The 243,793-nt window shown below is 46.5% G+C and overlaps 3 protein-coding genes across 8 annotated transcripts; all 3 read left to right on the top strand.

Moving 5' to 3' along the window:
* The first annotated feature begins 41,957 nt into the window (after nucleotides 1-41,957).
* Nucleotides 41,958-65,527, top strand: TOP3B (DNA topoisomerase III beta). 5 transcript variants are annotated; one of them, XM_048221525.2, is made up of 19 exons: nucleotides 41,958-42,040; nucleotides 48,722-48,909; nucleotides 48,984-49,166; nucleotides 50,309-50,440; nucleotides 51,908-52,014; nucleotides 52,643-52,717; nucleotides 53,970-54,166; nucleotides 54,643-54,799; nucleotides 55,574-55,687; nucleotides 57,183-57,273; nucleotides 58,703-58,857; nucleotides 59,004-59,109; nucleotides 59,834-59,980; nucleotides 60,127-60,300; nucleotides 61,509-61,637; nucleotides 62,139-62,288; nucleotides 62,842-62,942; nucleotides 63,732-63,933; nucleotides 64,965-65,527. In XM_048221525.2, the coding sequence occupies exons 3-19, from the start codon at nucleotides 49,097-49,099 to the stop codon at nucleotides 65,444-65,446; spliced, it is 2,589 nt and encodes an 862-aa protein (XP_048077482.2). In that variant the 5' UTR covers nucleotides 41,958-42,040; nucleotides 48,722-48,909; nucleotides 48,984-49,096; the 3' UTR covers nucleotides 65,447-65,527. The 5 variants fall into 5 exon arrangements, with proteins under 5 accessions (XP_048077482.2, XP_044235874.2, XP_026343667.2 ...); XM_044379939.3 differs by having other exon boundaries at nucleotides 48,722-49,166; XM_026487882.4 differs by lacking the exon at nucleotides 48,722-48,909.
* Nucleotides 65,528-69,934: 4,407 nt separating this feature from the next.
* PPM1F (protein phosphatase, Mg2+/Mn2+ dependent 1F) lies at nucleotides 69,935-96,916 on the top strand. Of its 2 annotated transcripts, none has more exons than XM_026487879.4 (8): nucleotides 69,935-70,001; nucleotides 76,435-76,679; nucleotides 80,758-80,903; nucleotides 85,592-85,794; nucleotides 86,385-86,573; nucleotides 88,632-88,775; nucleotides 91,456-91,549; nucleotides 92,736-96,916. In XM_026487879.4, the coding sequence occupies exons 2-8, from the start codon at nucleotides 76,483-76,485 to the stop codon at nucleotides 93,086-93,088; spliced, it is 1,326 nt and encodes a 441-aa protein (XP_026343664.2). In that variant the 5' UTR covers nucleotides 69,935-70,001; nucleotides 76,435-76,482; the 3' UTR covers nucleotides 93,089-96,916. The 2 variants fall into 2 exon arrangements, with proteins under 2 accessions (XP_026343664.2, XP_026343665.2); XM_026487880.4 differs by lacking the exon at nucleotides 69,935-70,001 and adding an exon at nucleotides 70,057-70,080.
* A 33,004-nt stretch (nucleotides 96,917-129,920) lies between these two features.
* MAPK1 (mitogen-activated protein kinase 1) lies at nucleotides 129,921-234,573 on the top strand. Its single transcript, XM_026487825.4, has 9 exons — nucleotides 129,921-130,261; nucleotides 192,238-192,420; nucleotides 194,114-194,303; nucleotides 205,187-205,303; nucleotides 211,861-211,975; nucleotides 212,259-212,390; nucleotides 221,819-221,928; nucleotides 224,260-224,385; nucleotides 230,636-234,573. The coding sequence occupies exons 1-8, from the start codon at nucleotides 130,143-130,145 to the stop codon at nucleotides 224,374-224,376; spliced, it is 1,083 nt and encodes a 360-aa protein (XP_026343610.1). The 5' UTR covers nucleotides 129,921-130,142; the 3' UTR covers nucleotides 224,377-224,385; nucleotides 230,636-234,573.
* Nucleotides 234,574-243,793: the final 9,220 nt, after the last annotated feature.

The following is a 243,793-nucleotide window of genomic DNA, read 5'->3' on the forward strand; positions in this document are numbered from 1 at the left end:
CCTGGTTTACCCAGTCATTCTTGAGCAGGATGGTTCTTAGTTTCCAAGTGTTTGAATTTCTTCCAAATTTTTCCTTGTGATTGAGTTCCAGTTTCAAAGCATTGTGGTCTGAGAATATGCAGGGAATAATCTCAGTCTTTTGGTATCGGTTGAGACCTGTTTTGTGACCCAGTATATGGTCTGTTCTGGAGAAAGTTCCATGTGCATTCGAAAAGAATGAGTATTCTGTTGTTCCAGGGTGTAGCATTCTGTATATATCTATAAGGTCCATCTGGTCCAGTATGTCATTCAAAGCTCTTGTTTCTTTGTTGATTTTCTGCTTAGATGATCTGTCTATTGCTGAGAGTGGAGTGTTGAGGTCCCCTACTATTAACATATTATTATCTATATGTCTCTTTACTCTGATTAAGAGTTGGCTTGTGTGTCTGGCTGCTCCCCTGTTGGGGGGCATAGATATTTATAATTGTTAGATCCTCTTGTTGGATACATCCTTGAAGAATAACAGTGTCCTTCTCTAACTACAGTCTTTAGTTTAAAATCCGGTCTGTCTGACATGAGAATTGCTACCCCAGCTTTCTTTTGAGGTCCATTGGCATGAAAAATGGTTTTCCATCCCTTCACTTTCAGTCTGGATGTATGTTTAGGTTCAAAACGAGTCTCTTGTAGACAGCCTATGGATGGGTCATGCCTTTTTATCCAGTCTGCAACCCTGTGGCGTTTTATGGGAGCATTTAGGCCATTCACATTGAGAGTGATTATTGAGAGAGATGATTTTAATGTTGTCATGTTGCTTGTGAAGTCTGTGTTTCTGTAGATTGTAAATTTCTGTTCTGTATCACTCTTGGGTCTTTTTACTTTTAATAGAACCCCCCTTAATATATCTTGTCAGACTGGCTTGGTGGTCACATATTCTTTCAGTCTGCCGGTCTTGGAAGTTCCTTGTCTCTCCATCCATTCTGAATAACAGCCTTCCTGGAAAAAGTATCCTTGGCTGCCTGTTCTTCTCACTTCGTGCTCTGAATGTGTCCTGCCAGGTTTTTCTGGCTTGCCAGGTCTCTGTAGACAGGTCCGACGTTATTCTGGTGTTCCCCCCTCTGTATGCAAGGAACCGCTCTTCCCCTCGCTGCTTTCAAGATCGTTTCCTTGGATCTAGATTTGCGAATTGTGCTATCGTATGACGTGGTGTCGGTCTGTTCTCACTGATCTTGGGAGGGGTCCTCTCTGCATCTTGGACACAAATGCTTGTTTCCTTCACCAGATTAGGGAAGTTCTCAGCTACAGTTTGTTCAAATATCTCTTCTAGACCTCTCTCTTTCTCCACCCCCTCAGGGATGCTAATGATTCTGACATTGGAATGTTTCATTGAGTCAGTAATCTCCCGTAGTCTTTTTTCTTGAAAGTGGAGTCTTTTAAGCCACGTTTCTTCTCTTTCCTTCTTTTCTATCATCTCATCCTCTAACTCACTAATTTATTCTTCTGCCTCGTTTACCCTGGCCATCAGAGCATCCAGTTTAGACTGCATTTGATTCATAGCATTCTTAATTTCCTCCAGATTTGTTCTCATTTCAGCCCTTAGAGATTCTATATTTTCGTTAATATTTTTTTCAAGCCTACACATCATCTTGACCATTGGTACTCTGAAATCCATTTCTGACAATTTGGTTATATCCATATCCATTAGTTCTGTGGCAGAGGCCACAGTGTCTGTTTTTTTCCTTTGTTCGGGGCTCCTCCTCCTTGTCATTCTGATGAGGAGAGGTTGCGGGGTTGTACAGAGCCCAAATTATTGACCAGGACCCAAGGAAGATGCACTTGTTTTATAGGGACCTTATATAGGTCCCTTTATATATATATATACATGTATATATATATATATGACTTTATATAGGGACCTTTTATAGGGATGTGGGCTTGATTTTTCAGCCTGCCTTCTGGGGGAGGGGCCTGCCGCGATGATACTCAGGCAGCCCTGTTTGGGTAGAGTTGCCCTGTCCCCTGTAGGGGGTTGGTGATGGGCACAGTGAGAACTGGTTTTTCTGGGCTTTTGTTCTCTGGCGGCTTTCTCTGGCAGCTTTCTGTGACTCTTCTGAGAGTCAGAGCAGCAGTGGCCGAATCCCAGCCTCTGCCTCTCAGAACAGAGAGATCACAGTCCGCTCTCCACTGAGCTCTTCTGGCCACTTTAACTCTGTTTCTGTCGGTGCTGCTAAAAACCCTGCAGCGTCCCGGGATGTGCGCCCCGGTGTCCCAGCCCTCGCTTCCAGGGCCGGCGCGTCTCCCTCCTTTGTGTTTCTAACACCGCCAGCCGCCCCCGGTTCCGCGTGCGCCCGAGCTCCCGGTTTCGGTCTGGTTTCCCGGCGGCTACAGGTCCGCGAGCCCGCCCGCTCCCCCGTGCAGGTGGCTACCGCTTCCCGGCGCCCGAGCGCGGCGGCTCCCTCCCCTTCCGCTTATCTTCCGATATCTGTGCGCACTCTCAGCTCCCCGCTTCTGTGCCTCGAAAACCAGCGCCGGAGATGTTCGTTCGTAGAGATCCAGATGCATCTTCTTCCGTCTCAGGCTGATTCCGTGGGTGTTCAGGGTGGTCTGGTAGATATCCAGCTCGACTCAGGGGACCGGCTGAAATAGGGTCCCCTACTCCTCCGCCATCTTTCTTCAGTCTCTCAAGTTTCAGGATTTTTGTGGTGGTGGGATATTGCTTATGTGAAGGACATTGGTGACCCATCCTTCTTTTGTGAGCTCTGGTATTTGTTAATCTCCTTAATGAGTGTGTCAGATGAACCTTCTGATAATGTCCTATTTGTGCTTCTCGAGAACAGTGGGTGCAGTTAAGGGCTTGCCCTCAGAGATTATGTGGGATGGATACCAAAGCTGTTGAGTGTACCCCATGGGCAGCCTGGTAAAGGTGTATTGTATCCCCTGGGAGGTGAAGACAAACTGGCTGACAGGCATTGAAATAGGCAATGAACAGAACATATTACCCAAATCTGTAATAGCAGAATATTTATTGGTTACTGATTGGATGGAGTTAGTAATCTCAATAACACTGGGTATTGGGGCCTTAAGGGATGGGACCACAGAATTAAGGTTGCAATAATCTACCATGAGGTACCTGCCAGCTTTCCACGTTTAAGAACAGGCAGAACTGGGCTCTTAAACAGAGCAGTAGGGGGGATAATCACTTCTTCACTCATTAGGTCTTCTCTGAGTTTCAATCTTTGAAGAGAGGCCAATTTTTTTTTTTTTTTACGGGGCTTGAACCCACAACTGGGAGAGCAAGACCTGAGCAGAGATCAAGAATGCGACACTCAACTGAGCCACCCAGGCGCCCGAAGGAAGGCGTGTTTTAATTTACATTGGGTTAGATACTAACTGTTTTAGTGGAGGTGGGCTGTCCACGGGGGTTCAGTTTTGTCAAGCCAATTCGTTATTGCTTAAGTTTATTTATTTTTTTAAAGATTTTATTTATTTATTTGACAGAGACAGCCAGCGAGAGAGGGAACACAAGCAGGGGGAGTGGGAGAGGAAGAAGCAGGCTCATAGAGGAGGAGCCTGATGTGGGGCTTGATCCCATAACGCCGGGATCACGCCCTGAGCCGAAGGCAGACGCTTAACCGCTGTGCCACCCAGGCGCCCCGCTTAAGTTTATTTTTATTATGTTTTAAAATAAGCGTCACACCCAGCATGGGGCTCAAACTCACGACCCTGAGATCAAGAGTCGCGTGCTCTACCAAGTGAGGCAGCCAGATGTCCCTATAATTGCCAAAGTCTTACTTTTAATTTCTTACTCATTTGGGCAGAGCTTTCTTACCCACCAGGGGATATTTTGGGGCAGTGGGTGCTATGACCCTGAAGATTTAGGCAAGACCATAATAGTTCTGATGGTCAAGGTAAAGCCTACCTATTTGTCCTCCACTTTATATTCAGTAACTCCCTTAAAGGATTATAAGGAGTACTTTGGTTAAATTTATTGGGGTCTCTAGATACAACTTTAATTTGAGCCTCAGTATTGAGGCTCTCAAGGTTTGCCAGCTGGCACATTTCTGCAGATATTAACGTTAATTCAGAACCCATGCTACATAGGCACAAAGCCATCTGTGCCTTTTGTTACTGTATTAAATTTTTAGTAGATTTTGAATTTCCGATTGGGTCAAATTGGGGACCCTTATTTTAGCCTTTGTTACAGTTGTTCCCTCACTGTGTCCAGGTTCCTTTCTTTCTCCTTCCAGTCACTGGGTATATGTTTCAGAGGGTTCTCCTGTATTTCTCCTCATCTATAGAAATTTCTTCCTCCAAAGATCCTCCAGTTAGCACCCTCAAGGTTAGGGGCCTTTCTCGTGGTATGGTTGCTTTATAGCGTTTAAGGACCACGGGTTTAAGTTTAATATTATCCCCTTCACTGTGCCTCAGGGATGCCACGAAGGTTTTTCCCTATAGCCCTGACAGTAGGGATCTTTGTTACAGCAGAGGCACAGGTAGCAAAAGGGTGCTGGTCTCATAACCCAAAGGTCAGTGGCTCAAAACCATCCTATGCTGCAATCCTACCTTCTCTGCCATGCCACTTTTTCTTCTCCTTTCTCTTTGTACAGAGAATATGTTGGGTTTCTCGCCACATAAAGTCATAGCTTTCAGTTTCTGTCCGGTCATTGCTACTGCAGACCTTCTGGGAAGATACGGGAAGTTATGGGAAGTTACGGGAAACGTTCAGGAACCCAATGGCCAGGCTCATAGATGGCTGTTTCTTTCTCCAGGGAGCTCTAGTCCGTCTCCCCCAGATTGGGGTTCACATCCAGTAAGGTCATTTTGTCTATGGTGTATTTGCATAAGCACTTTGATGTTGCTAATTTCTTTCCAAGCACGGCTCCAGCTGCGTCCCATGAGTGGCGATGTGCGGCACAGTAGACTCTTGAACAGCACACTTCAACTGCAAGGGTGCACTTGTACGTGGGTTGGTTTTCTTTTTACGCAAATACAGTACAATACTCTAAATGTGTTTTTTCTTATGATTGTATTTTCTCTAACTTCATTGTAGCAATGCGGTATATATTACAAAATGAGTGGGTTTTTTAAAGATTTTATTTATCAGAGTGGGGGGCACAAGCAGGGGGAGTGGCAGGCAGAGGGAGACGCAGGCTCCTTGCTTAGTGGGGAGCCTGATGCAAGACTGGATCCCAGGCCCCTGGGATCATGACCTGAGCCAAAGGCAGACGCTTACCCAACTGAGCCGCCCAGGGGTGCCCAGAGTGGGTATTCGTCCACTGTTTATGTTATTCTACAGCTTCTGGTCAGCAGTAGGCTAGTTACGTAGTTAAGTTTTGGGGGAGTCAAAAATTTACAAGCAGATTTTTGCCTGTGTGAGGGTTTGGTGCCCCTAATCCCTGCATTGTTCAAGGGTTGACTGTATTTTTATTTTCTTTACTCGTAATATTTTAAAATTTTCCCTCCGACTTCCTGTTGGCTTTCCTTAATCTTCAGATATTTGGATATTTTTATAGGAACCTTTCTCTGATTTCTAGTTTAATTTTATTTCGTTCAAAAACCTACGTTGTATGATTTTAATTTTCTTCAGTTTGTTGTGTAGTCTAGGATATAGTCTAAGCACTCTCGGTGCTTAGAAAGAATGTGTATTCTGTTGGGTGGAGAGCTCTACAGATGTCAAGTTTGTTGATATTATGTCACCATGTTTAAAGTAGGTTTCTTGTAGGTAGCGTGTAGCTGGATCTTTTTAAAAATAAAATCTGAGAGTCTCTGCCTCTTAATGTGTTTAAGCCATATGTATTTAATGTAATCATCGGAATGATGGGATTTATGTCTATGTGGTATAATAAGAAATAAACATTCTGTCTTTATCTGCGTCCTTGGTGCAGAATCCTAAAACTCTTGGAGTTTACTGTCTTTTGTATGTTAATGAGATAACTCCTGGTGGCGGGGAGGAGTAGACAACGGAGTGCCTAGATAGTTTCAGGATGTGGGCAGGTGGCCAGAAAAACCAACCACACAATTAGAGGGTTAAAATTTTCAGCCTCACCCCCAACATTCTGGGAGGGGAGAGGCATCAGAGATTGAGCTCAATCACCGTGGCCAGTGATTCAATCAGTCTTGCCTATGTAATGAAACCTCCATAAAAAAACCTCAAAACAACAAGTTCTGGAGAGCTTCTGGGTTGGTGAACGCACGCGTGTGTTGGTAGGGTGGCGCCCTGGAGAAGGCCTGGAAGTTCTGTGCCCCACCCTCTGTCCCGGGTCCTAGGCCTCACTTCCATCTGGCTGTTACTGGCCTTTATAACCAGTACCTGTAAATAAAGTGCGTTCCTGAGTTCAAAGTCATAATCAAATCTGGGGGGGTAGGGGGAACCCCCACATTTGTAGCTGCTGGGCACCCCATTTGGGGTTGGCATCTGAAGCGGACATAGTCTTGTGGGACTGAGCCATTTAACTTGTGGAGTCTGATGCTAACTCTAGGTAGACAGTGTCATGATTGAACTGAATTTTTAGACACCCAATTAGTGTCAGAATTGGTTGGTGTGGAAAACAACACATCTTGGTATCAGAGAAGAAAACCCACACATTCTTCTCAGCTTACTATTTTCCTCTGTTCCTTCCATTTTTCTATTCCTGTTTTCCCTTTCCTGCCATCTTTTCCTTTCCTGGGTTCAGTGTTACAGGCACCGTCTGCCCAGGATGGGGAAGGGGCAGGAGGGGTGAGCTGGCTGAGGTCTCGGGCAGCAGAAATGCTGATTTCCTGTTCCGGTTCCTCAGATTCTAACTCTCTCCCCCATGATCTCGGAACCCTTCTCCCCACAGTGCCACACATCGTAGGCTTTCTGTGGAGTTCTCCAGACCCTCTCACTCCATGAACCTTATTCTGAATACTACCTGGAGGCTTTTCTTCCCCTTGACAGGTGCTATTAAGTTCAATTTCTAGAAAGTACTTCTACCTTTAACTGCATTAATTTCACAAACTTTTTTTTGACTACCTGACCTATAAGTGACCATCTCCCTGTGATATGCTGGGAGTGTTAAGTCTGCAGAAACCTGCTCCCAGCACTGCTGAGGACAGACAACCCCACCATGAGCCCTGTTGATCTTTTTTTTTTTAAGGGTTTATTTATTTGAGAGTGAGCATGAGCTCTGGGGGAGGGGATAGAGGGAGAGGGAGAAACAGACTCCCCGTTGAGCAGGGAGCCCAATGTGGGGCTCGATCCCAGGACCCAGAGATCATGACCTGAGCTGAAGGCAGACGCTTAACGGACTGAGCCACCCAGGTGCCCCCACCCGTGGGTTTTTGATAGTACCACTGATTCCTGCACCTACTCATTTATGCATAAGATCTCTATCTTTAGAGGGTCAATAGAAAACAAACTGAGGAATGCCCGGGTGGCTCAGTTAAGTGTCTGACTCTTGATTTTGGCTCAGGTCATGATCTCAGGATCGGGAGATCGAGCCCCATGTTGGGCTCTGAGCTGGGTGTGGAGCCTGCTTAGGATTCTCCCTCTGCCCTTTGCCTATGCTCATGCTCTCTCTCTCTCAAAAAAAAAAAAAGAAAGAAAAGAGAAACTGAGGGCAGGCCCATCCTATTTGGATAGATGGAGTTATTTTTAAGTTTTCACTCCAGTCTCCTCTGACAATGACCCACCCCTGCGTTTTATGGAGTAGAGGCTGTGTCTGGGGGTAGGTCGCCGCGTAGACGGGCCTCAGCTCCCGCGACATCGTGGGATAGCATGGAACTCTGAACCAGGTTTTAGATGCCGGTACGTACCACCTTGACACTAGGAGCATCTTGACGTCAGCACACTCCCCTAAAGGAGCTGCAGAGAGAGCAGCCGGGAACAGCACAGGGCAGGACGCAGAAGAAACGGGAAGTAGAACCGTGAAAGGAGTGGACGAACCTGTGAAAACGAGGGCCATGTATTCAGCCACACCAAGATTAGGGCGATACCCAGAGTGAAAGAGCGTGTGGCTAGGAGTGAACAAGGGACTTGGTGGCTAAGAGGATACATGTGCCTTGCAGGTAATTGTTTCCTGAACTAAGTCTGTGATCTGCCTTGTGAATTCAGTCGTTTGAAAAGTAGTTCAGTTGATCTTGTAAACCAACTTGAAGAATCACTTCCCCCTCACCTTAATGAAGAGAAGACCCCAGATAGTGTCACCGACCCTGACAGAGCTGAATAGTCTCTCCTGGCCTAGCACCCCGGTCCTGCATGAGACCCCCGGGACACAAATACATCCTCTGGTGGGATCGGGGTCATCAAGGTCCACACCATCCCTGTTCTTCCTCCTCTCAGAGCAGCCGCACTTCCCAAGCTTCTGGCTTCCCTTCGAAGTCCCGCTGGGAGTGTTTCCCCCCTGCCTGACCGACTGCGCGCGAGGCACTCCGCCTCCAGTGTCGTGCACGGCAGCCTCAGGCTCGTGTGTCTGGCTGAGAAAACCGCTCTCTGCCTCGTGCAAGGGCAGGGGTCACCCCGTGGTGGGACTGCCTGCGAGTCTCCCAGGCCTCTGGTGGAAGAAGCCTGGTGTGAAGGACAGGAGGGCTCTGCGGCCCACCTGTCACTCTCAGAGCGTGGCCTCCGAAGGGACAGCTCTAGGACACCAGTGTTGGTGAGCGTCCTTTCAGTACCACAGGTGTTGAAATAAGACTGGAAGACTCTAGGCGCGCCTGGGTGGCTCAGTCCGTTAAGCGTCTGACTTCAGCTCGAGTCATGATGCCGGGCTCCTGGGACTGGGCCACATGTGGGGCTCCACGCTCAGTGGGGAGTCTTTTTCTCCCCCTCCCTCTGCTGCTCTCCCCAGCTCATGCGTGCACGTGCTCACTCTCTCTAAAATAAAATCTTAAAAAAAAAGGGCTCTCTTTCAGGGTGGTCTTGAGAGTTGGCCTTTTGAGTTCTCAAACATAGTTAATGGGAGGATGGGAGGGCAGAGTCCAGGACCATAGGCACAAATTCACTTGCAGTTGCTGTTCCCATAAACTCGTACCGTAACAACTTAAAAGTGACTTTAACAACCAAGAGGGACCGCGGTACTCAGAATCTGTGCGTCCCAGCCCCTCTGTCGCAGTGAGGAGATGACTGGGCCAGAACTGGTCAGAGTCCGATAGAAGCAGATGCCTGGCACCAGCATCTTTAGGTCCAGAACAGCAGCTGGGGACCCAAAGCCTGAGGCTTCCCTGAGTCTAAAGAAAAGGATAAGAGCAACTGGGAGGCCTCCCTGGTCTCTGCTTATACCAGAACATCCTATAGCCACAACCCAGAGCCATGGCTCGGGGTGCAGGTGCATGTGGCCAGTCGGTCTCGGGGATGTGGAGGGGGAGGGCAGCTGACTCAGCACAGGCTGGGAGAGCAGACACACGGATCACCGGGCTGCACCAGGACGCAGCTGCTCTGGGGACTGAGCTGGAGGGGGCTGACTCCTGCTGGGGAGCAGCCCCCAGGTCTGCAGGGACCATCGCCACCCACACCATGAGCGGAGCCCAGGAGGAGACCAAGTAGGCTGTGGGAGATGCAGTGGGGCTGGGCTGCCCTCGGCCTTTCTTCCCCTTCACTGACCTATGGGTTGCTCACATAAACTGGTCCCCACCCAGTGCCTTCTCCAGTCTGTCCCTGAGCACTGCTTCAGGCCTGGGCTGAGGAGCTGCGAAACGAGGGGGCCGAGAGGGCTGCGTATGCCGACAGTCACTTCGAAAATGTTAACAGTGCATAAATTAATGACCACTTCGGCCCAAAGAAGGGGTCAGTGCTTTGGCGGATTTTCTCCCGTTCATTTGACTGAGACCATTTATAACTGATAGTAAATTATTTCCTGAACACAAAAACAACATACTATAGGGCAAAGGAATGGATGAGGAGCAGCCTGGATCCCGTCGGCTCCAAATAGCTGAGGGGGTGGGCGGTGAATGAGCCCTGGGGTTGGAGAGCTCCAGAAAACAACCCAAAGCCATTACGTCTGTTCTTCCCCTTTTGCCTCTCAGGAGAAGCAGAATCGGGGAAGCCTCTCAGACGGTACCCTGCCCTGTGGGTTTGGAGGTAGAAGGATGGGAGGGCAGCTTCCCTGAGATCAGTCTCCACTTGTTCACGGCTCAGCACCAGCCAGGCCTTGGGCCATAGCCCTGGGTTTAGACCTGACTACGCGTGGTTCCAAGTGCGGCATTGTGGGTAGTTTCTCTCAGGACAATGAAACTCCATCAGTTCCCTACTATTCTGTCCCCTTAACAGGCAAGCTAGTGACAATATTGAACTTTACCGGAGCCCTGTGCGCCCAGAAAACCATCATGGTGAAGAAATCCCCCCAACCTTTTGTTTTCTGAAAAGCTGTGTTCTAGGAAACAGCTTACCTCAAAGAATTACCTTTCCCCATAGGGGAAGATGCACGCCCCACTCTTCCTCAGGACTCCCTTGTTTACCTGTGGCAAGGCCAGACACAGACCCGGAACCTGGTGAGATGAGAAATGTCTGTCTCCCTGAAACTAATCACAAAGAAAACCTTTTGCTGCTCGGACAACTGAGACTTCCCCCACTTGCAGACGATCCCATCTGCAACTTGTTTACCCCCACCACGAAAGTGTGAGGCTGAACCACTCTGCTGAGACACTCAGATCTTTGCATCAGGGCTGCTCTCCCTATTGCAACGGCCTACGTAAAATCTCCTTACCTGTCCAGTGCATTTTGTCTTTGACCCTGGGCTACCCCCAGCTCCAGGCCAAAGCCACCATCCCACACACCCCTACTCCAAACCACCCCCTTCACAGCATCGCCATACTTTTCTCCGCTTTCCCTCTCTCATCCTACCAGGCTGATCTCGGAAGTTCACATCTTGATTAGTGTCGTCTCAAACAGAAAAAAAAAAATCCAGTCATCAGACCAACTCTTGCTAAGCTGATCACCCTGAAAAAATCAGTTCAGAAGAGAATAGTCATTAAAAATAAATATCATACTCCTCTCTCAGCCCCCGTGTCTCAAGGAGAAAAGTTCCAGAAATCACTATTAGAAGGGACCATGGGTCAAGCACCTTCCAATTTTTGCTCCCAGAAAAGTTTCCCATGCCCTCGTGAAGCTTTTATTCTAATGATGGGCAGGTGGAGAGACAGAACCAGATATGTACTCTGACAGGTATTAAATATGAAGAAAGATGGGAAGGGGGTAGCGACAGTGTCTTCAGGCAGACTAACACTAAACTTACATGTTACATTTTTTAAAGACTCCATCTATAGGGGAAAAAAGGACTATAGATTTAAAAAGAATGAAAAGAGGGGCGCCTGGGTGGCACAGCGGTTAAGCGTCTGCCTTTGGCTCAGGGCGTGATCCTGGCGTTATGGGATCGAGCCCCACATCAGGCTCTTCCGCTGGGAGCCTGCTTCTTCCTCTCCCACTCCCCCTGCTTGTGTTCCCTCTCTCGCTGGCTGTCTCTGTCTCTGTTGAATAAATAAATAAAATCTTAAAAAAAAAAAAAGAATGAAAAGATAATCACCCAGTCATCATGTGGACTTTTTCTGGATCCTGATTTAGGCAAACAGCTTATGGGATGACTGGAAATTTGAGCACAAACTCGATATTGGATATCACAAAATTAAGTTCTTTGCATGTGATAAAATAATGTGGTTATATTTTATACTTTGGAAGTAAATGCTGAACTATTTTCAGATGGAGTGATGTGATGTTGGCAGTTTGCTTCCAGGAGATACAGAAGGAAAGAGGAGGGTGTGGGTGTGAATGCAAAAGGATTGGCAAAGAGGTGATGATTACTGAAGCTGAATGATGAGTATATGGGGTCTATTGTACTATTTCTTTTTCTACTTTTCTGTTTCCATTGAAAAGGGCTTTTAAAAAATGCTGTAGTGGGCTGAATTATGCCCTCCACCCTGCACCCAAAGTTTTTATGTTGAAGTCCTCATCCCCAGGTCCTCAGAATATGACTGTATTTGGAGAGGGGGCCTTGAAAGAGGTAATTACAGTAAAATGAGGTCATGTGGGAGGGCACTAGTCCATTGTGACTGGTGTCTTTTTTGTTTGTTTTTAAATATTTTATTTATATATTAGAGAGCAGAGGGAGAGTGAGAGAGCACAGGCGGGGCCAAGGGCAGAGGAGAAGCAGATTGCGCACTGAGCAGGGAGCCCGACGCAGGGCTCAATCCCAGGACTGGGCTGAAGGCAGACGCTTACCCACTGAGCCACCCAGGCGCCCCAACTGGTGTCTTTATAAGTAGAGGAGATCATGACACAGACGTGCAGACACAGAAGAAACCCATGTGAGAGCAGAGCAAGAAGGCAGCCGTCTGCAAGGCAAGGAGAGAGGCCCCAGAAGAAACCTACCCTGCCATCACCTTGATCTTGGACTTCTAGCCTCCAGAACTGTCCAACAACAACATTTGTTGTTGTTTAAGCCATTTAATCTGCGGTATTCTGTTATAGGAATTTTGTTATGTGGTATTTTGTTACCAGGAAGCCCTGGTAAACTAACACAAATGACTTCAAGAAATAAATGAATAAACTAGGGCGCCTGGGGGGCTCCATTGGTTAAGTGTCTGCCTTCAGCTCGGGTCATGATCCTGGAGTCCTGGGATCGAGCCCGCATCAGCCTCCCTGCTCCGCCGGGAGCCTGCGTCTCCCTCTCCCTCTGCCTGCTGCTCCCCCTGCTTGTGCTCGCTCTCCCTCAAATAAAAAAATAAAATCCTAAATAAATAAATGAATAAACTAGAAAATTTAAAGTAATGCCAGGCAATTTTGCTGATTATGGCTTTCTGATTCTACAACACTCCCTTTAGCACAGTTGCAAGATTCAGATGATCACATGCTTACAAAAATGTGTAAGATGAAAAGAGAATACTCATAACGACTAGGATTTCTTGAGGTCTCACTACACGCCAGGCACTAGGGTGTAGAGCTCTCCGTGAAATATTTTATTTGCTCTTGCCAACAGTTTCATGATCAAGGTACTACCGTACCCATTTTATAAATGACGTAAGTAAGGGTCAAAGAGATTAGATAATCAGCTAACTTAGTTGGAGAGTGAGGTTTCACCCCAGACCAGCTGACTCCACTCAGAAACCCCCCCGCCCTCTGGGCACTGTTCCTTTAGCAGCTTTGGTGGAGTTTCCTTCTCATCCTTGGGAAATCTCATGTAGATCCTACTGCCAGCAGCTGAGGAAGGACACCGGGAAGATCCCCTCACAGAGTAAGAGCACGTATCCCTTTTAGTCTCCTCTTCCTTCAGTGCAGCATTAGGAATTTGCATCTTCAAAACCATTGCTGAATGGGGCTGAGCTGGCAGTAACAGCTTTAGGCTGGCCTTTTATCCAGACACCAGGATCCTAAGGGAACTCCCTAAAAGTCAGTCACTTGAAGTAGAGCGTTCCTTCATGTCACATCACGTGTGGAACTGAGATGGCACTTTACCTATATTCTGTGGAACGCTGGCCTCTGTTACCGTATGGGGTAGCCGTAATTTGCCAGCTCCACACTGTCTGTATCCCAAGATTCTCAGTCTAATGCATACATTATAAATACATGATCAGGAAGGATAATTCGAATGATCACTGTTTAACAGGACTTCCAGAGCCATACAAGATAAGGCTCTGCTTTCCTCTTGCTCTATACTTCTCTCCATCCCCCCATTAATATCTGCATTCCAACAAGGCCAACTTCAGTTCCCCACACCTGTCATGCTCCCGCTCATTTCAGGACCTTCTCCCATGCTATTCCAATTGCCTGGAATGTTTATTCCTTCTTCTTTCCCTTCCATTGTCTCTTCCTTTGAGAATCCTTTCATGAACCGAAAGACTAAACTATGGTGACAATCTACACTTCAGTGTTCTTTTGCCCTGTTTAAGGCGATGTGAACCCACTTCATACCTTCCTAAAGTTTTCAACACGTGATGAATCTTTGTATTGGCCTCACTGGTGAGAGTGCCATAGGCCGCTAGGACAAGATGAATCAAAATAGGCAAATGTTTTCATTAATTCACATAATGTTAAAAGAGCAAGTGCAAATAGTACTTACTACGCATAAGATTCAGTGCTGTGTGATATATAGATTTTCTCACAGTTACTGTAAAACAAGTATAATTACTTCCCCCTTTTAGAGATGAAAATATAGAGAGAACTTAGGTAACTTCCCAAAATTACACAGGAAGTGAGACATAGCCAGGATTCAAGCACAGATCTGTGTGACTTTAGATCACAGCCTGTGTTGCTGTAACTCTCCTAAGGGGCAAGAAAACCTCAGGAGGAAAGATTGAGACCAATGCCATGGTGGAGATGCTTGGCCGCACAGCCCCCTTTGAGCTTTCTTTAGTCTTTTGCTTTTGCTTTAACCATGACTGGAGGTAGTAAAGGGCTTTATGCAAATTATTCACCTCCAGTCCAGTAAGAGGCTTTTCTAACCCTGCCGCACCACACTGAGCCACTCCTCGGCTTCCCGGCCTTCTGGACCTTTCAGGACCAACACAGCCCTGCCTGCACAGACCATTCATGGGCATCCGGCACGGGCCAAGCCTGGCCCTTAAGAGCCTCAGCCTCAGTCAGTCCTTAGGAACGAAGGAACAACACTCGGCTAGTAGCCGGCGGAGTGAGAACAGGAACGGACTTCCGGTCTTCCGGCTGTACCGCCTGTTCCCCCGGGGCCACAACAAGCACCGGCCACCCGCCATTTTGGACTCTGTGACGCTCCGTGCTCAGATGTGACTTGAAGTGGATCCAACAGGTCCCTAAGTGAGGCTTTTTGTGGTGGCTCCGAGAAGCCCATTGCCAATGTAATATCCCCTGAGTTGTTTCGGAGTCTCATCCTTTTTTGGAGCCCTAGGTCCCAGATAGGTCCCTCCAGCAGTGCTTCCTTCCCACATACTCTTAGAAAATGGTTTCTCCCTGGGGCACCAGGGTGGCTCAGTCATTAAGTGTCTGCCTTTGGCTCAGGTCATGATCCCAGGGTTGTGAGATCGAGCCTGGCATCGGGCTCCCTGTTCAGCGGGAAGCCTGCTTCTTCCTCTCCCACTCCCTCTGCCTGTGTTCCCTCTCTCGCTGGCTGTCTCTCTCTGTCAAATAAATAAATAAAACCTTAAAAAAAAAAAAAAAGAACTAAGGATAGAGACAGGAACAATAATATTGAGACAAGGAAAAATACAAGAAAAATAAATGATAAGACAAACAAGACAGGACCTAGATATATATACTGGGAGAGCCTACAGAAGAATGAACAGCAGAGAGTCAGACACATCTGGAGAGTTTCCAACCATATATTGAAATGGGACTTAATGTAAGAAATAGATTAAATTCCTTATCAAAATCTAAGCTCCCAGCAGGTGGAATTTCCTTTGATTCTTTAAGCAGACCCAATTCTCCCTTGCTTCTGTGCCTTCATGTTAACTTCACAAACTTGTTCTCCCTCCTCTCCAGGCTTATTCCCACACATCCTTTTGGTCTCAGCTTTTGTACAGCTTTCTTTGCAAAGCATTCCCGAACTTCCCACATCCGAGTTAGCAGTCTCTGGGCAGAACTCCCACCAGCTTATATGAGTACTTGCTTTGTACCTAAGGTAAATCCTATGCTTTATAGAGATGGTTTCTTTCTTTTGACACAGCAGCTGTATGGAGCTGTTTTCATTGAAGGGCATTCTCCTTTGACTGGAAAAAACATTAAAATTTTGCTTTTTTGTTTTTTCATTACTGAGTAATGAGGTAACAGGACCTCCCTTATCCAACATCTAACAAGGTGCTGACAGTGATAGGAGATTAAGAAATTTATGTGTTCAAAGGATGAGGAAATGAATGGACTTCACACCCTATTGCCATAGCCAACCCTCCCCTATCTCTCATGCCTTCTCTCTAATGAGTGGTAAGGAGAACCAAAAATCAAGTCATTCTGTTACTCTGCTTTACCCTAATGAACTGCATTTTAAGGGAGGATTCCTCAGAGCACAAACTGACTCAGTTCAGGTACAAGGGAATTATTCTCTGTTGAGGGAAAGAAGTTTGAACTGACTTTCATCTAACTTGGATTTACAACCTCCAGATAGCATTCGTTCAGACACATATTGCGCTCCTAGTACGTGTCAAGCTCTCTTCTAGAAGTTAGGGATATGGCGATGAACAGACATCCAAGAACCTGCCATTCTAGTGGAGGAAGGCAGACAGTCTAGGAGGAAATAAGATAACTTAGATAGTGATAAACGCAAACGAGAAATAAAACACATAATAGGCTTTGGTGGGATTTGGAGAGGAAGAGCTCTGGGTAGGGAAGTGATTTCCAACGGACGGTCTGGGAGCAAGAATTCATTCTCATTGCCAAGGCAATAAGGGGTTAGGATAGCCCATTCTAGGAGAGATATATCTCTAATTATACATACCTAATTGACCATATGATTTAAAGATTAGTTATTTGGTTAGTTTGGTTCATTTTAATAATTTCCAAGAGCTTGACTAATTCTCCATATACTGAGTAAATCTAACTTCTGGACTGTAAGTGCTGAGTGCCAGACTCCAGAATGTGGTGCCCATCCCACAGGACTTCCATCGTGGACTCTTGACCAGAACAGTGTCCAGCAACTAGGATGGCCCCATTAGCTCATTACTCTCTTACGACATCATCCTGACCCACAATTTCACTAACTGGTGAGTTAAAGATGTTCAACTGTGGGGGCGCCTGGGTGGCACAGCGGTTGGGCGTCTGCCTTCGGCTCAGGGCGTGATCCCGGCGTTCTGGGATCGAGCCCCACGTCAGGCTCTTCTGCTGGGAGCCTGCTTCTTCCTCTCCCACTCCCCCTGCTTGTGTTCCCTCTCTCGCTGGCTGTCTCTCTCTCTGTCGAATAAATAAAATCTTTAAAAAAAAAATGTTCAACTGTGAGTGCTTCTATCTTCGTAGTCTTAACCCTTTATTAATTTATGGAATCACAAAGTTGGAGGTTTTCTCACTTGTGTGCTGTATGGTATGAAGTTCATGGGTTGAACAAAATGGTTGGAAAACCTCTACGTAGGACCCCAGCTATGCACAAGTGAACACTGTAATGAATAATTTAATAATAATAGCTATCATTTAATGGCTCCTTAGTACATGGCAGGCGCTGGGCTAAGGGAACAATGTGACTTAGCACAGCTAATCCTCAGAACTGCCCTCTGAGTTGAGTACGTAGCACAGGGGGAGAAGAGTGTGCGATGTGAAGAATGTCTAGCTCCAATTACTAGCTGCATGACCTCAAGCAAAGCATTCGTCGGCTGTAGAATGAGGTGCTGCACACCTCGTAAATCGTGTGTGTGTGTGTGTGTGTGTGTGTGTAGATTAAATGAGATAGCGGCTACAAACTGATATTAAACGCGCTTCATGCGAGCTTTTAGAGTTACTGTGGTAAGTCTGAAATGTGCTGTACTGGGCAGAAATTTGACAGCCATTCAGTTCCGTTTTCTTGTTGCTCTCCATGTTTTTATATCATTCTTTAACCAATGCGGAAGGCTTCCGGCTGCATGTGTGCCTGCTGACAAATTTATCACAAAAAGAGCTTCATGTACATTTCCGACCACTGCCCAAGCCCTGAGCCAAAGGGCAGGATGCACAAGCCAGCTGAATGTGTGAGCTGCTGAGAATGTTTACAGCACCGTGTGAAGAGAGCGAAAACCAGCCGCAAAACATGTTGCTGTTTTGCCTTTAAGGCTTGTCTGCAGCATAGGTATCTTAATAGAGTCAAACACACAACATAGTAAAAAAAAAATAAAAATATGACTACACATAACTTTATTTTTCTTTTGAATTAAGAGGCGTTACACAAATTTGACTTCATGAACAAAACAAGCCACGCATCGATAATTACCATAAAGCTTTATGGATCCCAAAGTATTTGCCATCAAAAATGAGTCACTGTATGTCTCTAGTTTTAAGAATCACAATGATCTCATCCATGGCCGCAGGTGCGGGGGAGCCGCGGCCGCTCTGCGCGCCCAAGCCGCTGCCTCCAGATGAGGTAATTGAGGTCAAGAGAGGGGAAACTATCTGCTTGAGGTCACAGAGCAACTTAGTACCAGAGTGAGGCGCCACTCATTTCATTTCCGTGACAAGGATTTAACTGAGTACCCACCAAAAGCCACATCTATTCTGGGTCCTGGGGATATAATGGTCAGGAAGAGAAGATCTGGGAGTTAAGATGGCGGAGGAGTAGGAGACACCGTTTTCAGCCGGTCCTCCGAGTCGAGCTGGATAGGTACCAGACCAGCCTGAACACCCACGGAACCAGCCTGAGACGCAGGAAGACGCATCTGGATCTCTACAAATGAACATCTCCAGCGCTGAGTATTGAGGTACGAAGCGGGGAGCCATGAAACTGTGCACAGATATCGGAAGATAAACGGAAGGGGGAGGGAGCCGCCGTGTTCGGGCGCCGGGAAGTGGTAGCCACTTGCACGGGAGAGCGGGCGGGGCTCGCGGACGGCACCCGCAAAACAGCAGACTGAGACCGTGAGCCGGGTGCGCGCGCCACCAGGCATCTCGCGGAACACCGGAATCCCGGTGCGCTCACTGGATCCAGACTGAGACCGGGAGATCCGGGAGCGTGCGCGGGGCGGCTGGCGGCTGGCGGCGTTAGAAACACAAAGGACAGAGACGCGCCGGCCCTGGAGTGAGGGCTGGGACGCCGGGTGTGGGGCGCACATCCCGGGACGCTGCAGGGTTGAGCAGCACCAACAGAAACAGAGTTAAAGTGGCCAGAACATTAGTAGAGAACGGGCCGCAATCCCTCTGTCCTGTGACAGAGGCTGAAATTTGGCCGCTGCTGCTCTGACTCTCAGAAGAGGCACAGCAAACCGCCAGGGAAAGCCGCCAGAGAACAAAAGCCTGGAAATACCGGCTCAGGGAGTGCCCATCCGCATCCTCCCTCGCAGGGGACGCCGAGACTCTACCCAAACATGGCTGCCTGAGTATCGGCGCGGCAGGCCCCTCCCCCAGAACACAGAAGGCAGGCTGAAAAATCAAGAAGCCCACAACCCGGGCGCCTGGGTGGCGCAGTCATTGAGCGCCTGCCTTCGGCTTAGGGCGTGATCCCGGCGTTCGGGAAAGGAGTCCCTCATCGGGCTCCTCCGCTGGGAGCCTGCTTCTTCCTCTCCCACTCCCCTGCTTCTGTTCCCTCTCTCGCTGGTTGGCTGCCACATAAATAAATAAATAAAATCTTTAAAGAAGAAGCCCACATCCCTAAGATCCCTATAAAACAAGGGGCACGGCCTGGGACCCAGTCAATAATTTGGGCTCTGGAAACCCCGCAACCTCTCTTCATCAGAATGACAAGAAGGAGAAGCCCCCCCCAGCAAAGAAAAGACAGTGATTCTGTGGCCTCTGCCACAGAAATAATGGATATGGATGTAACCAAATTATCAGAAATGGAATTCAGAGTAACGATGGTCAAAATGATGAGTAGAATTGAAAAAACTATTAACGAAAAGGTTACTGAGAATATAGAATCCCTAAGGACAGAAATGAGAGCGAATCTGACAGAAATTAAAAATTCTATGAGCCAAATGCAGGCAAAACTAGAGGCTCTGACGGCCAGGGTCGCAGAAGCAGAGGAACGGGTTAGTGAATTGGAGGATGGGTTAATAGAGGAAAAAATGAAAATAGAAGATGGTCTTAAAAAAATCCACGCCCACGAATGTAGGTTACGGGAGATTACTGACTCAATGAAACGATCCAATGTTAGAATCATCGGCATCCCCGAGGGGGTGGAGAAAAACAGAGGTCTAGAAGAGATATTTGAACAAATTGTAGCTGAAAACTTCCCTAATCTAGCAAGGGAAACAAACATTCGTGTCCAAGAGGCAGAGAGGACCCCTCCCAAGCTCAACCATGACAAACCTACGCCACGTCACGTCATAGTGCAATTCGCAAATATTAGATGCAAGGATACAGTATTGAAAGCGGCCAGGGCAAAGAAATTTCTCACGTACCAAGGCAAAAGCATCAGAATTACGTCAGACCTGTCTACACAGACCTGGAATGAGAGAAAGGGTTGGGGGAGCATATTTAAAGCTCTTTCAGAGAAAAACATGCAGCCAAGGATCCTTTATCCAGCAAGGCTGTCATTCAGAATTGATGGAGAAATAAAGACATTTCAGAATCGCCAGTCACTAACCAATTTCGTAACCACGAAACCAGCCCTACAGGAGATATTACGGGGGGTTCTATAAAAGTAAAAAGGCCCCAAGAGTGATACAGAACAGAAAGTCACAGCCAATACAAACAAAGACTTTACTGGCAACATGGCAACATTAAAATCATATCTCTCAGTAATCAGTCTTAATGTAAATGGTTTGAACGATCCCATAAAACGCCACAGGGTTGCAGATTGGATAAAAAGAAATGACCCATCCATTTGCTGTCTACAAGAGACTCATTTCAAACCCAAAGATGCATTCAGACTGAGAGTAAGGGGATGGAGTACCATCTTTCACGCAAATGGACCTCAAAAGAAAGCTGGGGTAGCAATTCTCATATCAGATAAATTGGATTTTAAACTACAGACTATAGTTAGAGATGCAGAAGGGCACTATATTATTCTTAAGGGAAGTATTCAACAAGTGGATATGACAATTATAAATATATATGCCCCCAACAGGGGAGCAGCAAGATACACAAGCCAACTCTTATCCAGAATAAAGAGACATATAAATGAAAATACATTAATAGTAGGGGACCTCAACACTCCACTATCAGAAATAGACAGAACACCCTGGCAAAAACTAAGCAAAGAATCAAAGACTTTGAATGCCATACTCGACGAGTTGGACCTCATAGATATATATAGAACACTACACCCCAGAACCAAAGAATACTCATTCTATTCTAATGCCCATGGAACATTCTCAAGAATAGACCATGTTCTGGGACACAAAACAGGTCTCAACCGATACCAAAAGACTGAAATTATCCCCTGCATGTTCTCAGACCACAACGCTCTGAAATTGGAACTCAACCACAAGGAAAAATTTGGAAGAAACTCAAACACTTGGAGACTAAGAACCATCCTGCTCAGGAATGACTCGATAAACCAGGAAATCAAAAATCAAATTAAACAATTTATGGAGACCAATGAGAATGAAAATACAACAGTCCAAAACCTATGGGATACTGCAAAGGCAGTCCTAAGGGGGAAATACATAGCCATCCAAGCCTCACTCAAAAGAATAGAAAAATCTAAAATGCAGTTTTTATATTCTCACCTCAAGAAGCTGGAACAGCAACAGAGGGACAGGCCTAATCCACGCACGAGGAAGCAATTGACCAAAATTAGAGCTGAAATCAATCAAGCAGAAACCAGAAGTACAGTAGAGCAGATCAACAGGACTAGAAGCTGGTTCTTTGAGAGAATCAATAAAATTGACAGACCCCTGGCAAGACTTATCCAAAAGAAAAGAGAAAGGACCCAGATTATTAAAATTATGAACGAAAAAGGAGAGGTCACGACGAGCACCATTGAAATTGGAAGGATTATTAGAAATTTTTATCAACAGCTATATGCCAATAAACTAAGCAATCTGGAAGAGATGGAATCCTTCCTGGAAACCTATAAACTACCAAGATTGAAACCAGAAGAAATTGATTCCTTAAACAGGCCAATTAATTATGAAGAAATTGAGTCAGTGATAAACAACCTTCCAAATAACAAAACTCCAGGCCCAGACGGTTTTCCTGGGGAATTCTACCAAACATTCAAAGAAGAAATAATACCTATTCTCCTAAAGCTATTTCAAAAAATAGAAACAGAAGGAAAGCTACCAAACTCATTTTATGAGGCCAATATTACCTTGATCCCCAAACCAGGCAAAGACCCCATCAAAAAGGAGAATTACAGACCGATTTCCCTAATGAATATGGACGCCAAAATCCTCAACAAGATACTTGCTAATAGAATCCAACAGTACATTAAAAGGATTATCCATCACGATCAAGTGGGATTCATACCTGGGATGCAAGCGTGGTTCAATATTCGCAAATCAATCAGCGTGATACATCATATCAACAAGAAAAGACTCAGGAACCATATGATCCTCTCAATCGATGCCGAAAAAGCATTTGACAAAATACAGCATCCTTTCCTGATTAAAACCCTTCAGAGTGTAGGAATAGAAGGTACATTTCTCAATCTCATAAAAGCCATCTATGAAAAGCCTACTGCAAATATTATTCTCAATGGGGAAAAGCTGGAAGCCTTTCCCTTAAGATCAGGAACTCGACAAGGATGCCCACTCTCGCCACTATTATTCAACATAGTACTAGAAGTCCTTGCAACAGCAATCAGACGACAAAAAGGGATCAAAGGTATTCAAATTGGCAAAGAAGAAGTCAAAATGTCTCTCTTTGCAGATGACATGATACTCTATATGGAAAACCCAAAAGAAGCCACTCCCAAACTATTAGAAGTTATAGAGCAATTCAGTAACGTGGCAGGATACAAAATAAATGCTCAGAAATCAGTTGCATTTCTATACACGAATAACGAGACCGAAGAAAGAGAAATTAGGGAATCCATCCCATTTACAATAGCACCAAAAACCATACGTTACCTTGGAATTAACTTAACCAGAGACGTAAAGGACCTATATTCTAGAAACTATAAATCACTCTTAAAAGACATTGAGGAAGACATAAAAAGATGGAAAGATATTCCATGCTCATGGATTGGAAGAATTAACATAGTTAAAATGTCCATGCTACCCAGAGCAATCTACACTTTCAATGCTATCCCGATCAAAATACCAAGGACATTTTTCAAAGAACTGGAACAAACAGTCCTTAAATTTGTATGGAAACAGAAAAGGCCCCGAATCTCCAAGGAACTGTTGAAAAGGAAAAACAAAGCTGGGGGCATCACAATGCCAGATTTCGAGCTGTACTACAAAGCTGTGATCACAAAGACAGCATGGTACTGGCACAAAAACAGACACATAGACCAATGGAACAGAATAGAGAGCCCAGAAATGGACCCTCGGCTCTTTGGGCAACTAATATTTGATAAAGCAGGAAAAAACATCCGGTGGGAAAAAGACAGTCTCTTCAATAAATGGTGCTGGGAAAATTGGACAGCTATATGCAAAAGAATGAAACTTGACCACTCTCTCACACCATACACAAAAATAAACTCCAAATGGATGAAAGACCTCGATGTGAGACAGGAATCCATCAAAATTCTAGAGGAGAAGATAGGCAACAACCTCTACGACATCGGCCAAAGCAACCTTTTTCATGACACATCCCCAAAGGCAAGAGAAACAAAAGATAAAATGAATTTATGGGACTTCATCAAGATTAAAAGTTTCTGCACATCCAAGGAAACAGTCAGAAAAACTAAGAGGCAGCCCACGGAATGGGAGAATATATTTGCAAATGACACTACAGATAAAGGACTGGTATCCAAGATCTACAAAGAACTTCTCAAACTCAATACACGAGAAACAAATAAACAAATCAAAAAATGGGCAGAAGATATGAACAGACACTTTTCCAATGAAGACATACAAATGGCTAACAGACACATGAAAAAATGTTCAAAATCATTAGCCATCAGGGAAATTCAAATCAAAACCACACTGAGATACCACCTTACGCCAGTTAGAATGGCAAAAATAGACAAGGCAAGAAACAACAATTGTTGGAGAGGATGTGGAGAAAGGGGATCCCTCCTACATTGTTGGTGGGAATGCAAGTTGGTACAGCCACTCTGGAAAACAGTGTGGAGGTCCCTTAAAAAGTTAAAAATTGAGCTACCCTATGATCCAGCCATTGCACTACTGGGTATTTACCCCAAAGATACAGACGTAGTGAAGAGAAGGGCCATATGCACCCCAATGTTCATAGCAGCAATGTCCACAATAGCTAAATTGTGGAAGGAGCCGAGATGCCCTTCAACAGATGACTGGATTAAGAAGTTGTGGTCCATATATACAATGGAATATTACTCAGCTATCAGAAAGAACGAGTTCTCAACATTTGCTACAACATGGACAGCACTGGAGGAGATAATGCTAAGTGAAATAAGTCAAGCAGAGAAAGACAACTATCATATGATTTCTCTCATCTATGGAACATAAGAACTAGGTTGATCGGTAGGGGAAGAAAGGGATAAAGAAAGGGGGGGTAATCAGAAGGGGGAATGAAACATGAGAGACTATGGACTATGAGAAACAAACTGAGGACTTCAGAGGGGAGGGGGGTGGGGGAATGGGATAGACCGGTGATGGGTAGTAAGGAGGGCACGTATTGCATGGTGCACTGGGTGTTATACACAACTAATGAATCATCGAGCCTTACATCGGAAACGGGGGATGTACTGTATGGTGACTAACATAATATAATAAAAAATCATTTAAAAAAAAATAAATAAAATAAAATAAAAAAAAAAAAAAAAAAAAAAAAAAAAAAAAAAAGAATCACAATGATGCCACAATTTTTATACTTAAAAAAATAATAGGCTGTCTAAATTAATCTCATTTTATTTAAAATAGATTCATCATCATCTTAAATACTGATAGTCCTTCATAATTCTTTTGTTGACAGTTATTTTCAATTTCGAACTATAAATAACCCAGAAATAAATTTTGTTAAAACACCTTTATCCAAATTTCACATTATTGAGTATATGACTCTCTTGCATTTTTTTCTCCTTTATGGAGATGATTATGTGGGACTTTTTTCCTCTTTTGTGTCATTATACGGCGAGTTTTATTAAAAGATTTCCTCATATTGGACTATCCTTGCATTTTCTAGTATTTCCCACTAGTCACATGCTAGTCTTATTTTCATGTGCTGCTCAGTGCCATTGCATCGATACTTATCAGTGAGATTCGTCTGTAATTTTCTTTTTAGAGACCATTTTGCCGATTTGTGTTTGGGGGATTTTTTAGCAAAATAGCTCTGTCAATTTTGATCTGTGGTGGACTCTAAACTTGAATCTACTGCGGCTTGGGATGAATGAGCTGCCTGAATGACAGACCCTGTCCTATGATAGGTGGGAAGAAGCTACCTCAGTGAAAAACCATGCATTGCTCAGGTCTTCCTCGTCTAGTCTAGTCTTCATTGTTTTCTAGTCTTTCAGTGCGTTTGAGCTATGGAAGACAGCTGACGGCAATGCAAACTAATTCTTGTCTCTAGACACGTGCATTCTGTCCTATTCAACTGACTTCCCTCCCTCCTGGAGTCCAGTTTTACCTCCTTTTGCACATTCGTTTCTCCTTACATCTCCCAATCTCTCACTAACCTGTATGAGTCATGATTTTATCATTTTTTGAAAATCATTTCTTTTTGTGGTAAAATATACATGAAATTTGCCATCCTGGCCATTGTTTAAATATACAGGTCAGTGGCATTAATTACATTTGCCTTTATTGTGCAACCATCACCAACATCCATCTCCAGAGATTTTTCATCTTACTAAGCTGGAGCTGTGCCCATTAAATAATAACCCTGCAGTCCTCTATTTCCTAAGCTCCTAGCAACCACCATTCTACCTTCTGTCTGTATGAGTTAGACTAGACATCTTATATAAGTGTGCCAGGAAGAAGAACTTCCTACCAATTCAGATGCTGTGATCTGGAGCCTGCAAATGAACTGACGATTTACAGGAGAAAAGACAAGATTAATTGACACATTCATGCAGGAACATTCAGGTGAGGAGGCTCCCTGAAGAGCTAGAGAGAGAGATTTATATACCAACTTACCAGGGGAAAGAGATGGAGAAGAAAGAGCTTCTCTGGGCAAGACTAATGGGCTTGTAGGAAAACATGGAAGGTATGCTATTGTGATAATGTTTGCTTATGCAGTTTCTCTGATGCAAGTGGGCCAGGCTGGGAGCGAACCTCCCCCGAAGAGGGCACTTATGGCAGCTTCACTCTCAGAAGGGTCTGCCTTTAGTCAGATAAAGGAAGCTCGAGAGAGACTTCTGCATCTGCTGTATCTCACATGTCTTCAGGTTAAAATAATCTTCACTCCAACTCAGGGGGCACGAGGGGTACAAGTGGGTCCCTACAAGTGGAATCCTACAGTATTTGTCCTTTGGGACTGGCTTATTTCATTTAACCTAATGTCCTCAAGGTTCCTCCCTATTTTAGCATGTGTTAGAATTACCTTCCTTTTGAAGACCGAAATAATCTTCTACTTATATACCACGTTGGGTTTGCCCTTTCATCTACTGAGGGACGCTTGAGTTGCCTCCATCTCTTGACTATTGTTAATAAATGTTCTTATGAATATGGCTGTACAAAGAGTCTTCAAGATCCTGCTTTTAATTCTTCGGGGTATACACCCAGAAGTAAAATGGCTGGATCTATTTTTTAATTTCTGAGGAATCACCCCACTGTTTTCCATAATGGCTATACCATTTTACGTTCTTTTTTTTTTTTTTTAAAGATTTTATTTATTCCACAGAGATAGAGACAGTCAGCGAGAGAGGGAACAGAAGCAGGGGGAGTGGGAGAGGAAGAAGCAGGCTCATAGTGGAAGAGCCTGATGTGGGGCTCAATCCCAGAACGCCGGGATCACGCCCTGAGCCGAAGGCAGATGCTTAACCGCTGTGCCACCCAGGCGCCCCCCATTTTACGTTCTAATTCCCACTAATTTTACATTCCCACTGATAGTGCACAAGTGTTCCAATTTATCCATAGCCTCACCAATGCTCGTTAGTTTCTGGTTTCATCCTAATGGGTGTGAGGTAGTTTCTCATTATCCTTGTGATTTGCGTGTCCCCATAATTAGTGATGCTCAGCACTTTTTCCATGTACTTATTGGCCAGAAAATGATCGTTGATCACTGTTCTCACCTTTCGACACTATACATCCACAGCCGGGGAGCTCTGCTCACTGAACATCATGGATACGTCAGAGATTGACATGTCAGAAATCAGTAGGGACCTCTCACTGGGTGTCACAGTTTTAGTGGTAGTGGTTTTTTTCTTTCCTAGGTGATGCATCTTACAAATTCATCTCTCTCAAAGCCATTTGACAGTTGGCAAGAGAAGACAGAGCCAGGGAACCATTGTGGAGGGTTTGTTGCTGCCGGATTTACGGTAAAGCTCTGGGAGGGGAGGATGGAAGGTAAAGAGTTTGCAGGTTCCCCTGCGGCCCAAGCTTTACCTGGGCCCCGCGGTTTCCCTGTTAGCCGAGCCACCTCTCACTGCACTCTCCTCCCAGGGAGCTCCTCTTTTTGTCTAAGCTGCCTGCGGTCAACATTCCGGGTAATGAAGACTAGATCCTTCAGTAATACAATGAGATCCTGGGAGAGCTTCCTTTATTTCTTTCCATCAACTGGCTTTTGTTCTTGGGTCAATATTATATTGCTTTATGTAAATGGCTGGTAAAATTAGTATCTCTTCAGTGTTTTCTTATTTTTTTCTTCCAGATTAAAGTTATAATTATTTAGACAGGTTACCAAAAATGTCCTGATAATAATAACAGTAAATTAAGATTTATATCTTTTCAGTATTTGCTCCATTTACATGTCTTTGCTGTAATTAATTTTATTCCATTACATCAATATTTTGTTATTCTTAATTATGCTTCCACATATTTATTATTAACGTCATCCTTAGGTGGTAGACTGGTTATGGCATGGTTTCTTTCATGTGTGTAAGTTACTTTCACATCGTATATTTACTACTCAGTTCTTGCTGGGTATACTCGACACTCCCCTCCAGTCACATCAGTAAAAATACTCCTATTAATTTTGTTAGCTTTTTATTTTTACTTTTTTAAAAAAGATTTTATTTATTTATTTGACAGAGAGAGAGGCGGTGAGAGAGGGAACAGAAGCAGGGGGAGTGGGAGAGGGAGAAGCAGGCTTCTCGCTGAGCAGGGAGCCCGGTGTGGGGCTCGATCCCAGGTCTATGGGATCATGACCTGAGCCAAAGGCAGACGCTTAATGACTGAGCCACCCAAGCGCCCCTAATTTTGTTAGCTTTTTAAAACTTTTTCTTCTTTTAGCTTTCTGTTGTTAAAACTGTCAGAAAAAGAATCATGACTGTCATAGAGTTAAAATCAACATTTGTTAAAGAACGTATTTTACTCATATAACATGACATACTAGGCAGATGTTATAGCCAATTCAAAAGGAGAGTCAAAACAGTGCAGTTATATGACATAAAGGGATGTTGAGATGAATTATGGAGATGAAATGGCTTTTCCACAGATGGAGATTAGGGGAAAGTCACTATCAGACCAGACAGAACTATATATCTATCAGTTACCTACAACCTACAAAGAGTTACAAAATAGCTCAAAGAACAGGAATCTGAGCCGATAATCCAGAATCTGATAACCCAGAAGGGTATGTTATAAAGGATGCACGGTTGTCCAGTGAAATACATGGGTTTCTTTCTACCCTATATACATAATTATATGCCTCTTTTTATTGCTATCATATTTTTAAGGAATATTTATAGATTTGATTTGCTAGTGTTTCATTACTTAGGACTTTTGCATCCAGCTTCAAAAGTGAGATTGGCCAATAATTATTGTCCCTTAAAAAGGGACATATTGGGCGCCTGGGTGGCACAGCGGTTAGGCGTCTGCCTTCGGCTCAGGGCTTGATCCCGGCGTTATGGGATCGAGCCCCACATCAGGCTCCTCTGCTATGAGCCTGCTTCTTCCTCTCCCACTCCCCCTGCTTGTGTTCCCTCTCTCGCTGGCTGTCTCTATCTCTGTCGAATAAATAAATAAAATCTTAAAAAAAAAAGGGACATATTATATTGCTCAGTTTTCTTGCGAAGGCCATAATAGCATCATAGGAGTGGATTTCATAGCCTGGCGAGATTATAAATGAATGTTTCTACCTCTGATTTCTATAGATCCTAGACTTGTGCTATCCAAAACTGTAGCGTGTAGGTATTTAAATTTAAATTAATTGAAATTAAATAAAACTGAAAATTCAGTTAGTCTCACCAGCCACATTTCAAGTGCTCTGTAGCCACATGTGGCTTGTGGCTTCCAAATCAGAAAGCATGAGTCTAGAACAGAGCACAAGGACCTGCTTCGTAGCCTGGGTGGACTTGGAAGGTGACAGGATGGGGCTACGTTTCTCTGTGTCTCACTGGGTAGGAAGAGAGGAGGGGCTTAGGCAGTGGAAAAAGTGTAACTGATATGAACGTAACTTGATGCTTTGTGAATGGAGAAAGAAAACCATCATCCTCGATCACCCGGAGCTCAGTCAGTGGGACTGTGAGCTTATATTGTGCAGACTTGCTCCCGAAATGCACTTAAAGTATGCCTTGATTGCCTATTACACGTTTGTCACTCAGACCATAGCCGTGATAAAAGCAGACACCTCTTTTTTTTTCACGGACCTGACAATTTAGCGCAGGGGGAGATAGACAACAAGCAACCGTGTGTGTGTGTGTGTGTGTGTGTGTGTGTGTGTGTGTGAAAGAGTGAGGTGAGGGGGGAAGTGATAGTATAAGGGCTGTAAAGCAGATTAGGACAGACAGAGACATCATTAAGGGATGGGAGCATTATCCTATGTGGGTGTTCAGGGAAGACTTCTCAGACAAGGTGAAATTTAAGCAGAGACTTAAAGAGAAGGAAGTGAGGGAGCCAGCCAAGTGGATTTCTAGGAGAAACTTCTAAGCAGAGGGAAGAGTACGTGTAAAGGCCCTGGGGTAGGGGGTTGCTTGGGCTTGAGGACCCGTAGGGAGGCCAGTGTGAGTTGCTGGTGCAGAATGAGTACTGGGGAGGGTGAGAGAAGGTGGGCCCAGAGACTAGAGGCTAGACTCTGGAAGAGCCAACACAGAGTGAGTTGTATTCAGGGTGAAAATGAAGCCACTGGAGAGTTTGAGCAGAGGAGTGACATGATATGTATAAATCAGCCCACAGGGAGTACAGAGGAAGGACAGGAAGACAAGTTACAAGGCCTTTGCAGCACTTGGGGCAAGAGATACTGATAGCTTGGTTAACGTGGAAGTGGTGAGAAGCGATCAGAATCTATATACGTTTTGGAGGTCGAATCAACAGAAATGATGTGGGATTTGGGAACAATGTACCTTAGTAGATGCTCGTGGTGATCTTGACGGTGAAGGTAAAAGAGGAAAGTTTGGGCCAATTCAGAGTTTCCGGAGGCTAGCAAGGAATGGATCTAAAACCCTGAGGTTCTGGGCCCTATGTGACTTGTGCCTGGGGTGAGGGTTGTGGGGGACGGTCACAGAGTCAGGTCTGCAAGACCCGAACTGTGGATTTGGAGTCATGAACGGAGGCCGGAACAAGGTCCTTTGTTCTCTGGCTAACGTCTGCCCTGGGATGGATGTGAGAGGCTTGGGACCTCCATGCTGGCCTGGCAGGGGCGCTGAGCAACAAGCTTTCTGAGGATTTCTACCTTATTCCGCACCAGGTTCGTGGAAATGAGCAATCCTGCCCCACCCACGCTCTTGGAACTTGCAGCCCACAGCCTGCTGAGCAGTGAGGCTTCACCTATACCTGCGTTGGAAGAGTTCACAGCTGATCTCTTCTCACCACTGCTCAGGGCTGCTTTTGCCAAGGCTCATAAGAAGGCTCTGAAGGCACTCGTGCAGGTCTGGCCCTTCCCCTTTCTCCGTCTGGGCTCCCTACTAGTACAGTGGCCCAACCGAGAGAGCCTGCAAGCTGTGCTAGGTGGGCTGGAGGCTTTCCCTGGCTTGTCCCCGGTAAGGGGGTTGCTGGACCGAAGTGTGGGCACCGAGGAAGTGGAACGTTGCTTGGAGGGAGAGAGCTGGAGGGGAGGAGAGGGAGTGCTGGAGTCCGCTAGGGCTATGACTGGGGCTGCATGACACGGTTGATGGTGCAGCTGAAGGGCATTAAGGAGTGGGCTTTTTACCTTCTAGGGATTGAGGTAGAGGTTGTGTGAGGAATGGGGACTGGAAAGGGGGAGGGGGGAAAACCCATTAGCGAGGAGAGGACTAGCGGGGTAGGTAGAGAGGGCTGGTGCTGGGATCGGAGACTTAAGAGCAGACTCCACAGGGGCCCAGGGCTGCTGCTGCTGCTCCATTTACCCTGGGCCCTGATGGGCTCCCCAGATGTCAGCGTCTCATCACACTGCTCTCTTCGCCACAGGAGGTCAGAACGGAGGGTGCTGGATTTGACCTTGGACTTCAACCAGGTCCAAAGTAAAGGTGCCTCTGAGGCCCTGGCCAGGTTCCCTTTTTGGTTACCATCCGCAGTCAAAGCAGAGATGCCCTGGGCCAAGCCCAAGCCAGCAGAGTCTGCCAGAAAAGGACCGAGACAGCCATGGGAACCAGTGCAACCACACACTGATCTCTTCTTACGAGGACCCTTCAAGTTAGATAGGTTCCTTTCTGGCCTCCTGAATAAAGTGGAAGGGAGCTATGGGTCCCTGCGTCTCTGCTGTAGGAAGTTGCATATTGAAGAAACGCCTTTGAATAGCCTTCTAGGCATCCTGCAAACGCTGGATCTGGATTTCATCCAGGAGCTGGAGGTGTTTGGTTCCAGGCACTATCAGAGCAGTACCTGCTCGCCACCCAGCTGGGCAGGATGTGCAACCTGCGCAGCCTCAAGCTGGCCTACTACCATCGGGCCTTCTCCTCGGAGGCTGAGCAGTCCTCCAGCTACTTCCTGTCGCAGCTCAGAAAGCCCGGCCACCGCCAGAAGCGCCGCCTGTCTTACTCCTACCTCTCAGGCAACCTGCGTCAAGTGCTCAGGTGAGCGGGTGGGCAGGATGCCCCTAAGTCAGGTCAGAGCACGGTGCAAGACAGGAAGTGGTGCCTCTTCTCACCTGCTCATGGCATCGCAGGCAGTCTGGGAACCTGGGCTTTGGATGCAGCCAGCGGCTGGGATCTGCTTTGGAAGACGGATTTGATGGGGAAAGAGGCACGCACTGATTTCTTCGACAATCCTTTTGGGCCCTGAGTGCTTGGCATTGTGCTGGGCCCTGAGGAAAGGACCAGAGGCAACACAGAGCAGGCCTCGTCCTGGTGTTTGTGCTGCCCTGGAGAGGGGTGTGCAGGGCTCCCCAGGATGATTAGGGGAGGGAAACATTTGCTCTGTGCATGCCCCCTAGAAAGTTCTGGGTGGAGGCATTCTGTACACCGGGGCCAAGCTAAGCTCCCCCAAACCCAAACCTGAGCAAAAACGGGCTCATCCTATGGATTCTTTATCATCATATAATCTCCTTCCAAACAGCTCCTGTAAGCAATCATGTCGGGTGCTGGTGTGGGTCTCCATTTCACGGAAGTGTCAGGAGCGTTGGAAGAGGACCTAGGAGGTAGGTCTGTTGAGACAGAGCCAATCCTTGGGACACCGAAGGACATGCTCCTAAGTCTGCTGCTAAGTGGCTGCCCGGGTGAGGGGCCAGCCAGAGGACCAGCCTCTACGTGGGCAGGCAGATGTTTGCCCGGAGGCCCAGGCCCTCCCTGCCGGAGCTGCACCCTCTCTCCTCAGCTGCCTGCGGAGGACACCGCGCACTCCCCGGAGATCTGCTCCAGCTCGCGTCTGGACCTCGACATCCCTGGCTGATCCCCGAGCCTCCACGCCACCCCCTGGAGAAGCTGGGTCTCAGCGGCAACAGCCTGTCGCGCGTGGTCCCTGGGCCCTCGGGGACTCTGATGGAGGGGGTGGCGGGGACACTGCAGCCCCCCGCCTCCTCCTCCGGGCCCCTCCGACAACCCTGCTGCAGGGCTCGCCGGAGCTCAGGGGCCCGGTCGGCAAGGCCTGAGGCCGTGCCAGGTGCAGGCCGAGCGGCCGAGCTGCAGCAGACCGTGCAGTGGACCGGGATGCAGTGGAGCCCCACTGCCCTGCCCCTGCCCCGAAGCTGGTGCCGCGCCCCTGAGGGGTTCCCCGGGGGAGCCGCGGGGAGAGGGCGGCTGGAAGCGCAGCTGAGGCCGCAGGCTTCCCGTTGGGCCCCTGCTGCTTGCAGGAAACGAAGGGAATTTCCCTCGAACTGCGTGGTGCCGTCCTCTCCTTCCTCAGGGCAAGCTTGGCCTGGTTCAGACGTGCGTTCGTTGCGCACCCGCCAGGCGCTGCGCGTGGAGAGCCGGGAAGCCGGGCCCTCCCGGAGCTCTCCCTCCCCTCAGCGCGCTCCTCTGCACGCCGCCGCGGCTTTCCTTCTGGTCTCTGCGGCTGGGTTAGCTGACTAGCCCAGCTTCGGTCCTCCTCTGCGCCCTGGGGTCCGAGCAGCGCAGGGGTCGTTGGGACACGGGGCTGAGGCGCGTGCGCACAGGTAACCGACCCAGAAAGCCTGCGGGCGGCGTGGAGCTGGGCTCCCGGGGCCGCTGTCTCCCGCCGGGCGAGCTGGAGCCCAAGGCAGCTCCCACTGAGAACGGGACCTCGGCGTTTAGCAAGTCCGAACAGCAGGGCAAAGTCAGAGAAGGCCCGGGGGTGCAGCCCGTCCGAGAAGCCAGCTCTGGACAGCCGACTGAGCCGAGGCCAGAATCTGCGGAGAGGGGTCTGGAGGCATCCTGGGAAAGGCACAGCGGGTGCAGGGGCTGAGCTTTGCGCCTGGGTCTGGCACTGACTGAGGCCTGCGGTCGCCAGGTGAGGCCAGACGGGCGCAGGTCCCCAGCACCACGCAGCTAGCGTGCATTCAAGGCCGATGCACGCGGAGGCACAAGGAGGAGGCAGAGGAACTTACGAGTGACTGACTCCCATGTAGGAGGTGCAGCAAGAGACCTAGGTCACACTGACACTGGCCGGAGAGAGAGCCAGAGAATCAAGGCCAGGTGGGAAAGGTTTACAGCGCAGCCGTGAACTACACAGCCCACTCCCCAGGAGGTCGGGAAAGACTGGACCTTCAGGCCATGCCACTGGCCCGCTCCTCGCCTTCTGTTCCCCTGTCCTCACTGAAGCTCCATCGGAGGCTTTCTGGCACAGCCCATGCAATGCCCAGGGCCAGAGTTGGATGGGAAGGAGGCCATGGTAGTGGGAAGGGCCTCCGCGCATCACTTGTTCTGTGCTGCTTCTGCCCAGGCTGGGAGCTCCGTCCTGCTCCCTGGTCCCCAGCTCCCCTCAGTAGATTCTTCCCGTGCTTCCTCACAGGGCCGGAGAGGGGCTCTGCCTGGGATCCAGCAGCCGCCTCCTTTCTCCTTACAAGTGGAAGCCCTGCTTGGAGACCACGTATTGTCTCCCAGAGCCTACCAGCAGTGGTGATTTTCACATTATCCATTTATTTGACAAATACTAAGTACTTACCAGGGACAGGTGTTTTGCAAGAGCTGAGGCTAGAGCAAAAATAACACCATGTCCCCACCCTGGAGTAAACCAGCAGGCTCGCAAATTGGAATGGCATGATTTCATGCTAAGCGTGTCAGGGGCACTGATGAGGTGAGCGCCAAAGGGACTATTGGCAGTAAAAGTACCAAGCAAGTTCTGTCTGGGTGGAGAGTAGAGGAGGCCCCAATCTGGCCTACCTGTGCTTTTGAGCAGACAGCTGAAGGGGGGCAACCCCTCCAGGCAGAGGAGATAAGTGCTGGTGGGAGGGTCATTTTGTTAGAGAGACTGGGGGCTAACGCACAGCTATGCTGAGAGTCCAAATGCTTCCCCAAATCCTGACCATGGTTAATAGACTCTGATCCCACATGACTTGCCCCCGTCTGGACGTGGCCATGCGTTATTGCAGCTGACCCATGCATTATTACCAGGGTGCGGTGAAATCCCATCATTTTCTGTAGGTCCCTTCTGGTGGCCTCTTTCCAGCAGTGGGTCACGGTCCCAGTGCTGCCAATGGACCTCTGAGAACTTGTTTGAAGTTTCCTCAGTCAAGGCTGGGAAACGAACCTAGCATCAGCGTTAAGTGAGCTGGCTCTGCAACTCATGTGATATCCTCGTGACTCAGTTTCCTCATCTGTGGAATCAAATTCTGGTTCATGAGGTTAGCCATAGCTCCTACGTCACGGGATTACACACGGGTTAAATAAGTTATATGCTTAGAAGGGTTACGTGCTGAGAACATTGCCTGGCATCTAGTAAACCCTTTTGGAAAAGAGACTTTTCAAGGTTCCATCACCAATAAGTAGTGGTCAGTGGGGCCTGGCTGCGAGGCTTGGTGGGAAAGCCCATTAAGATGATCCATGGAAACCCTTTGGAAGAGTGATGGCCAGGTAGGTGCTTTTCAATAAGTGCTGGTGTTTCCTTTCCCACCTTCGTTCGGAATGGCAAGTGCGCTCCTGGGGTCCCTAGGAGGAGGAAGCAGGTGCACAGGGCCAGTAAGCCTCACGTCAGGCTTGAGTCAGGAGAAAATAAGGAGGAGGAGAGGGAGCATAGAAAAAGAAGGTGGGGAAGGGGGGCGCCTGGGTGGCACAGTGGTTGGGCGTCTGCCTTCGGCTCAGGGCGTGATCCCAGCATTGTGGGATCGAGCCCCACATCGGGCTCCTCCGCTGGGAGCCTGCTTCTTCCTCTCCCACTCCCCCTGCTTGTGTTCCCTCTCTCGCTGGCTGTCTCTATCTCTGTCAAATAAATAAATAAATAAAATCTTTAAAAAAAAAAAAAGGTGGGGAAGGAGAAGTCCAAAGGCTTCAGTTGGCGGGGAGGGACAGAATGGATTGTCCACTACTGGCCTATAGAAGGGAGGTTGCTCTGGGTGGTAAGCTCACCCAGAGCCAGATGGTCTACTCACCAAGATCTTCCCTGCTTCCAAATCACCCTCGCAATGCTCTAAGCATCATCACGGCTGCAGCCTGTGCCTGCCCACAGCCACCTCCAAACACAAATGGTCCCCAGAGACTCCAGCTCCACAGAAACTCTTAACCGAGGAAGCAGGTGCTCCCTGCACTTGATGCACCCCAGAATACCGCCCACGCCACCGCTGCAGAGACACCGTGAGCTTAGCCATAGCCCCTTAACACTTGTAAAGAAAAATTCTTGTGTTTTTCCTCTCCTCCTCACACAGAACTTTCTGTGAGCAGATATGTGCATTCCATAATAGAGGGTATGAAAAAGGATACAGAGAAACAGCTAGACGAAGAAATACATAGGGTGAGGTCTGGACGGGTCCCGAGCACAAGAGCTTCTGGCCTCATGCAGTTGGGTTGTGCCACCCTCTTGGCACCCGGATGTGTTCACCAACCTGGAAGCTCTCTGACCCCACACTATAGGGATTTTTACAGAGGCTTCATCATGTAAGCATGATTATTAACTCCATCTCCAGCCCCTCTCCTCCAAGGATGGGGGTAGAACTGAAAGTTCCAAGCATCTAGTCATGTGAGGTCTTTCTGGTGCCCAAACCCATCCAGGAGCCCGAGAGTTGCCTCATTAGAACAGAAGATGCCCCTGTCACCTAGGAAATTCCAAGAGATTGAGCTCTGTATGAAGAACCAGGGTCAAAGAATAAATAACAGCAGAAACCAGGGGCAAAGACCAATATTTATTATTTCACAGGGGAGTTGCTCACATTTTGGGGGCATGAGATTAGCATTCAGCAAAGTCAGCCTGGGACATAGAGGGAACTATCTGAGTAATGAACTAGTGGATGGGTCTTTCACTTAAGCCCTAATTCGTGACTGTTGGAAACCCAAAACCAACATGATGATAGAGGTTGTGGTGGCCAGCCCTGGATTGTTTACTGTGCTATGTATTCTCCATATTTTTTTTCCAAGGTAAGTACCGCAGATGACTAGAAAATAAGCCACAGAAGGGCAGATGGGTTTGTCTGTTCGGTTGATTCACTGCTGTATCCACAATGCCTGGCAATTTATAGGTCATCACATAAATATTGGATGAGTGTGAGAACCAGAGAAGACGTGAATGGGTGGATGTTGGCAGATGTAATTAATACAGTGAGCTCTTTGAGGTCTTTCTCCTGCCATTTCCATTGATCTCCATGCTCCTGTCTTGGGCTTTTATAGCTTCATATTAGACAGTAACATTTTCTCTCTTTTTTATAAGATTTTATTTATTTGCTTGAGAGAGAGAGAGAGAGCACAAGCAGAGGGAGCAGCAGGCAGAGGGAGAGGGAGAAGCAGGCTCCCCGCTGAGCAAAGAGCCCGATGCGGGGCTCCATCCCAGGACTCTGGGATCATGACCTGAGCTAAAGGCAGACGCGAAACAACTGAGCCACCCAGGCGCCCCTAGACAGTAACATTTTATCTCTCCATTCTCTGCTCATTTTCCCTGGCATCATTCTTGTTCGTTATTCTTATGCATGAAAGCACAAGTATTTAGCCATGCTCCAAAATTAATACTCCAAGTATTATGGGGCACCTGGATGGCACCGTCAGTTAAGCGTCTGACTCTTGATTTCAGCTCAGGTCATGATCTTAGGGTGGTGAGATCGAGTTCTGAGTCAGGCTCTGCACTCAGCGTGGAGTCGGCTTGAGATTCCCTCCCTCTGCCCCTCCCCCCACTTGCGCACACTCTTTCTCTCTCTCTAAAATAAATAAAATCTTTTTAAAAATGCCTTGAGTATTATTTCTTGAAATAAAAAAAGTTCTTATTTCTCAAAATAAGGAATACATGAAGGAGATGAAGAGATACAAATTTCCAGTTATAAAATAAATAAGTCATGGAAATGTAATATACACCATAGAGAATATAGTCAATAATATGGTAATTATTTTATATGCTCACAGACAGTGACTAGATTTATCATGGGAATCCTTTCATAATGTATAAAAATACTGAATCAGGGGTGCCTGCCTGGCTCAGTCAGAAGAGCATGTGACTCTGGATCTCAGGGTCAGGAGTTCAAGCCCCACATTGGGTATAGAGATTACTTGAATAAAATCTATTTTTTTAAGATTTTATTTGTTGATTGATTTTAGAGACAGAGCATGCAAGCAGGAGGCAGAGGGAGGGAGACTCTGAAGCAGACTCTGCGATGAGCGCCCCAATAAGTACAATTCAAATATATAAATACATAAAAATAGCTAATCACTATGATGTACACCTGAAATTGTATGTTAATTATACTTCAATAAAAAAGAAAAGAAAAATGCCATGAAGAATTTAAATCCACACTGTTCATCATTCCATACAGCACTGTGGTTTGCTTTTCTTTTCAGTTCACTAGATTAAAAGAATTACGATTTAAGGGCACCTGGGTGGCTCAGTCCATTAAGCATCTGGTTTTGGCTCAGGTCATGATCCCGGTCCTGGGACCAAGCCCCACATCGGGCTCCCTGCTCAGCAGTGTGTCTGCTTGTCCCTCTCCCTCTGCGCCTCCCCCTGCTTGTGCTCTCTCCGTCTCTCTCTCAAATAAATAAAATCCAAAAAAAAAAAAAAAAAAAGAATTACTATTTATATTGCCCCCCACTTTATCACTACAATATCCTTAGATATTTTAGGGGAAACAGAGAAGTAATTTCTCTTGTGCAGAAAATTCGTGTTTGCACCATTTATTTACATGGGTGTTTTGCTGGTGTTCACAGAATATACCTGCACATTCTGGTGATTCTTCAGTTATTTGTTTTGTGCAGAAAGGAATATGAGGCCATGCTCAGTCCAGGTCACCAGAGAGGGTGCCAAGAGCTCTTTCTCCAGAAACCCTGAGAAGCATTTGGGCTTCTGTGACCCTTTCAGCTCTGCCCACTTCTAGGGGTGGCACTGCGAAACGTGACGTGAATCCCCTGTCCAGACCCAGGAGAAGGAAGGCCTCAGTGCAGTCAATCAATGTTACGTTCTTCAGTGCAGTTTTGTGTTCTGCAATTTTAGTTAATTTTTTCAAATTAGTAGTCTACTACAGATACCATTTTATTTAAATTTCAAAAAGTAATTTTGAGGTCGACATAATAATCCATTATATCAAATACCCCAATTTATTTAATAATTCCCCTAATTCTGTTTATTTCAACCCATGCTGTCTAATCTGGTAGCTGCCAGTCACATGTTGCTGCTGAGCACTGGAACGTGGCTGATCCGAGCTGAGATGGGCTGTACATGTGAATTACACACTGGATTTCGAAGACTTAGTAGGAAGAAAAGAATGTTAAATATTCAATTTTATATTTAATTTAAATATTTAAGGGGTGCCTGGGTGGCTCAGTCGATTAAGCGTCTGCTTTCAGCTCAGGTGATCGATCCTGGGATCGAGCCCAGCATCAGGCTCCCTGCTCAGCGGGAGAATCATCGTTGGACATTTATGATGACTGCCCTTTACTGTCTATAAGTTTTACATTAACTTGTTTTAGTCTGTGGGAGTTGAGGTTTGTTTCAAGCACCACTTACTGAAAAGACTTTGCTTTCTCCTGTTGAATTGCTCTGGTGCCTTTGTGAAAAATGAATTGATATTTCATATGTTTGTCCTTTTGACTGGAAACTATTACATTTCATCAATCTGTCTTTCTCCTTATGCTGTCACTGTGCTGTTTGATGACTGTCTTGTAGGAAGGGTTGAGATCAGGTCATGTAAGTTTCTTCTCTTTCAAGTATATAAAATTAATAGACTAACAAAACAAATTTGAGAAAAAAGTTACAAGTTTAGAACATAGGCGCGTACACACACACACACACACACACACACACACACGCACACGGATCCAACACCTGTATAATAGGAGACCCTGAAAAGGAAAATATACAAAGTCAAGTACAAATAGTACAGATTTGAGAAAACTTTCCTTAAATTTGAAAAAAACATCTTTGAAACCATACATTCCAAGGGAAATGGTGAACCTGAGAAAACTGATCCCAATGACAGATGTGAGGATGTATTCTAGTAAAATCAATAAACTTAAAAAGAAACAGACTTTGGGCATTGCGGCAAAAGAAATCACTTATAAGAAAAAGAAAAATCGGATGATCAGACTTACTGAGAGCAACATTTGATACCAGAAGAAACTGGAATGACCTATTTAAGATATTCAAGGAAGGAAAACACGAGTGAAGGAGTTCAGGTCCAGCCAAACTGACTTCCAAGTAGAAAGGCCACAGTTATCAATATGCCACCATCAGCCATGAGGGCAGAGACGCACGTGGAGCCGGCATACATACAGTGTGAACACTAAAAACACAAAAATGACTTACAAACGATCGCGGTGACAAGAAAGTAAAATTTACCCAGCAGATGTCATGAACATGCTATAAGAGCCAAAAGGTTTGTGTCCTCACTTAATTTGGGGTCTGGAGATCTGAGCCACACAGGCTTAACTGAGGTGTCATAAGAGTGACAGTAATAACTAGATTTGTCCTCAGCCTGGAGCCCAGCAACAGTCAGGGGGGCCATGGTGCCCAACTTGGAGCCAGAGAACGGGTCAGGAATCCTAAGGGCTGACTGTTGTTCTTGTGGGTGAGGACTTTGGGGACCTGGCAGTTGCTGGGGCAGTGTAAGATACATTCCACAATGTTGCTGCCACTTCCTGTGCAGGATATGGTAACCATGTGTCTCAGGGACTCCTCCACTGAGGCCGGCTGAGTCAGCACAGACTGGGCCTGAAGCCTGAAAAGATAAAGAGAATGAGAAAGCAGTGAGAAGCCCTGCAGCCAGTGGTTGAGAACTTGGTTTCTGGAACCTGGGTGCCTCATCTTGAGAGCTGGCTCTGCCATTTACATCTGTGTGACCTGTTTCTTTATATGTAAAATAAGGATAATAATGATATTAATCATTGTCGTAATGAGCATTAAGCGCACTAATAATAGAAAGTTGCCTAGAATGAGTAAGTACTGGGTGAGTGTTAACTATTAACAGTATTATCGGGACCATGGCCCAGCCTATGCCCAGCGAGAGAGAAGAAAGAGCCAGGAGCGCTCTGGGATTCCATCCACCACTACCAGGCACCTGTGCAGGAAGGAAGGAAGGTCAAAGGTTCTTCCGAATCTGGGTCATTTGTCAACCTAAGGGTCCACAGGAAGGCCTGACCCACAGTTCCCTGGGAGATCTGTGCGGAGGACTCAGCTGCAGGGCTCTCCTGGCCAAGAGCAGAGGGCAGCTGCTGTTCCTCAGCTCTGACCAGAACACACTCTCCAGAGTCCCCAGAGCTGACCACTCAGCGCCCCCTGCTGGGTCCAGGCCACAGGTTCTATCTCCCAGCGCGCAGAATGAACCCAAACTGGATTGAAAGAGCCAGGGGCTCTGGTGTTGCCTCTCTACCAACTGGTTTCACCCCTTAGACCCAATCTTAGACCTGACACTGCCATAACAGTGTGGAAAACAGACTGTAGGGCGCAAGGGCGGAGTCCAGGGTACCAGGAAGGAGACAGGGCTTGGATCAGGATGGTGGCAGTGGAAGCAGGGAGGATTGATTGGATCTCAAACATACTTTGAAGACAGGGATGGTAGGATTTTCAGATGGGTCACAAGTGAGAAAAAGAGAGGAATCCAGCATGCTTTCAAGGCACGGGGCTTGAGCAACCAGAGAGATGAAGCTGCCATTTTGGAGATAGAGACCTTGCCAAGGAGTGGGTTTGGGAATCAGTTCTGTTTTGAAAATGAATCTCACTGTCACTTTTAATTTTTGTCATTTCCCAACCTTAATGTGACCATAAAACTTTTCTTTTTCCAGAGCATCTATCAGGGCTCCTATTCCAAAAAATGTAGGTTGGGGAAAGTGTCTACAGGGAGCAAGGGAAATAAGTGTATACTATTATTTAAGAGATATTTAAATAAGGTCATGAAAATTATTTTAAACTTCCATAATCCTAATGCTTTAACACACACACACAAATGCTTTTATTGCCCAATTCATCTTCCAGATATATTTTACACAGTTCATTCATTCATTCTACAAACGCTCATAGCATTGAAAGAAGCCTGCTATACACATATCTTCAGTTTTAATTATTTTAATTATTAGCATATATATTTTCATGTTTATCATCCAGTTTTTATAATCGTTATAAAATGTCGTTCTTGCTTCCCCGATGGCGGAGAAGAATAAGGTGGAGGCTCTTGGAGAGGCCGCGGGGAGGGGTCAGGATGGAGGTTTGGGACCTCTCGCTCCGCGCCTCCAGGGCCGCTGCGAGGAGGGGCCTGGGTGGAAGGTTGGGGAGCCCAGCCAACCGCGCCGAGGTAGGGCCGGCTGGAGGCCATGCTCCCGGTACGCGCCAACCGCGGAACCCGCGGACGCGGCTGTGCGCACGCCGGAGGGCAGAGGAGGGGACGCCAGCAGCGGCCGGACCCGGAAGTAGAGGTTGCCGAGCCCCCCCCCACCGAGTGAAAGCTGAAGCGGGAGCGCAGGCGGGAGCCGCGGTGGGCCTGCGGGTGAGCGGCGAGCGGCGGGCGACTCCGGGAAGTGGGCACGTTTCCCGAATGCTGGCCTGGCGCCGGGGGCGTCCCCAGTCCCGGGGCATGGGAAAGGATCCGGCTTTGTGCATATTCTCGTCGCCTCTTTTCCGGCGGCGTTACACCCTCCGCCTCGGGGCTTGCAGTGGGGGTTCAGGGAGGTGATGTTGGGCCAGCGCTTAGTCCGGTGCCTGGAAGGAATAGGCGCTACAGTTAATACCGCCCTTCATCGAACCGCCCTGCAGTTCTTTGGGTGCGGTCTGTTGTCTCGATCAGTTGTCACAGGTAGGGAAACTGAGGTTCCGGGAGGCAGTGCAGCGGTCGGGGCCACTCACGGCCCCCATGGCCCTGGCCCAGTCTTGAGGGCACCCTGGTGTGTTTCTCTGATTGTTGTTGGAAATGAAGGAGGGTCCTTTTGTGAACAAATTACTTGGAATCCAGGCGCAGTAATTTCTCGGCAGGTGAAAGGGAAGACGATGGCGTTATCTTGCCTATCACTCAGCCTTTGGGAACAGGACGTGGAGAATTCAGCCCGGAGAAGTCAGTCCACCGTGGGCTTGATGGCCATTTAGCCCTGGGATCCCTAAAGCCTTGGCAAAGGTCACCTGACACTAGTCTGAATTGTTCTGAACCTCAGTTTACTCATGGTTAAAAAAAATTACAAGTCCAGCCTTAGAGAGCGGTAGGCAAGATTAAACAAAGTAGCAGTTTATAGCAATTGCTTGCCTACCTGGGAGGAGCTCTCTTTCCCGCTTTTCCTGAAGCTGTGGGTATTGGGTTAAGTTACTAAGGTGGGAGATCCTAGGGCTCTAAATGCTGTTTGGACCACTGCTAGGCCTCCACTCCCTCGCTAAGTTCAGTTGTTCGTGAGACTGACAGGAAAGGACTTTATGTACTGTCCCAAAGGCCCCACACCATTGGTGGTATTGCTGGTGAGAGCTGACCGTCACTTTGGGCCCACCACTTACAGTTCTAGTTTGGGGTGCTAACTCCCTTAACACTGCTGAACTCCCCTTTTGAAATAAGAGAACAAGCTTCAGACTCAGCTTCAGTAGGAAACAAGGTCAAATTTGATTAACCATGTAGGTTACGGAAAGAACCTGGTTCTGACCATTGATTAAAGGTTTTCAGGGCCTAAAGGCTATAAAATTTCCCTTTTAAAAAAATATACATTTAAGCATTTTTTAAAAAGGAAAAACTTAAGTGAGTAATGACGTTGGCCGAGCAAAAGGGTTTTAAGATGGTATATGGTATAATGATGGTATGATCAAAGTTTGCAAACCATCGCTTTCAGCTTTTATTCTCCTCATTGACTTCCCTTTTGAAATTCAAGTGTGCCTTAATGGAAAAACGGAGAGGCCCCAAGATAATCACAGGAAATTAATCACAGTTAAGACTGCGGAATTCTTTTAAGAGGTAGAACCTGATGGAGTTAAATGAAAAATTTTTTTAAAAAGTACCTGGTAAGGACACAGGAGTTTCAACCACAGCTCAGCAAACTTCCCAGGTAAGATTTTCCCAGGAAAACCTCTTTCTCTGAGTCTTAGTTAGTTCTCCCTTGAGGTGGCCGTACTGGATCATCACCAGGGTCCCTTTCCCAGGATTCCATGATCCTGAATCCTTAAAGGAAGTTGAATTTCTTTCCTAGTCAGGGATACTCAGATCATTACAAAGTACTCAGGCAGAGCTGAAATATAAACTGTTGAACTAGAGACAGAGCTGCTAGAGACCTACACGTATCAGTGTGGAGCAGCGGCTAGTCTGACACACGGACAGGTGATCTGAAATCAGGACGGATGCTGGCGTGCCTTTGTACGGTTGTATCCCTAGCGCTGGATAAATGACATACTCCCCTTGAAGATGCTAGGGCAAAACATTTCTCTCTAAAGGGATCTTTAGAGAAGAATCTGTTAATTCTTTACTGAAAAAGTGTTTAGGATCCTTAGGTATGAAGAGGAATACTAGAAATCTAAAACTAGAAACTTTGACACCACAGGGGAAAAGGACATTGAGAAGTGTTTGCAGTACTCAGATGTAAAGTCCGTTTTTAAAATTTAGACAGCTAAAAGTATTCTTATCATTTACTTTGCAGGAGAAATTATTATTATTATTGGGGGTGGGTGGAGAGAGAGAGAGCTCATGGAAGCAGAGAGAGCGGGAGAGAGAATCCCAGGCAGACTTCCTGCTGAGCACAGAGCCCGATGAGGGGCTTGATCCCAACATCCAGAGGTCGTGACCTGAGTCAAAGTCAGCCACTTAACTGACTGAGCCACCCAGGCGCCCCTTGTCTGTACTTTGACTTCTTAGTTCTTATTGACCAGTCATATGTGTCCACTGCACTAAATGTAACAGGTGCGAGAGGGAGTATGGTTAGCAGGAGACCCCCCAGCCCCAGCGTCCAGACCCTGCCCCCAGCCCTGCCCCCAGCTGGTTGCATCCACAGGCGGCAGGGCTCCGTACAGTCACACACTTGACTCTCTTCATGTCATTTCTCTGAAACCCGATACCTACTAGTATTGACCGAGCAGATGCACTGCTTTCTACTTGCCGCTTGGTGTTCCACGGTACACTGTACTTTGATTTAACAACGCCCTGTTGACGTCCCCTAGATTGTTTCTAACCTTTGATTATGAACGCTGATGCTGCAGGGAGCTCTCCAGCGGCGTGTTTCATCACAGGTGCCGCTGTGTCCTGCCTTGGGAAGCCAGTGTCCACGCGGACAGTCTTGCCAGCGCCCACTGCTTGCTTCCACAGCCTCCTCTTCCCCTGCGGCCTCATCCCCCGCCCCATTCAGGCCCCACAGCACTGCTTGAGCTCTGCCAGGCACCTTGCCTTCTGGCCTTTTTTTTTTTCTTTGACTCCTGCTCTCCACTCTGGCACCTACAGTTTTTGGACGCTCCCACGTCCTCCCCTCCTCCTTACCCATCTTAGAGAATCATTCACCTCAACCCCAGCCCCTCTCTGTCCCTCATACTGCCCTGGCAGACCCTATCCCTGCTTGATCTAGCTGTCTGCCTGCTGTCAGCCTGCCCCCAGCGCCGCCTCCTGGCCTCAGTGTTTACACTTGCCCTGAGAGAAGAGTGGCCTTCCTTCTGGCCAGGGACCACCACGGCTTCCCACCCCTCATCCACGCAGATACATCACTCCAGCAGTTCCCTCCTCACCTCCTGCATCTTTTCTTTTCCCTCTTTGCTCGACTAGTTCTGTCGTCAGACAAACGTGCTGGCGTTTCTTCCATCTTAAAATGAAAAAGCCCACTGTTCCCTCTCCCCTCCTTCCAGGCCTTCTTGAGCTCCCCCCATCCAGGCTTTTACCGCTAGCACTCACTGCACGAAACAGCGCCCCTCAGGGTCATCTGGCACCTGCAAGTCTTGAGACCCCAGGGTCAGGTCTCCACGATCACCTCACCCGGCCTGTACCTCACCCGGCCTGCAGGTATCTGTAGCCTTCCCGGACCCCCAGCCTGGGCTCCTTTCCCGCTCCACACGCTGCCACGTGCCGCCACCTCCTCCGTGGCCCAGCTGGCTGCCTAGCAGGCAGCTCACATTTAACACACCGGACGCAGCATCCGTATCTTCGTCCCGAGCTGCTCCTTCCTCCCGGTTCCCATCTCAGCAAATGGGAATCCCATCCTGTAGCTGCCTAGGCCGGAAGCCCTGCAGTCATTCTCCACTGTCCTCACTTCCCGTTCCCAGTCCTTGGCTCTGCCTTCGGAATCTGCCCAGACCCCAAGTTTCCCTCGGCACCTCCACCACTGCTGCGCGGGGGTCCAGGGACTCCCTTCTTGGAGCAGCCAGAGGGCTCCCTCGAACACTTGAAGTCAGGTCATCCTGCTCCTGCGCTACCTCCCAGTTCCCTCAGAGCAAACCCGAAGTCTGAAGCCGCCCTCCCCGCCGTGCCCCAACCTTCCCTGGACTTCCCCCGGACACTGCAGGGCTCAGCCCTGCCAGTCCCTCCCCGGCTCTGCTTCACCGCACGTGGCACCCAGCGACATGCATTGAGCATGGAGTAGGTGCTCAGTAAGTAACGGTGGGATGCTTGGATTCCTTCCCAGCGGTGGGATTGCTGGGGATGTGCACCTGTAGTTTTGAGAGACATCGTCAAAGTGCTTCACGTATTGGTCGTTCCAGTTGGACTTCCACCACCTACATTCGAGTTTGCCTGTCAGCAGACCCTCGTCCATGTATGTGCTCACCCTGTGATCCTTGCTCCTGAGACAAGCACAAGCTGTACTTCTAATTTGCCGTGATGGGTGTTGTTGGCCATCATATCGCAAAAGGCTGATTTCCTCATTATGTAAACAATTGCTAAAAATAAGAAAACAGTTCGGCTGGGGAGAAAAAGGGTAAAAAATGTGAATAGACCGTCCACAGAAAAGGAAGGCAAATGCTTTTAAACAAGAAGAGGTGTGTTTCTGAGCTTCTGAAATCCTTAGGTGTCGTCTTCTTTTCATACCAAAGTTTATGTTTTCTTCTAGTATTTTTCTAGTTTCATCTTTTTGCTTAATTTCTGCTAGATCTGGAATCTGTTTTGGTGGAAATGATAAAGTAGGAGTCTAGCTTTAATCCCCCTCCCCAGAAGTTTGCCCAGTTGTCTCAGTAGAAGTCGTGTTGTTGTTTTTTTAATACAGTGTCATATTTGTCATTGTCAAGGCCATATGTAAAATGATCAGAAAGAAAGGGCTCGTTGTTTCTTTCATTTAGCCAGCAGGAATTAAATGTCCTATAGCAGTCTTGGAACCAGCTGTCACAGTCGCCAACAGTGATCCAGACCTCAGGCTGCTCATGTGCTATTAGGGAGATGAGACAGTAACTACCCGTGGCGGGGTGCACAGTCCCTTGTAATGGGTGGGGGCAGCAGGAAGCGCTTCGTCCTGCCAGCGGGTTCTGGGAGAGCTCTTTATTTGTATTTATTTTTAAGATTTTATTTATTTATTTGACACAGGAAGACAGCCAGCGAGAGAGGGAACACAACCAGGGGGAGTGGGAGAGGAAGAAGCAGGCTCCCAGCGGAGAAGCCTGATGTGGGGCTCGATCCCAGAATGCCGGGATCACACCCTGAGCCGGGCAGACGCTTAACGACTGCACCACCCAGGCGCCCCTGGGAGAGCTCTTTAAACAACAGTTAGCACTAGAGCCGGGCCTTCGGACAGTCGAGCTGCATCCTCTGGTCTTGGCGGTACATTCCACGCGAGGGAACAGAGGCTTGAGAATACATCTGACTTTAGGCAATGGTGTCCAGTTGAACTGGCCAGAGCACAGTCTGCAATGCTAGAGGTTGCGTGGGGCAGGCAGGAAAGTAGATTGGAAAAGGGCTGTTGAGTTCTGCTGGGGTCTGGATTCCCAGGCCAGTGGGTCTCAGGCCTAGTTTTGGATCAGAAGAATCTGGAGAACATGGCATTTTATAAAATGTCCCAGGCGGGGTGCCTGGGTGACTCAGGCAGTTGAGTGTCTGACGGCTCTTGATTTCGGCTTGAGTTATGATCTCAGGGTCCTGGGAATCCCTGCTCAGCAGGGAGTCTGCTTCTCTCTCTCTCTCTCCCTCTGCCCCTCCCCTACTTGTGCACTCTTTCTCTCTCAAATAAATAAATAAATCTTAACAAAAATTAGAAAGTGTCCCATGGCGTCCCGGTTCTCAGCTGAGGTGGAGATGCTGCTCTCAGCTCTGGGGGGCCAACAGAACCGTGCCCTGGGAGGAGGCCAGCCATCTGCCCTACCCCAGCCTATCGGTCCGGATCCAAAGGCCCCAAAGTCTTCCTAGCGTGGATTTGGTGACAGGACTGACCTGAGGTCATGGAACCACATCAGCTTCTCCCAAAGGAACCCAAATTCGTAAGGTGTTCATCTCTAAGCCTGTTCCATTGCCCTGGTTTGTCCAATGTCTTCAAGTTTCCCTAACCTTTTTTTCTTCCCTCAGGTTCAGTGTTTGTTATTTAAGTAAACTCTACACCCGGTGTGGGGCTTGAACTCACAACTCCGAGATCAAGAGTCACATGCTTTACTGACTGAGCCAGCCAAGCGCCCCTATTTTGGGGGTTTGAGTTTTTGTTGTTGTTTACTTTGTTTTGTTTTGTTTTAAAGATTTTATTTATTTATTTGAGAGAGACAGAAAAAGTGCAAGCGGGGGGCAGAGGGAGAGGGGAAGCTGACTCCCCGCTGAGCAGGGAGCCTGACATGGGGCTTGATCCCAGGACCTTGAGATCATGACCTGAGCCAAAGGCAGCCATTTAACTGACTGAACCAGCCAGGCACCCCATTTTTGTTTTTGTTTTTGTTTTTTTTTTTAAGATTTTATTTATTTATGTGACAGAGAGACAGCCAGCGAGAGAGGGAACACAGCAGGGGAGTGGGAGAGGAAGAAGCAGGCTCCCAGTGGAGGAGCCTGATGTGGGACTCGATCCCGGAACGCCGGGATCACGCCCTGAGCTGAAGGCAGACGCTTAACGACTGCGCTACCCAGGCGCCCCTCATTTTTGTTTTAAGTAGGCTCCATGCCCACCGTGGAGCCCAACACAGGGCTTGAATTCACAACCCTGAGATCAAGACCTCAGCTGAGATCAAGAGTTGGGTGCTTAACCGACTGAGCCACCCAGGCGCCCCAAAGAAATTGTGTTTACTTGTTTTTTGGGTTTTTTCTTAAAGATACGTTTATCTATTCTAGAGAGAAAGCACGTGCGAGCCGGGGACAGGGTCAGAGACGGAGAGAGAAACCCAAGCAGACTCCCCACTGAGTGTGGAGACCAACGAGGGGCTCGATCTCACAGCCTTAGATCAGACCCAAGCTGAAACCAAGAGTCTGACGCTGAACCAACTGCACCACCCAGCTGCCCCTGTTTTTCATTTTTTAAAGTGAGTTTCCTTCTCAGTGGTAGAGGTTCCATTAGAAGCGTTTCTGTTTTTGGTGTGTCTTTTCTTCTCTTCAGGAGTCAGCGTTGACAGTAGTGTTGAGCCGCAGAAGAGCAGTTTCTGAACTTCCTTGCCATCTCTCTGAAGCTGGAGTGTGAAGGGCCGAAGCCCCTGGCAGCTTTAAGACAAGATGAAGACTGTGCTCATGGTTGCAGAGAAGCCATCCTTGGCCCAGTCCATTGCTAAAATCCTCTCTCGAGGTAGGGAGGGCAGACCTCGGCGGGGGGGATCTGTAAGCATGGTCGTCTCTTTCTGTTTCCAGACGGTGACCCAGCCCTCTGGAGTTCACGTGGTTCACGACAGCGGGCGTTAATGCAGCCCCTCCGTCTTAGTCACTGTGGGATGTGTTTACTGCCATGGCCAGTGCGGGCCAGGGCTGGGACTCCCAAAAGGTACAGGCCCAGTTCACAGCCTGGCACCAGGCCAGCCACTGTAAGAACACAGTGCCTGTCAGCTTGTTGGTCATAAGCAGTAATCAGCCCTAGTAACTTACACAGAGAATTCACTGGAAGGAAGAAGACAGAGCCAAGAGCCCACCCTGGTCTAAGTCTGAGCCTGATCTTAGCCTCCAGTCTACATCTGAGGCCTTGCCATGGACACTGTCACCCCAGGACCCTTGCCACTGCCCTCAACCGCTACAACTGCAGCCTGTGTGCCTCACATCACTCGAGAGTAGCCACCAGGCTGACCCTTGTCTATGGCCGTCCTGAGACACCAAGGCACGAGCCCCGCTCTGGCCACTGGGGCAGGGGGGTGGGGTGCTGCTTCCCTTCCTGTCTCTGAATTCCCTCCAGATAGGAAGGGGGCCTGGGTGCTGGGAACCTAGAAATGGCACATGCCCACTGTGACCTCCCCTTGGCTGGGACAGCGGGCTGGCCTCTCTCTGAAGGGAAGGGGAGAGCTGAGAAGTGCCCCGTCCCCAGAGGCTAAGACAGTTTAGCCGAGGGGCTGTCAGCGGGGAGTATGAGAAGCCGTGGGACTTGATAATGAGGAGGCCCCCAGAGGCCTTTAAGTGAAGTTGGAAAGACGCGAGGCAGAAATGCAGAGGAAGGGCCCAAGAGTGTCTGCTCTTGAGAGTGTTCAGAGAGGGCGCTCCTGGCCTTCAGCCGACCCAGGGTCTGCGTGGCGAGCACACCACGCTGGTTGGTTAGCAGCGAACGGCGTTTCCCCTGAGAACCAGGACGTCTCGTAGCGCTCAGTTACCCGCAGTGGCCTGGGGACGTGCGCACTGACTGCTCTGGGGAGGGGGTGCTCTGGCCCTCCGAGAGGCAGCGTCTGGCCCGGGGCCGCCGCAGTGGCTGTGGCTTGCTGGAGCAGCCGTCACTGTACTTCGCCCCTGCAGGAAACATGTCCTCACACAAAGGGCTGAACGGAACGTGCTCAGTGCACGAGTACAGCGGGACCTTCGCTGGCCAGCCCGTCCGCTTCAAGATGACGTCTGTCTGCGGTCACGTGATGACCTTGGACTTCCTGGGTGAGCCCCCAAGCCCCTGCCCACCCCCCAAGGCTGAGGGAAGCCTTGCAAAGTGCTGCCATGGGTCTAGTTGGAGCCAGGGGAGGGCTCCAGGCAGAGAAGCTTGTGCAGAACCTGTGAGTCCTGAGGCCAGCAGATCACGGAGAGGTGCCCCGGAGTCCCTGGGTGAGGTGCCCAGAATCCAGGTTTTGGAGCTCAGTGCCCGTTGGGTCCCCATCCCAGAGATACTCCTTAGTCACTGCACGCCCTGTGCGCCTTCCTGTGCGTCCTGGAGGTGGTGGCTGCCCACCTCAGCCGTTTGGGAGGTGGTTCCTGCTGAATGTGACTGTTGCCCTGTGGTCATTCGGTGGCCGTCATTGTCATCCTTGTATCTTTGCTATCTGTCACCTTGGAAGAGCCAGCTTGAGTGACCCAACAAAGCCAGGTGCAAGGCCCCATGGTTGACAAGAGCCCGGCTGAGGTTCTGACCCCTGCTCCAGAGGCTCATGGGAGGGAGTTTCTTTTTTCTTTTTTTTTTAAGATTTTATTTATTTGACAGAGACACAGTGAGAGAGGGAACACAAGCAGATGGAGTGGGGGAGGGAGAGGGAGAAGCAGGCTCCCTGCTGAGCAGGGAGCCCGATGTGGGGCTCGATCCCAGGACCCTGGGATCATGACCCGAGCTGAAGGCAGATGCTTAATGACTGAGCACCCAGGCACCCCCCTCTATGAGTTTCTGTCCCACATGGTGAAGTGGGTCTTCCAGCAGTGTTATCCACTTCCCAGGATTGTTTGAGGACTCAGTGTGACAGTGACAGTAGAGAGCTTAGCACACAGCAAAGTCTCAACACTTGTTGCTGCTCAGTGACAACAATGACATTGATTCAGTTGTGTGGCCAAGCATTTGGACTCTTGAGTTTTATCACCAGCCAGCAGGCGGGGAGCTGGGATTTGAACTTGACTCTGTCTGACCCCGTTCTCCTAGGCTGCAGGAAATGGGGACTAAAAGAAAGAGGGCTCAGCGTGCAAGCACTGAGCCCTGAGTGGAGAAGTAGGTGGACGTACCAGTCGTGAAGCTCAAAAGATTGATTCCCCACGGGATCACCTGAGCGCCTGTCCTGTGCGCGGTCACATGCCGGGTGGGGGGAGAGTTACAGAAACTCAGGCTGGGCGAGAAGGCAGAAGTATGAGTGGTGCTGTGGCCGAGTGAGCCAGCCTAGGAATGGTGCTTCCGGCCACAGGGCATGTCCTGAAGTGAGGCTGGAGCCGCAGCCCTGCCCAGGGGTGGCTCCTGTGGGTGGCCACGGTGTGGTGTCACCTCAGTGGCCCAGAGGAACGAAGGCCTGGCTCTGCCTCCAGTTCTGGAGGCTGTCCTGGGCAAATTGTTCTCCAAGCCTCCCTCTCCTCCTGGGGTTATGACCACTGCAGAGGTCAAGCCCCGTGAGCCAAGAAGTGTGATTCAGATGTCACTGTGGCTATGACTTGTAGGAAAGTACAACAAATGGGACAAGGTGGACCCCGCAGAGCTGTTCAGCCAAGCCCCGACAGAGAAGAAGGAAGCTAACCCCAAGCTGAACATGGTGAAGTTTCTGCAGGTGTGTGGGGCGGGCTAGAGCACCGGCACCTGCCCGGGCTCCCCTTTCAAGAACCCAGAGGCCTTTGCTGGAAGCCCAGGGCTGGCCTTCCAGCCCTTTCTGTGAGCGCCCCCTGCTGACCCATGAGGCACCTTTCAGGCCTGTTCCTCGCTTTAGAACCATCCACTGGCCCACCTGGGCAGCCCTGTCACTCAGCCCTGGAGAGCAGAAATTCTGCTTTTTAAATTGTTTGGTGGTGGTGGTGGTAGTTTTTTTAGTTTCAGACAAATGCATACATATTATGGAAAATATTAGAAAGTAGAAGGAAGAAAAAATTATCTATAATCATACTACCTAAGACAACCACCATTAACCTTTAGGCTTATTTCATTCCAGCCCTCTTCCCGAGCATTTTTTGGGGTTAATATCATACTGCCTTTATAACCTTTGTGTGGCCAAGAAACTAAGTTCTGAGCGAAGTTCTCTGAGTAGCACATGCGGCCTGAGTGCGGCTAGCACCTGTGCTCAGGCCAGGCCCTGCTCTGGGCGCCCGTCCTGCTCCGCGGTGCTCAGGGGCCAGGGGGAGCAGTGTGGGTGGGCACTGCAGGCCAGGCCATGGAGGTATCAGTCGCTGTGTGCTGTGTGGCAGGTGGAGGGCAAAGGCTGCGACTACATCGTGCTGTGGCTGGACTGCGACAAGGAGGGGGAGAACATCTGCTTTGAGGTGAGAGGGGGGCCCACTGTGGTCCTCACTTCCGGCCTTCCCGCCCACTGTACTCGCAGTCACCCCATTCCGGGGGCTGCAGCCAGGAATCCGCTCCATTGCCTTAGAAATGCCTGTTTTTTCCCTCCTGTACTTGGGAAATTGCGTAGACACTTTCCAATGTGTGGACTCTACCAAGGGTAGGGGTGAAGGGTGTTACTTCCCCTGCTAGGGTGCACTGTGTGAGCAAACAGAAAGGGCAGAATTTTCTAGGTGGATGGGAGAGGGTTGGTTGTCAGCATCCCAGCCTACTGGGCACCTCTCAGGGACCTTCAGCCAAGGGTGGTTGCCACTCGGCTGCGTTCCTCACTCCTTTTCTCACCTCTGATCCTCATCCTCTCCCCACCCAAGATGCCCTCGCACCTGCCTCGGCTGCAGCCGTGGCACCCTCGCGCGGGTCCTGACCGCAAGTGTCCTCTGGTGCCACTTACCCTCCTGCCTCTGCACCCCCAGCTCTCACCTGGGGCCTGGCACACCTGGGGTCTCAGGAAATGCTTCCTATGTCCCAGCGTAGCACCCTCAGTAAACATGATCTCGCTTTGTCCCTGCCCAGATGCTCCTCTCCTGGCCCCTCCCCTGCAGGGCTGCTCCTCCCCTGGGGGGGCTTCGCTTCTGGGGGTGGAAGCTTATGGGGCTTTCTCCCCTCAGAAATGAAGGCACCTCTTTCCCGTAAAGAAGCTGCATGGCCAGGCTCCAGCGTGACTCCCCTCTCACGGCACAGCCTTCTTAGTCTGGCTCCAGGCCCCACGCTGTGCTCTCGCCCCGAGCTCCCACCTTGGGAGTGCCCGTGCCCTCCCCGCTCCTGCCCTTCGCCTTTTCCTCCTCATTCTACCCTTCCCTTTTCTTCAGTCTCTAAAAGTTCCACCCACCCCTCCTGGCACTCTGCCCTCTAGAAGGAAGGGAAATGGGTCAAGCGGGGTGGATTTCGTGACTGAGCTCCCTTGCATCGTCCGTGGCATTAGCATTTCCTGGTTCTGCGGGGGTGAAAGCAGAAGGTGAGAGAAAGGGCGGTAGGAAGGGAGGGGGGTGTTGGAGCAGGTGTGTCAGTGGAAGGAAAAGAAGCCATGTAGCAGGAGTGCTGTGGAGAGACTGGAACTTCTGGACCGGGAAGGGGACGGAGGAGGGTCTGGCAGGAGGGGGAGGGAGAGGAGTTGTGCCTCACAGGCAAGGCACAGACCCCCGAGGTGGGTGACCGCCGGGCCGCCTCCCCCAGGTCCTAGACGCCGTGCTGCCTGTCATGAATCCGACCCACGGTGGCGAAAAGACAGTGTTCCGGGCCAGGTTCAGCTCCATCACGGACATGGACATCTGCGCCGCCATGGCGCGCCTGGGCGAGCCCGACCACAACGAGGCGCTGTCGGTGGACGCCAGGCAGGAGCTGGACCTGCGCATCGGCTGCGCGTTCACCAGGTGCCGGCTGTCCGCCCTTTGGCCAGAGCGCCTGCCTCGATGGTCCCCATGGGCCGCCCTGGGCCTGCTTAGCGCTAGGCCAGCGTCAGCGTTCTGTGGAGGAAGCGATCTAGCTGATGGAGACCACACGGGGCCCCACATGATGAACAGGGTGTTCGTCTGCACTGTGGGGGTCTTGAGGAGGGGGTGGGGGGGATGGAACGGAATAGAAGGGTTTCCCCGCCCCAGGGGGGGTGGAACCTCTACTCTTCTCCCTTACCTTCCATGCCACGCGTGCTGCACACGCACGATTCCTCTCTACCCACACACACCCTCCCCGGGCCCCTCGCCGAGCGTGTCCTCACCCTGTCCCCTGTCTTCTGAGCACGGCGCCACCACCAGCTGGCCCCATGCTCGACTCACATGGCTGCTTAATGATGGTGTCTTGAGTGAATCCATGACCAGAATATCTTTCTCTGCCCCGTGCCTCCTTGTAGGTTTCAAACTAAGTACTTCCAGGGAAAATACGGCAATCTAGACAGCTCCCTCATCTCGTTTGGGCCATGTCAAACCCCTACCCTGGGCTTCTGCGTGGAGAGACATGATAAAATCCAGTCCTTCAAACCGGAGACCTACTGGGTGCTGCAGGCCAAGGTTTGCTTTCCCTTCCCTATGCATGCTGGGTCACTCCAGGTTCAGGCTGGGGACTCTGAGGGTTTGCCATCAACATCGTAGCCCTGCCAGCCCCCCAGGCCAAGGGCACAGAAGAGGGAGGCCAGAGCGGTCTGCGGAGTGCCCCAGCCTTCATAGGCCTGGATGCTTTGAATTTAGAGAAGCAGGAATGAAGTCAGCTTTGGCAGTGTGGGCAGGGGAGGTCACGCCTCAGAGCTGTCAGCTGTGATGGTCAGGTCCAAGGTCTGGACTGAGGGCCATAGGCCACTGACTTCAAACTTTTTGAAGCCATAGAACCCTTTTTCCAAATAAAATCTTCCACGTAAGCTGGTTGTAAGATTTAAAACATACTACAGAGCTGATCTGGTGACGTAGGGCTGGGGGCCCCTGGAAGGGCCACACCTTGTGCTGGCCAGATGTTAGAGGCTTGGCAGGGATGGCGTTTGAGGTGGAGATTCCCACACTCCTTAAGGACACAGAAGCCTCGGCTTTGGGCTCCCCTTGTGAGACCACCTGCCTAATCTCAGGGGAGAGGCCTAGAATCAGAGCAGCCTTCCCTTGGGGCGGGGCTGGGTCTCAGCCTGCGTATCTGTGCCCCTGCACACACCTGTACAGGTATGGCCATGAGGCCTTAGGGATGGGACCATTTTCCTCCCAGACAAGGAGCGGCTTCATCTACCTCAATTCTCTTCCCTGGCAGTGTGCTCACCTGGATGTTTTCTTTCCCATCTTCTCCTTTTATCCTTTTTCCTGCAGGTTAATGTGGATAAAGACAGATCTCTTCTTTTGGACTGGGACCGAGTGCGAGTGTTCGATCGGGAGATCGCACAGATGTTTTTAAACATGACAAAGCTGGAGAAGGAAGCCCAGGTGGGCCTGCCCTGCCCACATCTGTCACGTTTGCTCTGGGTAGAGTAGGCCTTTAGGTTCCTCTGGCTGGAAGAGCAGCTTGTGACCTAGGGTCCCATCTTTGTCTCCTTTTTGGAAGCAGACGTGTTTTGCAAAAAAGAACGGTCACTGATGCTCGCCATCACTGCAGTGTGCTGCTCCCCTCCTGTGTACCAGGCACTGCCCCGCATCCACCCCCTGCCAGCCCCTTTCCACGTGACCCCAGGGGCATTCTCTCCTTTTGGCAGGACTCCATTTCACACAGATGTCCCTTTTCTATAATATTGAACGCTAACAACTTCAGAGGGACCTGTGTGCACGTCAGTGAACCTGCCCAGGGTCACACAGCTAGCATGGGATATCCCAACCTCGGTCAGCTTTCATGGCTTATGGTATTCTGTTTCATACTCAGGGTTCATAGGAATTTGAGGGTCATGTGCTTGGCTGTTAGGAACAGGGTGATGCCACTTGGCAAGGGGCTGGCTACCCAGGGTGGAGGCAGTTCTAACACTATCACAGCGGCTCGCAGCCTTACCAGCTACCAGAGTCGTGGAGGCGTGGCCTGGCCTCCTGCAGTTGCCTCCTCTTGTCCTTTTCAAGCTTTTCTTGGGTGCCCTCTGCTCGGCCATGCAGTTGACTCAGGCTTCCAGAACTTTCTCCAAAGCTGCTTCATACTTTTATCCTCAGTCATGTTCAAGAGACCCCTCGCCACCATCTCCAGATCTCGCCCATGGTGATCCCAGCCTCCCCTGCAGCGCACACCCATTTGGGCCTAAATTTGCCCCCACATTTGTCCGTCTGGAATTCAGAAGGCACTGCCCTGCCCCGTCGCCAGTCTCCATGGGATTGGGAGGGGCAAGGCATCAGAACTGAGTTGTTTGGATTGTTTTTGCCACAGGCAAGACAGACAGCTCACAGCCTTCAGCCGAGAGTTTGAAGTTAACCCGTATTTTATTTAAACTGCATGGTGTTTACAAATATTTCAGAATAGTTACCAACACTGGAAAATTACAAGATTTCACATAAAAGTCCTGATTTGCAGTTTTTGTTGACGACCTGGAAGATGGAGCAACACCAGTAAGCCCTGGTGGGAGTGCTTGGGTTCAGCGAGGGGCAGGTGGCTGTCCCTGAGGTGGGCCTGCGCTCCGTGGTCTGGCCCAGGTTTCACCTGCCATCCCCGTGGCCTGGCCACCACTGGCTCTTGGAGGATTTTGAGTTTGCAACCCTTTCTCCTGGTTCTTTGCCATTCTTCCAAGTTTTCTTTTTCCCTAGGAATTCTCTAGAAAAGGATTTTTTTTCTTTTTCCCTTCCTGGCCCTAAATAAATATTCAAGTCTTAAGACCACTGTGAAGAGTGAAATCGAGAAGCAGGGAGACCAAATAAATGAAACCAGACCCTTTGCCCACATATCCGGATTCTCTGTTATGGCATCTTTCCCCCTGCTGCCCCGAATCCCTGAATCTGTTCTGTCCTCTAGGTGGAGGCCACAAGCAGGAAAGAGAAGGCCAAGCAGAGGCCCCTCGCCCTGAACACTGTGGAGATGCTGCGAGTGGCTAGCTCTTCTCTGGGTATGTAGGGGCGTTCCTCTAAAGCCCACAAAAGACTTCTTAGGACAGGCCCGCAGTGAGCCGTTCAGGGCCCAGGCAGCGCCTGGGGGTGCAGGGCCATGCTGATGCTCTCACCTGTGCCGGCATTCTCCCTCACGCTCACCTGTGTCAGGGAACAGCCCACCTGCAGTGTCCTGTGAGCCTCATGCCGAGTTCATGTCTCTTAAATTCCAGAGTGAAAATAACCAATAACAAACTAACAAACACACGAGTGGACCCCTCTTCAGAAGATTATTGCTTAACATTCACCAGCTTCTTGGAATTTGTGTGGGGAAAACTCAGACCATTTTGTATTATCAGACATCTGTGCAGCCACTGCCCGGGCTGAACACTAGGAAGGCCATGGTCAGGGACCCCCTGCAGGCAAGCCCTCCTGTGTCACTGGCTCAGTGGAGTCCCCTCAGAGGCGTTAGACCATGGAGGTCCAGCTCTGGACCCAAATTCTGGTCCAATCTCAGCTTGGCTACTTTCTTTCTTGTCCTGGAGCCTCAGTTGCCTCACAGGAACATGGGGTGACCATCGTGACCATCTCTGGGCGTTGGTTGTTCTGAGGATGAAATGATTGAAATGGTGCATCCTCACAGGAGCAGGGGCAATGACTGCCAGTACCCGAGAGGGGCATCCTGCCATCCGCACCCCAGAGCGCCTTCCCTGGTGTGGGGAGAGAGGCCAAGAGTCGGAGGTTGCTGCTCCAGGCCTGTGTCCTGCAGGGCGAGTGTGACCAGTGTTGGCGTAACCTCTCTGAGCCTTGTTTCCGTGGTAGTGAGGTGTTGGGACTGGAAAGTCAGCCTTCTCTGACAGCTGTTGGCTTCAAGGCGTTGGTGGCCTCTGCGGCCTGGGGAAGCTGGGCAGTGTCCTCGCAGAGTGGCACCTTCGGGGATCCTCAGAGGGCAACAGTGACACTGAGTGACCGCCAGCCTCTGCTGGTCAGGGAGAAGCAGGAGGACAAGCCATCCCTCAGTGGTCCTGGGGTGCCATGAAGACAGAACCCAAGGGGCTCAGAAGGGGTGGCCTGTGCTAATTCTGTTGTCATAGAGGGACATCAGGTGACCCTGAGGCAGACCCCACGCGCTCCATGGCCAGAGTGTGCAAGATCGGCACTCTTCAGGCCACATTTAATCAGCATAGCCGATGTCGTGAGGGTGACACTGTAGAGCATCCCTGTCCTGGGTCCACCTTCACAGGTTCAGGACCTCAGCCTTGGAGAATGCTGCCCAGACACGGGTGCCTGGCCAGCAGCTCCGTGCACTTGTGGCACCCACTCAGAACCTTCCTCACCTACCAGGAGGCCCTGGCCACCTTTGGTGGGGAGCCTGAGTGCCCAGGCCCATGTGCAGGACCCTGGCCATCCCTGGCATTCTGGTCCAGCAGAGCCTGCCCCCTCTCGCAGGCATGGGGCCACAGCATGCCATGCAGACCGCCGAGCGGCTCTACACGCAAGGCTACATCAGCTACCCGCGGACTGAGACCACCCACTACCCCGAGAACTTTGACCTGAAGGGCCCTCTGCGGCAGCAGGCCAACCACCCCTACTGGGCCGACACGGTGAGCAGAGCCACTGGGCACACTTGTTGCCAGGATCTTGGGACCCAGCCCAGGCACTTCGGCCAAACCCAGAACTGGCACTGGCTCCCTCCCTGTGGGAGGACGGCTGTGCCCAGACTCACACCGCCTTGTCTTCTCTCCCTCAGGTAAAGCGCTTGTTAGCAGAAGGTATCAACCGGCCACGGAAAGGCCACGACGCTGGCGACCATCCCCCCATCACCCCCATGAGGTCTGCCACAGAGGCCGAATTAGGTATTGGGCACTCCCTGCAACACACACACACACACACACACACACTCTCCAAGCTTCTGGGTGGGAAGCTACCGTCACATGGCACCTTTGGACAGTGTTAGGCCCCATTGGCAATGGGGGCTCCCTCCCTCCCCCACCTACCCCTGACTGTGGCAGAGGGGTCACCTGGAAGTTGCGTTCCGTTGCGGTGAGCCAGGACAGGAGTGAAGTGGCGGCAGGTGTGTGGTGGCGCTCCTGAGTGCGGGGTGTAGGTGGCTGCTCGCAGGAGGCGGGAGCGGGAGGGTGAGACAGACGGACAAGGATGGAACAGGACAGCGCCAAGACAGGGAGTGCTAGGGCCCAGCCTACCAAGGCGGTGCTGGCGGCCTGTGTCCTGGGAGGAGGCAGGGAAGGGGAGAACTGTACCGGTAGAGACGGGAGCCTCTGTGCACAGCCCAAGTTTGAAGTGATGGTGGCAAGTCAGTAGCTGCGGACCAGCCAGGCCCTGAAGAGCAGTCCCATCCAAAAGCAGGGGTGGGAGGTGGGAGCCGTAGCTGTGAAGGAACCACCATGGCCAGGAGACTCACTTTCCCTTCCTGTGTGTTTCCTCCTCCTCTCTCGAGCTTCGGTGCGGGCCAGCCCTGGCATCCCATGCCGACAGCCAGGGCCCTGCTGCCTGAGTGAGAGTGCTGGGGGTCCTCGGAGCCAGGCCCCGGCCAGTGACTGGCTTCCGTGCCTGTTGCAGGGAGCGAGGCATGGCGGCTGTATGAGTACATCACCAGACACTTCATCGCCACGGTTAGCTACGACTGCAAGTACCTCCAGAGCACCATTTCCTTCCGAATCGGGCCCGAGCACTTCACCTGCACAGGGAAAACCGTCATCTCTCCAGGTAAAACTGCAGGTCCCAGCTTGGCTCCTCCCACACCTCCCCAGACAGACGGAATGTTCTCCATCCGACCTGGGGAGGAAGGCCCGGTGTCTTGAGCCTGGGCTGCCTGGGACGGGCCCCTGAGTGGCAGCACCCTGTGTCTCCAGGCTTCACGGAGATCATGCCCTGGCAGAGCGTGCCTCTGGAGGAGAGCCTGCCCACCTGCCAGAGGGGAGACACCTTTCCCGTGAGCGAGATGAAGATGCTGGAGAAGCAGACGAGCCCGCCCGACTACCTGACGGAGGCCGAGCTCATCACGCTCATGGAGAAGCACGGCATCGGTGGGTGCACCCACCCTCCCACCTGCCCTGGCCCCAGGCCTGAGGGTCCCCAGCCCAGGACCGGGGTCCAGCAGACGGTGCTTCCAGAGCTGCTCAGTGACCCCTCCGTGCCCAGCACCTGGTAGCTGGGGCCCGGGGTGTGGCCAGCTCCCCAGGCAGTGTTCACTCTGCTGGGAGCTGCCTGTCGCTCTAGAGGGCCGCGGACTGTCCAGGTTGCTGTACCGGGCTTCTGCTCTGTCACCAACAGTCGTGACCCGTGACGCCTCACCTGAGGCTGGGGTTCTGGTGACAGGGGCGGCCTCAGCTGGAGAGCTGAGCCTGCTTCTTCCAGGGGCCTGGGTGCCTGCGGTGAGTCCTGCCCTGGGTCCTCAGGTCCGGATGCTGTGGGGTGTGGGTGCTACTCCCCCAGCATCCTCTGTCCTTCCCCATTGATAGGACAGCTATGGCTCCCCAGACCCCATGGCCAAAAGGAGTTTGTGTCTGCGAAGAGGGCTCTTGCGACCTTCTGAACAAGACAGCCCCAGGGCAGCGTGAAGAGGCTCTCCGCAGGGGAGCGCTGCCACAGTGGCTAGAATGCAGTGGGCACAGCAGGGAGTACGCTGGGTTCAATCCCAGTCCCAGCATCGTCCTTCAAGTGCAGTACCTTAGTGGTCTCCTTGGGCTCTGAGCACCGTCTAAGGAGGCTCGTCAGCACGCAGATTAGTAAAGGCAGCATCTGGCAGGGCCAGGTGACCCTGAAGTCCCTAGGGGAGGTGCTGCCCCAGAAACGGATCATGAGGGACCTAGGAGCCAGAAAGTGGGCGATACTGAGCAGGTTTCAGAGGGGACGATTTGGCAGGGAGCATGGGCGTTCCTCTGTGTTCAGAGGTCTCGAGCCCTGATTCTAGAAGGGACGGGTGTCTCAGGATCGAGGCAGGAGAGGCCGAGGAGCTCACATTTCCCAGGTGTGAGGGGCAGGTAGAATGAGCTCCCGTGACGTTGGCAGAATTCCTTAAGCTCTGTGAGCCCCTGTGTCTGTAGATGGGGATTAGACACCCAGCACTGGCTGGGAGGGCCATTTTTGGATTCATAAGACCATTCTCGAAACACATGCTGCAGTGCCCCACACACTGTTGGCCAAAAACCAGGGGCCACGTGGTGGGCAGACGTGGAGCCCTACAGTGTGACAGGAGCAGGCTGAGGAACCCCAGGACCTGCGTGTGTTTCAGGGACAGACGCCAGCATCCCCGTGCACATCAACAACATCTGTCAGCGCAATTACGTCACTGTGGAGAGTGGGCGCCGGCTCAGACCCACCAACCTGGGCATCGTCCTGGTGCACGGCTACTACAAGATCGGTGAGTCTGGCTGCCTGTGGCTCCCTGGCTTCTGCCTGGGCTGTGATGCTGCGTTTGTCAGCCCACACCCTCTGAAGGGCCCTGCCACAGGGCCCCAACTCCCACTGCAAGGGTGCTACACCGGGCCCCCTGAGGACGTGCCCCTGCAGGAGCTCTGTGTGGTTGATGGATGAATGGACAAGAGCAAAGGATCCAAAAGGAGAGGTGCAAGGGGCTCCTCCCCACAGACTGGCTCCTGGTGGGGTCCAGAGCTGTCTGCTCTGTCCCTTAGAGGTTTCAGGGGGACCAGGGGAGATGGCGGAGCACAGGCCTGGCCCAAGGACTTCCAGGAACTGTGACACCGTCCTAGAAACAGAATGTCCCTGGCCACTCCACACAGGATTTTCTGGGTAGGAGATCAGGAAAGGCCTGGGGTCACGGGACTCCAGCCTGAGCTGGCGGGGGCGGCCACAGCCCCTCGGTGCAAGTGCTCACAGTGGCACCTCACCACCCCCCTTGCAGATGCAGAGCTGGTGCTCCCCACCATTCGCAGCGCGGTCGAGAAGCAGCTGAATCTGATTGCCCAGGGCAAGGCCGACTACCGCCAGGTCCTGGGCCACACACTGGACGTCTTTAAGAGGAAGTTCCACTACTTTGTGGACTCCATTGCCGGTGAGGCCCACCTCTTCCCTACCCCTGGGTCAGGGCCACCACGGCCGTGTGGGACCAGCATCCAGATCTGGGCTCCAGGCTCTGGGGCTCCGTTGGGAGAATGAGGCCGTGGCGCCTCACTGCTGGCCGTCATCGTCATCGGGCTAAAAAGTGGGCATCTTGGTGCCTGGGTGGCTCGGTCAGTTAAGCTTCTGCCTTTGGCTCAAGTCATAATCCCAGGGTCCTGGGATCCAGTCCCGTATCGGCAGGGAGCCTGCTTCTCCCTGTCCCCTTACTCTTCCCCCTCTGCTCATGCTTTCTCTCTCTCTGTCAAATAAATACAATCTTAAACAAAAGAGCAGGCATCTTACCACCACGTGCGAGGCAGCCAGCTCAGGTGACCAGTGAGGCTGCTGCTCTGCCTTCCCCTGACCCCTGCACCCTCGGGGATAGAGACTCACTGTCTCAGATCCTTGCCCACTCATGGTGGCCTCCCCCCACCGGCCTGTCCAAGGTGGAGGTGGGCTTCCGGCCCCGGGAGGATGTGACTCTTCCCTGCACTGCTTGCCCTCAGGCATGGACGAGCTGATGGAGGTGTCTTTTTCGCCCCTGGCGGCCACGGGCAAGCCCCTGTCCCGCTGTGGGAAGTGCCACCGGTTCATGAAGTACATTCAGGTAAGTGGGGTGAAGGGCTGTGGCCGCCCCTTCTGGCCTCTGGCACCCCTGTGCACAGACTCGAGCAAGTCTTGTCACCTCTGGAGGCCTCTGCTTTATCTTCAGTCCTACAGGAATAATAGTCTTGGTCCGGGTTGTCACACAAGCGTGAGAGGCCTACTGCAGTCTTGCCCACAAACACCGACAGTGTCCCCCTAGCCCCAGGAACACGGAAGCTGTGAGGCCGCTGAAACACATTGTCCGTTTTTTCCTAACAACACATTATTTGCTGTCCTGGGTATTCATATACACGCAGGGGGTTTAGAACTGCCTTTCTTCATACGTGCAGTAAGTGTCCTGAGACTCATGGCCAGGGGTGCTTGCCTGAGAGCTCGTTGCCTGGCAACGTGTTCCACGTTATGCATTACGTATTGTGTGTTATGTGTTACGTATTACATATGACACGTGTATTTGTATGTCTGTATTCTGCCGGAGGTATACATATGTATTATGCATTATGCATTGCTGTTATGTATTACATAGTACTTATGTATTATATAAACAATGTATTAGGCTGTGTATATAATATATCATGTATTATGTATTACATGTTACATTTTCTGTATCAGGTATTATGCATGACTTGTTACATGTTGCATATTCTGTGTAATGTGTCATATGTTATAGATTACGTGTTACGTGCAACATGTATTACATGTTACCGGTTACTTTGGTATCATGAGAGTGAGGGTGGGCAGGAGAGCTGGGTGACCTCGGTGACCCCAAGCCCCCTCCCTGGTGCTACTGTAGGCCAAGCCGAGCCGCCTGCACTGCTCGCACTGTGATGAGACCTACACCCTCCCCCAGAATGGCACCATCAAGCTCTACAAGGAGCTCCGGTGCCCACTGGATGACTTCGAGCTGGTCCTGTGGTCATCGGGCTCTCGGGGCAAGAGCTACCCACTGTGCCCCTATTGCTCCAACCACCCGCCCTTCCGAGACATGAAGAAAGGTGAGTGCCGTGTCTCTGGGCCTCAGCCGCTCCCTCCAGAGCAGGGGCTGCCCTAGCCCCTTGGGTGTCTGTGGTACCTCTTCTGGCCCTGCCCCTGCCCCACACCATGCTGGCCTCTGAGGGGCCCTTTCCTGGCCCCAGCCCCCATGTTGGCATGGGGGTAGGAGACCTGGGGTGGATTTGGGCACTGCTGAGGCAGACCCAGCCATCTGCCCCTCTCCGTGCGAGTCAGAATTGAGCAGGCAACTATAGTCAGCTCATTCGGGACCTGGGCAGTAGGCATGCCGTGCCCCCTCCCGGGCTAGGGTGAGCAAGAGGATGCAGCAGGTTGGGGGACCTCTCCTGGCAAGGGGTGTGCCCTAGGTCAGCGTCTACCACTGTTCTCTCTCCTAACGGTTATTACTAGAGAAAGGAGAGCATGTGTCCAGGTGGGACCGAGAGTCTAGAGGGGCCCAGGGCCCAGCACACTCACCCTTGGCTGTGCTGTCTCCTTATACCCCACCCAGCCCCTGGGGTGTCATCACGCCATGCTATAGATGGGAACGAGGCACAGCCAGAGCCATCAACCCACGTTCACCTGGGGGTCTGGGGAGCCCTCAGGGGTCTCAATTCACCCCTTCTGACTCAAGCAACAGGGACGGTCTGCATTGAGCTGCTGGAGTCACTGAGGCCCTTCCTGCCCTACAGCGGCTTCCAGGGAAGCCGGTGGCCCGTGTGACCTAGTGGCATAAGAGCCACTTGGAGCTGCTGGGAATTAGCTGTGGAAGCAAAGCGAAGGGGAGGATGAACCTGGCTGGAGGCCACCAGGAAGGCCTTCTGGAAATGATTGGGGGGCTGGCGCTCAAAGGTTGAGGAGCTTTTAGAGAAGCAGAGAAGCAGGGGCAATGGCGGTGGGAGAATCCAGAGCCAGGGTGAGCAAGGCTGAGAGGAACGCTTTCTGCAGGATGAGGGATCTGGACCGTGAGGCCCTGGGAGAAGGTCCCTGGGGGGGGGATGGGAGTGCGCATCATGGGCCGCCCTCTCTCCGCCAGGCATGGGCTGCAATGAGTGCACGCACCCCACCTGCCAGCACTCGCTGAGCATGCTGGGCATCGGCCAGTGCGTGGAATGCGAGAGTGGCGTGCTGGTGCTGGACCCCACCTCGGGCCCCAAGTGGAAGGTGGCCTGCAACAAGTGCAATGTGGTGGCACACTGCTTCGAGAACGCCTACCGTGTGCGCGTGTCCGCCGACACCTGCAGCACCTGCGAGGCTGCTCTGCTCGCCGTGGACTTCAACAAGGCCAAGTCGCCGCTCCCGGGTGACGAGACACAGCACACGGGCTGCGTCTTCTGCGACCCCATCTTCCAGGAGCTCGTGGAGCTGAAGCACGCGGCCTCCTGCCACCCCATGCACCGTGGTGGGCCAGGGAGGAGGCAGGGCCGAGGGCGGGCCCGAGGCCGGCGGCCCCCCGGGAAGCCCAGCACCAGGCGGCCAAAGGACAAGATGTCAGCCCTGGCTGCCTACTTTGTATGACGGCCCCACCGTCCCTCACCAGGCACCACACTGGTGTCCTGTGGGCCACGGAAATCATTAAAATGCATTTTGTCTTCTCCAGAGCAAGCAGCTCGGGACCTTACACTGGTGCCAGAGGGTTATGGAGTCCTCCCTGCCCGTCTCCTCCCTGCTCCTCCCGGTCTCCCTTCATTCTGCACACATCACCTGAGTGCCCTTGCTCTGCCCACACCCTGGTGCTGCCCGTAGGGAGGCCACCAAGTATGGAAAGGGGGATTGAGCCCAGTCCGAGGCTCACATCTTACTTCAGTACGTGTAGGACAGCACGGTAGCATCCCCGATGTCTGCAAGGCAAGAAAGAGAGGAAGGCCCCAACTGCCTGTCATCCCAGGCAGATGTCGTAGGAGGGAGGCCTGTGGGAGGAGGCAGGGCTGAAAGAAGTCCTCACTGGACCTTGGCCGTCCTTGCAGCCCACCGCTTGGGGCCAGAGGGCGGCTCTGAGCAGGTCTGTGTGTGGTGTGTGCGACCCTGGCAGTCTCCCAGGGCCTGTCCTGATTCCTGTTCTCCCACAAGCCCTTATTGTCCCAGACAGGCAGGCCGGCCACTTCCTAGGAGGAGCTGGGCGGCGGTGCCATGCCGAACCACAGGGAGCCACACTGAAGCTGTCTGCGTGCCCAATTTAGAAAAGAATCCATCAGCCAAACCGCTCTGTGGGCTGCGCTCCACCTGCCGTCCTTCCCGCACCCCTCCACCGCTCCGGCCCCACGGAGTGGTGGTAAAACAGCTTTCCAAGCAGTGTGGGCCACACCTCTGTGAGGGACAGGTCAGAGACGTTTTGCACATGGACTCGCTATCCGGGTGGCAAGTTCGCAGTCCACACTGGAACGTACGAGGCTCCGAGAAGAGCTTCCGTCAGTAAACCTGTGACCACCCAGCATTCCAAGCAGGCGCTGCACCCTCCAGGCTCCCTCTTTTGGGAGGCCCCAGCAAACCAACCTGGGTGTCCCTGGAACACTGTGAAAGCCCTCTAGAAGTTCAAAGAAACTATGCAGTGAGCCAGGGAGGTGATGACGTGACCTGAGGGCAGGCTCCCGGGAAGCTGCTGGGATGGTGTCTCAGGGGAAGGGGTGCCCTCAGAATGCTTGTGTTCCTTCCCCTTCCCCTCTTACTAGGACCAGACTTGGGGGCACTGGCAAGGCCACATCTGCTAGTGGGTGGTGTCCCTGGCACAGGGCTGTGACTCTGCCACCCCATCACATAGCAAGTGGAACCAGGGCCTTCTCCGTGGGTAGGTGACCCAACTCTATTCCACTGTGAGATACACACACACACACACACACACACACACACACACACAGAGGCAGCCCAGGTAGATGGCCAGAAGGACTTAGGGGAGCAGAGACTGTACCTTAGGCTTTAAACCCAAACTACCTATTCCTTACCAGGATTCTGCCCTGAAGTTTCAGCCCCAAGCAGGGCTAATCATTCATTTTCTCTGCAACTGTCCCTTGTGTATGAATGTCCTTGGCATTCAAAGCGGGAGTCTACCTTCTGGGTCTCTTCATCTCGCATCATCCAACGGCATACAGCTCTTCCGGCGCGGCTGCAAGGGCAAGGAAGATAGGAAGAGACGAGGCCCGCTCCAGCCGGGACAGCCTGCCGTGCTCCTTAGGACTACAACTGCCGCCCTGAGGTCAGGGAGGTCCGTAGCTTCAGGCTGACCTGCTCTGGGGGAGCAGGGGGCAGAGCCGCAGACTAGGCCTTCGTGCATGACTCCCAGAAACAGGGCTTGGTTGTCCAGCTGAATTGGCTGGACACGGCCCATTGTGCTGGACAACACCCATTCCCGTCACTCTGAGACTCCGGTGCACATCGCCACTAGGTGCCTCGTGTGCATTTGCTCAGTTGAGTGAGGCACCCCTTCCGGGACTGCTAGACAGAAGGCACCGCAGACCTGCAGACACGACCCCACCCCCCTCCACCTGCATGGATCATTCAGGCCCCTGAAGACCTACAGATACCAGCAGCCAAGGAAGCTCTGTGGGCCGCCTTCGAGAAAGCAGCACTGCTGGCAACAGGAAGCCAAGCGGGACTCCCGGAAGTCAGGGGTGAGGGTTTGTACCTTCTTTCCAAGGTCACAACATCGCTGATGGCTTGAAAACCCCAGGGCAATGTCACCCCATCTCTACAATGAGTCTGGCAATGTGAGAAGGGGCGGGGCAGGAAGATGGGAGGAGGAGGTAGGTGCATGAGGTCCTAGGACGGGGGAGTAGAGGCTTCAGGGTGGGGTTCCAGAATAATGGACATGGGACCAGGAGAGGGTTCAGTCAGAGGGGGCAGAGGCGGGAGGAAAAGCCAGGCTGAACGCTTTGGGAGCTCCGTGTTGTCTGCTCACCTACGCCACGGGGCAGCCTGGTAAGAGAGGCAGAGCTCAAAGTCAGTGGCTGGGTGGGGTGGGTGACATGGAAAGATTCCTCTCACGAGGGAGAAAGCCAAGAGCCAGAAGCTGAGGCGTGATGGAATGCAGACAGGGGGGCGTTGACAGAAGCCACAGGACACAAGTAATCCCACAGGCAGTGCCTTGGCCTCGTGCCCCTAAGGGGCCAGCTCCGGGCCAAGTGGCAGGGCCTCACTCTGTTGTCATCTCTAAGCCACCGACCTTGAATGGAATCGGTGCTTCCAAGAGTCTCATGTAGGCCCTCGCCAAAGAGGCCTGCCGGTATACCAGCTTTCACAGGCACCCCACTTCTCAGTGTGGGAGGTCCTAAGCCAAGCACCACTTCACCTGTGCCGTGGTTCTCAAACTTCACCCCACGGTCATCCTGACACAGGCGGTCTGGACAGACTCTGAGAAACACTGCTGCAGGGTCTCACAATGACCCCATTAAATAGCTTGGTTGCTCTAGTCCCCATTTTTCTGGTAAGGAAACAGACCCAGATGAGCTGAGGAACATGTCCCAGGTAGGACAAGTTATAAGAAGTAACCTCAAGCCTTGCTTGGGGTCACCACACTGACAGGGGGTTATAGGATCTAGGACGGTGTATAGGAGAATGGCATGAGCCAGCGCCCCTCTCCCACCCTGATTTCTCTGCCTAAATACCCCCTGCCTTCCAGGCTCACCCCTGCCCAAGACGGGTTCCTTTCATATCAGCCAACTGCTAGTTCTCCAAGGTTTCTTGCTTCACTGAACCCCTCCTGTTAGTGAAGCATCCCAGAAACTGTGATTCCTGGGAAGGACAGAGGCTCATATGTGGACCTGAAAGTCAAGGAGGTGGGGCTGCATATGGCTCTAGACGGCTCTTCTTCCATAAAAATGTTTTTGAATTTTTTAGAATTATATGACTGCCTTAATGTAAAGAGGAATATATTAATATTATATATTAAAAGTTCATTTATTTCTTCTAGCTTGAAAAGAAAACATTTTCATGGGCCTCTATGGTGGCAGAAAAATGCCCCCTCCGAAGATGTCCATGTCTTCATACCTGGAACCTGTGTTAGATTACATGGCAAAGGAGAATCAGGGTTGCAGACAGAATGTAGGTTTCACATTACCTAACTTTTTTTTTTTTTTTTAAGATTTATCCATTTGAGAGAGAGAGAGATCCCATGGGTGTGGAGAGGGAGAGGGAGACAGAGAATCTCCAACAGGTTCCCTGCTGAGTGAGGGGCCCCATGTGGGGCTTGATCCCAGAACCCCTAGATCATGCTGAGCCAAAACCAAGAGTCCGCCGCTAAACCCACTGAGCCACTCCGGGACCCCATCATCTAACTTTACAATACTGAGATTATCCTGTCTCATCTGGGCAGCCCAGTGTCATCACAAGAGTCTTTAAAAATGGAACACGGAATCCGAGGAGGCAACCAGAGAGGTGGCAGTGCGAGGACTCGTCTGGATGTTCCTGGCTTTGGAGATGGAAGAGGCCACAAGCCAAGGAATGGCCAGTCTTTAGGAGTCGGGAAAGCAAGGGATCAAATTCCTGTCTAGAGCCCCAGAAAGGAACGTACCCTACTGACACTTCAAACTTATAGCCCATTGAGACCTTGCAGGCTTCTGACCTCCAGAATTGTAAAAAATTTGTGTAAGTTTGTGGTAATTGTCATAGCAGCAATAAGAAACTAACACAACCGCTAAAAGTGTGCTGGGCCACAGGCACTGTGCCTCCTCGCCTGATGGCCCACCGGCCCTGGGGCAGTCTGGGTCTGCATCCCAGCTCTGCCACTCACCAGCTGTCCCACAGCACATGTTGCTTAATGTCTGGGCGCTGTGAGGTAGGGATTGCTTTCCGCATCTGCCCAACCACACAAGGCTCCAGAAGAGAAGCAATTCGCCAGTGATCGCGCGTTTTGCTCCAGAACCCAGGATGTGGGCCGCCTCGCTGCGCGACCCTTTGGGTGGAGCGCAGCTCTTCTCCACCTGTAATGAAAGGGCCGCGAGGCCGCCAGGGGGCAGCAGAGGCCCGACCCCACCCGCCCGCGGGGGGAATGCGCCTGCGCGGAGCCCGCGGCGGCGGGGGACGGGAAGTGGGCGGGGCCGGCCGGGAGCGGCTCGCGCGGCCCGGAGTGGCGGAGTAGCAGGTGAGGCCCTGGGGGTCCCGGGGGTGAGGAAGCCCGGGGCATGGGACCGGTGGGCTGACCGCGCTGGAGTGAGGCTCAGGTGGGAACCTGAGGCGTATAGGGTGAAACGGGGCGCTGAGGAACTGGAGGGTGCGGAATAGGGGGGCTGGGGAGGCAGGGAGGCCGAGATGGGAAGACGCAAGGGGTTCAGGGGCCGAGTGGGGGGCTGAAGAGCGGAGGGAGCAATTGAAGACCTGAGGAACCCGAGGCAGAGAATTGGAGGGCCAGAGAGGCAAGGGTGCAGACCTCAGGGGGCCAGGGGCCGGCGGGGGTGTGGCCAAGCCGAAGGCCAGGTGGGAACGGAGGGCGGTGAAGCAGAGTGGATGCTGAGGGGTGACGTGCCCCCATTTGCCCGTGGCCGAGCTCCTGTTCTTAGGAGCATCCGGGCTGGGCCCACTGCCTGACCCCTACCTACCAGCCCCTGCCCCTTTGCCGGTCCACATCTCTGCCCACGTGCCCTTACCCCATGGCCTGCCCCGACCCATGGCCCTTGTCCAAGTGGTTTAGTGAAAAGCCAGTGTTTTAGTGAAAGCGAATGCTATGCTTGGGCTGCTGCACTTTCGGCCCTAGGTGTGTGAGATAGAAATCTCAGGCAAGGAGGTGATGGACTCCACCACTGGCAGCCCTGTGACCCTAGGCAAGCCTCTTAACCTCTGTGCCGTTGGAGAAATGGCACCTGATTGTAGAGATTTTAATGCAGGGCCTAACACATAGCCAGTACTATTTGATGGTGATGGACTCCTCCCCCACAGTCTTCCGCCCCCCAGGACATGGGCCGAGTGACACATGTCCTCATGGTATTTCCTGGGGCAGGTTCTGTGGGCCGAGCTGTACTCCCACCATGGGAGATAGAATGTAAGGCCAACACTCTGAGGTCATCTCTAGCACACTTCTGGCCTTTTTTCTTTTTCTTTTCTTTTTTTCTTTTTTTTTTTTAAGATTTATGTATTTCAGAGAGAGAAAGAGAGCGAGCGAGGGAGGGAGAGGGAGAGAGAAACCCCAGCAGACTCCCTGCTGAGCACGGAGCCCTATGCAGGGCTCCACACCGGGCTCGATCTCATAACCCCGAGATCACGACCCGGCTGAAACGAAGAGTTGGTCGCTCAACTGACTGAGCCACCCAGGCGCCCTTCACTTCTGGCCTGTTGTCAGATCTCACTCTTTTCTTTCTATAACCAAGCTGGAAGTGACAAAAGGCATCAGAAGGCCTCATGTGAGTCCGGCTTTGCCATTTCCTACCTGTGTGACCTTAGGCTGGTGGCTTACCCTCCCCGAGCCTGTTTCTTCATCTGCAACGTGGCCTAACAGCATGTACTTCTCAGAATAGTTGTGCAAGAAGTAACAAAACAAATACCCCTTTGAATACCACTTTGAAAGCTGTAAACCTCCACAGAGTTTCATTTGTAGAATTCCTTTGAGATATTTCCTGAGGCCATCCCTGTCTTTAAAACCTTTCTCCCTCGGATCACTGTTCTCCACAGAATATCTTAACTTCCTCTTTGAAGGTGCCAGGCCTCAGGCTGCTTATCTCAGCCCACACCACCCACTGGCAGTGGCAGAAGGCAGCCAGCGTCTTCCCTCCACCATCACACTTGCCAGCTGCCATGCAGAGGGCTGGGCTGGTACCTGAGAGGACGGGTGGGCTTCCTGACTCAGGAGCGGGGCCTCTAGTGAGAAAGTCAAGCCTGTAGAAGGTGGTGGGTGCACAACAGTGTGAATGTACTTAATGCCACAGAACTGGAGACAGGAAAATGGGCAGCACGATAAATTGCATGTCATGCGTATTTTACCATACATTTTTTAAAAAGAAAAAAGATACATGTGTAGTCAAAGATCTGGAAAATTGACACCATATTCTTCCCCATGGTTACTTGTGAATAAAGAAGATTCTCCATTTACAGAAACCTTTTTAGTAAGGAAGGCAATACTGTTGTAATGATGATGCAGTTTCCTTTCTTCAGGATTGCTGTTTTTTGCTTTACTCCTGGGTTCTGAAGTCAAGCAGGACTTTCAGCAAGTATTTTGTCCATACCATCTAGAAAAGGGCAGTTGGGGAGCCTGAGTGGCTCAGTCAATTAAGCGGCCAACTCCGGATTTCGGCTCGGGTCATGATCTCAGGGTCCTGGGATCAGCCCTAGGTTGAGCTCTGCGCTAAGCCGGGAGGCTGCTTGAGGATTCTCTCTCTCCCTCTGCCCCTCCAGCCATTCGTGCTCTCTCTCTCTCTCAAATAAATAAATCTTTTTTTAAAAATCAAGAAAAAGGCAGTTGTACAGATATGCGTTGGTTGAGCTTATGAATCAAAACTGATAAGCTAGAGGAAAATAAATATTTTTTTCTTTGGGATCTAGCACATGGAAGACAGTGTGCTGGACCCCAAAGGTGTGACTGTACAGCAGGGCTTGGCTCAGAGGTGCGGGGGTGGGGTGGGGCCAAAATGGAATGCCACGAGGCAAGGCACAGGAGCACGGAGGTGAGGGGCATGGAAGTGAAAGAAGAGGGCAGGAGAGACTGAATCCCCCAGGCTGGTGACCAGTGAGGGGTGGGTGGGGTTTCCGTGGCAGCGTGGAGCCAGGCTCCACAGTCTGAGTTTCCGGTGTGAACCCCACCGAGGGACTTTGAACGAGTTGCTTGGTTCTTTTGCTGTCCTCCCCCCTGCAGTCCCCACCTGTCATGACCCCCACCTGGGGATAGTGACAACAGGTTGCTGGGAGGTGGAAAGAGGAGAGGCCGGAGGAGTGCTGTTGGTGCCGGCAGTCGGCAGTCGGGGGCCCCTGGCGGGTGTGAGCTGACTGCATGGCTGACATGATGCCCAGTGCACAGCAGCATCGTTCTGGGAGCCGGGAGGACCCGGGCCACGTTCGGCCCATCTGGTGGAGGCAGGTGACAAGGGGGCTGGCAGCCCACTGTTCCTCCCCTGCCCACCCCCGGACTCAGGCAAGTCCCCCTCCCCAGAACCCCAGAGCACTGTATCCGCCTGGACACCCTGCCTCATCTCCCACCACCTTATCCTGCTTTCTGTCCCCAAGCCCCTGTCCGCCCCCATTGGTCCAGCAAGAGCTCAGGACCACGGCACAGCCCCCTGCCCCTCCTGGCACTAGGGCTGTCTCGGGGGGACCCCCCTTTGCCTTGGGAATCCCTCCGTCCTGTCCTCTTCCTGCTGTTATCTGTAGGCCCCAGGAGCCTGGGACTGTTTTGCTCCTCTCTGTGTGGCCTATGTCACAGATTCAGAGTTCGTTGAACAAACGAAGGGCAAGGAAGGCACTTACTCTTGTCTTTACCCCAGCTGGGCTCCAGAGAAGGAAAGCCGTGTCCTGGTTGCTCCCCTTGCCCCTCGCCTCAGCCTGCTGCTGCAGAAACAAGCCCGGTTGGTCCTCAGCGGGCAAGATGGCTCTGGGCCACCCGCCTGTCTAGCGAAGGAGGGCAGCTGGCGCAGGCCCCGAGAACAGGGCAGCCCGCACCCCGGCAGATGCAGGCCAAGCGTGCACACAAGCACTGTCACGCCTGCGCCGCCTGCCTCCCCCTCCCCTCGCCCCCCCTCCCCCGACCCTACTCAGCAGTCGTGTCACGGGCTGCTGTCCCAGCCTGTGCCCAACTCTGGCAGCGGTCACAGGGCAGAGCAAGGAGGCAGCAATGCGGAGAGGAGGGGCTCCGACCCCCAGGGAAAGGGGCGGACTGTGGGGGAGCTCCTGGCACAGAAAACAGCATCCCAAGGAGGTTCCCGCATTCCAAAGCACCGAGCACATGCCACCAGCAAGTGAGGTCGCAGGCAAAGGGTCTTGCATTCTGTGCTTTACTCTGGGGGCAGGGTTCCTCAAACAGGGCCCTCCTGTGCACTCTGGGAGGTCAGTGAGCCAGCCCTCCTCTCGTTCAGGTCTTCATCGTACACTCACACAGGAGCACACGCACCGCCCCGAAGATTGCATGCCTGCAGAGGGTTGTTTCTGGGCATTTCCCCGCCCTGTTCTGCACCCCAGAGCGCCGGCTGTTGCTGGAGGGCAGCTCCGCATTGCTCACGCTTCTCTCCCCTCAGCAACAGGCCAGCGCTGTTCGCAAGCAGACGAGGTGGCTTGGCCTCTCTCTCTGCCGAAGGGTGTCGGAGCCTGCTGGGAAATTCACACCATCTTGTTTTTCTCTGGCTTGGTTCTCCGTACTCAGCAGCTCTGCCAGCCTGCCTTCTCCCCGGGTGACCCTCACCACCCCCCACGAGGCTCCCAGCCTTTTCTGATCACCCCATTTCACGAAGTCTTACCCTTGTGGTTATGATTCGGTTGTCCGACCAGCTGTTGTCCTGATTTCTGCTTCTTTATTTTGCCCTCTTTATCTTTTTACCTGTTCGCCTTTTATAACCTGGGGCTGCGTTGTATTTACTTCTACTGGTAAGTAAACATGGAGGATAGCAGTGATTTTAAATCCGTCCCCATAACCTTCCATCATAAGTGCCCTGATTTCTGTATTCTTTCTGTGTCTGCTTTAAAAAGTCAACTTTTGACACATCTCTGAAAGAGAGAGGTTTTGTAGGTTTGTTTTTTTTCATTTACCCCCCCTTGTCCTCGCAGGTGCTTCCCAGATTGGACACTTAACTTCACCTCTCCCCTTCAGCCTGTGCTCTTCTTGTGTTTTTTCTCTTCATTCTGCCACAGATTTGTGCTGAGTTAGTGGCTCTGGACAAGGGCAGCCGTGCCCATGGGGGTGCTCTTCAGTGGGCGCTGGGCAGGCTGTCACCCCTCCTCTTGGTGGCAGGTCCCTTCAGCCTCCAATTTCCAACCCCTGTCCACTGCTTCTCTCTGGTAACGTTTGCAGGCATGAGGAATTCCAGAAGAGTCTCTCCCATGCCTTCTCCCTGCCTGTACTCATCGGAACCGGGAAGGCCTCAGGGAGGGGATGGGCAGTGAAACTGCTCCCCACATTGTCCTCCCGCAACTTGGGATTGGACCCTCGAGTCAATCTGTTACTGCTCCCAAAGCAAACTTCCCAGCTGGATGTTATAGAGGCCCTGGGGGTGCCCCAGCCCTGGGAAGGCTCAGATGGAACAGGCACCAGCTGGAGGGGAATGGGCAAGACAAGGGCCTGTGCTCAGCATTGGTGGTCGGGGGGTGGCGCACGTGGGTGTGGGGTAGGAAGGGGGGCCTAGAGAGCGAATGGGGGAGGCTGTATCACAGAAGAGAGATGCTCTGGGACCATTTGGGTCTGGAGGGCAGAACATGAGAGGCGGGAGTCCAGGTGGGCCATGTAGGAGTCTGATAGACAGGCCTTCGCCGGCCCATGAACCCTGGGGGGCAGGGTGAGGGAAGTGGGTGGGCTAGCAATGCGTGGAGGTCCTGAGCTGGGGGAGAGGAGCTGGAGGCCCACCTTGGGGAGGAGGATGTAGTGGGAGCCAGGTGTGAGTGAAGACCTCGTGGGAGAAGAGCTGGGTGGGATGGTGATGAGTGTAGGCTCCAGAATCCCTCCTGGACCCCATCATCCATTCTCTGTCAAAGGGCTGCCCCTCTCCCAGCCTCAGTGTTCCCATCTGTGAAATGGGGGCTCATCCTGGCTCCCAGGGTTGTTATGGGCAATTCCCAGGGCCTGGCAGCTAGTAAGCCCTTGGCCTTCCTGAGGTTGGGGGAGGAAGAGCCTGAAAGGTGGGAGCCAGTTCCCAGAGTAGTGGGGTCAGTGGCCTGGGCTGTCCCTGGTGCCTCTTCTTCAGCCGGGGCTCACGAGGCCCAGGAGTCTTCCTGTTGGAGAGAACATGTCACAGGTGTCCCCAACTTTCCTGGCTTCTCTTCTGCCCATGCCCTGGGGTGCCCTGTAGGCTCTGGGCCCCCTTCCTACTCCCCCTCTTGTCCACATCCAAAACATCCCAGGGCCAGCGCCGGCACCATCCAGGCCCTTTTTCTTCCCTTGACAGGCATCCCTTCTGCTCACTAGGCTGACAGACGTGATGGCATCACTTCCTCACCTTCTGGCTGTCAAGGGGTCAGGTTGAACCGCTTTACCTGCTCTGTTTTAATGCCTCAGTGGCCTGGCCCCCAGTGTCCCCTCCTGCCCGCCTTTGGCCACGCCAGCCATCCCCTACCAGGAACAGGCCTGCCTTCTCTGTCACTTCTCCTTCAGGGCATCCATGTGGCCTCTGATCCCAGCTCTGTCTCCTGAAGCCACTTCTCTTGGGCTTCCGAGCGCCCCCTCTTGGAACCATGTCCGGACACTGACCAGGGCTGTTGCTCCCCCTTACTTGGGTCCCCTGAACTCTGTAAGGCCAGTCACCCTGCCCTTCTGCCTTGAGGCCCTGGGCTTGGTGTGGCACCTGCTGCATGATGCTTCGAGATGGAGAGAAAGTAAGGCACCACACACTCAGCACTGTGGGGTGAGGGCACCGATCCCCCCTGTGTTTTCTGACCCTCACGTCTCTCCTCAGGGAAGACCACCCGGAATCCCAGCAGAGACCTCCCGGGATGCTCTGGGCATGGCCTCTGGAGCCCCCCAGCAGAGCAGCCAGCCGGCAGAGGAGATCCCAGGCTTCCTGGACGCCTTCCTCTGCGACTTCCCAGCGCCGCTGAGTCTAGAGAGCCCTGTGCCATGGAAGCTCCCGGGGACAGTGCTGAGCCGGGAGGAGGTGGAGGGAGAGCTGGCCGAGCTGGCGATGGGCTTCCTGAGCAGCAGGTAGGTGGCGGACCTGTCAGGAGGGGACAACACGTGCCTCCTGCCGAATTTGACCGCAGCTGCCGCTCACCCCACATGCCCTGCCTTGCGCCGGTTCTGCTCCCTAATTACTTCCCTGTGACGGGGCTGCATAGCTTCCCCAGGGCTGCAGTCACAAAGTATCCCAGGCTGGGCAGCTTAGAACAATAGACATGGATTATCTCATAGTTCTGGAGGCCGGAAGTCAGAGATCAAGGTGTCGGCAGGGTCACGCTCTCTCAAACAAAGGCTATGGAGAACTGGTTCCAGGCCTTTCTCTCAGCTGCCAGTGTTGCCAGCATCCACGTGAAGATGCTTGTAGAGGCGTCCCTGCAGCCCTGCCTTCGTTGTCACATAGTGTCCGCCCTGTGCGTCTCTCTTCACGTGGCATTCCCTCCCTGTCTGGGTCTCTTCTCTTCTTGGAGGGACACCAGTCCTATGAGATCAAGAGCCTACCCTGCTCCCTTATGACCTCATCTTACACCTGCAAAGACCCTAATTCCACATAAGGTCACATTCTGAGCCCCTACAGGTTAGGACTTCTTTTGGGGGAACACAGTCCAACCCATACAGGTGCAGTCAATCCTGTTTCTGTCTCAGTTCACAGATGGGGAGGCAGAATCCAGGGAGGTCCAGAGACTGGCTGAGACCTCAGGGTGGGGCAGGGCCAGGCTGTGTGCCCTAGTCGCGGTGACCCAAGAGGTTGGTGGTGCTGTGTCCCCTGTTCAGGGGCCAGGCAGCTAAGGCACAGAGATGAGACACAGCAGGCTTAGCAGATTTGAAGGGAGAAAGCAACAGACAGGAAAGGCTAGCGGCCTATGCAGTATCTTTCTGAACCTCGTCCCTCCCCGGGGACCAGACCCATAGTCCCTAGTCACTGCGTCACCCCTAAAGTCAGACCACGCCCCCAGCCTCAGCATACTGCATGTTAGTGTCCCTAAGCGTGCTTCCTTCGGGGCAGGTCAGCTCGATTCCTGCACACCCCCCTAAAGCCTGCTTGCTAGGATCCAGCAGAGTTCATGACTCTTACCCCATGCAGTGTGGGAGCCCGGGTCCCTGAGTGTGAAGGTCAGTGTGAGCTGGCCTGGTCCATCTTGACAGCCCCACAGCGCCACAGACCTCAGGACGACATGCCTGGTGACCATGTTCCTTTAGGGTGTGGCATGTGCAGAGGTTGTTACGGGACTGTTCTGTCCTGCATTGAGGAAATATTTTAGAGGCAGGTGGCATAAGGTGAGTTGGTGGAACAGAATAGGCCTGAGTTGCTGGATTCGGGGGAGGGGCAGGGAGGGGAGGGCTCCCGGGGCTCCGCCTTCCTCAGGGCCCCACCAGCAGCCACTTGGCCTCCTGCGCGGGCTTTAGGGGCGGTGGGAGGAAGTGCGGGCCCAGGAGGATTGGTGCCCGTGCTGCTCCTGCGTGAGCCCAGAGCCTGGGGAGAATGAAAGCGCCCAGCATTGTGCCTGCTGTGCCGGAGATGACCTGTGCACAGGGAGAAGGGGAAGTGACCTGGAGATGGAGGCAGGAGAGCCCAGGCTGGTGGCTCAGAGTCAGAAGAGGGAGAAGCTATAGGGCCAGGCCTGGGAGGGGCACGGGGGTGAGCAGTCAGTCCACTGGTGGGGGGAGGAGAGGGCACAGAGGAGGGACATGCCCAGAGGGGCAGGATCCCAGAAGGTGGGGCTGGTTTTGCTCCACGGCAGTGGAGATGGAAGCAGGTGAGGAAGAGGAGGGTAGCCGGGCAGTAACAGGAGCAGGTGACCGGCCCTCGTGCCCAGGGAGGGGCCTGAGCTGGACAAGTCAGGGGTCTGACTAGAGGGGTCTGCAGGGTGCAGGGCCTTGGGGTGAGGGACTTTTACTTATGTTGGAGGGCAGGTGTCTTAGGCCACGTGTAGGAGAAAAGCAGGACTTGCTTGAGGTGACGTGGAGCCCCATGAGGCCCTGGTGGCAGGTCCTGGGCTCAGATGTTGAGCCCCTCCGCCCCCCCCCCCCCCCCCCGTTAATTAGCGGGATGGCAGAGCAGGCCTGAGACCATTAGCCATGAGGGAGAGGCCAAGAGTCATGGCTCCTGTCAGCTCCCTAACGGATCCATCTGAAAACACCTTTAAAACATATTTTAAAGTCATGTGTTTTCTACTCATCTCGATGAATTTATTCTTGCTCTCTTCTAGTACTTCTTCCCTGTGCAGACATGGTGTTCACACGTGTGATCACACGCTGTCGACTCTGTGTCCGACTGTCAGGAGCAGCCCCACAGACGTTCCTGGCAGCTTCCTGGCAGCTCCTGTCCCTCTGCTTCCCATCTCTGCGGCTGACGTGTAGGCCCCTGGGCGCAAGGGGCCCCAAGCATAGGGTGCATGGCATTTTCTCAGATTGTAAATGGTGTCCTTCCTGAGACTGTTGGGAAGTCAGATCACCAAGTTCAAGGGTGCAGTGATTTACAGCCTGTCTTCCCCCTTGTTGTTAGCGGTTCTGTGTCCCATCTCAGGTCCCCGAGCAGTGCACACCTTACGCTATAATTATTCCTCTGCATTTTCATCTCGGCTGCTAGGCTGCAAACTTGAAAACCCCAAAGTAGGTGGAACTAGAGTGTTTCTTGGGTACCTGGGCCTTGCACACACCTTCTGTTCACTGTGGCATCTTCCGGAGTCTTTAGGAGCCCTGACTGCTGCAGGGCCTGAGTGCTTGGAGGGTGTGTGGGGGGTGGGGGGGATCCCCTGGATGGGGAGGGAGGACACATCTAGGAAGCGAGGCCTATGGCCTGAGGCCAGGCATTGTCTGTGTCCCCAGGGCCGGAAGCTGCTTCCCTGCCCCGGTGGCCTTTGCAGGCCTGCAGGAAGCCACATCACTACCTCCCCAGGAGCAGAGAGAACAGTGCCCCTTCTCCCTGCTGTGAAAAAGGAAAACCCAGTGATTAGCAGGAAATCCCCAAATGGCAGGGGAACTCATTTCTCATGTCTTGGCTGGTGGTTTTTCAAAGGCAGGTCCAGAGGCCTCTCCCCTGAGTCACCCTCTCATTTTAAAAAATCACAGATTCATCCCTGTAGATTCCTAAGACCATCTATAGACACACTGTGGACGCCCAGCCCCCAAAGGGAAGTGACCCATTTGCCTGGCTGTTGGGAGGTCCTTGCCCTCAGGGAAAAGCTAGGTGTGTCTCCCCAGCAGAGAATCCCTGGCTACCCTGGGCGTGCGCCCCCAGCCCTCAGGGACAGACACGCGAGGGCTGGCCTGTGAAAGGTTCCCACTGGGGGGGAGGCAGGTGCGGGGTCAGGTGCACCTAGAGGTACAGGGGCAGCGGAGGAATGGACCCTTAGCGCAGAGGAGCCAGGGAAGGCTCTCCGTGGATGTGGTATGGGAAGCACCACAGGCCAAGCAGCCTACACACAAAAATGTATCGTCTCAGAGTTTTGGAGGCTGGAAGTCCAAGATCAGGGCATCGGTAGGGCTGGTTCCTTCTGGTGATTTCTGGCTCATCACCCCAGCTGCTGCCTTCATCTTCACGGAGCGCTCCCCCTGTGTGCATCTGTGTCTGGAGGTCCCCTTTTTATAAGGACACCAGTGTTCCTGGATCGGGGACCCCCCCCCCACTCTTCTACGACCTCATTGTAACTAATTGTGTCCTTCTAAATAAGGTCCCATTCTGAGGCACTGGCAGCTAGAACTTCAACATAGGAACTTTGACGGACACAATTCAACTCATAAGACCCCTGAAACTCTGGAGAGCCCCAGCTGGTGTTGGTGACCAGGAGCCGTCATCAGGCTGGACGTTGGGCGGTTTGTGCAGCCCAGGCACAGGGCCCCGCAGACACATCTTCTCCCCCCACCAGCCCCCAGCCCCCAAAGGGAGCCATGTCTGGTGTAGCTCAGGGCCTGGGAAATGGCATCGAGTGGATGTCCCACCCAGCTCCCCGAGGCCCAGAGGCCGAGCAGTTCCTTGCTGCTGCACGTTGTGGCGCCTCCCTGAGTGGAGAGGAGGTCTCCATCTGGATCGTTCGGGGATGCACTGGGGTACGAGCTTCTGCTGAGGCGCCCGCTCCGCCTCACTCCTTGTCCCTGTCCCCAGGAGCGCCCCGCCACCACTTGCCTCATCTCTGGCCCACGAGGCGGTTTCCCAGCTGCTACAGACGGACCTTTCTGAATTCAGGAAGTTGCCCAGGCAGGAGGAGGAGGAGGAAGATGATGACGAGGAAGAGAAGGCCCCTGTGACCTGTGAGTTCTCTTCCCTGTCTGGCCCGGAGGCTTAGCAGGCGACACACTCACCCGCCAGACAAGGGACGGGGCAGGGGGGTGGGGGGGGGGGAGTGCCAGTTCAGGGGATGTCAGGGCTCACCTGGGCGCCACTGCCGTTCCCATTTGCCGGTGGAAGGGTGGTGGTGGGCAGCACGTGGCCGAGGGCCGCGGAAGGGCAGCGCCCACGCGTGCTCCCGACGGTGCGGCCGAGCCGGATGCAGAGACAGCGCCCGCTGCATCCCCAGGTCGGGGCGGGGGGGGTGCAGGCGCCATCTCACTGAGCTGCAGAGCCGCCCAGGAGATGAATAATGCTTTTCCCGTTCTACGTGGGAGGAAGCTGAGGTGGCAGCTCCGTCGCCCACTTGCTCCGCCTCAGCCGACACTGCCCCAGGGCGGCGTGGGAGTCCGGAGGGTGACGTGCGCCCGGCTCCCGGGGGTGGCCTCAGGGTCCAGCTGGTAGAAAATGCCAGCGCTTGGGCCTGTTGCCCGGGCTCTTCCAACTCGGGACCCGACAGGTGGAGACTCCACGGCGCCTGTGAGAGCTGGCTCGGGGAGGGGCCGAGGGGGCCTGTGGTCGGCCTCCTCCGGGGGTGCTGGTTAGCGGGGCGCGCCCCAAGCCCCCCGCACAGCCGGGGAAATGGGCAGTGAACCTTACATGTCTTTCTTTCACTTTCCTAATACCCCCCTCATCCGAGGGGCATACGTTTTAAGACCCCAGGGGATGCCTGAAACCGCAGGTCCTACCAAACTCTCTATACACTGCATTTTTTCCTATCCACGCACACCTATGATAAACTTTAATTTATAAACTAAGCACAGTAAGAGATTAACGATAACTGATACTAAAATACAACAGTTATAACGATATACTGTAATAAGTTATACGAAGGTGGTCCTCTCTCTCTCTAAATATCTTAGTGTGTACTCACCCTTCTGATCATGATGCGAGATGGTAAAATGCCTCCGTGGTAAGATGAAGTGAGGTGAGTGACGTAGGCATTACAGTGTAGCGCTGGACTACTGTGACCCTCTGACAATCCCTTCTGATGATCCCATTTCCAGGCCACAGTTGACTGCCTGTACCCGAAACCATGGAAAAGCGAAATCGAGGATCCGGGGGGACTATAATTTGTCGATTTGGGCCATTTATATATTGTATATGATTACTTCCGTCTTGTCCCATACTTGTTATCTATGTTACTTTAAGCTTAGCATGAGTGCGAGCCGTGAGGGCAAAGCAAGGAACAGACGGGGGAGCAAGAAGACAAACCCACGCCCGGCTTCAGCACATGCTGAGTTCTCATCCGTGTCCCCTGCCTTTTCCGTGGCTCCCTGCCCACATTCCATCCCAGCAGGGCCTCGCATTCCTGCCTGGAAGGTGCGGGAGACAGCAGCCCACAGTGACTGGCAGCCATTGTCCTCTGCAAAGCCCCACAAAGGGAGTGCCCCACCCCAGAGTCCCAGCGGGAAACCAGCGCCACCTGCTGGCGGGAAGGCCCCTGGTGGTGGCTGATACCCGCAGAGCCCTACACCTGGGGGCCCCTGTAGGCCAGGGAAGGGGGGAGGGCCCCAGGGAGGAGGAAATCACAGCCTGCCCCCGCCCTCCGTGCAAGCCTGAGCTCGCAGCCTTGATCAGCTCTCCCTGTCACTGGAGCAGAACACAGTAAAATCTATCATCCTGAAGCCCTTCTTGCAAAATTGGCTTCACGGCGGGTGTTATAAGCACCACTGCTAAGACCTCTCTGTGGCTGGGTCATGTGGAAACACCAGCCGGCCCCTCTCCAGTGAGCTGGTCCTGTGGGCACCAGGATGAGGCCCTCAGCCGGGAAAGCAGGCGTCTCCTGCCAGAGGCATCAGGAGTCAGTGAGCCAGCCGATTCTCCCTCTGCTTATCCATTGCTTATCATTGTCAGTGGTAATTGCCTTTGCTCAAGCTGAAATTCAAGTTCAAACGTGTAGACGGAAATGGTAGCACAACCTAAAGCAAGAGAATACACGGCGCCCGGTGCCTCCCTGGGCGCTTCAGGCCTAATACAAGCAGAGCCCAGGGACACCTGGGTGGCTGAGCAGTTAAGCATCTGCCTTCAGCTTGGGTCATGATCTGCGCACAGCCGTCCAGAGAGGAGAGGAGGGGGAGGCTAGGAGGCAGCGCTGTGCAGTCCAGCTGAACGAGGGGTCTCTGGCTTGTTGGCAGGGCCTTCACTGGGCCAATCGCGTGTGGACCTGTCTTCCTGGAGCTGAGCCTTCCTGCAGCCACAGCCCCTCAGGCCAGCCCGGCTGGTCTCCCACTTCTTGCCAAATACCTGAATGGCGCCTGTGTCCTGGGTGTGGTGGCAGTGGCCAATTCTAGACACCCCACCCCGCCCTGATGTGTGGATTCCCTCAGACATGGCTTCCGTGGCCTCTGGTGCTCACAGACCCTCTCTGCCTTCCCTGGCCTCTGCCCCTCTCCTTTTCTTCCGCGGGCTCCACCTTTGGGCAGGAGCTCGTCCTTCTCCAACACCTCCCCCACTCGAAGTCCTTCCAGTGTGGCCCGAGACTCTCCTCAGAGTCTGCCCTTGAACCCCCCTCCTAGGTGACTGGCCCTGACTCACCTGTCCCTGCTTCACGCACCTGGGCCAGCAAGAGTCCCGGGAGGGTTTTGTGTGTGGAAATGACCCGAGCCTCTGAGGCACGCCACCTGAGAATTCCTTGGGACCTGTTCCTTGCTAGCTCCTTGTGAAGCTTTCCTTTAGAAGGCATGTTTAGGTAGGATTGGGGGCGTGTGTGTCTGTGTGTGTTGTAGGGACTGTTACCTGTTGTTGCGTAACAAATTCCCCCCAAAATTGAGCGGCTTAAAACAAACATTTGTTATCCCATAGTGTCTGTGGGTCTGGAATTTGGGAGCCGGTGAGCTGGTGGTTCTGGCCCAGGGTCTCTCATGAGATCACGGTCCTGAGCTTGTGGCCGTGGGGCGGAGGTTCCATTTCCAAGGGATTCGGTCACTTGGCTGTTGGCAAGAGGCCTCAGTCCCTCCCCGTGTGGACCCTCCACGGGGCTGCTTGAGTGTCCTCACGCCGTGGCAGCTGCTTCCCTCGGGGCCGGTGATTCACCAGAGAGACAGAGACAGACAGGGAGGGAGAGAGGGCGCGCCAGGTGGGAGCCACAGCACCTCTTAGGAAGCAGCTCGTGGTCACTTCTAGTTGATTCTGTTTATTAGGAGCATGTCTCTAAGGCCCACGCTCAAGGGGAGGGAACTGGGCTCCCAATCAAGCATCAAAGAATTTGTGGACATATTTTTAACCCATCACCTGGGGCTAAAGCTTGTCATGGAAAATTGAGAAAACACCAAAAAAGTATTCTTGAGCAAAAACATCCCCTGTAGAAGCGCCACCTGCAGACCCACTGCTGACATTCTGTTCGTATGCTCTCCCGCCTTTCATTTTCTGGTCCAAGCGGCTGAAGGCTTCTTCAGATCTCGTGATCAAAGCGTGTGTGGGATTTTCTGTTCTCCTTTTTCTTGTGACATTTTTTTTTCTTAGCGTTTTTCCTTAACACCATGACATAAGCATTTTACATGCTCACGCGCTCTTCAGAAGTCCATTTTTGTTTTACCCTTTAATTTTTTTCCATTAAACTCAGACATAACCATAGGCTTCCATGCTGTTGTAAGAAATAACACAGAGGGATCCCGTGCGTCCTTTACCCAGTTTCCCCCGATGGTAATGTCTTAAAAACTGTAGTAAACCCTCACGGCCAGGATCTCGACACAGTCAAGATCAAGTCAAGACACAGAGGAGTTTCATCCTGCAAGGATCCCTCCTTTGTGGCCACCCTGCTCCTGTCCCACCCTGACAACCCTTAATCCTATTTCAAGAATGCCTATAAATGGAATCATAGAGTACGTAACTTTGGGGCATAAGCTGTTTTCACTCCGCATCATTCTCTGGAGATTTATCTGGGTTTCTGTACCACGCCAGGAGCACCTTCCTTCCCTTCTCCCGTCCTTCCTCTCTTCCTCCCTCCTTTCCTCCCTTCCTTCTTCCTTTCCCTCCTTCCTTCCTCCCTCCCTCCCTTCCCAGAGTAGTATTCCGTGGCATGATTTACCCGCTCTTGGGTTGAAAACCGTCTGGGCCATTTCCAGGTTCTGCCTGTTACAGGTGGAGTCACTGTGAACGCCGGGGCACACAGGGCTTTGTGCACACGCCGTCTTAATTTCTCTGGGATAAATGCCCAGGGGTGCAGTTGCTGGGCCGTGTGGCAGTTGCGTGTTTAGTTGTGAAAATCATGTTTAATAGCAGCTTAATTCTTCATCAAGAGAATAGACCATAATTTACTCTGTCACTGGATATATATTGCTTCTAATTAATGTGCAATTATAAATGATTTTATACTTCGTCCTGAAATTATCTTTGTGTTTCTGGCTGTTTCCTTGGGGTGGACTCCCATGAGTGGAGTTGCTCAGTGTAGGACGGGAGGCTCCTTCCTGTCCATACTGCCCAGCCCGACACAGGCTGTCACGCACGGTTGACCAGGCTGGGGTGCTCAGAAGGCCCCGGGGCTCACGGGCTTGTGGTGGGCGCTGTCTGGAGAGCTGCAGGGGCTGCGGGGAAGGGGGCAGGCAGAGCGAGCGGAGCCCAGCTGGCCCGCGTCGGTGCTTCCCTAACAGTCCTCTGTCACGCCCCTCAGTGCTGGATGCCAGGGACCTGGCGCGAAGTTTCTTTAACCGGCTCTGGGAAGTGTGCAGCCAGTGGCAGAAGCAGGTGCCCTTGACCGCGCGGGTCCCTCAGCGGCAGTGGCTGGTCTCCGTGCACGCCATCCGGAATACCCGCCGCAAGATGGAGGACCGGCACGTGTGCCTGCCCGCCTTCAACCAGCTCTTTGGCCTGTCCGTGAGTGCTCGGCCTCCAGTGCTCCTCCCCCCGGGCCCCAGTCAGAACAGCTCAGGAGGCCGTGTGTAGGGGGCAGGGGCCCCCGGGGTTCCGAGCAGAGCCAAGACAGGAGTGATGCCTGTAGCTGTCCTCCGACGGGGGTGAGGCCGAGCGCCTCGCAGGGTTCGCGGAGGCCCGACCCACGGGCCAGAGCAGCCATCCGCCACCTTGCTTTCCCAGCTAAGGGACTGAGGAAAGGGAATGATCTGCTTGAGCCTGTTAGAAGGGGAGGCCCCAGGCGTCGCATTCGCCTCATGGTTGCAAGCCCTGCTTTGTCTCAGGCCCCGGGAGCCGCCCGGTACATCTTCCCTCATTTTATGCTCCAGCAACTCCTTCCAGAAGGTGAACCGAGGCTCTGGAGGCTTGTCCTTTTCCAAGCGTTGCTGCTCCCAAGTGCTTGAGTCAGGGTGACCTAGCTGATGGCCAAGGCCATGCTGATTCTTCTAGACCCACCCCAATCAGCGTCCGGGCCCCACCCCCCAGACCGGAGCCTTAGGTGACAGCCCGGGTCAGGGCGAGGTCGGTGTGACTCCCACTGCACTCGCCACCAGGACCCCGTGGACCGAGCCTACTTCGCTGTGTTCGACGGTCACGGCGGCGTGGACGCTGCTCGGTACGCGGCCGTGCACGTGCACGCCAACGTGGCCCGCCAGCCCGAGCTGCCCGAGGACCCCGCCCGAGCCCTCAGAGAAGCCTTCCGGCGCACCGATGAGATGTTCCTCTGGAAAGCCAAGCGAGAGGTGAGAGCCAGTGTGGGCCAGCAGCCGTTCCACCGGAGAGGCTCGGCGGGCAGAGGGAGAGAAACGGAGCCCTTGGTGGTGTCACAGGGTCCCCGCTGAACTCTGCCGGTCATCATGTGACTTCATTCTTACGGTAGTGGGAGGCCGGCTGTACATCTGCGCAGAAGCAGCGTGACGCCTGCCCCGCTCTGGTGGGGGTGCTGGCCACACGGGGGTGCCGGCCGCACAGGGGGCAGCCTGTTGGATGCGCGGGGGACTCTGTTTTGTTTTGTTTTTGTTTTAAAGATTTTATTTATTTATTTGACAGACACAGACAGTGAGAGAGGGAACACAAGCAGGGGGAGTGGGAGAGGAAGAAGCAGGCCCCCAGTGGGGCAGGGAGCCCAATGTGGAGCTTGATCCCAGGACCCTAGGATCATGCCCTGGGCTGAAGGCAGACGCTTAACGACTAAGCCACCCAGGCGCCCCAGGGACTCTGTTTTGATCCGGTGTGGCAAGATGACAGGCACAGAGGCCCCCTTGGCAGAGGAGTTTTATTACTTCCAGTGCCCAAGAGGAGGCCCCAGGCTTGGTCCAGAGGCAGAGGGAGCCAGCACCGCATGGTGGAGCCTTCCCGGTGGCCTCACCCGGAGGCCTGGGCGCAGCAGGCCGAGGCAGCGCAGGCGTCCCGGCGAGTGGAGGATGGGATAGTTTGAGTAACCTGGGTGGGCTCTGGGCTACCGGGGCTGCCCCAGCCATCCAGGCCAGGGGGAAGAGCGGGCACGAGAGGCAGACGCGGGGCTGAGGACATGCGTTCAGACCGGCTGGCTCGTGCATGAAGTTTGTGTGCTTGGGGGAGACATTTGCTATCTTTAGTGATCGGCCCATCCTGGGAGGGGCACTCTCTCCACGATTAGCAAGCACCCCAGTTTGTCAGAGCGTGAGAAAATAGGAGCGCCCGGCTGGCTCCGTTGGAAGCCCGTGAGACTCTTGATCTCAGCGTTGTGAGTTCGAGCCCCATGTTGTGTGTAGAGATTACTTAAAATTTTTAAAAATCTTAAAAAAAATTTTTTTTAAAGAAGAAAATATAGAAAATAAAACCCGTGATTAATACACGGCCCCCCTTCCCCTTGCTCACCCAGGCAGGGTCTTGGCAGGCTGCTGGTGCCCGCCAGGCATGTTCCTTCCTCGGGAATCGTAGCCAAGTAGGGAGCAGGCACTTGTTTCTGAAAGAGCGCACCCGACCCCTCCTCTGTGAACTTACACCCACTGAACCTCACCTGCAGAACTTTCGTGGGGCCCTCCCCGCAGCCCTGCGAGGTAGCTACTAAAATTGTGTCCATTTTAGACATCAGGAAACTGAGGCCCAGAGAGCTCAGAGGACCTGCCCCCGTTGACATGTCTCAGCGGGAGACTTGGAAGGGGGTACACTGTCATCAGATGCTCTGAGCACAGACCTCAGCGGAAGTCAGCAAAGCCAGACTTTGCCTCTTAACAGAAAACCATATAGCTTCTAGAACTGTCAAGCGGGAGCCCGGTGAAAAACTGACATGCCTCAGGCCCCGTGGCCACGGTCACCCCGGGCCACCTCCCAGAGTGACAATACTCTGAAGCAGGTATTCAAATTAGGGTCCTATTATTTTAAGGTAGCTTCATTGAGAAAATTGCACGCATCACAAGTGTACAGTGTACGGTTGGTTCAATAACAAGTGACGTGTGCAGTGGGGTAGGTTTTGGCCTCTGTCTGCAGCTGTGTAACCCTCACCACAGTAACGGACGTATCCACCACCCCCGGAGAGTGTCTTCTGTCCTTCGTTACCCCGCCTTCCTGCCCCCGTGCTCCCCGGACAAGCGCTCGTCTGCTTTCAGACGTTACCGGTGGTAGAGCCCGTGCTCTCTCGAGTTGTGTGCAAACGGGACCACACGGGCTGTGCTCTCCCGCCACACAGCGGAACCCTCAGGAGACTCCTCATGCCCTTGCATGCTTCAGCAGTCCGTTCCTTTTGCCTGGCTGAGCACTGTTCCAGGAGTCGGTCAGTCTGGACGGCAGCCGGCCGACCTGCTCCCCTCTCCCTGCAGCGGCTGCAGAGCGGCACCACGGGGGTGTGTGCGCTTATCGCCGGAAAGACCCTGCACGTCGCCTGGCTCGGGGACTCCCAGGTCATCCTGGTGCAGCAGGGACAGGTGGTGAAGCTGATGGAACCGCACAGACCTGAGCGACAGGTAAGGGCCCCCTCCCTCTCTGCCTGGGACAGCCCCAGCCCCCGTCATGCTGCACCGCGCAAGATAGCGGATGGTCAGGTGGGCGACGAATAACGGGCCCTGGACCACCTTCCTAGGGAGCTCCTGGTGTTCCTCCAGAGGGAGGGTCCTTGTGACTCGAGTGGCCAGGGGTTGGGGGGGGTCCCCTAAAGCTTGGGGCGTTAATAGCCAAGAGTCCCAAGTGAGCCCTTCTCACCCAGGAGGCAGCCCAGGAAGTGGGGTCAGAGGGCAGGGTCTTAACCTTTGTGCATGTGGGCCAGGGGCGGCCGGCTACCTGGGCTGTGGGGGGAGAGGGCTCCAGTGAGGAGGTGATGCTGAGCCAGGGTCAGAAGGAACCAGGTTTGGGGCTTCGTTGGATAGAGGCTCGCGGGGATCCTGAGGCCGCTCAACTGTCTGAGCCTTGGGGTCCTCACCTGGACACAAGGGTGACCTTCCTCCATGGACCACATCTCACAGGTGTCCAGTCCGTCTGTCTCCTGAAGTGGGAAAGCAGGGAGTTCGCATGCTGGGGAATGCCCGTGTGCCCTGTCCCCGCTTGGCTTTTGCCACATGGATGGGCCTTCCACGGCATTCCACGTAGCACGGGAAGTGTCCCCACCCTTCCGTAGGGCTCCTTGGAGCTCCATTCTTCCCCAGTTCTGTCTGTGGACGTGGCGACTCCCTCAGTCTCTTCATGCTAAAAACAGGACAGCAACGGATAACTTAGTACAGTATTTCATTGCTCAGGGTCCAGCACATCAACAGAGCAGACTCCTAGAAGTGGGATAGAGGGGCTGGAATGTTCGCGATGGCAGTCCTGGCATGGTTGCCGCACTGCTCCCCTCGGGCTGTGTGTCCACTGGAGTCCCTTTGCCCATGGTCCCACAGACCCGCAGGCTCTTGCCAGTCTGAGAGGAAGGCAGGTGGCTGTTGGGTTTGCGTTTGTCTTACGGACTGAGGCCGAGCGTCTTCTCAAACACTGGAGATCATTTCCATCGCCTTTTTGGAGAGCCCTTCCTTCTTGTCCTTGGCTCATTGCTATAGTTCTTTTTTTTTTTTTTTTTAAAGATTTTATTTATTTATTTGACAGAGACAGAGACAGCCAGCGAGAGAGAGAACACAAGCAGGGGGAGTGGGAGAGGAAGAAGCAGGCTCACAGCAGAGGAGCCTGATGTGGGGCTCGATCCCATAACGCCGGGATCACGCCCTGAGCTGAAGGCAGACGCCTAACCGCTGTGCCACCCAGGCGCCCCTCATTGCTATAGTTCTTATCAATTTGTGGGTCAGCTCCTTGTCTGCAGGGCGATTTGCGAATAGCCCCCTGCTTTGTCTATGTTGATGGGCTTTTGCCGTGTAGACACGTTGGTTTTTATGTAACTGAAAGGAGCTGTCCTTTTGTGGTTTCTAGATTTGGAAGGCATTGCAGGGAGTGTCAGGCACTGATCACCAAAACAGCTAGGAATGACAGCATTCCTTGGCCTCACCTCCTACATACGCTTTCCCCATCGTATAGAGGAGAGGACTGAGGCTCAGAAAGGTTTAGTGACCTGCCCAGAGTACACAGCTGAGAAATGGCAGCTGTCCTGTGTCCCTCCACTGTCACCGCAGCACTGGGGCATTTGGCATCTGCTCCCTGGCAGACCGTCCTACCCTGAGATGGGCAGTCAGGTGAGATGTGGTCTAAGTCAGGACTAGATGCGAGCCTCTGCTCCGGGTGCCTGGCCTCTTCCTGCCCGCCCACATCCCTGCAGGCTTGCTGTCCTGTGCCACCTCTGATGACCCAGCGGGGACTTTTCCGGGCAGCCTTTCCGGAGCACTGCCTGAGCCCTGCCATGTGGCACCATGGCAAAGAGCACGGCCAGCCAGCCAGCCAGCATATCCACCTGCCTCTCCCCAGACCCTTCTGGGTCTCTCTTCCCCCTCCACCTGCTTATTCCTTCCTCCTTCTTCCCTTCCCATTCATGATCCTTTTTGCCTTTTTCTGGCACTGCTCACACCACAGTGGGTTCTCAGGCCCAGAGGGAGCCGTGCAGGCAGCTCAGGGCTCCTGCAAACCTTCCGAGTCCCACTGCCGCCTCCTCCGCAGGGAACCACATGGGAGACCCAGCCTTTGAGATCGGTGTGGCCCCTCCCTCCTTCCCTGCAGCGGGTCTGTATGTGCATAGAGACCGTCTCCAGGTGGTCCCAGAGAAAGGGGACTGGGCTGTCTGGCAGATACTGTCCCGTGGGGCATGGGAAGCTCCCAGCTGAGGAAGCCGGTCCCCTGGTGCCCAACATGGCAGTGCTGCTTTCACTTCACGGGGGAGGCGGGTGGGGGACTTCAAGAAAGGACAGGGCCTGGTTCAGGTTTCATCCAGCCCTGCCAGGTGGCCACACACAGCGACCTGCAAGGAGGGGACAGCACCCCCGAGTGAAAGGGGAGGCAGCGGGGTCGGCGGCCGTGGCTGCTCTGGCTGCGCCTGCGTCCTAGCTGATGGGGCCGTGCTGCGTTCCGAGGAGGACGTGCGGCTCCTTCATGGTTTCTCACCGTTCTCCTGATGCCTCCTCTGGGCGTCTTTCGCGGGCTGCGGCTCCCAGCGCGGTCTCGGAAGCCAGCGCATCTCCGCTGGCACAGCCTCGCTGGGCGCCCGGCCCCGGCCCCCACTCCGGCTGTCCCCCACAGGACGAGAAGGAGCGCATCGAGGCCCTGGGTGGCTTCGTGTCTCACATGGACTGCTGGAGAGTCAACGGGACCCTGGCCGTGTCCAGAGCCATCGGTAAGGAGGCGAGGGGCGGGAGACCAAGGCCTCTTGTCTGAGGCCCGAGGGTCACCCGCTGTTGGGGACAGCAGCGTCCTGTGCTGGTAAAGCACGTGTGGTCTGTGGCGCCGTGTAGTCAGACTGAAGGGCCTCTGGTGAATTTAGGTAGCGCGTGTGCAAGCACCTCAGAGACTTCGTCTCACACGAATAATCCCCGTTTCAGTTGTATGCGATTATCGCCTCATTAAAAACGGTTGCCCGGAAAAACCTACGAGGAGACCCTTGGATATCTGCTATATGTGCTGGAAGGTCATTTGCAAATAGTGCATAAATGAGGGTTATCGATTATCCTCCCCCCATTCATGCTGATTCTTTTCTCCATCTTGGAAAAAAAAAAAATAAGGAAGAATCCTGTTCTTCCGGAATCCTATTTTCTCAGCATCGTGCTGCTGCTGGGCCTCAGACTGGGACTTGGCAGCCACACCTCTCCCCCAGGTACTTAGACCCCACTCCGGTCCTGCTGAGCTCCGCGAGGCCCCGGTCCCTCCCGCCCCGGGCTCGCACCGGCCCTAGAGCCCTTCTCCCTGCTGCGGCCGCCGTTGGGTCTCCGGACACACCGCCGTGGGGAGGCGGCAGTGTGGGCCTCTCCAAGCAGAGGCTCCTGCACGGAGGGGGACACCCCGGGCAGTTGCGTGTCAGGAAGCGGCTCGGGCTGGTGCACACTTGGAGGGCAGGAGTGGAAGGAGGGGACCCGCGGGCCTGGGCAAGGTATGAGGAGGGGGCGGTGGGTTCCAGTAGAGGTTTGAACACAGAGCCAACAGGACTTGCTAGTGGATTGGATGTGGGGTCCCAGGGAGAGTGTCCTGAGGAGAAAACCTACAGACCTGAGTACAAGGAAGGAAGAGTGAGGTTCTCTACCTCAGCCATCTCCCCTCTCCGACTCTGGACCCAGCTCCCCTGGAAGAGCCTGTTTGTCGGGCTGACCTCTGGCCTGGCTGGGCCCTAACTTGGCCAGAATAAGTCTACCACATCACCCTCTCTTGTTTTCTTCAGAGCCCTTAGCACCGCGTGAAATTATCCAGTTTCACCAGTGGGCACGGGTGTCAGAGGAGGGTGGCCGCGGTGAGGCCCAGGCCTGGTGGGATGGCACTCGGCAGCGGGCAGCCCGGCCCTCTGACATGAGGCCCTTCTCTCCCATGCCCAGGGGACGTCTTCCAGAAGCCCTACGTGTCAGGGGAGGCGGACTCAGCCTCTCGGGAGCTGACGGGCTCCGAGGACTACCTGCTGCTGGCCTGTGATGGCTTCTTCGATGTCGTCCCCCACCACGAGGTCGCTGGCCTCGTCCAGAGCCACCTGGTCAGGCAGCAGGGCAGCGGGCTGCAGGTTGCCGAGGAGCTGGTGGCTGCAGCCCGGGAGCGGGGCTCCCACGACAACATCACGGTCATGGTGGTCTTCCTCAGGGACCCCCGAGACCTACTGAAGGGTGGGGCCCAGGGGGCAGGGGATGTGCCCTCTGGCCTCTCAGAGCCAGAGACCAACACTCCCCAGAGAAGCTAGGAGGTGCAGGCCCCCTGCCCCCACCCCATGCCCCTCCCCCTCAGATGCCTTAGGACCTGACTGGCGGCGGTGGGCAGGCGGGTGCCCCCCTCACAGTGCTTTCCCAGGGCCCCGAGTCCCCTGTGCTGCTTGCATCAGTCCATCCTGGTGGCTGTGGAACTGCACTGGTTGGGGGGGTTGTTATTTATGCCCTGTTCGCGCAGGCGGTGGGATGGCCCAGATCCCCGAAGGAGGCCTAGGGAAGAGACCTCACCAAAGAGAAGATGACCTGGGAAGTGGAGCAGCTCTTCTCCCAGGCCCATTGGGTAGGGGCAGGACCAGAGGCCACAGGCACAGGCCCTCAGCCAGACCAAAGATGCCAGGCACACACATGGGGCAGCTGGGCGCTGCATGTGAGGCCCCGGGCGGACCCAGGGGCGATGGACATTTCCAAGTGTAGCCTGGATGTCCAGCACAGGTTTCTCATTGAGTCCTCCCAGCTGCGGCCAGGGAGGACTCCTCTCTGTAGATGCGCCTGGCTGGTCCTGGCCTGCCAAGCCGACTTCCCAGAGCGGGAAGAGCGGCCCCGTTGGGAAGGAGGGAGCACCAGGAATCTGGTCTGCGGTGGGCGCTCGCGGCCCCAGCCTCCCCAGTGGTCCCCTCCCAGCCCGCACACACCCAGGGAGGGGAAGGTCAGAGAAATGACACGTGTGTTTTTTGTTTGTGGTCTTTTTCTTCCCCCAGGGAAGTCTGACTCAGAAGCAGTATTTCAGGTTTTTGTCCTTGTTTCGTCAGTGCCAAGTTGACCTTGTGTCACATAACTTAAGCAGAGCTTAGCATTTATTTTATTCTTAGGAAACTTAAGTATTGATTTTTTTTTTAGAAGAAACTTCTTTTGCAGTATTACTGAATTTTTTTTCCTAAATCAGGATTGAAACAAAAACTTTTCCAGGTGGTGTTAATAAGCCATTCAAGTGCCTTAAACAGCTTTAGGTAAAGGCTAGAACCTGGGACGGGTTTGGACTGGGACGGACTCTACTAGGCATGTTTCCGTTTTTACAAAAGCAGGATTTATTTTGTTATAGTGGCATGATTTTGGCTAGAATTCTTCCCGGATGAGTTCTTTCCGCCTCTTGTGATTCCATTTGCTGCTGACACTTAGCAAAGCAGCCCCTAAGAGCATAGGCTGTGCTGTGTGGCCTGGGCCAGACCTCAGGGCTCTGAGAGTTCGGGGTGACCCGGGCCCCACCAGCCTCCCTCCACACCTTGGCCCTGCTGCTCATGTCTCTGGCTGGTGCCCAGGCTGAGGGACGGAGTGAGCGCCATGAAGCGGGCTCCTCATTTGACTGGAATGTCCTAGAAGGTCTTGTGTTAGTAATCAAATTGGTTTCGTTGGGAAACACACTTAGAGGCCCTGGCGAGTCCCAAAGCAGCGCGGGGCGGGAGGGAGGGGGGGCTTAGGCTGTTTGGAGCCTATCCTGCCTACCTGCCCCATGGCCCCCAGAACCCTTCCTCCTGTCTCCAGCCTGCCACGGCTGGCCCCCTCTGTCACCTTGCTCTGCCCACAGCCCAACACCTGGGGGAGAGCTCTACATTCCCTGGCATGCTCTGGGCAGGGGAGGCTCGGGAGCCACGAAACTTGGGTGACTCGGGCTACTCCGATCCAGTGAGGCGGATATGGCATGGGTGTCCAGTTGGAAGTGGCAGGGCTGGGTGTAGAGTCCAGGCGGAGGCCAAGGGCCCAGAGAGAGGGGTCCCTGGGGGAAGGACTCAGGCCTCCAGGTCTGAGAACACCAGTGGGTGGCTTAGCTGAGGCTTCTGGAGAATGTCACTGGGAGGTGGGCAGCAGGAGAAGCTTGGCACCAGGCCCCAGCTAGGAGAGGACAGAGAGGACCCTGATCCCAGTGCACCAAGGGGGGCCCTGCCGAAGAGGCGGTGGGTAGTGGGAGCCGCGGTGGGTAGTGGGAGCCTCGGTGGCCCTCGTCACCCCAGGGAAGCCCCCCCGCCCCCCGCCCGGGCAAGTGGACCCTGCAGCAGAAAGGGAGGGAGGCAGGTCAGGGCAGGCAGTGGGGCAGTGGGAGATGCCCCCCGCAGGCTCAGCGGTTACCCCTCACCCCCTGGTGGGGCCGAAGAAGCTCAGGTGATGCGGGCGGTGCCACGCCCGAGGCTCGTTATGGAAATGGTCGCCACAGTTCAGAGGTTTGGTGGGAGCCAACAAGGACCTGGTATTGCCCCACTTAATCTGAAGGCCCCGCTGCTTTCTGGGGGTCCGAAGCCCCCTCTTTGGCCCTTCCCAGCACAGGGCTGGCAAGAGGCAGCATGTGGCCCAGCCCTTCACTGCCGGCCTGGCTGCCCCTGGGCGTGAGCTTAGCAGAGGGAGGAGACGTGGACTTCTGTTGTTCTTTCTTTGCCAGTCTGATTCCGTGATTGCCACCAAGAGTGGGGCTTCACCCGTGGAGCCTGGATCTCACCATGTAGCGGCCTGATTCATGCCCTGGCTCGAGGCTCTACCAGGAGATCTCTCCAGGCTTGTCCCAGTGACCACTCCCCTCTGGCAGAGGCTTCCGTGGTCTGGTGCCGCTCACCCTTGCCTTCCTCCTGCACGGACACCAGCTCTGTGCAAGCACCTAGGCATAGAGGTCTCTTTCCTCTTGCCCGGGGCTGGACTGGGAACCACTGGGCGTCTTCAGCCTCTGAAAGCCCTGGCCCACCTCCTCTTCAGACCACAGCCCCATAAAGGCCCCTAACCGGGCCCCCAGGTCTGGAAGCCTCGATCCCCTTCTCAAATCCTAGCTTTGCCACTAGCTCGTTGTATGAGCTGAGCCAAGTCATGGAGCCTTCCTGGGCCTCGGTGTCTCCTCTCTAGGGCGCAGGGTTGCGCTGAATCTGTGATGCCGGAGGTTCGGGGCTCCCCGGGGCAAGCCTGGGGAGCTGCTGCCAGTGCCGCGGGAGCCCTCCCCAACTGCTAGCAGGGAGGGGTGATTAAGTATTATTAGTGTCTATTCTTACAGTTAAGTGGGCTGGAAGAGAATGGAGCCGTAGATGCTAGCCCCGCATATGGAACGCGAAAGCTCCCAGAGCAGGCCCTGTGGTAGAGCTGATTCCAAGCCAGCAGGGGTGGGGCAAGCAGACAGGCTCAGCTCCCTCCCTCCGCAGGTGTGAGGCAGAGGGGCATGGAGAGGGGCAGGGCACAGCCGGGCTCGCCCTGACCCAGCTTGTCCTCAGCACCCAGGACGAGGAAAGGGGTGTGCTTTAGGGGGGACAGTGATGGGGGCAGGCCCCACTGGAGGCGCACAGGCTCTCTGAGGTCCCGAGCCCGCCTTGGGCCGCAGCCCTCTCTCCTCCTCCCCTCCCCAGCCAGCACTCAGCCCTCACCCCTTCCCACGCACTGCCAGTTCAGAGTCCCGGGCACAGGTGGCCCGGCTACCTCAGCAGTATTCCCGGGGCTGGGGTACCGCGCCGGCGGTCCCTCGGCCTGGCCCTGACAGGGGCGCAATGGAATCCTGCTGGGCCTGTGCAAAATAAGCTGATTTGGGTTCGGTTCTGCCTGTAGCCCGAGAGAGGCAGCCCCAGGAGGCCTGCGCTTTTCGCCGAGGCTCCGCAGCTTTGCCAAATGCGCCGAGCTTTGCCATTCATGCGCCATGCCAGCCTTGCCAAGGGTTTATCTGTGCACGTCTCGGCAGGGCTCCTGGGAGGGGTGTTCTCTGCGAGGGGCGTCTTGTCCCGAGATGGGATGGCTATCTCCCCTGTCTGCAGGTATGAGTCCCAGGATGAGGGGGCCAGAAACTAGGTCTCCTCCCAGGGGGCACTGTGCTCACGTGTCAATAAACCACGAGTTCTGAAACCCTGTCCCTGAGTCCTGCCTTTTCTCACCTCCGAGCACCTGGTGCCCCTGAGTGTCCAGGGTGTGTTTAGAAGCCGTTGGGGCACCGGGCGCCCATCCGCCAATCTCCCTGCAAAGGCAGCAGACTAATTCAGAAGACTGCCTTGCTTCCTGGCCCGCCAGTCCAGCCTGGTTCTCCTCCCCGGGCTCCAAGCCCACCCTGTGCCGGCCGCACAAGGGCGTGGCCACTGGGAGCCTGTGCGGGGCACCTCACAATGCAGGGGAGCCCATGGGAGCCTGGAGTGGCCCAGACACACTGAGGATGGGGACCCTCCCAGCAAAACACTCAGATGGGAGAGAGCAGGCCAGCAGCTGCCAGGAGCTCTCTTATGCTCCTGGCTGAACTCAGACTCCAGGGAAACAGGAAAACATCCAAAATGCCTCCATGCAGACACTGCTGAGCCATGGCCCCAAAATGCCTCCTGAATGCCCCAAAATTGAAGGGAGGCACTTGTGTTTGGGGGTTAGTTGGGGCCAGCTAGCCAGATCTCTGCGTCCCTTCCTCCCCTCAAGCCCTGCCCTGGATGCCAAGCTTTTGCCCACGTTTGGGCCTTGGCAGACCAGCTACTAGTCCCTTCCCAAATCACCCTGAGAGCTTTCCGTGCCCCTCCCACCCCAGGCCTCATTGCAAGGGAGGCAGCTTTATCTGTCTCCGTCATGTCACCGAGAGGGGGCTGGGGCTCCCAACCAGGCCCTGAGCACCACCCCCCCAGCCCCGCCTACTCACCCATCTGTCTTTCTCCCTGCCCAGGCCCCTCCGCCTCCTTGGAAGCTCCCTGCAGAATCTGCCCAGCAGAACCTCATTCTTAAGTATATGCTGTCTTGATTGTTCACAAACGAATTGTGTGTCTGAATCTCATTGCTACAGCCAGATGGTGGCTCCACGCTCCCCCCTACCCCACTGTCACTGAGCTCTGAGCCCCCGCCCCAGCCTGGGAGAGCATCCTCTCTGGGCCCATTGGGGAGGGGGAGGGGGAGGCCTGAGGGGCCAGGCACCAGGCAGCCAGGGACTGAGTGCCTTCTGTGGCAGCTGGGTGTCACTCACCTGCCAGACCTGCCCATCATGATGGCAGGTGGGGGCTGGGGATATCAGCCAGGCTCTCTGCCAGCAGGGAGACAAACCTGCACCCAGAGGCCAAGTCTGGCACAGAGGACTGTCTGCCTGCAGGAAGGGCAAGAGCAGGGTGGTCAGGACTGGGGTGGGGGGCCACTCAGCCTGGGGAAGCATGCTCAACAGTCAGCAGAGCCAGGGAGAGAGACTGGAAGCCAGCTGGGAGGACCAATGACTACCTTGCCCCCAGAGTTTCCCTAAGAGGGTCCCAGGATGCCTAGCTACCTCCTTCTGGTCCTATGTGGCACTCCCATCCTTGTCAGGCTGATCTGGGGCAGAACAAGGTTCTGAACCGTCAAGGACAGGGCCTCGGTCAGGCCCACACACAAAGCCACATTTCATCAGGGGTCTGCTTCTGGGGACTCGGGCTAGTGGAGTCCCAGACATCTGCGTGCCCAAGGCCAAGCGATGGGCACAACCTCCTCAGAGCAGCCCTGGGCTTGCTCCAACCCAGGTAGAGGGTCCTCGGCAGGTGCCAGCTCTGGCCTAAGTGCAGGGGGCCTTGGTGGCCCCACTGCCCATCCCAGGCAGGCCCCTCGGTCATGATGGCTGTGGCGTAGGAAACCACCGCCCCTCCTCCTCCTGCCCCTCCTCCTCCCTCTTTTTCTCCCTCTCACTGCTCCTTCCTGAAATTATAGAAGTACTAGGACAGGGGCACCTGGGTGGCTCAGTTGGTTGAGCGTCTGCCTTCAGCTCCGGTCATGGTCCCGGGGTCCTGGGATCGAGCCCAGAGTTGGGCTCTCTGCTCAGCGGGGAGTCTGCTTCTCCCTCTCCCTCTGCCTGCAGCTCTGCCTGCTTGTGCTCTCTCTCTGTCAAATAAATGATAAATAAATAAATACATAAATACATACATAAATAAAATACAGGTGAACTTAAAAAAAGTAATAGGACAACATGACAAAACTTGGAAAAAAGAACAAGATTTGATTTCGGGTGTAAAACAAAATGACCAAGATGAGTGTTTAGAACTGCAGTTTAAAAAGGAAAACCTCTTGAGGGGCGCCGGGGCAGCTCAGTTAAGCGTCTGCCTTCAGCTCGGGTCATGATCTCAGGGTCCCGGGATCGAGTCCCCGAGTTGAGTCGGGCTCCGTGCTCAATGGAGAGCCTGCTGTCCCTCTCCCTCTGCCCCCCCGCTCGTGCATGGGCACGTGCTGTCTCTCTCTAATAAATAAAAAAAATATGTTTTTTTAAAAGGAGGAAAACCTCTTGAAATGAAAAGCACCTTTTTGCCCAGAGAGATGAAAATAATATAAAGTCACTGAAGAGGAAACGTAAAACACAAAAGCTGTAAAGCGCAGTCAGAGCTCTCTGTACACGCGCTCCCACGTGCTACACTTACGGCCTGTTTGTAGCACTTTGTTCCCCGGGAACGGAGGCCTCCCGTCGGAAGCTGTTCCTAGCTCTGTTAACGCTCGGGAGGCCGCTCGAGCCGCCCACCTCTCCACGCCTCATCCTGACAGCACAGCTCACCCGGGTGCGTTCTTCCCTGGTCAAAATACGCAGTATTCAATCTAAACAGCCCGAGAATCAATTTCGTAGATATAACACTTAATAATGACAGACCCACCCACCAGACTCAAAAGGGTCCGGCCAACAATGTCAAAGCCCCACGTGTGCCTTTGGGGGCCCACCTCTCCGTGTCATCTTTATGAAGGATTTTTTTTAAAAGATTTATTGACTTATTTTAGAGAGTGAGAGCACATAAGCAGGGGGAGGAGCAGAGGGAGAGGATCTCAAGCAGACTCCCCACTGCACGTGGAGCCCGATGCAGGGCTCGATCTCACAACCCTGAGATCATGACCTGAGTTGAAATCAAGAGTCGGCCGCTTAGCCGACTGAGCCATCCAGGTGCCCCAAGATTTTATTTTGAAGTAATCACTACACCCAACATGGGGCTCGAACTCACAGCCTCGAGATCAAGAGTCACACATGCCACTGACTGAGCCAGCCAGGCGCCCACCACCACACTATTCTTTTTGCTTGTCTTTTTTATGATAGTGGGACTTTGCTGTATGCGTTCTTCCCGTTTTTGTCACTCCGCGTTCTGTTTCTCCGATTCATCCATGCTGTGTGGGTCTCTGGCCTTTTGCAGAAATGGGGCTGCTCTGAACACCCTTGTCAGGTCTCCTAGTACCCGTCTGCGAGAGTTTCTCTGGGGCATATACCCAGGAGTGAGACCACCGGGCAGGACCGGCTACCAAACTTGCTGGGCTCGCCGCAAATCAAAACGTGGGCCCCTTGGTAAGTTATTAGGAATTTCGACGCAGCAGCAGCAGAGCATGAAGCCAGGTGTGGGCCCACGCGATGGCACGGGGGGCCAGGAGGCCACCCTGCCGCTTCCTCCTCACCCAGCCGAGAGGGTCACGCAAAGGGCTTATGCCATACAGGTGGCAGCGCGTGGAGCGTTCCATGTCCCACATCTTCTCTAGCACTTGCTTGGTTCCATCAGACTGTAATTTTTGTCAGTGGGACGTGAAACAGCATCTCCTTATGGTTTCAGATTGTGTTTCCTTGGTTACCCAAGAGGGTGGGCAACTGGTGTGCGTATTGACTGTTGGGTGACTTTTTTTTTAAGGAACAGGGGACAGAGTTGTTGCCTCATTCTGCTCTTGCCCCTAAATGACCATATGGGCTTGGGTAGGTCACTCCCCTCCTGGGGACTTATTTTTCTCCTCTGAGCCATAAAGATATGCTGCTTTGCAGTTCTGCCCTTCGATTCTAACCCCTTACGTCAGGAGCCATGTTCTCGTCATCCTTATGTCTTCAGCTCAAGGCCTGGCCCCAGGAGGGTGTTGCTGGAGGTCACATCTACCGAATGAAGGCTGTAATTCACCAGGTCTGTCTGTAAGTGTCAGCAAAGGCAGACAGGGGAGGGTGCTTCCCTCTGGAAGCAGGGGGGGTGGCAGCCAGAGGGGCAGAAAGCAGAGACCTGGTTCAAAGCCGGCCTCTGCCAATCTCTGCAGCCAAGGGACATCAGCCCCTGAGGCTCTGCTTTCCCATCTGCAAATGGAGATGAAGACGGTCCCCTCCCAGGGTTGCAGCGAGGATTAATTTAGATGTGGAAGCAGTGGTTACTCCTTTCACCCCACCTCTGGAATTCTAGGACGCATCCCCAGACCCGACCTTGAGGGGTTGTTCTTCTCTCCGGGCATCAGATCTTTCCTCTCTCAGTGGGGGGAGTGACCATCATTGATGCCCCACCGATGGGCCGCTGAGCTACAGGGGCAGACCTTTGAAGTCGGAAAGTAAAGCCGGCTAAGCTACAGCTCCGGCTGAGACGGCCCCCTTTCTTTGGACTGAGGTACAGGTTGTAACAGGCTGTGTTTCAGTGTTGACCATCTGAAACTTGTATGTGATAAGCTTAAGGGAAGGTCGTGATAAATTGCTGGAAACTTCCGTGTCCTGTCTCCTCCTCCCCCACTCACTGGGGCCCTAACACTGGAGTTGGTGAAATGCTTGGGATGGCTTCTTTCTTCCACCAAGCTGCTGAGCAATCCATGGAAAGCAAAATACAGCCCCGCCCACACCAAGTGACCTGCTGGGTGAGGAATGGGTCTCCAGCTGCTCCCAGAGAATGTCCCGGAAAGTCTCCTGGACACTTCTGACTCAACGTATCCAAAACTCAACACACTCTCTGCAAGCTCCACCTCATCTTAGGGATTAGCATCACCACCCTCCACCCAGGTGCCCACGACAGAACCCGAGAACCACCTCCATTCGCCTCCCCCCACCCTGGCAGCCCCTTCTGCCCTGTGGTGCCTCTGAGTCCTCCTAGGGAGGTCCATGTAATCTATTCTTCAAGGTGACACCTCTGAGAGTGAGCGAGGGCCCTATCAATGATTGAACTGGGACAAGAGGCAAACACTGCGATGTTCGAGTGCATAACTGTGTATAACGGGAGGCGAGGACAATGAGTCACGTAATTACCGGGGCGCTGCTACTGTAGCCGGTGGTGGAACCAGCCTAGATCTCCACCAGCTGGAGCTGCTCATAGGGTGGAATCTTACTCAGCCTTTGAAATGCTGTTCCGGAATTCTAGAAGGCTTACACAGGAAAATAGGACATTTAAATAATCAGAAAAATATAAAAATTAGGAGAAAAACTTGAGAAAAATGATGTTAAATGACAAAAGCAAAACACAAAGCATATGAAAGCATGTGCTAATTATATACATAAATGTACAAATATACAAGGAAATATATTTATTCTACACACACATAGAAAAGACTCAAAGGAGGGGCACGTGGCTGGCTCATTAGTAGAATATACCACTCTTGATCTTGGGGGTTGTGAGTTGAGTTCAAGCCCCAAGTAGGGTGGAGAGCTTACTTCCCAAAGGAAGGGGCACCTGGGTGGCTCAGCCGGTTAAGCATCTGCCTTTGGCTCCGGTCTTGAGCCAGGCCTGCTTGGCTCAGGCCTGCTTCTCCCTCTCCCTCTGCCTGCCACTCCCCCTGCTTGTGCTCTCTCTCTATCTCTGTCAAATGGATATATAAAATCTTTAAAAAAAAAAAAAAAAGACCTAAAGAAATTACCACAATTGGAATCATAATTACCTCTGGGTGGTTGGATTTCTATTTTGGTTTTGTATTACTATTTTTGTATTTTCCAAAAATTTGGTAAGTATGTTTTACTTTTAAGATCAGAAGGGGGAAAAAGCTTTAATGTTATTTCAAGACACCAAAACAATTCATTCCTTCACAAGTGCTTGCTTGCTGAGTCCACTCAGACTTTAGAGTGCAGAATCTGGGGACAGAGGCCCCTTCTCCTGGGTGCACACCTTGGTAAAAAGTAAAAAGGCTCTGGGGCGCCTGGGTGGCTCAGTCTATTAAGCATCTGCTGTCAGCTCAGGGCGTGATCCCAGGGTCCTAGCACAGGGGCAGGTGGTCAGCAACATTCAGTGGGCCAGCAGCCGAGGGTACAGTGGTGGTTAGACCATGGGCTGTGTGGAGACCCTGGGCCAGGAGAGCCCAAGGGAAGCTGAGTGAGCCCTTGAGGACCTTGCGAGGGAGCTAGCACTTCCTGAGCGCCCTGGGCTTGAGAGGCTGTGCCGGCCTCATTCAGTTATAACTGCGGCCCTGAAGGTCTTTGCGGTCCCTGGGGAGAGGCTCTGGGGCAGCCGGGAAGCAGCCAACTCAAGGTCATGGCCAGTATGCAGCAGAACCCAGGCCGCCTTCTCCCGGAGAGTCGAGTCGGAGAGTGGAACCGAGCTTCCCCAGCTCTGGTCACCACCTGCTGTGGCAGGGACTGCGAGATAACTGTGTGTGCGCGTGTGCGCGCGCTCGCGTGTGTTTGAGACAGAGCCCGCGCCGCGAGGCTGTCCATGTGGCTGAGTCAGAATAGATTAAATCTCTTAGAATTCTGTGGGTGCTGGCAATTAGTCTCAAACATGCTTTACTGAAATCTCGCTTCATTTCCGAGGTTAATACAGTCAGCAAAGGTGGGAGGGTCGGGGGACCGTTCCCCCCGTGTGGCTGGAGCAGAGGGTGTGGTCTGTGCGGACCCCGGGCGGACCAGGGGCCTCCAGTGCTGCACCCGAGGGTTTGTTCTCTATTCTTCAGCAGTAACAAGCCCTCGATTGTCTCTGGGGTGGGGGCGGGGCAGTAATTGCATTCACATTTTAGCGCGCTCTCGGCGGTGGGTGGAACTGCTTGAGATGATGTGTGTGAGCGCCTGGCAAACGGTCCCTGACGCCGTGCTGGGCTGGCCCCATGTGCAACCGTCCTGCGCATGCAAATAGGCTAATTCGAGTTTCATAAAGGGACTATTTACTCAAGTGTGGGAAAGGTGTAGGGAAACCACAACGTACCGGGCAGTGGCGGGGAGCGAGCGAGAGCAGGGGCTGTCGCCCTCCCTGGGCCTGGAGGGGTGAGAGGAGGAGCTGTGTGGAGAGCGCCCCCTGCAGGAGCTGTGAGGGTCGTGGCAGGCCAGGTGCAACCCCGCGGTAAAACGAGGCAGTAAGCGCCCAGAACTCACTCTCGTTCCTCTTCAAATCCCTGCCCGCCCGCCCCTACCAAATCCGGGCAAAAATCCGCCTGCGGACGCTGAACCGGTTCCGAGGAGGGCAGTGGTTATGAGGGGCATCCGGCACGAAAGTTACCCTTAAAAACAGTCTGTAGGTCAAAGGACAAATTACTGCTCAGTCTTGTAATGGATTCCAATGTGTTTAAAAGATTGTGGCAGATGTGTTATGCTCCGACCAAGAAAACAAGCAATGAAAATATATCAAACTATCTATGAATATTTAAGATTGTGTAAATATGCATGAGTGTGCTCTTGGAAGCACGGGAAAGAAGTCTGGTTATCTCTTGGAGGTGGGGGGGTGGCTATACACTTTCATGCCTGCTTTCCGTGCTTTGCATTATTTGAATTCGTAAAGATGAGCATGAAATGTTTTTGTAATTTTAAAAAATCATAAAATGGAAAGAAACGCTCTCGGAAGCCAGAAGGAGTGGAGCGGCTGAAGAAGAGGCTGAGGCAGGGAGAGCCAAGGGCTCCTAGCCATGGAGAGCCTGGGCTGGCAGCGGTCAGGACCGACTAAAGCAAGGGAAGTAGGGATGGAGGGGAGGGCAAGCTTGCAAAGTGCTTGAAACCCTCCTTCCCTCTCCTCCCTCCCTCTCCCTTCCTTTGCCTTGGAGACGCACATGGCTGGAAGCCAAGGAGGCAGCTGGTATAGTTGGAATAACAGTCACACACAGGGGATTGAGCAAATATATTGAGGGTAATGGGAGCCAGGTTTTTCTCACTGTTGGAGGAGAATTACAAATGCGGAAAGGGGGCAGGCCTGAGGAATCGGAGCCGGCAGGGTGAACTGTATGTGTGTGTAGGTATTCTATGTATGTATATATATATAACAAATACATCTTGTATAATCATATAATTGTATATATTGTATTATATACTATATTATACAAATATGCTTGTATATATGTATGTATATGTGTGTGTTTGTATAGGTGTGTGTATATACATATACATACGTAGGTGTGTGTGCACTTTTCCCCTAGCACTGCCCACTGAGAGGGCCTGGAAGCATTGTCATCCCATTAGCAACAAGCATATCAGGCACCCAAATCCAGGTTTCTTTTCTTTTCTTTTTTTTTTAAGATTTTATTTATTTATTTGACAGAGAGAGACAGCCAGTGAGAGAGGGAACACAGCAGGGGAGTGGGAGAGAAAGAAGCAGGCTCATAGAGGAGGAGCCTGATGTGGGGCTCGATCCCATAACGCCGGGATCACGCCCTGAGCCGAAGGCAGACGCTTAACCGCTGTGCCACCCAGGCGCCCCCAGATCCAGGTTTCTAAACATCATCCTTCACCAAGAGGAATTAGGTCTTCTTGAAGAAAAGGCTGATTCCAATGTCAGTGGGGCACCTGGAAAATAAAAAAGCATTCAAAGAATTATAGTGACGGGGCACCTGGGTGGCTTGGCCGGTTAAGCATCCAACTCTTGATCTCAGCTCAGGTCTTGATCTCAGGGTTGTGAGTTCAAGTCCCTCGCTGGGTGCCATGCTAGGTATGGAGCCTACTTAAAAATAAATAAATAAAAATAAGAGAATAATAGTGACATGCCACAAGGACATAAAGGAGCTCCCACTGACCAAGTCGGGGGCAACTAGAGCATCCAAATAAAAACGATGTAACCGACTACAACCTGCTCAATAACCTAGGAATCCATGAGTCCTATTGATTAAGAAGGAGGGAGAGCTCTTCCTTACAGTACAAAGCCAACCAATACAAGTAGAGGGATGATGGAAATAGAGAAACCATCATAGTGGTAGATTGATTCAGTCCGGAGACTTCATGGCTGCTCTAAGGCTGGTAGGTGAAGATTTGATGAGGAACAGAATATTGAAAAATACAGAGTGTATTTTCCAAAACCAAAATTGGTGTCAACAAAATCTCCCGCCCCACATGCTCTTTTGCCACACCCCTATCAGGAGGTGAATAGTTTCCCTCTCCTTGAATCTGGGTGGAGCATAGAGATTCACCGGTAACCGAAAGAACATGGCAGGAATGACACTGTGGATTCTAAGGCCAGACCAGGAGAACCCCGCAACTTCCGCCCTCGTCTCCTGGAACACTCTTTCTGGTGTTCTTGTGAACTCTCAGAACCAGAGTCGTGCTGTAGAAAAGCCCAAGCCACAACAAGAAACCACATGTTGGTGACAAGAATCCCCCCTGAGCCTGTCTGTCAGTCACCCCACGCCGGGTGCCATTTTGGAAGTGGATCCTCCAGCCACCAGCCATTGAAGACACTTCTGGCAGTTTAAGTCATTTCCGCTGAGGCCCCAGATCATGGAGGAGCAGAGACAAGGCTGACCTACCACGCCTTGTCTGAATTCCTGATCCGCAGAATCCAGAAGCACAATATAATGGTCTTTGTAATGGCAATAAATTTGAGGGTAGTTTATTAGGCAGATAGAGACCACTGGAGAATTGGCAAAGTCTCAGATATCACCCCACAAAATACTTCTCCAGCACAAAGCAGAAAATGCTGACTTTATGGAGGAAAGCCCAGTAGACAGCCATCTGACAATGGAACCGAGGTTCCTATGACCAATCGAGGTTCCCACGGTGATCAAGTCATCATGATATGCTGAGAATAACAGTATCATTTCAGCAGTACTCTGACACATCCTGCGTCTAGTCTCGAGGAAACATTGAACAGACCCGGATTGAGACAGTGCCAATTTATCCATGATATTTTAAAGACCCATAAAAATATTTTAGTCTTCATTTATTTTGAAATCAGAAGAAATAAGTGCATGTTAATAGTAATGAATCCAGCGTGGATTATATTCATCTTTGTACCAAAGCAATATAAAATGTATTTTATTTTTCTTTTATAGAGGAAGGGGCCCACAAATGCAAAAGTGCCTAGGACCTGCCAAAGTTATAACGCATCCCTGTGTTGAGAACGCCCGACAAAATGAAATGTTCCCGATGAGATGGAATCACCACGTTCCAGCCCGTCTCTCCCACTGAAGGCAGATATAAAACCTGGGGAGAAAAAGTAAATCGTAATGGGCACATTGGGGAAGAATGCCAGAATTCGAAGTATTACTGGACGAGTAGTGAATGTCCTCCTTTTCCCCATCAGGTATCCTCCAGTGTAGACCTAACACAGTCTGAAACCTGGAAATGCACATAGCACGAACGGAGAGCTCCAGGAGCTAGACGAGTGGGAAAGGGCACTCCAAACATGGAGAGAAATATGGGAAGATACCGTTTTTCTTTTTGTCTTTTTTCTGGTCTTTCTTTTCTCACCTTCTGGGCAATTCTGAGTTGATGGTGGCAGCAGCAGGAGCAGTGGCAGCGGGGGAGGGGGGCGGCTTCGGGAGCCCAAATTCTGATCAAGGAGAATCTTCATCTCTGATCAGAGGGGCTGTGATTCTCACGAGGGTGAGCCTTAATCTCTCTCTCTGTCTCTCTCTCTCTTCTCCCACTGCTTGGCTCCAAATAGGGGTCCAATCATGGGAGAATGCGGAAAAATGGGGAAATAAAGCCTTACCTTTCTGGCCAGAGGACCACAAAAGGGAACCAACCCCAAGGAACTGGAAAGGACTGGGAGGATTGCAAAGTGGTTTATTAACTGTGTGGGTCTGACTCTAAACAGCACACCATAGATTTTGAACACTAAACTAGGGCAGACACCCCCCAGGTCCCAGCCTGGCCACTGGATGGTGCGTCTGGAGGACAGAGCTGAATGGCACTGCGAAGGCTTTGTAAATGGAACCGATACCAAATCGCAACCCACAGAAACCTGGATAAAACTTGCAGCCCGAACTCAACCAAGTCAATTGCCTATTTAAACAAGAATAACAACATTCTCATAGGATTTAGACAGAACACAGAGTCCCATGACATAATATTCAAACTGTCCAGGATACAATCCAATGATTTTGTAACAATGAACATGTATTACTCAGCCAAAAGAGAGCCAGGAAAATCTCAATTTGCCTGGCAAGAGGCAATCAATAGATGTCAACACTGACATGGCGAAGATGTTGGAAATGTCTGACAAAGTCTTTGAAACAGCTGCTGTGTCTGTTTGCCAGTATGTGTTTATGTTGTTTTGATTACTGTAGCTTTGTAAGTTTTAAAATCAGGACGCGTGAGTCCTACAATTTTTTTTTCTTTTTCAAGGTTGTTTTGAGTAGTTGAGGTACCTTGGGATCCCATGTGAATTTTAGGATGGCTTTATCTATTTCTGCAAAAAACATCATTGGACTTTTGATAGGGATTGCATTGGATCTGTGTATCATTTTGGGTAACATTGACATCTTAACAATATTGTCTTCCAATCCACAAACATGGGATGTCTTTACATTTATATGTGTCTTCTTTACTTTCAGCAATACTTCCTAGTTTTCAGCATACAAACCTTTGAACTCCTTACTTAAGTTTTCCCTAAGTATTTAATGATGCCGTTATAGGTGTAATTGTTTCCTCAATTTTCTTTTTGAATCATTCATTGTTAGTGTACAAATATTCAATTGATTTCTGTGTGTTGACTTTGTATCCTGCAGCTTTACTCAATTTGCTTATTGGTTTTAACAGTATTTTGTATGATCTTTAGGGTCTTGTACTTACAAGATCATGCCATGTGCAAACAGAAATCATTTTATTTCTTCCTTTTCAATTTGGATGCCTTTTTATTTATTTTTCTTGCCTAATTTCTCTGGCCAGAACTTCCAATAGTATGTTGAATAGAAGTGTGAAAAGCTCACATCTTTGTATTGTTTTGATTTTAGAGAAAAAGCTTTTAGTCTTTCACCATAAGTATAAGTTAGCTGTGATTATTGTGTGCCTCTTACTATATTGAGGTAGTTTCTTCTATTGCTAGTTTGTTGAGTATTTTTTTAAAGATTTATTTATTGAAGGCACCTGGGTAGCTTAGCTGGTTAAGCATCTGCCTTCGGCTTGGGTCATGATCCAGGGTTCTGGGATCAAGCCCCACATGGGGCTCCCTGCTTAGCAGGGAGCCTGCTTCTCCCTCTTCCTCTGCCCCTTCCCCCTGCTTATACTCTCTCTCTCTCAAATAAATAAATAATATATTTTTAGAAAGATTTATTTATTTGAGAGAGAGAGAGACGGTGCACGGGGAGGGCAGAGGGAGAGGGAGAGAAGACTCTGCTAAGTGTGGAGCCTGACATGGGGCTCAAACCCATGACACCAAGATCATGATCTGAGCCTAAATCAAGAGTTGGATACTTAACCAACTAAGCTACCCAAGTGCCCCTTTGTTGAGTATTTTTATCGTGAGGAGTATCGGATGATCATGTAGTTTTTCCTTTCGTTATATTAATGCGATGTATTACAGTGATTGATTTTCTTGTGTTGAGCCACTGTTTCATTTCAGGGATATTCCCACTCCATCATGGCTAATAATCCTTTAAAATGCTGTTGGATTTTATGTACTAATATTCTGTTGGTGATTTTTGCCTGTATATTCATAAGGGATTTTGGTCTGTGATTTTCTTTTTTGTGATACCTTTATTTGACTTTGGTATCAGAGTAATGCTGGCCTCATAGAATGAATCAGAAAGTGTTCCCCCCTCTTCAATTTTGGGAAGAGTTCGAGAAAGATTGATGTTAACTCTTTTTTAAATGTTTGGTAGAGGCAACCCTGTCGGGACCCCCTCACTCTTGAGAGCTTTTTCTGTATCTTCACTTCATAAACTTATATCACTTTACTCAAAACAAAAAAACAAAACAAAACAAAAAAAGTTTGGTAGAATTCATTTGCAAAGCCATCTGGTTCAGAAGATTTGTTTATTGGTAGGTTTGGTTTTTTTGTTTTTGTTTTTTTAATTTTAAGTAGGCTCCATGCCTAACATGGAGCTTGAACTCCTGACCCTGAGATGCTATTGGTAGGTTTTGATTACTGATTCAATCTCCTCACTTGTCACAGGTTTGTTGAGATCTGCTATTTCCTCGAGTCAATTTAGGTTATTTGTGCATTTCAAAGAATTTGACCATTTCTTCTAGGCTATCTAATTTGTTAACATACAATTGTTCATAGGATTCTCTTTTAATTTTTTTTCTTTCTTTAAAGTCAGTAGTAATTTCCCCAGTTTTGTTTCTTTCTTCTTTCTCTTCTTTTTTTCTTTTTAGAGAGCAAGAGAGCCTATGTGAGCAGTGGAAGGGGCAGATAGGGAGGGAGAAGGAGAGAATTTCAAGCAGACTCTGAGCTTAGCATGGAGCCCAGTGTGAGGCTCGATCTCACAACCCTGAGATCATGACCTGAACTGAAACCAGGAGTTGGATGCTTAACCAACTGAGCCATGCAGGCACCCCTCCCCAGTTTCATCTCTGATTTTGTGTCTGCTGTCTTTTTTCCCCCCCTTGTCGGTCTAGCTAAGGTTTTTTGATTTTGTTGATTTTTTTCAAAGAACCAACATTTGGTTTCATTGATTTCTTTATTGTTATTCTACTCTCTATATCATTTATCCTCATTTTAATTGCTATTATTTACTTCCTCCTCTTAGTTTGTTCTTCCTTTATAATTCTTTAAGGTGTCCAGTTGATTTGAGATCCTTCTTCTTTTTTAATGTAGGCATTTATGGCTATAAATTTCCCTCTGGGGGCTCCTGGGTGGCTCAGTCGGTTAAGCACCTGCCTTTGGCTCAGGTCATGATATCAGGGTCCTGGGATCTAGTCCCACATCAGGCTCCCTGCTCAGCAGGGAATCTGCTTCTCCCTCTGCCCCTCCCCCTATGAGTGCTCCCTCTCTCTCTCTTTCTCTAAATAAATAAATAAAATCTTTTTAAAAATTTCCTCTGAACACTATTTTCACTGAATCCCTTAAATTTTGGTATGTTGTGTTTTCATATTCGTTCCTTTCAAGATGTTCTTTAATTTCCCTTGCAATTTCTTCTTTGATCCATTGGTTTTTTTAAGAGTATATTGTTTAATTTCCACATATTGGTGAGTTTTCCAGTTTTCCTTCTGTTATTGATTTCTAGCTGTATTTCATTTGGATTGGCAAAGATGTTCTGAATGACTTTAATCTCAAAATTTATTAAGACTTGTTTTGTGGCTGGGAGGCCTGGCTGGCTCGGTAGTTCTACCAACTCACGCAACTCTTTTTTTTTTTTTTTTTTTAAGATTTTCTTTATTTAGGGCACCTGGGTGGCTCAGTCAGTTAAGTGTCTGCCTTTTGCTCAGGTCATGATCCCAGGGTCCTGGGATGGAGCCCTGCATCAGGCTCCCTGTTCAGTGGGGAGTCTGCTTCTCCCTCTAGCCACCTGCCCCCCGCCCCCACTCATGATCTCAATCTCTCTCTTTTGCTCTCTCTTTCAGAGAGCTTGCTCAGAGAGCAAAAGAGAGAGTGAGAGAGAGCATGGGGAGGAGCAGAGGAAGATGGACAGGCAGACTCTGTGCTGAGCATGGAGCCCTATGAGGGGCTCGATCCCAGGACCCTGAGATGGTGACCTGAGCCAAAATCAAGAGTTGGACACTTAAGTGACCAAGCCACCCAGGCATCCTGGAACATGCAACTCTTGATCTTGGGGTTGTGGGTTCAAGCCCCACATTGGGTGTAGTGATTACTTAAAAATAAAATCTTTTTTAAAAATGATTTCTTTATTTACTTTAGAGAGAGAGAAAGTGTGCGTGTGTGAGTGAGTGGGGGGAGGGGCAGAAGGAGAGAATATCCAAGCAGACTCCTGCTGAATGTGGAGCCTGATGCAGGGCTTGATCCCATGACCCATGAGATCAGGACTTGAGCAGAAACCAAGAGCTGAACACTCAACAGACTGAGCCACCCAGGGCCCCTTAAAAAGAAAATTAAAAAAAAAAAAAAAAGACTTTTTGTGGCCAAACAGACAATCTATGGAGGAGATTGTTCCATGAGCACTTGAGAATAATGTGAATTCTGCTGTTGTGTGGTGTTCTATTTATATCAGGTCTAATTGGTTTATAGTGTCGTTCAAGTTCTCTATTTCTTTATCGTTCTTCAGTCTGATTGTTACATCCATTTTTGAATGTGGGTATTGAAGTCTCCAGCCATTATTGTAGTACTGTCTATTTCTCCCATCAATTCTGTCAATTTTTGCTTCATATATTTTGTGACTCCTTAGTACATATATACTTTTTTAAAAAAGATTTTATTTATTTATTTGGGGGGGAAGGGCAGAAGGAGAAGAGGGAGATACCCAAGCAGACTCCACACTGAGTGCAGAGCTTCACATGGGGCTTGATCTCACGACCCTGAGATCAGACATGAGCTGAAACCAAGAGTCAGATGCTTAACCAACTGCACCGCCCAGGCATCCCTAGGTGCATATGTATTTATTATAAATGTTATATGTTCTTGATTTGTTTAACCTTTTATGAATATATGATATACTTCTTTGTCTCTTGTAAACTTTTGATTGAAAGTCTATTTTATCTGATAATAATATAGCCACCCCAGCCCTTTTGTTTACTATTTGCATGGAGTAACTTTTCCCATCCTTTTACTTTCTTTTTTTTTTTTTTAAGATTTTTATTTATTTATTCGACAGAGATAGAGACAGCCAGCGAGAGAGGGAACACAAGCAGGGGGAGTGGGAGAGGAAGAAGCAGGCTCATAGTGGAGGAGCCTGATGTGGGGCTCGATCCCATAACGCCGGGATCACGCCCTGAGCCGAAGGCAGACGCTTAACCGCTGTGCCACCCAGGGGCCCCTCCCATCCTTTTACTTTCAATCTCTCTGTGTCTTTATATCTAATGTGGATGTCTTGTAGACATGATAAACACACATTTTTTTTTTTAAGATTTATTTATTTATTTATTTATTTATTTGAGAGAGAGTGTGGAAGGGGGAGAGGGAGAGAGAATCTCAAGCAGACTCCCCACTGAGCATGGAGCCCAACACAGGGCTCAATCTCACAAACCTGAGATCATGATGTGAGCCGAAATCAAGAGTCAGATGCTCAACCAACACTCAGCCGCCCCAACAAGTTCTATCTTTTAATCTACTCTGCCAATCTCTGTCTTTTACTATAATAGTTTAATCCATTTACATTTAATGTGATTACTAGAAAACAAGGACTTATTTTTTTATTTATCAGTTTTAGACAATATTTATTTCTTATTCTGGCAGCAAGGAATTAGCTTTCTTGTACCACTCTAACCCTCATTTTTCCTCCCCTTATTCTCACTTTAATGTTTTCCATAGTTTATAGTTAAATCAATAGTTTGTGTTTACATTATTGACCAAAAACACATTCTTCACTCAAGCTGTGAACTATTAGATTTTCTTTCCTTTACAAGGTGGTTTTACCTGGAGTTTATAATTGTTTCTTTTTTCCAGTTGTTTAGTTTTCTAAGTACCTAGAGCTATTTTCTTCCAAATGTTCTAAGCACATAGCAACAATCTTTCCAAATGTTCATTCCATAATTGATCAGTTCCATCTTTTCCCTGCAGACCTCTATCCCACAGAACTTTGCCCTTGTGCTCCAGTTTGGACTGGTTCCTCACTAAGCCTGATACACAAATGTCCTAATTTCCTTTTGCCAGTCAAGAAGGATTTATTTTTGTCATTTAGCTATTTGTTTTCTGTGTGCCATCTATCTATCTATCTATCTATAGATATATATAAATAGTCATATATAGTGATATATGATAAAATGATATATATATATATATATATATATGCCTCCTCAATTCTCCCATTACCACCACTTAAAAAAATTAGTTGATTTTTTTGGGAGTGTGCCATTTTAATTCCCTTCTTTTTTCCTTTTCTATATATTTTATTTTTTTTAAGATTATTTATTTATTTATTTATTTATTTATTTATTTGACACAGAGAGAGACAGCCAGCGAGAGAGGGAACACAAGCAGGGGGAGTGGGAGAGGAAGAAGCAGGCTCCCAGTGGGGGAGCCTGATGTGGGGCTCGATCCCAGAACGTCAGGATCACGCCCTGAGCCGAAGGCAGACGCTTAACGACTGCACCACCCAGGTGCCCCCCTTTTCTATATATTTTAAGTTATTTTCTTAGTGATTATCTTGGGAATTACAATTAACATCTTAAGCTTATAATAAATATAAAATAATCATAAAAGTTATTAAAAATTAAAATTAAATAACAATTACAAACAATTATAAGATAGAGGTGCCTTGGTGGCTCAGTCAGTTAAGCATCCGGCTCTTGATTTCACGTCAGGTCATGATCTCAGGGTTGTGAGATTGAGTCTCATGTCGGGCTCTGTGCTGAGCATGGGGCCTGACTAGCATTCTCTCTCCCTCTGCCCTTCCCTTTCCTTTTCTCTCCCCCCTCTAAAAAAATAAAATATATAAAAAACAATTATAAGATAAAATATTTGAATTATACCAGCTTATTTTATTTCTTTGAAAGATTTATTTATTTATTTGTGAGAAAGAGTGAGCGAGAGATCACAAGCGGCGGGGGGAGGGTAGAGGGAGAAGCAGACTCCCCACTGAGCAGGGAGCCCAATGCAGGACTCGATCCCAGGATCCTGGAATCGTGACATGAGCTGAAGGCAGACGCTAACCCAACTGAGCTACTCAGGCACCCCCCCAACTTATTTTCAATAGTATATTAATAATATTACATCTTCAACTCTCCTCCTCTATATTTTTGTATAGATTACTCTTTATGCATTGTATGCCCCTTAACATAAATTTATAGTTATTGCTTTATGCATTTACCTTTTTAAAAAAAGATTTTATTTATTTATTTATTTATTTATTTATTTATTTATTTGAGAGAGAGTTTAACAGACTGAGTTGCCCATGTGCCCCTATGCATTTACCTTTACATATATAAGAAAAAGAGATAAGTTATAAGTCAAACCAAGAGTACAATAATATTGGCTTTTATATTTACTTTTTGAAATCACCTTTACTGCTGTTCTTTAATTTTTTCTGATGTCTTCAAGTAACTATCTTATGTGTTGTTGTTGTTGTTGTTTTCATTTCAGCTTGAAGTACTCCCTTTAATATTTCTTTAAAAAAAAAACCATTTCTTTATTTATTTGAGAAAGAGAGAGAGAGAGAGCATGAGCAGGAGGGGCTGAGGGAGAGAGAGAGAATTTCAAGCAGACTCACACTGAGAGAGGAGCCCCGCCCAGATAATTTTGCTGGATATAGAATTCTTAGCTAACGGTATTTTTCTTTCAAGGCTTTAAATTTGTCATTCCACTGCCTTCTGGCCTGAATGATTTCTGATTAGAAATGAGCTATTAATCTTATTGAGAATCTTCTGTACATAATACATCACTTCTCTCTTGCTGTTTTCAAAAAAAATTTTTTTTCATCTTTGAGTTTCCACCATTTGAATATAATGTGTCTCAATGTGAAACTCTTTGAATTTACCCTGCTTGGAATTCATGGATTTTCTTGGATGTCTTTCATCAGATTTGGGAAGTTTTCAGTAAATATTTCTCAAATATTTTTTCTGCCCCTTTCTTTTCTTCCTTGAATTCCTATGATGCATATGTTGGTATACTTGATGGTATCCCACAAGTCTCTAGGCCTGTTATTTTTCTTCATTCTCTTTTCTTTTCTTTTTTCTTCATTCTTTTTTCTTACTGTTCCTCAGACTAGATACTTTCAAATGTCTTATCCTCATGTTCAGTGATCCTTTTTTCTGCCTGTTCACATCTGTTCTTAAATTATCGTACTTTATAGTTCCAGAATTTCTGTTTGGAAACTTTTTTATAATTTCTTTTTTTAAAAGATTTTATTTATTTATTTATTAGAGAGAGAGGGAGAGAGAACGAGCAGTGGGGAGGGACAGAGGGAGAGGGAGAAGCAGACTGCTAGCTAAATGGGGAGCCCAACATGGGGCTCGATCCCAGGACCCTGAGATCATGACCTGAGCCAAAGGCAGACACTTAACTGACTGAGCCACCCAGGTGCCCATAATTACTTCTTTTTTAAAGTTTATTTATTTACTTTAGAAATCTGTACACCCAATGTGGGGCTTGAACTCACAACCCCAAGATCAAGAGTTGCATGCTCTTCCAACTGAGCCAGTCAGGTACCCCCTTTATAATTTCTATCTCTTTATTGATATTGACATTTTGTTCAGACATCATTTTCCAGATTTCCTTTTGTCCTTTTTCATGGTTCCCTTTAGTTCATTGAACATATTTGAAACAAGTGATTTAAAATCTTTGACTTATAATTCCAATGTCTGGATTTCCTTGGCGATGATTTCTGTCAAATTATTTTTTTTTCCTGTGAATAAGCTATTTTCCTATTTCTTTGTATGTTTTGTAACTTTTTGTTCAGAACTGGACATTCTGAGTACTGTTTTGTGGTAATTCTGGAGATCTAATTCTCTCACTCTTCAGGGATTGTTGGTTTTGTTTGTTGATGGCTGGAGCCATCCTTTTATGACTTTTCCAAACTATTTTTGCAGTGTGTATTCCTTGTTGTGGTGTCCACTGAGGTTTCTCTTGCATTGTTTCTAAGGTCTGCTAATGATCTGATGAAATTTCCTTAAATGTCTGGCTCCCAAGAGAAGAAAAATAAATAGGTCCTATCTCTTTAAATACTCTCAGAGTTGGGAAGCTGCTTCAGTCTGTGGGGACTGAAACAATGGCCAACCTCTGTGCTGGCCTCTCAGCAATCAAAAGCAGCAATTAGTAATCAGACCTCACCATCTCAATTTTTGGAGGACAAGGTTGCTGTTGATCACCTTGGGTCCAAAAGGCTGTGCCAGGAATCCAGACTACAGTCCCTGCAGCTGCCTGCTTCCAGGATGAGAGATAGGGATGGTGTCTGCTACCATGTGAAAACTGATATTGACTGAAATTGACCAGACTCCTTGACAAACACTCCCCTTGCTACTGCAAGTGTTCTATCAGACTCCAGAGTTCCAGAATAGTGGCTTCAAGCGGTTCTGCTACTTCAGTTGTTTCTGTAAATAGATGGAGTCCTAAAACTCCCTACTCTGCTCTCTTCTTGATGTCACCTCTTGCCAATTATTTTTTTTAAAGATTTTATTTATTTATTTATTTATTTATTTATTTATTTATTTGACAGCCAGCAAGAGAGGGAACACAGGCAGGGGGAGTGGGAGAGGAAGAAGCAGCCTCCCAGCGGAGGAGCCCGATGTGGGGCTCGATCCCAGGGCTCTGGGATCATGCCCTGAGCCAAAGGCAGACACTTAATGACTGAGCCTCCCAGGCGCCCCTTGCCAATTGATTTTGACAAAGCTACAAAGACAATTTAATGGCAAAAGGATAGTCCTTTCAACAAATGGTATTGGAACAATTAAACCTCCATAGGAAAAAAAAAGAAAAAGAAAGAAAGAAAGAAAGAAAGAAAGAAAGAAAGAAAGAAAGCTCAATCTAAGCCTTACATGTTCTGCCAAAATCAACTGAAAATGGAACATAGATCTAAATGTAAAATGTAAGCCTATAAAACTTATAGAATAAAACATAAAAGATACTACTATACACCTATTAGAATAGCCAAAATAAAAATATATTGGCAATACCATGTACTGGCAAGGATGTAAAGTTACTTACACTCTTATACTGGTGGGAATGTAAAATGTAGTCACTCTGGAAAACAATTTGGTAGTTTCTTATAAAGCTAAATATACACTGACTGAGCCACCCAGGCACCTCTCTCTCTCTTTTTTGTTGTTTTTGAGGGGGAGAGAGAGAGAGAGTGCATGAGCGGTAGTGGAGAGGGACAGAGGAAGAGGGAGAGAGAGAATCATAGGCAGGCTCCATACCCAGGATAGAGCTCAATGCGGGACTTGATCTCACAACTCTGAGATCATGACCTGAGTTGAAATCAAGAGTCAGATGCTTAACCAACTGAGCCACTCTGGTGCCCCATATGGCATTCTCAAAAAGATGGAACAGTAGGGATGCCCGGGTGGCTCAGTCAGGCTGCTGTCTTCAGATCAAGTCATGATCCCAGGGTCCTGAGATTGAACCCCGCATGGAGCTCCCTGCTCAGTGGGGTGCCTGCTTCTCCCTCTCTTTCTGCTGCTCCCCCTGCTTGTGCTCTCTTGCTTGCTGTCTGTCTCAAATAAATAAAATCTTTTAAAAAATTTAAAGATCCCAGGGTCCTGGGATCAAGCCCCAAATCAGGCTCCCTGCTCGACGAGGAGTCTCCTTTTTCCTCTCTTCCCAGCTCACTATCTCTGTCTCTCTCTCAAATAAATGAATAAAATCTTTTTTTTTTTTAAAGATGAAACTGTAGTGAAGGAAAATAGATCAGTGGGTTGAAAGGGTTAGGAATGGGAGTCTGACTATAAATGGATAGCACAAGGGAATTTTGGGGGGCTAATGGAAGTGTTCTATAGCTTTATGGTGGTAATAGATACACAAATCTATACATGTATTAAAATCCATAGAGCTGTACATTTTATTTTTATTTTTTTTAAAGATTTCATTTCTGAGTAATGTCTACACCCAACATGGGGCCCGAACCCACAACCCCGAGATCATGCTCTACCGACTGAGCCAGCCAGGCACCCCAGAGCTGTACATTTTATTTATTTTTTATTTGTTATTTTTAAAAATATTTTATTTATTTATTTGAGAGAGAGAGAGAGCACGAGTGGGATGGGGTGGTGTGCAGAGGAAGAGGAAGAAGCAGACTCCCGGCTGAGTAGGAAACCCAATGTGGGGCTCGATTCCAGGACCCTGAGATCATGACCCAAGCTGAAGGCAGAGGCTTAACCTACTGAGCCACCCAGGTGTCCCAGAGCTGTACATTTTAAAAGTTAATGTTACTGTATGTTAACTTAAAAGATAAAAAATTTAAAAATAGTTCACTAAACATACAACTAAAACAAGAACACACAGTCATGAATGGTAGGGAAAGACCAAGGACTGTTACATACTGAAGACTAAAAAGGCACAACAACTAAATGCAACTTATTATTTTGGATTGAATCATAAACCAGAAACATAAGAGACATTGTGTAGCTATCGGTGAAATTTGAATAGAATCGGGATTGGATTCCAGTGTCGTCATGGTGTTGAGTTCCCGATTCAGATGAGCATACTGTGGCTATGTAGGAACCTTTTTGTTTGGGAAATACACTCAGAGGTATTTAGGAATAAGGGCATCAACTCTTCAACTTTCCCTCAAATAGTTCATGAAAGAATTATGGTAATAATTATATGTATTAATATATAATATATAAATTATATATATATATTATATATAAATTATATATCTTTATATATTATATTGTATATATGTTTTATATTATATTACCTATTAACATATGTTAATGTATGTTTGTTAAGCTATACATATATTATTATATGCATAAATTATACATATATATATAGGGAGAGAGGAGGAAAGAAAGGGGATATAGAAGTTCTTATACTGTTCTTGTAACTATTAAGTTTGATATTATTTCAAAATAAATTATAAAAATCGAATACTGTTGAGATGAATCTCCAGTGCAGAAAAATTCCAAATAATTTCTGTAGATACACCACCTGCAAGGAGATGGACCGTAACTCCCCACTCCTTAAGTATGAGCTGTGCCTCATGACTTCCTTCCAAAGTGTATGGTCTGGAAAGGGAGGAAACAGAATAACTTTACAAGGAAGAAATCTGATAAACACTAACTCAGCCAGGTGATCAAGGTCAACATCAATAGTGATGTCATGTTGGTAGCATGTAGCCTTGATATTTATTATGTGATGAAAATGGCACTTTAACTCTTAAGGTCTTCCTCCCAAAAATGCACATATGAGAAAACCATTAGGTAAATCTCAACTGAGGGAAAGTCTACAAAATACTTGACTAATACTCAGTCATCAGAAGCATGGAAAGTCTGAGAAACTGTCACAACTACACAATGAATAAATATAACATGGGATCCTGTAACAGAAAAAGGACCTTAAGTAAAAACTAAGGAAATCTTAATACACTATGGACTTCAGTTAAGAGTAGTGCATCAGTCTGGTTCATTAATTGTACCGAATGTACCACACTAATAAAAGACGTTAATAACAGGAGAAACTCAGTGTGGAATAATTGGAACTCACGTTATCTTTGCAATTTTTCTGTAAGTCTAAAAAATAATGTTTCCTTAAAAAAACAAGTAATATTTAGGCAGTCCAGTGAGGAGGATTTGGGTATCGATTGGATGCTGTGTTTGGTAAGGAGTGAGGTTGAAAAAGGTGTTTACGTTTTGGCTTGGAGAACTGAAAAAGTAGAGGGGCCCTTGGGTGAGCTGGAAACAGAGAGCGGGCAGGTGGGAAGTCAAGGAGAGATTTGTAATGAGGGCCTGTCTGCTTGAATGTGGAGCTGATATGTGTGACTTGGACTAGACAGGGAGACTTGGGTGAAGATGATGGCTACTCTGGGATGAGTACATCATGTGAGAGGAGTGGGATAATCCTTTCAGTGGCCTAGCCATTCCCTCTTTCTTTCTGAGTACCCTGATTTGATTGGGGTGTCTATCCTTCCCCATGCAGATAGGGGAGAGTCACCCTCTTCTAGGTTCCAAGGATAAACCTTGATTGGCTTAAGGCACTCACGGTAGTCTCCTTATTCTTAAAGATTTATTTATTTATTTTAGAGCAGGGGAGGGGCAGAGAGAGAGAGAGAGAGAGAGAGTCCCAAGCAGACTCTTCTGCGCTGAGCGCAGAGCCACACGTAGGGCTTGATCTCACAACCCTGAGATCATGACCTGAGCCAAAACCAAGAGTTGAACGCTTAACCAACCACACCACCCAGGCACCCCATCCTTCTTCAGGATGATTCGATGTGGTGGGCACGTAACCCCATCTGTCGATGAGGCATGAGACGAAGCCTGCTGGGTGGCTCTGTGGTTTCCTCACTTCTAAGGAGACTCCCAAAGACACAGTCCCTTTCCTGCCTTTGAACAGTGTAGTGCCATGTGCAGTCTGGAAATGCTACAGCCGTCTGCCTGTTTGCCCGAGGGTGTTGCCAATGCACAGGACTGGGCAGAGGCTAGAAAAGGGCAGAGGGGAGGAGCAAGAACCTTCCTTGTGGAATTCCTGTTAGATGAGAGTGTCCTTACTGTTTATACCAATTTGGTTTGGCAGGGCCAGGTCTAGGGAGAGGCAATTGAGGGACCCAGGATGCAACGTTTGAGGAGGCACCATCCCTCGGGTACCGCTGCTGTGTTTGCCTGACCCCGGGATTGATCGCCTCCTTAAATATTCACTTAAGTGCCTCGCAGAACTCATCCTAATCCCAGCTCTGTGTGATTCAAAGTTTTCTGAACCTACAGCTGAAAGCTTCTATCTGGCAAGCAAAGGATACTGAAATTTAAGGAATGGACAGATAAGAGGAACCCAGAAAAGGAGCTGAAAAATAGCTGCCGGGCCAGAGTGATGTTATATAATAATGGTGCCAGTGGCCAGCCCAGCCTTCAGCCTAATATTAAAGAAATTGCTCTCCAGGCTTTCAGTAGTCGCCATCTTATTTTCCTGATTTTCTTGAGTGTGTGACGTGATCATATTTCCTCCCTGACTGAAACATTATTTAGTAGAATGTTTGTTAATTTCCCACTGGTTGGGGATTTTGAAATTTAAGATTGTGTTATTACTTACTTATTTGTTAAGTTGTGCTGACCAGAGGGTTTGACCTGAACAATATTTGCTTATTTGAATTTGTAAAATTTCTTGTGGTCCAGTGTAAGGTACTTGTTGTATTTTATGTAGGTGTAGAACTCAGCCTATATGTTTATGCCTTATCAATTGTTATTGAATTCATCTTTATTTTTGTTTTATATGTCACAGTCTGATAATGGTATATAATATAGTTTACAATAACTGTGTTTCTACTGTATTTCTTTTTTTGTTGTTGTTAAAGATTTTATTTATTTATTTGACAGAGACAGAGCGAGAGAGCGCAAGCAGGGGAAACCAGAGAGGGAGAAGCAGGCCCCCTCGCTGAGCAGGGAACCTGACCGGGGCTCAGTCCCAGGACCCTGGGATCATGACCTGCGCTGAAGGCAGATGCTAAACCGACTGAGCCACGCAGGCGCCCCCATTACTTGTATTTTTTTTTTTTTTAAGATTTTATTTATTTATTTGACAGAGAGAGAGAGCAAGAGAGGGAACACAAGCAGGGGGAGTGGGAGAGGGAGAAGCAGGGAGCCCGATGCGGGGCTCGATGCCAGGACTCTGGGATCATGACCTGGGCCGAAGGCAGACGCTTAATGGCTGAGCCACCCAGGCGCCCCTACTTGTATTTCTAAAGATTATTGTTTCCTGTTTAATGTTGCTATGATTTTTGGTACATTTAGTTTCATAATACCATTGTATGGTATTGTATCGTATTGTATTTGTTTTTAAGTAGGCTGCACATCCAGGGGCGCCTGGGTGGCTCAACCGTGAAGCCTCTGCCTTAGGCTTAGGTCCTGATCCTGGGGCCCTGGGATCGAGCCCCGCATCGGGCTCCCTGCTCGGCAGGAAGCCTGCTTCTCCCTCTCACACTCCCCTTGCTTGTGTTCCCTCTCTTACTGTCTCTCTCTCTGTCAAATAAATAAATAAAATCTTTAAAAAAAAAAAAAAAAGTAGGCTCCACATCCAGCATGGAGCCCAATGAGGGGCTTGAACTCACAACCCTGAGATCAAGACTTGAGCTGAGATCAAGAGTCGGATGCTTAACCGACTGATCCACCCAGGTGCCCAATGCCTTTCTTTACTATATGTATTTTTTAGCACTTTTTTTAACAACAGTACATATTCAGAGTTTGTCTTTTGATCCAATCTGAAATTTTCCTATTTTTATATAAGAACTTTAGCTATTTACATTTTTTAATGATTTTTTATTATATTATGTTAGTCACCATACAGTACATCCCCGGTTTTCGATGTAAAGTCCGATGATTCATTAGTTGCGTATAACACCCAGTGCACCATGCAATACGTGCCCTCCTTACTACCCATCACCGGTCTATCCCATTCCCCCACCCCCCCTCCCCTCTGAAGCCCTCAGTTTGTTTCTCATAGTCCATAGTCTCTCATGCTTCATTCCCCCTTCTGATTACCCCCCTTTCTTTATCCCTTTCTTCCCCTACCGATCATCCTAGTTCTTATGTTCCATAGATGAGAGAAATCATATGATAATTGTCTTTCTCTGCTTGACTAGCTATTTACATTTTTCATATTTATTTACATTTGCCTTATTTGTTACACCTAGTCTAATTTCCATCATCTAATATTCTGGTGTTTTGATGTGGTTTTTTTTTTTTTCTCTTCATTCTGTGGTGAAACTCTGTCTTCAGTGATTTAAAAAAATTTTTTGGGGGCGCCTGGGTGGCACAGCGGTTAAGTGCCTGCCTTCGGCTCAGGGCGTGATCCCGGCGTTCTGGGATCGAGCCCCACATCAGGCTCCTCCGCTATGAGCCTGCTTCTTCCTCTCCCACTCCCCCTGCTTGTGTTCCCTCTCTCGCTGGCTGTCTCTATCTCTGTCAAATAAATAAATAAAATCTTTAAAAAAAAAATAAAAAAATAAAAAAATAAAAAAAATTTTTGGGGGGCGCCTGGGTGGCTCAGTCAGTTAAGAGTCTGCCTTCAGCTCAGGTCATGATCCCAGGGTTCTGGGATCAAGCCCTGTGTCAGGCTTTCCACTCACCAGGAAGTCTGCTTCTTACGCTCTCCCTCTGCTCTTCCCCCCTCTTGTGTTCTCACTCTCTCTCTCTCTCAAATAAATAAAATCTTTACATATAAAAAAAGAGTATTTTTTTGTCTTTTTTTCTTTGTTCATTCATTTGTTCTGGTTCTTAAATTCCATATATGAGTGAAATCATATGGTATTTGTCTTTCTCTGACTGACTTATTTCACTTAGCTTTATACCTTCTAGATCCATCCATGTTGTTGCAAATTACAAGATTTCATTCTTTTTTATGGCTGAAGTAATATTCTATTGTATATATACCAGATCTTTATCCATTCATCTATGGAAGACACTTGGGTTCCACATCTTAGCCATTGTTAATAATGCTGCAATAAACATAGGAGTGCATGTATCTTTTCAAATTAGTGTTTTCATTTTCTTTGGATAAATTGGGAATTACTGGATCATATGATAATCCTCTTTTTTATTTTAGAGACTTTATTTTTAAGTAATCTCTACACCCAACTTGGGGCTTGAACCTACAACCCCGAGATCAAAAGTCACATGCTCTATGAACTGAGCCAGCCAGGCACCCCTCTTTTTAATTTTTTGAGGAACCTTTATACTTATACTGTTTTCCACCACAGCTGCACCAATTTGCATTTCTACCAGCAATGCACAGTTTTCTTTTTCTCTACATCCTTGCCAACACTTGTGTTTCTTGTGTTTTTTATTTTAGTCATTCTGACAGGTGTAAGGTAATCATCTCGTTGTAGTTTTGATTTGCATGCCCCAGATGATGAGTGATGTTGAGCATCGTTTCATGTGTCTGTTGGCCATCTGTATGTCTTCTTTGGAAAAACGTCTATTCAGGTCCTCTGACCATTTTTAAATAAGATTATTTATTTTTTTGGGGTTGAGTTGGTTAAGTTCTTTTTATATTTTGGATATTAACCCATTACTGGATATATCATTTGTAAATATCTTCTCCCATTCAGTAGGTTGCCTTTTTGTCATTGTTGGTGGTTTCCTTTGCTGTGCAAAAGCTTTTTACTTTGGTGTAGTTCCAATTTTAATTTTGCTTTTCTTTCCCTTGCCTTGATGTCATTTTTTATGATTCCTTGCTATTTCTTTTCCATTTACAATGTGACAAAAGTGTCTGGTACACTTCTTGGTAAAGGCTCTTGATTTTTGCTGCATGAATTACATTTTCCCTTTTATCTGTTATAATAATTTATAAAATAGACATAAAGCTTCTTACAATGAAAAAATATATGAAATTATACTATTTTTAAAATAACTTTTATCTTCATTGTAGGTAAAACAAAGACCTAATGCCTTGCTTTTTCTACCTTCTTTCCTCCTTTCTGGTTGTCACTGCATTAATCTGAGGTTAAAAATCCAATTTTTACAAAATCCTCTTACTCAGTTTTTTTCTTTTGCATTTTGTTTGTTACCATAGCAACAAAAATTATTTCAACTTATCAGCATCAAACAGTCTCTACTGAGTGGTGTGTTTTATTCAGTTATCTCTCTATCTTTAGCTAGTTTCAAGGCTTATTGCCAGTTCTTTCCCCTCATTTCATCATTCATGAGTTTCTGATTCATGTCTCAGTGGCTTATTATACAATTCTGAGCAATTTTTGCAGAAAAGGGAGTTAATTGGGTAGTGTATTAGTCAGAAACTCTTGTGGTTTCAAGTGACAGAAACCTACTTCAAACTGACTACAGTAAAAAAAGAGAATATATTGGCTCATGAACCTGTGAAGTCCAGATTCAGTTGAATATGGCTTCAATATGTGTCATCAGGAAATTGTCTCCAGTTCTGGACTCTGCTTTCCCTATCTTGCCTTCATTCTCAGAGGGCATTTTTCACATCGTGTAGTGTTTTGCTCCAACTCATACTCACTGCCCTAGAACCCCAGCAGAAAGGGAGCACTCTTTTTCCAATTGTTTCTATAAAAGTCTGAGCCAAGAGTCATTGGCCTGGATTAGGTCACATGCCCATCCTTTGAACCAATGTCTGTGACTCTGTTTGGGGAGCCCTGGGTCACGTGCCTACACTTGATCTGGGGGCAGGGTCAGCCCTCCAAACCACAGAAGAGTATAGAAGGGACAGTTCACCAAAGAAAAATTGGGTTGTTGCTTCCAGAAGGAGAAGTTGATGCTGGGCAAGCAAAAATAACAGACATCCATTGTTTTCTAAGATTCTACAGAACTGTGAACTGTCACCACTCTAGAGAGACAACACAGAAGACATCCAGGTGGTCAGCTGCCCATCTAAGCAGGGTTTGGGGTTTTTTTTAAAGATTTTATTTATTTATTTATTTATTTATTTATTTATTTGACAGAAAGAGAGCATGAGAGACCACAAGCAGGGGGAGCGGCAGAGTGAGAGGGAGAAGCAGGCTCCCCACTGAGCCAGAAGCCCGATGTGGGGCTTGATCCCAGAACTCTGGGATCATGACCTGAGCTGAAGGCATATGCTTAACTGACTGAGCCACCCAGGCTCCCCTCTAAGCAGGGTTTTGTGCTTAGGTAATGATTTCATATGGTCTCACAGTGTTCCAGAACCTAGTTCTCAGCTTTGTGCTTCCAAATATTTATTGCTGTCAGCGTAGCTAATGGTTGTTTCCTCTGGGCCTGGCTCATGTTAACCTGACTCGGCAAAGACTGATGTATATCTAATTCCCATCTTAGAATAAACAGTAATTGCCAAAGGACCTGAACAGGGCTGTCGCTGGGTTAGTGAACTTTCCCTGTTGAAAACCACGAGTGAAGCCAAACTCTAATCATAAGGTTACTTAGCACCCATGGAACCAAGGGAAGTTCTCTGGAGAAAATTAGTGGTCAGATGCATCATGACATGATAGTGTGGTGGCTTTAAAACATCCACAAATGCTGGAAGACTGAAGAGAGAACATGTCACAGGAAGAGAGATAGGTATGTGGTAAGAATGAAAGACAAGAGAGAACGGAGAGTATTCCAATCTGGCTGAAACATGGAAGGTAAAGAGGGCAGATTAAGCAGAGCTGGGGTGGAGGGGGTGGTGGGCAAAGGCCTCCCTCTGAGTGTAATGGGGAAGGAAAGAGACACGGTCAAGTTTGTTATTGAAAGATCGATTTTGTACAAAGAGAAGCAATTGGAGATGGGCAACACTGAAAGCAGGACTAAGGTTATTGTGGTACTCTAGGTGAGAGAGCTGATGCAGCAGGCTTTAAGTAGCAAAATGGCAAGGGGGATGAAGTGGGTATGTTTAAAACAGTGCTTTTCCAAAGTCTGTAACCATGTGTGATGTTTGCAGTTAACTAGACTTATGGTGATCATTTCACAATATTTACACATATTGAATCATTATGTTGTACACCTGAAACTAATGTAATATATGTCACTTATGCCTCAATAAAAAATAGTGCTTTTCAAAGTTTAATATGCACACAAACCACCTGGGGATCTTGTTAAAATACAGAGCCTGATTCAGTAGTTCTGGGGTAGGGCCTGAGATGCCACATTCCCAACAAACTCCTACATAATGCTGATGCTGCTGGTCTGGACACCATACTTTGAGTAGCAAGGATTTCAGAAATATTATAATATTATTATTATTACTATTACTATTATTATTTTTAAAGATTTTATTTTTAAGTAACCTCTATACCCAATGTGGGGCCTGAACTTACAACCCTGAGATCAAGAGTCGCATGCTCCACCAACCGAGCCAGCCCCAGGATTTCAGAAATATTAAAGAAACCGAATTTACAGGAGTTTGTGATTGGTTGGCTGAGGGGAGAGCTGGCAACGAGGGAAAATGAGTTGTTCAGGATCACCCTCAAATTTCCAGTTTGTGTATCTGGGTGGTGATGCTATCCACAGATACAAGATGAGGAACAGGTTTGGGTGGGGTAGATAATAATAAAAGATAACATTTATTGAGTATTTGCTATGTGCCAGGTTCTTTACCTCTGCTGTCTTATTTATCCCGTACAAAAAACTTATGAGGTAGGTACTATTGTGATCTTCATTTTAAGAGTGAGGAAACTGAGGTCAAGGTCATATAGGTAGTAAGTGGAGCAGCCAAGATTGAAACTCTCTGGCACTCTGCGTGCAGAACTGCAGCTAACCATGGGCAGGTTGGATATGTGCAGTTGAAGCACCTGTGGAGATGTCACGTAAAGCTGTTCAGGTAAACAAGCTGGCCTGGAGTTCAGGAATGAGATCTCAGCAATGGTTGAAAACCTGGGAGGAATTCAGGATTGGAGAGAATGAAACCATCCAAGGAAGGTTACAACCTACCACCTCAGAGTGCTGTCAGTCTTGTTACATTTTCCTTTTGCATTTGATTATTACAAAGGAATAATCTGAAAAGAACAAATTTTTAAAATAAATATATGGTTTTTTTTTTATTGGATACTATTTAGTGTTTGTTCTCTATCCCTGAAATCTAAGAAATTTTCCAGATTATGTCCTGAAGTTGGTTTCTGCTTATTAATTTTTCTAGATTCCAGTGAATTTACTCAAATTTCTACCTGCACTCAGATCTTTTCAGACCTAAGGACAATTTCATTATAATTTAAATTATTGTCTGTAATTGATTTGCTCTGTCTTCTTTTGAGGGATTCCTATAGCTTGAGTCTTCATGATGTTCTCCTACTCATTTTTTTCTCAAAGAATTCCACCACTTTGAGTATTTCTTATGTTTATCTTCTTTATTGCTGATTTGCTCTTCTGCATTGTCAAATCTGCTTTTTACTGCATTAACTATTGAATTTTACTTTGGTTATTGTGGTTTTAATTTCATAGTACTCTCCATTTATCTTGGCCTTTCTTTAAAAGTTGCAATGTTGTCTTATAATCAAGAATAGGGGTGCCTTGGTGGCTCAGTCTGTTAAGCGTCTGCCTTTGGCTCAGGCCATGATCCCAAGGTCCTGGGATGCAGTCCTGCATGGACTCCCTGCTCAGCAGGGAGCCTGCTTCTCCGTCTACCGCTCCCCCTGCTTATGCTCGTGTACTCTCTCTCAAAAATAAATAAAATCTTTAAAAAACAAAAATAAAAAAAGAAAGAAGATTAGGTGTATTCTAAGATTGGGTCCTGCTTAGTGGACTAAATGTATTTCAAAGGAGTAATTTTTGGCTCTAGCACTTTCTTATTCCACGTGCCACCTATATTTTTCCTACCAGGTTTTTAAATAATTTGCCTATTCACCTTTGAGATTGACTAACTGAACTTTGCTGACTTCTAGAAGTCCAGAGTTGGGGGCTTTCAAGATCACAGTGCTGGACAATTGAGATGTAGGATCTTATATCCTTATTCCCCCTCCAAAGATGTCCTGGGAAATGCTCAGCAGCAGTGGCTGTAACATTTCTGTCTCGTTGTCTTAGCTATTCTTGGTATTCACCTGCTTTAGGCTTGATTTTTATTTTTCAACCTCTGGTGTTTGTGAGTACTTCAGGCCCCCAGTCTGTTTGTCTCATTTTCTCTAGATCTTAATGTTCTGGTTTTGGTGTTTCCACCTTTGCATTCATGTTTTGGTATGTCCTAAGATTCTGTCCATCTGTACCCAGCTGGGTCTCGGTCTCTGAATCTCCAGGTCTTTCTCCACTACCCCCTAACCCCTTACTCTGCTTTACATGTCTTCACAGTACTTATCACAATTTGAGTATTTTTTTACCTCCCTCCCTCCCTCCCTTTCTTCCTTTCTTAGCTACCTATCTCCTCACTGTAGAATGTGGATGCCCAGGATCACTGTAGATGCTCGACAAACACTGGAGGAACGAACGTGTCTGATGAGTGGATCCTGAGTCTCTCGCTTTAGTCTCAACCTCTGTGTTTCACACTTTCTCAGTATGCAAATATCTTTCGCGGTCTCGGTCACGCCTTTCGGTTTCTGTCCTTGTCTCGAGGCCTCTAAGTTTGTGTGTGGGCCATGGAGTCGGGGAGGCCTACTGCAGGCCTGCGGCCGGTGTGTGGCGTGTCGGCGTCCCTCACGCGCTGTCCCAGGTCGTTCCCTGGTTCAGTCAGTACCCCGCTCCGGGGCTTTCCCTGCCCCGACAGTCTCCTCAGGCTCCGTGTTATAACTACCGTCCCGACGCCTCGGTGTCCTTCTGTGTCTCGAGAGCCGCCTCCCGCGCCAACTCCCCCGCGAACGCACGTGACCAAGCAGGGCGGTGACTCTGCTGCCGCCGCAATGCTCCGCCCCGACCTCGCTGCTTCCGCCGGCCCGCGCAGCCCTGCCCCCAGACGGCGGAGAGCCAATCCGCGTGCACGCTTCTTGACTCCGCCCCGGCGCCCTCCTCGGCGCGCGCCCCTCCCTCCGCCCGCCGGCCCGCCCGTCAGTCAGGCAGGCAGTCGGTCCGAGTGGCCGTAACCTCTCCAGCAGTCCTAAGCGGTACTCTCCTTGCTCCTTCCCGGTCGGCGTCGGCAGCTGCACTTGCAGCGGCGCGGTCCCTCCGGGAGGCGCGGCGTGGGCCGAGCGGCGGCCGCGGAGCGTCGAGCCCTTCGCGGCGGAGGCGGCGGCGGCGGCCCGGCAGCCAACATGGCGGCGGCGGCGGCGGCGGGCGCGGGCCCGGAGATGGTCCGCGGGCAGGTGTTCGACGTGGGGCCGCGCTACACCAACCTCTCGTACATCGGCGAGGGCGCCTACGGCATGGTGTGGTGAGTGTCCGCGCCCGCCCGCAGGCCCGGCCACGCCCGCCTATCCCACCCCACCCCACCGCCCGGGGACGCGGCGGACGCAGCCGCGGCCTCGTCCGCGCCCCGGCCTCCCGGGCCGCCGCGACCCCAGCCCTTGGTTTCACCGTGGTCGGTGCGCCGGGGGCCGGTCGAGGTTTGGGTGTTGCTCGCGGCGTTTCGCGGGCCGGCCTTTGCTTGCCGCCGGGAGGGGCATAAGGGGCGGAGGCCAGTGCCCGGGGACCCCCAGATTCAGGCGCAGCGCAGATTTTAGTGCCAGGACCCCCGGGAAGGGAACGGAAGGGGTCCCCTGCCCTAACCGCCCCCCCCTCCCCGGTTTGCTAGAATCGTGGCCTTCTTTTTGACATCCGATTGTAGAGCCGGGAATTCCTTCAGAAGCTTGTCGGTGGTGGCGTTGGCCGCGGTCTTAAAGGCGCTTCGCCTCGGCATGTGTGCAGAAGGCCGAAATAATTACCTTCCTCCCCTTGCCTGTATTCCGCGAACTGCTTCCATGAAATATTTTCAGTGGTGCTAACGGTGCTCTCCTGCGCAGGCTTTCTATAAAAAGCGTTAGTAGCATCACTGTTAGTTGTGAAATATTTTAATCTTGAAGTTTTAACATGGATTTTAATACCCATACTGTTCATGTTTCTGGAAGGATAAGCCCGCACGGCTCTATTTATTTGTTAGAGACGTTTGGAGTTGGGCCTAATTTCACTTTTTTTCTTTACTCCGACTGAGCTCTCTTACCGTCGTAAATGTGTTCAGACGTTTTAGCACAATTGTTGCGGACTTTTCCTGTTAATGTTTTAGTGGTCGATATATATGCAGCTGCCTTAATGGAATTCTTGCAGAATTACATGCGCCCTCTCTTACCTTGATCCATATCCCTCAGAAACGTTCCTGGTTCTTTTTATTAGAATTAGCTGTACTGTTTTGTGCTGATGAGGACTTAGGGAAGTGCAGACTCCCTTACACCTATTTCTTGTGAGTGTGTCTTGCGTTGAGTGAAGAAGGCAGACTAATACTTATTGAACACTTGGTGGCAGGTACTGTACTAGATACATTATCTCATTTTATTTGAACAGCCACCTCGAACGAGGAAAGGTGGTGCTATCCCTCTTTCAGGGGAGAAAGTATTTCGAGGTGAAGCAAATTCTTCAGGTCATACAACTAAAGAGACAGACTTGAGATTGTAGACTGAGATCCTATCTCAAGTGCTGCAGCTCTTTCTATTATACCCTGCTGTCTTTAAATAGTGTTATTAATAGCTTTAGAGTTAGGGATATTTTACTGTTGTAAGCAAGTCTATTTTAGAAATGTATTCAAATTTGAATGATTGTGATTATAGAAATGCCATAAAGGGCATGTTTTAACAAGTATCTTAGAAAGACTAATTAAATTTAAAAAAGACATTGAATCTTGACTATTTTCATTCTCTTGAGGAGCAAAATGCTTCACATATGCAACTGTGAAAATTCATGTGAACTCAGAGGTTTAGGAGCCAAAAGAGGAATTAAATTAGGTCAGGTCTAAAAGAAATAAGGCCCTGGAAAATACTGCCCACAGCATCACTTCTCTGTCATGCATCTGATTGCTATTGCACCTGCTGGTAAGTATGCCAGTAAACGTGTGTCATGAGAGGTTCAGAATTGTCCATAACATTCTTCGACTCTCTTTAAAAATTTAACATCTAAAATATGGACTGAAAAAATCTTTAGGTTTTGGGTACTTTAATTGAAAGAGTTTTTTTTTCTTTTCCCCTCTAATGCAATTCTTACTAGTCTGAAGATAATTTAGCTGGGTAACTATTTCTATCATTGCTGTATACGTATTTGACCTTCCAAGTCTCTATTGAGGGAGATGCCGAGTACTTTTACGGTAATTTTCCTTTCCTAAAATCCAAATACAAGTATAATTGGAAGTAGAATCCTTGGTCCAGATTATAGTTTTAATCTTCATTTTAGTAAGAATGTAATCTACGTTGTACATTATTAGTATTTAATGTTGCTTAAAAATGCTGGTTTATGGAGGGCTTCTTGAATGAAATGTTAATATTTAGCGATATTTTTAAAAATGTAATGCTTCCAGACAGATTTGAGGATTTTCAGGCAATTATGAATTTTGCCTTTTTTGTGCAGAGCCGTTTCCTAATCATTATATGGAGGGTATAAAGATGAAGAGTGGAGTTTAAGTTGGGTCTTTTAAGAGTGAGTATGATTTTGATGGATAACAGGCTCAAATCACAGTTTGAACTGTGGAATCTAATCCTGGAAAAGTAGGTAGCAAATTGTAGAGGACTCTAAAGGCAAAACTGAGTTTGAGTCTATATTTATGCAATGAAGGAGCATCGATGATTTTGAAAACAGGCAGTCATATGGTCAATTCTGAGATTTTTGTGGGGTAGATCAACACTGGTGGAAGTGATAGAGAAAAAACTGTGATGTTACCGTTAAGCTATTGTAACTGTCTAGAGGTGAAGTGATACAGAGGTATCAGAAGGTAACAGATAGGGATGTTGAGAGATCTTACTAAGGTAGAATCCATGGGGGCGCCTAAGTGGCTCAGTTGGTTAATTGTCCAGCTCTTGATTTCAGCTCAGGTCTTGATCTCAGTGTCCTGAGTTCAAGCCCTGAACTGGGCTCCATGCTGGGCTGCCCAGCGTGGAGCCTACTTAAAAAAAAAATTCATGCAGTGCCTGGATGGCTCAGTCATTGGAGCATGTGACTCTTTATCTCAGGGTTGTAAGTTTGAGCCCACCTTGGGTGTAGAAGTTACTTAAAAATCAGATCTTTTAAAAACAAAATCCACCTGGGCTCTTTATCAGAAGAATGGTAGAATGACTGAATTATGGCAAGTATGGGAAGAAGCAAAGGATGATGAGATCTAAAAGGGTAAGAGTCTTAATGAGGTGGGATTTGGATTTAAGAGGGATATCTGAGACAAGGATTTTTGAGTTTGGACATGGGTATATTTGTTAATTCCAAGGCTTCTAGTTTGGGAGCCTGGGAGGATGGTGTTGCTGTTATCAGAGAAGAAATACTATGGACAAAGCAGGTTTATTAGGGAGAAATAGTGAGTTGAGACTTACTAAGTTGTGATGACTGTAGGCCATTTAGGCTGTATCCAGAAGGCATCTTGAAATTTAGAAGAGGGAAGTAGAATCTGGAGATGAAAATTTATGAAAGTGGTAGTCTCACATGGATGAGCGCAGATTCTTATCTGAGGTGAGTGATTAGGTGAAATTGCAAGCGGATGTATATTCATCTTTTTAGTGAACAGTCCATACATTTAGTAGACTTTCAAAGGGGTCCATTGTCCCAGAAAGGTTAAGAACTACTGAGGTAGAACAGGAAGACCACAGAGGCAAACCAAAAAAATTTTTTTAAGATTTATTTACTTATTTTAGAGAGAGGGGGAGAGAGTGAGCACGAGTGTGCACAAGGGGGGGAGACAGAGGGAGAGGGAGGGAGAGTCTTAAGCAGACTCCCTGCTGAGTGCGAGTCCAACTCAGGTTTCAGTCTCATGACCCTGAGATCATGACCTGAGCTGAAACCAAGAGTCGGGTGCTTAACTGACTGTGCCACCCAGTTGCCCCCTTGACAGATTTTTTTTTTTTTTTAAGATTTCATTTATTTATTTGAGTGAGAGAGCCCAATCAGGGGGAGGAGCAGAGGGAGAAGCAGACTTCTGTTGAGGAAGGAGCCCAATGTGGGACCCGATTCCAGGACTCCGGGGTCATGACCTGAGCTGAAGGCAGACGCTTACCCTACTGTGACACCCAGGCACCCCCCCACCCCTCCCCCCGCCTTGACAAATATTTTTAAGAGGTAGACAAAGGAATGAGAGCCTGAGGACTGGTGAGACATAGAAGAATCAGGAAAAAAAATGCATGAGAGGAGAAATTGAAGCTGTGTATGCTTGATCATTTATTAACTAAGATAAGTATTTTGAGTAAGTTGCATTTGAAACACTTTCTGAATGTGATTGAGAGGTCATAGGGTCATCTCCATAGAGATACTAATTGAAATAGAGGTAGTTTAAGAGTGGATGAGATATGGGGGGGGAATGTGAGAACTGAGCCAAAGGAATGTCTGACTTTAGGTCTAGTCAACAGAGGGCAAGTTACAGAAAAGGACAGAGGAAGTGTGGCTAGAGAGACCAGACATCCAGGAGTGCAGATGGTCAAAGGAGCCAAGAAGATTGTGGTCATAAGGGATTGACTCTGAATACTATTGAGGACAAACAATGCAACTGGAAGACAAGCTATTGGACTTGTTGATTTTAAACTCTCCTAAAAAAAGATGGTTCCAAGCAAAATTTCAGTGTGATCACCTTCCGAATGGTACAATATCCTGTCTTACTACGGCTTTTTGATTATGGCAGACTAGTAGAACTACCATTTAGTCAACACTTGTTTGTTTTATATGCATCAGTTAATCCTCATAACCACACTTCATACATGGTTACTTTGTACAAAAGTAAGGAAACTTGAGACAGAGAGATTAGTTAACTTGCCCAAGGACACACAGCTAGTAAGTGATAGTGCATCCCTGTTTGTCTGGTTCCTAAATGATACTCGACCAAGATCAAAGTTGAGAAAGTATATGCTTTCAATAACAGGAAATACCTGTTGTCTGCTTTTGCTTGTATCACATTTTAGCCTTGTATTTTTTTTTTTAATTTTTTAAAGATTTTTTTCATTTATTTTAGAGAACGAGTGAACGCAAGCACGAGTGGGAGGGGCAGAGGGAGAGAGAATCCCAAGCAGACTTCACGCTGAGCCTGTAGCCCAACGTGGGGCTCAATCTCAGGACCCCAAAATCATGACCTGAGCTGAAACCAAGAGTTATATGCTCAACTGTCTGTGCCACGCAGGCGCCCCACTTTTTAGCCATTTATTCATTTTTTTAAAAATTTTATTTATTTGAGAGAGAGCGCATGCTCACACAAGGAGGGGAAGGGGCAGAGGGAGAGTGAGAAGCTGACTCCCTGCTGAGCAGGGAGCCTGATGCAGGGCTCCATCCCAGGACCCTGGGATCGTGATCCTAGTCAAAGGCAGATGCTAACCTATTGAGCCACCGCGTGCCCTCTTTTTAAAAGCCTTTTTAAAAACTTTCCACACAAGGTCATTCACTCAGAAAATATTTATTGAGCACCTGTTATGTGCCAGGATTCACATGGTCCCTGCCTTTTAGTATCCTTTAGTCCAAATGGTTGGATGAAATTGGGTAATAATAAAGAGAATATACCAGTCCATTCAGAAAGAATGTGTGTAGTGCTGGCCTGAATGATGTGGGGCTGTCTTTGTATGTCTTCATAGACTTTTGACCTGGGTGTTGAAGTATGACTAGGAATTCGCCTTGAGATGAGCATTCTAGGTAGAGGAAAACGTACATGCAAAAGCAGCACATCAGGTCAGGAAAACCACAGGTTTTTTGGGATGGCAAGAGTATAGCATGTCTTAGGGAGAGAGCTGTTGACAGCTGGGATGGACAGGGCCAAATCCTGAAAGACATTGTTTACTGAGGAGTTTAGATTTGATTTTATAAGTGAGAATCATTAAAGAAAGGCCTTGTCTCTGCCAGTCCCTCATCAAATTTTGTGAATTATGTTCCCCTCTTTGTGTCTCTTATGCTTTCCACCTGCTGTGTTTAACTCACTTATATGCTTACCTTGGGTTACTCAGTGGGTGTGACTTTGATCCCTTTTCCAGGGGCATTTTGAAATGTATGTGGGTTTTGTTTTTTGGTTGTTACATTGACTGGGGAGTATTATAGGCCTTGCATGTGTATATGGTGGAGGCAGTTATGCTGAACGACTTATAGTGCATGGTACAGTCCAGGTGCTTGAGAGTCGTCCTGTCAAGATACTAGTAGTACACCCCTCCAGTCCATCCCCAAGAAATATTGGGCCATGTTCAAGTCCTGTGTTCCTCTAAGGTTCATCTTTTCTGTAAACTTACCTTATTACTGTCGGCTGTAGCACTCCGTCCCCTCCTGAAACTCTGGTGGGTATTTGTACCACCTGCTTGAAAGGCAAGACCAGCAGTAGTATATATCATCTGTAGAAGCTCAAGACTGACAAGTGGATCTGGATTCAGATTCTTAGATTTGCTTTTTAACTTTTAATAAAGAAGTGTCTTGTACGCTTTTGAGAGCTCAAAGATCTGAGTACACCATTTTACATGAGCAATTGAAAATTCAATGTTTCTGAACAATTTTGAGTACAAGTAACTCAATGAAATTAATTTTGATATTAATAACCCTGTTGATGTGTAGAATTCTGGTGGTTAGCTATAACTGATAAGCCATTTCCATGAATTTAATTTGTAGGTTTTCACTTTTCAAGTATTTATGAGAAGTTTTTTATGAAAAGCTTCCGAGTTTTCTTAGAAACCATATGTAATTTGTTCTCTGTCTTGTTCACATTAAGGTACCTGCTAATTAAAAAAGAGCTGATTCCCCAACACACATCCAGAGCTCTTTCACCCTGTATCCAGTCCACTCTACCCACCCACCTAACGCTGAGATGCTGTTTCTCCCCTTTGTTTCTCTTTCACTACTTGGGGCTCCCTCACATTGGAAAGCCAGCAGGATAGATATTCTCCAAGGTCCTTTTCGGATTCTGTCTTCGGGCAGTCTCTGTTCTGAATCCATGGCCAGTAGGAGCTGGGAAGTAGAGTGTTGGGGTATGCCACAATCAATTAACTGACATTAGTTGCATGCCTACCTTGTTGTAGGTACTGTGGTTCCAAGTTCATTTTCATTCTCGTCTTTGAGGTAACTTTTTTTTCACTTTATAGATAAAGAAATCAGGTCTCATGTAATTTGTCCAAGATTCACAGCCAATAAATACATAGCAGAACTGAGATACTGAGATTTATCTAGACCCCAAACCTGTGATTGATTGATTGATTGATTAATTGATTGATTGATTTGGCTTTACTCTGTTATACCAAGCTGCTTGGAAACATGGTTCCTACATCGCAGGTTCTTGACTGCATTGGCACCAAAGTATAAAATGGTAATTGTCATAGATGACTTGGGCCTGTAGGGAGGTAGAAGAGGGAAAAACTGGATACCTGGAAAGCATGAGAGAGGTAGGGTCAAACTTACTTTTTATCAGGAGGGTAGTGTTGATTTCTTCTCCATCCCTTCTACTTACCTCCATCAGGTTCTTGATTTCAATCCTCTCAATAGTATTAAGTGTGTGCCTGACCTATGTGCTAGGCAATAGGAGTAAAGTGGTGAACAGAAGAGGTGGTTTTACTCTGGTGTTTACTGTCCAACAGGAAAGGAATAACTTCTACTGAGTTTGATGAGGTGCACAGTGCTCCTGGAGAGTATAAAAGGTGGAGCTAGGATGGTTTTGAGTAGTCCAAGAAGATGTCCTGGAGGAAGTGGTGTTTAAGTTGGGATCTGAAGAATGACTTGGAGGTAGCTAATTGAAAGGTGGTGTAGGTGCTGGAGTGTTTGTTTCATGTACTACCGTGTAGAAAATGATTGTGGAAATTGAGTTTGTGATTAAGATTCAGGGATCTTTCTCATGGTACTTCAGGGGTGGGAAGTGCAGCTAAAGCTTCAGATGCGGTTGTAACCAGAACTAGAAAATAGACCCACTCCCCTACCTCCCTCTATCGTTTACAAAATCTTCTTGCACTCCGCACCTTTGCACAGCTGGGGATTTTTTTCTTCTCTCTTTTATCACATCCCCATGCATTTGGCAGAAGAGAGTTTATCCTAGGTTCCTCAAGGTATGTGTCTTTAGTACATTGACAACCAGAGGCTGTGAGCAGTCTGAATCCAATTCCTGGGAGAGAGAATTTGATCCAGCTTGGGATAGTGTCCATCTCTGGTCCAGTCAGCTGGTGGAGTCATTTGAAAAGGCTAAACTTCTCTAAGGTATGAAGGATGAGGTGGGGATAGTCAAAAGATGTCTCCTATTGACTGCTGACTTGCCAGGTTCAAGTTCTTGGTTCTGCTTCCCCTGCTTTTCTCCAGGCTGTAATTTTTCCCTGCTTTTTGGAGCCTGTGGGGAAGGAAGAGAGGAAAGGAGAGGAGAGGAAAGGAAGAAGTAGTTGAGACAGAAGAGCTTTGGGTTGCTTTTAGGGTCCATTTGTTTTTCTGTCTCTGGTATTATGGGGGTGGCAGCTAAACTGGGTGGTATCTTTAAACTTAGTATTTGATACATCTCTAACATGTGTGAGTTATGTAGCCTAACAGTAAACACTCTAGAACCTACCACTCCCTGAGTGACTTTTTTTTTTTTTTTAAGATTTTATTTATTTGAGAGAGCTCACACAAGTGGGGGGCGGGGCAGAAGGAGAGGGAGAAGCAGCCTCCCCCCTGAGCAGGGAGCCCAGTGCTGGGGGGCTTGATCCCAGGACCCCGAGATCATGACTTGAGCCGAAGGCAGACGCTTAACCCACTGAGCCACTGGGGTGCCCCTCCCTCAGTGACTTCTTTTTTTTTTTTTTTTTTTTTTTAAAGATTTTTATTTATTTATTCGACAGAGATAGAGACAGCCAGCGAGAGAGGGAACACAAGCAGGGGGAGTGGGAGAGAAAGAAGCAGGCTCATAGCGGAGGAGCCTGATGTGGGGCTCGATCCCATAACGCCGGGATCACGCCCTGAGCCGAAGGCAGACGCTTAACCGCTGTGCCACCCAGGCGCCCCCCCTCAGTGACTTCTTGACTAGATTGTCTGAGGCCACCACAGCCTTCACTCCAAGGTTTAACTTCTTTTTGGGAGCCTGTACAATGGAGTGGGTAAGGGCATGGGTTTTCGCCATTTATATATGTGGCTATGGCAGGTTATCCAACCTGAGCCTTGTTTTCCTCATCTGTAGAAAGGGAGTAGTGTTATACACCTCAGTGTTGTGAGGATTAAATGAGGTATATAGGTGAAGTGCTGAGTGCTCAGTATCTGATTAATGCTCTAATTATTATTCCCTTGTAGTAAATGGGCATGGCAAGACCTGGATCCTCTCTCACCTCAGTCTCTTGGAACGGACTTTTCTTTTTAAAAAATATTTATTTACTTATTTATTTGAGAAAGAGTGGGGAGGGGGAATTGAGTGGGAAAGAATGTCGAGCCGACTCCACGCTGAGCTCATGGAGCCCAACGCTGGGCTCATGGAGCCCAACTCAAGACCCTGAGATCATGGCCTGAGCTGAAACCAAGAGTTAGATGCTCAACCGACTGAGCCAGCCAGGCGCCCCATGCACAAACCTATTTTTTAAGTGGATATTCGTTCTATTGTTTTTTAAGATTTTTATTTATTTATTTGACAGAGACAGCAAGAGAGGGAACACAAGCAGGGTGAGTAGGAGAAGAAGAAGCAGGCTCCCCACTGAGCAGGGAGCCTGATGTGGGGCTTGATCCCAGGACTCTGGGATCATGACCTGAGCCAAAGGCAGACACTTAACGATGAACCACCCTGGCACCCCTCTTTCTGTTGTTATTAAATGAAAATAAAGCATCTCTGAGTAGTTTTTATACTAAGCAGATCATATTTGTTTTCTTTTTTCTCTCACATGTCCCCTAAAATAATTTTTGAGGATCTGAAGCCATATCAAAGTTGTCCTCCCTATTTAAGAATCATATTCTATTGTAAGAAATAAAACTGTGGTTGACAACTAAAAAGTTGGTAGGATACCCTAACCAAGAAAATTAATAGTTTCTTTCTCAGCCAGTCAGTATCCTCTACACAAATTCACACTCTTTAGCTCTGATTTTGCAATGTTATTTCAGTTATTTCAGTCATTAATGGGTTTGTTTTTCCATGCATAGGTACTCCCAGATCCTCTTACCCTGGGTGTTGGAGAGATGGCTAGGTATGAGTCTTGCGCAGATTCTGAGAATTCCCTTTAAGGCCAACTTGAAGGGTCAAACAAATGGACAGAATATGAGGGTTGCAGCTTCTGCTAATTATCAGGGCCTCAGGTTTTGCAGTTTGGACCTTAATTTGGCTTAACAATCTCTTTTAAAATGCTGATATCCCCCTTCCGGGATGTAGCATCATTCATCCTTTTATACGACACTGATTTTTTTAAAAATTGACCAAACAGCAAGCAAAAGGAGGCTGTGTCTAGCTTTTGTTCTACCTTTTAAAATAGCTGTATCAATATACTATAAAATTCGTGAAATTTTAAGTGTTTAGTTCAATCATTTTTAGTAAATTTACAAGGTTGTGCAACCATCACCACAATCCAGCTTTAGAACATTTCCATCATTCCAGAAGTTTCTCCTTGTCATTTGCAGGCAGTTCCCACTCCCACTCCCACCCCCAGGCAACTCCTGATCTGCTTTCTGTTTTGCCTGACGTTGAACTTTCATGAAAATGGAATCATGTGAGATACAGTTTTTTTGGTATCTGGTGTTTTCTTCGCTTGCAGTGGTTTTGAGATTCATCTGTGTCGTTGCCAGAATCTGTAGTTTATTGGGTTTTTTGGTCATTAAATAGTAGTTACTTGGATAGGTATACCAGACTATGGACGTGTGGAAGTTTTTTGTTTTTTGTCTATTATGAATAATGCTGTTATACATTCATCTATAAGTTTTTGTGTGGACATTTGGTTTTATTTCTCTTGGTTATTTGGGAGTTGCTAGGTAATAGGACAAGCTGTGTGGGTGTTTTGGGGGGAGAGGATGGTAAAATGATTTTATTTTAAACCATAATACTACAGATTCACTGAACAAATATGAATACCCTATGTACTGGCCACTATTCTAGGTACTGAGAATGGTGTGGTAAGCAAAACTCAGTCCCTGACCTTGAGGAGTTTGCTCTTCAGTGGAGAAGGTAGACTAATGTTTCTCTTACTGGTAAGTGTTCTGAAGAAAACTTTTATAAAATAGATTAAGAGTATAGAGTGGAAAGGGAAAGGCATTTTTTTCTGTAAACATTTTTAATGCTACACACTTAACAATTTTTTTTTTACATTTTAACAATTTTTTTTAAACAATTTGAAATGTATAGAAATGTTGTAAGGACAGTACAAAGAAGGTTTTTCCCTGCACCATTTGACAGTAAATTGCTGATACAGTGCCCCATCTGACCAGCACACTTTAATGTGTATTTTTTACCAAACGGGGAATGTGTCCTGCATAACCATAATATAGCCATCACCATCAGGAAATTAACACTGACACATGATTACTTCCTACTCTCTTCAGACCCTGTTCAGCAATCTCGTTTCATTTAGTTGTCCTGTCTCTTTGGTCTCCTTCTGGCTGGAGCAGTTCCTCAGACTTCCTTTGGCTCTAATACCTTGACACTTATGAATATTGTGTATTTTTACTTTCGAAGAAACCATCAAACTATTTTCCAAAGCAGATAATACCATTTTACGTTTCTATCAGCAATGTGTGAGGCATTCTAGTTCTTCACAGCTTACCAGAACTTGGTTTAGTCAGTCTTTTTGATTATATCCGATCTGTTGAGTTTATAAGTGGTATTGCATTATAATTTCACTTTGCATTTTCGTCATGACTCATGATGATTTTTTCCTGTGCATATTAACCAATTGTATATCTTTGTTGTTGAGGTGGCTGGTCCTAACTTTTGCCCATTAAAAAAAAAAATCTTGCCTTTCATTTGGTTTTGATATATATTGCTCAGCTCTCTCCACGTTTTCCTTCAGAATAGGGACAGCTACGAATTCGGAGCAGAATCCAAATCTAATCATGAGGCAACACCAGAAAAACCTGGTTTAGGGATATTCTACAAATAAAACTAGCCTATAATAGTCAAAGATGTTAAGGTGATGAAAGTAAAAAAACAAAACAAAAAAAACCTAAGGAATTGTTCCAGACTGAAGGAATCTGAAGAGATGTGACAACTAAATGTGATGGGTGATTCTAAATTGGCACAGTAGAATGGGGCCTGGATTGTGAGCATGTATCAGTGTTAACAATTCTGATATTTGCAAATTGATTATGTGGGGAAATGGTCTTGTTTTGTTTGTAGGTAATACACACTAAAGTATTAGTGGGTAATGAGGCATCATATTAGCAAACTTAATTCTCAGATGCTTCAGAGAGTACAGATTTGATGAACTAAATTTATAATTTTTCTGTAGTTTGAGATTTAGTTCCTTTTCACCAAAGGGTTGTTGGGTCTCTCTGGAAGGTGCTTGTGTGAGGGTGTGCTGAAATTTGGGGCAAGTCACAAAAGGTATCTTTTAGCCAAGTGAAAGAGCACTCGCTTGGGTGTCAGAGGACCTGAGCTCCATTCCTGCCACCGTTGGCACGTTTCATGACCTTGTGCTAGTCACTTTGCTTCTGCAGGTTTTAGTTTTTCTCATCTGAAAATTAAGGGATTAGGTAAATCTCTACAAAGTCCCTTCCACCTCTAATGTTGTCATTGCCCTCAGAGACCTTCCATGAAATTAGCGCGCGCGCGCACACACACACACACGTATACATACGCATATATATACATACACATGCATAAAGAGGACTCATGTATAGATTGTTTCCCTGTTACTAGAAAGCCATCTATTTTAGTGTAGTTTACCCGAGAAACCTCTGGGTAGTCATTACTGAGATCTAAAAGAAATGGGGAAACTTCCTATTAAAAACTAACAAAATAGGGATGCCTGGGTGGCTCAGTCAGTAAATGGCTACCTTCCACTCAGGTCATGATCCCAGGGTCCTGGGATCAAGCCCCGCTTAGGCCTCCCTGCTCAGTGGGGAGTCTGCTTCTCCCGCTCCCTCTGCTGCTCCCCCTGCTTGTGCTCTCTTAGTCTCTCTCTCTCAAATAAACTCTTAAAGAAATAGAGATTTTTAAAAAACTAACAAATAATTTACTTTAATGTTAAGCTGAAAATTAAACCTTGAGGAGAATGATTATTTTTGTCCTCTTAAGTTGGAACTTCCTGTACTATAAGAGTACTGATTTACCTCGAGTGATTAGATTACTCACGTGTGTTTAAAGAGAGTTTTTACTTGGTGACTGGGATGAATGTTAATGCTGTCATAGGCATTGGGAACAAATGTATAACGAAAATGTAGAGTTTCAGAGATACTTAAATAAAACTGATTATAAGTAAATCTTTTTTTAAATATTTTTTTTTAATTTTGGGGCACCTGGGTGGCACAGTTAGTTAAGTGTCTGCCTTCAGCTCAGGTCATGATCTCTGGCTCCTGGGATAGAGCCCTGCGTTGGGCTCCCTGCTCAGCAGTGAGTCTGTTTCTCCCTCTCCTTCTGCCCCCCTACCCCCTTTTGTGTGTGGTCATGCACACACACGCTCTCTCGCGCGCTCTCTCTCTCTCTTGCTTTCAAATAAAATCTTTTAAAAATATATGTATTTTTTATTTTTAAGTAATCTCTACATCCAGTGTGGGGCTCAAATTTACTGTGATCAAGGATCACATGCTCCACTGACTGAGCCAGCCAGGTGCCCCTGATTACAAGTAATTCTGAAAAAGAGAAAACTTAATGCAATCTTATTTATAGAAGAAATAGTTTTAGGGGCGCCTGGGTGGCACAGCGGTTAAGCGTCTGCCTTCGGCTCAGGGCGTGATCCCGGTGTTGTGGGATCGAGCCCCACATCGGGCTTCTCCGCTATGAGCCTGCTTCTTCCTCTCCCGCTCCCCCTGCTTGTGTTCCCTCTCTCGCTGGCTGTCTCTATCTCTGTCAAATAAATAAATAAAATCTTTAAAAAAAAAAAAAGAAGAAGAAATAGTTTTAACTGCACAGCTAAAGAAAATAAAGCAAAACCAATACATTTTCCCAATTAATATCTAAATTTCCACTGAACACAGGTCAGGCTTGCAAAGTAGGGAGCAAAACCTACAGAATTTACTTTGGCTATAAGGTTTTATCTTGAGTCAGTAAATGAGTTGAGGGTACTGCTATTTATTGCTTCAATAGAAATGTGAAAATGTTCAGTTTGGGGCTTACTTGAAGTGTTCCTTCCCTTTTCAATCTAGCAATGCTGAACTTCTCTTCAAATAAAATTTTATTTCCCCCATTAAATTATCTTTATTTCTGTTCCATAGTTGAAGCAGATTTTTTTTTAAGATCAATGTAATCCTTTCCCATAAGTTAGTTTTTGCAAGACCATATAGGCATGTAAAAATATTTGATATGATGTTTCACATCAGTGAAAAACCAGTTGACAGCAACACTAGATTAATCTAAGACTGTTGCCGGGAACATTGATCCCTTTTTTGGGCCATTCTGCCTGTCATATATTTTGCTGATGTTTTCAAGCATCCTTTTAGGACAACTCTGATTCCTTACCATCCATGTGATGATAAAAGTTATATTCTTTAGAAGTGTTATAAGTTCTTTCTTTAGTCCGTGAGGCGCTGGAAAGGAAGGACATTTGTGATTCTTTGTCCACTCTGATGTAACTGCTTGGAGGAGCCATTTATTTCCTGCCACCAAGAAAGTGTAAGACAGAATGGTCATAAGAAGTTTATAGAAACTTCAGGAATGTTTCTGGTTACCCCAGCAGTGAGAATGTAGCTTTCAAGAACTGGTAAATGTTTGTGTAGCATCCTAGAATTTAATGATAATCTATGCAAATGTAAATTGGATAATATTTTGGCTTTATGTGGTGTTTTACTTCAACAGGAAAATCTCTCATGTTTCCCTGCTAAGTAAGCTGCTGACATTAGGCCGAGGTGTATTTTTTTTTTTTTTAAAGATTTTATTTATTTATTCGACAGGATAGAGACAGCCAGCGAGAGAGGGAACACAAGCAGGGGGAGTGGGAGAGGAAGAAGCAGGCTCATAGCGGAGGAGCCTGATGTGGGGCTCGATCCCATAACGCGGGGATCATGCCCTGAGCCGAAGGCAGACGCTTAACCGCTGTGCCACCCAGGCGCCCCTACGAGGTGTATTTTATTTATGTAAGGAAGTATCCATCACTTCCTATTTTTGTTGTTTTTTTTAACATAAATGACTGAATTTTGTCAAATTTCTGCCTCTGTGAAGATGATCATGTGATTTTTTTTTCCCTTTAGCATTATTATATCCATATTATGGATTTCCTTATATTGAACCTCTGTTATATTCTTAGAATAAATCCTGCTTGGTTAGTCTGTACTCTTTTTTATAATGTACTGTTGGATTCTGTTTGCTAACGTTTGAAGATTTTGTGTTGATTTTCACAAGTGATGTTAGTTTACTGTATCTTTTTTTGTGCAATCTTTTGGCAGATGTGGGGGTTACTGTTGCACTTTCTTCATAAAGTGAATTTGCAAGTTTTCTTTTTTTGTGTTCTAAGGTAGCCTTGGGATTACCTTATCTTTAAGTGGTAGAATTTCCCTAAGAAACCGTTGGCCTGGTGCTTTTTTGTGTTTCCTTGAGGTTTTGTTTCTGTCTGGTCTCTTTGCCAGCACGCTCTTGTGCCTCCAGTTTGTTCTGCACAACTACTACCATGACCGTTATTTCTGAGAGCTTATTATCTATTAAGCACCATCATATGTATGAGTGGAATCATACCATACATATTCTTCAACTAGCTTTTTTTACTCATTATGTTTTTGAGTACAGTTACTCATTTTCATGGCTTAGTAAGTCTCATGTATAAATATACCACAGTTTACCCATTCAGGGATTAATGAACATTTGGGTTGTTTCTTGTTATTAGAGTGGTTCTGGTGTACAAGAGTTTCTTTAGACACATCTCCAGTAGTAGAATGGCTGGGTGGTAGGGCATGTGCATACATGTTCACTAGGTAATGCCACCTTAGTAGTTTCTCCAGCAAATTTTTGTGCTATTATTTTTGTATGTCTTTTGTTTAATTTGTTCCTGGGTGCCTGGGTGCGTCAGTCAGTTAAGCGTCTGCGTTCGGCTCAGGTCATGATCCCAGGGTCCTGGGATCGAGTCCTGAGTAGGGCTCCCTGTTCAGCGGGGGGGTCTGCTTTTCCCTCTCTCTCTGCCCCCCCCCCCCCACTCATTTTCTCCCCCCCCACAAATAAATACATAAAATCTTTAAGATAAATAAATACATTTATTCCTTGGTACCTTATATTTGTTGTTGCTATGGTAATTTGTATGTTTGTAGCTGTTACAGAAATGCATTTGATTTTTATAAAATTGATTTTATGTCCCACAACTTCACAGAACTCTTATTGCAATAATTTGTGTTTAAATTCTTTTAAGACAAGCATATCATCTGAAAATCCTGACAATTTTGTGTCTTTTCATTACTTAGATTTCTTTTATCTTGAGAGCAGTGCTGATAGTGGCATCGATGACTTGTTCTGATGTTTAAAAGGAAAGCTCTAATCAAATGGGGGAGGGACTGTTTTAGTGTAGTTTTCCTTATTAGGTTTTCTTTTTCAAGGTTTTTTTGTTGTTGCTTTTATCCTGAGTGTTGAATTTCCACATGCCTTCTTATTGTATCTGCAGGAATTTTCATGTGATTTTTCTCTGTTAATCCGTTATAAATTTCAGATTGCATTAATAGGTTTTTCAAATGTTGAAACAATTTTGCATTTCTGGGATTAAACCCAGCTTGGTCATAATGTATTATCATTATTATATATTGCTGTATTTGGTTAGCTAATAAATAATTAAGGTTTCTTCATTGTGTTCATGAATGAAATTGGCCTGTCGTTTTTCCTTTCTCATGCTCTTGTGCTCGCCTCTAGCTTGGGTATCAAAATTAGAGCACCCTGGGGTGCCTGTGTGGCTCAGTCGGTTAGGCATCCCCCTCTTGATTTCAGCTTGGGTCATGGTCTTGGAGTTGTGGGATTGGGTCACATCTGTCTCTCCACTGAGTGGGGAGTCTGCTGGAGATTCTTTCTCTCCCCCTACCCCCCGCTCACTTACCTCATGTTCTCTTTTTCTCAGATAAATCTTTAAAAAAAAAGTTAGACCACCCTTACAAAATGAGTTAGGAAGTATTTCTTCTTTTTTCCAACTTTCCTATTTCTGTAAAATTGGAATGATTGATTCACATGAAGTTTGGTAGAATTTGCCTATAAAGAAATCTGACCTGAGTGGTTTGTTGTTTTGCTTTTGTTTTGGTGTTTGTTTTTGTTTCTGGTGGGGACATGTTAAAGTACTGATTCAGAGTTCTTAAAAAAATGGTTATTTGACTTTCCATTTTATATTTCTTCTTGATAATTCCTATTTTTCTAGGAATTTGTTTCTGTATTTATTGGAGTATTGTATTTTCTTACCTCTTAATTTTATTTTGAGGTTTTCAAACATATGTACTGTTTAAAGAATAAAAAGTTAAGTACATGTAGTCATACAAGTTATGAACTAGAACATCGTCGGTACCTTAGAAATGCCTTTTGAAATCCTGTTCAGGAGTCCATCACTATCCTCAATTTTGTGATAATTGTTCTTTTCACCCCTTTTTACTTTTTACTTTTATTGAAGTATAACATATATTCAGAAAATTGCACATATCATAAGATTACAGCTTGATAAATTTTCTGAAACTAAACACACTCATGTAAATAACCAGTGTCCAGATCAACAGTCAGAACCGCAGCAACTCAGAAGCTCCCCTTGAACTTCCCATCATTCTCCATTGGTACATAGGTGACCTCTATCCTGAGTGTGGTATAGATTCATTTTGTTTTGTACTTTACTTGAATAGGCACATGCATTTGTTTTCTTTTTTATCTGGCTTCTTTTATTCAGCGTCATGTTTTTGCAGTTGTGACTTACTCATTCTCATTGTAGTATTAGTATCCCATGGTGTGACTGTACCAGTTATTCATCCTGTTAATATTCATTTGGATTCTTCCCAGTTTTTGACCAATATTAGTAGTGCTATCATAAACATTGTGCAGTGTGATTTCGTAAGCATGTGTGCACATTTCTTTTGGGTATATATACCTAGGAGTGGAGCGACTATGCCCAGGATATGCATAGGTTCAGTGGGAAGTTTGCTGTGGCTATTGCCATATAATTTTCCAAAGGGGTTAAATTATATTCACACCCACTAGCAGTGTATTAGAGTTTGGACTGCACCATATCCTTAATATCAGCATTTGTTCTTTTCTTTTTTTTTTTTTTTTAAGATTTTATTTATTTATTTGACACAGAGAGAGACAGCCAGCGAGAGAGGGAACACAAGCAGGGGGAGTGGGAGAGGAAGAAGCCAGCTCCCAGCAGAGGAGCCTGATATGGGGCTCGATCCCAGGACCCTGGGATCACGCCGTGAGCCAAAGGCAGATGCTTAACAACTGAGCCACCCAGGTGCCCCAAGAATTTGTTATTTTCTACCTTAGTTTTAGCCATGCTGGTCGTTGTGAAATGGTATGCACTGTGGGGTTTGTTCGGCTGTTAGCCTTTTGACCATCTTCTTGTGAACTGTTCAGGTTTTTTGCAAATTTTTATATTGAGATTTCTATCTTTATTTTTTTAAGATTATATTATTTCAGAGACAGGGTGCATGCATAAGCAGGGGGAGGAGCAGAGGGGGAGGGAGAGGGAGAGAGAGAATCTCCAGCAGACTCCATGCTGAGCGCGGAGCTGGACTCGGAGCTCCATCTCAGACCCTGAGATCATGACCTGAGCTAAAACCAAAAGTCGGACGCTTAACTGACAGATTTCTGTCTTTAGTAAATAATAGGAGTTCTTTATAGGTCCTGGACATGAGTCTTTTTAGATTTATGAATTGCATATACCTTCTCCATTCTGAGAGTTGCCTTTCATGCTCTTGGTGGAGTCTTTCTGATTCTGTCGCACAGATTTAAGTTCTGTAGTGAACTTCATCATCTTGTCATCTATTTTCTGCTGGCTAGATTGGCAGCGTTAGAAGAAGGGATATTTGTGGGAAGAATGCCCTAGCGAAGGAAGAAGGAACAGGCCTTTGACAGTTGCATCTCCATTATCTCTAGTGCAGTTTTGCAGGGTGCTATGGGAACAGATGTCACTGCGAAACCATGCCAAACTGAGTATATGTAAGAGATTCTTTCTGCCAGGTAGCCTTAGCTTCTGAGTCAAATAGGAGGTTAGGTCAGGCATCTGTTAAGAGTGCATTGCATGAAGGATCAGAGGCTTGAAAGTGGGAAGAAAGTTTGAGACAGCTGTTTTGTGCTTTGAAGTCAGCTAAAGATGAATCAGTGGACTGGCCCTACTCCCTGAGAGTGACGACTTTGTTCCCTGATGTATCCCCAGCACCTAGTACACACATTGCACATAGTAGGTGCTTAGCAAATATTTGTGGAATTGGCCAGATATAGTAGTACCAGTGATGATACATGGAGGCTGGCTAGCTCTGTGCTGTCCTCATAGTTTCCACCTTCTCACATTTCCATACATTTCCATTCATTTCCCTATATCATTTGAAAATTCCCTCAGTTTGAATTCAGGGAAGAAATAAGTTCCTTACTAAACTATAAGCCTCTTTAAGAGCAGCAGGGAACATATCTCATTTATCAATTTAGAAACTTTATTTAAAATCTCAGCTTTGAGGGCTCCTGGGTGGCTCAGTCGTTAAGCGTCTGCCTTTGGCTCAGGGCGTGATCCCAGGGTCCTGGGATCGAGCCCCATATCGGGCTCCTCTGCTGGGAGCCTGCTTCTTCCTCTCCCACTCCCCCTGCTTGTGTTCCCTCTCTCGCTGGCTATCTCTGTCTCTGTCAAATAAATAAATAAAATCTAAAAAAATAAATAAATAAAATAAGTAAAATAAAATCTCAGCTTTGTCATTAATAGCTGGGTGACTTAGAGCATGTCATTTAACTTCTCAGAGTCTCATTTCACTTTTCAGTGAAGCAGAGATCATCCCTTATGAGTGTTGAAATGACTGCATCAACTAAATCACTATATAATCCTGAGAGCAATTTTTCTTGCATCCCAGTATAAGACTAAGGAATAAAGCATTGAAATGAAAACTGGGGGGGTACAGGCTGAATATCTGTATAAGTAGGTAACTTGTAAGATTGGTTTGGGGTTTTTTAAACTATTTTTTAGTAGTAAAATGCACGTGACATCAAATTTAACATTTTAACCATTTTTGAGTGTAAATTGGTAATTGTATATTCACATTATTATACAACAGATCTGTAGAACTTTTTCACCTTGCAAAACTGAAACTGTACCCATTAAACAACTTCATTCTCCCTTTCTCTCTGCCCCTGGCAGCCACCATTTTGCTTTCTGTTTTTATGAATTTCACCTCATAAGTGAGCATAATGCCCTTAGGATGCTTCCATGTTGTTGCAGATGTCAGGATTTCCTTCTGTTACCCATTTATCCACCCATGCACACTTGAATTGCTTCCACCTTTTGGCTATTGTGAATAATGCTACTTTTAACATAGGTGTACAAATACCAGATCGTATCATAGTTCTAGGTTTAATTTTTTGAGGAACCACCATACTGTTTTTCAAAGCAGTTGCACCATTTTACATTCCCACCCAAAGGTTTTGATTTCTCCACATTTTCACCATCACTTATTTTCTGTTTTTTGTTTTGTTCTGTTTTATTTTCTCTTTTGATAGTAGCCATCCTAGTGGGTGGGAGGTGGAGAGCTTGTTTTGATGGGTCTTGTGCCATGTATGTTTGATATGCTTTCAGTCAACAGTGGCTGTTTGGCAGTTATCAATAGATAGTGTTAAGGACTTGCTGGGATAAAAATATGAGTCAGGCACAATGCTTATCTCAGAGGAGCCTTTAGTAAATAAAGTAAGCTGCTTACAATTTAGAAGTCCATGTGTGTGTATGCGTGTGTTATCCCTAGCATGCCCTTTGTTGCTAGACATTTATAAAAGTAGTTCTCAAAGTAGTGGTCATATAGTATCACCAGGGTTAGTGAACTAATAACGTTAAACATCGAAAGTTAAGAATATTTTACTTTTATTCCTTAGGTTTTCCATGGAATTTTAAAAGACTTTATGATAAATTTTCCAATTATTCAGATTATAAATACTCTGAGACTCATAGTCTTAGAATTTCCATTTTCCTGAGCCTTGTGATGGAGCCTTCAGGGCTTACAGCCTCCCTGAGGGTGGAGAAGGTGGGCATTGCCCTCAAGTTCTTTATTATCACTTAATGGGGCAGAGGGAGAGGGTAGTACCCAGAGGATAGTATGTATTGAGAGGGTAGGGGAAAGCCCAGCCTGCTGTATCTGTGGGGGTGGAGAGTAGGGGTACAGGTAGAGATGGAGAAGTACTACTTTCTTCCCTAAGTAGTCTCAGAATTTTCTGCATAGAAAGCTTTCTTCTCCTTGTTGCTGTAGTGAATATGAACTTGATTTGTTTTATGGCTTAATGCATAGGATTAAACTGTCAAAATTCCTTTGTGGTAGTCAAGTTTTTTTATGAGAAGCCTGTAGCTGAAGAAAAGCATTAATTATGGGTTCAATTATTATTCCTAGTAGCAATAATAAAGAATATTTTATCTGCTCAAAGGGTTTTTTCCAGCGATGTTTTATTGAAATATACAGTTAGCCAAGTGCTACATGTATCTTAATTGTTCAGCCCAGTAAATTTTTGCAAACTGAATACACCTAGGTAATCAGTACTCAGATCAAGAAACAATGTAATTGGCATTATAGAAGCCTGCCTGTGTTCCCTTTTGGTCACTAGCCACCCTTCGCCCACCAGAGTAACTATTATCCCGACTTCTAACATGCAGATTAGTTGCCTGGTTTTGTACTTTATGTAAATTGGTCCTGCGGTATGTTTTCTTTTGTGTCTGTTTTTTTTTTTTTTAATTTATCATTGTGAGAATCATCCATATTGTGTATGTCTGTAATTCAAAAATTATTTTTCTTTTTAAGGTATATTACTGGCAGCCTAGGAAAAGACTTTCCTCATTTTTCTGTCATTGATCCTGTGGCTTTGCAGTGCTGTTAATATTCCATATCTGGAGGGAAGAAGTTCTTGGGTACTCTTCATATTCTTGCCATTTCTTCTCTAGACCACATGTCTATAAACTTTTCCATTATCTTGTTTTCCTCATTCCATTGCTCTATTGCTAATCTAATACTTTGTGATAAATACCCTACAACTTAGTGACTTAAAACAATAAATATTTGTTACCTCACACTTTCTGTGGATCAGGAATTGAGGAGTGGGCCTAGCTGGATAGTCTGGCTCAGAAACTCATGACATTGCAGCCAAGATCTCAGCTGGGGCTACAGACATCTGAAGGCTTGCCTGAGGCTGGGGGATCTGCTTCTCACTGCCGTGGCTGGCAGTTGTTGGTGGTAGGGGGATAGGAGGTTAGGCCTCAGTTTCTCCCCCTGGAGGCTTCTCCCCAGACTGTTTGAGTGTCCTCACCACATCGTGGTTGGCCAGCCTCTGCCAGAGAGAAAGAATACCTTTATGACTTAACCCGGGAAGACATACCATCGCTTCCACCCCCCAACCCCCACCCCTTTTTTGTTGTTAGAAGCAGGTTACTTAGTTTGGCCTGTATTCCTTTGGAGGTTAGGACAGTCATCTGCTGTAAGACTGTCATGTAATGGAATTGTAACTAACATAGCAGCTATATTTGCCTTTTTAAACTCTCTTAAATAGAATAGAGGTTTCAGAGATTGTTCGAAATATAATGCCCACTACCATGAGTGGACACCACATTGCTGGTTGTAGCAAAGCCATGTTAAAAAGTAAGCCTATTGCAGGGGTGCCTGGGTGGCTCAGTTGGTTAAGCTCCGACTCTTGATCCCAGCTCAGGTCTTGATCTCAGGGTTGTGAGTTTCAGCCCCAGGTTGGGGGTGTGGAGGCTACTTAAACAACAGCAACAAAAAAAAAACACAAACTCAAACAAAAAAAAGTTAGTGTGTCGCTACAGTGTAAGGGCAAGTAATATTTTATTTACATTCTGCATAAATATCAGCCCTATGAAGGAGGTAAGTATAAGCTGGAAGGTGATGTTGTTTCTGTCTACTGTAACCATTTGAGTGCCACGTTTATTCTACATAAGTCTCACTTGCTCTTAAAAATGTGCTACTGATTCCTGGGATTTTGAATCTTTAATAAATAGGTCTGTACATCTACATTTTTAAAATACATGTGCATTCTGGCTAGATCTCCAAGGCTCAGCAGAGTTGTAAAATGACACAACTCAAGTAAAACATCAGACATATCAGAGGTGCAGTCTCGATGGGCTTAGTTGAGATAATGATGATCCTCAGAGAGCTGCCTGGTGGGCCATGTGCTCTTCCTATGACAGGAGACCTCTGCCTTGCCCTTTGCTCAAGTGCATTCTCAGGACACCTGGGTGGCTCAGATGGTTAAGCGTCTGCCTTCGGCTCAGGTCAGAATCCAGTCCCGAATGGGGCTCCTTGCTCAGATGGGAGCCCTCTGCCTGCCACTCCCCCTGCTTGTGCGCACGCTCCCTCTCTCTCACAAATAAATAAATAAAATCTTTGAAGTGCATTCTCTTTGCCCTTTTCTAACGCATCATTTCCGAGTATGGTCTATACCCCTCACACTTGAAACTACTGAGTTCTTGTTTCAGCAAAGCCATGAGGGAGGGGCTGTTAATTGCTGGAATTGGTTCTATGGGTTGGAAGTCTTACAGACCAGAAGCCTCCTTCAGGTCCACTGTCCTTATTCACACAGTTTATAGAGTCTCAGGACTTTTTGGATTCTTTTGTAACTTCTTCAGGGTAAAACCTGACTTAAACTATCATGAGGCTATTTATAGCCTTTATTTTTCCCATTCAGTATAATTGTTCATATAATTGCTGCAGAAATATTAGTACTGGATTGCTGGATGTGGCACCAGACCTTGCCAGGGGTGTTATGTGCTCCATCTATACCCATTCTGTTTCCTTTGTAAAATCAGAAAAGTACTGAATTCTGAAACATCTCTGATTCCCAGGGCTTTAGCTAAGAATTAATGAATGTGCAGTTCTTCTGAACTTAGTACAATTTGTAACATCCAAATAAACAATATGATTTGAGAATTGTGTCAGCTTTTTGTTTTAGAGAATCTGGAAATATGGAAAGGCACATATACCCCAAAAATTTCACCTGTGATGCTAGTACCCAAGGATATCTGCTGTCAACATCTTGGCGCATTTTTCCGTAATAAAATTGGGATTACATTACGGTTGACTTTTGAACAACAAGGGGTTCGGGGTGCCAACCTCTCACACATTCAGATCTGCATATAATTTTTAACTCTCCCCAAGCTTGACTATTGCTAGTCTTAGTTTCAGCCAGAAGCCTTGCCAATAACATAAGCAGGTAGCACATATTTAAATGTTATATATATTATATGCTGTATTTTTGCAATAAAGTAAGCTAGAGAAAAGAAAATACATGTACAGTACTGTACTGCATACAAAAAAAATCCATGTGTAAAAGGACTCATGCAGTTCAAACCTATGATGTTCAAAGGTCAGTTGCGTATAGTTTGGTGTCCTGGTTCTTTCATCCAATATGATGTATTTTCTAAGCCACTGAACATTTCTTTGAAAACAGTCAAAATTTTAAAACCATTTCATGCATTCAAAGCAGTATGTTTAAATACTAAAATAAAAAGGGCTTAACTTTTTAAAAAATAGTGTTAAATATATAGAAAAATTATGAAGATAGTACAGAATTTTCCCATACCAACATCCAATTCCCCTTTTTATTAACATTTCACATTTGTATGGTGCATTTGTCACAATTAGAAAATCAATATTGATACATTACCTAAAGTCCCTACTTGATTCCTTTTTCCTGAGTTTTTACCTAAGATTCTTTTTCTGTTTCAGGATCCCATCAGGGCATACCACATTATATTTAATTGTCATGTCTCCATAGGCTTCTCTGGGTTGTGACAGTTTGTTTTTGATGACCATGACTGTTGGGGGGAGTACTGGTCAGATATTTTGGGATTTATCTGATTTTTTTTTTTTTTTTTTTTTTTTTGCGATTAGACTGGGGTTTTGGGAGAAAGATCACAAAAGTAAAGTGTCGTCTTATGTTATATTGCTGCCAGCATGACTTAACACTGTTGATATTGACTTTGTTCCACTGAGGTGTTGTTTGTCAGGTGTCTCCATCATAAAATTATTTTTCCTTCTTTTCCATAATGTACTCCTTGGGAGCGAGTCATTTCATCTACTCCTTAAGGAGTGGGAAGTGCTTTACCTCCTTGAGAGTGTTTACATAAATTATTTAGAATTCTGCTTAGGAAGTTCGTCTCTTCTCCCCATTTATATCAATATGACTCATGGCTATTTTACATTTTGGGTTATAATCTAATGCTGCTTTGTATATTTTGTTCTCAAATTGTTGGCAGCTTTGGCCATTCGGGGCAGGGAGTCCGCTTGCAGTGGGGAGTCCGCTTGGGATTGTTTCCCTCTGCCCCTGTCCCCCTGCGTCCATGTGCGCTCTCTCTAAGATAAATCTTTTTTAGAAAAAGAAATGTAATTTCGCATACTGTACACTTCACCCATTTAAAGTGTATGATTTGAGGAGCACCTGGGTGGTACAGTGATCTCAGGGTCGTGAGATTGAGTCCCCCGCGTTGGGCTCTGCGCTCAGCTTGGAGTCTGCTTAAGACTCCCTCTTCCTGTGCCCCTCCCCCCTGCTCACTCACACTTTTTCTCTAAAAATAAATAAGTCTTTAAAAATAAAGTATATAATTTGTTTTTTTAGTATATTCACGGATATGTGCAGTCATCATGAGAATCAATTTTAGAATGTCTTTATTATCTCAGAAAGAAACTCTGTACCCTCTAGCTGTCACCGCTCTATCTTCCCCTTGTCCCAGCCTCATATGCTGTCTCTGTAGATTTGCGTATTCTAAACATTTCATATAAACAGCATCATATAATATGTGGTTTTTTGTGATTGGCTTCTTTCACTTCACATGTTTTCAAGGCTCATCCATGTTGTATTTATCAGTACTTTATTACATTTCAGGTTGAATTATATTCTGTTGTATGAATATATACCATAATCTGTTTATCTGTTCATCATTTGATGGATATTTGGGTTGTTTTGGCTGTTAAAATAATACTGCCACGAACATTTGTGTGGTGCATATGATAGCTAGGTGCTATCATAGCTAGGTGCATATGCACATAGCTAGGTGCATATGATAACTTGATATTTAACCATTTGGGGAACTGCCAGACTGTTTTCCAAAGTGGCTGCACCATTTTGCATTCCCACCAGCAGTGCATAGGAGTGTATAGGGTGCCAGTTTCTTCATATCTTCAGTAACACTTGGTGTTTTCCCTTTTTTTTTTTTTTATAGCTATCCCAGTGGGTGTGGAGTGGTATCCCATTGTGGTTTTGTTTTGCATTTCTCTAAGGACTAGTGATGTTGAACATCTTTTCATGTGTTTATTGGCCATTCATATTTTGGGGGGAGTGAGAAATGTCTATTTATTTAGATCCTTTGTCCATTTTAATTTTATTCATTTTTTAAAAGATTTTATTTATTTATTTGACAGAGCATACCAGTAGGCAGAGCAGCAGGCAGAGGGAGAGGGAGAGGGAGAAGCAGGCTCCCCACCCAGCAGAGAGCCCGATGCGGGGCTTGATCCCAGATCAGGACCTGAGCCAAAGGCAGACACTTAACTGACTGAGCCACCCAGGCGCACCTCCTTTGCCCATTTTTAAATTGAAGTATTTGTCTTTTTATTATTGAATTGTAAGAGTTATTTATATATTCTAGATACAGATTCTTTATCAGATATATGATTTGCGAATATTCTCTACCATTCTATGAATTGCCTTTTTACATTTATTTATTTTTATATAAACTCTCACAACCCCAAGATCAAGAGTCACATGCTCTACTTACTGAGCCAGCCAAGTGCTCCCACCTTTTTACTTGGTAGTGTCCTTTGAAGCACAAGGCTTTTCATTTTGACCCAAATTTATGTTTTTTTCTTTTGTTACTTGTGCTTTTGGTATCATATCTAAGAATTTATTGCCAAGTCTAGGGTCGTGCAGATTTACTCCTGCTATGATCTGAATTTTTGTGTCCCCCCCCCCCCCCCCGCCCTTAACCCCCAATCCAAATTTATTCGGGGGAAATCCTAATGCCAACTGTAATGGTATTCAGAGGTAAGGGCTTTGGGAGGTGGTTAGGTCATGAGGATGGAGCCCTGAGCTCTCATGAGGGGCATTAGTGCTCTTATAAAAGAGACCGCACAGAGCTCCCTGGTCCCTTCCACCATGTGAGGATACAATGAGAATTCTGCAGACCAGGAAGAGGGCCCTCACCCTGATCTCAAACTTTGAGCTTCCAGAACTGTAAGAACTTTCCACTTATTAGCTACCCAGTTTGTGATACTTTGTTTTAGCGGCCCAACTAGATTAAGGTAACCCCTGTTTTATTTTAAGAGTTTTCTAATTTTAGCTCTTAAATTTAGGTCTCTAATCTTAATTTGGGGCTTTTGTTTTTTGTTTTTTCTCAAGATTTGTTTCTATTTTTTATTTTTAAAAAAACTTTTAAAGATTTTATTTATTTGTCAGAGAGAGAGACAGCAAGCACAAGCAGGGGGATTGGCAAACAGAGGGAGAGGAAGAAGCAGGTTCTCCACCGAGCAAGGAGCCCCATGTGGGACTCGATCCCAGGATCATGACCTGAGTCGAAGGCAGACGCTTAACCAACTGAACCACCTAAGCGTCCCTGGGATTTTCTATATACAAGATTGTGTCATCTACAAAAAGAGATAATTGTATTTCTTTTCTACTGTGGATGCCTTTTATTTCTTTTTTCTTGCCTAATTGCCTTGACTAGAACCTCAAGTCTAATGTTGAAGAGAGAGGCTGAGGCCAGACTTAGACATCCTTGTCCCTTCCTTTCCTTTCCTTTCTTTTCCTTCCATCTGTCTGTCCTTCTTTTCACTTAAGTAATCTCCATACCTGGCGTGGGGCTCAAACTCACAACCCTGAGATGAAGAATTGTATGCTTTTCCAACTGAGCCAGCCAGGCACCCCTGACATCCCTGTCTTGTTCCTGATCTTAGAAACCTCCTAAGTGGCTAGGGATTTGTACAGTATTTTTTTATTTAAGATAATAATAATTATTCTTGAATTATGTTCTTTTTCTGAAGTTGTGTTAGCCAGTTTTTACAGTGAAAAAATTTTAAATCAGCACAACAAATCTTTTGCTGTAAAACACTTATTGAAAATATCAGTTTTTATTCTATCCAGTACTTTTTCATTGTTTAATTTAGTCTTGAACTTTCCTTCACTCTACCCCAGAATCTGAAAGATGGAGAAAGAGAACCTTTTGTTCTTGCTACATTCAGTTTTTCTGAGAAATGGTCTACTTCTTCCTCTGCTTTCTGATACTTTGGTCTTGCTTCTTGTACTTACTGCAGCCAGACTTCACACCGAGCACTTCACTCAGAACTGATGTGGTGTATGTTAAGAAATGTGCAGTATTTTTCAATTTTAATCCTTTTGGTTTTGGTGGCTCCCGAAGGTCCCCCACATCCCCCTGCCAAGATTTTGGTCTTTCTGGAGGTGTTGTAAACCATTCCCTTTTTAAAAGTACCTTCACTCTTTCCTGAAATACACCTGTTTTTTAGTCTTTGACCTTTTGTTCTTAGTTCTTGGACTCACATGTTCCATACAATCTGTCTGGGTGACTTAATCCAAATTCCTGTGTATTGGTGACTCTCAGCTTCTTTAAAAAAAGGTAGGGGAGAATCAGACTCCCAGTTCCCTTCCAGGCACTGCTTCTCTCTTCTCCAGGTCCTCCCTCCTGTTCTGCTCTCCTTCCCACATCGGGCTTCAGCTCCCTCTGCTCTGCTGGACCTGTTCTCAACAAGGTCTTTTTTTTTTTTCCCCCTCTAAGCCTGTCTTATGCTTATACTATAGGATTGTGTCCTGTTTTCCCCCTTTTCATGTATCTATGAATCCAACATTTAATGTCAACATAACATTAAATTAAAGATAAAATTAAGGAAAGATTTTAAGTACTCTCCACACCCAATGTGGGCCTTGAACTCACAACCCCAGAGATTTAAGTTATATGGTCCACTGACTGAGCCAGCCAGGCACCCCAACATAACATTAAATTTTATTAAAAACAGGTAGTTTATGTAACTGTTACCTAGGCGTTTGAATTAGTTCAGTTTTTCACTATTTTTTTTTAAGATTTTATTTATTTATTTGACAGAGAAAGAGACAGCCAGCGAGAGAGGGGGAACACAAGCAGGGGGAGTGGGAGAGGAAGAAGCAGGCTCCTAGCGGAGGAGCCTGATGTGGGGCTCGATCCCAGAACGCTGGGATCACACCCTGAGCCAAAGGCAGACGCTTAACGACTGAGCCACCCAGGTGCCCCAGTTTTTCACTATTTTTAAGGGATGCAGCGTATGAACATTTTTAGTGCAAACCTCCTTTGAGTAATTTTCTTGGAACCTGTTTTTCAGAAATGGAATGACCAGATCAAAAATAGAATTCTTGTAGTATGTGGCCAGATTGCTGTCTAGAAACAGCATTTTAATTAATGCTTTTACTATTAATCTTCTAAAGTTCTTCTCTGTCCCCCCCCCCCCCGCTTTCCCTCTTGCAGTGAGAACATGGTATTATTTTTTTACTTACGATGTAATAGAAGTAAGCTAGAACCTTATAGTTGCCTTGTCTTTGGTTTATTTCTAAGGCAAATAAACTTTTTTCTAGGTTTTACTTACCTGATGTTTCAGCCGTATTAAAATTATTGGGGTATAAATGCATAACAAGCTGGGTATTTATCCTTATTTTCTGAAAGCTTTAAAAAATTTATATAATCAAATTCATCAACTAATTCTTTGATATGTTTTTTAATTGCTTCAGAATTAGTGAACTACACTAAGGATTTTAAACCTTTAACCTTTTAACCAATAAAGAAATTACTGTGGAGAAAAGTGCTGCGTTTAGTTGCTTCATTTATTTATTCCATTTAATATTTTAGGTTTTATCAGTATTTATTAATTGCTTTCAACTTAGTCTACTTTCACGTGAATTTTCATATTAAACTTAATAGATACCATTTACTTATGTCTTTCTGGAACCTGTTTGTTCTATTGGTCTAGTGTATTATTTTGAACTATACCTGGCATTATAAGGCTTTTTATTCTCCCAGATATCTTATTTTTTTTTAAAGATCTTTTATTTATTAATTTGAGAGAAAGCCTGAGAGCACAAGCAGGGGGAGGTTCAGAGGGAGAGGGAAAAGCAGTCTCCCCGCTGAGCAGGGAGCAGGATGCAGGGCTCATCCCAGGACCCCTGGATCTTGACCAGAGTTGAAGGCTGGTGTTTAACCAACTGACCCACCCAGGCGCCGCCTCCCCCCCCCAATGTCTTTTTTAATTTACTAGCAGGGCTTCTACCTTGAGTCCTTGTCAGTTTCCCTACTCTAGTGAAAAGGTCTGCCAAGATAAAAAAAAAAAAAAAAAATAGCGTGAAGATGCCTTTTCTCTCTTTTTCCTACCCTTGAAACTCAGAGCTGATCTATCTACTTGCTCCAAGATCTTGTGCCTTATCTTGTTTGCTGTTAGCTCTCCAAAGTAAAGAGATTTCTCACATTGAACACTTAAGTGTTTTTTGTTTTTGAGAGAGAGAGAGAGCGCTCGCGCGCGCGCGCGCGCGTGTGCTTGTGAGAACACAAGTGTGGGGGAGGGAGGACAGAGGGAGAGGGAGAAGTAGACTCCCTGCTGAGTAGGGAGCCCAGTGGGGCAGGAGCTGCTGAAAAAGGAATTTTTTAAAAAAATGAGACCATGCTTTTGTGGGGTGGGAGGAGATATCTAATATCAGAACATTTTCATTACCCCAAAAAGAAACCCTGTACCCATTAGTGATCATTCCCTTTTTCTCCCCTAACAGCCAACCCCTGTATTCCTTAATAGTACAGAGCCTGCCCTGTTGCTGTGGTGCTCTTTGAGTGTACTGTGTATCCTTTTGCACTCTTCTTTATCTTTCCACATGCATTATACTTTTTTGTTACTTGTCAGGATTTACTCTTCAGAGTCATTATACTTTTCAGAGTCATTAGTTACTATTTGTCAATGACTCCATAAAATCTACTTGGAGAATAATCATCACACTTACTTTTAATTTTCTTTAGTTGGGCCGAGTGTCTTTTCATTCTCTTTACATTCTCAGATTTTTTTTTTCTCTCTATTTAAACTTTGTTATTTTCCCCCTTTTTGAGCTTCTTTCTCTTAGGTTTAACCCTGATTGGTAGGCACACTCTGTTTCATTCTTGCCAATGATGTCCTTTGGTTTTTTTTGTGTTTTTGTTCAAATTAGAAAAATATTTGATTATTTTCTTTGTGATTCTAAAGTTAGTCTTCACTTTGTCTGTGGGCCTCTACTATTGTAGGTTAATTCTTTTTTTAGTGTTTTCCAGCTCTGATGGTTTCACTTGCTTTGTCTTCTATTTAGTTGCCTGATTTCTGTCATTATTTTATAAATTGTCATCTTATAATTTGTATTCTACTTGAATCATTCCTTTTTTTTTTAATCCCATTCTGCTATTTGCTGCCTTCAGAGGTGTTTTAAATTCTTTTGTAATGTGTCATAGTTCTGCAATATATATTGTCTATTTTTATTTAGCATCCCCCTTACGTGTAACACTTTAAATGTTGTTAGTGAACCCCATTCTGTCTTTATTTATCTCCATTCTTGTAGGCTTGACTCTGCCAAGCCTGGTCCTTTTCTCCTGGGCCCTTATGATTTGGACTTCGTGACCACTCCCAGCTCCTGAGTTGCCCTTTAAAATATGCTTGCTGTGTTCCTTCATTTGAGTCTCATCTTTGTTCTTTGTTTGTGGCATGTTTATTTTGTTGGGTTTCGAAGGAGGCATTCTGTACCATTTCTCACTGAGCGCTTCCCAGAGTTCTGTTATGTAAGACTTTCTGAGCACATTCTTGTATAGTGGAAAGAACACAGAATTCAGAGGAAAGACCCAAGCGTTGATCCTAGCCCTCTCATTGGGTGGCTTTGGCTAAGTCACTTAGACTCATCATATGAAAGGACTTTAACTCTTTTAAAGTTCTGTATTGTCGTGTTCTAAAAAATAAGTGTACTTTTTATATTAAATGGAACTATGAGGAAAATTAAAATATGCAGAGTTTACAGTGGTCAACAGAAAATTGATATTAAGTGATTTAATTGTTATTTTTAAATGATAAAATAACAACAGATTGTTGGGGCTGGGACTCTGATAAAAATTGTTGTCTTCTAGGTGGCAATGGTATTATTGTTTGCATATGTACTGAATTTATGAAGTGAGTTCACAGATACTTATTCTTCCAAATAACCCTATACAGTATGTGAGAGGTAAGTAGTATTTGCATTTTTCAAGGGAAGATACTGAGTTTCAGCAAGATTAAGAGACTTGGCCAGTGTTACAAGCGTAGAGGTGTGACAGTGCAAGATCTTGAATTCCGATTTCACGACTTCCAAGACCAGCCTTTGTAACTTGACCCAGAATAAAACTTAAGTAGTTTTAAGGTCATTTCTTTGAATACATGCCGCTCTATCAGTAGATTTTCTGGAGTGAGTAAAGGCAGGAGTTTAGCACTTGTCCTGTAGGTCATCAGTTACTTTGAATGTGCTGTGGGTCCATATTGGGAGTTATATGGGGGCAGCCACTCTCTGGCAGTATTTCCCTGCCTTGATCTTTGATTGGGTTTGGGCACAAATATATTTATGGCTCAAAGGCGAAAGTAAGGAGATAATATGGAGAGAAAAGGAACTGATTTCAGAAATAAGATTTCCACAGTAACTTGAGCGATGAAGAATTTGCGTAATTTCACAAAATTCCTAATTCTGCTGAGTAGTATCCTACGGAATTCTTGTAGGTCTCTGAAGTCCTCAGGGACCCTGTGTGTACACTCTCAGATTATTGAAACGAAGAAACTCAGGCCAGGACCTGAGGGATGGAGGACTAGATTGAGGAATTGGGAAGTCATCAGGAATCAGGGCAGTGCTCTTGTCATTCTCTCTGGAACAGCAGGCCCTTTCTCTGTGGCTCTGTCTGCTTCATACTCCTCTCTCTGCAGACTCAAGTGTATGTGTGGCCCATCCCAGCATTCTCCACCCTCCAAACATACATTTTCTCAGAAGAGAAGCTAGTTGGTCCAGCTCAGCCTTTGGATGGTTTCTCTGTATGCTGGGTGTTACTTCATCAGCCATGGCAGTGGGGCAGATCTGCATAGGTGAGGGGAATGTGAGCTGACTGGGTACCCTAAAAGAGGTCTCACAGAGAGTCACCTGGGGGAACTTTGTGCAAAGAGTTCCAGGCTCCACTTCCCAGACGTTTTGTTCAATCAGTAGGTGTGGAATAGAAACTGGCTGCCCACACTTTTAAAAGCTTCCTGGGTGACTCTAATGCCTGCTTAGGTTTGGAAATCAACCTTGGAAATCAGGTTTATTCCAATATATGTAAATAAATCAGTATGTATTTGCATAAAGAAATAATGGAAGGATAAACAGAAATCTCAAAACGTTTATGGGGTGTAGGGGTGGATAAAGACAAGGATGGGAACAAACAATTAGAAAACAAAACCCAGGGCACTTGGGTGGCTCAGTTGGTTAAACCTCCGACTCTTGATTTCAACTTAGGTCATGATCTCAGGGTCCTGAGATCGAGATCTCAGTTGGGCTCCACACTCAGTGGGGAGTCTGCTGAAAATTCTGTCTCCCCTCTGCTGCTACCCCCGCTTGTGCACTGTCTCTCTCTCTCTCTCTCTTTTCTTTCTTTCTCTAATAAATCAATAAATCTTAAAAAAAAAAAAAGAAAGAAAATCCAAAAAAACCCTTGTTTAAAAAAAAAATTGAAGATACTGAGGACCGGATGGTGTTTCTGTGGCCAGTTTTCTCATCTGTGAAGTAATGCCAATTTTTGGTACTTACTATTTGAATTTCATTTTTCCTTACAAGCATAATCCCATAGAAGTTAATTCTGGTAGGTTGGAGAAGAAAGGGATTGTGTAATGAGCACTGGGTGTTATGTGTAAGTGGTGAATCACTAAATTCTACTTCTGAAACCAATACTACACTATATCTTAACTAACTTGAATTTAAATTTTAAAAAATAGCTCTCTTATGAACGTATGGTGGAAGGAGCAACTAAAGAATATGAAATGCTTTATGAATTTATTTGACTCAGTGAGAATTTTGGTCCTGATATGGCAATAACAGTCTCTAAATTTCAAAGTTTAGATGGCTTTATATATATTGGATTTACTTTGCTTCTCTGCCCTTATCATGGAGAACTAACATGTATGCAATATATAATATTGAAATGCTATCGCTGTTGAATAGTTCATGATATTTCAGTGTTATGATGTCTTGATGCTTACAGATAAGACCTGAAGATGATTAAAGGAACTTTAAGTGATCCAGAAATACCTAAGTTGTTTTGCATGAGTGTACATGAAATTATGGTTTGTGGTTAATCATTGATGTGCTCAAGGAACGGAGATATTTACTCTTGGAGAAGAGGTTTCACGTATATATCAAATTTTTTACAGAGATATTATAATCATCTTCATCTATCTCATGACCAGAACCAGTGATTATTTGTATCTATACACCACCAACCATTTCAATACAAAGTGAAAATCCAAAAAAAAAAAAGAGAGAGAAAGGGATAGTGGAAGAACCTGTGTTCTCTTGCCATATTTTTGTTCTATAGGGAGATCTCTCCCATAGCAACCTAAAACCGTGAGATGCCTTCTTCCCAGGACAAAGTGGGCTTAAAAGAAGGTTGGAGGAATGATTCTAAACTTTAGTTTCACATTAGAATCATTCAGCGTCCTTTAGAAAAAAAATCCCAGTGCCTAGAACTGTACCCTAGACCAAGTCAGTCAATATCTGGGTGTGAGACCAGGCATTAAAGATAAATGTTCCACGTGTAATTCCAACATGCAGCCAGGGTTGAGAACCACTGGGCCGGTGCAACAGGAAACTTGCCACCATGGCTCTGCCCATTTCCCTTTTTACATCTTTTCTCTTTGTTATATATGAATCAAAAACATTTATTGAACATTTATCTTGTGCCAGGAACTCTTCAGTCCTTTCCATATTTTATCTTACTGTTAGCTCTTTTTCTCACCAGTTAATAACTTTGTTCCTTTCAAGTCTAGTTTCCCTTTATTTTCACATTCTTCCTTCCTTTTCTGTTTGTTCTTTTTAAAATCTTTGTTACACACACACACACACACACACACACACATGATTTTTAACATAAGCATATAATTTTTTAGACTTTTTATTTGAGGTAATAGATTGTTATATGCTACATAATAGATTGTACTTGTAGTCTGTTTCTAACAATAGTTAGAAAAAGTGGCAAAAATAGTCCTTAAGAGTTTCCATGCACTCACCTTTTCCTAATGTAACATCTTCTGTATCTGTAGTAAAATTAATAAAACCAGGAAACTAAAACTGGTACAATGCTATTAATAACTAGACACAGATCTCATTCAGATTTTCCCATATTCCCACTAATGTCATTTTTCTTCTAGGATCCCATGTTGCATTTAATTGTCATCTCTCCTTCAGTCTCCTCCATGCCATTTATTTAGTCTGTCCCTGTCTTTCATGACCGTGACACTTTTAAAGACTAATAGATTGTTATTTTGTTGACTGCCCCTCAGTTTATCTTTGATGTTTTCTCATGAGGGGAGTGAGATTATGCAGTTTTGGCAAGAACGTGATAGAAGTGGTGTTGTGTCTTCTGAATGCACCATGTTTGAAAGTTCATGACGTTATGTCTTATTCCTGGAGATGTCAAGTAACTTTAATAATTTGGTTAACATGGTGTCCACCTATTTCTCCCTTCATAATCAGTACATGTTTTTTCTCAGATTTTCACTCACCAGGTTAAACATCCATCCATGGATCTTGTCCAAAGAAATTATTATTTTTTTAATAATTTTAAAATTTTAAATTTAAAATTTTTTTAATTTTAAGATTTTTTTAAAAGTAATCTCTACCCCCAACATGGGTCTTGAACTCATGATCCCTATATCAAGAGTTGAATCCTCGGGGGGCGCCTGGGTGGCACAGTGGTTGGGCGTCTGCCTTCGGCTCAGGGCGTGATCCCGGCGATCTGGGATCGAGCCCCACATCAGGCTCTTCTGCTATGAGCCTGCTTCTTCCTCTCCCACTCCCCCTGCTTGTGTTCCCTCTCTCGCTGGCTGTCTCTATCTCTGTCGAATAAATAAATAAAATCTTTAAAAAAAAAAAAAGTTGAATGCTCGGGGCGCCTGGGTGGCTCAGTTGTTAAGCGTCTGCCTTTGGCTCGGGTCATAATCCCAGGGTCCTGGGATTGAGCCCCACATTGGGCTCCCTGCTCAGCGGGAAGTCCTCTTCTCCCTCTCCCACTCCCCCTGCTTGTGTTCCCTGTCTTGCTGTGTCTCTCTCTGTCAAATAAATAAAATCTTTAAAAAAAAAAAAAAGTTGCATGCTCTACCAACTGCGCCAGCCAGCCACCACCTGAAAAAAATTATTGTGGTATTTGCCTAATGATGATTTCTTTACCTCCCTCATTCCTTCTAAATGTATTAATTGGAATGCTTCTGTAGGAAAGAGCTGTCTCTTTGTTTATTTGTTCAGTTATTTAAGTATGAACTCATGGATATTTATTTTCTGTGGGTTTTAATCCTATACTGTCATTATTTTGTTGAAATTGTTGCAACTTTGACCTTATTTGCTCCTTCAGATTTACTCCTAGGTCCTTTCAACAAACCCCTCCCTTTTTTGGGATCCTCTTAGGTGCAAAGTTTGATCATTGCTACTGGGGGTGGTATCATTTTTAGGTCTTCTCAGCAAATAGCTAGGAAAACAGATGTGTATATACCAGCCCACATTTACACACACGTCTCTATTTCTGTGTCTGTCTGTCTCTGTATATGTTAAAAACTGTGAGTACATACTGTTATCTCTTGATTCTAATCCAACACTGTGTGGTTTATTTTAGCCGTCCTTCTTGTCATTCTTTTTCCAAACTGGCTCATTATCTTCCATGTCTTTACTAACTTTTTTTTTTTTTTAAGATTTTCTTTATTTATTTGTCAGAGAGAGAGCACAAGCAGGGGGAGCGGCAGGCAGAGGGAGAAGCAGGCTCCCCACCGAGGAAGGAGCCCGATGCGGAACTCAATCCCAGGACCCTGGGTTCATGACCTGAGCCGAAGGCAGACACTTAAAAAACTGAGCCTCCCAGGCATTGCTCATTTGTTTACTTATTTGTTCAGTTCCATTCTTTCTATATAATTTCAGAATTGCTAGCCCATATCCTTGTGAGAAATAAATTTAGTAGATTACAGGATTTGTGTACAGTTCTCTCTGACTTTAGCTTTAGAGTATCCAGTCAAAATACTGTTTTCTTTCTTTCTTTCTTTCTTTTTAGATTTCATTTTTTTATTTGAGAGAGAGAGCACGAGCTGGGGAAGGGGCAGAGGAAGAGGGAGAAGCAGACTCCCCCTTGAGCAGGGAGCCCAGCGTGAGGCTTGATCCCAGGACCCTGAGATCATGACCTGAGCCAAAGGCAGACCCTTAACCAACTGAGCCACCCAGGCACCCTAAAAAACTGTTTGGATTCCAAAGTTACTTGGGCTAATTGCCTCATGCCCTTCAATGTGATTATACTATTCATTTGTAATATAGTTAGGTTCATTGTTCCATTTTGGGTTCTTCCTTCTTCCTGGTTTTAATTGTTTGCTTGATTTTTTGATAATGTGATACATTGCTATGGTTCTGAGAGTCAGAGTTATACTCAAGGTATACTCAAAGGTATGCTTAAGGGAGGTAAGTATTTCATTCTTCCTCATCTGTATCACCCTGCTCCCATGCTCCCATTCTCTGCTTTGTCTCTTCCCCACTCACCCCCCATAGGTAGCCTGTCTCTAGTTTCTGGCTTATCCTTATATTTCTTCAACAGATAAACAGATATATGTATATTTCCTTATAACACTTTTCCTCTTACATGAAGAATAACGTGGTATAAATTGCTTTTGTACTTGCTTTTTTTTCTCAACTTTGTATCTTGGAAACCATTCTGTTATCACTTCTTAGGGATCTTATTTTTACAGCTGCATAGTACGCAGTTGTGTGGATGTGCCATAATTTATTCAGCCTCCCTCCAGTCTGCATGGGTATTGAGGTTATTTCCGGTATTTTGAAACTACAAATATTGCCACAAATAACCTTGCACATCTATATTTCCTTATTGTTGGAGATGTATCTCCAGGGTAGACTATTAGGAGTAGGATTGCTGAGTCAAATGATAGGTGTATGTACATAATTTTGTGGGTATTGCCAAATTCCTCTCCAGAAGGTGATACAGTTTGCATTCCCATCAACAATACATGAGAGTTATTTGCGTACATTTTATAACTTAGCATACATGTGAGAGATCATCAGATTTTGCCCAGGGTATTCCTTTCCTTGTCTGGTGCTTCTATCATGATGGGTTTTGCAAACAAACAAACAAACAAACAAAAACTTTTAACTGCAGAAACCTTTTTAATGGAAAAAAGTAAATTAGTTTTCCAGAGCTGACTGGAGATTTTCTTACTGGCATTTTAGTTATAATTATATGTTACATTTTTCTACTTTACCTACTTTAGCATCTGTTATATAACATCTTACCACCTGCTTAGTTGTGCAGGCAGCTCTTTTCAGTTTAGATAATAATACTGTATGCTTCAGGCTTACACGTTTTCCCCATCTTAGTCATTTTCCCCCATCTTAGTCACTTTCCACATGTCTGAGGCAGGTGTTTGATATTTCTGACAGTGACAGTTCATAAGAGACTTGAATTTTTCGACTCTGAAAATTAATAAAGGGAAACCTTACTAAAGTGGAGTTGGGAGGCTAAAGCCAGACTGTAGCCCCGGATGTCAATTACAGGAAGAGTTGTCAATTACAGATCCCAACAGAAGACTGTAGATAGGAAAGTATGCTTAGAGGCCCCAGCAGGGAAAGATACCTTGCATCTCCTATAAGAAATCAACTACATCTGCAATTCAGCCAATGAGAAACCATCCTCACCCTGAACTTTTGCTTTTCTTCAATGGACTTTTGTTCAAAACAACCCCTTCCACCTTCCTGCTTCATAAAATAAAGTTTCTCTCCTTTATCAGATTTGCCTGTGGTTTCTGTGTTCCAAATTATAATTCTCTGCTGTTCCTGAATAAATCCATTTTTGGTGGTAAATTAACTCACCATTTTATTTTTAAGGGTAACAGTTCCTTTATGTTTTAGTGATGGGGACAGTCTTCTGAGCTTCTCTTTCTTTGACTTGACTCATTGGGGTACAGCTTACAAAGGTGTGCAAGGGTCGCCCTCATGAAGTAGGTCATCCTCTTATAGACCATAGCTCTATTGTGCCTTCTTTCCCCTGTGCCCTTTGGCTTGAGATCTCTGTGGTTTTCCCAGTATATTAATCTGGTCTGGCATTGGTCTGGATTCTGTCTGCTGACCTCTCTGACCAGATTCTTAGCTTCTTACGATCTTTCCACTCCCATTTTACAGGAACCCACCTGTTTATTTGCCTGATCTTGCATAGGGTTATGATAGATGCTGGAGACAATCTCTTAATTGTCATGAGTGGCACCACTGAAAATCTCCAGATTCTAATTTCTGCAGGTTTTCAACATGATTTTTTTGCTTGTCTCCATCCAGGCCCCTTTCTCACCTCCCTTGTGTTTTGGGTTTCTGTCTGGTTTGCCTTTCTGTCTTCTGACTTCAAGTCTACTCTCCCACCCCCACACCTCATTTTCAGCATATATTTGTCTATTGTTTCGGGGAGATGGATTTTGGCTCGTCCCAAAGAACCTCTAAATAGCCATAACCATCAAAACAGGTAGGCCACTTTGGGAAGTGGAACATTTTTTGTATCATAATCATGATCATTATTTTTCTGGTCTTCATTGTCTGCCTTTTTTTCAGTTGACCTGTCAAAATCTGGCTCTATTTTGGGCCTAATTTTGGTTCCTCACCACCAAGAGGGCATGGCTACTGGAGAACTGTTGGTCCTTGTTTGGTGTAGTGGCTGAGAACATGGGAGGTCAGCTCACCCGGGTTTGAGTCCCAGTTCTGTTAACTATTGGTTAAGTAATTACAGCAACTTACTTGATTATTCCCATCTGCTTCAGTTTCATCATCCATAAAACAGGGGTTACTTCATACGGTTGTGGTAAAGACAATATGTAAGAATTTTTTAAAGCTCTTGGGGCGCCTGGGTGGCACAGCGGTTGGGCGTCTGCCTTCGGCTCAGGGCGTGATCCCAGCGTTCTGGGATCGAGCCCCACATCAGGCTCCTCCGCTATGAGCCTGCTTCTTCCTCTCCCACTCCCCCTGCTTGTGTTCCCTCTCTCGCTGGCTGTCTCTATCTCTGTCGAATAAATAAATAAAATTAAAAAAAAATTTTTTTAAAGCTCTTAACACTGGGCCAAGTGCTCAGGACACTATGGTCATTATGAGTAATGAGGTCCTTTCTCATTTTCTTTTTTTTCTTTTCCTTTTTTTTTTTTTTGTAAAGATTTTATTTATTTATTTGACAGAGCGAGAGAGCACAAGCAGGAGGAACAGCAGAGGGAGAGGGAGAAGCAGGCTCCCCGCTGAGCAGGGAGCCCGATGCGGGGCTCGATCCTAGGACCCTGGGATCATGACCTGAGCCGAGGGCGGATGCTTAACCATCTGAGCCACCCAAGCGCCCCCTTTCTCATTTTCTTAGTCTGCTTCAAGTCCAGAGGCACATGGAGCTGCCTGTGCTACCATTGAATAATGCTCATCATTGGAAGAGACTTGATGCTCTTGGTCTTTGTTGATGACTTCTAGCTGTTATCATAGCTCACTACTAGCCAGCTTAACCTGAACCATTATAAAATTCTTGCCCATGAAGGTAGGAGAGAACAACTGAGGAAGGAAATGTAAGGCAATAATCAAAAAGTAATTGGCCCATCTGCTTCATCAGGGTTTCTGTCTCTGTCATGACAAGTTCAGAGCACAGTGGAATTACAAAGATCACTTTTTTTTTTTTTTTTTTAATTTCAACACAGGGCTTGAACTCACTGCCCTGAGACAGACAAGACCTGAGGCAAGATCAAGAGTCGAATGCTTAACTGATTGAGCCACCCAGGCACCCCGAAGATCACTTCTAAATAGCACTGCTTTGGATTAGAGTATCTATTGCAAAGAATACTAAGTCTGATTTTGTGTTACCCTGACGTGCTTCAACTTAAACAGGATTTCTTGGTTGTGGATTTTTAGGATGATGGTAGTCATGGTACCAAATCTGGTATGGTATCTTAGATCCTGTAGTATAGACTCATTTTTCCTATTCATGAGGAGAGAAATGTTAGTTTTTCATACTCTTTTGATAATTTGAATAATTTTTTTTTTTTAAGATTTACTTATTTGAGAGAGAGCAAGAATCCTGACTCCCCGCCGAGCGTGGAGTCCAACATGGGGTCTGATCCCAGGACCCTGAGATCATGACCTGAGCCAAAACCAAGAGTCAGACGCTTAACCAACTGAGCCACCTGGGCACCCCAATAATTTGTATACTTAATCCACCAAAAATTTGAGGAACCTTTACAGAATATAAGTCACTACAAATCTCCCATCTTTCTATGTTTATATCTATACTTACATGTGTATATACATCCACATTATTAGATGTGGGGGTTTTTTTCTATTCGCTTGTATGCATATTAGTTTTTTTCCACTTGCTAGTTTAGAAGAAGGCTGAACACAGAATAATAGAATCTTCTCTCTTTTGTAACTTGGCCAACACTGTCAGAGCAGACATGTAGGGCATAGCCAAGTTAGGACTAAAACTCAGACCTCCCGATTTGAAGTGTGGTGTTCTTTTCTAATATTATTTATTTTTTAGGATTCATGTGATAAATATAATGAATAATATAATAAAGTAATAAGAATGACTCTACTTTTTTTTTTTTTTGGAAAGCCTGATATCTTTTAGGCTTTTACATATGCTATTTCTGCAATCTTCACAGCCCTTGGCCTTTCATCATTTTTGAGCCAAACAAATGGTTGTTCAGAGATATATGTTAGGTAACTCAGTGATGTCTCAGGAAGGGATAGGGCCAGAATTGATACTCTGGCTCTTGGCTCCTGTTTTATTACTGAAGAGATTGAAATATTCATATGTAGATAGCCAGAATTTTTAAAGCTATGGGCTGTTCAGAGCACCTTTTCTTGAGAGGTTGCATATGTGTTAATGACATCAGATCTTAAGCTGTGATACTGTGTTGGAGCACTGATTTTTTTTTTTTTAAGAGAGGAGGAAAAGGGGGCAGGAGGGGCTGAGGGAGAGGGAGAGAGAACCTTAAGCAGGCTCCACACCCAGCACAGAGCCTGACACAGGGCTCGATCTCAAAACCCTGAAATCATGACCTGACCTGAAACCATGAGTCAGATGCTTAACCAACTGAGCCACCCAGGTGCCCCTGGAGCACTGATTGTTAAAATGATGTTGGTTTTATAGCTGAAATGACTTTATACTGGCTGTTTTTTGCTCACCAATGGTTTGTGCCTTCTTAAAAAAAACTTTGCACTGGCTTTCTTGGTTAGTAAATTATGAGAGAATCAAGCTGAGGTAAGGAATACATTTTCTTTCAAAGCAGTCATTTGTATTATCTATCTTCTTATTTTTGGAACATTAATTTGAATCAGCCTAACTTACTTATTAGCATCTGAAGACAAGTTAATTTTTATCTGTGAAACGAAACGAAGTACTGTAGTTTTGTTCAGATAATTAAAGTTCACCAAAATGGGTAGCTTGGAGAACAGCTTAATAGCTTTCTCTAAAAATAACCCATTCACAGTTGATAGGTAGCATTTTAGTTGCTTAACAACGTGTACGTTATGTGGTGCTTGTGCGTGATAAGATACCTACTTTATTTAGACAAACTTTATTATCCACAAATATTATTGAGCTTCTGCTAAGAAATGACTGTAATGACAGGGGGGTTGGGGAGGATGAGAAAACCTGAACATACCAGAAATTTTAGCCTCAGAAATGACTATGGAAGGCTGGGCATTTATTCTAATGATCCTGCCATCGCTCAAAACCTGTTTGGAACATTTCCCTTGAAATTGCCTTCAATATGAGCATATGAACCGTGAAAGAAACCAACCCTATAATTTTGTAGCACAGCTCCATTTTTTAAATCACCTTTGAGGTATAATTTATATATAGTAAAATGCACCTTCTCTACGTGTACAGTTCAGTGAATCTTGGCAAGTGAATATACTTGTGTAGCCATCCCAGCAAAGATAAAGAACATTACATAACTCTAGAGAGCACCCTTGAGCCCCTTTGCAGTCATTCTTCACCTCAGGTAACCACAGATCAGCTTTCTGTCACTGTTGCTCAGCTTCAGCTTTTCTAGAAGTTCATGTAAATGGAGTTCAAAAGTCTGTATGGGGCACCTGGGTGGTTTAGTTGGTTAAGTGTCTGGCTCTTGATTTCAGCTCAGGTAATGATCTCAGGGTTGTGAGATTGAGCCCGGTGGGCTCTGCACTGGGCGTGGAGCCTGCTTGGGATTCTCTCTCCCTCTTCCTCTGTTCCCCACTCTCTCTTTCTGTTTCCCTCAAAAAAAAAAAAAAGAAAGTCTGTACTCTTTTTGTGCCTGGTTTCTTTCACTTTACGTGGTGTTTTCGGATTCATCTTTGATGTTACATATATCAGGGCTGTAGCTGTTTCCTTTTTGTCGCTGAGTACTGGGTCCATCATGTGGAGATGGAGCAGTTTGTTTACCCCTCCCTCGTGTTGATGCACATTGGGTTCCAAGTTTGTGGCTACTGTGCATCAAGCTCCTACAAACATTTGTGTACAAGTCTGTGTATATATATTAGCATTTCTCTTGAGTGAAGGCTTAGCAATGGAACTGCTGGGTTGTATGATCAGTGTACATCTAACTTTTCAGAAACTGCCAAACTGTTTTCCGTGGTGGTTGTACAGTTGCACCTGCAGTGTGTGAGAGTTCTAGCTTTTACACATCCTCATCAGCACTTGGTATGACCAGTCTTTTTTATTTTAATCATTCTAATGGGTATGTGGTTTTAATTTGCATTTTCCTCTATGATTCATCAATCATGTTTTCATATGTTTATTGTCACATGAAAAATGTTTATTCTAATTTTATTTTTAATACTGGGCTGTTTGTCCTTTTGTTTTGAAGTTGTGAGAGTTCTTTATATATTCTGATTACAAGTCCTGTGTGTTGCAAAGTTTCTTCTCCCGTCCACACAGCTTCTTTTGGACCCCAGTGGTGTTTGGCTTGCTCACCCATCTCATTGGCCATATCGTACTTGGCAACCTTTTCAGTCTTGCTAACTTTCTTCTGTCTCCCCGCTGTTGTTCTTGTACATTCGGGGGCTTTACCACTCCCCTTAGAAGTTGTGGTGGTTTTTCTTTTTCTTTTTAAAATTATTTTCCTGACTTGGGAATGCTGCTGGTTCATAGTGCCCTTTGGCCTGGGATGCTAAATGTCCTGCGGTAGGTGGCTCGGTTTCACACAGTAACTGACCTGCTTAAAGTGCCACTGATGTGCTTGTTGCTTAGTCCAAGCTGCTGTCATCTCTCACTGGTACCAGTGGAGTGCTTCAAATGGTTTCTTTTTTTACTTTTTCCTTTTTACAATTCATTCTGCATATTACAGCTGGAGAGATTATTTAAAAATATAAATTAGGCATTTTTAGTTCCCAGATGAAAGTGGAAGAACACTCAAGTTAAATCTTAAATCCTTAGCAGAACTGCCAGGTGCACTGCCTGTTTCTTCAGCCTCATCCTGAACCATACTGTCTCTGCGTGGTATGCTTCAGCCACAGTGGCCTTCTTTTGAGTCCACAAATACTCCAGCCTAACTCCTTTCTCTGCATGTAGAATACTTGCTTTCTCTGCCCTTCCTCAGCTTGCCTAATTCCCGCTCATCCTTCAGGTCTGTTTTAAGTGCTATTTCCTTAGAGAGGAAGAACCTTCTCTAAACCATTTAAACCAAGTTGTCTAGTTTCCATGATGACATTAATTATACCATTTGCATTTTTCCTTGGTATCCATCCTAATTTATATACTTGGTCATATATCTATCCTATTATATGTAAATATATATTAGTACAGGCTCTGTATTTCCCCCATATTGTATAAGGTTAATGATAGCAGGGAGTTTTCTATTTTCACTGTTGTTTCCATAGCAGTCAGTGCAGTGTGGATGGTTAATAGATATTTGATGAGTAAATAAAATTGATTTTAACATTTGAATGTTAAACGAATGTTTTTAAGGTTATCCAGTATGCCTCCTTCAAGATCCTAAACTGTCTTTTCCCTTTTTTTTTTAAGACTTTATTTGAGAGAGAAAATGAGGAGGGAGACACAGAGGGAGAAGCAGACTCCCCACTGAGTGGTGAGCCCGATGCTGTGCTGGGCTCGATCCCAGGACCCTGAGATCATGACCTGAGCTGCAGGTGGAGGCTAACCGACTGAGCTGCCCAGGCACCCCTGTCCTGTCTTTCTCTTGAATATAAATTTCTGTATTAGTTTTCTATCTCTGTCACTTCCAGTGAATCTGTAAATTGCCATAGTAACAAGACTTCCTAATCTTTTCTGTGCTGTGGATCTTTTAGGGAGTCAGTGAAACAAACTAAGTTTTTATTTTAATTCCAGTATAGTTAACATGTGGTGTTATATTAGTTTCAGGTGTACGATATAGTGATTCAGCAGTTCTATCCATTACTCAGTGCTCATCATGATAAGTGTACTCTTAATCCTGATATATGTGCTTCTTTGTTAATGTCTTAAATAACAAGATCAAGCAGCAGGTCTAATAACTACTGTAAAATCAAAGTAGTGAGGAGTATAAGTACTTTAAGAATTACAGTTGTAGTCTTCCCAGTGGTCTTCCTGTTTCTAGTTTTAGCCGCCTTCATCACATTTATTTATTTATTTATTTATTTATTTATTTATTTAAGATTTTATTTATTTATTCGACAGAGATAGAGACAGCCAGCGAGAGAGGGAACAGAAGCAGGGGGAGTGGGAGAGGAAGAAGCAGGCTCATAGTGGAGGAGTCTGATGTGGGGCTCGATCCCACAATGCCGGGATCACGCCCTGAGCCGAAGGCAGGTGCTTAACCGCTGTGCCACCCAGGCGCCCCTATTTATTTTTTTAAAGATTTTATTCATTTATTTGTCAGAGAGAGCACACAAGCAGAGGGAGAAGCAGGCTCCCTGCCAAGCAAGGAGCCTGATGAGGGACTCGATCCCAGGACCCTGGGATCATGACCTGAGCCGAAGGCAGACACTCAACCAACTGAGCCACCCAAGCATCCCCTTCATCACTTCTATACTGTATTTCTGATAGTGTCACCCTCAGGGCCTGAGGTTTCTATTAGAAGAAGAAAGCCTAGATTTCTCAACTTTCTCAGTCTGACGTCACCTTTTGCTCTTTCCCTAGATGGGTCCTAAACTCCAGCCATATGGAAGGACTCAGCATTTGTACTCAGCTTTAGCTCCTACAGCTCCTTCCTCCTACAAGCCCTTCTCATATACTGCCTATTTTTAAATTCTGCCTGCTTTTTTAAAAATAACCACCTTCTGAAAGATATCCACAGATAGTAACACAGAGCAGTGCCTGACATGTAATAGGCACTCAATAAATTGTAGCAATTATTAAAAAAGAATTGTTCATAAAACTTTTCGTTATCACCACCACTTAGTTCCTAGTAAGTAAACTGTAAACATTTTGAGTGATGTACATAAAGGAAACAAGGCAAAGCAATATATCAGTAAGCGTAAGCAAGCATAATATAAAGAGTGCGTAAATGATTAATTCTTAGAATATTGTTTTGATCTTGGTTTGAATGGTTATCAGTTTTACATCAGAGCACAATGAGAAAATGACTTAGTAGATATTTCTTATCCTTTATGCTTGGTCACCCCAAAACCCACCTGGAATCCTGATAGACGTGATAAATTTAGAGTACTCTCAATCATTAAAAAATATATATTTTTAAAGATTTTATTTATTTATTTGATAGAGCACAGGCAGGGGGAACGGCAGGCAGAGGGAGCAGGAGAGGGTTAAGCAGACTCCCTGCCAAGCAAGGAGCCCAATGCGGAGCTTGATCCCAGAACTCTGAGATCATGACCTGAGCTGAAGGCAGACGCTTAACCAACCGAGCAACACAGGTGCCTTAAAAAAATTTTTTTTTGAGTAGGGTCCACGTCCAGCATGGAGCCCAGCATGGGGCTTGATCTACAACTTTGAGATCAAGACCTGAGCTGAGATCAAGAATTGGATGCTTAACTGATCTAGCCACCCAGGCATCCCCAGTCTTTTTTTATTTTCTTTTTAATGAAACAAAGCCATCAAGTTCCTAAGAATTCTGTTTTCCCCCTCATTTTTAATGTGCTTTAATTGTTCCTCAGTATTTACCTGCTTCATATGTAACATACACCAAAAACAGAATTCTTGACCTGAGGCCAGCAAGAGTTGAAAGTAGTATAGCAACCATGTTAACTGTTGTTGCTTTTTACACCATACTAAATATGACCTAGAAGGGAGGAGATGTGATCAGAAGCTGACAGTATGATAAGTTCCCAGTTATCAACCAGTGGTGTGCAGCAGTGTTAGCGGTACTGGACGTGAAGCTGTAGGGATCAAGTTGGCTTACCACTTGCTGAGCTTATATGGCCACTACTAGCACTGGAAAGTAGTAATAGTGTGGAGTGCCCTACTTTCAGGCCCATGGATAGACCCAAATGTATCTAGGAAAAAGCAGGTACATTCAAGATAGCAAGGAGAGGGGATACTAATGTTATAAGAAACAAAGAAATACTGTCCAAATGAATAAAGTCTTAAGAATAAAATTTAGTTCCTAAACTCTTAAGAACCAAATAATTAGAAATCTGAAAATATTTTAAAGATTTATTTATATGCGAGAGAATGGAAGGGCAGAAGGAGAGGGAGAATCTCAAGCAGACTGCTCCCTCATCACGGAGCCCGACGATGTGGGACTGGATCCCGCAACCCTGAGATCATGACCTCAGCTGATCAAGAGTCAGATGCTCGACTGACTGAGCCACCCAGGCACCCCTAGAAATCTTGAGATTTTGAAATAATGCTTTTTTAGAGTATAGAAGGTACAGTTTTCATATGGCAGTTTGGAGAAAGCTGTTATTTTTTTTTTCCTCCACTGGTTTTCCCCCCAAAGAAGACTGCTGCTGTCAGTCCTAGTTGGCAAACAGCAGATTTGAAATGGGTCTGTTTCTCAGAGTCCAGAATATATAAAAATATTCCTCTGTGTCCAAGTGGGAATCTGTAAATAATTGCTTCTTTTTATTATAGTCTAAGACATATATTTTAAGTATGCAGCTATAACCACTCTGGGCTTTTACTTGGACATCAGAATATATTTTCACTCTCTGTTGTAATGACAATGTCTTTCCTCTTTTAGCTAGTGCCTAATTGCTTAGGTTTAAAACCAGTGTTGAGAGAGAACTTGTTTCTTTTTTTGTATAGAAATAAGTATTTACGGGGCGCCTGGGTGACTCAGTTGGTTAAGCGTTTACCTTAGGCTTGGGTAGTGGTCCTAGGGTCCTGGGATCGAGCCCTGTGTCGGGCTCCCTGCTCGGTGGGGTGCCTGCTTTTCCCTCTCCCTCTCCATCTGTGTGCTCACTCTCTCCTCTCTCAAATAAATAAATCTTAAAAAAAAAAATAAGTATTTACTTTCTCTCAGTTTTTGTACTTGTGAAGGTGTTAGATTCCAATTAAATGTATGTGAAGCCACTTGATCTTGTCCCACACCTCACTGATGCTGGTTTTCCCCCATGCCCAGTCTTTTTTCTCTTGGTATTACATTTTGACTAGTTTCTATTGCTGTGTCTGCTAAGTTACCAGGTTTGTTTTGTTTTGTTTTTTAGTATGTAATCTGTTCCTGATTCCAACCATTGTATTTTTTTCATCTCTAGAAATTTAATTTGAGTCTTTTATACCTTCCCATTCTCTTTGTCATGCTCTACTTTCTTTTTCTTGTTGTATTTATAATTGTTTTAACATTCTTGTCTATTCTATCACCTCTAATTTCTGAGTCTTTATTATTGGCTTTCTCCTCATTATGGATTGTATTTTCCTGCTTTTTTGAATATTGGTAAGTTTTGATTAGATCCACATTGTGGATTTTACATTACTGAGTGCTAGTTTTTTTGGAATTACTTTAGATATTTTGGGGCTTTTTCTCTGGGGTGCAATTAAGGTACAGTTCAGTTCTTTGAAAGCTTACTTTTAAGCATTTTTTGGGCCTGTGTGGCTTCTTCCCCAGCATTGGAATTCCATCATGCATGTGTTTCTCTGATCATTACTCAGCCGAAGACCCGAAGGGAATCCGTGTGCTGATCTCCTCAGCCTTCTCTGAAGTTCTCTCCTGTCCGGTACTCTGCCCAGCAAATTCTTACTTGACTTTCCAAATTTGAATTCTGTCCTAGACTCATGGAGACAGCCAGGCTCCATTTGGGTTTCTCTTCTCTGCGTTGCAGGGAAACTCCAGGCAGTAAGCTGGGGCAGTCATAGGACTAACCCCCCTGCCCTGTGTTGGTTGGTGTTGGATGTCCACAAACTTGTTTCACATACATACTGTCTGGATGTTTTTCATTGTTTAAGGTTGGAGAGTAAATCAGCCTTGTGTTCCTTTGTCATGGCTAGAAGCAAAAGCCTGTGAAGGTATTTAGAACTTTAGGAACTAATTTAAATCTCAGGTTACTGGCTTATTTTAAGCTGTCTTGTTTTATATAACCTACACTTTATTTTTTTCTCCCAATGGAGTAGACAGAAATGATGAGACAAAAGACAATTTAAATTATGTCTTAAATCACTCATGATCCGTCATCTTAGCTTGTTTATAAATTGCCTCCTCTAGATGATATTTTTAAGCTTCAGTCTTTGATTTTATTTTGAATCTTACCTTTAGTTAATACAATATTCATACTCAGTTTCATAACCGCACAATGACCTGTTTAATTAATATTCCATAATGTTTTAATCCTTAACGTTTGGCAATACAAGCTTTGTTCTTTTAGATAGTGCTGCAGTATTCATTTATTGTCCCTATTCTTTTTTTTTTTTTTTTTTTTTTTAAGACTTTACTTATTTATTTAACAGAGAGCACACAAGCAGGCGGAGAGGGAGAAGCAGGCTCCTTGGGAGCCCGATGTGGGGCCTGATCCCAGGACACTGGGATCATGACCTGAACTGAAGGCAGCTGCTTAACCTACTGAGCCACCCAGGCGCCCTATCATCCCTATTCTTAAGGGTGCTCAAAGGGAGCAAGACAGGTGGAATGTTTTATTTATTTCAATTTGCAGTGACTATTTAGACTATGTTAGGTATTTATTAGTAAATGTTTATCAAATGATTGAGGTGGAATTTAACTTACAAAGTTCAATTAGGGTAGGTAGGGGTGCTTGGGTGGCTCAGTAAGTGTCTGCCTTCGGCTCAGGTCATGATCTCAGGGTCCTGGGATCGAGCCCCACATCGGGCTTCCTGCTCAGGGAGAAATCTGCTTCTTTTTCTCCTTCTGCCCCTCCCCGCTGCTCGTTCTCTCTCTCTCTCAAATAAATAAATAAAATCTTAAAAAAAAAAAAGTTCCATTAGGTAAAGTTTTCAGTTAGCTTTTTAGGAATATTTTAGTTCTGTCAGACTTCACTTATGGGAGATTAAAATATGTATTTATGAATTACTATATTTAGCCCATATTATCTACATGCTAATCACTTCATTAGTTTTGGAGGTATCATTTAGTGGAATACCTTTTTCAGATAAACATTTATGTTGGAATAATTTTAGGCTTACAGAGAGGGTTCCCATGTGCCCCCACCCACTTTGTTTCTCCTGATGTTGACATCTTTTTTTTTTTTTTTTTTTTAAGATTTTATTTATTTATTTGACAGAGAGAGACAGCCAGCGAAAGAGGGAACACAGGCAGGGGGAGTGGGAGAGGAAGAAGCAGGCTCCCAGCAGAGGAGCCTGATGCAGGGCTCGATCCCAGAACGCTGGGATCACGCCCTGAGCCCAAGGCAGACTCTTAGCAAGTGTACCACCCAGGCGCCCCTCCTGATGTTGACATCTTACATTTCTGTAGTAAGCTTATTAAAACTAAGAAACCAACATTAGTATGTTCTAGCTAAGCTCCAGACTTTATTCAGATTTCACTTTTCTGCTTTTTCTGTTCCCAAGATACCACATGCATTTAGTTGTCATGTTGGCTTCATCTCCTCTGGTCTGGGAGTGTTTCTCACCCTTTCTTTTCATGACCCTGATGGTTTTAAGGAGTACTGCTCAAGTATCTAGAATGTCCCTCAGTTTAGGTTTATATGATGTTCTCATTATTAGTCTGGGGTTACAGGTGTTGGGAAAGAGTATCACAGAGGTGAAATGCCCTTCTTGTCTCCTCCTGTCGGGGGGATTGACAATATTCACATGTTATCACTAAGGGTATGCGCTGTTATCACTTGGTTGAGGTGGTATGTGTCGGATTTCTCCACTGTAAAGTTACTGTTTCTCACTTACCAAATTCTATTCTAGTCTTATACCTCCAGTCTCAACCCCAGCATGTCCCCCTCACACCCCACACTCCATTGCCCCAGGTTCCTTCAGGCCTGTGCACCTTTGCACATGCTTTGCTTAAAAAGCACTCTCACTCATCCCCCTGACTAGCTCTAGGGAGCCTTTTCTTTCACCCCACCTGGTCCTTTGGTCCCCTGGCCTCCGACCACCCACTGCTTTCATAACACCCTGTGCCTCTCAGTTGTTCACCTGGATTTGCTAGTCATTCTCCTCCTCCTTGCCTTCTTTAAAAAACAGTCAGCTGTACTTTTTCCACTGCTGTCGCCATTCTCCTCCATTTACTTACTACACCCACATTACCACACACCATCTCATTGTAGATTCAGTAACTGCTCTGCAGTTTTTACCTTTCTTAGTCTCTCCTGTTTGGAACTCTTTCGTTCCTTGGCTTCTGAAACACCATCCTCTCCTGGTTCTTGCATGTGGTTTAGCATGTGGTTTGGGAGTTGAACAACAAGGGTTCTCATTCCATTATTACTTATACTACTTTCTCTCTTCAGCCAGTTCCTCTTCCTCAGATTGTTCCTGAATTCTATCCTCAGACCTCTTTTCATGGCATCATCTCTCCTCAGCAGTGCTATGCAGTTGGCTTTTTTTTTTTTTTTTTAAGATTTATTTATTTGAGAGAGAGCGCGTAAGTGTGTGGGCGTGAGCAGGGGGAGGGGCAAAGAGAGAGGGAGAGAGAAAATCTCAAGCAGACTCCCTGGGGACTTGATTTCACGATCCCGAGATCATGACCTGAGCCGAAACTCAGAGTCAGACACTTAACCCACTGCGCCACCCAGGTGCCCCTACGCAGTTGGCTTCTGTTAAAGATTCCCATATCTTATTCTCAACTTTGATGTCTCCTTAATGCTCTTGGAAGAAGAGACCTTCATTTCCTCCATCTGAATCACCCACAAGCATCCTTAGATCTTTAAAATCAGGAAGTTCAAGATGGTCCTTGTCCTCCCCCCCCATCTTCATTTTGTACTTCTCAAACCCACCTCTAATGTGTGCAAGGCCTGTGTCAAGAATACAAATGGGGAAAAATAATAATAAAAATGGAGCCCCATCCATGTACCATATACATCAAATTAAGAAACCTTAAATATAGTATAGTCTCTCCTCCTACCACACAGATAAACCTCCTTAAAGACCTGTAAGATAGCTTCAAATGGGGGCGCCTGGGTGGCTCAGTTGGTTAAGCGTCTGCCTTCCACTCAGGTCATGATCTCAGGGTCCTGGGATCGAGGCCTACATTGGGCTCCCTGCTCAGTAGGGAGCCTGCTTCTCCCTCTGCCACTTCCCGTATTTGTGCTCATGTGCTCTCTCTCTCTCTCTCTCTCTCTCAAACAAATAAATAAATCTTAAAAAAAAAAAAGAAGAAGATCAGCTTCAAATGGAAAATTCTTGGCCTTCTTGGAGTTCGATGCCAGCAGTTCCAGGAAAGCAGGCCTCCAGCATAGCCCTCTTCTCTTCCTGGCCCCAGAGCCATGCCCTGCTGTGAGCTTGAGTTTGTGTGTGTCTCATAAATGGGACACCCAGCTTGACATGACAGTCCAGGTGCAGTGCAGACCCTGCAAACAGCTGCCCTTTGGCACTCTGTGGTATAGAAACTGGAGGACCATTCTCCTCTCAGCAGAGCTGCTGTGTGAGGCTTGCACAGCCTTGGAAGCAGACTCAGGCAGTAGGGAATTCTGGGGCTCCTGATGGGCGTGTTCTCCAGATCCCATTAATACCTCCTTGTGGAGAGGGTCCCAGCTGGGTGAGGCCAGTGGTCCCCATAGATGTTCTGCTTGTTTTCCTCTCCACGTGTTACCTCTTGCCTTTCTTGGTGCCCTTGCTGCTCTTTCAGAAGCCTGTTCGTCTTTCAGGATATGGTTTCTGTAGGTCTCATCTTTTAATCCTCTCCTAATACCCTTGTTTGGACTTAATCCAAATCCAGCTTCGCCTTTTGTTTCAGAAGTGCTTTACTATGTTAAAGGCAGTGTATGTTGTCTGTTCCTGTTGCACATTTCTTAGCTTCTTAAGGGCAGGATCGTTAACTTGTTTTTGTCACCAATCCTAACATGAAGTCTCACAAATGGGAAGTACTTGACAAGTGTGGCTTCAGTCCACCAAAGCTCTGGCGTCATTCTCGTGTTGTTGTGGTAACCCTATCAAAACAGGAAATGAAGTTAGTTTAGCATGACTTGTTCATAATTGACTCATGCTGGTTCCCTTTTCTTCCCTAAGTGATCACAAAACATGTTAAATTAACCTACTCCAGAATTTTGTGGGCTCCAACTTCCACATTTACTGATCAGATATGTTTCTGGAACCTATCTGTTCCCATCCACCCTGTCCCAGGAATTGAGCACATATCCAGGGATCCTTGATTCCTTTTTTTAGGACCTGCTCTCTTGAGAAGCAATTTATAAACAATATACGCACATATTTAAAGTGTACAGTTTATATTTTGACATATTATATACCCATGAATCTGTCAACACAACCAAGATAACATATTCATCACCTCCAAAGTTACTTGGTCTCCATTTGTGTAGTCCTTCCATGCCACCAGCCCCAAGCAACCCTAATGATCTACTTTCTGTCCCCAAAGATTAGTTTGCATTTTATATGAATGGAAGTACTTTTCTGGTAGTCTGGCTTTACTCAGCATAATTATTTTGAGATTCCTTTGTGTTGTTTATATCACGTTCATTCCCTTTCATTGCTGAATAGTAGGAATTTGTTTTGAATATTGAGCGTGCTCACCTCCAGCCTTGACCTATGCCCGTTCCCCACAATTTATGGATCTCAGGATTCATCAGGAAATTGAGGCTACATTTATGTAAGATGACTGGCTGTCAGTAGCTGAGTTCCTCAAGAACAGAGTACTATTTATTTATTTATTTATTTATTTATTTTTAAAGATTTTATTTATTTATGTGACAGAGAGACAGCCAGCGCGAGAGGGAACACAAGCAGGGGGAGTGGGAAAGGAAGAAGCAGGCTCCCAGCGGAGGAGCCCGATGTGGAACTCGATCCCTGAATGCCGGGATCACGCCTTGAGCCGAAGGCAGACGCTTAACGACTGCGCTACCCAGGCGCCCCCAGAATACTATTTAGAATCTTTGTATCCTGTTAAAATAGTCCTTGGTACATAGCAAATACTAACCCAAGACTGGATTAAAGTTCCCCCTTATTCAGGGGTGTGTGTTTGAAAGAGAGAGAAATAATATACCCAATTCCAATTTTTTTGAAGATTTTATATATTTGTTAGAGAGAGAGCACACTGTTCTCTCAGGTGGGAACAAGGTTAAGTAAAGATGTTTTGCACCTCTTTCCAATATTTATTTTTCAAGTATTTTTCTATTGGTCAGGAATCTCAAAATAATTGTGCTTCCTCCTTTAAAGAGTATTCCAGTATCCCAGTAATATTTCTCCTGTATATTTTTTTCCCCTAATTAAGAGGAACTTTTTTTTTTTTTTGAAGAGGCTCACATGGCTCTTCAATCAGGAGGTACACAGTGAAGGGTTTTGCACTCCTATCTGTCCCACTCCAGCCTGGCATTCTGTCCCTGCACCACCATTCCTTTACTTCCTTGTGTATCCTTCCAGACTTCCTTTGTGCAAACACAAGCAAATGTTAATATATATTTCTTATTATTTACTAGGAAAAGATAGCATGTTATCCACAGTTAGACCTTGCTTTTTTTTTCCACTAACAGATCTGGAAGATCTTTCTATGTCATTCCTTTTCTCAGCTGCAGAGTATTTCACTGTATGGATAACCACTCCCCTGTTGATGGATGCTTTTTTAAATTAAACTTTTTATTTTGAGAAATTGTAGAATCACATGCAGTTGTAAGGAATAATACAGAGAGATCCCAGTTTCCCTCACTGGTAACATCTTGCGTTACAGTCATACATTACAGTATACATTATATTACAACACAGTACCATCACTGAGAGATTGGCATTGATACAATCTATAGAGCTCATTCATATGTCACTAATTTTATGTACACTCATTTCTGTTTGTTTATTTTCTTTACAATTTTATCACATAGGTAGGTTCCTAAACCACTATCATTCTTTTTTGACATCTCTTGAAATGTTTAATTTTTTCCTTGTTAATATGTCTCTTTTTTCCTTAAATTTTTTTTTCTAATTTTTAAATTTTTTTTATTTTTAAGTAGGCTCCATGCCCAGTGTGAAGCCCAATGCAGGGCTTGAACTCACGACCCTGAGATCAAGACCTAAGCTGAGATCAAGAGTCAGACGTTTGAGCCACCCAGGGACCCTTTAAGAAATTTTTAATTGAACTATAATTGACAGTATTCTTTTTTTTTTTTTAATTTATTTGAGAGCGAGCGCAGGAGGGACAGGCAGAAGGAGAAGGAGAGGGAGAGGGACAAGCCGACTCCCTGCTGAGCGGGGAGCCGGACTCGAGGATCAATTCCAGAACCCTGAGATCATGACCTGAGCCAAAGTCAGATGCTTAACCAACTAAGCCACCCAGGTGCCCAACAGTTATCTGTTTCATGTGTACATCATAGTGATTCAGCATTTGTATACATTGCTGATTACCACAGTAGATGTAGTTACCATGTTACCATGCAAAGTTAATACAATACTATTGACTGTATTATCCGTGTTGTACATCACATCCCCGTGACATATTTATTTTAAAACTGAAAGTTTGTATCTCTTGATTCCCTTCACCCGTTTCACCCTGCCCCCAACCCCTTCCCCTCTGGCAACCACCACTCAATATCTATGAGTCTGAGTTTTGTTTTGTTGTATTTTATTGTTTCGATTCCACTTAAAAGTGAAATATATGTATACACATACACACATCCTATATCATCTTTTTCCATTCATCAGCAGACACTTAGGTTGTTTCCATATCTTCACTATTGTAAATAATGCTGCAGTGAACGGTGGGTGCACATATCTTTCTGAGTTAGTGTTTTTATTTTCTTTATGTAGATTCCTGGAGTGGAATTGCTGGATCGTATGGTAGTTCTATTTCTTTAATTTTTTGAGGAATCTTCATACTGTTTTCCATAGTGGTTGCACCCCTTTTAAAATAAAAAAATGTAAGTGTAGTAAAAACCACAATGTAAAACTTAACATTTTAACTATTTTTAAGTATACAGTTCAGTTCAGTTAAGTATATTCACATTATTGTGCAACAGATCTATAGAACTTTTTCATCTTGCGAAACTGAAACTCTGTAGCCTTGCACACCATCTCATTTCCTCCTTCCCCCAAGCCTTTGGTAACCACTATTCTACATTCTGATTTTTTATGAATTTGACAACTTACGTACTACATATAAGTGGAATCATACACAGTACTTTGTGGCTGGCTTATTTCAGTTAATGTCCTCAGGGTTCATCCACATTGTAGCATGTGGTAGAATTTCCTTTTTTTAAGGCTGAATTATATTCCAGTGTATGTATATATCACATTTTTTAAAATCCATTTACCCATCCATGGACATTTGTGTTGCTTCCACTTGGCTATTGTGAATAATGCTGTAGTGAACATGGATGGGCCAATATCTCTTCAGGATCCTATTTTGATTCTTTTGGATATATACCCAGAGTTGGCATTGCTGGGTCATACGGTAATTCTGTATTTTTTTTTTAGAAACTTCCATACTGTTTTCCATAGCGGCATTTTATATTCCCAACAGTGCACAGGGGTTCCAGTTTCTCCATACCCTCTCCAACACTTAATTTTTATTTTTATTTTTTTATATTGGCAATCATGATGGGCATGAGATAATATCTTGCTGCAGTTTTTATTTCAATTTCCCTAATAATGAGTGATGTTTAATAACTTTATATGCTTGTTGGTCATTTGTGTATCTTGTTTGGAGAAATGTCTATTTGACATGACGTCTCATTTTTAATGTTCTTTTTAATTGAACTGTTCTTAGATTCCTAAGATTAAATATTACTTGGACATAATGGAATTTTAATGTGTTATCAAATTATATTTACTCATTTTTTGTTGATTTTCAAGCTTGTGCTTATAAAAGAGACTGGTCTTTGTTTTTTGTTTTGTTTTGTTTTTTAAGATTTTATTCATTTATTCATTTGAGAGAGAGAGAGAGCATAAGCAGGGGGAGCAGCAGAGTCGGAGAGGGACAAGCAGACTGTGCTGGGAGCAGAGCCTGACATGGGGCTTGATCTCACAACCCTAAGATCATAACCTGAGCCGAAATCAAGAGTCAGATGCTTAACCGACTGAGCCACCAGATGCCTCTGTCTTTAGTTTTGGTTTTAGTTCTTTCTCATCATCATCAGTTTTTATTTATTGTTAAAGATTATTTGCCTTATAGAGATGAGTTAGGAAGATTTTCCTTTTTTTTTTAAGATTTTTTTTTTTTTTTTTTTTTTTTTTAGAGCAAGTGAGCACAAGCAGGGGGAGGGGCAAAGGGAGAGAGAGAAGCAGACTCCCTGCAGGAGTCCAATGTGGGGCTCAATCCCAGGACCTCGAGATTATGACCTGAATGGAAGGTAGACACTTAACTGACTAAGCCACCCAGGCACCCCAAGATTTTTTTTTTCCTTACCATTGAACAACTTATTTAAATTTTTGTTTTTGAAAAGAGCAAGTTTATCAGTTCAAAGAAAAATATGAATATCTAAAATTAACTCATCCAAAAACTATAATCACATACTGGATTAAAATCCTAAACTGTATCCGTCAGTTGTTTACAGAGACACATTTCAAGCAAAAGTTGTAGCATGGTACTAATTGTGGGGGAAATGGAGATGAGCAAAGATTAAATTCTTAGAGTAAAGAAGAAAAAAGAGTTGGTAATGCCAAAGGGATTTTATTTTATTTTAAAGATTTTAATTATTTATTTGACAGAGATAGAGACAGCCAGCGAGAGAGGGAACACAAGCAGGGGGAGTGGGAGAGGAAGAAGCAGGCTCCCAGCGGAGGAGCCTGATGTGGGGCTCGATCCCACAACGCCGGGATCACGCCCTGAGCTGAAGGTAGACGCTTAACCGCTGTGCCACCCAGGCGCCCCCCAAAGGGATTTTAAAGCAAAAGCTAACAACCAAAAAGCCCATGGTATCAGGTATAGCAAAATAAAATACAGAAAACAAAATCGAGGAATCCAAGGAGAATTGAGCAAATAATGTTACGTAAGAGTGTAAACTATTTGTGATCAGTTCTACGGCAGATTATATAAAACAAAAGGAGCTGGAAAACAGATAGGAAAATGACCCAACTCCATGGACAGGGTCCTACCTTCTTTTCAAGTGGGAACGAATGAGGAGGATCTCGTGGCTTCTCACTTAAAAGGGGTCAGTTTGTTATTTCATCACTTTGTGTTGATACAGTCGGAGGGACGCATTGACCATAAGCCCCCTCGCCCCAACAGTCTTGTGCTCAGAAGCAAATTTATGGCCATGTTTGACTACCCTGCTTCAATAAAGCAAATTTATAATATTGAGCTTAATCCAGTATTTTAACCTGTTTTCTCTTTTGGTGGACTCATGCTCTATGATTTTAATTTACCCAAAAAGAGTTTTAATTTTTAAAAATAATTTATTATCAATATTGAATTAGGTTGTTTGAATGACATATCCCTCTGCCTGCCTAACTGAAAATCTTTGGTTTAGGCCCTCATGCAGCAAACCAAAGCAGAATAAGATTTGAGTAGTGATTCTTTTATTTAAGGAAATATATTCCATTTCAAAGTATTGGGGGCACCTAAGTGCAATATATTAACAGGAGTGTGGGAGAATTGAAATTGAGTAAAACAAGGTGCCTAGGCCTACACCATAGTTTTGTGATGGAGTCAGATAAATGCATCAGTAATTCTCAGAATAAGCAGACTGACAAATACCATATAGAAGCACAAACTTGAGAAAAAACTTATTTTACTGTTTTCTATTTCTAGCACTTGAGGAAACAAGCAATGTTTTATTGCCTGTCAGTGTTATTTCATTGCGTGGACCAGGTATTGATACTTATTAAAATGGAAAGCTCTTATAGAAAAGATTAAATAGAATATTGATCATAAAGAGAATAGGAACATTCAAGATTAAAATGCATCACGGTGGGGCACCTGGGTGGCTCAGTCAGTTGAGCATCCAGCTCTTGGTTTTGGTTCAGGTCATGATCCTTAGGGTCATGGAATCAAGCCCTGTGTGGGGCTCCGCACTCAGTAGGGAGTCTACTTCAAGATTCTCTTCCTCTGCCTCTCCCAGGGCGTGCTCACTCACTCTAAAATAAATAAATAAATCCATCACAAATTGAAGGCATAGTTATTACTGCTTCTGCTCGAAATTCTGTTAAGTCAGACCCTGAGGTCAACTTGGAAAGAACTAGGCTCTTTGTAACAGCTATGGAACTTTTTTTTTTTTTAAGTTTATTTATTTTTTTAGTAATATCTACACCCAGCATGGGGCTCAAACTCATGACCCTGAGATCAAGAGTCACATGCTCTGCTAAGCCAGCCAGGTGCCCCAGGAACTCTTTTTTGAAGAATACTTTATAGGTTTTGTTATAAGATTACCCAAATATTTTGGTTAAATACCTTGGGGAAAAAAAAGAAAGAGCCACTCTGGAAAGCAATATGGAGGTTCCTCAAAAAATTAAAAATAGAATTACCATATGATCCAGTAATTCCACTACTGAGTATTTACCTAAAGAATACGAAAACACTAATTCGAAGACACGTGCACCCCTGTTTTTATTGTAGTAGTATTTATAATAGCCAACATATGGAAGCAACCAAAGTGTCCATCGATAATAAGTGGGTGAAAATGTATATATATACAATGGAATATTACTTGAGTAGCCATTAAAAAAGAATAAAATCTTGCCATTTGCAGCAACATGGATGGATCTAGAGGGTATTACGCTAAGTAAAATAAGTCAGAGAAGACAAATACTGTATGATTTCATTCATATGTGGAATTTAAGAAACAAAAGAAATGAACAAAGAAAAAAGACAAAAAAATAGACTCTTCCTTTTTACCCCACCCCCCACCACTCTGAGGTGGCTGGGGGATGGATGAAATGGATGAAGGGGCACTTATCATGGTGAGCACTGAGTACTGTATACAATTGTTGAATCACTCTCTTGTACACCTGAAATTAACATAACTGTACGTTAATTATACTGGAATTAAGAATTCCTTTTTTTTTCAAAAAGGAAGGCCTAGGATGAGGCACAGAAACGAGCTTTTTTTTTTTTTTTTTTTTTTTAAGATTTATTTATTGAGAGAGAGAGACTATGGGTGAGTGGGGGAGGGGCGTGCGGGGCGGGGGGGGGGGGAGAGACTCAAGCGGACTCCCTCCTGAGCACAGAGCCCATTGCTGTGAGGCTTAGTTTCACAACCTTGAGATCATGACCTGAGCCAAAATGAAGAGTCAGATGCTTAACCATCTGAGCCACCCAGGTGCCCCAAAACTAGCATTTTTAAAAAGAATGTCAGGTGATCCTGATGCAGGGATCTGGGGACCACAATTTGAGCAGCACTTCAGTTGAGTGATGGGGCCCATCCATTGGTGGCAACCTATCAATGCAGCATGTACCCAGATAGAGAATGTCCTGAGAAAAGGATGTAAGCCTAAGGTACTTTGGAAGAAGAAGGCCTAGAGAGATTAATCCTTTGGGTAAATGAATTATCCTCTTTAAGGGAATCTTACCTCGACAGTGTACATAAAAACATCGCTATCGCCTACTTTTAAAGATATTGTGAAGACAAAATGTAATTATGTATATGAAGAGCTTTGGAGGGCAAAGTTTTTTTTAACGTGTTATAATAAATTTCAAAATCATGTAGTATTTACCAATACTGTCTTAAAATGTGATTTTTTTTTTCCTTATGGCTTTTGTGTTTTATGGTTAAAAACCACTTTAATATACATAGAACCATTATTTTTCTTCACCAAGAATAATTTGCTTATCATTTATATGAAGGTCATTCCTGGAACTGTATGAGCCTACTTAAATTGATTACTTGAAACAGTTAAAAAAAGAAGAGTCATGTCATTTTGCAAGTAAGACAAAGTAGATGCAAGCAATCAAGGCATCCTCTTGGGTCCATTTTTGTTAGGAATAAAGATGTGGTTGATGGTCATTTGAATGTTTCTGCTGAGTCAGAGGAATCTGATACAACAATAGGAAGTTGTTTGGAGACAGAAAAGATTACTCTCACCAAAATGCAGTTGCTGTTAAAAACAGTGGGAAGATGTTCTGTGCATGCATGTGTGGCATAAAACCATGTTCCAGGGCTGGGCCCTCTGAGTTTGACATTCAGTATGTGCTATGTTGTGCCAGGTGCATCCTTCCTAGCTTGAGGCTTTTTTGTGGATAACATACATGCTGCCTTCATGTGTATGAAACAAGTACTTACCCAGAGTGGTAGACATATAATACTGTAACGATTTTTATTCTTTCCGCCAAGATGTTCTGAAACTATTTTAAATGTCATCTCTCCCCTCCCCCCCCTTTTTTTAGCTCTGCTTATGATAATGTCAACAAAGTTCGAGTAGCTATCAAGAAAATCAGTCCTTTTGAGCACCAGACCTACTGCCAGAGAACCCTGAGGGAGATAAAAATCTTACTGCGCTTCAGACATGAGAACATCATTGGAATCAATGATATTATTCGAGCACCAACCATCGAGCAAATGAAAGATGTGTATCCTTTTCAGACAGCTGACTCCACTGATTGGTCACCTCGTTGAGGAAATGTAACTTGAAATACCTGGATTTATCAGAGTAAAGAAAAAGTATATAAAGCACATTAAAGGGGAAATTGTAATCTGCTTGCTATTTCCTAGAAGACTTGTATAATTTTTTTCTTTGATTTATTTATCAGTTGTCAGTAACTGTTTTTAGTGTCTTTTAGCAAATCCAATATTTTCTGTGTTTCGGTAAAGATTTTGTTTAAGTGTAGTTATCGAAACTCTTAATACCATTTCCAGTCATGTTTTTTCCATTCAAGGTATGGTTTGTTATGGTAAAAAGAGAAGGAATGAACAGTAGACTAAGAAAGAAGGTGCCCTGGATATCAGGGCAAATCCAGACTATCCTGATCTTAGACAGTGTCCACCTCTAGGTCTGTTTGCTCATCTTTAGAGTTAAGATACTAGCCTAGCCTTCATGATCTTTAAAGCTGACTCAGCTCTGAAGTTATGTTATTAACTATGAGCAACATTTAGAAATCTGGACTAAGCACGCCCAGAGGATGCTGCCTGGTTAAAGACTGCATTTGAAAGATAGAAGCATTAAGTATACTGAAGAAGGTCTGTCAGGAAAAAGTTACTATTGGGGCTAGTATAGCATTCCTGCCAGTTTTCCCAGTTTGCATTCTGCCCCTCTAGGGATGGGCAGCTCACTGTCTCTAGGCTTCCCTTTCCATTTTTAAACAGCTCTGTTATCAAGTTGTAGTGTTATTTTAGGTGAGATGCCTCCTGCTGCTACCACCTGTTGTCCTCCTTTACCTTTTACTAGGAAAATCAAGTCTCTTTCAAGATGACAAGTTTCCAGATTCTGTTTCCTCTGAATCGCATACTGTGTCTCATCTAGCATGAATCTGTAGGGGACATACAATAATATTTACCCAGAAATGAATAAGAGAAATGCAAAAACACTGCTGATGAAATAATATCTGGTGAAGTTAAAGCTAAAGAGTTTTAGAATTTAATTTCTGTAAGAAAGAAATCCGCTACAGATAAAACTCTAGGTGGCTTAGATACATGGATAGGCAAGAAAGCAAGAGGAGCAGAACCAGCATGAGCCCCGTAGCATGACTTCCCAGTACTCTCATTTATTTAGGATCTTAACCTCAGTTGGAGAGACAAGCATATTGAAGGCTGAATTTCATAGCGATGTGTTCTAGGTCTGTATTTCCAAAGGTTTTATGGTTGATAAAGGGGGAGGGGACAAGAAGGGAGGTAAAAGAACAGTGACATTACAAGGTGTTGCTGGGCCAAAAAGAGGAGGAGAATGTATGATGCCTGCTGGTTACCACCTTCTCAAAGCCCTTTTCAGTAATCCTTGGAGAGGGTTTGTTGATGATGGACTAGGAGGTTGAGACTTAAAGATTAGCCAGTATTTCCATAACAGCCTGTCTCATCTGAGTCTAGGCCTATTATTTGTCACATCAGGCAGATATTAATGCCTGTTGTTTCACAGGACCTAAGAAGGGGTTAACTATTTTAGAGTCCTTCCATAGAGGTATACCAGGTTTTCATCATCAGTTCCTCATTTTCCTTGTAGGCCTTGTGATATATCAATGGACCGTTTGGGGAGAGGGTTCATTTTTATTTCATTGTGCTTTGCTAAGTGTAACCAGATACTTGCTGTATTACCTTAACCTGTCTAAATAGGTATATAGTACAGGACCTCATGGAAACAGATCTATACAAGCTCTTGAAGACGCAACACCTCAGCAACGACCATATCTGCTATTTTCTTTACCAGATCCTCAGAGGGTTAAAATATATCCATTCAGCTAATGTACTGCACCGTGACCTCAAACCTTCCAACCTGCTGCTCAACACCACCTGCGATCTCAAGGTCAGCCTCGTTATTTACTCTTAGGGTGATATATGTTGAAAAAAACTCTTTCACTGGGGCATATTTATACTGTTATTCATATTTAAAATCACACCAGAGGGGTGCCTGGGTGGCGCAGTTGTTAAGCGTCTGCCTTCGCGTCTGCCTTCGGCTCAGGGCGTGATCCTGGCATTCCGGGATTGAGCCCCACATCAGGCTCCTCCACTAGGAGCCTGCTTCTTGCTCTCCCCCTCCCCCTGCTTGTGTTCCCTCTCTCACTGGCTGTCTTTCTCTGTCTAATAAACAAATAAATCTTTAAAAAAAACCAATCACACCAGAAATACATGAAAACATTTTTATGGCCACCCCCATGCAAGTAAAAAGTGCTAGTTCTCTTCTTCTCCATTTGATTGTTCCTTTCTCTCCAGAGGTAACCACTATAATATATTGGTATATTTTCTTCCAAAGTTCTTGGTATTTTCTTACATATATGTGTATATCTACGCTTACGTATATAAAAGGATCATGTGGGGCGCCTGGGTGGCACAGCGGTTAAGCGTCTGCCTTCGGCTCAGGGCGTGATCCCGACGTTATGGGATCGAGCCCCACATCAGGCTCCTCTGCTATGAGCCTGCTTCTTCCTCTCCCACTCCCCCTGCTTGTGTTCCCTCTCTCGCTGGCTGTCTCTATCTCTGTCGAATAAATAAATAAAATCTTTAAAAAAATAAAAATAAAAGGATCATGTGCATTATGTGTAAGTAAAAAAATCCATTTCACTGGTAACCTTTTTTTTTCAATAAATTTTATACAAAGAACACTCAGAAAACAGCAAAAAACTTAACCTTTAATGACTAGTACCTAAGGCATTCCCAATAAATGGGGAAACCCTAGATCCTTACAGTCCTCAGAGTTCTCTTAAAAATGGGTAGCATTTGAATGCATATATTTCTATTTTAATAGTAGCAGAGCTAAACAAGGAGGGAAATCTCAGGATGTATTAGATATGAAGGGATGTGGATTCAGTCTGATAAAAATGCATGTGAATCCAAGAAGACCTAGATAAATGGAAAGATATCCAATGTCTGTGGATTGCAAGACTTAATACTGTTTAGAAGGCAGAGCTCCCCTAAATTGATCTCCAGAGTCAGTGTGTTCCCTGACAAGGCTCTAGGTGGCTTTTTTGCAGATATGGACAGGTTGGTCCTGAAATGAATAGAGGACCCAAAATAGCCAAAATCATCTTATGAAAAAACAAAATTGGAGGGCTTATTACACTTTCTTGATTTCAAAACTTACTACAAAACTATAGTAATCAAGACACTGATATTGGCATAAGAGTGGGGCATATAGATCAATGAAATAAAATTGGGAGTTAATAAATAAACCTGTATGTTTATGGTAACTGATTTTTGGTTGAGAGTGCCAAGATCATTCTTTTCAACAAATGATTGAAGTGCTGGGACAGCTCGATATATGCTCATACCATGTACAAAAATTAACACAAAACAGATCAAAGACCTAAAAAAAAATTTTTTTTTTTTTTTAAGATTTTAATTTGAGGGGTGCCTGGGTGGTTCAGTCGGTTAAGCATCTGTCTTCAGCTCAGGTCATGATCCCAGGTCCTGGAATAGAGCCCGCCATGATCAGGCTCCCTGCTCAGTGGGGAGCCTGCTTCTCCCTCTCCGTCTGCCACTCCCCTTGTTTGTGCTCTCTTGTGCTTGCTTTCTCTCTCTCTGTAAAATATATAAATAAAAGCTTTTTTAAAAAAAGATTTTAATTTGAGAGAGCCAGCATTCACGAGCCAGGGGAGGGGCAGACTTCCTGCTGAGTGTGGAGCCAGTAGCAGCCAATCCCAGGACGCTGCTTAACCCACTGAGCCACCCAGGTGCCCCTAAAGACCTAAATCTAAGAGCTAAACTAGAATAGGCTTGGAGAACATCGGAGTGAGTCTTTGCAGTCTTGCGTTAGGCAGATCTTGTTAGACGTGACACCAAAAAAAGCACAAGCAACAAAAGGGGAAAAAAATTGATTTTATCTAGATTAGGAAACTGTGTTACAGAGTAAACCATCAAGAAAGTGAAAGATAATCCACAGAATGAGAGAAAATATTTGTAAATCATGTATCTGATAAGAGACTTTTATATCTAGAATATTTGAAAAACTCTTGTAACTCAACAATAAACGATAAATAGCCCAGTTTAACATTCGGCAAAGGATCTGAATGGACATTTTTCTAAAGAAGTTATGCAAATAGGCAACAAGTACATGGAAAGATGCTTGGTATCGTAAATCAGTAGGGAAATGCAAGTCAAAACCATAATGAGATACCAATTTATACATACTAGGGTGGCTATAATCAAAAAGTCAGATGATAAATGTTGGTGAGGAGGATTTCACTCCTAGGTGTATACCTAAGTAAAATGAAAATGTGTCCACACAAAAACTAGCATACAAATAATCTAAAGTAGCATAATAGTCCAAAAATGGAAACAGCTTGAATGTCCTTTGATGATGAATAAATAAAATGTGGTAGATCCATACAATGAAATAAAAAGGAATGGAATACTGATAGATGCTACAATGTGGATGAACCTTAGAAAATTATTATAAGTGAAAGAAGCCAGTCATAAAAGACTACGTAATGTGTGCTCTACTTACATGAAATGTCCAGAATAGATAAATCGGTAGCACAGAAAGTGGATAAAATAAAATAAACTCCTAGGCAGGTGGGATTGGGGAGGAATGGGGAGACTGCTAATGAATACACGAACTCTTCCTGTGGTTACAGAAATACTCTAAAATTAGATGGTGGTAACAGTTGTGTACCCTGTGAGTACAGTACCAAAAACCATTGAACTGTATACCTTAAGTGGGTGAATTATATGGTATGTGAATTATATCTCAAAGCTATGTAAAAAGTGCATTTAAATGTATAGCAGTAATCATTTCTTGGACTTCAGTTTAACAGACATTCCTGTGAGAAGCCCTTAAAGAATACCTGGCAAGGGAGAGGGAGGAGTGTCTGCTCCTGCAGTCTGAAAACTGATAGGTCAGAATTCTGATAAACGATAGATGATTATTATAATAATATCTGCTGCAACTGAGGTACTGAAAAGAAAAGTGTACAGATGCAAAGGAGAGAGGTGGGTTAGTTCTGGCTGGGGCTTTGAGAGGCATCAGGAAGCAGGTGGTGTCCATGCTGGTCCTCTAAAGATGGGCAGGCTTTCAGTAAGGGAGTGGCTGTGTTAGGCAAAGAGTATCTTAGTAGGCAAAAGGAACAGCAGAAAGGAAAGTAAGAAGTTAAGGGATTAGTGCGTAAAACACTGAGGCCTGTTTTGTGTGGCTGCAGCTTTGGATGAGTAATAGGAAGTCATTAATGCTAAGCTGGAGCTGTTGGTTGGAAGTAGATCCCGGAGAACCTTCTGGAACTATCTAAAAAAAAGGCAGTGGGTTCTGTTACCAGGTGGTCGGTCGGTCAGCTTATTCACTATCATTGAGTGTTTAAAACAGGATGACTAACATTCTTTGAGATGTGAAAGAGGGTAGCTTCCTACATTAGATACAGTTGGGTTGGACTCTGTCATCTCTTGGGATCCTACAAAGTTAGATTTATGTCTTACATGGGGTGTAACCAGATCCCTTCCCATGGATCTGCAACTAAAAGCCAGGTGGGCACAAAAGGAATGAAGCTGCTTGTAGGAATGGCCACACTTTGTTGGCTCTTAGTGATTTTCTTGAAAAATTACAATATTTTTATGTCTCCTAGTTCTTTTCTTTTTTCTTTCTATTTCTTACCACAACTCTGTTATGACAGATTGCTTTTGTTTTTGGAGAGACATTCTCAATCAGTATTTTCAGTATGGGAAAAGTTGACTCTTAACTTTTGTTTGAAAATGCTCATCCTTAAGAAGAAAACAAACAGAACCAGATTACTTTGTTGTCTGTTCTCTATTTGTGGGCTTGTCTTTACCTAGGGCCATTTTATTCATACTCACCAAAATTTACACCCACATTGATAGATCTGTGTTGTTGGCCATCTGCACAATCCAAGTATTGTTTTCAAAACCCAGCATAACACAGAGACTCAGAAACACAATAGGATAATTTAGATATTTACAGCAGTATAATTCACCCACATTTTGAAGTGTAGATATGGGGTGTGGCTTCATTCACGTGAGCATGAATATTCAGGAGAGAATCTCATTGTAAAGATGAGTATGGTATATCATCCCTGATTTGTCATGGTGAGCATTTCCCAAAGGTAGGTCTTGGTACGGTGGCAGTTTAGGTGCATCTGTGAGGGTTGAGAGAGCAGCAGTGGGGAAAAGGGTCTTTTCTGCTTGCGCTCTGAAATCACTGTATATCCATCACATCCTCAGTACCTTGGGGTGACCATGATGCCTGTACCAAGGAAGTCTGTAACCTGTGATCTTGCCTCTTATTATTTAGGGTTTTTTCAAGTTTCAAGTTCACATGAAGTCATGTCATTTCATCCTTTTTCCATTGGCTTCTCTTACTAAAGTATTTCTTACTCTTGAGCCCTGGGGTATCAGTTGTTATTAATGTCTTTTAGACTGTTAACTTTTGACTTTCATTCTAGTCAAGGTCAACTGCAGTTAAGATTTCTTTCTCACTTCCATAAACATGCTTTGCACTTGTTTTCTGAAGTCCTGAGACAAGTAGATGTTGACTTCTTAGAACCTTTCTGAGAGCCTCTCTTGTAGACTCCCATTTTATTGCTCAGGGCCACAGAAACACAAGGGTTAGAGATCCTATTTGGAGATTCTGCTAGCATATTTCTAGTGGAACTACCAGGGGAATGAGGTCTCTAGCAGTCTGTGTCCTTGATGTTTGCTAGACAGAGCCCACAGAAATCCCAATTGGAGTCCCAGGGTGCTAGGATCACAGAGTTTTTTGTTCTGGTTATGCCTGGGAGGGAGGACTCTGGAAGATAGGAAGTGAAATCTGTCTTTGGGGTTTCCTTTGTTTAATAAAATTCTGAGTTTACATAGCCTAAAAAGCAGCCAGGTAGGAGTGCTGGAGGTCCTTTTATGTTTCTTGTACCATATGCTACTTGACCATACCTTCCTTTGTATGGAATTATAATGAATATACTTTCTTATTTTGTAGACTTCATAGTTTTTAGTCATTACCATATAAATTTGGCTAGCCTTCAGTGTTGTGGTATTATTATTTTTGTCTTTTTTAAATCATATGAGCTTTTCATTGATGACCGTGAATAGGGTTGTGAAATCTTTTAGAGGTCTAAACCCCACATCTCCCTCTTTTTTTAAATTGTAACCAGTAACTTTTGAGAACCTTCTGGTTCTATATCCTGTACTAGGCATGAGGGATACAAATAATAAAACAAGGTCACCCTTAGACCAACTCGCTGTTCTGAAAATCGGTCACTGAAGGAAAGGGATGTCTTTCCAGTAGGATTTGTGCATCAGTATAAACAGCTCCAGTTGATGAACAATGGCTCTTCAAAAAGAATGCCAGCTAGTTCATGCAGAACAAATAATAAAACTAGAAAAATCACCATTTTGCAACTTCCAGTGAAATAATTGGTTTGTACAGTATAATCCATGGATCCTCTGCTCACTTTGCTCAGACTCTCAGACTCTAGGTGGGCTGCTGCTGCCTCCCCACATGAATTCCCTCTTCACCTCACACCTAGACTACGCCCTGATCTGGAGCCCTCTTACCTCACACTCCAGTGAGCCGCTACGGTTCTCCTAACCCCACGGAGATCCTTATGTCATATGAACCCCCCTGAAGGGCTTTTGGACCGGATTTCCTGCAGGGAGAGGATGAGGAAGAGCAACTGCACATTTAGTTTTAATCTTAAGGAAATAGCTGTATTGCAGCATTCAGCATGATAGGTTATGTTGTCCTTCCTAGTGAAGGAATACTAGGAATTCCAGTTTTTAATTTTTTCCTTCTTCCTCAATATTGCCACTTTGGTGTAATTTTACTAACATTGTTTAACATAAGATTTTAACCCTGGTAACTCTGTACCCTGATTTTTATTTTTTAAAAGATTATCAGCAATTCAGATATTGTGAAAAATGATCACCGTTAGAGTCTGTGCCAATTAATCCACCCCAGTTGTTGTGCTTCCTATAAACATGTAAAATAAGTTAAGTTATTGACCAAACGTCAGGTGTCCACCATGTATATGACAATTAGGAATAACAAGTCAGTCAAGTGTTGCCTTTTTGGGGGAACTTGTTTCTCTTTTAGCTGGGAAGATGGGCATAAGCACAGTTAACTATCATGGATTGTGGGATGTACTTTAATATGTGTCTAACAAAGTATTAGAGGAGTTTAGAAAACTGAGCAATCAGTTCTTGGGTGGGGGTGTTGTTGATTTCTGGGAAACTTCTCAGAAGGGGTGCCTTTCAAGTTGGGTTTAGGGTAAGGGAATGGCATGGATAGGGTGCTCAATGGAAAGGTTGTTGCATAGTTAGGTCATAAAAACAGGTGTAGGGCGCCTGGGTGGCTCAGCCATTAAGCATCTGCCTTCAGCTCAGGTCATGATCTAAGCGTTCGGGGATCGAGCCCCGCATCGGGCTCCCTGCTCGGCGGGAAGCCTGCTTCTCCCCCTCCCACTTCCCCTGCTTGTGTTCCCTCTCTCGCTGCCTCTCTGTCAAATAAATAAATAAATAAATAAATAAATAAATAAATAAAATCTTTATTTAAAAAAGCGGGTGTAGTGTGGAGTCAATAGGAGCAGATGTGGTCATAGAAGATGGTGGGGGAGAGGAGATCGGGAAGGTAGTTCGGTGGCAGCATGTGAATGGTCTTGAAGGTTACACTTAAATAATTTGGGTTTCAGGGCGCCTGGGTGGCTCAGTTGGTTAAGCGTCTGCCTTTGGCTCATGTCATGATCCCAGGGTCCTGGGATCGAGCCCTGTATCGGGGAGCCTGCTTCTCCCTCTCCTTCTGCCCCTCCCCTACCCGTGTGCTCTCTCTCTCTCTCAAACAAGTAAATAAAATCTTTTAAAAAAAAAAAAGAAGAAGAAGAATTTGGGTTTCATTCAGTAGGCAGAGGGGATTGGTTCAAGATTTTTGAGCCAGAAGGGTGACTTATATTTTAGAAACAACATTTAGGCAGGAATTTAGAGGATGAATTAGCTTGCGGGCGGGTAGCCAATCTAGACTTCCTAATTCCAGACAAACTAAACTGAATCTCAGGGCCATGGCAGTTGAGATGTGGAAGCAGTCAATTCAAGAGCCGTTTTAGGAGGTTTCTGGTCTAGTTGCCACCTCTGCCCCTCACATTTGCCCAGCTAGATTCTTTAGGGCATTTCTCTGGCTTTCCCCAGGTCTTTCCGTGGTTGACATCTTTTCAGTGGTTCAGTATCACTTCAGTGGGGCCTGCTCAGAGAGTGCCTGTCCTACCACAAGCACTATGTCCACTACCACTGTAGTAGCTGTTTCTTGCTCTGTAACAAATCTCCTGAAAATGTAGTAATCTGAAACAACAATAATCATGTGTTAGCTCATAGCTTCTAAGAATCAGGAATTTAGTCAAGGGGTAGCAGTGATGGCTGGTTTCTGCTCTCACGTCTGGATCTCAGCTAGAAAATGCGAAGGTAGGGGCTGGAATCCTGTCATGGACCTGGCAGTTGATACTGGCTGTCACCTGGAACACCCACATGTAGCCCACGTGTCCTGGGTTTCCTCTTGAGATGGGCAGAGGGTTCCAGGTAGCCCAGCAGACAGAGAGCCAGGTGCAAGTCATGTTGTATTTTATGAATAGCCTCTAAAGTCACATAGTATCACTTCTGCTATGTTCTCTTGGTTCAAGCTGTTATAAAGGTTTGCCCAAATTCAAGAGGAGGGAAGATAGAGCCTACCCTCTTGATACAAGTTCAGAGACCATATAAGAAGAGCATGGAGGATGGGATTATAATGGTGTGTCCCTTTTTATTTTATTTATTTATTTTTTTAAAGATTTTATTTATTTATTTGACAGAGATAGAGACACCCAGCGAGAGAGGGAACACAAGCAGGGGGAGTGGGAGAGGAAGAAGCAGGCTCCCAGCGGAGGATCCTGATGTGGGGCTCGATCCCAGAACGCCCGGATCACGCCCTGAGCCGAAGGCAGACGCCTAACGACTGCACCACCCAAGCGCCCCTGTGTGTCCCTTTTTAGAAAATAAATCTGCCATGACTGTTTAAAGTTATTCTACTTATCCCCTGTCTCTGTAGATATTTAGGAATCTAATCAAGCCCTCTAAAACACAGCCTCCATTTCTTTGCCCACACTAATGAGGAGCGTGGAAACATCAGCTTCAATACATGGCCTCCCTCATACGTGAATTTCTTATATTCTGGCTTTCTAAACCTATCTGGAACTTATTTTTTTATTCAACTAGCCGATAAAAAGCTGTGTATCAAGTCTGGACCCATCCAGTCTGTGTGATACTAGGCATGGGGGCGATGAAGAATCTGTGGCCATGGTGTGGGCTTTGTGCTGGTTTTGCTCTGCTGACAAGATGCAGTATTTCTTCTCTGTACAATTCAAAATGTGGCTTTTAGGTGTCCATTTATACAACTGAAGGCAGACTGAATGGTGAGCTTTGGTTGACTTTGAATCAGATGAAGTGAAAAAATGAGAAACTGTGGGTCACAGATATATTGAAGAGTTCAAGCCACAGAATTAAAATGAATTGGTGGTAGGGCAACGTGGCAGGTGATGGCTCGGAATGGTTTAGAGGACTCGCCTCCAGATATAAGAAGAAATCGTCAGTAGTTGCTTCTCTGAGTTGGAAATCATGCCAAAGAGGACCATGTTGCTAGTGAGCCTCCTGGACATGATTACTAGGAGGCCTTCCTGCAGGCGGTGTTACTGAAATTGGTAGAAAAGGCTTGGAAGAAACAAACAGGGTGCCAGGTACATTGAAAGCCTCAGGATCAGCCAGGCCAAAGTTAGAACGTACTGTGATCCTGCATAAAAGCTTATGGCCATACATCAACCAGGTCCTCTGACAGGCCCGTAACTATTGGGAGTGTAATGGCTTTGGCAAGCAAACCAGCTTTGAAAGGTGATGGTCGTGCTTATGGTGGAAGTTAACGTAGACCAAAGTTATGAGAGTACAGTGGCCAGAGTTAGCGTCAGAGCTATGGAGCAGGACCCAGGATTTCCTCACCAGGCGACTCAATACACATAGAAAATGGCCTCTGGTAGAGTAACTGCCAAAGCAGATGTGACATTTGCTTCTTTTGAAGATGCAGTAGGTTGATGTGAATTGTGCAGCCACAGATACGTAACTCCTTCTGAATGGTATAGTTGAAATCTGTTGCAGGACCTGTGGGATTAGAGGCACTGTATGGTGATGCCGGTGTCCGAGGCTAGAGGAAGACATTTATGAGGTGGATGGGAGCTTTCTGAAGTTGAGTTGAGACACCCAGTTCTGGGATATTTAAGCAAAGATTGATGTCCATTTAAGTCCTGTGAATATCTCTTCAGCATGTCCTTTCCTCCTTGTCTCCATTTTTATGGCCTGAGCTCAGGCTCTTAGCATTTCTTAACTGAATTAAAGCAGTAAGGCTACAAAACAGTCTGTTTTCCAGGCTGCCTTGTCCTATACTCTGGCCTGGCTTTATGAACATGTCTCTCCCTTCCTCAGGTTAGTTCCCCAATGCAAAGGAATTAAAATATCCTCCAATTGTATGAGTCTAAGTACAGTTGACCCTTGAACAACAGAGGGATATGGGACACCAACACCTGCCCCCTCCCACACACACAATCAAAAATCTGCGTATAACTTTGACTCCCCCCAAGTTTAATAGCCTTCTATTGACCAGGAGCTTTAACCAAGAACATCAAATCAATTAACATATTTTGTATGTCATATATATTATACACTGTATTCCTGCAATAATACCTAACTTAATTTTTTGGTGTTTCTAGGCTACATAGTTCATCTGCGAGTTTTTTCAGATTGTTGCAAATCTCAAAAAAATTTTTCCAATATATTTATTGAAAAAAAATCCATGTATTAGCAGATTTGCATAGTTTTAAACCCATGTTCTTCAAGAGTCAACTGTATATTATAGTTAAATTTTATATGTGTTGGAGTCTGGAGTAGCACCAAAGTATTGGAGCTGGATATTTACCTTAAAAAAAAGTAAATATCATTTTCTGGGCGCCTGAGTGGCTCAGTCAGTTGATTGCCTGCCTTCAGCTTGGGTCATGATCCCAGAGTCCTGGGATCGAGCCCTGCATTGGGCTCTCTGCTCAGCGGAGAGCCTGCTTTTCCCTCTTCCTCTGCTATTCTCCCTCCTTGTGTGTGTTCTCTCTCTCTTTTAAATAAATAAAATTTTCAAAAAAATTCATCTTCAGTATATGAAACCTCTTGTAAGGCTTTGGGAGTGGATTTGACTACATGGGAGAGAAGGAAGTAGGAAGAATCTTTGGAGGTACCTGCATTTGTGGAACAGATGGAAGAATGGCAGGAAGTAAAGTCTGAGAAACAAGGCAAGTGCAGCTGATCTAGCAATGTTGATCCTCAGAGGGCCAGCAGGAGTAGCCCGAGAAAGGACCCTGGGCAGTTTCTGGTGACTTTATTTTTACCCAGTACAGTTTTTGTCAAGTGACCTAAGCAAGATTTCTGTGGGATAAGCAGATAATGAAAGATGAGGATGCCTTTTAACAGACTCCTCCAGCCTGTTCCTCATCTCCAGCGTGTTGGATGGTCATCACTGCCTTAGAGGTTGTTGTGAGGATTATATAAAAATGAGTACATAGAATTTCCAGCGAAGTTTTGCCACGTAGTAATGGCAGCAACTGCTTATCATCATCATTATTGCTATTATCTTTTTTATTTTTATGATGTTTTGATATTAATTTCATTAGAGTCTCTAAATTGTGCCATTTTTTTCTCTCTTAGATCTGTGACTTTGGCTTGGCCCGTGTTGCAGATCCGGACCATGATCACACAGGGTTCCTGACGGAGTATGTAGCCACACGTTGGTACAGGGCTCCGGAAATTATGTTGAATTCCAAGGTAAGGGTCAGGAGTTTGCATAGAAAGAAAACCAAGAAACGAAAGAACTTTGGTTGTGTGTTGTAGTAAGCCTGTGTTCACCTAGGTTGAGGCTTGACCTTTCTGGCCAGAACCAAGCTGCTGTCTTCATCTCCAGTTTCAGCATCGACCTGCTGGGCCCCGGGTTTTGGCTTCTCTACCTCCGCTGGAGTAGTGGTGTGTTGTAGAGCTGGGGCATGCCTGTCTCGTCGCTGTTACAATAAATGGTCCGTGTTCTAGCCCGTGGTCAGCTTTCCTGAAGTCCTGCCTGTGGCAGCTTTGACTCCTGCTGCTGCTACTGCTGAGTGCAGACTGGGTTTGTTGGAGGGTATCCCGTAGTGCGCATTTTTTCTGAAGGTGGACCAGGCTGTTGTATAAAGGTCGGATTTATCTGATAATGAAGACTGTCTCTCCAGCAAAATTACACTATAGTTTGAAGAAAATGTAGGTATGGAAAAAATAGGAACTGCTATGGATTCTTTCAAAATTATATGGTGGTCCTGCTTCCAGATGCACCTCTGCATCTCAGAGCGGCTGTGGAGAATGCATACAGGTGGAAGGCGAACATTTCTAACAATATGTGTCTTGGTTATAAGAAATGTTGAATAAACTTTCAAAAGCAAGGAAAATTGAAGTATGACATCTTTGTTAGGTTTATGAGTCAGGTGGCAATCATTGAGGGCTGCTGTAGAGATTGAGATTCAGTATTTTTCATATATCATTTGCAAATAGTATATGAATGAAGTGTCAGATTTGAGAAAGTAAGTGGACCCAGCATACTTCTGTATCTAATATCTCAGAATTAGGGGATTTTGAACTTAATTCCATCTCTTGGTTTGCAAACTACCCCCAGTACAGGGTGGGCAAGGAGAAACTGAAGAGGCAGACCACTCCAGATTGGTAGTGGCAGTCTTAATACGTAAGGGGACTTATTACAAGGCTTGTCTTGGGCAGCCACAAGGTAAGTAAATCTCGGCACTCATCTTCCAGACCTTAAAAGTTTATATAGAAGCCTTAACTGGGCTTAGTCACGTATACTGCCCAGATGGTCTCAAAAACACCTATTCTTTCAAGGCTACATCCTTGAAAATGGCTCCTGCTGTGGGAACGGTGGGCAGAGCACATATTCCGAGAATAGAGGAGGGGGCGAGGAGCTTCCTGTTGCCCGGGTCCAGCTCAAGGATCAGCTGGCAGTCCTGTTGTCTTGATGAACTTCTTCAACACCATCTACTGTTAATGTGATGTTAAGATACATGAAAAAAAGCCATGAAGTAGACATTGGGCCTTGTGTCTCAGATCTAGGAAAAAGAAATCGACCCAAGAAGCTTTAAGGGAATTAGTTGGCCCATGGGCTTCACTCTCTTCCTCCATCCTTTATAAATAGCAAGGCTTGAGATGAACACTTAAGTTGCTTTGTGAGGAAATGGAATTTGTTTAAAGCAGTTAGTTATTCTTGATATACGTTTGTTCAGTTTAGTTATAAAAGTCAAATTCCTTTAAAATAAATTCCTTTATAAAGAAGGATGTAGTGTAACAGATGTTTCAAAAAAGAAAATGCCATGTTGATTCTCATAAGTCTGTATTACACATAATCCCAAGTAGCAGGTTCTTTCTTTGGACTGGCCATGTGACAGCCTTTCCAAACCAGAAGCATTTGCGTGCGTGCGTGTGTGTGCGCGCGCGCGTGTGCGCATGGTGCCTTCCGGTTGTAAAGGAGAGCTGACCGTGTGCTTTTTATCCTGGTGCCTTCATGGCCCTGCAGCCTCCATCCCAACTTGAGATGACTCCACTGTCTTCACCCTCTGGGGGGAAATAACCAAAAAGGATGGCCTCTGTGTTCTATAAGTTGCCCAGCACTTTCTGCTTGTAGAGTTAACTAATAAATCTGAATGTGAATTCTTTTTTATTTACAGCACCTCTAGCCTGAGAATGTTACTTCTAGCACCATAATTCATTTTTTTCTTTTTATTAATTTAGAACATTTTCAAACCCATAGAAGAATTGCGAGTACAGTGAACACCCGTACACCCCTTCCCTGGGTTTACCAGCTGTTAACATCTTACTGCTCCTTCCCTGGCTGTCTCTGCCTTCCTTGATGCCTTCTTCTCACTTCCCTTTGGTCAAACCTTCTTACACTTCACCGATACAAACTAAGACTTTACTCCTAGACCCTTTGGGCCATATTAATACTCATTAAAGGCAGAGGGGTGTTCTTTCCCCACAGCCATAGTACCCTTAGCACACTGAGACAGTCAGCATTCATTTAGTGACATCCCAGTTATCCCAAAAGTTCTTTGCAGCTGTTTGTTTTATTTTCAGTCTATGATCTCATTCACGTTTCATGCATTGTGCTCACTCTAGAACAGTCCTCCCACCCTTCCTGTCTTCTTCATGACATTGAATACTTTGCAGAGTACAGATTGGTTCCTTATGATTAGGTTTAGGTCACACTCTTCTGGCAGGAACCCCATGGATTCTTGGAACTCGCGTATATGGAGCTCCTGTTTACCAGCAGTCTTACCCTGGTAGTTTACTCCTTGATGACCCCTTGTCTCTATCATTATATTGGGGATTGCAAAATGGTGATTTTCCAAATGTATTATTTCTACATTAATTCACTGCCATCCTTCTATGAAGAGCTTTCCATTTTTTCTTTCTCTTCCTGTCTCCCACCTTTTTTTTTTTAAGATTTAGTCATTTTAGAGAGAATGTGTGCTCAAGCAGGGGGGCAGGCAGAGGGAGAGGGAGAGAGGAAGCCGACTCCCCGCTGAGTGGGGAGCCGAGTGCAGGGCTTGATCTCACGACGCTGAGATCCCAACCTGAACTGAAACCAGGAATTGGACACTGAACTGACTGTGCCACCTAGGCGCCCCTCCCACCTTTGTTTTTATTTATTTATTTATTTATTTATTTATTTATTTATTTATTTATTTTAAGATTTTATTTATTTATTTGACAGAGAGACAGCAAGCAAAGGAGGGAACACAAGCAGGGGGAGTGGGAGAGGAAGAAGCAGGCTCCCAGCGGAGGATCCTGATGTGGGGCTCGATCCCAGGACTCCGGGATCACGCCCTGAGCCGAAGGCAGACGCTTAACGACTGAGCCCCAAGGGAGAAGCAGGCTTCCTGCCAAACAGGGAGCCCGATGCAGGGCTTGATCCCGGGTCCCTGGGATCATGACCTGAGCCAAAGGCAGACGCTTAACAGCTGAGCCAGCCAGGCGCCCCTTGTTTTTAAAACGTTATTATGGACTCATGAAATACGTGCTGTCCGTTATCATCTTTTTATTTTTATCCTCATTGTCCCCCTTTTGGCTAGTGTGCTGTGTGTATATTTGTAACTTTTTTTTCATAGAATTTTCAGCTTGCGAGAAAAGTATAAGGCAGTGGTTCTCAAATATTTGAGTCCCAGGATTCCTTCACTCTTTTAAAAAAAGTATCAAAGACTAGGGTTTCCTGGGTGGCTCAGTGGGTAAGCGTCTGACTCTTGGTTTCGGCTCAGGTCATGATCCTCAGGGTCATGGGATCAAGCCCTGTATCAGCCTCAGCGTGGAGTCTGCTTGGGACTCTATCTCTGTCCCTTTCCTTCTGCACCTCCTCCCCACTCGCTCACAGGCTGTCTAAGATAAATAAATCTTTAAAAAAAAAGCATCAAAGATGCTAAGCAAGATTTGTTTACGTGGGTTATATCCATCAGTATTTACTGTATGGAAATTAACACTGAAATTTTTAAGAAATATTAATATCTAAATAACAGTAATAAAGCTGCTGCTTGTCAACATCAGTATTTTTCATTAAAAAAGTATATTTAATTTCCACAGCAAAAGCATTTTAGTTAGAAGAGTGACATTGTTTACTTTTTCAAATTTTGTGTGGCCTAATAAACTATTGCTGGACTCTTGCCTAGTTCTGCACTCAGTCTGTCCAGTAGGTTGTTTGGGTTTAAGTCCGTGAAGAAGAGTCTTCACACAGATACGTAATTGGGAAAGGGAGTATGTTAGTAGTCTTTTCAGCTACTTGTGACTATTCCTTTTTGATATTATAAGTGAAACTGAACAAAGTGGAAGTTTCATTGTGGAATCTGAAACCATGCCATTGAAGTTTTTGTGCAGTCTTATTAAAACCCATTGATCTACTTACACTCACTGATGCATGGTTTTGTAGTATTTAGCATTTGGAAAATACTGGTTCACTGAGGTACACAGATCTTTCAGATACTGTCATATTTCATGTACAGTATCGTCGCATGTTGTGTATCCTCTGGGAAAATCTCTCGTGTACTTGTGAGAGGGTGAGTGAAAAGGAGAGCACCTTGGTAGTACAAAAGTAGTGTCACCTCTCAGATCCTTAAAGGGGAGCCACCGGGGCTCTGGACCACCTGGGAGAACTGCTGGCTAGAGCTTCTGTATACCCTTCACTTCAGATTCAGACTCACCAGTTCTTTGTCCTTTGTCCTGTTTCTTGTATCATTCTCTCTATATAATGTGTAGATTTCTTCCCCTCTGAATCATCTGAGAGTAAATCGTAGATGTGCCCCTTTACCCCTAAGCATTTCAGTGTGTATTTCCTTAGAACAGTGTTTCTTATGTTCCTGAGGACAGTTGGCAGTGTTTGGAGACATTTTCGGTTGTCACAACTGGGAGAGGAATGCTACCTACTGGCATCAAGTAGTTAGAGGTCAGAGATGTTAAACATCCTTCAGTGCACAGGGTGGCCTCACAGCAAAGGCTTATCCAGCCCAAAATGTCAGCAGTTCCAGGGTTGAGAAACCCTGCCATGGAAGAAGGATGTTCCCTAATATGACCATAAGGTAGTGATCGAAAGTGAAAAATTAAAAAAAAAAAAAAAAAAAAGTGGGAAATTTAACACTGATCCAATATCTAATGCATCATTTATATTCAAATTTTGGATATTGTCCCAATAATCCTTATAGCTTTTCTCCCCCTACTTCAGGCTCACATGTTGTGTAGTTTCTGTAGTCATTTTCAATCTGAAATAATTCCTTGGCCTTTCTTGACCTTGATCCTTTTGAAGGGTACCAGTGGATGTTTTGTAGAATGCACCTCAATTTTGTGTCATGTACTCTGGGCATGAGTACCACAGAAACAATGTTTTATTCTCAGTGTATTGTATCTCAACATGGACATAGATGATTTAGTCCGTATTGGTGAAATTCATGTTGCTATTTTGGTTAAATGGTGTCCTCTGGTTCTCCACCATGTAATGGTGACAATTATGGTTAATTATGGTAATAATTATTATTAGGTGAGTAGGAATTTGTGAGGAAATACTTTAAGATTGTGTAAGTTATCTTCTTCATCATACTTTCAACCACTACTTTTACTATCCATTGACGATTTTGTAGCTCTATCGTTCCTTCTTTTAGTTCTCTCCACTTACTAATTCATGGTTCTCTTATTCAGTGGCATCAGTTCCATAGCTACCATTCTGTATTTGATGTTCAAATTGTCCCAGGTTTTCTAATGGGAGCCGCTTTGACATGTCCCCACTGGTGTTGAGCACTTCCTTCCTTTTTGGCACTAGACACTCCAGGCTTACGTCATAGTATGTTCCCTGTCCCAGACTTGGAGCAGCCATTTCTCCAGGGAGCCCTGGTTCCTTTTAGTTATTTTTTTTGTGTGTTTTAAATGTTCCTCTTTATTTGGTTTTGGCCCAAAGCAAAAGTTATTTTGGATTGCAAGAATTTGGGGGATAATTATTTTGAAATTCAACCCCAGTTTATCATAGCTGCATATCAGATCATTCTGTGTTTGATTTTCAAAAAAATTTTCACTAGGTTTCTCTAAACTTTAATATTTGGCTGAATTTTTTTTCTCTATTCATTTATCACTATACCTAGTATTTTTCATAAAATTCAACTTACAGTCCTTGGAAAGCTATCTTTTTTTTTACACTGTTGAATGATTTAGACAGATAATTATTCCAAGTCTTTTCACAGAATTCCTTTAAAAGAAAAATTATACCTGAAAATTGAATAGACAAGAAATACGGATTGGTAAAATATGATGGAGCCAGCACACACTCCCCCCACCCCCGCTAGAGATGAAGGGTGTTCAGCCTGCCTTCTTTGAAAATGATTTGCAAAACGGATAAAGATACTCTGGAAGTATAGCAGTGCCTCTTCTTTTGAGTTGGTTTCCAGGTTTTCAAAATGGATAAATGGGCCACAGATGTCCTAAAGCAAGGGGTTTTAATGTTTTTTCCTTTTTCCAGCTTCAGCTTATAAGGATGCTTTCTTTCAAATCATTTGAGAAAAGGAATGAAGTATACTTTGAAAATTCTCATTTATTAATAAGTTAACTTTGAAGAGAGAAATAAAATCAAGTAATCTTGGTTGTCCAACAACTTTTATAAGAAGGCCAAATTATTATTTGTATCTGCATACTCTCTTATTTCTGAATTGTAGAGCCAGAGGAGAAGGTAAAATTCCTGTCAGCCATGTGCCTGTGCTGCCGGAGGATCTCACTGTGTCCTGTAACATTACATATCATTCTCAGTCTTTTCTCCCTTCCCACTACAGGGCTATACCAAGTCCATTGATATTTGGTCTGTAGGCTGCATTCTGGCAGAGATGCTGTCCAACAGGCCCATCTTCCCGGGGAAGCATTATCTCGACCAGCTGAACCACATTCTGGGTAAGGTTACTGAACATTTTAGGGGCTAGATTTACTCAGTTCACCTGGCCACAGTTTACTTAAGAGTTAGTTCATGAAAGTAAGAATAGTTCTGACGACTCTTTCCTATGAATTTGTAATCTTGCTTGATTACAAATATTAAGGATCCTTGTAAAAACTTTTAAGAAAGGTAAGCATGGGGAGATGGTGAGAAAACAATTATCAGGGCCCGTTGTGCCCCAACAGCCAAAAGGTCAGTGTACCTGGGTCTAGATAATTAACAGCTAATTATTTTTTCTGATAGGTATTCTTGGATCCCCATCACAGGAAGACCTGAACTGTATAATAAATTTAAAAGCTAGAAACTACTTGCTTTCTCTTCCACACAAAAATAAGGTGCCATGGAACAGGCTGTTCCCAAATGCTGACTCCAAAGGTAAGTATTATTTTATTGATTATTTTTCTTAGACTTAGCTTTTGTTTGTTTGTTTTCTTGGTTAAATCATTAGGTCACTAACCTGAAAAGTTCGTTTGTGGCAATTGGGTAATACCTTATTTAGTACTCACTCTGTTGCTTTCTTCCCTTTTACTTGAGAGCAGGGGCAGTACGGTACGGGAATCTGGGAATGATTGTGTAGTTTTCCACCTTTGCTTTTTATTTTTAATTTATTTTTATTTTATTATTTTTTAAGACATTTATTTACTTGAGAGAGAGAGAGAGCATGCGCACAAGTTGGGGGGAGGAGAGGAGGAGAGGGGCAAGCAGGCTCCACACTGAGCATGGAGCCTGACATGGGGCTGAATCCTACAACTCTGAGATCATGACCTCCACCAAAATCAAGAGTTGGACACTTAATCAACTGAGCCACCCAGGTTTCCCTTATTTTATTCTTTTTTAAAGTATGCTCTACACCCAGCATGGGGCACGAACTTACGATCTCGAGATCAAGGGTCACGTGTGTAGACCATTGAGCCAGGCAGGCGCCCCTCTTTGCTCCTTTCCAAAAAAGTTTGTTTTTTTTAATTGTAGTTGACATACAATAATAAATTAGTTTCAGGTATATAGCATATTGATTCCATAATTATATACATTGTGAAATGCTCACCATGATAAGTGCATTACAGTATTATTGACTGTATTCCCTATGCTGGGCTTCTTGTCGCTGTCATGACTTATTTATTTTTAGAAATGGAAGTTTGTGCCTCTTAATCCTCATCACCCATTTTGCTCACCCCTCAACCCTCCTCCTCTTTGCTACTTTTTAGCTTGGCTTAAGTTCACATTTTTAGGATTCAGGAAGTTTGGGAGCCTGCAAAACAAATTACACTTTTTTTTTTATCTTGTCATTAAGAATTTTTCAAGTCAGGTTTTTTCGAAGAATAACTCAAGACTGGATTTTTTTAATTCATTATCTTGGAGATCTTTCCATATCCCTAGTTATAGAGAGTGCTACGTAGTATTCCCTTGTAGGGATGACTCATAGTGTCTTTAAACGGTCTCATATTGGACATCGAAGTTCACTTCAGTTGATCTGTTGCTGTGTAACAAACTACTCCACAGTCTGGGGCCTTGTAATGACCACCATGTATTTGTTCACAAGTCCATTGGCCTGGGCGCAGCTAAGCGGGTCTGCTCAGCTTGCCTCAAGTTGCATGGTCTGAGGTGGCCTCAACCACATCTTAGAATTGCTTCTCCTTTGTGCCATTGCCTGTCATCTTACAGTAGACCAAACTGGGCTTCTTCTGATGGCAGAAATATTCCAAAAGAAAAAGCAGAAACTGCAAGGTCTTAGAATAGCAGGTACTTCTGCCACAATCTGTTGGTCAAAGCAAATTACCACGTCAAGTGGTGGAGAAATAAATCCCCCATTGATGGGAGGAGCTGCAAAGAATTTGTGGCCATATTTAATTTGCCACCAGGTTGTTTCTAGTTTTTTACTATAACATACATAAATTCATTTATTTAATAAATAGATCTGAGTGTTCTGTGCCATCAGGGTTCCAAGGCCCTGGACTTAGAAGAGCAATAAAACTGATTACCTGCCTGCACGGAGCTAGTAGTCTGGATTTGTACAAAAATGACATAAATAAATGAATGGGAGACTTCAGGGAACTCACAACAGTAAAACTTTCAAGCTGAAACACACACTTTTAAGTCTCGTTAATGATAGTTTACAAAAAAGGAAATGTAAATATCTCAAATATTAGGAAAAGGTACTCATTTTTATTATATGAGGTATGAACATTGAAAGATCAGTAATTCCTTTCTCTTTCTTTCTTTCTTTCTTTCTTTCTTTCTTTCTTTCTCTCTCTCTCTCTCTCTCTCTCTCTCTCTTTCTTTCTTTCTTTCCCACTCATAACAGTAGAAAGCATCAGAAGTTTGATGACCCACCATGGTCAAGGCTGTGAGGAAAACGGGTGTTTGCAGAGACTGCTGGTAGCATGTAAATTGGTTGAGCCTCTCTGGAGGGCAGTCTGGCAGTTCTGTCACATCTTTTGTTCCAGCAGTTTTGTGTGTTGAACTTTTGGATCTGCCAAACAAATGGGGAGAAATGGCATTTTAATTTGTTTTTCTTTAAGTCGACTGAGATGGGGCATCTGGCTGGCTCAGTCAGTAGAGCATGCAACCCCTGATCCTCAGGGTCATGAGTGCAAGCCCCACGTTGGGCGTAGAGCTTACTCTAAAAGAAAAAAAAAAAAGCCTGCGATTGAGTATTTTTCACATATTCGTTAGAAATTTCTGATTGCTGGGGGCGCCTGGCTGGCTCAATTGTTAAGCCTCTGCCTTCGGCTCAGGGCGTGATCCCGGCGTTCTGGGATCGAGCCCCACATCAGGCTCTTCTGCTATGAGCCTGCTTCTTCCTCTCCTGCTCCCCCTGCTTGTGTTCCCTCTCTCTCTGAATGTCTCTCTCTGTCAAATAAAGAATAAAATCTTTTAAAAAAAATTTTTTTTTTTTTTTTTTCTGATTGCTAGAGCACCTAAGTGGCTCAGTTGTTAAACATCTGCCTTCGGCTTGGGTCATGATCCCAGGGTCCTGGGATCGAGCCCTGCATCGGGCTTCCTGCTCAGCGGGAAGTCTGCTTTTCCCTCTCCCTCTATCTGCCGCCCTCCTCCCCCCACTTGTGCTCATGCTCTCTCCATCAAATAAATAAAATAAAATCTTAAAAAAAAAAAAAAAGAAATTTCTGATTGCTGAGTCCTTTGAACAGTAGTATTGTAGATTTTTCTTTTTTTTTTAAGTGGTAAGCCTATTTTATTTTATTTTTTAAGATTTTATTTATTTATGTATTTGCAGAGAGAGGGAGAGGGAGAGAGAGGGCACAAGCAGGGGGAGGGGCAGGCAGAGGGCAGGCTCTGCCCTGAGCAAGAAGCCTGATGTGGGACTCTATCCCAGGACCCTGGGATCATGACCTGAGCCAAAGACAGACGTTTAACTGACTGAGCCACCCAGGCATCCCTGTAGTTTTTTCTTAAAAGGAGTCTAGCTTAGGATTCTCTCCAAAATCACTCCAGTGAGGGGGAAGAAATTATTCAACAGATGGTACTGGGCTAGTTGAATAACTATTTGGAAGAAAATCAATTTAAATTATTACTCACACGTCAGCGTGAGTTCCAAAAGAAATGATAATTTAATATGTTTTTAAAAATCATGCCATTAAAAGCCAACGATGCTTAGCATATTCAGTATTTTTCTGATCTCTGAATGGAGAAAGACTCTTCCTAGGCTGTAAAAACATACAAACCAAGAAAACAAACATAAGATAAAAATGGTAGATTTGATCACATAAAAGTTTAAAACTTAAAATAGATTAGATAGGTCAGGTGTGAGGAATAGGTAGAAAATGTTCCCAATTGAAAACATTTGAAGGATCCCTATTCTAAAAGTATTAATGTTAAGGCAGCACAGTGCCATGGTTTAAGCTGTGTGCTCTAGAGTCGGCCTCCTGATTTCAGATGGCCCCACCACCTCAAATCTTCGACTCTGGACAAGTTATTTAACTTCTCTGTTTCACAATTTCCTCATCTCAAAATTGGAATAAATTGCACTTCCCGCCTCATAGGGTAATTTTGGGAGAGTTACATGAATTACTAGTTTATTGTTGTTAGACTCATCATTAATATTAGTCATGCCTGAAGAACAGAGAGAAATCTAAGACCGTAATGAATAAATAAAGGAGCAAAGGACAAGAACACAATTTACATGAAGAAATAGTGAGATGAGGAAAAGTAGAAGGAACATTTTAGAGAGTGGCAGTTGAGACTTGAGTTTGGACATATTAAATTTAAGGACAACTAAAGGCTAAATGTTAATTGAATGGTTGAGGAAACTATGATGCCTCTGCTTGAAGAAATACCATAAAGTCACCAGAAGTGGCCCTTACAAAGTTTTATAGCATGGGAAAATATTAATGAGCAATAGTTACTGGGGAAATAATACAGTATTTTTTATATAAGGTGTGATCTCCACTATGTAAAAGAACCTGAGAGAGAAACCCTACAGTGTATGTCAGAAGATTAGCAGCGGTTACATTGAGCAATGGGGCTGTGCATGCTCAGGCTGAGAGATGGGATCATGGATGAGTCATTCACAGACTAGAGGGTCAGCTGTTTTGAGGCTTTCTTGGTTCCACCTCACAAGAATACTGCCAACAGTTGACGCCTAAAGGAGGACTGTGCTGGCTCTCATAACTTGACAGGTCCAGTGATGTTTGGATTCCAGCGCATAGGCCCTTTGACCAGAATCTGGACCTGTCTGTCTTTCAGTGTTGTCTTCCTGTCTGCTGTCTTTGTTACTTAGCTCTATTCTTGTGGTGCCAGGATGGGCACCAGCAGCTCCAGGTCACACTGACCTGCTTCCTGATAGTTTCAACCCCACTGTGGGATTCATTGCTTCTTTGTACTCATCCCTCACCAGTCTTTGTGGCCAAGGGAACCCAGATGAGTGTGGCTAGGCCATTGTCGCCATTCCCATGGCACAGCCAGGAGGTGTGGGCGAGCCTGAGAGCTCCCCATGGCAAGCGCAGCTCCACTGTATTAGAGGGGCAGTGGGCACTGACAGGAAAGCCAACAGTTCTTTTTCTCCTGCTTCTGTTTATTTTTTAAAATTAAGAAAAGTGCAATTCCTATAAGAAGTCTGTCTCCATTTCTCAGATAACCTCTTTGAAAAGCTCCCAGACTCTGTAGTTGCACCTATAAATACATATATTAGTTGTGAATGGGGTTATAAGCTATATACTCTTTTATTGCCTGCAGAGAGTTGTATGTATCTGAAGTTTGGGTCGGCACTCTAGGCTAAAGATTTAGGAATTTTTTCACAGATGGCATTTGGAATCATACAGAAGTTTGAGAGGGTAAGAAGAATGACATGTCAGAGCTAGAGAAGACAAACCTTCGATGGAAGAGGAGTAGGAACTCTTGAAAACTAGAAAGAACAATGGACAAAGAAAATAACTAGTGCATATTTCACAGAAGCAGTAGATGGCATCATGAGAAAGTAGATGTGCTCAGCAGTCGCCATGGAACAGAGGTTTCCAATTGAGGGATCATTGGTGACTACCTGAGAGTATTTGAGGGGCTCCTGCGTGGCTCGTTTGGTTGAGCATGTGACTCTTGGTTTTGGCTCAGGTCATGATCTTAGGGTCCTGAGATCAAGCCCCAATACCAGGCTCGTGCTCAGCCTGGAGTCTGCTTGTGATTCTCTCTACCTCTCCCTCCTCCTCAGCCCCTCCCCCCACTCATGCATGCTTGTGCGTTCTGTGTGTGTGTGTGTCTCTCTCTCTCTCGCAAATAAATTTTAAAAAGTAGTTGAAGCTCTCAGTGTGAACAGGAACTTTGAAATGGACAGTGCAGACAGAAACAGCTGGTCCAGATGAAGGGGAGCTGGCTACATGGTGTGGAGGTTTGGCTTCAAACAGGGAGAGGGTCTCCTCTTTCTACAGTAAGGATATGTGTGAATCTGGTGGAGGGACGTCCAGGAGGGTTGCTCCTGAGGACCTCTGTTTTCTCAGCACCCTCAGGAAAACCTGCACAGAGTAATGAGGTTCACGTGGCAGGAAGGGTATGATTCAAGCTGTGTGAGGTGAGAAGAATCTTAGAATAGAAAAGCAGCTGAGCAGAGATTTCCCAGGACACTGGGGGGCCTTGATAAAGATTAAAAATCTTTGGTACACAGTTCTTGATAGTGTGTTCCTTAGACCTCAGAGGTCCCCCCAGTCCTTTCAGGGTGTCCATAGGGTTAAAACTACTTTCGTAGTAACACTAAGGTGTTCTCACACTTTCTCTGTGCTGCCATCTACGCTCTGGTGCAGAAGCAGTGGTGAGTGGAACTGTCAGCACCTCAACCCAGGACAAGACAGTGGCAGTGCCATGCCCTCACCGCTAAATACCAGTGCCAACTGCATGTAAGACAGAGTGTCCCTGACAGAGCAGTAAAAAGTACTTGCTTTATTAAATCCCACCCTTCTCTCATGTCTTCTGCACATTGTGTGTGACAAAATGAGAACATAAACACATAGAGCATGTCTGCCACATACTGAATGCAGTGGTTTTTCTCAGAGAAAAGTGCTTGTACAGTTTGAACTGTGGCTGAATTAACTGCTTTTTAAGATCAATCGTCAGTAGGTTTAAAGAGCAGGGTTCTAAGACTGGTAAGTTTGAAAAGCATTGTTGCAGTGGCACAGTTTGAACAGCTAGGTCTTTTTCTCTGGCCTTACCCAGAAATTCAGGCTGAGGATGGGAGTGACAGGTTGCATGCAGCCTTGATCTCGGATGAGAGTTTTGCTGGATCGGTGAGATGGACCTGCAGTGGTGCTATGGAGAGCCAATCATATGACTCACCCCAGGGTCTGTGCTGAGATGGGAAGGAAAAAAAGCTGATGGACCAGAAGGGCAGGGTCTTGTTGCTGTGTACCACTGAAATTAAAGAGAATGCGTGGGGTTCTAGGAGGCTACCAAGGAGAGTCGGGGATCATGGTCAGATGTAATCCCATCCTCGAAGGGACTTCCAGTCTTTTAGGGGAAATAAAACCTATATCCAAGGAAGCATACACACAAGCAGAGTGATTCATGCCATCTTAGTAGTGCCAGTGGATTGCTGTGTGGCGTGGGAGGAGGGAGGCTGGGCACTCTCACTGTGGGATCAGCACCTGCCAGCTGCTTCCCGTTTCTCTCCTTTTCTCCTTCTGTAGCTGTGAATAATGCAGAAATAGCACTAGCAATAAAAGGAAGCTGGAGATGCAGTTATTTTTCAAGTAGCAAAAAAAAAGCTATCTTCTTTTGCAATTTTTGCCTCTAGGTTTAAGGGCCTGGAATTTAACTCGAAGGAACTAAAAGGTCTATTTTAGAGCTGCTTAAGCTGCCAAATACCAGCTGCCTTGAAGTGCTTCCCTACTTAGTACCAGCAAGATCTGGAGGGGGACGTATCCCCCAATGGCTTAGAAATAATGCTGTCAGAATCTGACTGTGGCCAGACCCTCCTGGATTTTCCTGACGGACGGTGTCTTAATTGGACAAAAGGCCAAATGACTTCTGATCTCTCAAGAAAGTTCTTGGGGAGGGGTGCCTAGGTGACTCAGTTGGTTAAGCGTCTGATTCGGTTTTGGCTCAAGTCATGATCTTGGGGTCCCACATCAGGCTCTGCGCTCAGTGTGGAGTCTGCATGGGATTCCTCCTTCCCCCTCTGTCCCTGCACGCACACGTGCACGCTCTCTCAAATTAATAAATGAATGAAATCTTAAAAAAATAAGTTCTTGGGGAATATCTATGAGTTCTTTTGTGGTGGGGGAAACGGTGGAGGGGAGCAGTCAGTGTTTGGGAACAGTGGGTAGGGTAGGGTTACTATCTGTGTTACGGATAGTTGGACTCTAATACCCAGCAAGTGGTATGTCAGGTGCTCACATATCTGCTAGGGGTTCGGCGGGACTTGTACTGGGGCCAGAAGCGCCTGAGTTATTGACCATTGTGCTACACTATCCTGACTCTTGAGAGAGCTGCCTCTGAAACCTAGCCTGTTCGTGAGCCCCCGAGACCCCGAGTTATGGCTGCAGTGATGAATACCTCTCCTGTCCAGACAGTGCTTTAGTCAACACCCTAGATTCCTAAGAGCATCCTCTGCTCCGAAAAGTTCTCCAGCCTATAAAGCAAAATGTCACTGTTCCCTACTTTCCTACGGTACACTCAGGTGTATTGAAAAGATTATAGATAGAGGCAAATTCGAAAGTGTACTATTTGTAGAAATGCACTATGTAAAAAACTTTTACAGTTTGTTTTGTGGACATGAGAGAAGTTCTGTGTTGCGTGGAATTTCTCATGACAGTCCAGCATGTGGTTTACCACATTTATTATCTCCCAGTTGTCTTAAAGATTAAGGGTGGGTGACATGCAACAAAGGAAGTCACAGGTAGTAGCCAGAGCTGAGTATGCACATGCAGGCACGCACACGCATGCGTGCACGTGCACACACATCCTCTCCTGCTGGGCTTTCAGTCACCTCAGGCAGTAAGGGGCTGCCTCCTCGTGCTTTCCGGAGGTTGACTTCCTGGCACACAAGCGGTCAGGCACTTCAGATTCAGACAGTGTACTGGCCTGCTGCTCTCCAGGGTTGAACACCTTCTCTAGTGAGTAAATGATTTAGATTATTTTCCTTTATCGTTCTACTCTCGGGACTTAGTGAAACGTGCTAATTTGCAGATGGATGAGATCGACGACCTAAGAAGTTATCACTGTAAGAAACAAGACTTTGTTGAGTAGATAGCAGTGTTTTCATTTTTGGTTTTATTTTATTGATCACTGTGTTCTCTAAAAAAAATGTTTTTTATATCACCTAGTCATTTTTCAGACTTGGAATAGATTTTCAGACTTGTTCCTTGGAGTCCTTAGATTTTTCAGGGGTGCCTCAGAGCTGTGAGCTAGCACTTAAAAGAGCTGGGTAGCTCCTTACCTACTCCCTGTAGAGAGCCTTCAATTTGAGGAAAGGACCTGTTACCTAAATTAGAAACCACTGTTCTGAGCATCGTTAAATAAAAGCACACTTTTTTTTTTTTTTTAAGATCAGTAATGTCTTTTTTAGCGTGTATTCTTTCTCATTGAAACTTGCTCCTGATATTAAATACAGGAACTGTTCGGTCACATTTCCCTTAACCCATGTTCCGGCCTCTGTCAGCCAGGACCTTTGGCTTTCCCCTTGGCTTGAAGTAGTGCCTGGACACTAGCTGTGGAGGCCACCAGGGTAAGCTATTCATTAGCTGTCCCTCCCTCTTGGTCCTTTTGATCCCACACTTGCTTCTATCCCTGCACTCTCTACATGGAGGAAATGTTCAGCTGCTGACTCCTGACCAGATCAAGAAAGATGTCAAGCTGCAGAGTGAGCCAGGGGGCCTGTGCTTCACACATGGATCTCAGCCGGGACCTGGAAACCATATAGGAGGACAAGTGACCATTGCCTTCTGTGACCTTGGAGGCCTACTCTATGTGTTGAAAGATAAATTGACCATTGCAGAGAGGACTTTGGAGTTGTCTTAAGAGATATACATATATAACACATTACCTTCGGATGCCAGCAGAGCAGAGTAGTGATTTAGGAGAAGTTCAGGTTTTGTAGGCAGAGTTGAATTTGAACCCTGGTCTTCCACTTTTAGCCTTTGGCTGATCACGTCACCTTTCTGAGTCTGGGTCTGCGATTGTCAGATGGTCACAGTGTCAAGAAGCTCAGAGAGATAATAGGCATCCAGTGTGCTGGCTCTTCTCCCCATGGCGATGCTTAGTTCCATTGTTTTGTGGGTCAAGTTTACTTAAGCAGGAAATGGAAAGTAATTCAGTAAATGTTCCTTTGGTTTCTCACCACTGCAAAACCTTTCTCTTTGTAGCTCTGGATTTACTGGACAAAATGTTGACATTCAACCCTCACAAGAGGATTGAAGTAGAACAGGCTCTGGCCCATCCATATCTGGAGCAGTATTATGACCCAAGCGATGAGGTAAGACCCGTACTCCTGGCTGCTTCCTCAGGGATATCTATCAGCCAGCAGTAGGCCCAACCAGGAAGGGCCCAGATGTCATGCTTAGATTGATCCTGAGTGGTATGTGGTGCCACACCTGGTCCTGTCAGTAGCCCACATCGTCGACCTTGAGGACTAGTGCTGTCAGCACAGCTTGAAACTTCCCCACCCCACCCCCCAAGCCCCTTTTATCTTAGAAAGCTTCCTCCAGGCCACCTGCAGCAGGGTGGGGCTGCGGAAATGGATGAATAAAGGGGAGCACAGATAAACAAGGGGTCCAAGGCTGGAGGCCATTGTCATGGTTTGTGACAGGAAGAGGTCCCTAAATCAGAGTGCTTGCCTGAGGGTGAGAAGGAGGCCAGCTGCCTGCTTGGGGAGGCGCATTGCAAAGCGAGGGGGGGTCAGCTTGGACAGTCCCCACTGTGGCTTGATGACTTCGTGTCTGTTGTGCCTCCTTGGGGATGGGAACACAAGAGCTTCTTGTGGTGAGAAATGAGTCCAGAGATGGATGTGGCAGGCCTCTGGCATGCTGGACAGCCAGGTAACGATACTGCGTGTCATGTCCTCTCCAGGAAAGTCCCGGTTCCCTGGCCTCTTTGAGTCTTCTGGGGCTTTATTCTCTGGACAGTAATGAAGAAAAATGCAATATGAACCAAAGTTTGGATCTTTCTAGTTGAGGCTCATGTATAGTCAGCAAGCCTTGACACTTGTTTTAAAAGGGGGAGATCCAAGCAGAGTGTGTTAAAGGGGAAAGTGGAAGAGAAAGGGAAAAGAGATAAAAGCTAAAAACTGATAAATGAAAGAGAAAGAAGAAATCAAAAAGAGAAAGTATTTCCTAATCAGACCCCTTCCATCTCTGTCCCCTCCCCTCAGAAATAATGGGGGCAGCTTGCAAAGATACCTACAACATAGTAAATAATAGGAAAGGAGGGGAGAGTGTAAGGTTTGGGTTTCTGACTAGCTCTGTGAGCCCCCCATGTCCTAATCGTGAGCCTGGGTGGTACCCCAAACCAGAGTAGGGGGTTGGGAAGACCAGAAGGATGGCATATGTAGGACACCAGTGTGACCCCACACATGGAGCTGCCCTTCAAAGAGGGCTAGCTGCTTATTTTTCTCTCATGGACATGAATCCTTTTCCCCCTTTCAAAGAAGCCAGTGCTTAGTGCAGAGTTTGGTGTCCATGTTTCCTTACCCCTAAAAGCCTGGCTGTGAGGATTGCATAGATAAAATCTAGGAGTGCCTGGTAACTACTGGGCATCCACTGATTGATAGCGGGAATCCTCATCAGATTCATCCTAGAACATTGGGTTAGTTTGGGGGTACCTAAAAATCAAAATATAAATAATATCAATTGACTGATTTCCTTTTTCAGCTATATATATGAATTCCTTGACAGAGACACTTTAAATATGTACTTTTTTTATTTTAAGGTTTTTTATTTATTTATTTGAGAAGGAGAGAGAGAGAGCAAGCACACAGGCGGGGAGTAGGAGCAGAGGGAGAGGGAAAAGCAGACACCCCACTGAGCCAGGGATGTGGGTCTGGCTGATATGGGGCTTGATCCCAGGACCCTGAGATCGTGACCTAAGCCAAATGCAGACACTTAAGTGACTGAGCCACCCAGGCGCCCCTTAAATATGTACTTAAATAGCCTTCTGATTAGTTACAGAGTGTGCTGAAAAATAAAAATGAAAACTTGCAGAAAACTATGACACAGATCACTTGGTAGTCTTGTTACACAGATACTAAGATTTTGGAATATTTTCTTCTCGGTCTTATATTTCTGTATCTAAATTTTTTTAAAAAATAGGTTCATTTTGTTTAACACAAATGTGCACATTTCCCCATGATATTAATCTTCCTTACAGCTTCATTTTTCATGGCTCCATAATATTTTTTATATGAAGGTAACTGTAATGTATTTAGTCAAGTACATTGATTTGAGTATCATGGTTTTTGATTGTATAAATGTATCACCACCACCCCCACAACAGCAAATTTCTGTTACTTTAACACTTAGTGCCTTAAAAATTTGAGAATGATTTTGGGATTAGTGATAAATTCAGAAGAATGCTCAAAGTGGATTTAGTTTCTCCCCCTCCATTTACTACACGTTCATACAATATGCACCTTTTGGAACGCATAGATGGGACATGGATGCACAGACGCTTTATCACAGCTCTTGGTTTCCGTAGATGTCAGTGCTGCTGTATATGTTTCAGAGTCGAAGCCACAGACATCATGAATCCGTGCATGACTACCTCCACCATAACCATTCTTGTCTGCTTCGTGTTCTGTGCTCTCCTACAGCCCATCGCTGAGGCGCCATTCAAGTTTGACATGGAGCTGGATGACCTGCCCAAGGAAAAGCTCAAAGAGCTCATCTTCGAAGAGACAGCTAGATTCCAGCCGGGATACAGATCTTAAATTTGTCAGGTACCTAGAGCTTTAACAGCACAATAAACCCTGGCAGGGGAAAGAGAATATAAATTAAATGTTATTAAAAAGAAAGATTTCCGGGGCGCCTGGGTGGCACCGCGGTTAAGCGTCTGCCTTCGGCTCGGGGCGTGATCCTGGCGTTCTGGGATAGAGCCCCACATCAGGCTCCTCTGCTGGGAGCCTGCTTCTTCCTCTCCCACCCCCCCTGCTTGTGTTCCCTCTCTCGCTGGCTGTCTCTATCTCTGTCGAATAAATAAATAAAATCTTTAAAAAAGAAAAAAAAGAAAGATTTCCTGGAGTTCCATGTGGAAGCTTCCTGTGCTTAAGTCAGAAAGTCTGGTGAACAATGCAGTGGTATCGGTAAGATTTTCAAAAAATTGTGTTCAAGAAAGAAGGAAATGCAGATCTTGATTCTAGAGAACACGCAGAAAGAGGAGAGAGAATAGTGTGGGAACTCGAGTGAGCGGAGGAGTGAGAATTGTGTTCAAGTCTGTAGAAATGAGCAGTGAAGTCAGGAATGACAACCAAGGGCTGACGCATGTGCTGGAGAAATGCTTTGGGCAGAGTGGCCTGGGGAGGGGCTGGAGGTGTTTTTCCACAGACAGCGGTGTTGCGTGCAGCCCGCCGACAACTGGCCGCGGGGCTGCTATGCCTGTGCCGCCGGAACAGGAGGCTCCCTGAGGGCGGAGAGAGGAAGGGGTCTGTGGCAGTCTGCATCTGATAGAACTGTATCTCTGCTCTATTCTTCCCTGCCCTGTCCATTCTCTTTTCGTACGTTAGGATCTAGAGACGATGGTTCAGGCTGAGGGTTGGCCGTACCAAGGCTCAAAAGCAGAAGCTGCTCGGGATATTTCACACAGAGGGCGTATAACTGGTCAGAGGGCATTAGAAGGGCCGGAAAGCCAAAGGTGGGGTTACCTGCAGATTAGTAACCCCAGGAAGCTGTTCCTGGAGGCCTCCAGCTAAAGGAACAGAAGTAACATGGTGTTAGCCAGGATCCTGCATCACACAGCGAGGGTGCTGGGCAGCTGCTGTAACTGCAGCTGTTAGAGCATCACCATTGCTAAGAAGGGGTCAGGAGCCTCTCCTGCCACCGATGTGGGGGATCTCTGGAGCCTGAAGCCGCCATTACCATCCAGTGCCTCTGAAACCAGGAGCCTCCCTCCTCCTGAAAAGTCATGTGTCACTAAGAAGCAGAAAAAAAGGAAACCTGGCTTTTCCTGTGTGTGCTGGCTGTTGGCAGAATCTCTTCAGAAGCCAGTCAGCAATGAAGTGCAACAGTGCAGTTGACAAGCTCCCAGCCCTGTCGTTAAGAACAGGGGAAGGGTGGAAAGGATCTGAGAACAGACATGGCCAGCTCAGCCTCAGCCATGCAAGCCAGGCAGAGTAAGGCTGGGAACCGGGAGAGAGTACACTCTGCTAGTGTGGGGGACAGAAAATGGGGTTTTCAGAAGTCTGGTATCTAAGCTTGGAGGGTTGGAGGAGGAGACTGGATGGAAGATGAGCTCAAAATTAATCTGTGAGCTTCCAGACCGGAGGGCTAGAGGCTTGGACGAGGGTTGTAGAGGCGAGAAGCGGTGTTCGGGAGAGTGGGGGGAGGGCAAAGTCTGAAAGACTCCAGATTTCCTAACCCTAGTACCTGACACTGGACATGTCCTAGAAGACAAACTTCAAGTGACGTGTGGAAGAAGCACGGGCTTACGGACATTAGGAGCCCTTGGGGAAGTGTCTGAATGAGAGCGGGAGGCTGTTAACAGGAGGCTGAGGAGGACAGTCTAGCAAGGCTTGGTTTCATTTCTCCTTTCGTTCCCCATGATGTGACAACCTATTAAAGTGTTTGCTGTGTGCAGTGATCTACAAGGTCACTCGCTGATGGGAAGGCAGACCCCGGGACCCAGCCATTTCACTCCTTAACTGGAGTCTCCTTGGGTTCTCCTTCCCGGTCCCTTTGCTTGGTGCTCGCAGTGGAAGGGGTCCTCTCTCTCCCAGAGCCTGCTCTCTCCCTTCCCTGTGTCTGCACAAGGTCAGATCACCTGCCTCGGGGTTTTATAGATAGTTTTATCTGGCCCTTTACAGGAACAGGTGTTCTGAGCCCTGGCCTAGAATACTGAGCTGAGCTACTTCGACTGCTTCACAATCCCTTTAACAGCTCATTTTCCTGAAGTCTGTTGGGGGCCTCTGTTTTTCTCCATCTTTTTCTTGTTGAGTTCACACATACTGCGTGCTTCCTCTGGGACAGGGACGTGTGGGGAGCAGGGCAAACAAACCTAAACCTGGCCTCAAAGGAGCACATGGGTTAGTAGGGGACAAAGACACACAGAACTACCACGCATGTTTTTAGTGTGAAAGAGAGTGTCAGGAAGGGGGCATTCCGCTGTCCGGGGAGGTTCCCAGCAGTGCGGGGCCAGGGAGTCAGGCCCGTGTGGGAGACTGAAGCCCAGGGTTACCGAGGAGCCCGCCTCTCCCTCACAGGCATCTTCGGCAAAGACCTGAAGCATCAGGGCAGGTGACTCTAGGGCAGTAAGGATATTGGGTAACCTCAGAGAGCAGATACCCTTGGGACCGCTGGCACGGCTACTGGAAGAAAAGGGCAGTGTACCCGCCAGGGGAACAGAACAAAGGCGAGCATGCTCCTGGGCTGCAGGGCGCAGCCACCTGCTGGCCTGCTGTCTCCTGAAGTCCGAGTTAGCAGATGGAGGCCATGGCGGCTGTCAGGGTCTACCCCAGTTCTGAGAGTCCAGGACTAGGGCTTGTTACCAGGGACACAGATGGCAGAGATGGTCACTCTGTGTTTACTTCACTTTCTCCATGGGAGCAAAAGGCATGGTACTTGCTTATAGCCTTTTCCCCCCTACTTTTTGTTACTGAATTATAATTGGCATATTATATTAGCTTCAGGTGTACAGCATAATGATTTGATTATTGTACATCAAAAATAACCACCTCAGTAGATCTAGTTACTTCCAATGTTTTTTAAATTACAATTTTCAACTATTCTGAAAAGTTGAGTTTAATAATAGAAACCCACATTCCGACCACCTAGATTCTGTGATTAACATTTTGCGACATGCTTTGTCACATATCTGTCCATCTGTTCCTCCGTCCACCTGTCAGTCTATCTTGTCTTACGCATTTCAAAGGTTGCCAACATCTAGATGGGCTTGTAATTTAGTAATCTAGAAGACAGAAGTGGATCCAGAGGAAGGTAGGGCCGGGGGCATGCATTAAATTGTGGGCCAGGTTCTTTCACAAACATTTTCTTTTGATGCTCACAGCAACATTGTCTGAAGTCAGCACACAGCCCATGTTTATGATTGAGGAAACTGAAGATTGCAGGGGTTTAAGCGTTTTGCTGAAGATTATACACTGGTGGCAAAGTTAGACAGCTCTGGGTCTTTGGACCCACAACGCCATTTTCTTGTAAGTTCCATACCTGCCTTGCAGTAGTTCTGTGCCCTGGAAGAGGTTGAGGAACTCGTTCACAATACTGTGCCGCAGTGTTACTGAGTTCCCAGCCTGCAGCAGTGAGATCAGAAGCTACAACTGGACAATCAGGGAGGTACAGGTGCTGGAACATTCAGGGATGTTAACGAAAGGTGATGTTGACTGCCCAGCTACATAGGAAAGAACTGGAAAACATGCCCACACAGGACCTCAGAGCACAGCCATGGGGACGCCTTTGGGGGAGGAGATGGTAAAGACTACTCCAGAGGAAGCCCCAGGTGTCGCCTGCTTGCCTCGTCACAGGCTTTACTGTTGCCCTGAGTGGTCTGAAAGGTTCAGGAGGTGTTCATTCTGTTTTATTTAAGTGGGTCGGTTTTAGATAAGCCTCCTGTTTGAAGAGGCTGGTGAAGGTAGGTGCCTGACTTCCTCCTCTGCCTGTTGGTGAATTTTCTCAGACTGATTAATTTCTCCCAGCCAGTAGGTTTTTTGTGGGGTTTTTTTTGTTTTTTTTTTTTAAGATTTTATTTATTGATTTGACAGAGAGAGACAGCCAGCGAGAGAGGGAACACAAGCAGGGGGAGTGGGAGAGGAAGAAGCAGGCTCCCAGCAGAGGAGCCTGATGTGGGGCTCGATCCCAGAACGCCGGGATCATGCCCTGAGCCGAAGGCAGACGCTTAACGACTGAGCCACCCAGGCGCCCCCCAGCCAGTAGGTTTGGCTGCAGTCCAGAACAGCGGACCTCTAGAGGGAGGTCATTTCCCATGTCTGAGTCCATCTCCTTGTCACAGAGTTGGGTTGTAACCACCATCCTTCCTGCCCTCTTGAGTGGTGATGAACGCCGTCTTGCCTGAAAGTGCATTGTGAAATGGCAGAGTGACATCCTGCCAGATCATACTAGCAAACATTTCACAACAATAAGGGCCTCTCCAAAGAGAAGATCTGTTTTGTTTGTATTTTGACACACTTAGTTACCCTCCCAGCCATCTCAAGCAGGTTTCCTCATCAGAACCAAGAACACAAGCTGATTTGAGTGGTAATGTCTCACTTCTCCCTGGGATGATAACAAAACTAGTGGAGACCTGAGGATGAACTTAATTCATTACATATGGCAGTGGTTCTCAAAACTGTGGTCCATCTGTGCCCTACCCCCTAACAGTCTGTGTTTTAACAAGCTCTGCAGAGGGTTCTGATGCTCACCCTTGAGAACTATTAGCCTATAAAGGGTTCGAGTAGATTTGATTTGTAATATAATCTCTTCAAGTAAAATAGAGGTATTACAATAATGAAGGGGGGACATGTGCTGCTTATGCTTTGTTGGTGTGACACTCCTAGTGGACCTGTTGCAGGTGGCACATGTGCAGACATCTGGAGAGCCAGGTGGGCCCTGTCACGTGTAGTAAATGAGTGACGGCTATCTTCAGGGTGCCACCTGCAGTCTTTCAGGGTGCCGTCCTGGAGGCCTGGTGGGGCAATTGCTGTCAGATCACCTCAGACGTAGGTGATGAGACCCATCTCCTGCTCTTGGGACCCATGCCAGGGCTCCCTGCCTCAGCAGAATCCAGGCCAGCCAGCCTCACACTTCCAGCCAGTACTTCATTTTGCTTGTCCTGCTTTGTTGCAGTCACAGGGAACTTGAGTTGTTATAACAACACACTTGGCTCTGTGTGGTTGATTCTGTCCCAACTGGACGTCCAGAGAGGAAAAGAGACTTGGTAAGAATAGGAGGCAGCAGGGGAGCCTGGCTGGCTCACTTAGTGGAATGTGTGACTCTTGATCTCAGGCTTGTGAGTTTGAGCCCCACATTGGGCATAGAGATTACTTTAAAAAAAATTTTTTTAAAAAGAATAGGAGGTCACAAACAAACATTGTGTAAATGCGTGTTCTTTCTCTTTCTTTCTTTCTTTCTTTCTTTCTTTCTTTCTTTCTTTTTTTCTTTTCTTTTCTTTTCTTTTCTTTTCTTTCTTTTTTTTTAGGAGGGGGAAGGGAGAGGGAGAAGGAAAGAATCTTAAGCAGGCTCCATGCCCAGCGTGGAGCCCAATGTGGGGCTTGATCTTACAACCCTGAGATCATGACCTGAGCCAAAAGCAAGAGTCGGACACTTAACCAACTGAACCACGCAGGCTCCCCAAATGTGTGGGATTTCGGGTTTTTTTTCCCCCAAGATTTTATTTATTTGAGAAAGAGCATGAGTGAGAGAGCACAAGCAGAGGGAGGGGCTGAGGGAGAGGGAGAAGCAGGCTCCCCACTGAGCAAGGAGCCTGATATGGGGCTCAATCCCAGGATCCCTGAGATCATGACCCGAGTCTAAGTCCGATGCTTAACCGACTGAGCCACCCAGGTGCCCCGCCAAATGTGTGTTCTTTACAAAGACCTTCAGAGCCTGGTTTTGACCACTGGACTGGTGGGTATTCCAGTTAATAAAAGGCAGCTTAAGAACACGGAAGCCTGCCGAGCTGCGAGCGCACGTGCGTGCACGTGTTCCCTGTGAGTGTCACGGAAACCTCCTCTGAGGCGCCCAGGGAGAGGCGCCTGCACACTGCGGGCAGAGCCCACCCCTTCAGAGCTGCCCTGTGATGCGCACGCCCGAGTGGTTCCAGGTGAAGTGACCTTTTTGCAGGAGTCTTTTTTTTTTTTTTTTTTTTTTTTTTTTTTGCTTCCCCCCACACACACACATACTTTTCCAGTTTTCATAATGTTCGTCCATTCTTTTCACTTCTCCATTTTCCTAATGCTGCTGCTGATGTTGCTTTAATGTGGGTCATTCTTAACTCATAGGCTTGTTTGTTTGTTTATTTTTCAATAGGACAAGGGCTCAGAGGACTGGACGTGCTCAGACATCGGTGTTGTTCTTCCCAGTTCTTGACCCCGGTCCTGTCTCCAGCCCGTCTCGGCTTATCCACCTTGACTCCTTTGAGCCGTTCGGAGGGGCGGTTTCTGGTAGTTGTGGCTTTTATGCTTTCAAAGAATTCCTTCAGTCCAGAGAACTGTTCCTGGCATCCCTGTGTGTGTCACCACTGGTGACCTGTGGCAGTATGTACTTTTGGTGCACCTACTGCTTACCGTTGCTTTAGTCACTAATCGCTTTCTGGTTTGAAAGATGCAGTGGTTCCTCCCTCTCCTGAATCCTTCCTACGTGCCGCCCTGCTGACCCATGCAGTCACACCAGAGATAGTTCTTTCCAGATTGGCTCTCGTCACTGGCATCTCACTTTATGATAGGGAAGGCTACTACCTAGGGCACTTTAAGTCAGTGACAGCCCCTTATTTGCACTTCACCTTTTCCCCGTCAGCGTTTCCTCAGAGCAGGAGCATGTGGAAACACCTGGGATGTCGTTGCAGCCTGCAGCAAGTGTTCCCGTCTCGGGAATCTTTGGGGGCACTTGCCCGTGTCTTTTCTCATACCCTGTTAGTCACTAACATATTTAAGGTTTGTGCTGTTTGCCCAGCTTTTAGAAAACTCGATCATTTTTCTAAATAAAAGAAGTACTGCACCCAGCAACTTCCTTCTGTAGATTTACTGTGGTTTCTTACACCATTTGTAGAGGTATAACACCTGCCCCGATGTGTTATCTGCAGTACTGTTCGCAAGGCTTACACAGAAAGATTTAATGTGGCAGCTGCATTCGGGATTTAGTGAGAGATGGACACAGGTCACAGCAGGGCACTAAGAAAAGTGTGTGGAGAAGCAGCCAGCAGGCCAGCCAGACGTCACGGGGCAGAGCTGCACACACGGGTGGACACATACCCCCGAGCTCCTTCACACCACGTGCCACGTTCAGTGTAGCCACATTCAATGCCTCAGGATTTAGCAGAGAGGAGCCCTGCGTCTTTAAATGAGAAAGTGTACAATTCTTTTTTCTCCTACAGCATGTCAGCATCTCAAGTTCATTTTTCAACCTACAGTATAACAATTTGTAATAAAGCCTTCATGAGCTCATGACATGAAGCACTGTTCTGTCGTCAAGTACTCTCAAATGTTTCTGATACTGCTAAGACCATGAGAAAAAGCTAGCACTAAGTCATGTTTGGAGCTCTATCCCGTACTATCCTGATCTCTTTAAGTATTTGTTCCCGCCACTGTACGCTGTGGCGTTGACTTGGTGTTCTGTCCCAGTGCGGTGCCTCCTCTTGACTCCCCCACTGCTCTCTCTGTGGTGAGAAATTTGCCTTGTTCAATAATTACTGTACCCTCGCATGACTGTTACAGCTTTCTGTGCAGAGATGACTGTCCAAGTGCCACATGCCTATGATTGAAACGAAAAATTTATTGTTACCTCTGAGTTTGTGTTCCACGGAAATGCTATCCAGCAGATCACTTAGGAAAACTAATTCTATTTTTAGCTTTTCATTTCTCAGCTGTCCTTTTTTTTCTTGTTTGATTTTTGACAGCAATGGAGAATGGGTTATATAAAGACTGCCTGCTAATATGAACAGAAATGCACTTGTAATTCATGAAAATAAATGTACATCTTCGATCTTCATATTCATGTTAAGATTCAGTGTCGGTTTCCTCTGGATCAGCGTGTCCAAAAGGACAACAGTCAGTTTCAGTCTGTGCTTGGAGCAGAAATCCTTGAGGGCCTCCCCTTCCCACCCGGGGAACTGCCCCAACACTGGTTTACAGAAGATGATTCACAAGGCATTTCTACAGGGTCCTAGTTTCCCTTTGCACAGCAGAGAATCAACTCTGACATGTTCCTTTACTCAAATCATAGGTCTAAAGTACTATGTCAGACTCTGATGAAGACGCCCAAACGTCTCAGGTTGGATTCTCTGGTTCTTTCTAAAGAGGGCCTGCCTGTGTGCCCCAGAAATGCTGCTGGGCATGGCTGGGTGCTGGGAAGGACGGCCCAGTGCCACTTGGCCCACACCAACCGACCCAGGGTGCCGATCTTCACACCTCACAGGTTAACAAAGGACGGCTGACTCAGCCTCAGAGATCGGAGCCACATCGAGATTCTTGCCGTAAAATATGTGATTTTCATCTCCGTGCTCAGAGCTGCCGTGTAAAGGTCTGTACGGCATTGATAGGGTAGAGGTTTGACTGTTACCTGATACATTGGTGAGTCAGTTTTCATTTTCAAAGAAGCATTGACAGTTTTCTTACTCTTGTTTCTTTGTCCTTTTTAAGTGGAATGTTAGTATTATGAGGTTAATCTGCAGTCCTCTAAACAGAAAGCCATAGCCTTGGTTACTAATACCTGAGGACTGCAGGCTGTCCCATCCCCCTCGCTGGTACTGTGGAGTCAGATTGGCATGAAACCACTAACTGCATTCTAGAATCACTGCAGCTGTAAATTGTGTGCTTTCTATTAATCATGCCAAACTTGGTTTAACAGGTCGGAGAATTATCGTAATCAAGGTGTGAAAAGTACTAGCTATTATGTGTGATAGGCTTGTCATTTGGATCTTACATCTCTAAAAATATACCGCTTAGGTCATCCGAATTCCTTACTGGTGATACCGAATGCCTCCATTCTTAGTATGCTCAGAGAAGCTTTCAGACTAATGGCTTTTTTGGTGTCTAAAAAGTAAGCAAAAAATTCCTGTTGAAACATTCCAACCTTTTCATTTAGTATGAAACACAATACCTAACCAAGCCAGTGGAGTGGATCTGAGAGAACTCATGACGACTCTGTGCTGACACAAGTCTTCAGAGCTGATGGAGACACGCAGACCATCTTGATGCATGGGTCGAAGCATATCGTTGTGTTCATGTGCAGTACGCAGCGTGCGGTGTGTTCACAGTCCGTCGTGCTGCTGCAGGCACGGGTGACGGGTGTGCAGGGTCCTGTCAGCTTTTGGAGCCACGCATGGCTCATCACTGGTTGTATCTAAGTAGGGAGTCACACATGTATGCTGCCCACACCGCATGCCACATAATGTTCAGACCATTCAGAGGAGACTGTTTTACCTTTATTTGCTTATATGTTAATACGGTTTTTAAATTGGTAACTTTTATATAGTATGGTAACAGTATGTTAATACACACATATGCACACATGCTTTGGGTCCTTCCATAATACTTTTATATTTGTAAATCAATGTTTTGGAGCAATCCCAAGTTTAAGGGAAATATTTTTGTAAATGTAGTGGTTTTGAAAAATCTGAGCAATCCTTTTGCTTATACATTTTTAAAGCATTTGTGCTTTAAAATTGTCATGCTTGTCATGCCGGTGTTTGAAATATGATACTCCTATAGTGCAGATGAGAAGCATGTAACAGTAGCTATGTGGTCTCTCTCACTGTAATCCGGTTCCGCATCACGGATCGGAAGCGACTGGGAAACCAGAGGGGATTCTCTGGGGTTGCACCAGGTTTACCTAAAGCTTGTTGCCTTTTTTGTGCTGTTCATCCATGTAGAGCACTCGAGAAAGTTCTGAAACTGCTTTGTATCTGCTTTGTACTGTTGGTGCCTTCTTGGTATTGTACCCCAAAACTCTGCATAGATTATTTAGTATAATGGTAAGTTTAAAAAAATGTTAAAGGAAGATTTTATTAAGAATCTGAATGTTTATTCATTATATTGTTACAATTTAACATTTATTTGTGGTATTTGTGATTTGGTTAATCTGTATAAAAACTGTAAGTAGAAAGGTTTATATTTCATCTTAATTCTTTTGATGTTGTAAACGTACTTTTTAAAGATGGATTATTTGAATGTTTATGGCACCTGACTTGTAAAAAAAAAAAACTACAAAAAAAATTAGAATCATTAAATTGTGTCCCTGTGTTACCAAAATAACATAGTACTGCGCATGTATAGCTTAATTGGAATTTCATGTGTGAACATAGGAAGTCGTCTAGTCCTTTATTACAATGCTTCCCAAATAAGCGTGTTCGTAATTTGACTTTGCTTATAGTAATCAGTGATAGAACCATAAACTGGTGCTTCTGAAGGCCAGTGGGATTTTAGTGCTCCATCAGGTTTTCCAGATCGTTCTTCAGTCGCTTGGCTCTAGAGGGGGGAAGACAGCAGTGCTGGGAGTCCTGACACAGCGCCCATGTGCGCCTCTTCTCATCTTCCTAAACTTCAACGACTCTGCTGCCAGGGCAGGTATCCCTGGCAGCCTCTCTTTTCAGACCAAGATGTCACGAATGTATTAGGGACTCTGGGACGTTTGGTTCTTCTCAATATTGGGCATCGTGCAGTGACTTACAGGACAAAAATGTTGGAAGATTTTCTGGTGTGGTGGTGTAGAAAGAGCACAGGCTTCGGGCCCATAACTCTGGGTTCAGAACCTGCCCTCTGCTGAGAACTGCAGCTGGCTCTGAGCCGGTCATCGTGCTGTTCGTGCTTCAGTCTGTGCGCTCAGACCTCGACTGGAGAGTGGAACTTCGCATGTTATAAAGATCATACAGATGCATTTTAGGTTTCCAACCCAGTACCTGAAAACAGAGTAAATAGCAGATCTTCCTAAATGCTTGCTTTCTTTCTTTGTTTTTGTTTGTTTGTTGTAAGGTAGCACTGTGACATCTGCTGACTGAACTGCCTGCTTTCTATTAATCTGAGCGGGGAGGACCTGTGTGAAACTTTATTCAGGGAGATGAGCTGATCTTGCCTAAACTGATGGGTATTTGGAACGCTCATTGGATTATCGCACTCACTTTCCCTTTGAGAGGTCAACACTCTTTGTAGTTGTAATCCTGTAGTTTTAACGATCATCTTCCTTATTCAGCGTAAGGAATTAATAATCCTCTCTTTTCCACATTATTAATCATGAGGAGCTCCGCAGCCAGTCCAGTTGGCAGTATAGACTCGCATCTTGGTTGGTTCTCTCTTTAATTAGAACCAGAGCGTTCAGAGCTGGCCAGTGGCCACAGAGCGCCTCTCTGGGAAGAGCAGTAGCCAAGCCCAGGTCGTGGGGTTGCAGAGCAGGTGGAGGCAGGTGCAGACCCCTGTGGAGCCCCAAGTGTAGAGGGAGGGAGAGGGATTGGGTGTGTCCACAGGGGAGCAGTGAAGGGAAGGTTTTCATGGGTGATGGGCTTTACCACATTGGAGTCTGAGGAAGGAGACGCAGAGAGGGGACAGTGCTACTGGGCCTCACAGGGTTGAGGGCCAGGGAAGGGGTGGGTCAAGGTGGACGTGGCACAAGGGGCTCTTTTCTCTGAGCCTGGCACCAAGGAAAGGTGAAGACAAAGGTCCTTTGAGGAAAAGGTAGAGAGGAGGAAATGGGATGAGGTGGTGCCCCGTGACAGACGTTTTTTAGAGTGGGGAGCAGGGTGTCTGTTGAGAATAAGGAAGAGCCAGCAAGAGAAGCGGAAATAGGAGGAATGCCTGTCCCTGTGAGGCCTGATTGAGGTGGTGCCTGTAGGTCTGTCATGAAGTACTGCTCTGTGGGGCTTGGATGTTCTTCCCTCGCAGTGGTGTCATTAGCTGTGGTGGCCGGGTTGGACAAGACAGAGGCCCAAGGAGGCTGAGGGGAGACTGAGGTGATGGAGCACGAGTCCCCTCACCTGTTGGGTGTAGAGATGCTTTTCTCTTTTAATTTCTTGGTCAGAGGAGCAGGGAAGCCGTTGCCCTGTTTTTAGTAAGACCAAAAGGTAACAAAGCCTCCTTCCTGTCACCTGTGGAAATGGTGGGAGGAGGGGCAAGGGGATGTGCAGTGACCTGGAGCATGTGGGACACCGGGGCCAAAGTGCCCAGGCCCAGGCACTGGTGGGAAGTCTGGGGCAGACTGGGGGTGTGGGCACACGAGCTGGCTGTCTACTCACAGACGGTCACCAAGCTGACAGAACCTGCCTTGGAGAGTCAGGGACCAGTGGCCCTGTTACCACTCCCAGAAATCTGGGTGCCCCCCTTTTTTTCCTTCCTTCCCAGAGTTGACTTGCGCACTAAAGTAGTCCCGGTCCCTGGGGAGCCTGCAGACCCCAGGAGCTAAAAGATGCGGGCTTTTTGTGACTGAGCCAGCTGCACCAGGAGGGAAGGCGCTCCAAGGGGCCAGTGCTGACTTCTCGTAAGGAATTGTTTTTTGGTTTTTTTTAAGATTTTATTTATTTATTTGACAGAGAGAGGGAGATAGCCAGTGAGAGAGGGAACACAGCAGGGGGAGTCGGAGAGGGAGAAGCAGGCTCCCAGTGGAGGAGCCTGACGTGGGGCTCGATCCCAGAACGCTGGGATCACTCCCTGAGCCGAAGGCAGACGCTTAACACCCAGGCGCCCCAGGAATTGAGTTTTTATTTGCGTTTGAAAGACTTTGCTGTGTGCACACATCCCACACAGCAGTGATTTTCAAGTATTGTAATCCCCAGAGCCCCTTCATGGAATCCGTAAAATTCGCCCGTCGTGAATAAGCAGGGGTGGGGCAGCCAGCGCCTCCCCGGTCTCCTTCCCCAGGGTGGCGTTATGCTTCTACCCCAGAGGAATCAACGGTCAGAGGCACTAGAGAGCAGAGCAAGTGCCCCAAAAGGGTGTCATCAAAGAAGTGGGACAGAGCCCCAAGTGACCGTTAGCACTGCCCCAGGAGTCTCCAGCAGGAGGGCCCCGTGAGTAGGTACGGGAAGGTCACCCTGGTTTGAAAAAGCAGGAAAACGAAGAGCGGTGGAGAAGTGCAAGTGAGGTTGGGTGGGGCAGTAGATAAGAGGGGCTTGTGAGGCCGCGGGGAACAGAGCCGGCAGAGCTGCCTGTGGCGCTGTCTGTGGCAGGGAAGACAGGCATTTTTATAAAATGACAATTACAAACGTAATAAATGCTTAAAGGAGAACAGGGATGAGAGGCGCGCACTCTCGTGGCATCAGAAAAGGCACCGTCACTGTAGATTGAAAGTCTGCAAAGGCAGCTGCATCGGTCCTGAGTGTGTCAGGACGAAATGCAGGGATGGGAGGACAGGGGGCAGACGGGGACAGTGCTTGCAATCTGGGCCCCCAGGAGGCCAGAATGGTACCCAGCGGGGAGCACAGGACCAGGGAAAGTCACAGGAGGGCCCAAGGCTGTCAAGAGTTCATCCTCTGAAAAGCCGAGTAGCTACTAACAGCGATGTGCAGATGAGACAAAGTATTTTAGTGAAAGAAGGATGAAAAAAGCAGATGATGTCATGACAGAAGAAACAGGGTGCTCCAGCCCGTCCCGCCCTGTTCCCTCTCACAGATGAAGGCAATAGGCACTCCCAGGACCATCAACCGGGGTGCTGGGCGGGAGGGGCGGGCCGGCCCCGCTTGAATTCTGGCCAATTTAAGATTCAGTTCAGTCCATAAAAGCGAGGCCGACCTCCCCCTTTCTCAGCTGTGGCCATTGAGACTGGCCTGTCCATCAGACACTGGAGATGCTATGTGATGGCCGACTCCCTCTCGCAAGTGCGGCGTGCAGCTGCAAGGAGCCCGCCGGGCGGCCCGGGCGCCCCCTTCCGCCCCCTGGGTTGCGCATGTTTCCCACGTGCTGCAGACGAGCCTGCATGTCTGTGCAAGCTCCCGTCTTGATGTAAGAACATACTGCCGTCCAGACAGCGTGGCCCACCCGAGATGGGAGAACACAGGTCTTTCCCCCAACACACACACACACCAAATAGCTCCGACGTGCACCCCACCACCGGAGCAGCCCCTGTCAGATCGAGCCCTAAACTCAGCCCCGCTGCAGAGCAGCTGTGATCTTCAGCCAAGGCCATGTGGGCCCTCAGTGTCTGCTGGTGGAATTGGGATGGCAGCCCCTGCCTCCCAGTGGCTCTCAGGACTCTCGAGGACAGGTGTGCCCCGCGCCTGCCCCAGCGTCCACACCAGCGCTCTCCCTCTCCTTTCCTTACTTTGTTTTGGCTTTGCGTTTTGTTTCTCCTTGGCGGTAACAGGTATCCGTTTGTGGTTCTAGAGGCCTCACCAGGCCGCCAAGGGTGCTCCCTCAGCCCTGGTCATCAGCACCCTGTCCCTGCCTCCATCTGACCTTGCTCCCCACCTGCACCTTTCTGGGCTCAGCCCTCCACACCCAGTCCTGAGGGTGAATCGGCAGCACAGGTCCACCCAGCGTTGGAACAAAGGCCTGAGACCACGGACCCAAGGCCCCAGAGCAGAGAGATGAAGCCCCTCCCATGAAGCACCCCAGTACTTGGGCTGCCGGTCCCACTGTCCCCCATATTCAGGTAGCACTCCTGGTACACGGGAATTTCTAAAATGCAGTTGACAGGTAGCAAGAGGTTTAAAACTTTGTGTTAGTCTGGCAGTTGGAGAAGGGCAATTATTACAATTAGAAAACATTGCGTGGAAGATGCCATATCTGCGACTGGGGAGAATTCCAGAACATTCTGTCCCAAAAAATCATTTTACTTCTTCCCATTGCTGTTTTCTTATGTTTACTCTATGCATAAAGTAGACCTTGAGCTGTGTATTTATGACTACATTTTTGCTCCCCAGGACTCTAATACATGTATTAAATTCGGAAAGCAGTTGATTTACCCTTGCCAGAATCCTCTTGGATCATGGGACACCCTATCTCTCACTGGTGGTTTCAAACCAGCTTAGTCACTTCCTGACTCCCGCATCTCCCAAGAGCTCCTCTCCACCAATTCCAGCCACTCAGTCTCTCTTGCTCATATCCGTATGTATGTGTGTGTGTGTTTAGTAAGCAGATTTTGTTTTGACCAGTTTAGGATTGACAGCACGCCGAGTAGCCAGCACGCAGGGCTCCAAGCACCGGCCTCTCCCCTCACCATGGGCAACCACAGACCCTTTTGCTCTGTTGTCTCTATACTTTTGCCTTTTCCCAAATGGCATGTAACTGGAAGTATAAAGAATGTAGCCTTTTCAGATTGGCCTCTTTCATGTAGCAGTGTTGTGTTCAAGGCCACTTAATGTTGGTTTACGGCTTGATAGCTCATTTTTCCTCCAACTTTATTGAGATACAATTGACAAATAAAATTGTATATATTTAAGGCGTATAACATGATCATTCAAAATACCTTTACTTCATGGAATGATCACGACTGCCAGGTAAACATATCCGTCACCTCCCACAGTTACGGGGTGTGTGTGTGTGTGTGTGTGTGTGTGTGTGTGGTGGGAACACTTAAGATCTACTCTAGGCAAATATCAAGCATACAACACAGTATCATTAACTGCGCTCACCGTGCTGTGCATTACACCCCCGGAACTCATTCATCTTACAAGTGAAGGCTTGGACCCTTTGACCAGCACCTCCCCCACCCTTGGTAACCACCACTCTCCTCTCTGTTCATGACAGCACATTTCTTTCCATCGCCGAATACTGCACTGTATGGATGTACCATAGTTTGTTTACTATTCACCTATGGAGGGCATCTTGGTGGTTTCCTGTGTGCAGCACTTCTGTACAAAACTGCTGTAAACCTTCACGTGCTCGTTTTTGGGTGGGTGTAAGTTTTCAACTCATTCGGGTAATACCCTGGTGCATGATTGCACCAGACACATACATTTAAAGGAAGAAATGATACGATTACAGTCTCTTCAGAGGGAGCACACCTGATTCTATGAGGCCAGCATTACCCTAATGTACCAAAAATCAGGCAAAGATATGGCAAGAAAAGAAATCATAATATCTTTCATGGCGATAAGTGCAGAAATGTTCAACAAAATATTAGAAAGTCAAATAAAAAAAAAAGCGAGAAGAAGAAGAGAAAGTCCAACAACATATAAGAAGAATTGCAGGGGAGCCTGGCTGGCTTGGTCGGTGGCTCTTGATCTCAAGGTTGTAAGTTCAAGTCCCACGATGAGTGTAGAGATTACTTAAAAATAAAATCTTAAAAAAAAAGAATTGCACTCCCTGACCAGGTAGGATTTATTTGAGGCAGGCGAGACTGGTTCAGCACTAGGAAATCAATGTGACCCGTCGTATCAACAAACTAAAGAAAAATCACATGCTCATATCCATAGATGCAGAAGAAGCATCTGACAAAATCCCAACACCTTTCACCATAAAATCTCAGCAAAGTGGTAATAAAGGTGACCTCTCCCAACTGGACAAAGAACATCTACAAGAAACTTATAGGTATGTATCAAGTATACGTCAATTGAGCAACAACAAAACCTGTAGGTAACATTATTGATGATAAGAAGCTACATGTTTTCCCAAGGTCAGGCACAGGCAAGGGTGTGCCCTTGCACCACTCCTGTTAAACACTATATTGAAAGAGAAAGAAACACCAACCTAGGATTTTGTATCCGTGAAAGTATCCTTCAAAAACGGAGAAATACGGGGCGCCTGGGTGGCACAGCGATTAAGCATCTGCCTTCGGCTCAGGGCGTGATCCCGGCGTTATGGGATCGAAGCCCGCATCAGGCTCCTCTGCTAGGAGCCTGCTTCTTCCTCTCCCACTCCCCCTGCTTGTGTTCCCTCTCTCGCTGGCTGTCTCTATCTCTTTCGAATAAATAAATAAAATCTTAAAAAAAAAAAAAACGGAGAAATACTTTCTTAGGCAAAAGCTGAAAGAATTCAGGGCACCTGGTTGGATCAGTTGATAAGAGTGTGTGACTGTTGATCTCAGGGGTCGTGAGTTTGAGCCCCACACTGGGCATAGAGATTACTTAAAAATAAAATTTTAGGGGCACCTGGGTGGCTCAGTTGGTTAAGTGTCTGCCTTTGGCTCAGGTCGTGATCTCAGGGTGCTGGGATGGAGCCCTGCCTCAGGCTCCCTGCTCAGTGGGGAATCTGCTTGTCCTCTTCCTCTGCCCCTCCCCAGCTCATGCTCTCACTCTCTCTCAAATGAATACATAAAATCTTTAAAAATAATAAATAAAAAATAAAAAATTTTTTTAAAAAGCTGAAGAAATTTGTTGCCAGTAAATCTGCTTTGCAAGAAAGGATAAAGGAGGTTCTTCAGAGAAAAGGAAAATTGTATAGGTCAGAATCTCAGATCGATGTAAGCTCTTTTTTTTTTTTTAAGAGCGAGAAAGCAGGAGGAGGAACAGAGGGAGAGAGAGAATCTTAAGCAGGCGCCATGCCCAGCACAGAGCCCAACACGGAGCTCAATCTCACAGCCCTGAAATTGTGACTTGAGCCGAAATGAAGGTCGGACACTTAACTGACTGAGCCACCCAGGTGCCCCCTCTTTTTAAACATTCTACTCCTCTCACTCCTTGCTTGCATGGTTTTAGACAAGAAATCTGAAGTGATTTTCACCCTTGTTTGGCAACACACCGAGGCACTCACACTACCTTCTGGGAAGCCAGGGCCCCACTCCATTTTTCTCAGCACTTGTTTTTTTTTAAGATTTTATTTTTAAGTAATCTCTGCACACAATATGGGGCTCGAACTCACAACCCCGAGATCAAGGGTCACATGATCAACTGAGCCAGCCAGGCACCCCTCCCAGCACTTAATTTATTGCAAAAACGAGTTCACAAATACCACTTTGTAAACAGCTCATCATTTATGGAGAGCCCATTTCTGGGCTCAGGACAAGAGCTCACCATTACTTAGGGGCTGGTGGTGCCTGGTTAGATGGCCATGCTGACCTCTGGCTAAGGGAACGAGGCTCCCACGTGTGGCCTCTGTGGACCTAGCTGTCCTTTCCTGTGTCCTGTTCCTGTGATGGATCCATATGCATGGATATCCATACTTATACCCACAAGAGAGGGTTATTATGCAGAGAAGGGGCCCAGGATGCCCAATGAGTTTGGGGCACAGGGCCCTATTCTGTTCAGCCACTCATTCCTGGATACCCTTGGTGGGTGCTGCTAAGAAGATGACTCGTGAGAGAGGAGTTAAGATGGCAGAGGAGTAGGGGACCCCTTTTTCAGCCGGTCCCCCGAGTCGAGCTGGATAGGTACCAGACCAGCCTGAACACCCACGGAATCAGCCTGAGACGCAGGAAGATGCATCTGGATCTCTACAAATGAACATCTCCAGCGCTGAGTATTGAGGTACGAAGCGGGGAGCCGTGAAACCGCGCACGGATATCGGAAGATAAACGGAAGGGGGAGGGAGCTGCCGCGATCGGGCACCGGGAAGCGGTAGCCACCTGCACGGGGGAGCGGGCGGACTCATGGACGGCACCCGCGAGAGAGCAGACTGAGACCGTGAGCCGGGGAACGTGCGCCACCAGACGGAAAACCGAAGCTCTGGAGTGCCCGCAAACCACACTGAAACAGGGGGCTCGGGAGCGCACGGGAACCGGGGGTGGCTGGCGGTGTTAGATGCACGAAGGACAGGGGCGCCTGGGTGGCTCAGTCGTTAAGCGTCTGCCTTCGGCTCAGGGCGTGATCCCGGGGTCCTGGGATCGAGCCCCACGTCGGGCTCCTCCCCTGGGAGCCTGCTTCTTCCTCTCCCACTCCCCCTGCTTGTGTTCCCTCTCTCGCTGGCTGTCTCTCTCTCTGTCAAATAAATAAATAAAAATCTTTTTAAAAAATAAAAAATAAATGGTTCTTTTTAAGAAAAAAAACAAAAACAAAAAAAGAAGCACAAAGGACAGAGACGTGCCGGCCCTGGAAGTGAGGGCTGGGACGCCGGCTGTGGGGCGCACATCCCAGGACGCTGCAGGGTTTCTGGCAGCACCAACAGAAACAGAGTTAAAGTGGCCAGAAGAGCTCAGTGGAGAACGGGCCGCGATCTCTCTGTTCTGAGACAGAGGCTGGGATTCGGCCACTGCTACTCTGACTCTCAGAAGAGGCACAGCAAACCGCCAGGGAAAACTGCCAGAGAACAAAAGCCTGGAAATACCGGCTCACAGGGTGCCCATCCCCATCCCCCCTCACAGGGGACATGGAGACTCTACCCAAACAGGGTTGCCTGAGTATCGGCGCGGCAGGCCCCTCCCCCAGAAGGCAGGCTGAAAAATCAAGAAGCCCACATCCCTAAGGTCCTTATAAAACAAGTGCGCACTGCCTGGGTCCCAGTCAATAATTTGGGCTCTGGACAACCCCGCAACCTCTCCTCATCAGAATGAGGACGAGGAGAAATCCCCCCCCAGCAAAGAAAAGACAATGAATCTGTGGCCTCTGCCACAGAACTAATGGATATGGATGTAACCAAATTATCAGAAATGGAGTTCAGAGTAACAATGGTC

The sequence above is a fragment of the Ursus arctos genome, unplaced genomic scaffold (assembly GCF_023065955.2).
Source record: "Ursus arctos isolate Adak ecotype North America unplaced genomic scaffold, UrsArc2.0 scaffold_34, whole genome shotgun sequence".
Classification (NCBI taxonomy): Eukaryota; Metazoa; Chordata; class Mammalia; order Carnivora; family Ursidae; genus Ursus; species Ursus arctos.

What these genes read in the sequence shown, in the direction of transcription:
- TOP3B (XM_044379939.3), top strand. Translation starts at nt 49,097, where the DNA reads ATGAAGACTGTGCTCATGGTTGCAGAGAAGCCATCCTTGGCCCAGTCC. An exon ending in TGCTAAAATCCTCTCTCGAG is followed by an intron (nt 49,167 to 50,308) that starts GTAGGGAGGGCA and finishes TCGCCCCTGCAG; the next exon opens with GAAACATGTCCTCACACAAA. An exon ending in GGGAGAACATCTGCTTTGAG is followed by an intron (nt 52,718 to 53,969) that starts GTGAGAGGGGGG and finishes CGCCTCCCCCAG; the next exon opens with GTCCTAGACGCCGTGCTGCC.
- MAPK1 (XM_026487825.4), top strand. Translation starts at nt 130,143, where the DNA reads ATGGCGGCGGCGGCGGCGGCGGGCGCGGGCCCGGAGATGGTCCGCGGG. An exon ending in GGCGCCTACGGCATGGTGTG is followed by an intron (nt 130,262 to 192,237) that starts GTGAGTGTCCGC and finishes CCCTTTTTTTAG; the next exon opens with CTCTGCTTATGATAATGTCA. An exon ending in ATCGAGCAAATGAAAGATGT is followed by an intron (nt 192,421 to 194,113) that starts GTATCCTTTTCA and finishes CTGTCTAAATAG; the next exon opens with GTATATAGTACAGGACCTCA.
- PPM1F (XM_026487879.4), top strand. Translation starts at nt 76,483, where the DNA reads ATGGCCTCTGGAGCCCCCCAGCAGAGCAGCCAGCCGGCAGAGGAGATC. An exon ending in ATGGGCTTCCTGAGCAGCAG is followed by an intron (nt 76,680 to 80,757) that starts GTAGGTGGCGGA and finishes CCCTGTCCCCAG; the next exon opens with GAGCGCCCCGCCACCACTTG. An exon ending in AGAGAAGGCCCCTGTGACCT is followed by an intron (nt 80,904 to 85,591) that starts GTGAGTTCTCTT and finishes CACGCCCCTCAG; the next exon opens with TGCTGGATGCCAGGGACCTG.